This window comes from Oryzias latipes, chromosome 23 (genome assembly GCF_002234675.1).
Source record: "Oryzias latipes chromosome 23, ASM223467v1".
Lineage (NCBI taxonomy): Eukaryota > Metazoa > Chordata > Actinopteri > Beloniformes > Adrianichthyidae > Oryzias > Oryzias latipes.
The window spans coordinates 17,730,242-18,014,966 of record NC_019881.2 but is presented as its reverse complement, the minus strand read 5'-3'; the positions used below and the strand labels follow the sequence as shown (position 1 = coordinate 18,014,966).

The window sequence follows — 284,725 nt, the reverse complement described above, 5'->3', positions numbered from 1 at the left end:
ACCTGATAAATAGATTGATGTGTCGTTTATTTCTGGTTATGTTGATGGTGTGGTGAAATCTGCACAGAGCAGGGGTCGTTCTCACTGAGCCACCAGAAACTCTCTCAGCACACCCATCACCCTCCTCTCAGCAAAGGTCAGGATCTGGTCAGACTCATCTCTGACAGAGTTTAGGAACGCTCCAGTTGCTACTTTCACTGCTGCCGCTGAAGTTACTCATGACCTTTTGGACCACGCCACAACCGGAGGCCATCTTCCCTCGGTGGTCACTGCGGGCAGAGTCTGCGTGCACTTGTTAAATCGGACTCCTGTGACTCTGCCATTCACGTCAGAGAAAGACTTTTGGGTCAACCGGTGCACGTTTTCTTTTTCCTGAAATGATGCTGTATTGATTTGCTGCAGTGCACAAGCTAACAAGAGCAAGACGGAAATGGCAAACGTCTTAGAAAAGGCACTTTTTCTACACTTGGAGTCTAAAACATGAGTTAAATCCTGATCAAGATCTCAGACATAGCATTAGGTGGACTTTAGATTAGTTTTTTCATATCATTTATTGAATTATTGGCGCAGAATGAATGGTACTCGCTGTAACGTTGCTCTAAAATGTATTGAAAGTGTCGCCGAGTCTTCTCTGCCGGGATAAGAACCGTCAGCCTGCCTGTCTGCCGTCGTGATCTTCCTCTCTCATCAATCCTGCCGAGGCCCAGCAGAGCGCTCACTATGATTAAAACGAATCCAATTGGATTCCATTTTTCATTCTCAGCCACTTGTCTATGGTCGGGCTCATCTCCCTGTTCTGCAGATTGTGGCGTGGCGTGAAGCCCCTGATTGTGACTCGCTGTCCCACCTCAGCCTGTAAATAATGAACGGCCACATTAACCACAGCGAGCACTTCCTGACTTGTATGGATGATGCTGGTATTCTGCAATGACATTAATGCTGAGGTAGAACCTCTCTGACTCTTTCTGGTTTCTGCAGACGCATCTGAGTCTGCTGCTCCTTCGCTTATGTTCGCATTTGTGAGGAAATTGTGTATTTGTTTGCATCTTTCATTGTTTTTTTTCCTGTCTTTTGCTGTTAAGAGCCTAACCAGCCGAGGACAGTTTATCCTGTGGATTCTTCAGGTAAATTCCGGATCTTTTCCTCTGTTTTCGCTGAGAGCAACACATTTGAATGGTTTGGTTCTCCAGCAGGGTCGGAGTTCCAGGACATGGAGGTCCACCTGCGCAGACAGAAGTCCGGGTTTGGATTCAGGGTGCTGGGCGGTGATGAGGCCGGGCAGCCTGTGAGTCCGGAGACCTGTGAGAAGGCTCGTATGGTGATGGGCGTGGAACCCTGTCATTTTCTCCTCTCTAACCCTCTACACCAGCGGTCTTTAACCCTGGTCCGCTAGATCCACCACTCGGATTTTACTGCCGGTTAGCTGGATCAGCTGCTTCAAAGTTATATTAACTGAACACACCTGATCCAGATAATCTGCAGCAGGAGGAGCATGGATGTCTGGAAAACAAGCAGATGGTAGATCTTGAGGACGACGGATTTAAAGCTCTTCCATCCACACGCTCAACTACTCCTAACCCCTGACCTCTGACCTTGAGAGAGTGCTGGCTTCTGTGGCGTCTTCATTAATTCCACAATAACAGCGGCTTTAACACCCTCGGGGATTCCAGCTCCTGAAGGGTCATGGCAGCTCTAAACGGTCTCTGCTCTAACAGATCCTGATCGGCGCCATCATCGAGAAGAGTCCGGCGGACGTGGACGGGCGGCTGCGGCCCGGCGATGAGCTGCTATTCGTGGATGGGATCCCGGTGATGGGGAAGCCACACAGATACGTCATCGATTTGATGCACGCGGCGGCGCGGAACGGCCAGGTGAATCTGGTCATCAGGAGGAGGGATCCGGCGTCAGGTGAGAGAACATCAGACCTCACCGCTCTTTCTTTACCTCTGCCGCTTTGAGTCTTGAGTTCTTATGGACCTTCTCAACAATCCAATTTTTCCCATCCTTTCCGCCCTCTCCATCAATTTCTCCACACCAAAGCCTTGCGTCTGACTCATGCCTGGGCTCTTCTGCAGCGTACACTTCCATCCTAATTGTCTGACTCCCACAGGCACTTTACAAAGTGTCAGACTTGGCTCTGAGCTCATATTCAGCCTGCACCTACTGCCCCAGATTTTACACATTTTGGACTACTTTTTCCCGCTTGTGGGAACAATTTGTGCGCTGGTTGGTTGGGGAAAATTCAGCATGTGGGTGTGGAACACATTGACTGATTAGGCTGCAAATTCGCACCCCCATGATGCAGTCTCAACTTTCTCTAAGGTCGCCCATCAGAATAATGCCTGAATACTTTCACGAACACTACTGTTCCCTTCTTTCTTGCTTTTTTCCTGGGGCAATTGAGCAGCAAAAGTTCTGATTTTGCAGGAAAATATTTAGAAAAATGATCTTTTCTTGAAAAATATTCGCTTTTGCAAATTCATACCATCCCTGACCCCGTACAAGAGAAACAGATTTATACTTTGATCCCTTAAAGTTCATTTCTGGGTTTTAAATGAAATATTTAGCAATTAAAAAGCATGTCAATTACTAAAAATCTACATATATGTGCACCACGTCACTTTAAATTCAACTTCAAAGTTGACAACTTAGACAGTATTTTAGACAGTACTTTTTGTTTATGTACTAATAATTGAAAAACTGCACAGTAAAAGTACACGAATGTTTGTGAGAGCACGACATGTAGAAGAATAGCTACTAGTCATGAACAAAAGATTGGTCAAAAAGAGCATTTGGTGGATCAACTAATGAGCAGATTGATGGATGTAATGGTAGATGTCTGGATAAATGCAAGAATTGTCTAATTTATGGATTATGTTATCTTAAAATTATTGTCTGATATTTTGTATCTTTTTTAAGATCTTTTTTTTTTCTTGAAATATGTCCTGTAAATATTTTCAATCTTTTAATGGACCCAAAAAAGGCCTCGATTTGCACCGCCACCTGCTCTCTGCCTCCCCCTACAGGGGAGCCCTGTCCGGTGAACGGCCGCAGCCCGGGATCCGTCTCCACGCAGCACAGTTCTCCTCGCAGTGACCTCACATATGTAAACAGCATCAACGCAGCCCAGGCTCCCAACACAGCCGCCGGCAACACTGCCCCCACTTCAGATGGGACGCCAACCACCAAAACACAGCCGAGCGACGTTGCAATCAGCCGGAAGGAAAGCGAAGGCTTCGGCTTCGTCATCATCAGCTCGCTGAACCGGCCAGAAACGGCTGCGAGCAACAGTGAGTCGGGTGATTGTTTCAGTGGTGCTTTCAGAGTCGAGTGCGTTCTCATGCACAATCAGTTGCCCTCTAATATGGAGAACAGGCGTTTGAAGTGATGATACCTCATGAAACACAAACAAGAGTCTGTGTGATGTGATGGTAGGTGCCAAACTCAAGCAGGCAAGACAGCTGAAGTCTTGGCGGAATTAGAAGTGAAGCTCCTCTAAGTCTAGCATGTCAATTATACATGCCCTCCCACGACACGTCAGTCACACACATCTCTGAACATCCGTGCATCGCCCACACGCCAGAACATCACTGCTGGGTACCTTATGTAAGCTGAGGGGTGAATAACAGAACCAGAAAGAATAGACACATTCAGACGGGGAGTGAGCGTGTGCGCGCCGGAGTAATCGTTCGCTTCGTCCTCCAGCTGTGCCGCATAAAATCGGCCGCATCATCGAGGGCAGCCCGGCCGACCGCTGCGGGAAGCTGAAGGTGGGGGACAGGATTCTGGCGGTGAACGGCCAGTCCATCGTCAGCATGCCGCACGCCGACATCGTGAAGCTGATCAAAGACGCAGGCCTGAGCGTATCCCTGAGGATCATCCCGCAGGAAGGTGAGCCTGCCTTCAATCCCACAGGTCCACTCAGAGAGTCTGTCTTTTCCCTAGCAACAATTATGACAATTATGGTCAAATTATAGCCATAACAAAAACACATTTTACACAGGTTTAATGTTTTCTGTTCTTCTCAAGCCCTACAGATTATCTGCATGGTTTCTTTAGATAGTTTATTTCATATTAAAATTATTTCACCAGGTTGGAATCGTGAAATCATAAAAAGCAAGCATTCCAACATGAGACCAAACTTCCCACGAATAAATGTGTGCAACATGTTTACAGATGCTTCAGATGTACCGGGTTACTGAGACAAAAAAAACACAACCTCTATTTTTTCCACTTAGAATCTGATTTTGAAAAACTGCTGTGTTCTCTCCCCCACAACCAACTCATTCTTTACATACATGTATGTCGAAAATCCATCCGCTTCTTTTTTTTGGAAACCGCTAAGCTAGCAAAGTTAGGTAAAAACAAACGTCTTTTGAAAGTTTCTTTTAATTGAAGAAACAGAAGAAGAGCTTTGAATTCAGAATAAAAGAAAACTGCATTAAACAGACAAAAACCTGAAGTCTTTACGCCAAATTTTGATTTATTTAACATAATATTGTAATAATAGTGCATGACATTCATTATCCATCTGTCAAATGTTATGATGATTCTGCTAATAAAGTTACTGAGATGGTGGATTCACATTTATTATTATATATAGAAAATACCAGTTTTAGTGACGTTTTTTTGTATTTACTGTATCTGTTGCACCTTAAAAACCAGACAAAGTTGGCGTTGGATTTCTTTAGCTTCTACTTTGACAGTTATGAGTAAATGAAAATCTAAATTACACTAAATATAGTGGACAAATAAAGTTCAAAACAGCTGCTGATATTTGACAGAAGATTAGGATCAACTTTACCCTCAGAAGTTAAGAGAAACTGTAAGTTAAAAAAAACTTAAACGCCCTCTTTAGCTCTGTGCAGGATGGTCCATGAAAATATTGTCTGACATTAAACCGGTCTCTAAGAAAGGTTGGAAACTGCTACTGCATCATTGACGCTCTACAGATCTGCTAACACGAAGAAAAGTAAATGCTGAAGAGCAAACGTTCATATTTGATCATACGTATGGGCTCTCCTCCATTCCTTTAATCCCATTATATTTGAGGAGACCGTGATGCAGGTAAGCCATCTCAAAAAAACATCAGCACAAACGTTCAAGCCAAGCATCGGCTACCTAAACCTGACCACTGGAGGTGGAAAAGGTCAGACAGAAGCGGTGTTGCCTGGCAACGGCTCTGTTCTGTTTAATCAATCTAATGAACTTTAACAGGCAATTAAGAAGTCCACTTATAAGTAATCTTGGAGGGTTTGCAGGGTCGTCAACTGGAGTTATTCTTAAGTCATCAACCTCTTTCCACCCCCAGGAAGCTCCTTGATCGTAGCTCACTGTTGTAATATGTTAACTATTAACTAACTACCCTGAAAACCTTCAATAATCAGGTATTTTGAGACTTTAACCAATCTAACCTTCTAATTATCCATTTGTAGTAGATCTACACAATATGGTCACGTTACTGTCCCCTAGTGGTCAAAGAAGCTCAAATATAAGGGTTTTTTTTCTTATCACAGAGATAAGCAACCCTCCATCAGCCCCCACCTCAGAGAAACAGAGCCCCATGGCTCAGCCGCACAGCCCTAAAACCCAGATCAACTCCACCGCCCCCCAGCCCAGCCAGACGGGGACAGAACCAAGCCTCCCGGTCAGCCAGACCAACCCAGTGCCCCATCACAGTCCGGTGACCCAACTGCCCGCCCCCCCACCACAAACCTACACCCATGATGGCAGGTAGGACAGTTAGTTTCAAGATTTTCCTTTTTAACTTTAAAAAACTTTCAGAGGAAAAACCGATCCTGTCGGGAATTTATGCCCAGGTTATTCTTAGTGTCTTTTTTTATTTCCTGCTGCTTTTTTCCCCAGAATTCCAGTTGTCTGTGTCCTCTGCATTTGTCTTTTTTGCCCAGTTTGTCAAGCAGTGTCACTTACCTCCAATGGACTCATCAGTTATTCAAAAGTATTGCTTCTTTACAAAGATCTGTTGAATATTTTACAGAGCAGCACAAGGTCATAAAATCCACAACATCAACGTTCTCTCTGTTCATTTTTACTGCTACTTAAAAGAAACTATATGTTTAAATCAATTTGTGGCATTTCCTTAAAAAAATCTGTTCCATTGTCTCATTTACTGGTTGCCAGGGAAACCAGTCCTTTTGGTGACTGCTAAATGTTTGAGCAGGTTGTCAGTTTAAAGAACAAAGCACAAAAATGACCGTCTGTGTGAAGTTCTCCTTCAGTCTGGTCTGTCTGGTAGTTACAGATCTGAGGTGAAGGCCAGGCAAGACGTCAAACCAGACATCCGACAGCCGCCGTTCACAGATTATCGCCAGCCGCCGGTGGATTACCGGCACCCTCCGGTGGCAGATTATCGCCAGCCCCCCACGCTGGACTACAGGCACCCGCCGCTTCTGGACTACAGGCAGTTAGCTGCAGACCCACGGCAGTTTACCCTTCCTGACTACAGAATGCCTCCAGTTCAGGTGAGGCTGTTGAAAGGAGTCAGACTTCTGAACGGATCTATCTTTTTTTCCTCCCTTTTTTCCCCCTGTTTCTTTAAATGAAGGGAAAACAACGAAGGGAAAAAAGAGGGAAAGAAATCAGTCTGGAAGTGGTTGGAAAAATTAGCATTTGACCCCCAAAATATGTTAATGCGCAGATTCTGTGTTTGCCGGTTCAGTTAAGTCTCTGCAACAATTTGAAATAGTCTTGTTTTCTTTTCTGAAACAGACTTTCAAAGCTCAACTTTAACAGGTTTCTGTTATAGCTGAACTGCAGTTTTGTTCCCTCTTGAGCTACAGACACACCAACAACAACGCGCTATAGCCCATGGTGTTCACACTGGACCAGCAGGGAGGGGCTTCTTATTGTTTTTCTAGAGCATGTCCGCCATCCACAGTTGAAAGAGTCTTAGTGGGAAATGTCAAAGCCGTGCAAATCTGGTGAATCTTGCTCCAGACTTTTCTGTCACCGCTCAATTCGGATTTCTGGAAGACTTCTGGAAAATCGAAATTGTTCCTTTCTCCTCCATGATCAATTTTCAACCGGTTGGTACTTCCGTGAATTAAAGGGAAGCTGACCTTACGTCACTACCCAATCGGAATCCCTGATTGGTCAAAAGTTTGACCTGATTTAAATTTCAACACAAGTTCAGTGACTGAGCATTTTGTACTCGGAGCCCAAAAAGGTCATAGAAACTTGCGTAGTCACACGTGAAAGCTAGAGTCTTCAACAGTGGTCGCTTGAACACGCGTTGCTGAGGGAAAAGTGAACACAGCCTTACATGGATGAGTCATAACTCCTAAAACCATGAACGGTTTATGTGATCTGGACTGAGTGAGTGTGATGTCACCCAGTCAATTCTGTCACCAGTTTTTTGGGATCTGGACGCCGCCATGTTGGAACCAGGCGACGTCAGTAAGCAGTGATTGGTCCAAGGCAGTTTGAGTCATGGTTTCTATGGCAATGACTCTCACCAATCAGGAGTAAGCTTGTTGGAAGGCCACACCCCGTCCACTTGAAAAGGAGCTAAATCTGTCAAACGTTTCGAAAGCTGGAGGTGGGGCCAGCCGGCACCACATCTTTTATTTTCTTTTATTGAGGAATCTGATTGGTCAGTTTATAACTTGAATAACCTGAACTTCAGAAAAATATTATGAAAAGAAATAGGATTGTGAAGAACATGTTTAATAAAAGTAGACTAGCAAGAATAGTTATTCTGACAAATATATACAGACAATATATAAAATACTTGATTTGCAATTTATCAGCAAATTTAGACTACCTGTACTTAAATTTGTGTTTTTTTCTTATTTATTTTATCTCTGTTTAGACCATATTTGATTATTTGCTGTTCTCTTTCCAAATTAATTGAAAAAGTTCAAACAAGGCTCCTCCCTCATCTTTCATTTCCGTTGTTCCAACTTTGTTTCATGCCGCATTTTTTCTCTTTTGCGCTCTGTTCAGCTTTCGCAGGACTTTGACTTCTTCACGGTGGAGCTGGAAAAAAGCGTCAAAGGTTTCGGTTTCAGCATCCGTGGAGGCCGGGAGTACAAAATGGACCTGTTTGTCCTGAGGCTGGCAGAGGACGGTCCAGCCATTCGCAATGGCAGGATGAGGGTGGGTTTGATCTCCTCTGTGAGAGCAGAGGCGCCTCCATCAGTGTAGATGACACGACACGCCATCCGCTCACTGTAATTATGAGATAAGCTTCAACATTTCTCATCTCTCACAAGTGAAAGGGTTTTTGTGAAGCTTCAAAGCTTCAAGCTCCACATCAACAAATCACTCAATGCGAAAACGTATTAAAAATCACAACAATTAAAACCTTTTAAAAATAATTTTTACATTTTAGAAGTTAAAACAAAAGAAATTCGGAAAACGAAAAGTAAAAAAAAAAACATTTTCTAATTAAAAAAAAATTGAAACTAAATCTAAAACATTATAAAAAAAATAACAAGGACGTTTAAGTTTCGAAGAAGAGATAAGGCAGCCATTGCTGTGGTCAGATAAAGACTCAGTTGGATGAAAATGATGTTTTGGTGTTTTTAACATGTTCTTGTAAACTTTTTCTAATGATGGAGGACATATATAAAGTACATTAGGCTTAAGAATGCATGTCTGAGTATTTCTTTATTCAAATTGATTCATAATCTCGATTGAAAAAGATTGTTTGTAGAAAATACGTTGGGCAAACTCCCCGCCCTGCTCCATTCTGATGCATCCACTTGCAGACAAATAGATCCATCTTTGTTTTCCCCGTCTGAGCAGGAGTCTGGCTCCAATATCGCTCGCCATTTTTGTTGCACTGGTAATGTTAGGCTGGGGGTATGAGGGACTGTAAGCTAGCGGGAGGGAGTGTAAACAGGAAGCTCTCAGGAACAGGGAGGGGAAAGGGGGGTGGGGTTGCTCCACACTAGTAGCCCCGCCCACAACTAAGACGCAACTTTCTCATTTCTGCTGCTCTGCAGAAACTATGACCCCGATTTTATTTAGCCTCAAAAGAGAATAATCAAAATTGAAAGACCACTGGAAATGCTTTTACAATAGATCACAAGATAGTCAAAGTGGGACTTTAAAGAAATATCTTCTGTCAGAAGATTTTGCCAAATAACTGAACAAATGAACAAACATCATCATCATGTCTCATAATTCCTACATTTTCATTTTGTTTGAATATCGTTTAGATTTCTTGAAATTATTCTTGTTTTTTTGGAAATGTTTCCTTTTGATTTTGTTTCTTTGGGATTGTATTTTGTTGGTGTAATGTTTTTTTTGATTAATTGTTTTCCCTTTTTATTTGTCGTTATCTTTAATATGTTTTTGCGTCTGTTGATGTGATTTCAACTTTAGGGCCGCCATACATTTCTAAAGTAAAGAACTCTTTCAGTGGAAGATTTAAGTCTTTATAAATTTAGCTCTTCTTAAGGAAAACATATTAGTTTATTAAGATAGAAGAACAATATTTCCCTAAGTTAAAATTAAATCTTGTTTTCTTGCTCCAAGGCTTTGAGAACAAAGAAAAAAACTAAGGATGCAGCAGCTTCTCTGTTTCCTTTTTAAGTTTCCCTCCAGCCAGAGCTGCATTATTTTGTTTATTTCATGTTCTACAACGTTTATGTCAGGATGGTTCAGCGTGCTCCGCTGGGCTCATCCGTAATGAACCTCATAAAGATAATGTTTGCAAAATGCCCCAGGGGGAGGTTTGACTCCTGGATGGGGCGCTCAGGCACGACCCAGCTGGAGGAGGAGGTGAATCCCAGCCGAGCGTCGCCTCCACGCAGCGCAACAAGCTGCTGCAGAAAACGCTCGTGCCGCCGAAGACGAGTCAATCAGAGGACAAACGAGGCAGAGGACAAAGACAGGAAATGATGATTCATACCAAACATTTGAAGCTTCCTTTAAAAAAAAAAAAAGAAAATAAAAGTACAAAAGTGGAAACAAAAGGTGCACAAATTACAACTTTAATTTGCTTTTTCCACCAAAATATTGAAAAGATTTTGACTATCATTTTATAAATGTCAAAACTTTAACTTTACTCTTTTATTTTAATTCTGTGCCTGAAAGTTTAGGTTAATTCTGAAAATATATGATGTTGATGTAAGGCGTTTAATTCTAACATATGACATATCAGCATATAAAATATGAAACAACTGGATTTAATTCTAATTAGCTAGTTTACTGGTTGGTTTATCCTTTTTTTCAGAAAAAAAAACAAATGCAAAGAGACAAAAAATACATAGATATATCAAAGTTATTTAAGATATATATTGATTGCAGAATAAATACAATAAAAGACAATGATGCTGGAATTTTATTCTGAAAAGCTGAACTTCCTTTTTGTTAGTTTTACTTCATTCTTTCAAATATCTCAGTCTGATTCTCATAAATTTAAAGCATCTTGTTGGAAGTTAGACAAAATCCTTTAGACTTTTTTGTCTTTTTTATCTTACTTAATTTTTGTAGTATTTTAACACTTTAACAGGAGAAAACGGGGATTTCATTCCCAGACTAACACACTTTTAAAGTTTCTCTCCTAAAGATCCACTGAAATCTTTTCAGGGCGAAGGTTCAGAAACACTTTGGTCTTGATCCATTTTGAAAGCCTCAAACTGCTCTTTACTTTGGTAAATAAGACCTAAAAACACATCCTGCTGCAGAGCGTCTTCCTCCTCTGTGGTCACTGTGACATGTCACACTGGAACTCAGGAGTTTTCCTGCTGCAGCTGAAATTAATTGAATAAATGAACACATTTCAGCTCAGAATACGTCATTAGAGTCCTGACCCTACATAAAACTGAGGGGACAAACCCCCTCATCATCGATGTCTCCTTGGCCCTGAGCTCCATGTTCCGATGCTGTTTCCCTTTTTACTTAAGATGGTCACTGAGCTGTGCTTCCTCCGCTGTGTGGAGGTCAGGATTAATGAGCGAATTGTTCTGCCTTTCACCTCTTCAAACCAGTGTAATGACACCTAATGACTTCCCCTCTCGACTCAAGTCCGCTCCTCACTTTTAAATTGCCCCAGCCATTACTGGAGAACCTTTTGCATTTGTTCCTGTAATTGGATGTCGCGTTTTCTCCTGCTCCCCATGAATCCTCTCCATGAGTCAACCTCGGAGCCACAGCCTCTGGGAACCTTTTATGAAACACTTCTGGTTAACATTTGTGTAGCGCCGTAATGGAGTGAAACAGCTGCTTCATATTGAAGAGCAGAAAGAGTCTGACTGGAGCGTAGAACCACGCACAACAGAATCTACTTCTTATTTTGGACCAACTCTTCTTCTGCTCCGCTAAGAGATTTTATTATTCTCTAAAATCCACCAAGTCATGGATGTTGACATCTTTTACGTTTAAGATAATTTTGTTGATTTTTTTGGAAAACAAAATAAATTAAAACTTTCTAAAAAAAAATTCTTTTAATTCTTTTAGGACTTAAAATGAAGGAAATGGAAAAGTAAATGTCTTATCTCCTAATAAGGTTATAGAAGCACTATTTTCCTGCTGTTATATCTCAGTTTTTCTGCTTTGTTTTGATATTTTTTCATCTTTTTTTTTTGATATTTTTTTAAGACAATTTTGATTTCCGTTCTGTAAGTTGCTCCAGAGTATAAGTCGCAGCAGCAAATAAAGAAGAAGAAATTATATGCAAGTCGCACTTTTGAGAGAAAGGTATTTAATAAAATACAGAAACGAGAATGGACATTTATGATTTTGAGAGACAAATCATAATAATAGACTGAATACCTGAACTCTTCACTACCGTTTGATGCTTATTTCGCTTCATGAAACACAGGAGGAATCTAGTATAATAGCACAAGAGCAAGTCAACTAAACTCTTTTTGACTTCAAATCACTAAATCTGATGAATTCTTCATTCTCTGTGTCTCTTTAGAGCAATTGCACCAAGACGTTTGAGTTTTGACGCTTTTGATTTTTCAAATGCGTCTTCAATTTAAATGTTACGTCCAGTGTCGCTTCATGCCAAATAGCTTTCGGTGGAAATGATGGACAAACGTCATCATCCGGTCAACAATGTCCCATCGTTCCGACCTTTTCCAGTTTCTTATTGCGTTTCGGGTTTTACAATTTCATTTGGAATTCTGGAAAATTCCTCTTTCTTTTCTGAAATGTTTCGTTTTATAAATCCTGTTTCGGTTTCTGAAATGTTGTCTTCATTTCTAAAATGTAATGTTGTTTTTTTTCTTATCCATTTAATTGTTGATGTGATCTTTAGTGTGTTTTTTTTGTGTGTGTGTGTGTGATTTGCGCTTCAGGGCCACCGTAGTTCGTGCATGCGGCCGAACTTCCGTTTCTGTCAAATCATGGCTTTCTGTTGGCTTCCAGGTCGGGGACCAAATCATCGAGATCAACGGGGAAACCACGCGGGACATGACCCACGCCAGAGCCATCGAGCTCATCAAATCCGGAGGCAGGCGTGTCCGTCTCCTCCTGAAAAGGGGCACGGGGCAGGTCCCAGAGTACGGTGAGCGCCTCCCCCAGCCAGGCTCCACTGCAGCTCTCATCTGTCTCAGTTTCTGGACTGTAGTCTCTTACCTTCTGTAATATTTGGTCAAGCCTTGGTACATTAATTCTGGCATGTATTGATTCTGTTTTCATTGACCTTTCATACTATTCTAAACCTGAGCTGAGCTATGATGAACAAACTAATCGACTGTCTTCTATCTTGACTAACACTAGTTTATCTTCTGTCCATTTCAGTGATCTATCACTAATTGATCCTTCTAGGTTGTTACTTCCCCTTCTATAGGAATGGTATCTTCCAGTCTCTCCATGTGCATGAAAAGTGACAAGCATGGCTCCCCCTATTTCTTCCTAATGGGCCACTCTAAAGACACGGTTTGTTACCATACCAATGTTTTTCTCTTCACTTTAACCCTTTGTGTGCTTTGACGTGTTTGATGTGACCACCCACAAAAAAATAAATAAATAACGAGTCAGGAATCGGGGCTTTTCTCCATGATAGACTCCCTAAAAGCTGCAGGAGGAGGTGAAAATGGTGGGGAGATGTAAATCAGCCTCCTTCAGCTCCCTTCAGGTGCTCGCGTGTAGCTTTAAGAGGGCTTCAGCCGGAGAAGGAGGTGGAAATGATAAACCTGTAGAAAAATGACGGCAGAGTCTGAAGTCAGCCAGGGAGGCGGGGGGAAAACGTCGCTCCCTGCTCACCTTTGAGTTTTGTTTCAAACAAGACATTTCCATCTGTCGTCTTTTAACTTTCGAACAGAAAACATTTCCAAAAATACAGTTTGGTTTGTGTACTACAAGAATTTAGTAGATGATGTGATGATTAACGAATTACCATGCATTCAGGTCTGTTAAATGAATGTAGCTCTGTAAAGCTACGTTCACACCGCCCTCGGTAACGCCCGTTCAAGCGGCCACTTCCAATAAAAAGTCTAGAAAAACATCTGTGAATGTGCGTTTAGGGCTTCACTTTTCAAAATTCCTACATTCAAGCGTAGGCGCGCACGTTGCTACGACCTTTTTTCCAGCTCTATGTACAAAACATGCAGCCATTGAAAAACGCATAGAAAATTAAACCAGGTTGAGCTTTGACCAATCAGAGGCTTGGATTTGGTCATGACATATGGATGGTGTCTGTTTTAAATCACAGAAATGCGTGGTTTGTGCCCAGCTGGAATTCTATGACACCAACTTTCATAGTTCGGATTACCGCTGTGAAAGAAAAAACCTGAAGAAAAAATGTCTTTTTAACGCTGAAAATGATGAAAACGGAACTGAAGTTGAAGGAAAAACCAAACTTCACGCACAGACAGAGAATGCAGTTCTCCTCTGTTTTCGCCTCCGTATTGCTTGTTTCTGCTTAGTGGACGAACACACTGCCCTCCTCTTCCTCAGCACGTTTACAGCAAGTGAATGAGCAGGACGCCGCGTTAATAATAAATGCTTGTTTGAGAAGTAAAAACGGCGCTCAGAAGTTCATCGCAGTTCTCCAAATCCAAACAACGTTAGCATGAACTGGACGGCGCGATTGTGGATGCGACTGGCGCCATGACCGATCGCTTTGAAGTATAACAGTCATCCCTCTGGCTGGAGCCCCGCCCCGTAGGGAAAATCCTCCAATCAGTGAACCCCATGGTTACAGGTCAGCTTTGAGAGTCAGACTGGAGGTAAAGTGACGCATTCAGCAGCTACTCAGGCAGGATTGGTTGCTGTGGTGATGAAGACGATGATGCTGCATTCTCCTCTGCATCTCACTGAGCATGTTTCTGTTGCAGACAACGCAGCCCCATGGGACGCTCGCCCTTCAGCCTCCCCAAGCCTGCTGGAAGTAGCCCCCATAATCGACAGCCTCTCTATGCCATCGCCTTCATCTCATCTGGTGTCAGACCCTCCTCATCTGCCACCTCAGGACCTGAGTCGGGACACTGGGGCCCGAGACAGCAGGACGGAGCGTGCCAGGAGCCCCCAGAAAGTCGAGCTGCTAAACCGAGAGCCCATTGGTCAGGGCAGGAGAGGGGGGAGCAGCAAAGCCCAGACCGAGGGTGGCCGGTCCATCCAAAAGTGTCCCAGGATGCAGCCCGCTACTGATGGAGAAGGAGGCAGGGAGGCGCAGAGCGGGGAGCCCAGACCCTGCAGGAGCAGCAGAGGAAGGTCCAAGGAGAGACGCGCCGCGGACAGCAGAGACTGCGCTCCCTCCCCCAGCAGCTCCGGGCTCCTGCACCCCAACGGCACCGGCAGGGACGAGGCGGAGCGCTGGAGCGGCCGGAAGCAGAGCAAACCCGGCGTCAGGGAGCTGGACGGAGCCCCGCCCAACAAGAGCGGCGTCGCAGCGGGGAGGAAGAGCGCCGTGTCCCCCGGGCCCTGGAGGATCCCCGGGTCCGACAAGCTGCCCAGCACGCTGCGCACTGGCACGTCCACGCTCAGCAGATAACGGAACAGAACCATCTGGACCCAAACACCACTCACCCCCCCCCCAAACCCCATCCTCCTGCAGAAAGACCCGACAGAGGAGGGCGGGGCGACCTGGACCTGCTTGACTTTAAACTTTTATTTATAGAAGCGTATCTTAAATTATTCTAAGACAAATGTACACCCACCACCTTAAGAACTGGGAACTCCTCCACTGTCATAGGGGCGCAGCGGGCGCAGCGGGCGCAGCGGGCGCCGCGGGCGCCGCGGGCGGACAGGAAGCAGCTCCCGGATGTGTTTCATATGTACAGATCAGAGCGGAGTCTATTTTATGAAGTGGGGTGTTTTTAAAGGGAGTGAATGACGGCAGAGGAGAGATGCAGTCATCAGCAGAGCCTTAACAGACTGTAGTCCATCAGGTGATGAGAGATCTCCAGACATAGATTGAATATATGGAGCTTCTTCTGTAAATAGAACAACGTAAAGACCTTTATGGAAAGTGAGATGGAGCGGAACAGCAGACTGTATGGCTTCCATTTTTCTTGTTTTTTTTTGTTTTGTTTTTTGACGGCGGCGTCCAGCTGGACGCCGAGAGGAGGAGCGGATGGGGGCGCAGAGTGCCTTAGTCTGTCAGAGTCTGGCTTTTATGTCAAAGGTTTTAATGTTTCAGCTGCTTCACCACGAGCTGCTATTTCACCCACATCTGTGTTACATGAGGATATTTGATATTTGAAGCGTCTGCGAGCTTCATGGCACAGAACAATCTCTCCAAGTGGGGTCAGCACAGTCCGTCTGAGGATCAGAAACCTGAATCTGTGCTTCTTTGAAAACCCGATCATCTTTTAATCTGTGTTCAAAGTGTTCCCAGTGTTCTATCATGATTACGTCCTTTGTCGCCCAAATCCCCAAACTTGTGTTGTTTTCTAGGACATAGTTTCTGCAGGAGTTGCCTTTAAGTTGTGGGCAGGACTGTTGGAATGTAGCAACCCCGCCCCCCTTCTGCTGACGGCGCGGAGCAGGGGGAAGCTTGTGCCCCGCCCACTGTATTTTCTACGTCACAAATACACTCTTTTTCCAAAAGTATTTTTCATCTTTTTTCAGATTCACAACAATTTGGATAAAGAAATTCTCAGAAATGCAAATATTTGTTTAATCCTCTTAATAAATTTCCTCCATCATCATCACCAAATCACCATATTTATCGGCGTGTGCGACCCGTATAAACGTCCCCCCCCTGTCAGCGGCCTCCAATTTTTCTGTCCGCACTGAGATGTTCAGCATGCACGCCTTTGCCAAATCGGTGCCAAAGCTTCAAACCTGTTTTTTTTTGGGAGGGGGGAGTAAAAACAAACTCGACTTTCCTGCACTGCACCCTTCAGTCATGAAACAATAGAGAAATGTAGTATTTTTCTTCATTTTTCACGCTATTCTGAGCCACAAACTACAAAAGGATAGATAATATATCAGCAAAAGTTCACAAAATATTAGGAAAAAGGCAAGAACGTTTAACAAAACACAAAATTGTGTTCTCTCTATATTTGGCACATGTGGTATTATCTGCCTTTTGGGTAACAGAATACAAGAATCCAAATTTTTAGGATCCGATATGACTCATAAATGCATTTAATGAACAATTACAATTTCAAAAAAAGCAAAAATTGGAAGACTTTTTCCCCTTTTCCACTAGTTTCTTCTTTCATTTTTTGAGCGTCTTCCAGTCGTCGTGGTTTTTTTAACACCTGGCAGAACTGAACCCCTGAAGTTTGGGAAACAGTCGGGCTGGACGTTCAACAGGCAGCAGCTGAGCAGATTAAAAAGCATAAATCCTTGTTTTTGTGGTAATTCAGGATAAAAACAGACCCCCCCCCCCCCCCCCCCCCCCGTCAACAAATCATGACGGCGCCGCGGTCCATATTGATGGCGACTAAACGGATTTACCAGCTGCCCGGGGGGGGGGGGCGTTTAGAAAACCATTATCAAACCGGCTCCACAAATCTTGTCACAGCTTCTCTACCTTCTTTTCAGATGTGAAATGAAGGGGTAATTTTTCCCTGGAGGCAGCGGCTCTCTAGGCTCCGCCTCCTCTGCTGTGGCAGAAAGCTTCACAGGGGCAAAGGGAGTCATTACGTTTGCCTTTCTAATCAGCGATTACCCCAGGAGAAAGCAGCCTGACCTTAAAGTGCCATCCGTCGAGAGTTCAGGATGGAGAAATCAAGCTCCGCCCCTTGACTGAAGCAGGACGACAGACTGGATTTTTGCACAAGTCACTCGTTTCCACGCCGCGGCGAGTTTCTTCCAAAGCCCGAGGAGCGCCTGGACACCGCGTTGTGATCACAGCACCACATGTATCACTGTGTAGTTTTATGGCAGTGTGTGAAACCAATATAAATATGACTCTGTGTACTATTGATGGCCACACAGACTGTAAGTGGAGCAAGTATTTTTATGAAATGCAACACTATGAAAATATAAACTTTTGCAAGAAAAAAAACCTTGTTTACCTGTACTATATTCTAAAAAGGCAACAAAATAAAAAGAAAATCTTGACACAACATGACATTTCTGTCTGGATGTGCAACATTAATTTGCTTTTCTGCTTAAAAATATTTTTATAAAGTGGCTAAAATAAAAAGATTTAAATTAAAAAAAGTTCCATGTTTGAATAGAGAATAAATAAATGTATTCACTCCTTCATTCTTTTAAAATGTTTAAAGAAATTCAAATTTACCTCAAAATGTTGCAGACTCTTATGACTAATCCCTTTTTTTTTAAAATAGGAATTCTGTTTACTGATAAAAACAAAGAAGCGGTGAAAATTTAGGAAACAATTTTAAACCAATTTATTTTAATTTTCTTCCTGGAGGAAGATTTCTGCTGAATTAGGTTTATTTCATTCTCTGAGGCGTGTAATTATCAAGAAGATTATTATGTCTCCTAAAGTTCTTATTTGCATGTAAATTTTTAAATATTTTTTAGTTATTTTTACAATGAAAAAGGAAGAAAATCTAAATTTACACATTTAGTGCATTTCTTGTGTTTGACCACTAGAGGTCAGTATTGACCAGGTAACCTTCTCTGATGAGGTGGTGTTGTTCAAATAAAATCATTGGACACCTTTTCATCGTAATATTTATTTTTTTTTAAACTTGTTTGATTTCGTAATGATTAATTGTCATGTATTTTCCTTTTTTTTTACCCTCATGCAGGTTTAACAGTATCACAGAGGTCTGCTCCGTCCTCATGAGTTGGCCAAATTTTCCAGTCGCTGTGGGAAAATAACTCATTTGGGAAGAAGGCCCACTCTGGAAATTCCTGAGCATGCAGTGTTTTCATGCTGCGTAAACAAGGAGCGCGCTTTATTTCAGCAGAAAAGGCATTTTCTAGAAGAAAAATGGTCAGCAGTTTGAGAAGAAAGTTAAAAGGATTTACCTGAGCTCAGGTGGAAAACATTGTTACAGGAGTAAATCTTGTTGACACATGAGGGACGTATTGAGGTTTGCCTCCTCTTTGTGCATTCTGACAGAGTTTAGGTGGATTTGGTGTGACAGGATTGGAGGGGGGCACCTGGCTGCTTGTCACGCCGAGGCTCAGGCGTGCAGAGCTTCTCCATTTAAGCTGCAGGATAAATATTTGCTTTGCAGGTTTTGTTGGAGCTTCCAGACGGCCGTAAAAAGCAAAAAGTCTTCTCCTGAAGTTCAGGCTGCGAGGTTAGTAAGAGGAATGTCATGTTTTTTGCACGCCTGCTGGATGTTTACACATGGTTTGTAAACATTGAATTATGAAATCTAAGATTTCCTGATTATTTCTAAATATAGAAATATAGCAAAACAATTCTTATAACATCAAAAAATGTGAAAAAATTATAAAAGCAAAAATAAATACATTCTTACTAAAATAGATATAAAAACAGGGGGAAAAATTACCAAAGCAAAACAAATTCTTATAAAATATGCCAATAATGACTAAAGCAAATGAAATTCTTACAGAAATGGATCAAAAAACAGAAAAAAAATTACTAAAGCAAAACAAATTCTTACCAATTACATCAAAAATGACTGAAGCAAATAAAATTCTTATAAAAACACATTTAAAATTTTGAAAAAATGACTTAAGCAGAATAAATTCTTATAAAATACGTCAAAAATGACTAAAGCAAAAAATGAAAATACATTAAAATTTTTGAAAAAGGACAAAAGCAAAATAAATTCTTACAAAAAATAGATTAAAAACAGAAATGACAAAACAATTTCTTGTAAAAATAGATTTAAAAAAAATTGACCACAGCAAAGCAACTTCTTATAGATTTTTTTTTTAAAACAGGAAAAATGACTAAAACTAAATGACAGAATTCTTTTGACTGTCAAATAATCTAAAAACAACTTTGTTGTTGCACATTTTTAACTGTGGCTTTCTCCAGTCGGGTGCCGGGGGGAGGGCCCACACCGGGTGACAGCCGGGCCCTTCCCACTCACTTTCTCATATGCGAGCCTCCGTCTGTTCAGCCGCTGTAGTCTGCAGACGCACGCGCGGACCGACGGACGGTCGGAGGCGCCGGGCGCACAGGATCCCAGCGGGAGGAGGCAAACACGCCGCGGGAGGACGGAACCAGCGGCAACTGTCAACGGTAAGAGAGGATCCGGTTCCGTTTGTTCCTGCTCACAACCAAATGGGATTTGTGGGGGGGTCCTGAAAGCAGCGGGGTGTCGTGGCACGCCGCCGCCGGAGCATCATTCATTGGCTCGGGCTGGCTGGGTGATGAGCGCGCGGGACTGACTGAGCATCTGCACACCCGGGTCGAGGAGAAACGCGACTGTGCTCTTCATGTGAGCGCTGAAACGCACGCGCGTTTTTTTTTTTACGTTAGTTTCACTCAACCATGGTCCTGCTTCTGAGAGGACGGGGGTTAGCAGGAAGCTGTAGCCGCCTCCGACAACAGGGCAGCGGGATAGTTGGAGCCGCGGTCAGCGTGAAGCAGCTACGGCAAGCTAGCAGTAGCTAACGCTTAGCAAACCGGAAGCGTGAGCTGTGACCTTCAAAATAATGAAGCCAGTTTAATTTCTCTACCATATTATGGATACATTTTAATAAGCTTTAAACAATATAAGATTTCTGATGTGCAGTTTTGTAAGTAATACATTAAACAAAGATTACATTCTTCCATATCCTGATAATGTATTTACTGAATTGGGGTGTATGATGGAATTCATATCTGTAAAAAATGCTAAATGAATAATTGCATTTTTATGACTACTTTGTTCTTAAATTATGAGATTTAATGGTTTCATTATTAAAGCGGTTTTTTTCTCATCGTAATTGACATGCATCACAAGACAAAGCTTCTTAAATGATAGATTTTGCAGCATGAGGTTTAAGAAATGTGGCACAATACTGTGATATTCTTTAAAAAACATAGTACCTCAGTAATATCTAGCCTATATCTGTCTATCCGTCTTAAATATTGTAGCCATGATAAATTTATTGATCTACCATGTGACTTTCATCCAAATGTAAATACCATAGATTTAATAATAATTTTGACAAGCTATATTAAATTTAAATCAGTATTTTATGCAACAATATCATAATGGTTTTATAACCTGAGCTATTCGGCTTTTATTTTGAAAACTTAACGGAAGAGCCTCATCCTAGTTTTTCAGTCTTGATGAGCAGAGAGCAACAGCAGCAGCGATTTACGAATGTTTTATTGTGTTTTCTACTAGACACGGCGATTAAAAAGGTGTCAGTGTCGGTTAAGTGTCACACCACTAATCAAAGGAAGCGCACAGGTGTGTGCGCGCGTGCGTGTCCGCACGTGGACAGCAGAAATCACGTTCTCTGTTGTCTCCTGGGAAAACAGACCTCAGTCAAAGCGCAAAGAAGGTTCACTTAATGAAATTGAATTAAATGTACACAGATGAACAGAAAATACCTGTATTAATGTAAATACTTTTTCTTTATTGACATTAGGCCAGATTGACTATTTATTATATATGTCATGTGTGTATAGCCCAATTATTTATTTATTGCACAAACACTAAAAAAAACAAAACTTCTTTGTTACCTTGAAACCTATACTTACTTCCTGTGATTTACTAGTTTTCACCAGAGATGAGTCTTACAATTTAATCAGAATTACTTCAAAACAAAATTACTCAACTTTCTCAATAATAAACTAAGAGTACAAAATGTCCAATAAAAAAGTATTCAAGTATTAAGTTTTAGTTTGAACAAAACAAAAAATTTAGATGTATTAGGGCAAAATGGATGAAAAAAGAAGTCATGAAATGGTCATGATTTTTGCCGTTTTTAGCCAAAATAAAAAAATCTGTTTAATTTTTATAGGACGCAGTTTCTGCAGCAGTTCATCAGAAATTCATCTCTGAGTTGTGGGCTGAGAGCTCTCTGTTTACATGCACTCCCTCTAGCTTACAGCCCCTTACATCCTCAATACTTACCGGTTCAACAAAAGCATGGAAAACAAAGACGTTTGTGGATCTGGTGGTCTACTAATGGATCCATCAGAATGGATTGGAACAAGGTGATTGTGTATTTTCAATCACAATCTTTTTCAAACAGCTTTTTTTTAATCATCTCCTGATTCACAACGATTTGAATAAAAAAATACTCAGAAATGCAATTTTAAGTTAAATTTTCTTCATACATGTCCTCCATTAGGAGAAAATTGCCACAAGAACATGTTAAAAACCCCAAAAACTTGATTTGCATCAGAGTGAAAGGTTAACAGCACGCTCCTGAAAGACCAGACTGAGAACTAGTTACTCCAGGATGTCATTTAAAAATTCATTTAGGGTTGAATTTGAACAAACTTTCACTTAGAATAATCTTTTGTTACAAACCAGTGACTTAATGAAATTTTGTTTTTATAATCTGGGATTCAGAACCAGTGGGAATAATCCTGGATTAGGTTCCAAAGGTTCTGTTGAGTCCCTTTTCTTCTTGTAGTTGCATTCATAAGTGAGGATTCACAAGTTCAAGTTTAGCTTTTTGTGGGTTTTTTTGTTAAACAAATGTCCTTATTTCGAGGGCTGCACGATATGAGGGAAACTCGCGATCTTGGTGATCAATATTGCGATGACGATATAACTTGCGATAAATGAACAAATGGCAAAAACAACAAAAACATTTCCATTTCACTGCAAAAGTTTAAATTAAATCAGAGTCAAAATACCTTAAATTATTCTCCAAATGACCCTAGTTTAATTAGAAGGGCAACATCTAACATAAGCGCTCCATCTGATTGGACAACAACTTGAAGGGCTCCATCTGATTGGTCAAATGCATTAAGGGATTTATTCAATTCATTAAATAGTTCAAGTTATGTGTGTTTCACCTCCACTGCTGTCTCTTCCTGGTTGAGATCTCTGTGAAGCTGCTGCTGCTGCGTTCATGGTGCTGCAGTAAAAGCAGAAGATGTGTGATCTGCAGTGTGTGTCCTCCTCTGCTGGTCGAGATGATGGTTTGGTGTCATCTCGCCGTGAACACACTTCTACACGTCAGCCTTTGACTTTTACTCTTGTGCTCCGGCACATCAGCAGGCATCATGTTGACAACGATGAGTTGTTGTGCTGGTATGTGAACGGCATTCCCTTCCACCTTCAGGAGGAAGTTCAAACGCTTTCATCAAAACATAAAGACCCACTCTGGAAAAAAATGTTGCTTTTAACGATGGATGACGTCTAAAAAGAAAATTAGGCTTAAAATTGCATTTCTAAGTATTATATTATATTATAAAGTATCTACTATTGCTGTGAAGAAATTATGTTTTAGAAAAGGTTTTAGGATTTTTGGCTAAAAGACCACCGAGAACTCTTTTTTTTTGGTAACACTGGAGGAAATCTGGACTACAATATTGTAGTTGGAACTTTATTCTTCTTCTGTAGAATTCCTGAAGTCCTTCCCAAAAGTGTCTAGCACCAAATGATCGGTTGTCATTTTTCAGGAAGATTCCAGGTTTCTGAACATTTCCGTCTCTAAACGGGAGGGAACATTTGAACCGTTTTTCTTTTTTTTTCTTTTTTTTTTTTTTGTCTGTTCTGACTCGAGCTCCGTGACTCACATCCTCTAACCTCTGAATGTTCAGCTGTGACTTTCTTTCTCAAACAGCCGCTTACGTGAACACGGACTCACCCCTCGCCGCCAGCAGCACCTGCATGCGTGTCTGGAACAGTTGCGTCACTGCCGGGAATTCTTGAAACCAAGTAACAGTTGCGAGGTCATCCACTTAGTCTGGAAGAACTAGAAATATGACAGATTTGGCTTCTATTGCAGCAGACTTTCTTCTTTATACCCGACTATCTGCTTAGTTAGGATGCGTTTCATCAGATCTGAGATCTTCACGTCATGAGACGCGTCTGCGGGGTTGTAAATCAATCTCTGCACAAAGTTTTGTGTTAAACCTTCTGTTTGAATCTTCCTGATAGTTCCTCCTTCTTTCACTTGAATTGTCACGAGTTGCTTGGCTGAGGTTAACCTCGGCTGAAGTTCACCGCGGGTCACCTTGCTGCTACGTTTGTCTGCGAGCTTCATTCTGTTTAAATCTAGGGGGGCGGGGCAGAAGACACCGGACACCAGGGGGGTGTAGGTGGTCTGACCTCATGTCACAGAGGGTTTACATGCTTCTGTGTTGCCGCAATGATTGCACCGCCATGAGGAAGCTTTCTGAACACGAGTCCCCTTTGCAGGAAACTCGATTCAAAAACCCATGTCGATAAAAATCTTTTTTTTTCAATTCAATTTTGTTTATATAGTCCAATATGACAACAATAGTCGTCTCAATGGGCTTCATACCGGTAATTGTATAGTAGAAATGTAATCATGAGAACATGAAGTCATAGAATTCAGTAAGTAATGGCTAAACTAACACGATCTTGTGGTATTTTGCTGATGATTGAGGACATTTATCAAGAAAGTGTGTTTTTTTTCTGTATTAAAGTCATTGTGAATGAGGAGCTGAGGAAAAATGCTGTTTTGAAAAAGATTGAATTTGTGTTGTAGAAAATACGCAGGGCGGGCCCGACGCTCCAACGCTCCCTGCGTCTGGATGGCTCCAGTATTGTTATTGGACCGATAATGTTAGGTTGGGCGTGTGACGGGCTGTAACTTAGTTTTAGAGCCGTGAAAGACGAGATTTGTACCGCTTTGACTTTTCACACAAAGACTCTTCCAACTTCAGGTGGCCGACGCGCTGGTGAACAGTAGAAAAAGAGGAAGAAGCCCCTCCCTGCTTGTCCATTGTGAACACGAGGGCTAAATGCCCCGTGTGTCTGTAGCTTTATGAACTCCTGCTGCTCTGCAGAAAAACTATATCATAAAAAACAACAGGGTGCTATGATATTAGTTGGAAGAAAAAAACCCATAATCCAAACAAGACATCAATAGATGGTTGGAGTGGGAGAGTTTTTATTCTTCCAACAAACATAAAACGTAATGTTTTTTTCGTCCTGATTTATAATCTGAAACCTATTTGGATTTGTTCTAGTTCCTGCTATTATTGAAATAAGGTTCAGGTGAAGGACGTTTCTCAGGATTTGAGCTTTAATCTGAGCCGTTACCTCAAATTCTTGGGCGCCGGGTTCCGCTGAACAGTGAGCTGCATTTCCGTAATGGCAGTAATTAGGAACGGCTTGGGGCGCTTTCACACTGAGCTTGTTTGGTCTGGGTCAATGTTTATTTCCTGGGATAGTCATCTCTCCTCTGGGCAACTGTGAAAGCTCACCGGAGCTCCAGTGTGGACCCAGCCCCACATTCCACTCCTGAATAACAGGACAACACCTCAGTAATGAATGTAATGATGCAGTTCCACATTTGACCACTAGGGAGTTATTTCAGAAGTAACTCCCATGTTGCAATTGATGTTTAAAAATATAATCGTTGGAAAAAAACGTTTTTTCCAATAGGCAGGTGGGTGCTTTGTTAATCCCCCCCCCCCCACACACACACACACGCACCTGCCAATCAAAAAAAAACCTGCGTCCCATTGACTGACCTGTCTGGTCAGCTCTCCTTTCAGGCCAAACTGGCCCCAAAAGAGCAGCTTCTGTCACATTTTCAGGCATTTTGCAACAACCCCGAAACAAATAAATGCAGGTTTTCAGCGTTTCCCTGCAGGGATCGCTTACTTCTCTTTCCTTCATTTCTCCATTTTTAACTGGAAAGAAGAAACAATTTTGTTGCTTGATGCTGCAGAGATTTTTCTGTCAGATGATTCGTTGAGGGGCGTGGTGGCTGCTGAATTCTTGGCCCTTTAAGCCCAACCTTTTTTGGACGGTTGCTTACTCACAAGCAGGCGTAGACGCCCAGACTTCACCTCAGCTGCCAGACCTTTCTAGAATGAACGATCCTCCCCGAGCAGGAACGCCTGCGCCGTTGCCTCCAGGCCACAAAAAAAGTTTGTCTAAACACAAAAACAAAGCGTGAATGAGCAGCGACTTTTTCTCTAAGGTGTGACCCAAGATCAATATAATACGATATTATAGTAATTATAAATATTTACCTCTGGAAAATGACTCAGCAGACCTAAAACTCTTCTTTTATAGTTGGATGATATGGAAAAAGCTCTTAATTACATGTTCTCTCAAACATCCTGACTGTTTTTGTTGGTCTCCCATCATCTTTCTAATTCTTCCGTCATAAAAAAAGCAATTTCTGGTCGTCTGACTCGACCGACAGGTTGCTCATCGTGCTTGGATCAAAATGAAAGTGGCCCAAACTGCCTTTTTATGAGAGCGAACGTGCTAAGCCTCTGGGGCTTTTTTGGAGTGATGCTTGTCTGGGGCACCATTAGGGTGGCCCTCACCGCCTGTCTGTATCTGGGACTGTTGGGATGAGAGCCCAGCGTCGGATGCAGGGGGAAGTATGGCCGGCTGCCAAAGCTAACGGTAATTTCTTCGTATGCTTCAGGCTCCTCTCGCCGAGCGTAAATGTCTGACAAGTCATTTCCTCTCATTTGGTTACGGGCTCAGTTGTTTGGAGGTTTCTCCTCCTCTCAGAATGCTGAATGGATGAGGAGCAGAGGAAGGAGGCCACTCCCTAAATAGCTTTCCAATGAAACATAGAAGTATTTTGTTTCTACACAATTGTAATCTGAATCAAGAGCGTTTAGTCACTTTTCCAACTGAGCAACATTTTGTTTTTTGTGTGTTTGCTTTGCTGTTTTTTGGGGTTGTTTTTTCCCAGTGAAGCTCAAGCAAACATGCACAAAGAAAGGAGCAAGAAAACTGTGGAAACCATCCAGATCCGAAGAATTCCCTCAGCTATTTGTGAGGAACTGCTATACTTTCAGCTGCAGTTTATTGTTGTGATCAGAACTGTAAAAAATGGACAATTTGAATAAGATTAGACCAGGAGTCTGCAACCTTCAACAATTAAAGAGCAATTAGGGTTGATTTCTCCCTGAAAACAACCCAGGAGGAGCTACAAAGTCTTATTTCATCCTTTTAGAAAAATAAGACACTGAATGTATTCATGTTTTTGTTACTATTAGCTAAATATAAATGAAATATTATGTTTTAGGTATAAATAAAATAGAAACATAAAGAAAAAATGGTCTTCTTTTAAAAAATATAAATGGTTTATAACTTTTGAGAGGCTTTCGTGGTCTCCTTTCAAAATAAGACATCCTGTACCACATAGGATCATCTCCGCGCAGCAAGATAAATCTTTATTTTAGTGTTTGTGGTGCTTACTAAAATAAATCGGAGCTTAATAAGTAACCCTTTCTTTATTTTTATGGACCATAATGTAGAATTCTTCAATTAAAAAAAATAATAATTCAGTCCGCTATATAATCCAGTGCGCCTGAAGTATGAATTCTGCTTGTGCTTACTGTCCTCGACTTGATTTGCATTGTGGGTATTGTAGTCACAAGCCTGGTGGAGTGATGCAAACTGTGCTTTGACTGTTTTTGAATTTTCTGACAATCTTGTTTTACTTGATCTGCCTGAAACTACGTTACTTTTTCTAATCAAAAACATTTTTCTTTAACCAGAAAGCCACAATGGAAGAAGTAAAATGTGGGGAAGGGGGGTGGGGTTTATCTGTGCCAACAGTCCCACCTACAACGGAGACATATCCGATTAACTACAGCCGCTCTGCAGAAGCTTTCCTAGAAAACGATAAAGCATAATCATGACTTAAAAAAATGTCCTTAAAGAAGACTCGGATCATCTTCTATTAAGCTTTCTGTTGGGTCCTGAGAGGAGGCGCCGTCAGCGGATGTGGTGTTTTCCAGGTCAGTCATTCATTCACGACTTCAGCGTGGCCTCAGACATCCTCGCCCAGTCCCGGGAAGAGAGCTGGCTTTCTTTACATCCTCGTCACCTGGGCTTGTATCCACTGAGCCGCCAAAGCTGACCACATTTTCTTTTCCTAGAAATACACACAAACACACACACCTGCACAACCACCTTGTTCATCTGGTCCACATATTTGTCTACACCCACAGAAATTAGCTACACCCTTTTCTAATGTTTGACAAGGCCTTTACAGTAAAGTTCTTATTGCAAACAGCAGATTGACTGGGTCTGGGTGGGTGTGCCCTTTTTCCCATTTAATGGCAAAAAGATTACGATAGGATGTTTAAATCCTGCTGCATTACTGTAATCGCTGCTTATATCGAGCATAATCTGTGGATGTTTCTGTAAATCATCAGTGCGTTTCACTTGGACCCTAGTCTGCATTTTGAACGGGTGAAAGTGCCGGTGGACTCCAAGGATGCGACATTCGAACAGCTGATTACATACCGCTCTGTCACTAATTGGAAACCTGGCATCAGCGGTAAGAGAAGCAGCCGTGTTCACAAACCGCCACATTCATTAGGGTTGTATGTCCTCTGTAATCCGGCTTGGTGCCGGATATCTGATTAAATCACTGGGTCGTGTTGGATGTCATGGAGGTGAATTGACTATTGCTCAAAAGAACGGGCAAGGCACTGAGTGCGAGATGGGATCGGACTTTATCTCTGCAAGCTTCGGATTCGCTCCCGAACATTGGGATAGAAGCCATCTCAGTTTCTCCACAGTCAAAGCGGCTCCTTTTTTTTGTTTTTAGCTCGCACATAAACTTAAGTTTGTAGAATATCAATGAGTCTTTAGAAGCAGTGAACATGTTTCTTGTGGAAAAATGAAGAGGAGCTTGGATTTCCTTACCCTCCTCTCTCCCCCCACATGACCTTAAGGAGCCGGCAGTGTTGGTTACAGCTGTTCTTGACGTGCACCTTATTAGGATTGCCTTTAGCCATTCATTGTGATAAATATGTCTCAAGTGGATCCTAAACACCTTTGGGCTCTTGGGCTTTTTATGGCTATTTAATGAAGTAGAAAAGGCTCTCATTTCCAAGGCGTTCTAAATACCAAAGGAACCCCTTAGACCAGGGGTCGGGAACCTTTTTGGCCAGGAGAGCCATAAACGCCACATATTTTTAAATGTAATTTCGAAAGAGCCATACAATAATGTAGTGTCCCTTTCCCACACTAAGGCACGGAGACTTAACCTCTTTTAGGGTTCTTTATTCTGGTTACTGTAGACCGCAACAAACGCCGTACAATCAATTCAGCAACTCCTGAATCTCTCCCGCCGAGACGAGAGCGCTTCTCCCAACTTTATATTCCCCCGTCCCGCTCCAGCCCTCCCATTTCCTTATTCGGCCCATGGCTGAACCCCATTGGTCCAAACTCCCTAACAACAGGCTGAGCGACAGAACTGAGGGCCAATCAGATCTCTGCGTGAACGATGCGTTCCATGAACTCCAGAACTTTTAACGCGGCCCAACAGCCTAGTTAAACTCAGTCCGCGACAATATGTTTAAAACTAAATATACAAATGAATGTGTGCATTTTATGTAATTTCAACATTTTTAAAGTCCAATAAGTCTGTGGATTCTTTTTGATAACATTGTTATACTGTTGCTAATAAATGATGAGTATTTCTCGTGGTGGTTTTGCTGATGGTCTAGTCTGGTTGATCCGTGGTGAGTTTCTGCTTCATGCAGGCGTTGAGACTTTAAACGTGATCGTAGGTCTGAATGTTCTTTAGATGTGAGACAGACATGGAACCAAACACACACACCCACGCTGCAGGAGTGACGGGCAGCAGGTTTACGTTTTTACCATCTCTGCGCGATTCACCTGCTGCCGGTCCCACCCCCCACCCCCTCTGCTTTCTTCCTCACACATCCCGTCCCCAAAACTGCGCGCTCTTCCTCAGGGAGGCAATTCAAAGGTTTCCGGGTGGTACAAACTCTGTGAAATAATAGATAACAGTAAACTGATAGTTTTTTCTCCAAGCACCGCTACTACTACGCGCCTCTGGCATTGCATCGCGCCCGAGAAGGACTGGTCTAATGAAAAAAAAAAAGTATAATTAAGGATTTGTCTGCGAGCCACATGTGACCATCAAAAGAGCCATATATGGCTCGCGAGCCATAGGTTCCCGACCCCTGCCTTAGACTAAAGGCAAGTTTTAGTCATCATCATGTTCAGAAGTACTTGAAGAGACCTCCCTCGTTTCTAGTTAGTACCGAGTACTTCTTACGTTTATCCTAATGCTACGTTCACACCAGGCTTATGCCGTGCATTCAAGAACGTGCTGAACACAAGTTCTTGAACTTTTAGCCTACAGTGCTCCCAATGGACTGTCGCTACCAGATACTACCAGGGGATGTCCTCACAATTGGAAAAGGTTTGGTGTGAAATTTTGACATACGAAAGACTTGGTGTCATAGAATTCCAACTGGTCATAAACCCCAATTAATTTCTCCTTCATGATCAATTTTCAAATGGCTGGTACAAATGTGTTTTTGATATGTTGCTACCCATGATTCACTACCAAATCACAGTCCCTAACTGGTCAGAGTTCAACTCGTTTAACTTTTTAACGCACGTTCAGTTGCCACAAACTAAATTAAAAATTTGCATAAACGTGAGAGTTTTTAATGCAGAAGCCGAATACACGCATATATGCGTGTTTTTACGAAGACTTTTCATTGAAAGTGGTTGCTTGAACGCATGCCTTTGAACCCGGTGTGATCGTAGCGCAAGATTTGAAAAAAATCAATAACTTCTCTGGTCATTAAAGAAGGATGGGTGGTAACCCCACTCTTGAGTTGACCAACTTTACTGATAAATAAAAAATCCTGAAGAGGAAGGTGCATGATTTCTAAAGACTTGAATGACCTACTTATGCTCAACAGAAAAAAATGTAGATTCTAGTGATGATGACCTAGTTTGTCATTACAGGTCTTAATTCAAAATGTAGCGTCCTCTTTGTGGAAAAGCGGGACAGATGATTGGAATTGATTGACAGAATTCAAACCGTAGTCAGCGGGATCAGTTTAATAATGGCAAACTATGCATTCACTGCTTCTGTCAACTTAAGACAAATCTTCTTACAAGAAGGGTTGTCACTTTATAGTGGTCCAATGGTAGATTTCAACCTTTTTTTTTTCCTCTACAGGAAATTGTCGGCAGGGTTAACTGCTGTTGAGAAATTCAGGAGTGATGCAGGGCGAAACCCACTGTTTACCTCCCTTTTGAACAAAAATAAAAAAACGTCTTTGTGTAATAAAAGCTTCTGGACGCCAACTTTACCATCTCCACTCCCAATTCTTTTTAGTCCATGTGCTGTTTTATTGTTCTATGGTTTCAGTGTTCCACATAATGGAGCTGCTTATGTGCCCAAGTCTAAAACGCCCTCGGTCATGAAATGTCAATGCACCTGATGCCTAGTTGAGGCTTCTTTCTGCAGTTGTGGTTTGCAACTTAATGAGGCCTTAGTGGAATGGAAATCTAGATCTCCACCTCTTAGAAACCGATCATACAGAATATAAAGCTTAGTTTGCAAGCTTGATATTAAAAATTCATTTTATTTCAAAAGAACCCAGTTGAGGACTGGTTGGCTTGAGTTTCCTTTGAGACAGAAAATCTTGGTATAAACAACAGCTTTGTTTGGAGAAGGATTTGTGTTACTTATGATGGAGCAGGTTTAAAGAGCCTACCTTTCTTAACCCGCTTAGACTTGATCCAACATGTTGATAATGCCGCCTCCAGTCTTTGAGAGTGCCTAACAAACAAGTGGCTTTACTTAAAACCATGGCTTACAGCACCAGATACACCAATTCAACAATCCCCCTCCTAATACTCAGATGTCTTTAGCCTTAGGATGTTGTGTCGTTGGGTTTTTTTGTGCTTTAAATAAGCTCCACTGCCATCTTCTCTTTTCAATTAGTTTATCAACTAGGGCTGCTGACGCTGGTAAGTGTCTTTGAATGCACTTTATGGTGCTTCTTGGAACCAATGTTTTTCGAATGACCTTATTTTTTCATAGGTGTGTTTACAGTTTTTATGCCCAGAATTGGTACCATCCATCCATTTTCTATATCTGCTTAATCCCGTTTAGAATCACAGGGTCGTGGGTACACTCTGGACAAATTGCCAGGGCAACACGGGACAACACAGAGACAAGCAACCAGACACGCATAATCACACCTAAGGGACAATTTAGAGTCACTCCATTAAGCGGTACGGTGCAGTCCAGTCCTGTATTTTGAGCGTTTCCATTATAAAATTGGACCGAACTGTATCATTTTTGGGCCTCTGTTGGAACGGACCAGTTGGGGCACAGCTAATGTTGAAATCACTCGATTGGTTGAAGGTCTTGAAGACAAACAAAAGCTCCAAGAAAGCAGCTGTATTCCTCTTCGCAATATTCTCTCAAACAACAATAAATTCTTTGTATGTATGAATTACCGAAAGCCAAGTGGAAAAAAAGAGCTGCTGGATGACCTCTGTTGTTGTTAGCTTCACCCTGCATGCACCATGTCGGTCCAAATGGAAACGCTCACTTGAATTACCTGGACCCTTCTAAACCGGACTGGATGATATTGTAAAGTGGAAATTATGCTTAGTTAATCTATGAATTATGTAGGATATTTAGTCATTACATCTTCAAGCTCTTAACAGACATATTTATGGCGTTTCATAGCTGCCATAAAGTGAAAGGGCGTAAAGACAACTGAGCGGGTGTATTCAGGAACTGAGTGAGCGAACCTTACAGTGACCCCTTGACCCTGTGATAAGGAGAAAGCAAAAGGTCTTCCATCTCAAGATCTTCATGAGATCCTTAACAAAACAATTTTATCAAATGAAATTAGGATCCGTCGTGTTCAAATGTAGACAAACGTGTGTCACCTGGACCCATAATCTCTGACATCTTCATAGGATTTTATGCTACAAACGGTCGGAAGTGGGGCAGCAATTTTGACAGGAGTTTACTTCATCCAATTCTGTTCTTCCGAAAACGGACAAATGAGAGTTCTGTGGGATCAACCCACTTCCCAATCAAAGGATACAATCCAAATTAAGCACAAATTGTTGCTTTAAAACTTTTTTTTAAGCAAATCTGCTTTTAAGATAGGAAAAAAATAGTTTTGATGCCATAAGTAAATAACTATTATTGGGTGAGTTGGACCTTTAAAAACAGATGTCAATGGGATATTTCTCCCTTCTGAAAATGGCCATTTAAGAAACTGCAGATGGTACTCTCCTAATAAATGTGGTTTAAAAAGGTTAGTCCTGGGTTCATTTGTTGGTGAAAACGGTAACCCTGGCAAACTTCTTCTTAGTAGACATGGTGGCACGGAAACGTTATTCAAGAGAGGATGGCAAAACGATTGGAGTGTAGTAATGCAAGAAAATAATGAAAAACATACATGACATTAATGCAACTAGCCTTCTATAGGTAAAGGTTTCTAAAATAACTGTGTATGTACTAGTCCAACTTCATATGTCTTTACAAAATAAGGCCATGCTTCCACAGAGTAGTTTTTATAAATGAACTGATGTTTACAAAGAATTTAAGGAAGAGAAACCAGCTTCAACTGGATACCATCTGTTTATAATCTAAAGCCATTGTTTGATTGCTTAACATTACAGATTACGACCTAGGTAAGCAAGTTATCAAAGGATGAAAAGACGTCTAACATTTAAGTTACTGGGAAATTCAGTAGGGCAAATGAAGCCCAGGCCAAAAAAACCGGAAACTGCTGTTCCTGGAATCCTCCTTTACCATCTGTAATCGAAGAGTCAAGTTTGTTGTTTGAAAGCTGAGGACTGGGTTTTCACTTTGACGTCTGCTCTGCTTGTGACCCCTTGGCCCGACTGCGGTGAGATTTCCATTCAGGGTTGGAACCGAGCGTAACCCAACTCCTCAGCAGCGAAATGCTCTGGCGCTTGGACACGGCTGGTGTAATTACAGAATCCCCTTGCCACCACATGTAATGCAGACAACGCTCTAACCGTGAGCACCCAGAAACCGACACCCCCCCTACCAGGTACCTGACAGGAGAAACAATCTCCACGAGCAGATCCGAAACTGGCACACGGTTTAAAAAAAGATCGCATTAAGGAGGCGCCTTTAAGCCTGCGGCAGATATAATTAACTCTAATTAGATTAGCTTTTAGCTGGCAAGAATGAAGTGGAAATTGAAGCTGCGCTCTTCTTGAATGAAAAGGGTAAAGTAAGTTTCCATGTTGAAGATGGAGGCGACCAATTCAGGAAGCAATGGAGTTGAAATGTTCCTACTGTTGAGTCGCCTCCTCATCAGGCTGCTCTGATCTGCTCCTTTATAAAGAGGAGAAACTTGCTCATTTCCTCCCTGGAGATCGTCACAGAGACAACAAGCAGAAATTGCTGTTAATTGCATGATGACCAGAACGCAGCTGAATTAGAATCAACCTCATTTGTACTGTAGGATGTACAGACTTGGAGAAGCAACATGTCTGGGTCTTTTGGAAGACTAAACTCGTTTGATGGGTTTTTAGAGACTCTTCTATGGTCCAAAGATGTAAAACAAACAAGCTGTGGTAACATAAATGAAAAGACCTTGCTTGTCCTTTGTGCCGCTTGGCACTGACATGGAATTTAACAAATGCTGCCTTTAATTATTGGCTACATTTTGGTCAATCCCTTCCTTCTTCTCTCTGCCAGCTTTTGTCTGCGCATAAAGGCCTCAGCCGACTTGCAGCTGTAGATCCCACTTTCTGCTGGTCTCCAGCAGCACTCTGGTGACCCACTAATAGAGTTAGTTGTGTGAGGAGAAGCCGCAGGCTGGACTGCAGTGCTGAGCCGCGGCACACTCATGCTTCTCCGAAGGAAAATGGCATGGATGAAGGAACAGTGAAGGACGTGGTACCACACAGTTTGCTTTGGAGAACAGCCCATCCGAGCTGAATTGTTAGGACCTGAGCTTCTCCTAGTTTTTTCTTGTGACCCCAAGTGACTCTGCAATGATGCAGTACTTTGTCAAGACGGCAAAATGACCAGAAAAGTTTGAAAATAGATCATTCATGGACTGTTTACATAGTCAGCTCCTCTGTCTGGAGGGAATAAATATGCAGCACAAAGCTGGACGGGGGGGGCTCAGCAGAGGATCTGAACTCTGACCTTTATATTATTATTATTTAGTCTATGCTTCTGGGAGCTGAGCCAGAAAGCAAAGCTCTCAATATACCGGTCGATTTTCGTTTCAATACTCTCCTATGGTCATGAGATCTGGGTCATGACCGAAAGAACGAGGTCCCGGATACAAGTGAGGATCCTCCTTCCGTTTCTGTAGGTTTAAGTCGACCTGGACACACCTTTTTATTTGTTTCTGTTTGGACGGAGTGTTTAATTAAGACAATAAGTAAATGAAATACCTGTAGTTTTAACGGGTGAGGTTTTCTCTTGTAATAAGACTTGTTTGCAATCTGCCGTCACGAAGGATTTGTTTAAAAAAGCAGAGCAGGGACAGTCACTTTGTTGGGAAAAAGAGCAGCTCCACTAGATCAGCACTTCCACTGATTATACATCGCTCTTGGCTAAACAGTAATGCGTTTGGTGCCAAGTGAAACTTTTACAAGAGGGTGCTCCATCAGCCTTGTGCTCACATTAGCTGACTCTTCTGTGAGGGGTCCGGTCAGAAGGGCCGCCACGCAGAGATGAAGTTATCAATCTTGACGGGCTTGTGCTGCATTTTGGCTTGGTTGCTGTGGCGACGTACAAGCGAACAGCAACAATGGCAGAGGTTTTAGGCCACATGCCGACGCAAGGCTTTGATCAGAGAGACGCATATCTGCTGTCGGCTTCAGCACAGCTCTGCCAGAGCCGCATGACGCCTGCGGCGGCTGTGGCCGATTGTCTTCAGGGTCAAAGTTTAACGCTGTGCTGCTACGTCGCTGTTATGTAAGGAACCAAAAACTGCAATAAAACCAACAATAATTCCTATTTTTGCATTCAGATGAAAGGTTAAAGGTTTTTTTTGCTTCACACTAAAGGTTTACTGCTTAAGTTCACACCTTTGTCAAACTGTTTACATGTCCCTTCTCAGTTTTTAACGGCTTTAAGAATCAATTGTTAGTTGAGCTGATCTGAAATGGAATTTCTGCCGTTGAAGTTAAACTTTTAGTACTTTTTGTGCTTTAATAACCTGCCCTATAAACTGCTCTAAACATGAAAAAATGCAAAAACCTTTTAATTGTATGGGTAACATTTTTTTAAATGTTTTCATTTTCTTGCAATTTAACAGCTACAGACTCAAATTGTAAACTAACGCCACTAAGAGGTCATGTTTTCCAATTGTCTCGGGTTTAAACCAGTATAGATTTGTAAAGCCAGATCATCTTTACATCTTTAGTAGCGATGCCACGATTCAAACTTGATTTTTGGGTTACTGTTTTGTTTTTATCTATTATTATTTGCGTTTTACAAAATGACAACAAAGACCTAAAAATGGCAGAAAATCCTTTTTTTAAACTCTCTAATAAGCAAATGACGATGAAGAAAAACATTGTAGTTGGTTCATAATAAAGGCCCTAAATCAAGCTTGTCTTAGGCCTTTCAGAGTAAACTATATCCATATATATGATGATATATGACCTTTGGCACACTAAAAAACACATTTTTTATGAAATGCGAGTAGGCCTGCACAATATACCGCAAATTTATCGTTATCGCGAAATCAAGCTGTGCAATATGCATACCGCAAAAGACGGCAAAAATCGCAATAAATGATTACCTTAAATGTGCTAAAACAAACTCATGGCAGCTTGAAATATTGAACAAATGAAATAAATCCCTTTATGCATTTAACCAATCAGAAGGACCCGTTTACGTTTTTGATCAATCAGATGAGCCCTTTTATGTTTGATGTTTGCCTCCTACGTCGACAAGTGTCATTTGGAGTATAATTTTTATGTGAAATGGAAATTATGTTTTTGGTTTTTTTGCTATTTGTTTATATACCGCAATTTATATCGTTATCCCAATATTAATTACCAATATCGCATATCGCGAGTTTTCCTCATATCGTGCAGCCCTAAATGCGAGTTATTTTCAGAGCTCAGTGTCCGACTCATAAGCATCGCCCATTTCATCACATCAACCTAGAGTTGGCCTCGGCAGTGTGTCTGTATTACACCCACAAAAAAAACAACATCAGCACTTGAAAGCGTTTTGCCGATCACCGCTGGCTCCGCTGAGAAAAGGGGTGTGTGTGTGTGTGTGTGTGTGTGTTAGCCTGGGAGTGGGGCTGGCAGTGCAGACTTTTCCTGGAAGGGGCTGTTCTCACTTTGTGATGTCACAATGTTAGAACCCATTTGTTTTCATGGATTGGGAGGGGCTTATGCTCAGAGAGCAGGGTTTTCGAGGAATATTTAGAAATGTGTGAATGAATCAAAATACCGCTTTTGGGTTAGTTTTTCTGAAAAATTGACATTTTTAATACATTTAAAAGCTCAAAACTGTTGATTTTGCATGATAGGCTCTTGGGATGCAACAGTTTTCTTATACCACGATTCGGTTTAATGATGTAACCTAGTCTGTTAGATTTCACCTTAGTCCTGTCACTAAACTGTAACAGTCTGGTGCCAATAAACAAAATGTACACAACACTGTACAACACACCAATTGATCACCGCCAAACGTTTCTGCTGGGGTGGGGAGTTTTCTGCTTTAAACCTAATTACTGATAAGAACATCCAGCAGTGAATTAAATTGAAAAAGAAAGTCAATGGCGTAACACGCTCTCTCTCTCCCACACACACACACACACACACACAAACATCATTTTCAATGTAAGTAATAGAATTTGGCTCCCTGACTTGGGTTGGACTTCACGGAAAGACCAATACGCTAAAGCTATAGACTGCATTATCTGCTGAACCACTGTCTCCGCCCCGATGCTGAGCAACCATACCACTGTAGTAAGTGCCAAGGCATTAAAGTGATTGGCAGAGTCAGAAACATTAGATGGGAGTCAAGCTGACTCAAGGACCCACTCGGATGAAAATCGTGATTTGGTGTTTTTAATATGTTCTTGTGGTAATTTTCTGATGATGGACATACAGTATTTTAAGAAACTTGAGCTTAAAATTTCATTTCTGAGTATTTCTTTATTCAGATGAAAAAATGCAGTTTTGTAAAAGCTTTTTTGTGTTGTAGAAAATACACTGAGCGGCCACAAGCTCCCTGATCCGATCCATTCTGAGGAAATCCACTTGTAGATGACTACATCCATGTACGTCTTTGTTTTTCCTCGTCCAAGCTGGTGTCTGCCTGAAAACTGTTGCTGTTCTCCATTTTTATTGCACCAGTTATGTCAGGTTTGGGTGTGAAGGGCTGTAAGCTAGGGGGAGAGTGTGTAAACATAGAGCTCTCAGCTACAGGGAGGGAAAGGAGGGCAGGGTGGCACCGTGCCAATGGTCCCACCCACAATTCAGAGGCAAATTTTCAATGTACTACTGCCGCTCTGCAGAAACTATGTCCTAGAAACAACAGAGGTTTTTTGACTTTGTCTAAAATCGGCATAATCATAATTAAAAGACTACTGGGAACTCTTTGAAAATCCATTAAAAGATGATCGGAGTGGAATTTTAAATTAGTGTAGTTGAAATCTTGGTGATCTTTGGCTCAAAAAATTATTAAGATCTAATTTTTATTAGGAATCACAAGGTTCTCTGGGAACAAAATCTTTTACCTTATGTACATTTTGATATGCTCTAATTAAATAAATTCAAAGTATTTCTTTTTTCATTGTTGGGCATTGAGAGAGAAGACAAAAATATTGAGTAGATATTGAAAAAGTTGTAGACTTAGAAGTCTGGAGGCTGTTCAGCAGCTGTCAGTTTGGTGGAATGATTGGATGCTTTTGTGTAAGATTATCCATTAGTTGACAAAAGCATTGTGTTAACAGAAAGTCTATTAAAAACATTTTTCACTTATGACTCTTTATGTAAAAATCTTTGGGAGTATTAGACACAAAGGTACATAAAATAGAAGAAAATGTGATGTAGAAGGAAGCCTGTTACTCCATTGGTTAATAAGTTTTGTCTCACTTGGTCCATAAATGCAAAGTTAAATGTTTAACCGCAGGTGGAAGTCACTGTGAAATTTCCAGTTTGGCAGTTGTGCTAATCTTATGGCAATCAAATGACATGACTCCACACGTGACTAAGAAGAACCAATAAAGTGTAGATAATTATTCCCAAACAGCAGGAATGCCAGGACATAAACCCGGCATGTCCAAAGTCCGGTTTGTAGGCCAAATGCGGCCCGCGTTAACATTTCTAACAGTCCGCTGTTTCTAAAAGGAAATTTGTACGATTTCTTGATTGTGGTTGTCTAAATGATGCTTTAAGCCATTGTAAAGCTGTGCCAAAGCTGTCATGTGACACTTTCTAGCTCATTTCTAAAATGTGGACTGTGAATACAAAAGAAAAGTGCTGCTTCCAGGACAAGTGGAAATTAGCTTATCATTTCGGTAAAATATGAAACAACTGTGTCTGTCTGTTATGCCAAGAGACTGTGGGTGTCTTCTAGCATGTCACTGTCAAGAGACATGCTGACTACCACAAGCTGACTGGGAATGAACGATGCAAAAAAACGTATTTAGGTAAAAACGACGGTAAAAACATATTTAGATGACCGTGTTTTGTATGTTGGAGAAAATGAAGTGTGCTATTGCAATAAAATGTTCATTGATTAAAAAAAAAATCCATTAGTATTTAATGTTATGAAGATAGTTCAAAGAACGCAGGCTGAACATTTTCACCATACCAAATCTGGTCCCTAGATGCACCCCCTGCTGATGAATAAGCAGGGGGTGCGGTGCCCCCCCCCCCCCCCCCCCCCGGCCTGCCAGACACATAATCCCCCGGCAGCCGCGTCGCAAAGAATACAATTACAACGCAGCATTCCTAATCAACAAATAACAGTAACAACTACCTACTACCTATCTAACTAATGAACTAACTATATAGGTGTTGTAGAATGACTATGTGTATGTGTGTCAGCGCGCTGCGTGTGTAGGACTAGGAGGAAGGAGCGCACACAGGAGTGTTGGGGGTCCACCGGACCGCTCTGTAGCTGCAAGCGAGTTTCACCTGTGCTCTCTGGTACAGAGAAATTCTCAGAATATTATATATTGTCCAGTAATAAACGAGACTGCAGACACTTTGTCACCTTTCCGGTATCCATGAAGCCTGACACCCATGAGGAACGCGGGGCAGGAGGCTCCGCCTTTGTTCATACAGACACGTAACTTTGCGCTGCAGAAAATAGTTCCCAAACAAAACATGTAGTGATATTCATCGAAATCTAACAGCGTTCATGTTTGGTGTTACAGAGTTTCGGGCACTCAAGAACGCAGGCAGCTTGTAATGGAAATGAATACAATGGAAATTAATAATTGGAACGCAGAAAATTTGTCGTATTTCCTCGCGAGATGGAAACTTCAGTTGTAGAATAAGGATGTGTATGTGCTGCTGAAACCGCGCGCACATGTGTGTGTGTGTGAGTAGAGGGAGCACGCCGCGTGCAGCATAGAGGGATGAATGTGTTTAATGTGTTTATTATAGTTCCAATCACGCACCATACATAGAACTTTCAAAAAACAAGAAAAAAACAAGTTATAAAAAAAAAAAGTGCGGTGATGCGGTTATCGCCACACCCCTACTGGTCCCCTTTGCAAAAATGTGTGGATACCCCTGGCATAGGCATAAAAAACGTACAAACCCTGTTCTCATTCAGCCAATGTCAATCTCAAGTGTGCTTTATAAAGCAATAAAAGCTACTAAATGCCTTTAAGTACAGTAAAAATGTGGCTTTAAGATTTATTGCTGGTGTTTATTTAGTCAAAAACTGCAAAACTTTCACTTTACTTTTTCCAAATCTTTTTTTTTAAATGTAAGTATGGTTCATGTTTGTTCAGCAAAATGTTTTTTTTTTGTGGAGTTTCTCTGACTTTTGTCGTGCCTTTATTCTGCTAATGAAACAATAAGCAGAGAGTCTGTCACTCCAAACGCTGTTAAACCAGCAGTTTATCCATGTTGTTGCCTTTTAAAGGAGGAGTAGCTGGACCCGCACGAGATGAGTCAGCCCGAATGACGTGGAGGTCAAGTCAGGGGTCGTCAGTGTTTTAGTAGGTGTGAGTCACTCTGTCACTTCGGATTGTTCTGACTAATAAATGGGGCTTCTAGTTAAAGGGGAAATGATGAACTCTCCTGCCTGCAGCAGAGGCACCGGGGGATATCATGCTTATTCAAATGAAACCATACAAAGCAGTGGCCGTTCTGCTCACGTCTGTCTGTCCAGCCTGGTGTTTCACTATCTTTTATTATGTTTGATGGCCAGCCTGGCTGTGTTGTTCTTTTTTTTGTGTTTTTTGTTTTTTAAACCAAACTTTGCCTCAAAGATCCACTCTGATCATCTTTTGGTCTATTTTTAAAGCATTCCCAGTGGTCTTTTGATTAGGATTGTGCTATTTTTAGGCACAAATATAAAAACCTGTGTTGATTTCTGAGACATAGCTTCTGCAGAGCGGCAGCAGGCTCTCCAGCTAGCTTACGGCCTCTCACACCCCCAACCTAACATTACGGGAGTGATCCTGCAGTTCTGAGCCGGATGACAGGGAAAACAAAGACGTATACAGATCTATATGGAGTCCGGCAGGATCTCTGCGTCACAAATAATCTCTTTTTTTTAAGCAGCGTTTTTGCATCTGCTCTTGATTCACATTTGAATACAGATATGTTTAAATTTAATTTTCCTAACAAATGTCTTTCATCATCAGAAAAATGACACAAGAACACAATTTTCATCAGAGTAAGTCTTTAAAACATGAGGATATTCCATTTATTTCTGCCTCCTTAGGCACTCTTAGGCAAAGATATTAACTTTTAGAAGAAGATATTTTTTTAAAGACCAGAATTGTTTCACACTTAAGTCATTAATCCACATTTTTAAACTGGCTTCCTCTGTATTTAAAGTTGGTTTACCCTCCGCCTCTCTCTGCAGGAGTCATCTGGTCACCTGGACAGATCGGGAGAGCAGGCGACAGAAAAGCAGCCGGATATCTGCAGTGGCGCAGCAGGGAGCAGAATGGCGTCCATAACGGAATACTACGCTGGCAAAAGCGTGCTGATCACAGGAGCCACGGGATTCATGGGAAAAGTGCTGGTGGAGAAGCTGCTGTGGTCCTGCCCGAACGTTAAAGCCCTTTACATCCTGGTCAGACCCAAAGCGGGCCAGTCCATGGAGCAGAGGGTCAGCGACATGATGAAGTGCAAGGTGAGACGACAAAAAACACAAACTACGACTGCTAACATTCAAATAAACACCTCAAACCCATGGAGAAGAGTTAATAAACAAAAGGTTTCTAAAACTGTAGAGACATCAGTTTGTTTGGAAATTATCGCTTGTTGTTTTTCTTTTAAAACAAGCAACTTATAGGATTTTATTCATTTGTACGTCCCTTTTTTTTCTCCGTTACATTTTCTAGTTTAAGACTTTTTGCTTTAATTTCATATACTCTCATAAATTAGCATGCAGCTTCACATTGTTCCATCCGCTTTCCAAAACCGTTGAATCCCACTTGGAGTCGCGTGGTTGCTGGAGCCTATCCCAGCCACTGTTGGGGCGAAGGCGGGGGTCACCCTTGACAGATTGACAGTTTATCGCAGGGCCACACATTGTTCATCATAGGTGCACATCAACTGTGACATACACAGGAACATTACACACCTCAACGTTGCAGACTTGGTGACTAACAAACGTGTTTTTGCCCCACTGTGTATCATAACTGTCCATTGTGCTGTTGAGACTTTGCTTGATGCTCCTCCTGGTTTATTGTGCAGTACAGTTGGCTTTGGAGCAGTACCCTTGTTTACTAGAATTCTGGGCTGTTGGTCAGGGGATGTAGGGCTTATTTTCTAGACTTGTTTTTGTGTCACTTTGTAGGTTCAGAATTTGCAGTTTGGTGTTTTTGATTATTTTACCTAGGAAATGAAATAAAAGGAGGAAACTATCTTTTTACTTGCATTCAGCTTTAAGTGAAGAGCGGAAAGTGGTTAATGTTGGATTTCTGAAGCTAATGCATGCTGGTCTGTTTTTAACTGGATCTGTTAAAGGGGATTTTTGTAGCAAACCAATCAAACTCCATAAATCTGTACAATAGATTTCATAATTTTGCAAGAAAAATCTTGAAATATAGTAGTTTGTTGCCCAACTGCAATTGTTTTTTTTATTTTCATTTATTGTTGCTGCCTAACAGAGCCTAAACCTAAGCCCAGCCTACTTGGAAATAGGTCAAAAGTGTTGGAGACAAAAAAAACCGTACAGTTGTTGGTACATACCCCGATATAGCTGTTCTAGGGGCCAAAAGCAAATAGCTTTATTTCTATTTAAGCAAAATTTCAGGATAAATCAATGGGGTAAAAAAGAATCTTCCCACAATAAGTCTTTGTGATGTCCCCTAGACGAATAAGACTGTTCCCCAAAATTGATTCTAAATTGAGCTACAAAGGCTTTTGGAATTGTTTTTGTCTGTAATTGGAAATGAATTTGTTGGAATAACAATCCCCTGCTCGTCATTTGAACAACTGCATTATTTGTAGTGGTTTGTTTTTAAATGTGCTTCAATCAGGAAGTCAAAGTCTTAGCCCCTATCATAGCTAAATGTTTTCTTCCACGGTGTTTCTGGAGTTAAACTAACATCTCTTCCCGTGAGTAGCTTTTAACATTTTAGAACGGATGCTCATAAAGCCAATAAACTTGGTGCCAATCCAGCACATTTGAATTCTATTTATTCAAATGACCATTCAAAGTCAGAGGCAGTGCAGTTGTGTTTGCACAACGATGAAATTTGCCTGCACGTTCCAGCAGCCTCTGTTGTCATGGTGAAGTGAGCTTAATGACCCCAGAAGAGTCCAACAGTTCATCTTTGTGCTTTGGCGGAGACGATACGATCACAAAAGGTAAGCTGAGTTGGACGCTCCCCTGCCTTGAAATCCCTTTTGAGCGGAAAGATGAAGGTGAAGAGAAGTAGATGACAGCAGTAAGAGGAAGATGAGCTCCCAAAGGTTCGACATCAGCTATACCAAGACGAGCGGCAAACCATGACTCGGCGAAAACCTCCGAAGTACGCCGGGCTTAATGAGGACGGAGGGATTGACGGGCGGCGGTGATGTGCTGGCAAACAGCTGCTGTGTGCTCCTGCTACCAGCGCTGCTGGCCTCAAACTGTCAGCACACCTAAGAAAATCACACGTTCCCTTTAATCTGCATCTCCCTTCAATAGCAGCTGTTTCCACTGGACTTCTGCACCGCATCCGTCATTCCAGTCACTAGTACCGCGGTAGCAGTTTGGGGAACTCAATTGATCTGAGCACCTCTTTTTTTTTTTAAATCTCCCTGCATTTCTTTTTGTGAAGCGGAGTGTGTCGTCTTCCTGCAGCTTCTTGGAAATCTTCTCACCATGCAGTTGTATCCCTCTGACACAGAAGTGCCAGTTAACACCCTGTAATTTGCACCGATCTATGTCCACACTCCTGAAATCCTCTGCTGTGGCTTTCAGGAACAAAAAGGCTCCTGCTGGAGTCGGCAGCTCATTTCAGGCAAAAAGGACGCAATTTTCTGCAATGTCATTAAAAGAGGTTGACTCAGTTTGGACTATTCTCTTCTGTGCGTTGCAAAGATGAAAAGATAACTGATAGAAATGCATTTCTTTCTGACATAACTACATTTGGTTCTTTAAGAATCACGGTTATGTTCTTGTAAACAGACACCAGGTTCCTCAGATGACCCAAATACAGCAGAATTAAGTCTACCCTACATTTCTCTGCTGAGGCAGTTAGTAGCAGCAAAACATGAAATGGTTTGTAGAGGAATTGTAACCAACATAACTAATCTTTTCTGGATTGCTTCTATCTGGATCTATGTGCTTTGGGGTTTCTGCTGTATGAGTTTCTTCTAAGCATTGGATCCCGCTTTGGTACCTAGAATCTCTGATATAAAGTCTCTTTTTTTTTGGCAATTCTTTGACGATTGGTATTACTCCATGCCAGTTGTCCCACCCTCAGCTCAGAAGCACATTCTACTACTACTAGTACTACTACCACCACCACTGTCGTTCTGAAGAAATTGGGTACTAGAGAATAACAGAGGTTTTTCTTTATTTCTTGCTAAAAACATAATTGTTATTAAAAGACCACTGGAAACGCTTTTATAATGGATCAAAAGCTGATTTGGATGAATTTATTTGTTTTTTTTATTACTTTGGTGCTTCATCTTCTGGCCAAGCACCTTTATTCTGTTCAATAACCAGACTTCTTTGATTGCACAGCTCTGCTAAATTTGTATACAGTAAACCCTTGTTTTTCGCGGGGGTTACGTTCCAAAAAGACCCCGTGATAGGCAAAATCCGTGAAGTACAAACCTTTATTTTTTTAAACTATTATTAAACAATTAAATCCTCTATTATACATTGAAAAGAAATAACAAACCAATTTGCAGGCTCAAGCATTTGTTTCACAAATAGAAGTACTTTAGAAACCTTTTTTTCAACAAATAACTCTGTACTGTACTGTCAAATAATAATTTTAATGAATGTGAACAGAAGGCTTCAAATCGCGGAGATTAGCCCCGCCCACCGCGACCCGAGTATTGGACTAAACGGGAGAAAATTTAAAAATGATTATGAAAAAAATACAAAGTACAGTTGGACAAATAGTGACTCAGGTGTATTTGACTGCTCTACAGACTGAGCCGCTGCATCCTGACTCCGCTCTGCAGTGTTTTCTTCTGTTGAAGCCCGCGGTGCAGCTGTGTTTGTTCGGGAGAAGAGCATAGTGATGGGCAGTTGTTGTCGCTCTTTTTTCTGCTTTGCAAAAAGATCCTTAAACACTGACATGCCACCATCAAGAGAATTTGTACATAGTAGTGAAAATTTGGCAAGCTGATTTACGTACGTGAACATATTAAACTGCAACGTTATTGACGCACAGGTAGAGAGGAAGCGGAGTGACTTTTTAGCCAATCAGAATGCAGAACACAATGCACGATGCAAATCCGTGAAGTAGCGAAACCGTGAAAAGCAAACCGCGTTATAGCAAGGGATCACTGTATTGGAAATATTTTAGATGTGGCAATACTTGAGCTTTTTTAAGGTTGGAATAAAAATGTTGGTTTTCATGTTATTGTATTTTTAGGGCTTCTCTTTGAAAGTCTTTTTGTTTTTTCTTGCAGTCTCCTGAACTGCAGTTCTCATCTTGTAAACCGAGGTGTTTAGTGTCAAAGATGGAAAAAGATCCTGGCGTTCCCCTGTTGGATTGTGGGTATAACTCTGAGGGTCCTTCAGTTTGTTGGACACATAATGAAGCTACTGTCCACGTATGATTTAACAGATTGACGTAGCTTGCATTGTTCATTAAATGCATTTTTGTTTTCCTGGTCAATTCTATGCGTTATTTAACTATCCAAACCTCCAATGTTTATTTTCCGCTTTTGGTTTTTTTCAGTACATAGTTTGTCCCTGTATTTAGGGTTGCTGCTTTGCCAAACCGTGGCTGGCTCATGGTCCGTTCATGCCCTCATCCAGAAATGATGTCATTAAATTTCCATGACCGAGCTTCAAGTACTAATTGGTATTCGTGCAAGTCCTGCAGTCGGCATTGTTCTGCTCAGAGTCGGGATAATTCATGAAGGGGAACTGTGGTATTGTTTCTCAAGTAGCCTCTCATCCTTCAAGTCAGGCCAGTATCATTCTTACAACCTGTTGCTAGGTAACAACCAAGAGATGTGTCCCACGGTGCTTTTCAGAGGATGCAATCGAGGGAGCTGCCCTGAGCAGGAAAAGGACAAACCAATGCGAGTCTCATTGCCTCTGAATCTCTGCCGTTCTGGCATTTGTCTAAAGTCTCTGAGGTACTAAAATCCAGTGGAAATGTTTGGCTGCAGAGCCAGGCATTAAATGGCACGTTCGGCACTTGATAAGTGGGCCTGTGGGTGAAACTGGGCCTCTCTCCTGCTCTGCAGTATGCTTTTCCCACCCACAACCAGTGCGGGTGCAGCCTCTCCACTCTGTAGGAGAAGAACTGTAGCCGAGAGGAATGCCGCTTTGAAAAGTGGACATTTTGTGGGGAGTTGGAACAAAGAATTAGAGAAATTAGCTCACAAGCCAGGATTGTACAAAGGTTGGTGGTTTGATTGATGGGTTATTAGCCAGTATTGAGCAGTCACAGATATGTTTGCACACATAAGCCTGTTTGGACATTGTCAGCAGCTCCCAGGGAGGTCAAGGGTCAGAATACAAATAAAAAAAACTTGTTTATGCCTTTTTTATAAAAACCATTTGAAACGCCGACAATGCATTTCAGCATTTACAAGTATTTCCCTTGTCCTATAAAGCTTGTGTCTCTCTTATTTCTGTTACAAAAAAGAAATCATAGTGATTTTTAGAAGAAAAATTTGAATAAAAAGCATGGTTTTCTTTACTAAAAGTGTATATCTTTAGATATTTAAAAGGACTAACCAGTGATCCATTAATCTTATAATACTGTTTTCTTATCTTCTTTAAGGCTTTGTAAATTCAACCTTGTTTTAGGACAAAGATTAAATGAACAATCTGCTTGAATTTGCTTTAAGATCCAAAAATCCCTTTTTTATTCATTTTACTCTCCTTACTTTAGAAACAAAGTGAACACAAATGAAGAAACTTTACTTTGGACTTCACACCATGAGCAGCACATCATTTGTGTTTCAAATACTTTTGAATCAAAAGTTTGTAAATACAATTATAAATCCTGTCAATCCACATTTATTCCCATATTTGGGAATATATTCCCCCTGGGGTTGTAGCTTTGTGTGCACGGAGTAGCTGGCTATAATTAATCCTGTAAACAGGAGTACCAAGTAAACCCTCCATTATCTACAGCTACCATCAGCGGTTTACCACAGTCTGGTGTACCACCATCCAAGAAGACGGTTATCGTTCCTCTAAATAAATACATTTTTGAGCTGTTCTCATTTGTCTTGTTTCTTACTAAAACAAGCAATGTTTTTGCCTTAAAGACCCACTCTGACGAAAATTGTGTTTTTAACGATGTTGTGTGATTTTTCTGATGATGGAGGACATTTATAAATAAATCTAAGCTCAAATTGCATTTCTGAGTATTTCTTTATTCAAATCGTTGGTTCATAAAATGATTAAAATGCAGTTTGAACAGAAATGGTATTTGTGATTTACATAATACGCTGAACGGCGCTCGGCTCCGTTCCGATGCATCCACTTGTAGGTCCGAACTGGTATCTGGCTCAAAACTGTACAGCTGGATAGCTCCAATAGCTCAGGGGTGTGAGGGGCTATGAGTTAGCAGCAGAGTGTGTAAACAGAGATCTCTCAGAAATTTGGAGGGGAAGGGGGCTGAAGTTGCTCCACGTCCCAAAGGTAAATTTCTAACTAACTACTTCTATTCTGCAGAAACGATGTCCTTGAAAATGACACAGGTTTTTTTGACGTCTAAAAATGGCGTAATTATAATAATGATTTCAAAAATAGATTTAGAGATGTTCGGAGTGGGTTAAGGAAGCTGAATCACAATAAATCTTCCATTCAGACCAGTGAAGAGAAACTTATCAATGTGCTGACAGCCTCTCATCTCTGAATGTAAATGGGATTTGGGTTGACGTGTGTTCATCTGACCTGCTCTCCCTCCTCTTTATGCTTGTCAGCCTGTCATCAGACTGATCTAGTATGACAACACTCATCCATTGATTTCCTCTTGTTTGCATCACCAACTCTGTGATCTCTATGTACTGTGTGAATATTTAAGGTGCATTGATTTCTTGCGGTGAGGATCGGCAGTCTCGTGTTTCCACTTGTGGGACTCCTGAAATTCCTGCCTGAATTTTTAATGACCGGCGCCTCTCTTCCCAGTGAAAAGCGAGGGCGCGTCACTTCCACTGCGGTGCACTCCAACGGTTTTTGGAGGATCCACTGTGGAGCCTTGGTAGGCTCTGCAGGAGGCAACCAGAGGCCGGTGCACTGCTCCCCAGAGAGGAGATAAAGGGGGAACCATTGACTCTCCATGCAATTACACTGCTAATGACCTCTAGTTTCTGAGGAAATTGAACACTGCTGCTGAAGTAATGAGGGCTTTGACTGCACCAAAGAAACTGTTACTCTCATTTAGTTTGCCAAATGGAAATTTGTGCCAGAAGGTCCCTAAAATGTAAAGTTTTATTCACTAATCTCTTTTTATTGTCTGTATTTCAGCAGATTTGAACTGTGCAAAATTTGCACAATTTTTATCCTCCAGAAGACTTGTGCTCTATAAAAAAAAAACAATAATACCAAACAATTTATTATCAAAAAAGTTTAATGTTGCTAATTTTAACGTTTTGAGCCTTTTTGTTGACACTTTTTTTATTCATTTAAAAAATAAATTTGGTTGATCATGTGGATAAGGATTATAATATGCTGCATCTCTAAACCTGCACTTGTTGTGCGGCTGTTTTTATGTCAGGCTGATTGGTGTTCTGCCCGGCAACAGTGCACAGCATCAGTTAGTGGGTGGACTGCTTGATTTGTTTGGCATGGACCCACATTGAAATCATACAGACGTTTTTTTTTTTTTGTTGTTGTTGTTGTTTTTTTAAAGGACAACAGTGTCCAAACCTTCTCACTCCAATGATTTGAGGCTTTTGTTTTTTGGGTTGATGTGAATTTATTTGCCAAAATACAAATCCTTTCAAAGCATTTGTGTATGGTAAGTGAGACTGTTAACCATTGACTGTATGTGAGAACTGGACGGATTGAGTCTGAGGTCACCCACAGAGAATGGCTCACTTCCAGCTCCAAAGAAATTAAGTCAATTCAATCGCAATTTTTTTTCCGTGACATGGATGCCGCCATGTTGAACCCAGAAAGGGTCGGTGATTCATCCCCATCAATTGGATGCAACCACGCTTGCCAATCAGGAGTGAGTTTGTTGGAAGACCACACCCACACCACGTGACAATCGGGTTACACAAAATCTGACAAACGTTTTGAACATTCGACAAGTTATTACGTACTTTATTAAGACATCTAATTGGCTAGTTTATTATTGAATAACTTACACTACAGAAAAGCTATCATTTAAAACATTTGCGATTGACAAGAACGTGTAAAAAAAAAATGGTATCCAAGCAAGAATCATTTCTCTGACGAACATTTTAATATATTGACTGCTGTTTATTTCTTAGTAGACGTTTATGGGATTTTAGCTTCTTGGAGCCAGCGGGTACTTCCTGTTTGGAATGCCAGGGGGGGAAGGATCACTCAGTCCAGGTCGCATATACAGTCAATGCTGTAGAGTTTGCCCACAAACTCAACCTTTGCCATTACCAACCCTATTCACAATGTGTCTAAACTCAAAGCTGAACAAATGAGAACCTAGAGAAGTTTTTGTTTTTAGTTGCATCTGTGTCTGTCTTTTATGAGTAAGTCTAGCAATGTGGAGGCATCAGTTTGTGTTTACATGACTAACAATAAGTATCAGTAGATTTATATGGGCTAACTGCACCTGGATTCGGTTATGTGAGAGGCTCTATCCCCATTTATTTCAACGAAATGATGAATAAATGGACATCAAAGACAACTGCAACAGGGAGAAAATATTTTGAACATTTTATTTGTTTAATCATTAAATTTAGTAAAAGCACGACTTACTTTTTTTTAAAGTTATCTGCATAAGATGACTAATGCTGTGAATACTTTTAGTCACTGTCAGGGCTGTTTTGTCAGTTGATAGTTTATTTTCAAAAAGGCGGGTTTCGTTGATTTCATTTCCTGCCCAGAAGGTGAAAACTAGGGAGCTAAAAATTGACTTTACCTTCTTACAATCTCATGTTGTTTGGTCATTAAGTTTAATACCTAAGATCAATTTCAAGACAGTTTTGTTTTTTTTGGCTCCTTGGTTGCTTCAACGTTGACCAGCTATGACATCACCTTCTTTATGAAATTTGCCATTTCAATGTCAACTATTAAAAAAAAATTCAAAATACAATCGGCGATTGTAAAATACTGAAATAAAAACTTTTTAAAAGCTCACAGTAAATTGTGATTTTTGGTGTAAAGTTTTGCACAAATTTGAACATACATTTAGTTTTTACAAAATTACTGACTTTTATATTTAAGGACTTCAAGTTAAACGATGCGGTCAAAGAACAAGCTGCCAAAAAGTTTAAACAAATCTTAAATTCATCTCTAAACTGAAATTTTACAGCAAAAAATACAGACGCTGTATTTATTTTCAAAACAAAAGAAAACTGAGGTGTATAGTATTTGGCAAACAAAATGCAAACTGTAAAAGTAACCATTTTTAAGCTGCACGTGGAAATGTCGATCTTTGACCTTTAAAATAGCCATTCTATTCTTTAACGACGTCCAGCACATTGTTGTACACACAAAACGCATTCAGCGCGACCGGACTTTTGGCCAGACCACTGCTGCCAGGTGGAATGCAAAACTTTTTTTTCAACTGTATGTCTTGTGTTCCTTTATTTTTCTATCTATCTATCGATCCATCCATCAATAGATCCATCCATCCATGGATAGATGGGTGGATATGCATGCCCTGGATTAAATTTGACCCCTTTAGCTGTAATTAGACCATCTACCACACTTGGGACATGCCAAGGCTAACAAACCCTAGCAATGATATGCTAATTTCAGGGTACTGCTTGTATTTTAGTTGTCTAACATGCTTCATTCTGAAGTTGGTGGTTTGGATTTTGGTACTAGGGCTCCACAGCCTTTTATTTTATTTTATTTCTGTCAGAGAAAGCAGACCGCCTTTCTAATCTTCTGATCTGGTTAAGAAAACCAGGTTTCCTGTTTTACAATAACATCCAGGAAACCAGACTTCTTAGTATAGCCCATAGCACATTGTGGGTTCCTAGAATGAGCCTAACGACAAGTCAGGTTCTCCTAAAGGGACAAATATGTTTAAAAATGTAATGAAAGGGTCATGTTTATCCTTCAGACTTAAAAACAAAGAGGTGTAAATGCAAATAAACACAGACACCAATGTTTATTCATCATGTAAAAAAATGCCATTATTTTATAAAAATGTAGAATATTGGAACGTGGTTGGTTATTTAAATTTTAATAAACAGTTTTGGAGAAACATGACATTCTAAGTTTAAAAATAAAGCAATAACAGAAATCTTGTTTATATCTGTACTCAACAAGTCTTCCATTAAGTGCATGTTCTATCAATGAGCGTGGCTCAGCAGGAAGTGCCTTCCATCAGCTGAGTTTTACCTGCTCTGCATGGTCTCTGTTCTCCTGGGAGGTTCCAATAGGCACTGAGGTTAGGTGCAGACCAAAGATGTGGTCAAAAAAAAAGACTGAGGATGAGTCTTTTCCCGCTTTGAAAGGCTGACATCCCTGAGTGCAGCCATGCGTGTCCTTTTTCCCTGGAGACTCCTCGCTTTGCTGATTTGTTTCAAGGCTTAGCTTTTCTCCGATACAAAAGCCCCTTTTCAGAATGTTAAACAATCTGAACAGTTCTTCAATAACGGTGGGGAAAAAGAGCTGCACTATCAACTTACTTACTAAGAAGTAGCTTCTTCCAGTTACTGGCCTTTGTTTGTAGTTATGGACACCTCACAACCTGTTTAGATCACACGAAAAAGTCGTTTATGGACACGAGGTACTGTTCTCACCAGATAAAACGGTACATGGAGAGAAATGTTCACCAAGGACAACAAATGTCACATTGTGGGAAACCTGCAGAACATCTGGATCCCTTATGACCCAACCAGAGAATGATGGCGCCATTTTCATAAATGAAGTCCTAAAGATGGAATACATTTTAAAGCTACAGTAAAATTAACTGTTCTTCTCATTTAATATCAAGTTTTGATTAAAACATGTTTACTGTTTACTTTCAAAATATATATCATTAGAAATTTTAGTTCTGTTTTTATTGTTATATTTGGACCTTTCTTATATCATGTTTAAGCTGCTGCTCAATTATCTTGCATAAGAGGTGTGGTATAAATATTTGGGGGCGTGACAACAATCCTTGGGGGTGTGGTCTGATGGAGAAAATGAAAATTCCCCTTAAATCTTTCCAAAAGGAAATGTGGGTACTGTAACCACTTGGTCTTTTGGGGTTTCATGTTCAAAATTAATATTATTCATAAGGTGGACACATTTTTTGCACAATTTTTTAATACAAATTGTGACTTTATTTATCCATTTTTTTTTTTTACAAAAATATTTAAAGACTTAAAATGTCAACTTTAGCATTGAAGCCTTTTTATAAATGAAAAACGAAGAAAGTCTTTAAGTTTTAGACTGGAGATTTGTTTTTAGATATTCCAAAAATGCCAATTTTGTTGGTCTAAAAATGGGTGTAATGCTCCTTTTGGTTCTGCAAATTTAGCTATTGCTGGGTTTCTTATTTATTTAATATTCCATTTTGAACCACAAAACTGTGAGAAATAGGAGGTGGATGGTATCTTATTATGAAGCTTTTCCTAATTTCTCTTTAAGTAGAGATTTATAGGAGCATCTTTGGTTGTCGACATGTAAATTCTCACAAACTTTGGCATTTTGGTTTCTGGGCTAAATCTTTAACGGCTTTCACCAAATCTTTAGTCATTAGTCCTCATCACATCCAATTACTTGACAGATTACGCCAGAGCACAGCAGGAAGTGGAGGTCAGCTCTGAGGGTACTGCTGTTAATTGGCCGTTTCGGACACAGTTTGGCAGACTTCCCCTGCCTTCTGTGAATTGGCTCATCCTCTGTTGCTGTTGCTCACAATGTTTTCCAGAGCTTCCTTCTTCTTCTCTGTCACATATCGGCGCTGGAAGGTGTGAAGGCCAGCTAAATGGCAGAGAAGAAAGGCTGTTGAAAGGCCATCCTAAGGTGATGGAGGGAAACAGAAAGGCCATTCGTGTTGGATTACTGGAAAAGTTCACGCTCTTGATGGAAGGTATTGCTCGCCATGTCGAAAGAAAGAATAAAAAAGTCACTGTTTAAACTGGAGATGGGGTTATGTTGAAGATTTTTTTTTTTTTAAAACCAACTATTTTTTTAACTGCTTGGAGTCTCTGACTGGACTATTGTCTCTATGTGAAAGACAAGCTGCAGTGTTCACTGTGTGCAGTGCAGGGCTGGTACAAGACTGTTTGTCATCCCAGTCCTAACAATGCCCCCTGTTATCTGCGCCTGGAACAAAAGCCCCTCTGAAGCCCACGCTGTGTCCTCCTTCACCCCTGAGGCCTGATGCACCCCGTCCACTCTCTGATTTATTTTAGTCCGCCATAGAGGTTTTTTGTTTTTTTGGGTGGGGGCTCTAACGGAAATCTAGCCATAGCTGGATTTTTCGTGCCACTCAAAAAAAAGTTGTTTATTGGTGTAGAAGCTCCCAAACTGATCACTGGGGATTGTTAACTGACTGTCATATTTATTATTTCATTGCTGAATTAAGTCCTTTTTAACCTTTTTTATGTTTAATTTTAGTTTCATGAAAGAGGCTCTCACACGAATCCAGTCAGAACTCATCATCTTTATTTGCACATCTTCAATCTAGGCCTATTGACAAATCTGAAACAATGACTTTGAACACTGTCACGGAAGTACCTGCTGGCTCCAAGAAAAAGAGAAATAAACTGCTATTACTCCGTCATTCTATTTCTCAGAATAATGATTTTTTTGCACCTTTCTTTAACATGTTCTTGCTAATACTTTCCCCCCCCCCCACATGTTTTCTGTAGTGCACGTTATTCAACGTATAAACTACCAATCAGATGCCTCAATAAAAGTGTGTGGTGCCCGCTGACCCCACGTTGAACGTTTGAAACGTTTGACAGATTTGGTGTTGCCAATGACAGCAGACTTCACCAGTGCTGAGGATACCACAGAAATGTACAAAAAATAGCCACAACTTACAGTCTGTAACCGGGCGGAGTAAACATGGACGTGCGTTAGAAATACCAGTGATGACGACCACTGATATAAATCTTTTAATACCACATTTGTTGTAAATGTGAACATCGACTACATGTGATAAAAGGCTATTCGACACACTGTAATAGTAATGTAATGTTCTCCTGAGCCTGCTTTCAAGTGTGGTGTGGCCTTCCAACAAGCTCACTCCTGATTGGCCAGAGTAGTTGCCATAGAAATGATAACTCTCATCAACTCAGACTAATCGCTGCTTACTGAAAACTTCTGCTTCCAACATGGTGGCGTCCGTATCACAAAAAAATAGCGAGAGAATTGACTAGTAGGAGCTGAAAGTGAACCATTTTCTATGGGTGACGTCACACTCACTAGGTCCAGCAGGAGGACCCATCCATGGTCTGATGGTCGGAAAATCTTTTCTGCTTCATGCTGTATCTTCTGACAGCAAATCCTCGGAATCAAAGGTAATAAAGCTAAAAATAAAGGGATAATTTCTCTCACATTGTATTTAGTTTGTCCTACATATTGATTTTAAAATTCTTTTAATGGTTTAGAAATGTTTTAATGGTCTTGGGCCTTCTTATTTAAATATTATTTCAAGATATGAGCCCTCGCGGACCCTGAGGTCCTCTGGCACTGGCCTCTTAGTTGTTCCTAAGGTAAGGACCAAGACACATGTTGCTGTTCTGTTAGCCGCTTTGTGTTTTTAACTGAAATAAAAGGCGCTATATAAATAAATAAAGTTTGAGTTTGCGTTTAAACTTGAAACTGGTATAATCCAGCACACTTCACCTCTGCCTTTACCCTGTTTCTGTAGGCTTAGAACTTTAACATAAGGGTCAACCTCACCTTTCATGCAAACCGTTGGCTGACCTCTTTGTTCAACAATGCGCAGACTGTACTTCCTGAGGTGTAGCAGGCCTTCATGCCTTAGAAAGCATCAACAAACAACTACGCAAGGAACTGTGCTGTTTATATATCAAAGAGGAAGAGGAGGATGTGTATACCGGGACAAAGTGGGAGGAAAAGAAGCCAGTTATGGAAATAAGTCTTAACCCCTGAGCTCAGAGGACTTCAGTTTGGATTTCTCTTTCACACTAGCTTGTTAGGTGCACACCAGTTTATTTCCTTAGTTTTCTGATTTTTTTTTTTTTTGCTTGTGAAAACTCATTTGAACTGTTCCAAAGGCTTTTAGGTCATTTGCACAAGGATTGGTGGTGTTAACCAGCGTGAAACGAAAAAACTGTGCGGTGAACCAATGTGAGAAGTGACATATCTGTTGTCCACATACGCCACACTAAAAGATTTCCAATTTGTTGCAAATAGTTCGTTTTTTATGACTAAAAGGATGCAAAATAAAACATTTTGATATGGTTTAGTCTATTCAAGTGGGAATTCAAACCAACCCTTGTCAGCCTATCCAAGTCCCTCATTGCAGTTCTAGAATGAAATTCACTGACACAACAGCATAAATAAAGTACTTTTTACTGTCCAATATTTTTAGACTTTGATCAGAGTTCTTAATCCTTCATGCTGGGGTTGCAGCATTTCAGCTTTAAGTTTCTGCTACGTAAAATAAGGAAGTTCTGTTTCCGTTGACGTTTTGTCACCTTCAGAATTCAGATCAGTCGCAACTTTCCCCCCACAGGAGTGAGCATTTCTTTTCAGTGTGAACTCCCTCTCATGTGCTGCTTGAGCTTGTGGGCAATGATTCTGTCCTGATCAGTTATAAAGAAAACGGAAAGTTGGATCCTTTTTTGTTGTTGTTTTGTTTTTGTGTTTTTTTTTGTTGTCAAGGGTTTTTTTTATTAGCAAATGTTGAAACATCATTATTTTAAAAGTAGACTGTGATATCTATCTTATCTTCCAAATGAAATCCCTGAAGTTCAGGTCTATTTTTAAGTCGTAATTCTGCATGTTGCGGTGCCTCAACCTTAAATAAACGCCGTGTTGCAGCGGGTTTTGTCTCAGTCAGCTTTTTTCTGCAGCAGTTGGGATGTTGTTGCTCCATTATTTCTGCATCCGAGCAGCTGAAGTGGCTCCAACCTCAACAGCTGTTCCAGACTTTATAAATGAATGCACCACAGAGATGTGCAGCAAGGACTTTGTACTCTTTGGAAGGCAGCTTCTGGCCTGTAGAGATCCGGCCGTTTCCGAATCTAATGCTACAACATTTTCTTGCGACAGTGTTTCCTGTCGCACCCTCCAGGCTTTGAAGACCCACTCTGATGAAAATGGTGTTTTTAGTGTTTTTAACATGTTTGTGTAGCATTTTTCTGATGATGGAGGACATGAATAAATAAAATGAAGATTAAATCTGCATTTCTGAGTATTCCTTTATTCAGAAAATGTGTTTAAATGTTTAAAAATGATCGTATTTGTTGAGTGGAAAATATGCTCAACTTTGATGTGTCTACTTGTAGACGACTAGGTCTATGTGTGTTTTCGTCTTTATTGTCCTGGCTGGCATGAAACTGCACTGCTGGATAGCTTCGTTATTGCTCTCCATTTTTGTTGCACTGGTAATGTTATGTTGGGGACATGTGACCACACCGTGTGGTCTGAATGCTCTACTAATGTTCTGTTTGTATCATTTTGATGTGGAAAAACAACAGTGGGCTGAACTTTATGAAGCTAAAATACAAATGGATTTGCCATTAATTCTTGTTTACTCGTTTGTTTTTACACATTAAATATGCACTTGAGTATCTTGCAAGAAGTAAAAGGAATCTAGAAAACTTCACCTGTACTGTTCAGTACCAGGTATTTATCTCTGAGTTGAAGTTTTGGCTAAAGATCTCATGGATCCATTTTAGGTCGGTTAATCATAATGAACCAATATCGACTATGAATGCCATCATCATCCATCAACTGTGATATGAATCAAATCATTGTTAAAATGAATCAGTACACCCTAATATTTGCCAGTTTTAGTGACAGTTTTTTTGGTTCATCCGGACGAGGCTGAAGCTGGCATCTGATTATGTAGCCTCCACTTTGACAGTTATGGGTTAAGGGAAAATCTATATCACATTGAATTGGTTCCTAGAGGAAATCTAGCGTACGAATAAAGTTTAAACGGCTGCAGGTATTTTACAGAGGATGATGATCAACTTTACCTGTTAAATGTTAAAGGGGAAACGGGAGGCAAACAAATCGCACGCCCACTTCAACCTCGTCCGGGCCAGTCCATGAAAATATTGTCTGACGTTAAATTGGTCTGTGGCCTGAAAAAGATTGGAGACAAAAGTGTGTTAGAGGAAACATTTGGAAAAGTCCAAGAGGAGAAAACGGACATTAGAGTACAGATTTTGGAGAAATTATGACTGAGCTAAATCTCTTTGTGTGGCTTTTCTCTCGGCCTGTTGTTTTTCTCTTATATAATAAGAATCCTAGTCTGTCATGCCAACATCACTGTTTGGGCCCCCTCCCTGCCCTCCCCCCAGCCAGAAACCAGCGTATGCCATTGTTGTCTGTATATCAGAGCTGGTCCCTAATATGGGCATTTTTGTCGTACAGTAGATGTGCAAACATGACGAAGCAATAGATGATACGGGAAAAGGAAAACGAACAGCTGCTTTAATTCGACATCTGTCCTCTCTAGCAGAGACAGCCCTGCTTTCTGGGACAGCTGACACACGCAGCATTTCATAACACTATCGTGGCAATCCTTTCACCCCCCCCCCCTCCCACCATGCCAGTCCTTGCTGTACGGGGTCGCATTGCTGCTAGTCATGTTTGTGCATTTTAGGCATGCATGATGAAAGATGACATCTGACTCCACTGCCTTTGGATAGCCTCTCATGACACAGCACACTGGCTTCTTTAGCCCCCAGGGGGGGGGTGACAGTGTTCAAGGTCTGGGGTCTGTGTGGGACACGAGCTGGTAAATCTAGACCACAGCCCTTATAATCCCCCACCACCACATGCTGTAATGCACCAGAGTTAGCAGGTGCAGTAATGTCACACAAGTAGGCCGCACATCACTGACATTGTAAAGGGTGGGTTAGATATAGTTATGCAGGGAGGGGCCAAAGGCCTGTACTATACGTATTTCTATTAAACGGCTGTTTTTTTCACATACTTGACCCACTGGTGACAAACTTGACTTAAAATTTGGAAACGGTGAAAAGCTTTATTAAATAAATCCTATAACTGGGCTAGTAAACAATATAAAAGGATGAAGCCCCTCCCTACAGAGGACGAGACCCACCATTGCAGCAAAAAAAAGTGACTAAACAACAGCACAGTTACTTTTGTTTGTCTGGGGTAGTTAACTGTTGTATACCCCACCCCACTCCTACCTAGTTGCAGAAGGGTTTCTTTTTCTGTTTGTTGTGCATTTTGACCTCATCTGTAAATGAAACTAGCTTGAAAAGGCAACTAACGCTCGTCTTCCATGTGGTCTTGCAGCTTTTCGATCGAGTCAGGGAGGCCAACCCCGACTTCCACAAGAAGATCATCCCCATCAGCAGCGAGCTGACACAGCCCGGCCTGTCCATCAGCCCGGAGGACGTGGAGAAGCTCAGCGCCTGCATCAACATCGTCTTCCACTGCGCCGCCACCATCCGCTTTGACGAGCCACTGAAGTGAGCCACCGCACTGCCACACAAACCATCATGTCATCCTATAAAATCAACTTCCTGCACCTCGTTTAAGTCTTCAGTTTGGTTGAAGTACGAGGGAAGTAGATCGAGCTGCATTGTTTCATTGGTGTTTATTGAAAAGCGGAAGCAGAGCAGGAAGAGGACGTGAAGAACTCAATCGCTGGTAGGGACTGCCATAGTTGTGTTACACCTTCTAGAACAGTCCACAATGGCTGCTTGCTGGTTCCATTTTGCTTGATGGATCTTAATTACTAGTGAAGCCACAGTGTATATAAAGATCATTTACTCTAAATCTGTAAATGAGAACTGGCCAGAGTGACCCCTCCCTCCTGGCGTTCCAAAAAGGAAGTACCTGCTGGTTCCAAGAAACCAAAACCCCATAAGCCTCTATAGAGTAATAAACAGTCTTTATCTATTTTTTTTCCTGTAGTGCAAGTTATTCAAGTTATAAACTGACCAATCAGATGCCTCAATAAAAGTCGGTGGTCTCACCTCCAACGCTCGATAAGTTTGACATATTTTGTCGCCCTCTTGACAGTGGTAGAGGTATGGACTTTCCAACAAGCTCACTCCTAATTGGTGAGAGCGCTTGCCACAGACTCGGACCAATCACTGCTTACTGATGTCTGACTCCAGCATGTCGGCGTCCATATAGCACAAAAAAATGGAGTTAATTGACTTCATTTAGTTAAAGCTGGAAGTAAACCACTTTCTAGGGGTGACATCATACTCTCTGTCCAGTTTTCATATACAGTCGATAATAGAAACAAACTCTGAAATGCATTATATTAAAACAGAAACTTTATGACTTTATTATCATTATTTATTCCATTAACATGATGTTTGATTCTTAGATCCTGTTAAGACTTTGTTTGGGATCTGAGGCAGAGTTTGTTTGAGTTCAGCTTTTCTTGCCAAGAGTGGTTGACAGTAAAAGATTTTATGAACTGTTCAAATTTGGGGGTAAAAACTCATCCTAAACATTGTTTAGATTGATAAAGCGTGCCAAAAAGATAAAACAATTCCTATAAATCTGTGGTATTCTCATAAATGGAGATTCCAGAAGCTTTTCAACGAACACAGTTTTCATTAAGTGTAAATCTATGGTAAATGTTTATTTTTCCTTTTTTCTTTATGTTCCTGGTAAAAAAATTCTTTGTCCTTCTACATGAGAGCTTTAGCTCCAGTTCTTTTGTAATTCTTCAACCGTTTGCGTGAAGTGATTCCGTCGGATTCTGAAATGCAATCCTTCACAGCAGTGAAGTGTTTAACCAATCAACGTAAATCAGATGATTCTGTGGCGGAACAAACAAAACAAAAAACCTTTAGTGTCGTCGTTGCAAAGCCAATATGAAAAGCCGCTTGTGGTATTTAGGTGTTGCCGGTGACATTTGTGATGTTAAAGGGTTTTAATCATAGGGTTCTAACTAAACACACCTTTTCAAGCATTTTTGAGCGTAACTATCTTTAGCAGCCTGATGAACAGATGTGTTGAGTTGAAGTTTATGGCTTTTCTCAAGGATTTCGGATGAAGGTTGTGTTTGATCTCAACTATAAATCAAAGTTGGGGTCACAAACTTGAGCTCCAGTACAGTAGTCATGAGTACAGATTTTTGGGTATATTTTGTTAAAAAAGTGAACCATATTGTAATAAAGTATGTCTGTTAAGACCCTAGTGGTAACCCTTAAAGAAATTGATTCTAATGTGCTTATATCCAGACGTTTGCCCCTAGATTAACTTGGGTAATTTCTATAAACTGAAGGTATTTTTCCTTTTGTTGGCACTTTTATAGGTTCGGGGTCAGTTGAGGACACTCCCACTAAGACTGTAGTAGTTCTCATGCCAAAGTCATGAAAGATGATGAACGTTTTTAATAAATTTTCTGTTTCGCCTTTGATTCCAAACAAAGGAGTGTCAGCTCAGCCATTTGTAAAAAGGAAAGTGAACGTTTGAGATGCAGAAACACGAGATCTGCTCTTTTCTGTACCTCGCAGAACTACAATCATAAACTTTAAAAGGAGATTGTGATGATAACATTTAAGTTCTTATGTGTGACTGGTGTGGGAGATAATAATCATAAAAAATCTTAGGTATCTAAAACAACCAATCAACTTCTAAAATATCAGAAGGAAAGTTTTTTTTTGGCCAGACGATGTGAAGGAAGAATGTTGCACCGCCTGTTTTGTTGAAACAAAAGCGCATCCGTGTTGACAGCTCCAGGGGTTTTCAAGAGGTGACTCCAACAGTAATCTGTTTTGATAATCAAAGTGAAAGTATTTTATTTAGCGGCGAGTCCCATTCTAGGAACAGGTCCTGGTTGACAACTTTTTTCCCCTCATCTTCATCTGCTCTTCCTCATCTTCCTCCTGATGTTTCGCCGCTCTTTGCACCTCCTTCCTCTGTCTTCCCAGAGACATCAGTCCCGCGCCTCCAGCCTTGTTCTGATAATCAGTTGACTCTGTTCAGGGCTTTTCGAGCTCCACGGGTCGCATTTAAAGGATCTGAGAGGTTTATTTGGAGTTCACTAATGTTTTGTTGGTGTTGGCGCCGTTTCTGGCTTTTAACTGTAACATTGTGGTTTGTAAGATGAAGGTGAGTGCAACAACGTTCCAGAAGAAAAGCAGAGTTATTCCAGACCAGGAGGGACTCTTCTGACACTGAAATACATGTGAAACCTAAACATTTAGCTAATAAAAAACTAGATAAAAACAGGGACATTTTAAGCTTGAAGCCAAATTTGTTTATGTAATTGACTATTTTAATGAGTTTGTTTTGATAAAACTGGACAAAAAGAGTGAAAGTAGTTACAGGGTTGTCAAGAGAATGATGAAAATCCACTTTCAGAGAGTTCTCCGATCTCAGGTTCCTCCAGCACAGACAGATGGACGATGACTCCGCTGTGAGAAGCGGCACATTTGTCCAAGTTTTCCTGACTGTCCTGCTGGCCCGGCGCATCCACCCTCCTCATCCTCCCACAACTCTGCTTACATTCATAACTTAAGCACCCCTTATGCAAAGATGCAAAGTGCCCACACTCTGTTTTGTTTTGGTTGAATATCGTCCCATGAATTCTGACAGATGCTGATTTGTTTGACTTTGACGGATAAGAGAAGCAAAGACATTCCAGGACGGTGGTTCGTTACGAGGAAATGACTTTTGCTACCTGTTATAGTAGAAAGCCCCACAGCATTTTACATCTTCAATCATCTGCAGCTTTTCCGCTCCTGTCATGCAGATAAAGACTCTCAAACAAGTCGTTACTGATGAACCAAGCAATGACTCTGTTTCTCTTTCTTTCCGGTCTCAAGCTCTTTTGAAAGAGAATGTTTCCCCTAGGGCTAATTACTTAAACAAAGATGTTGTCCTTGTAACCGATCTGCATACCAGCAGAGCTGTGTGGTGGTGGTGCAATAACCTCGTGAATTTTAGTTGAACTGTATTGTGCAGCTGAAAGTAGTTCGTTGTTTCGAAATTTGTAAGAAAGGGGAACTAGCGGTAGAAGAGAGAGACGGACCAACCCTGAAAAATGAAAGTGCTTCTGAAAGTTTTGACTGATAGTTTTATTTATCCATTTTTTTAACGGTAACCCCTCCCCCCCCCAAAAAAAACCCTTTTGTTGTCAAAAAATGCTTAGAAATTGGGAGAAACTCTTTGAAGAAGAGGTCTGTCTGACCCAAAGTTTCAACTGAACCATTGTTCATGTTTCTGAGACACAGTCCCACTCCGATCCTCTTTTGATCTATTTTAAAGCGTTCTGTGGTCTTTTGATTATGATTGTGCTGTATTTAGCACTAAAAAATGTCATATTCTAGAACATTGTTTCTGCAGAGCAGCAGGAGTTCGTTAGAAATTAACCTCTGAGTTGGCATGGAGCAACCCCGCCCCCTTTCCCCTCCTCAATGCTGAGAGCTCAGAGCAGAGCAGCATATTTTCCGTCACAAATAATCTCTTTCAAACTGCATTTTTTTTGGTCAGAAATGGTCAGAAGTTCTTCCTCGTAGAAAGTCAGTTTAAGATGAGATGACCTTTTATTCCCTCAGTGGAGAAATGTCCATGTGCATCACTACAGGATACAATAACGACAAAAGAACACAGTTGGTACAGTTAAAGTAAAAATATCATGCGTCACATATTTACACAATTAAACAGGAACAGGGTGGGTATTGCCTCATGCGTCAGAAATATTGCACCGGTTGGAGACCGTTTTAAGTGTGTGGTTGTAACAGTTGTGACATTAATAACTACTGTCTAAGTGTTTACTGGGCCAGCCAAGGTTGTTTGATGACCTACAGGGGTGGGCGTCGCTCTCTATGTTGGCAAATCCTCCTCTCTTCTGCCTCCTGCTCAGTCAAACTGTGAAAAGGAATACTTTGAACTGCTGGGACGACACTAGCAAGAAAGATACTATAGATACCTCAAAACAAGTGATTTATGGGCCAAAAAGAAGATGTTATGGACCCATGAATCCAAATGTAAACTCCTAAGTTCATCACGCAGAATCTTTGTACGTCATCAGAAAGGTGAAAGGATGGCTCCACAGGCATGGAAGTGGATGTGTCATGGTTTGAGCTTGGTTTGCTGGATCAGTAACTTTGTATTGCACGAGAGACACCCTGAACAAACACAACATTCTGCAGCAGCAGGTAGATCCCTGGGATATGTTCGTCAGTTTCATCCAACAACAAGCTAATGGACCAAAACAAAATCCCAGGCTCTGCCGGAACTGCATGATGGTAAACCTGAGAGATGGTCTATCCAGCACAGTCTGCAGACTTGAACCCCAATCATCTCCTTGGGGAATTTCTGCAGAAGACTAGGAAAGAAAAATATTCTTTCCCATGGTCCATGACCATTTGGTCCATGAAGAGTCAGTTTCTGTGAAACTAAGTCAAGTTTTCAGTCTTCAAATCAGCTGGTGGTTATCACAAACTGCTATTATGGTTTCAAAACAATTAGTGGAGGGGCAATAACAGGTATTTTCTGTTTCCTGAATTCCACAAGATGTGACAGTGATGGTAAAAAAAAAAACAAATGAACGTTGTTCCCTTGACAAGTTGGAAATTTGTGGAATCAGAGATCAACTCGAAATTTATCAGTTTTATTGGACCTCAGTTTTCCAAAACGTGATGTACAAAAACATTCACCTGCAGTACAGTCGTCACACGTGTTTCTACGAGGTATGGGTCCAGGTGAATACTCAATTCTGATTGGCTGCTGGGTGTGCATTAAAAAGTGATAAAGCACAGTGATAACCGCACACCTAAAAAAGAAGTTCCGGTCAGAGGTAAACTTTTTCTCTGAACTGATGCTTTATTTTACCCTTTGCGATGATCAGCATATATATCGCTTTCTGCAGTCTAGATCGGAGGCTGGAGCGTTGGGATGGTTCAGGTTTTTATGTCGCGTGTTAATTTCTGATAATGCCATAAACCCTTACCTAATATCCTCAATGCATTTACCAAGAGCCTGTACCGAGCCTCGGTCTCCTGGTGTCATCTGCGTAGCTAATGTAATGTTGATGTTATTTATCACCTGGGCAAGTGGGAGCATGTAGATGTTAAATAGAAGTGGTCCCAGGATGGAGCCTTGGGGAACTCCACATGTAATTTCTGTTGGCTCAGATGTGATCTGTAGTGTAGAGCAAAGAGATGTTAAAACATCTTAAAACCTGGTAAAATGTCTTGAATGTCTACAAACAAGGCTTTAAATCTCTGCAATTATGAGATGGTTTGTAGTCCAACCCCTGAGATATTTTTAAACACACCTGCACAATATTGAAGCACGCGTGCAAACTTTGCCTCCCACACAGGCCCGCCTTCCTGTGCAGCCTGGGCTCCTCCACACGCATGCAGCAACGCTCGGCCTCTAAACGCCGTCTCTCCTCTCGCCCACAGACACGCTCTGCAGCTGAACGTGATCGCCACGCAGGAACTCCTCAGCCTGGCCCAGCGGATGCACCACCTCGAGGCCTTCATTCACATCTCCACCGCCTATGCAAACTGCAACCGCAAGCACATCGACGAGGTCATCTATCCGCCACCTGTCGAACCCAAGAAGCTCATCGAGTCTCTGGAGTGAGTGGATGAAGCGCGTTTAGCTTCAGGGAGACGTGGAATCGATTCCAGTTCACCTGATTTCTCAGAAAGGGAAAAAACCTTGAAAAACTTGATCAGAGATGAAGATAAATCTACCTACCTACTCTTCTTGAAGCTTTTATTGAGATTTATGAAAACGCATGAGGAATTGAAAAAATGATGCTAAATATTTGTCACTTCTCTGCCAGATTTTGGACCTGTCTTTATGAAAGAAAGAGACTTTTGTGCTTTTGCACATGGAAGCTGCTTTTAACAGAAAATAAATAAATGAAACCCTGTAAATTGGCAAATATCTTTACTTGACATTAATTTTCTGTCTTTCAAAGATCAACTCCGATCATCTTTTGTTCTATTGTAAAATCATTCCCAGTGGTCTTTTAATTGTGATGCCATTGTAGGCAAAATCAAAAAATCTGTGTAGTTTTCTGGGACATAGTTTCTGTAGGGCGGCAGGAGGTCATTAGAAAATAAAATCTCTGAGCTGCGGGCAGGACTGTTGGCCTGGGGAATCCCACCGCTCTTCCCCTCCCTGTTGCTAAGAGCTCAGAGCAGGGAGCTTGTGGCGCACAGTCAGAAATAATCTCTTTTTTTTTCCTGAACACATTTTATCGCCTGCTCCTGATTTCACAATAATTTGAATAAAGAAGTACTAAGAAATGCAATTTTAATCTTAACTTTCTTTATGTATGTATGTACTCCATCCTCAGAAGAAAATCCCATAAGAACCTGTTAGAAAACACTATTTTCCTCTGAGTGAGTCTTTAAAGTTGCTCTTGACATCACAACCTGCTATTTATAACTCAAATGACGGATTTAGACTGTAGTAGAAATGCAACATGAACTGAAAGTACTGCATCAAAGTTGTCCTTGAACTTTATTTGACTGCAACGCATGTTTTGATTTCCCTGTCATAACAATCGAAATACCAATAAAAAAATGCTGCAACTTATGACGTTTATTTCCAAACTCTGCTGCATATCCCCCACGACTGAGTCCTCTGTTCAATTGCAGGTGGATGGACGACGGCATGGTCCAGGACATAACGCCGCGGCTCATTGGCGACAGACCCAACACCTACACCTACACCAAAGCTCTGGCTGAGTATGTGGTGCAGCAGGAGCAGGACAAGCTGAACATTGGCATCATCAGACCCTCCATAGTGGGAGCCAGCTGGCAGGAGCCTTTCCCTGTGAGTCCAGAGATCAGCCTCTTTCCTCTGACTGATGGTGTCAAAATGTGTGCTGGTGTGTTTTTTTTCATGGGAAACTTCAGCCCGCCCCCCTTCTTTGTAGTTGTCGTACTCATCAGTGGAAATAAGATATTGATCGGCGTGATGCTGCACGGCGCAGTGCTGCTCCGTGTGTCTTCATCTAAGGCGATTCTGAACATTTGAAACCAATTTCTAAAGTCTTTTGTTTCTTTAACAATTTGGCCTGGAAGCCATAAAAAGGGGATTTCTCCACAGGACGAATGGAAAAGTCTTTCTTCCTTCTCTGGTATTCATCAAAACATTTCTGTTACCATAAGTTCAATTTTTATCATCCTGTGCTAAATATAGAAAGATTTTCCAATTTGAAGTCCCACAGGTTTCCTTAAAAATAAAAGTCTGGCATGCTTTTTTGGAATAAATTATTAAAGTCAAGCAGGAAACTAAAAAAAAATCAGACATTGATTCTGGTTGTTGACAATCGCTTAATCTGTAGGATTATAGGAAAAGAAAGAAAATCTTTTTTCTTGATTAATATAGCCTCTGAAGCTTTAAAAGTTTTTTTTTTTTTAAACAATGTTCAACAACCAAGAAAGAAAAGCTCTGATTAAGATCTATAAGTATTTCTCTGCAAAATTGAATATTAAAGTAACACCACCATCTCAAGAAAATCAAGAAAAATAATCTCATCAAGAAATATTTTTAATAGAAGAATAGTTTTAGTTTAAGAAAGTATATCTTAGGGACTACATTTGTTTTTCCGAAAATAAGAATTTTTTACTTATTTTTTACGTTTTTGCAGTGGGATTTGAACAAAACCCTGAATGTTGTGGGCCATCTTGCTCAGACTAAAGCCAGAGCATTAACTATCCAAAAGATGAAAAGTTTTTAAAAAACCGCAGGCTAGTCTTGAACCTTAAAAATGGATCAAAAAAGCCCTGAAGTCCTGCTAGTCCAGCCAGTCGAGGAGCTGTACGCAGAACATGCCTTTAAAAAACCTCCAACATGTGCAACGTCATGGAAGAATTTGTCTAAGTCCATAAATTCCAGCCTGGAGTCGAGGCTGCAGCTCCTGGCTTTTCTCAGCATACAGTTGTAAGCTCAGCATGTCACCGTGGCGGGCCGGCAGGCGCTGCGGCGGACGCCTGTTTGTTGTTCAGAAGCTCAATATGCAGCGACCCTCTGTCGCGTTCCTCCTCGTCTGCTCAAATCTTCCAAATTCGTGCCACGGATTCTGGAGACTGAGGAGAACCCCCCCCAGCATCCGGTTCATGAGGAACTCCAGCAGTCCAACTCATTCATTTTTAATGCTCCCTAATTGAACTTGACAATCGCGGCCCCCCCAGGAAGTAACACAACCCCCACCGACAGCGTGTGTGCTGCTGTTAGTCTGCGTGTCGGGGATGTTATGGACTGTCTGAGAGCTCACGGAGGGTTTCCCATCTTATGCTGCAGGGCTGGATCGACAACTTCAACGGGCCGAGCGGAGTCTTTATAGCTGTGAGTTCCACATCTTCATCCACGAGCTTTTCATCAGCTGGAGTGTGTGGGGGGGCGCCAGGGCCTCACTGTGCTGTTCTGTGCGCAGGCGGGAAAGGGCATCCTGCGCACCATGAGGGCCAACAACGATGCAGTGGCTGACCTGATCCCCGTAGACGTGGTCGTCAACCTGACGCTGGCTGTGGGCTGGTACACCGCCGTGCACAGGTGAGAGAAAACAAAAGGATTTGGAGGAAAACGTTCTGCCTTTATCCTTTTAAAGCTTTCAGCAAACTAGTTTTTTGTTTCAAAGTTTTATAAAAAGATGGATGGATGGATGGGTGGAAAGGATGCATTAGTGGGTGGATAGAAAGCAGTTCTCCAGCATTTAAAAATAAAACATGACGGTAACAATAAATATAAATGAAATAAAATGGATAAAAAGTTGATTATAAGACCGGTTCCTTCTACTGTCTAGTGTTGCCGCTCTGATTTAAAGGATCTGTGGCAGCTGGAATAAAGGATGTTGCGTTCCCTTCTTATTTTTCTTGCAAACATTCAAAAGCCTTTTCAAGCGGCCCCGTTTTTCCATCTGCTCCTGATTCACAACAATTTAAATTAAGAAAACCTCAATTTTCTCATTTGTCCTCCAGAAAAATGCCACAACATGTTAAAAACACCATTTTCATTGGAGCAGGTCTTCAACAGCTCAAAAGCAGCTTAAGTAGTGAATATTCAGGAAGTGTAGAATTCAAGTCCCAAAATGCTTTGCTGGTCTCTCCATTAAAATGTCCCCATCGTTTTTTTATTTTAAAACACAATTTTTAACAGTAAAGTTAATAACTTCACTCCTAATTTTTCCTTGAAAAAACAAAACATTCTTCATAACACTGATAATGCAGTAAACATGGTTACCATGGTAACTAGGGACTACATTTGTCCCAGCATAGGAAAAAATGTCTTAAATGTCAGTCTATGGGTGGAGATTGAAAAATGTTACTCAATACTTTTGACAGTAATGTGGAATTAAGATTATATTGTGATTATTAAGCGGCTGTAAAAGGCTAATTGGATCCAGGTTTTTCCACATATTTTGAATAGGTACAAACCAGCTAATGTTTTCTTGAACACTTACCACTTCCTGCTTTTTTAGCAGCAACAAAGCAGCATAAAGAGCCATAAGTGTGTAAAGAAACACAACTGAGAGGGTTTTCCTGGCAAAAAGAGTTTGTCAAATAAAGCTGTGAAATTCCTTTGGCAGGAATGTGTTACTGTTGCGTCACCTTAACTGACGGAGCCAGATCTTCCATTCAGAAAACAATGGGAGGAAGAGCCAATCAAGAGTCGCTTTGCTTTCATTTATTGTCACCTGTGAAGACGTGACATTAAACAGCCGTCAAATAACGCCATTTATGATCATTGTCTGACGCTTTTTGTAATAATATAGGGAGGGGTCAAACGTTTTGACCTCTTATGACCTTCATCTCTCGCATCTTGCAGACCTAAAACGACCCTGGTGTACAACTGCACGTCTGGAGGCATCAACCCGTTCCACTGGGGGGAGATCGGTGAGTCCCCCGTCCGACCGGCGCTGCAGTCGGGTGCTGACGGCGCCCGGCTCCTGCCAGCACGCTGCTGTCAGTCTTCACTGTCCTCATCCACCCTCCTGCTCTCTGACTTCATGTTTGGTGTGTTGGGGTTGAAATTTGGTCTGAGGAGCAGCTCCACCTGCTGGAGAGAAGTGGAACTTTCTGCAGGTTTGATGTGAGGGAAGCGCGTTAGTATTTAGCTTCAATTCCAGATAATTTTTTAAAATTTAAATTCAAACAAATTAAATAAATTAAAACTAACAATTGTTTCACCCTAGAAAAAAATGTTTTTGTTGTTTAAAATAAGAAAACTATAGAAACAACTTTGGAGGTCAGGCATTAAAGTGCAAAGAAGGGAAACATTAAAATGTGCAGAAAATTCAAAGGGAAGAGGAAAAAAAAAGTATAAAATAAAATAAAATTATACATCTATAGCCAGAAAAGGAAATGCCAGAACCAGAAAAGTGCAGTAAGCCAAAATACATTTACGAATGATTTTTCACTTTTTTTGTAGGTTATAACCCCTTCATGCCTGACTTTATAAAACATTTATATATATATTTAAAAAAATCAATGTCTTTTCTGTTCAAGGTAATGTTGAATGACGTGGCGTCCTGGATTGCGACATGCAGGATGAAGGGGTTAAAAAAGAAAACTAAATGTGTATTTTTCCACAACACCATTGTAGACCAAAAAAAGGTTAACAGATGATACTGAATGGAAAACTGCTCACATTTTACTACCCAAGCAGGAGCACATCATTCTTAATCAATATATGTATTGATTCTATTAATATTTGAGGACTTTTTTCTTTAGATTAATTCACTTTAAGGGTTTAATTCTGCTTTTTCTCAACTAATGTTTATAATAATTCTAATTCATTTAAGTTCACATCTTATAAACCCACTCCGATCATTTTTGATCTGTTGCAAACGCGTTCCCAGTGGTCTTTGAATTGTGGTTATGCCGGTTTTTAGACAAAATCCAAAAACCTGTCGTTGTCTAGGACATAGTTTCTGCAGAGCGGCAGGAGTTCGAACTGGCAGCCACGGCTCTGTCAGTCTGCCCCAGGGCATCAGTAGTTTACCATCACCAAGTATGAATGAGGAGTGAAGGAGACACAATGTAAGCGCTTTGAGCATCTGGAAAAGCGCAGATAAATCCAATCCATTATTATTATAATATCATAGAAAGTAAGACTTGGAAAAGCACCACAAAGATGCTTCTCTGGTTTAAAGTTGTGCAGATTTTGCCGACTCCTGCACGTTATTGTGGAAGCGCCGACGTCCGGTTGGCAGGATGTCAGCGAGCCCTCAGATTACCAAATGCTCTTCTACGGAAATTACAAGCAGATGGCAGGTGGCGGGATTAGGTCTGATCGCTGCAGCTGATGGGAGCAAAGCTGCACTCTCTCTGGTCCCGGTGATGAAGCCAGTTATGAAACGCAGGCTTAGGATCGACTAAAACATCCCAACGTGAAAGCGTGCATGCATGTGGAAGTATGTGTGCTCTAGAACAGAAGGATCCAGACCACAGCTGGCTGTCACCTCTGATTGCTCATCCCGTCCCCTGCAGCCTCTTCCGGGCTTTTGCCATGGAAACCGGCTGGGTTTGCCTGATGCGGTCACGTGACTTCACTCCCACATCTGTGGATTTTTGCTGGAGGAGGTGTCCGCAGAGCTCTCCTCCTCACTGTCAGAGTAAAATCCACCTCATATCCTGGAAGATACCCTCCCGGCCCGCGACCCGCGCTCCGCGCTCCGAACCTGTTTGTCTGGTTTACCGATGACTTTAAGAGCATTGCCCCCACCATCGGAGTCGCAGGGCTTAGCGTGGGGATTATCTCCAAAAAACATAAACCTGGTGTTCTTTGAGGATTTTGGAGGAGACACTTTTCATCATCTGGATTAAAAAACTGTTTGTCTGCTGCTTTTATTTTTTGAAATCCAGAGGAGTTTTGGAACCAGACAACCACCAGTTGATTGAGTGAAAAAGACCTTATTTTCTCTTCAACAGAGCACCATGTGATCTCCTCCTTCAAGAGGAACCCTCTGGAGCAGGCTTTCCGCAGGCCCAACGCCAACATCACCTCCAACTACCTGATCAACCAGTACTGGATCCTGGTCAGCCACAAGTTCCCGGCCCTCATCTACGACCTCTTCCTGCGCCTGTGCGGGCAGAAGCCACAGTAAGGCCCCCACGGCTGTGTGGGAATTTGAAATGCGCAGACGGACGGGTTGAGATGTCTCATAACCTGCATCCGTGTCCCGCTGCAGGATGATGCGCATCTTCAATCGCCTGCACAAGGCCATCGGCCTGCTGGAGTACTTCAGCAGCCAAGACTGGGAGTGGAACTCGGACAACATTAGCATGCTGATGAGCCAGCTCACTCCAGAGGACAGAACGGTGGGGCAATCACAGGCCAAGTTCCCCCCACATCTAAGATTTTAACCCTTAGTGGTCTGGGGCCTTTAAAATCTTTCTCTCAATTAATTCATCTTTCACTTCTTAAGAGTCGAGCTAACATTCTACTCAAACGGCAATGGTTAAGCAGAATAAACTATTGGGGTAAAATGACCCAAAATGGGATGTCCGTACTGTTTACTATTATTATTATTTTGTGTCCGGCGGCCCGGTACCGGTCCGCGGCCCGGTGGTTGGGGACCACTGCTCTAAACTACAATGTTCCAAAGAAGACTTGTCATGATTCTAGTTTTGTTAGTTTTAAACCAAAAAGGTCAAAGCTAAAAACCTTTTGAAACCTTTGCGTTTGAATGAAAATGATACCAAGTGTCTGTCATTCCTGTCACTGTAAACAAACAATATGTTCAGATTCTAAGGGTTAATTTTGAAGTTAATCTTTTTTTCTTAAGATTCTTGTGATTTTGTTTTTATGAGATTAAAAAGATATTTTTTTTACAACTCTAAAAAATGCTCAGCAGGACCAGCTGGATATAAGGGGGCTCACTACTCCATCTAGTGGCTATGACTGGTATTGATCAGAAACCTTGTTTCCTCACTTTTCAGATGTTTAACTTTGACGTCCGACAGCTGAACTGGCCCGAATACATCGAAAACTACTGCATCGGCACCAAAAAGTACGTCCTGAACGAAGACATGTCGGACATTCCTGCAGCCCGGCAACATCTGAGGAAGTAAGTCATCAGGAAGAGCGAACATTATGACTGCTGAAGAAAAGAAAATGCATTTATTATGAAAGGTTAATACAACTAAGGCACAATAATAGTTGAAAAGGCTAGAGTGGAAATAAACCCAAAAAACCTCCACCTATGCTGAAAGATGTTTTTTTTTTTAATGCAGGTTTAATGCAAATATTCTGTAGTACAAATTATGATGGTAAATGGTAAATATTTGGTTAATATATAGCGCTTTTCTACCTTCCTCAAAGGCCCAAAGCGCTTTACGGTCACAGTCACACACATTCACACACGCTGGCGAACACTGGCGCCAACCTTCCACCAGAGGCGAAGTGTCCTTGCCCAAGGACACTTCGAGACATGGCAGGAATCGGACCTGCAATTATTACGTTCATGGGCCGCCCGCCATGATGACACCTCTCTCATGCTTATAGACTTGGATTAAGTCATTTGTTTTTACATTTAATCATTTTAAAGTTAAATCTGAATTTCTGTGATTATTTTTCATTCTTTTTGTTGTAAAATTGTGAGGAGAAATTCATTAAATTATAAGAAAAGTCAACATTTTACCCAAAAAAATGTAAATTTCTGATTTTAAAAATCCAAATTTTACAAGTTCAAATTTGTGTTTTTTTTAAATAAATTTGATGAAAAAAGGTTTTTCAAAAAAGATTCAGCAAGATAATTATTCCATTTACTTAATTTGTCTGCAATATCAATAAAACAGTTAATGTTTCTCTGTTGGAGACACATTTCATTTTTGAAAAAGCGTGACTTTTCTTTGTAAAATTGTGACTTTCATTGATACATCTACGACTTTGTTCTAGTGACATTGTGACTGTCTGTTAAATCTATGACTTTAGTTTCATAAAGTTTTGACCTTTCTTCAAATATTAGTAACTTTAGTCTAATGAGATTTTGTTTGACTTTCTTACCTCATGATTTTATGATTGATTCTCAAAGTTATAACTTTATTTTACTAATATTTTTATTATTGTTTGTAAATTTACACCTTTATTTGGATTTCTTTTATTTTTGGTGAAAAATCTACACCTTTTTGTAATAAATTGACACACCTTTCTAAAATTTTAAGTTTATTTTATTTGTGGTCATAAATCTACACCTATTTTTTCTAAAATTTAGCTTTTTTTTTTGTCAAAATACCTTTAATAGTTTCTAAAATTTTGATTTTTTTTTTTTTGGTGATAAATTGACGCCCTTACTTTTGCTAAATTTTGTTTTTTTGGTCATAAATTGACACCTTTTGTTTTTGTAAAATGTGGATTAAAATCCACAAACTGTTCCATAGTTTTGACTCCTCTCACGTCGTCTCCTCCTCCTCTTCTTCCTCGTCTCTCAGGTTGAGGAACATCCGCTACACCTTCAACACTCTCCTGGTGGTTTTCATCTGGAGAGTGTTCATTGCTCGCTCCCAGATGGCCAGAAACATCTGGTACTTCGTGGTCAGCCTCTGTTTCAAGTTCCTCTCCTACTTCCGTGCATCGAGCACCTTAACCAACTGAGTCTACCCAAGCCAGAAACGGCAGCTCTTGCCTTTACCCGTCATCCTGGACTGAGCGCGCTCCGTGTGGAGGCTCTCTGGCGGAGCGTACTGCAGCTGAGTGGAGCTCTCAGGAGAAAAAGAAAGCGGTGTACTAGCCATGACTCGTTTGGATTCCTGTCATCAGTACCGGTTCAGCAAACCCCTTCCAAGAAACCCCCCAATTATTGTTCATTTTCTACCTGATGTTCAAAGTGGCCAATTACATATGCAACAACCATCCTTGTATGTGACTTCCACCCCCTCCCTCTTGAATCTCGGTACATTGCCTTACCTTGTGAGGATTTTTGTCACACACACCCCCCCCCCAGTACTTGAAATACAGCGGTGGGTGATTCAAAGGATGATCTCTGACGTTTTTCGGTTTCTCCTCACTCGGATGATTTGGAGGTCTGCGGCTCTACCTGACATTAACGTGCGTCTGCCTTCCCGAAAATGACACAGAAGTCTCCCTCCTGGATTTCTTTTCAAGCTAATCTAGATTGAGGGGAGCGTTTTTCAAAAATCTGACCCCACAACAGGAGGATCTGCCCCCCCTTTCCTGCAGATGACTAAATTAGGATCAGAAATGTTGGCGTCTGTGTCTCGGTTGAACGCTCATCCACTTTATGCCTGTTTGTACAGCAGTTTGTATGAACCATGTTAAATATTTTTACATCTTTATACTTGCATCAAAGGCTAGTCTGTGCGCAGTGTAGTGTATAGAAATACCAGTTAACAGAAGGTCTGAACCGAGCCTGAGCGCACTTCTTTTCAGGTGGGTCTGTAAGTGAAGAGTGGAGTTCAGACAAAAATGCCAAATGAATCCAAGGATGGATCTCAATAAAATCCAGCATCAGTGATTCTTTGTGTTAAAGACCCACTCCGATCATCTTTTGATCCATTTCCAGTTTTTTTAATCATAAATGTCATTTTTAGCCACATTTTTTATGTATTTCATTGGAATTTGCCTTAATTGTGGGCGGGACTGTTGGCACAGAGAAGCCCCGCCCCCTCTTCTCTTCCTGTAAGCTGAGAGCTCTCTGTTTACATGCTCTCTTGCTATCTTACAGCTAGGGGGAGAACATGGATCTAGTCTACCGTTGGATGAGGAGCAGGGAGATGGTGGCCCACCCTCAAATGATTGTTTTCAAAACGTTTTTAGATAAATACTCAGAAATGCAACTGTGAGCCAAATTCTCTTAAAATATGACCTACGTTTTCAGAAAAACACCAAAATCGCGATTTTTATCGGAGTGGGTCTTTAAAGCTAGAAAGAGGCGGTCGAGTGGGAAAAAAATAATAGGATGTCGATTGAAACTTTAAGGTCTGGAATCCGTAATCACTGGACGTGGTTAGGCAGGTGGCTAATGAGGAAAAAACTTTATCAACTTTAAATAAAATGGTCACTTAAATAGCTATACGAGAGTCCCAGACAATTGGAGCAAACTGGGAACCTGTTCCGACAAATCAGGCTACATTAAAAAAAAAAAGATTTAACACAGAAGTTAGATTAACAAAACCAAACAAAAAAAACAGTGGACCAAAATACAGAGCCATGAGGGACACCACGCCTTACAGAATGAAGACACGCAGTGCTTTTCATCAAAAGGGTAAAGGATTCTTAAATGATTGATCCCAGTTCTGTTAATAAATTATTCTTACAACCAAAAACGTGAGCGACTGTTGATCTTCACTTGTGTTTCACACAGAGCTTCCCTCAGTCTACAGAGTATTAACAATGGCTTTTATTTTTTTTAAAGACAGAAATGAGGAAAGCTGTGCAGAATTGAAAGGCTTGCTGGAATAACAATAATGAGCCTTTTACGGGAAGAAAAAAGGGACAAACTCTTCATGTTTATGCAAAGCTAACGTCTGGTGTTAACAGTCTGATGAAAGGACGACAAAGCTGTTCTTGTCACGTCGCCCTCAAACGTTGTTTTCACGGGGTAGTGACGGAGGCGGCGGTGGGGGACATCCGAGAATCTGTAAAATGTCTGTCTGGCAAAAATGAAATAAAAATGACTTAAAAAGTGCAACTGCAGTGCAGTCTGTTTCATTTGCTGCCATTAATTTTAGGGGTGAGTGTAAAAAAAAAAAAAAAGCATAATAATCCAGTTAACCTTTTTTTAACATGCAAAATCTTAATTTCTGTTCATTTTAACTGTAAAAATGTAAATATTTCTTTTTGATGAATACTATCAAACTAAATATTAATTTATGACCAAAAAGCCAACAAATCTATATTGAATTAAGTTCGGTTGTATCAAAAATGACGCGAGCTTGGGAAGCTGTCATCGTTTTGGCAGTTATGCTCAGCCTCTGCTCACCTTTTGTTGTTTTTTTTCATTCCTGCACATCTATTTTTTTAAACTTGGCACTTGTTGGTTTATGACAAACAACTTTTGCTCTTTTAATTTTAACCTCTTGACGGCTCAACAAAGAGGAAACTGTGGAAAACTAAACAATTGCATCTTCAATCTTCAAGTTGGCTTTACTCAGTTGGACAAATCGGCATCTTCTGCTGCTTCAAACATGTTTTTTATAATCAAAATGACAGCAGTGAACATTTCTCCAGTGAGCTTAAAACAAAAAACTTAAAACCCTCGTCACTCGTGAGCAGCAGCGTTGGGGGCCAGCAGAGGAGCGTGGTGGTTGCTCAGATTATTCATCTGTAGCTGCGCGTCCTGGAACACATCAAGTCAGCCCGTTAGGATGAAGGACCGCTCGCCAGCCGTCTCAGGAGGAATTGGAGACTCACCTCTCGGCGCCTGTAGACTCCGAGGTTAAAGCGGCAGCAGACGATGTCGAAGCAGAAGCCGATGAGGCTGTGAAGCATGCCTTTAAAGGAGAGAGGAAGGTAAATATCACACACTCACATCCAAAAACTTCCATTTAGCCAACAAGTTTGATTTGATTCTGTGGGGTATTTTTTGAATGATGATAAAGTCTAAGACCAGGTTTTTCACTAACTGTGATGTTCAAGGTGCATGAAGTTACCGATGAGTTTCAGATTTCTTTATTAACCTTGATGTTATTTTATTTAAGGTTCAGATCTTCACCTCGCTATATCGCAGTTCACTTTTCGTAGTATCGCTGATGTTTTGTTCTTTTCCTCTGAACGGCACAGTGGTCTGTGTCCTGATTGGCTGTTGACCTTGCCAATCAATCTCTGTGTCAAATCTGCTGCAGTATTGACAGATTGGACGGTTTTGATTTGGAATTTGCGAGTGGAGATTTTTTTGGGCGGGTTTGGGATCGGTTTGGCAGTTTTTATCTGGGATAACTTATAGGGTCTGGCAGTTTTTGCTGATTTTTGGGCTGGAAATCTGTGACCATCTGGCAGACCTGCTCTAAACTTGAACACAGTTGCACAAATCTTTGACCGAGGTCATGGTTAATCACAAGGCAGCACTAAATTTTGTTTCTTGGAGTTAAAAAAAACCCTCCTTTTCCTAACTAAACGGTAAATCTATACAGGTATTTATCCTCATAACTTACTTTCATATTAAAAGTCTCATTTAAGGCTTCTAAGATTGAAGCCTGGATTTGATACCCCTCATACCTTTAAAGACCCACCTCGGTGAAAATTGTGTTTTTCGTTTTTTAATATGCTTTTGTCGTATTTTTCTGATGCTGGAGGACATGCATAAAGAAAATTAAGCTTAAATTTGTATTTCTTTGCCCAAATCTTTGTGAATCAGGAGCAGATGAAAACGTTTGAAAATGAGTAAATATGTGACAGAAAATCCGCAGCAACGCGAAAGGGGGTGTGGTTGCTCCGTGCCAACAGTCCTGTTCACAACTAGAGGTGAATTTTTAATGAACTCCTGCCACTGCAGAAAACGAAACTGTTTCTTGGGGGTTTTTTGGCTAAAAAACGGCATAAACGATATTAAAAGACCACAGGGAACGCCTTGAAAATCAATCAAAAGACGATGGGAGTTGGACTTTGACATGTCCGCCTGTGACGGAGGAAGGAAAGCTCTGCACTCGCCTGTGGTGGAGTAAATGCCTCCGATGATGCCGCACAGTCGCACCAGGAACTGCCAGAGGGGCATGTGCTGCTCGCTGACCGTCACCATCAGAGAGCTGGTGTCGTATTTGAAAAAGATGCCGGAAACGCCGTGACTTCCTGCTGTGTGGTTGATTACCCTCTCCTTTACAAAGAAAAACCCAGGTGACCCCGCTGATCCAGCCCTCTAGAGAATCTTTTTTTTCCCCCCTAATGATTACTCACCCGCTCCGTCACAGAGAACTGATGTGTGTCTGCAGTTATCTTGTATGTCTTCAGTTTTGTGGGCACCACTGTAATGAAGTACTGGTACATCTGGTTATCTGTGGTGGACATGAACGTTAAAGTCAGCTGTGGAAACGCAGAAACAAACGATTCTGGGATTGTAACAGAAGACCTTCAGTCCTGTTAGACTGAGGTGTTGGAGGGCGGTGACTTACTGTCATAGGTGATTTTCTCTGTGCCGTCCAGAGGATTGATGATGCCGGGTATCTCCTCGCCAAAACATAAGCGATCTATTCGATGGGAGAAGTTGTATGCTGCGGCGTGAAGAGGAGAAGACGGTGGACAACATGAAGAACCACAGCGAGATTTGGAAACAAAGCCGGTAAAACAGAAAGTTTCGATTATGGTCTAAACTTTAGGTCTGATGGCAGAAAAATGAGCAAATAAACCCCTAAAAAACAAATCAATCCATGCATCTTCTAAACCGTTTTGTTCCCTTTCGGGGTCACGGGGCTGCCGGAGCCTATCCAGGTCGCCAGTCTGTCACAATCGCACACCCGTGCACACTCACATTCACACCGATGGACAATTTAGAGTAACCCATTAACCTACGAAGCATGTTTTTGGGCGGTGGGAGGAGAAAAGCAATGCAGGTACATCCAAACTCCACACAGAAAGGTCCCCCATTGGTTCTGTTTTGGGTTCCCCTGCTGGGACTTGAACCGGGGTCCGTCTTACTGTGAGGCAAGAGCGCTAACCACTGCACCACAGTTTTCATGTTCTTTTAAAAAAAACTATTTAAAAGTTACAAAAAGCTTTGCATGGGTAAACTGTTTCTGACAAGTGAGTGCACCATAGCAGGCACAATCTGATTGATGCAAACTCCTTGGTATAACCCTTGTGCTATCGTAGGCACTTTAACGTTGGGAGTTGGGTCATCTAGACCCACTAGACAGTGCGCTGAACCTTTTTTCTTCAATGATTTGTGATCTTCACTGGTTTCCGTGGATTACATGAAATCTTTCCACCTTTATCCACCTTTGTCATGGTAGGGAGAACATGTCAATCTAACCACTCGTCTTATTTGCCAGAGTCTGGAGTTCTTGTTCTGCATTTACTTTTTGAAGACAACTGTCTCTGAGCATGCGTTTCTTTTTGACACTTATCTCACCACATACAGTTTATTCAAACTTACACTCATGGCTCACAAATGCTGCAATGTGCGCATGGCCCTGAGGATGGTGGATCGGCCTGAAAAACAGATTTTTTGGTCAGTTTCCTCAGTTACATGTTTCTGTTTTTAATCATTTCTCTTATGTTTCCAGGTCCTCACTTTCCCACAGTGATGTGCAGGTTTCCCGCCACCTTGTTGACGTAAATATCTCCGTGTATTCTGCAAGCGTCGGGGGACTGCATAAAGACAGCGTCCCTGCAAAAGTCGAGGAAAAAGCACAAAAAAAAAGGTTTACAGCCTCTTTTTTTCAGAAAGGAATCGAGCTATTGCGTTGAAAATGACGAACCGGGGAGGCAGAGCGGTTGGAGCTCCTTTCAGCAGACTTTTGTATAAGACTTCCTGTAAAGCGTGTTCTTCTCTGAGCCTGTTTTGAATACGATGCAAAGTGCTGATAGATTAAAAACAAACAAAAAAAAAACCTTGAAAAGTCAGATTGATGCAAGACTTCAGCAGAGAAACATGTGGAATGAAGTTAAATGACGTTCTGTAAGTATAACTTCCTCATTTAAGATTTAAAAGAAACTTTTCTTGAGGGAGGAAGATGAAATCTTCCAAAATCTTTTTTAATTTAAACCTATAAAATGCATGGTGCAAAAAATGTGGAAAACATAAAACTGTAACTGAGCAGGTATTAATGATTTCCAAATGGGTCATTTTAGTCGGTCAAATATTATTATTATTTTTTGGCCTACCTCTGCCATTCTCTCTGTTTTGGGGTGAGTTCAAAGACAACCTGAACAAAAACCCAGAAAAAAAAACTGTTAACCTCCAAATCTAGGGTTTTTTGAAATTATTTGACGAGTGTAAGACCAGCAGCACCCACCGGCTCGTACTGCAAACCACCAGACGTGATCATGGTTTCCGCCAAATCCAGGATATCTGCTCCCACGTCTGCAGGCAGAAAAGCGTCACAAACTCGCACGAGAGGCTCAAAGACGAACACGGGAGGAGGTGGGATACTCACGCTGGCATCTCATGGCAACCGTGACGTCCACATTTATTCGTAATTTACTGAAAGACAAAACGTTTAGTGCAAATGAAATCGTAAATTCAAATGCCAAAAAAAAAGCTTACCTTGAAAAATCTTTGTCAACTTCATATTCATATTTCATCCAGGTGTCTTGATAAACAAAGAACTCCAAGACGGACAGAAGAGCCATGGTGCTGAAAGCGATGAGCGACACTGAAGAGGAACGAGGAAAACTTCAAAATGTGAAATAAAAAGAAAATAATTTGTAATAATTGGTAAATATCAAATAAAAATGGCATAAAATAGTGACTTAGAAGAACATTGTCCTAAAATAACATCCAAACTGAGTTTTGGTGTCAATGGGATAGAATATTTTATTATTGAATGTCTTAAAATAAAAAACTAAAATGCGTTTACAGTCCAATTCATTTTATCAGATGTGTTGATTAAATACATTGAATTCAATTCAGTTTTATTTATTTGGGCCAAAATTACAACACAGTTTTTTCAAGAGGCTTCACTAACCGTACGAAACATAACAGTTCTAAAATTCAATAGCTGATTGCTAATCAAACTAAACAGACTAGGCTAACGTGGGCATCCTTAGACCCTCCTCTGTAAGAAAAAACAAACAAAAAAAACAGATCACGGGAAAAATAAGAAGAAACCTCAGGGATGTCCACATTTTTGTTTGTTAACAGTACGTTTTACCCCCTCTTAAACAAAATTCATGCAACACCCCCCTAAAAAACATATTTCCAAAAATCTTACAGACTGCTCAGTCCTGTTTTATTTGTAGTTTTCTTTTATTATTTTCCTTTATTCATTTTGTTTTAAATTGAAAACCCACCTAGGCCAATGAAAATTGTTCTTTTGGAATATTTCTGATGTTGGGGGAGATATATAAAAGAAAATAAAGATTAAAATTGCATTTCTGAGTATTTCTTTTTTCAAACTGTTGTGAATCACGAGCAGAAGAAAAAAAATGCCATTTGAAGAAGATCGTAGAAAATAGGCTGGGGGGCCACAAGCTCCCTGCTCCTCTCCATTCTGACAAATAAATCCATGTCCGTCCTTGTTTTCTTCTTCTAAGCTGACATCTTGGTTAAAACTGTACAGCTGGATAGCTCGCTGTGTTTGTTGCACCAGTAATGTTAGATTGGAGGCGCGAGGGGCTGTAAGCTAGCGGGAAAGCCTGTAAACAGAGATCTCTCAGGCAGGGAAAGGAGGGGGCGGGGTTACACCACACCAACGGTCCACCCACAACTCAGAGGCAAATAATGAATTGACGCTCTGCAGAAACTATGCCCTAGACAAGGACACAGCTTTTTAAATTTAGCCTAAAAACGGCATACCGGTCGTCATAATTAAAAGACCACTGAGAAAGATTTCAAAATGGATCAAAAGACGATCATCAAGGTGGGATTTTAAGTTATTGACCAACTCTTGAGAAGTTTAATTTATTTTTAGAAGCTTTTCTTTCTATTTTTTATGGAATGAATGGGGTTTAGGTGAGCTTTGGTACGGTGGCCCTGAAGTCCAAATCACGATTTGCACTTCAAGAGCCCGTACTTGGGCTAGCCCACAGACCCCTCGATAGAAGCTTTTCTGTAGTGTCATTAAAAATAAAAGTCAATGCCAGAAATACCTTGACTCAAATTAAAAGCAATCTGGTATTGACTTTTATTTTTTATTATGCTACAGAATCGCTTCCCTATCCTTAACCCTATCTCAACGACAATTATGGTCAGGTAGGTCAGGTGTTGCGACAGGTGTCTCACCTGTCCCGCCGGAAGTGGAAGTCTCCACATAGCTGTCAGAAACTTTGGGGAAGGCGTCCAGCTCCTTCACCAGACTCAGGGCTTTCCTTCTGCTCAGACGCCTCATCTTCACTCAGGACACAGACAGACCCACTGCAATTCAAATACCACAACAATGAATGGCATCTCTACACACAACTGCAGCACTGCAAAAGCGCGTTAGACATTTACAATCTAATATTATTGTTTGTAGATCCAGAAAATCGTTTAGTTTAGCAAATTTCCGCTATCTGGAGTTTTATAACATATAACGTGCAGAATGACCGTTGGTTGTTCACCATAACGACGGCAGGCATTAAATCATTAAGCCTTAAGGCAGGTTTCTTTGCTTCCACAACAACCGCGCTTACGTCCATTTTTCTTCGTCTCACCTCTCACATTTCCTGGTTAGATGTTTATTCGATTTATCGAGTCCCAATAAACCTGGCAGTTGTTTAAAAGGCGTTTGCATTTCGATGCTAAATCCATGATCCTAACACGCAGGAAACCCAAGTGTCTGATTTGAATACGTGATGACGTAGTCCGTCGCGCGGCAGTGCGTAGCAGTTCAGCTATACTGTCAGAAGAGGGCGCTCGAACACAATTGTTTGATTTATAGATGGATTTTCTTTTTCAATAGTTATTTAGAATGATGTCATGTAATGTGTAACAGTCGAGATTAAATTTAGCTGGTTTCTAAGTTTAAATCTGAATAAATTTTAACAAAGCTGTAATAAACTTTACCCATCTGCACATTTAGATTGTTATCCATGTATAAACCATAGAAATTATAGCAAAATTTTACATTTGATTTTAGATTTCACATTTGACACAATAATTGTTATATCATAATAACATATCAGAAAAATAAAATGATATTTGCATTCTCATTTGATTCGATTTTTTTGTTTGTTAATTTCAAGCATTAGAAATATTAGAAAAACACAAAAAAATACAAGACACATATATCAAACATATTTCTGATGTCAAGTCATGTAGACTTAAAAGCAAAATAAACAAAGATAAAAGAAGATGATGCCATCTTCTTGACAGTTTAGATAATCATCATGAATACACTTGTTTGCCTTACAGTAGCACAAAGCAAACAAGTCACATTCAATTCATAACATATAATGAATATCAAATAAAGTCAAATAGATCTTGATCTTTTGTTTGGAAGGGAATAGGAAGAAGGAAATTTATATACTCCCACCCCTGCTGCATTTCTTTCTTTATTAGCTACACCTGGCTAGTAGCAGGTTGGACCCCGTTTTGCCTTCAGAACATCCTTAATCCTTGGTGGCATAGATTCAACAAGGTACTGGAAACATTCCTCTGAGAGTTTGGTTCATATTGACATGACAGCATCACACAGTTGGTGCAGATTTGTCGGCTGCACATCCATGATTCCAATCTTTCATTCCACCACATCCCAAAGCTTCTCCATTGAGTTGAGATATGGTGGCTGTGGAGGCCATTTGAGGACAGTGAACTCATTTTCATGTTCAAGAAACCAGTCTGAGATGATTCCAGCTTTATGACATCGTGCCTTATCCTGCTGGAAGTAGCCATCAGAAGATGGTACACTGTGGTCATACATGCAGGGATGGACATGGTCAGAAACAATAGTCATGTAGGCTGTGGCGTTGTAACCATGTTCAATTTGTACTGAGGGGCCCAAAGTGTCCCCCACATCATAACACCATCACCACCAACCTGAACTGTTGATACTAGGGGTGTGTATTTGCAAGAGTGTGGTGATACGATGTCTGTGATATGATGTGCATTGCGATACATCTCAAAGCACCACAATCCACGTTTTTTTATACGGCATTGGCAGCAACGTGACACAGAGTTTCGGTTTGGTACTCGTCCCAAGAAAAATCAAAATTTTACATGTCTCGTAACATTAAAAACTGCGAGGGATGACTGAACATTTAGCATTCTACACAAGCTGATTCTTGCGGGATCTTGCTGTGTGCGGTGTAGAGCTGATCAAAGAGGCTCAGTCTGCGGTGCTGCCAAATAACTGTCGCGGGTGTAAAATTAGAGTCAGAATACTCATAACTAATTAAATACATATCATCTGGACAGGATTTTAAATCGATACAAGTATCGTCAAATGAAATATCGCGACATTGGCAGGAGTGGCATCAGGTGTGGTCCTCTGCTGCTGTAGCCCATCTGCCTCAGGATGTGACGTGTTGTGCGTTCAGAGACGCTCCTCAGCAGACCTCGGTTGTAACCAGTGGTTCTTTGAGTTCCTGTTGTCTTTCTATCAGCTGGAACCAGTCTGGCTTTAACAAGACATTTCCACTCACATTTTCTCTTTTTCTGACCATTCTCTGTAAACCCTAGAGATGGTTGTGGGTGCAAATCCCCGTTGATCGGCTGTTTCTGAAATACTCAGACCAGCCCGTCTGGCACCAACAACCATGCTGCGTTCAAAGTCACTTCAATCACCTTTCTTCTGCAATCTGATGCTCGCTTTGAACTGCAGCAGATCATCTTGCCTAAATGCACTGAGTTGCTGGCATGTGATTGGCTAATTAGGCATTTGCGTTAACGAGCAGTTTGACAGGTGTGCCAAATAATGTGCTACTTACTTATATAGATTTTCATTGTTTTAATATAGATGATAAACAGTAAAAGCAAAAATATGATCTAAAAATACCGAAAATGATGGTTATTTGAACCATAATTGTTAGACATATCTTAAAGGTCTAATTTCCAGAACCGAATTAGTGGTGCAACTGTTGATGAAACATGTCTCCAAAAACATTTACACTTTGTGAATCATCCACCTCCACCCTTTTCTTTCTGTTTTTCTTTTCTTTCTTTTTTTGAAAATATTGCCACTTATCTGTCTTTTTTGTGACAACTGTCAAGGCTGCCAATTACACCTTGTTTTTCAGAGCAGCTGTCCGCGGCCTTCTATCAGCTGTCACACTAACTCATCCTGAGAGGCACTAACCTTCCCTCACAAGTGATAATTAACTTCCAGTAGGAGTGTTTATAGGGTGCTACGGGTTCGTGCAGCAGACGTGAAGTTGCACGGCTCACACCGGGCTGACAGGAGGAACGAGCAGAAGTGATAATGATCCACCACATCAATAGTGCTGCCGATGTGGTTTATCGCTCCCAAGAATAGAAGAGATGTTTAGTTCCTGCAGCAGATTGAAATTGCATCTCGGAAGAAAAGAGGGGGGGAAAAAAGGTGAACTTTTTGAAGCACGTGTGCAGAAAACACTCAGGAGTTTCTGCAGGCATCAAAGCTGCTTGCTTATGCAGAGCAGCACAGATGGGTGTGTGGGGGATGGGTGCTGTCAGCGCACAGATCAAGCTTTGGGTCGGTGGTCCCATTGCTATAGACCTTTTTCACACTTCCGCATTTTTCGACCGGAAATACGTCAATGACGTGTAAAACAACTTCCTGTTAGCATAGCGGCACATATGAAGAATGGCAGAGTCGAAGAGTTGCAGTCTCTGTTGTGTTCCAGGCTGTTCGTCTTCCAACCAAAAACAGCCCGGCCTCTCATTTCATTATTTTCCTGTGGATCCAAACCTGAAACCCAAATGGATACAGACGATCCGAAGAGACGAAGGGCATAGTTTTAATGTAAACACAGGTAGCACCGTCTGCTGCCGGGATTTCGCTCCGGATTGTGGTGCGGCTGCGTCGTTCGTCGCCTGAAGAGTGGTGTCGTCCCGAGTATTTTCCCTTGGAAAAACTTTACTGCTCCTTGGAGAAGGGAGTCAGTATAGAACCTCAAACGTCAGTCTATGCAGCTGTGCTGTGAAGCTAGCGACACGGTGGCTAAGCTAAGGCAGTAAAGATGGATCTACGTGACACACCCACCTGCAGGTAAGATTGTTCATAATGTGTTTGGTTAACGTTAGTCAACTATGTGTACCGTTATTGGATAAATGCATTTCTACCTGAACAAATGAATGTTTATAATAAAAGCTGTTCACGCTCTCCCCATTTTAATTACATGTATTTAATTAATTTTGGGTATTTTGTCATTAACAAAAATAAATGAAACGTATTTGTAATTAAATACTTAACATACTTTTCAAAACATGATTACTGTGTTGTGTTAAAAGGTAGAATAAATATATTAAGACTGATTTTTAATTTCTTTATCTTCACAGGTGCTCTGGATGAGACTTTGGATTACATCCATGACTTAGAAGCCAAGTTCCTTTGCTGCAGCCAGGAGAAGATGTCATGACGGACAAAGAGTTCCTCATTCAAGACCTCCTTACTGACAATGGATCTAAGCTCATCACTCCACCTTTTCAGCTCCATCAGCAACGAGGAAACAGAACGAATCCAAGCCATTACCCACCTCAGAATTATGGTGGAAATAGTGATCAGTAGGATAAAGTCCTTTCACATCAGGGACTCTCCCGTGCCGCTCACACTGATGGGCAGTGTGAATCAGATCTGGCTTAAATGCCGTGTTTTGGCAAATTGTCAAGGACTTTTTTGTGTTGAAGAGTGAATTAATGTTTGGTATGTAAATAATGTATAATGTGCAAATAGTATGGAAAAATTTAGTGTTTCCACATATTCTTAAAATCTAATTAAATACAATTGTTATATTCGTAATATTTTTCTGTTGAAATGTGACTTTGACTTCACAAAAAAATTAGATGAACAAATAAAACAATTCTGGTCAAAATTGTGCCTCATTTAATTTTTTGGTATGCGTAACAACAACTGATTAATCACAACACAAATAACATCAAAGATTTACAATAAAAAAGAACATTACAGATCATCAACAGTAAGGCAGAAGGCTGAACTGATTGTTAAAGACAAGATAAGTGTAATTTAAGGTATGCATTCATGCATTTGCTATAATATCTATCCAAGTTCTCTTTCATTCCATCTCAGAAACCCCATCCAACACAGCCATGAGAGGTTGGGGCTGCACCTGGCATAATCTGCTTCCAGATGCCATCATATATGGATCTGGCTGTGGTCCTACACAACAGAAACACAACACACAAAAGTTAGACATAAGTGCATAACTACATTTAAATTTAATTCATTATATCTGCTGTAACCATAATTTGGTTAGTCATAACATCAAGAAAAAAACTTAACTTGCTCTCACAAAGCAACAAAAAGTTAAATTATTCACCTGTATATGCCTTGTACAGCGTGGACCTCAGACCGTCCCTGCCAACTGTTTTGGGCTTTTGCACCACCAGCTCACTAACCGGTTCAGGATGGATTCCCTTATAAATAAAAGGCAAAAAGCAATTAGTCTGTAGTCACTACTGGGGGTGTTTTTATAATAATTTATAGTTGTTATGGATACACATCCATTCTTAAATCATAATGATAATTTGATCACAAACCCACCTGTGCTCTTGGTCTGTGCCATCTTTGCAAGCCACTGGTGCAGGCCAGGGGGGGGGAGCAGCCTGCAGACCCAGCTGTGAATAATGTGCGCTCTGGAACAGGATGGCAACTATGTGATTGCAGAATCCTTTAGCAGCCGCACAACTGCAGGAGAAAGCTTTCAGGTTGGCACTTTCTGCATCCAGTGATATCTAACCACAATAAATTAAATAGGTTACAATTAAGACATACTTATGTTGCTACATCAATGTAACCACGAAACTATAACTTTCAGTAGGGTGACCAGATTTGAGTTAGTAAAAAAGAGGAGTGAAGTGAGTTTGTGAGATATTTCATCGAGAGTAATTGGTGTTCAGAGCTGCATACATAAAGCAAATATGATTGCATTTCATCTATGTTCAATGTTATTTTATTATATAAGTATCAAAAAAGAGGACATGTCCAGGAAAAGAGGACGTCTGGTCACCCTAGTTTCAGAAAAATAATACTAATAGTAAGTGAAGAAAGTGCCGCAACTGCAGCAAAAATAAATGAACACGCATACGGGCAACTTAACATTTCTTATTTACAGCTTCACCAAATTTTTGGGTGTTATGTTAATCTCATGCCTTTTCACTTAAACATACACACAACATATTCACTGCGATGTGTTATACCTTATATTACAAATAACACCAGGATTTACAATTGACGTAAACAAACACACAGAGTTACCGGTGATGCGGCTATGGCTAAGCTAGCTGAAGCTTACCTTGGTAATGGTGGATAAACTCTTCGTGGACGAAATTATATCCCTTGTCCAATTTGTTTCCTTTAGTGGACGAATGCATCTTCACACTATTCATCACATCGGCGCTGATGACCTTCGGAACACAACTCAGACTCTTCGAAAACACTCTAGGCTCTGCCATTCTCCGCCAGCGAAGCACAAACCGGAACTAAGTTTACACGTTGCTGACGTGTTTCCGGTTTTTGCGAAAAAGGTCTATTCACCACACAGGCACGTAGGACATGTCACACATTCTCCGCCGAGACGGAGCAGGGCTGCAGATTGATTTTAATGCATGGATTTGGTCTGGTTTTTAAAAAAAGTGCACCAAAGATAAATATTTTTCTATTTAATTCAGATTCATGCATAAGGAAAAAAGAGGATTTTTTTTTAATATAAATGTAAAATATTAATTGCTCAAAAAAACAAAAGCAAATCTTGTATTTTATTTTTTAGCAGTGTGATATGGTCAAATTATTACAATAATATTTATAATTATATTTTTATATCCTCAGGACTAATGTTGTATTCTGTTTGTGTCATATTTTTGGTGCAAATTTGCAAAAGAAATTGTCCAACTCTCGTTGTATTCGGGCCGTTTTTCTGTGACTTTTTCTTGTATTTAAGGGCAATGTTCAATTTTCTATATAAAATGTTGGGTTTTGCGGTTCACTGCTCGACTCTTTTGGCTCAGACGCATAAGAGTTTCGGGTGTCCCATCATCATTGTACATTTTCTCCTCTGCATTGGACCCATTCCCCTGAGGGAGCAGTGAGCTGCAGTCAAAGCCGTGCTCAGGAACCATTTGGTCATTTGAAACCCCTCAATCCAACCGATCACCCGCTCCGAACATCTTTTGATCTATTGAAAAAACGTTCCCAGTGGCCTTTGAATTATGATTATGCTGTTTTTAGGCAAAATGTAAAAAAGAACCTGAGTCGTTTTATTGTACGTATTTTCTGCAGAGCAGTAGTAGTTCATTAAAATTCCCCTCTGAGTTGTAGGCGGGACTATTGGCACAGAGCGACCCCGTCCCCCCTTCCCCTCCCCATTGCTGAGAGCTCTCCGTTTACACACTCTCCTGTTAGCTCACATCCTAACATTACCGGTGCAACAACAATAGCTATCCAGCCATTATAGGTTTGAGCCAAATACCAGCTCAAGCTTGGAAAACCAAGACTAAGGTGGATCTCGTCGTCTACAAATGGATGCATAGAAACAGAGCAGAGCACGGAGCTTATTTATGTTCTATGTCACAAATATGCTCTTTACAAATGGCATTCGCAACCATTTGAATAAAGAAATATGCCATTTTTTAACTTAATTGTCTGTATCACATGTCCTCCAGCATCAGAAAAAGGCCACAAGAACATGTTAGAAATACCAAACACATGATCTTTATTGGACTAGGTCTTTAATGCTGAGTGTCACAGAGGGAGGCCTTGAGCCCCATGTTTGGAGTGTTTGTTTGGTGTGTTCGAACCATCAACCGCGCACATTCAGGGCAGACATTATTCCTATGGGCCACTGAGCTCCCAGGAAAAGACCCAAAAATTGTCAATCAGGATGCACATTCTGTATATGGGTCACATATATAGAAAAAAAATAACAGTATTTTCTATACGTTTATTGTTATTTATTTCAAAAATGAAATACAATTCATATTTATTATAAAAATAAATTAATGCAAAGCAGTATGAATTTTTTCTAAAGGGGTCAAATAAGACTCTATAGCTCCTACTAGGTTTTGATCAGTAAGAATCCTACTTTTACCTGGCTCTTTCACTGCTAAAGGTTGCAGACCCGTGGTTTAGAGACTCTGAGAAAGATGTTAAGGTCCTATTTGGGAGTGACTAGGATAGATGGGATCAGGAATGAAGACCCCAGAGGGACGGATCACAGTAGATGTTTTGGAGATAAATGCAGGGAAGCAGAGTGAGATGGTTTGGACACATTAAGAGGAGGGACAGTGATGATGTTGGTCCAAGGATGCTGAGGTGAGAGAAAGTCCAAAGAGGTTCAAGGATGTAGTCAAGGAGGGTGGCTGGTGTGACCAAAAATGTGTCAAATAAGAAGCAAAATTGTATTCATAGCATAACCTTAGTCACTAAAAATTAACACTTTAACATACAACATGTAATATACAGTTAGTAAATTGAACAAAAATTGTCATAAATAAGTTTTGCTGACAAACAAACATAAATTGATTTGTATATTTTGTAAAATTTGTATTGAAGTGCTTGAAACCTGTTAATAATAGTCTTTACTATTTACTATTGTTTGATTTTGAAAAGTATGTCATCCATACATATTGATTAATACCCTTGCTAAATTCAGTTTTAGAAAGTCTAAATCTGTAATTTAAATATCTGAAAATTGATTGTTACCTTATATAACTAACAGGCTGAAGTTCGGTGAAAATGTCCTAAACCGTGCTGTTATGTAATTCCTTCATTGGAAAAAGAAAGTTGGCAGAGCAGACGAGCGTGCACAACCAGAAGGAAATGACCGATTTGGAAAATGACGTCAGAGGTGGGATTGACTGTCGTAGAATGGCGGATCTCGTGAGCTCTCGGCTCCCCCTCGGGTATTTCCGGACGCCGGATTAAATCCCCGCCCGCCTCATTCCTGCGTTGTTTGGGGACAGTAGGAAGATGGCGGCGGCCCCGCTGTACTGTGTCTGCCGGCAGCCCTACGATGTGAGCCGGTTTATGATCGAATGCGACATCTGTAAAGACTGGTTTCACGGCAGGTAAGTGGGTTAGAATGTATTTAACGCATCCGGTTTGCATAAACCGACAAACACGAGCTGTTTAATGAAGAAAGGCGACGATTTTCTCAGCGTTTCTGACTGGTAGCTAAGTTAGCCTGTTGAGAGCTAGCGGTGGGCGACGGGGGTTTTAAACCGTCTATTGACACGACTTAACGGGCGAAAGTAGGACTCGTCTCTCGTCAGATTTGCGGCGGATTTAAGAAGTTGCTATACGAATCAGCTAACAAGCCACCAGACCACGCATTTGACAGTTTAAAATCGTTTAAAACTAGTTTGCGTTATTGTTTTTAAACACCAATATGTAGCTAATAATAACATGATCATGCGGACCCAAGAGGGATCCAGCGGTGTCAGTCATTTCCAAAGATCAAAAGCTTATCGTGACAGTCACCGCTTGCCCTTTATAACAGTGTTTTAAAAGATTACTTGAAAAATTCCTCACTGTGATCAAATGGATTAACAACCAGATAATATTTTTTGTTTTGGTCTCAAGATTTAAGGAGGAACCAGCTTTAGCTTATTATGTTTTGGTCGCATCAACTTTGCATCTTAATCGCCGTTTTTCATTTTGTTGTTTAAATAAATAAATTATTTGAAATAAATAGAATGGTTTATTTTTTCTTTTTCAACTATCCTGATGTTTTTAGGAAGATAAATTGGAACATTTTATAGCCTGTCTTTTGATTGACACATTGGGAAATTTAAATCCCTCTTTAAAGCAGTGGAGGCACATGGCAGGGGCCCCCTAGTGGCTGACAGGAGGATTGAAAGTTCCAGGGATCTTCATGTCCTCAGATTTCTTGGTCCTCCTTTTGTCCTATATAAGGTTTTTTTGTGCGTGTGTGTACTTCCTGTCCCCCTTTGACAAACCCCTCTTGGGAGGGTTTATTTAGGAACGCCTTTGTTGTGGTGTATGTGGGGTTACTGATGAAATATTAGCATACAATTTTTCTGTGAAATGTAAGTCTGAGGTGTTAAAAATGTTGTATACCGATCAAGCTTCTTCTGCTGCTGGAACGGTGGAGAATACAATTGAAGAATAGGAATGTTGTGTATGTTGGAGACTAGGTTATTTGTACTGAATGTATTTCAGGATCAGGTTAAACCTGTTTTAGGATTTGTACTAGGATACAAACCAATCCAAATGTTCTTAGTTTTATCTTCTTTATTGTGGAGATTACCAACCCATGTCATGGTTGTGTTCAGTATCATTCCTTTTAGACGAAACCCTTGTATCTTTGTGGCCTCCAGGCCTGACCCTGCCTTGTGTGGGTGCATCTTCAAAGTGACTGTTTATGAAAACAATAATCTGTTTTTGCTCGTGTCGAGATGACGAAAGCTTTTGCGTAACCACATTAAGTGTTCTGCCAAAAAACTTGGCAGTCAGATTTGTGGCGTGTTGGAGCCAGAAAAGACTAGCTACGTGTCATGTGCCAGCAAGAAAAGGAACAAATGTTGGAGCTTCCCCCATTGATGACTAATAAGCGAAAACACACAAAGCGGACCTCCAAAAACCGTCTGATTTCCAGCATCTTTCCCACGACGCTGGCCAGGAGTAAAGGAATATTCTCTGGCTGTGAAAATATTGAAAGACAGACGTGAAATGAAAAGGATAGCCGCCTCCTGATGCTTGGCTGTCAGTGGAGTTTTTGTCCCTCCGTTTCTGGAGAGAGCCCTGTTGTTCGTCACCTGTATCTTTTGGTGTCGCTACTCAAGATAGCAGCGGGGCATCTGGGGGCCCGAAAGATGTTTATTTGGTTGTAAAGAGAAAGAAAAGGGTGAACACAGAGACCAAAAAAAGTTGTTTTTAAAGAATACCTTTCAATTTTTAATTTTACTGACTTAGTTTATCTCTCTGTGTTTTGAGACGTGCTGTCACATTTTATAGAACTGCTTTGTGGGAATGAAGAAAGTTGTAAAATTAACTATTAGACTTTGGTAATTGCTGGCTTAAACTCCATTTTTTTTCGTACCCACTTGTAAAACATGCCTCTGTAAATTGATGACTAGATTATTTCTGGATGCCAGATTACATCTGATGTGGTGCAAATCCCCCGTTGATCAGGTCAAATCTTTGTAACCGCGACGTTAGGCGCTCGACCCCGCCGAGGCACAGACGATGGGGGTGACGACAGCCGAGCGACGCTCGATGGGATGGAGGGAGTGATTGATGGGAGGTGCAGCGAGCCAAGTTCAATGCATGATCCGTCAATGTCAGACAGAGTGTGAGCACACCAAAGAGAGACAGATAGCCCTTACAGAGAGTTTTTTAGTGTTTACATTAAGTGGATAGATGGATGAGCAGCAGGAGTTCCCTTTAGTCGTTTTGTTTTTAGTCGTAAACCGTAGTTTTCTGTGTTGGAGATGTTTCAGATCGATGACGTCTGCTAAGTTAATTGTCTTACATAAAGGGCAGTCCTTGTCAGGAACTGTGTTTACGCTCATTAGCTAAGTTGCCTCTTGGGGGCAAAGAAAAGGGATTCATTTTAGATGGATCAATGTTGATTGGAACGGTACTGTTGCTCGCCAGTCTGAATTATAATGATACCTTGGTTTTATATGGTTTAAAAGACTTAACAGATTAAAATGGTATTTCTCATGATGGAGGACACATTTAAAGAAATTTGAGATAAAATTGCATTTTTTTTAGTATTTCTTTATTTAAATTATTGTGAATCGGGGGCAGATGAAAAAACGGCGTTTGACAAAGGTTGTAGCAGTGACGTAGAATCTACTATGGCTAGCCACAAGCTCCCTGCTCTGCTTGATTCTGATGCATCTACTTGTTGACAAAAAGATTCATGCACGGCTTTTTCTTCCTCGCCCAAGAATCTGTTATGTACGGCTGGATAACTCCAATATTGCTCAACGTTTTTGTTGCCCCAATAATGTTAGGTTGGGGTTGTGAGGGACTGAAAGCAAGGCTAATTTCTAATGAACTTCTGCCGCTCAGCAGAAACTGTCCTAGAAAAACAACACAGGTTTTTGATTTTGGCTAAAAACTGCATCATCATAGATAAGACGATTTACAATAGATCAAAAGATGATCGCAGTGGAACTTTAAAGCTGATTTAGAGATGTGACTCTGTTGGGTTACATCATATTGAATGAAATTTGACTTTTTGCAAAATAAATTCAACAATTTAGAACTGGTGACAAGTTAAATGGTCAGTTAGCAATAGGGTTGGGCGATGTCCCCTAATTTGGCCGTTGACGATGTTTGCTGTCAACCATCGGGATGGACGATGACATCGTCGGGGGGGGGGGGGGGGGTATTTTTACATTTTTCTTTCTTATATAACTGCTATTCGTTATTTTGCTTTTTTCATTTTATTTCCCAACTAATGGTTAATCCGCGATGATCCAGTATAAACTGAGGGAAGTGACTTTAACAGAAAAAGTAAAAAGCAAAATAGAAAAGAAGTAGTCCGCTCCCGCACTTAACTAGCGAAGTGGACCGGCGGAGGGCGGATTTACAGCTTTATGTTTGATGGGAAGGGGGGGGGGCGTACATGAGCGGTATGTGTGGGAGATTTAAGACTGCGATCCGTCCCGCAGCTCTAGGGGTACAAGCTATCAAACTCAGAACCGGGTCTAAACGTGTGTCTGAGCACAGTTCGGATCGTCAGCAGACACACAGCGGTTTGAGCTTCAAAGCAGAAATGTCGCTCAGTCCTTAGAAAACATTCAATCAATCACGTGGATTTGTGTTTCCAGTCGTGTCCCGACTAAATAAAGGCTGATGTTATTCACAGGATGCAGCGCCACCCAAAGCTAATGTTGTTAGCCCGTGTTAGCATACTGCTAATCCTGGCTACGTTCAGAAAAAGCACTGACCACACGGATTAAAATTCAAATGATGAGCGAACAGGTGTTTCATAATAACCGTAACATTATTAAAAGCACGTTTAGAAGATCGTCTCGTATTTTACCGAGCTGACATGTCAATGTATATAGCTGCTCGCCGCTGTTATCGTTTTGTATTGAATTGTTACCTTCAATAAAGTTTGGAAAAAAAGCCGCTCGGCGGAAGTTGTATCCTCTTCCGGTTTTCAAACTGCGCATGTGCGAATACTGCGCGTGTGCGAATGATTTATTCCGACCGAAATTGTGACCTTAGTGAACGCTTTTATATTCTGAAAACATTTTTCTGGGCCCATGTACACGGTTGGATTCTAATCCGACCATTGATCCCATCAAGATATTTTGTACATGTAACCGCGGCTTATGGTGTCGACGCGCAACGTGGCGGGGGCGTGGCATCACGATGGTGGTCTCTCCATCGGGATGTCAGTCACCCATCACGATGGACGATGATATCGTCCATCGGCACAACCCTAGTTAGCAAGTTTCTATTTTATAATCACCAGTCAAAATACCCACCTCATAGTAGATGAACGATGAACCCAACGCTAAGTGATGTTCAGTTGAGTTTTTGGGGCGTTAAGAGAAGACGGCAGTGACTTGATTGATGACTTTGTGGGTTTTACAGGGGCACTTGGGGACAGGCATGTTGAAAACGTGTGAAAACAGTGCTGCAGCCTCAAGGCAGCTCAAGCCGCACCAGAAACAATTAAGTTGTGAAGCTCCCTGCAGCTTCCCTAACGTCCTATAAACAACAAAGTGATGCTCTTTTTGTAGTTCACCAGCTGACTGCAGAGAGGCCCTCTTGACTTCTTCACCGCTGCAGGGATTTTGTGTTACTTTTACGGCTTGCTAGGTAGAATGATTTAACCAGTGAAGCTGAAATGACAGATCCTTATCTGTCAGGAATTAGTGGCCCTTATTGCTGTCCACTGTTTATGTAAGCATTGGCTGAGACCATTAGGAAAAGGGCCTGGGGAGTCAGGTGTTCCTCTTGGCGAGATAAAGATAGGCCAGGTGTGTTTAACTGCCCTCATCTCCTCCATCTCTATCTCTTCCACCCATCCATTAGGGATCTGCCAGTTCCCTAATGTGGGCGTGTCACAGCCCCATGCAGAGAGGTTATTTAGAGCTTAAAATAATGGTGACGCCCGCCTCCAGCCTTTGTGTTTCTGCACTGATCACTGAGGACAATGAACCCCTCACAGTGCATGGACTAATGAATAAGCCCTCTCAGTCACACAGGAAGGAGGCCCTTGATGAGAGGAAACAGAGGGAGAGGGGTTAATGATGGCAAGGGTTTATCCAAGTGCACACATCTCTTCTAACTCAGGAAGGGATGTTTGGTTTGGTAATCTGCTGCAGTGGCGGCAGACAGCAAAACGGTAGTTAGGGTTTTTTTTTTCTTTGAAAGTTTTTGGACCCTCTGCTCTCTTCTTTTCTCCGTTAATGCTCACTCATAAAAGTCCCACTCTGATGAAAACAGCATGTTTTTTTTTAAACATGATCTAGTAGCATTTTTATGATCATGGAGGACATATATGAAAGAAATTGAAGCTTCAAATTTCATTTTTGTGTATGACTTTTATTCAAATCTTTGTGAATCAGGAGCAGACAAAAAATGCCATTGAAAAAATACAACAGCATATTACTACTATAGATCAGAAGATGATTGGAGTGGAACATTCGGTGTTGCAGGACTTTATGCTGTATGAGAACTGGACTATGACCCCTTCCCCCTCGCATTCAAACAGGAAGTACCCACTGGCTCCAAGAAGCCATTCTTACCTTTTTTTTCTGTAGTGCTAGTTTATCAAGTCATAAACTGGCCAATCAGATGCCTCAATAACAGCATGTGCTCTCACATCGAATGCTTGAATCGTTTGATAGATTTTCCTGACCACGCTTTCAAGTGGTAATGGGGTAGACAAAAAAACAAGCTTACTCCTGATTGGCCCAATAAAGACACGTACTGATTTGAACCAAACTGCTTTCCGACGATTTCTGCCTCCAAGATGGTAACATCACGTAAAAGTGACCTTGGAATTAATCTTAGTCCAGTTCTTTTATACATTTATACCAAGACCATGCCAGTCTAGCAGTGATGCATTAAGTATTTAGGCTGAAACATTTTCTTTTACTCATCACTTCTCAAGTTTGGTCGTTCTTTTAGGCGTTTATCTTCTGATTACAGGCATTTGTGGCACAGTGCCCTCATTTTCAGCCGGCATTACATGAAGGAAAGTACCAAACAAGATTAAGATTAGAGGGTGACCTCCGGCTCCGGCACACTGCAGCAAACCTAGCAGCAGAAAGCTGTGACTCATGCGTTCCCCCGGTAAACAGGCACACGTTTGAACAAAGATTCCTGACACATGAGCTAGATCCTGTAAACTAGCCAGGCGCTGTGCTGCGCAGCTGTTGGTCATCCGCTGTCTCACGTGCAGAACCCCTTCCTCTGGCACTATTGGGGAAACCCAGCTTGAAATAGTTTAAGTTTAACTGTAGTTCCTAATAGCAGAGCATATACTCCATTAGTATCTTTATAAATCTACTAATGTGTTTATTTAGTCAGTCTCTCAGGATGATTGTGGCAACTGAATGCATTTTATTGCCCTTTCACCCAGCCTAAGTGGAAACCACGGTACTTGTGCAGTAAATGTTTGCTGTGCTGCCGACAGCAGACGTCTGCATGCGGTTTCTGAGCTGTCACTGATGCACGGATGGTGCATGAAGTGATTTGAGCCAGCATTCGCTCAAAGCCGACACTTCCTGGTGAGTTAATGGTACTTTGTTTACTTCCTTTACAGTTTCCTGCAATTCCTCATAGATCAAAGCTGATGAGAGGCCTGCAATATCCGTCTATTGCTGTCTTTTTTTATTTTTCAAAAAGATTAATTTGATCAAAAACCAGCTGTCCTTTTGCTGACTCTTAATATCTGCAGGAGGAGACAGAGAGGATGTTTTGAAAGAGGTGTTTCTTTGAACCTTCTGTTCCAATGTCTGTACTTATGCACCAGCTCATGATGTTTGGTTTTTCTTTAGGACTTGTGGTGAAATTTGTGGAGTCATCTCTGCATTTTGCTGACCTGTCCTTAACCCAACTCGCTGTGCAGGAATAGAGCTCTGGTGGTATGCAGTAGAGGAATGCCTGGGTTGCACAGCAGTCAGAAGTGTGTTTGCGTGCGTTGGGGTGTTGTTAATGTACATTTCGACATAACTGTGTTGATTGCGTTATGGATGTAGTGTTTTCATCTGGTTATAGTAGATTTAAAAGCTCTGGATTTACTCATGGGTAAAATGTCATGCATTGCATTAGTTTAAGGCAGGGGTGAGCAAACTGCGGCCCGGGGGCTGGATCCGGCCCGCCTCCATGTTTGGTCCGGCCCACAGAACGATAACAGAGACCCATGTTTTTTTTTGTTTTGTTTTTTTTATTCTGGCCACACGATCAATATGTGACATTTTCTTCCACCTTTCTGCAGTCTGTGCTCCAACCTGAAACCCTCTAAAATCTTTTTCTACGTCACAATTCATCTTTACCGGTTTAGCTCGTTCTTTTAGAGTGATTATGCTGCCTTTTTTAAACAGTGCACCCTGTTCTGTGTCCTGATTGGCTGGAGACCTTGTCAATCAATCTCCATCCTGTGTCTGTACAGAAACGCGGAGTTCCTCAGATCAGAAATCTGTGATTGATCAGATCTTTGTTTTCATTCTAAGATCCTGGACCTAATTTCTGTGAAGGTTTGAGAATTTAAACAAGAGAAAAGGGTGAAAATGTTCATGTCTGTGTGAGAAAAGTGTATTTAAGCAGTGAGGAGTTTTACTGCCATAAACGTCTGTAATCAGACTCCGTGGATTTCACCGATCACGGTTATTTTTAGAACGTAACTCCTGCAATAAACGAGGGAACTCTGTACTGGTGAAAAGGTAACACAGATATATGCGTAGCTGCAGCAGAAGACAAAGAAATGATTTTTTTTTCATTATAACTGGATGAGAAACAGACGTGCAGGACACAGCACAGCTGCTCAAACTGTGACACGTCAAAGTCTTTATTAGGATTATGGATAGGATCGATTATTGTTTTTTTTAAATGTATCAGTATATTTTTATTTTATTATATTTATTTATTTGGTCATTGTTTTATTTCATTTTAGGGCTTCACAATAAAAAAAATGACCGTAAAACTATTAACACAACTGAAACATAAATATTATGAACATGGCGAAAAGATTGGAAAATTATTAGCCCAACAAATTAAAGAAAATACAGCTTCAAGACTAATTACTGAAATACAAATAAATTCAGGGCAAACCACCACAGATTCAAAAGTAATTAACGATGTGTTTAAACGTTTTTACTCCAAACTTTACTCCTCAGAATCTAAAAAAGACCAAATCTTAATAGACAATTTCTTTGAAAATATTCATATGCCCACAATCAGCTTAGAAAGTAAAAAGTTGTTAGACGAACAAATTACAAAAGAAGAAATAAAATTTTCAATTCATAGCATGCAAAGATCTAAATGCCCAGGTCCTGATGGGTATAGCGCAGAGTATTATAAAATGTTTACGGATCAGCTTGCCCCACTGCTACTGCAGGTCTATAATGAAGCCTTATCAACAGGACATTTACCACCAACTTTATATGATGCTAATATCTCATTAATCCATAAAGTTGGCAAAGACCCGACCGAACCGGGATCTTACAGACCAATTAGCCTTTTAAATGTAGATAATAAAATACTTGCTAAAATACTAGCTAGACGTTTAGAAAGCATTCTTCCAACTGTTGTCTCTCCAGACCAAACGGGATTTATTAAGGATAGACAAATGTTTTTTAACATCAGGAGGTTGTTTAATATTATTTACACCCGTAACCCTAAAAATGAAGGGTTGGAGATGCTACTCTCATTGGATGCAGAAAAGGCGTTTGACAGGGTTGAATGGGATTTTCTCTTTTCAACCCTGTCTAGGTTTGGCTTTGGCTCTAATTATATCTCTATGATAAAGTTACTTTATGCCGATCCCAAGGCGTCAGTACAAACAAACAACATTTGTTCAAGTCCTTTTTCTCTCCAACGTTCAACAAGACAGGGCTGCCCTTTATCTCCCCTTTTATTTTCTTTGGTCATTGAACCCCTCGCCATATCCTTGCGTTCCTCTAGCATCTATAAGGGGATTATGAGAGAAAATACAGAGCATAGAGTGTCTTTATACACAGATGATCTGCTTTTGTACATTTCAGACCCTCTCACGTCAATACCTTCAATTATGACTATCCTTTCTAAATTTAGTGACATATCAGGATACAAGATTAATATTTCAAAGAGCATATTGTTTCCCATAAATTTCAGCAATACAAACTTGAATATACTGGCACCTTTTCCTTTTGTTGTTTCGAACAATTTCAGATACCTAGGCATTAACATAACAAAAGATATATCTGGACTTTTTAAACAAAATTTTCTGAATCTTTACCAACAAACAGACAAACAATTTAAGCGTCTAGGTAATCTACCCATCTCATTAGCTGGTCGTGTAAATATAGTTAGAATGAATGTATTGCCAAAATATTTATTCCTTTTCCAATGCATCCCTATTATAATTCATAAAGTTTTTAAAAAAAATTGATTCTCATCATTTATTTGGAATAAAAAAACACCCAGAATTAAAAAGTTTTTTTTGCAAAGACCAAAATTCTTGGGAGGATTAGGACTACCCAGCTTTAGTCTGTATTATTGGTCCTGTAATATTCGATGTATGTCCTTCTGGGACGGAAAAACCAGACCTGACTGGGAACGGTTGGAAAATCAAGCTTTCTTCCCAAATACAGTAAAGTCACTGCTATATTGTACATCAGATCTTTCTAAATTTAAATGCCAGAACCCAGTTGTATCGCAGTCCCTAAAAATTTGGTCCCATATAAGAAAACATTTTAAATGGAATTTTTGTTCAGTACAAATGCCATTGACCAATAATCAAACTTATAAATTACTATCACATGATACATTTAAACAATGGGGCTCTAAATTTTCATTGAAACAGCAAGAAAACCTTTTTTTTTTTAAACATGGCAACCATTTATTGACTATTTCAACAGTATATAGACAAGTCAACCCCCCATTTAAACACATAATAGTAAAATAGCAGGGTTTTTCTTTGTTTTGTTTTTTTTTGTTGTTTTGATATTGTACTGTCTGTATTGTTTGCTGAAGAAAAGAATAAAAAAAAAACGGATGGTGGAGCCGTCAAAAAAAAATAAAATAAAAATTTGCCCACCCCTGCTTTAAGGGCTGTTTTTGCAAAGTGCTTTATGTTTTTTTAGAGTAGAAAAGGAGGTTAGCCTGCAGATGTTAAGCTTGATCCAGTTTCTTTAAACCTTTAGCCCTGACTTCACTCACTGATATTTAGTTAAAACGTCCCCCAAAAATGCATTTTTTTTTTTTGCTTTTAAATTAGAAATGCCATTTAAACCTAGAAGTTAAACCAAAGTTCAACCTGGTTCAACTTTTAACACGCGTTCAATGGACGTGTATTTTGTATGTGGAGCCCATAAACAGTCATAGAACCTTGAGTAGCGATGCACAAATGTGAGAGTTTTGAATGCGGAAGCCCAAAATACACGTGTTTTGTAAACGCATGTTTACATAGACTTTTGATAGAAAGTGGTCACTTGAACACGCGTTCCAGAGGGCGACCAAACTTTGGGAGAAATCAGAAACATTATCACTGTCATAATAATCTCTGTCATCCGATGATGTCGCGGTCGCCGATGGGCTCAAAGCCCCCCCTCCACGCAAATTGTAAATTGAGAACTGAAAGCAAAGACGGAGAAAGCGAAAAAACAAAAATTTGAAAATACAAAGCAGCAATGTTTTCTTTTGATTTGATAAAAGCTTAAGGTTTTAAGTTTTTATTCAAGTATTCAGTATTATTTTTAATTTGCAAGTATTTTTTGATATTTCTTTTAAAGTTAACAACATGTACTTTCATGTTTAAAGCATTTTTTAAACTTTCACTTTTTTTCTTCTTCTAAATTTACAATCTTGTTTTTTCATCCACTTTAGGCTGATCCTAACCTAACCGTTAATTTGCCCCAAATGTCTGCGGCACAAATGTCTAAAGTGTTGTCCTCCTTCCTTCAGCTGTGTACAGGTAGAGGAGCACCATGCCGTGGACATCGATGTTTACCACTGTCCCAACTGTGATGTTAAACACGGACCCTCCCTGAGTGAGTACCGCTGTCATTAACCACAGGTTTCCTCCGTCGGTAATGTTCCCCCTGTTGCTTTAACTTGGAGCCTTGCTTTGTTTTTCATAGCCGCCTGTCATCTCCGTATGGAGGCTTGGGGGGGGGAGGGAGGCTGCTCTCTGCCATGTCAAGTTTTTTAAGAGGATTGTAGGGGGTGGGGGATAAACCAATGAGCCCTAAGGGCAGATAATGGCAAGCTAACTAAATAGTTGCCAATCCTTTGCTTTCATTGGGCAAGAACCTCCGTTCAATGCAAAGTCTTTGAGCTTTGAACTGAACTAAACAAAAAAAATAGAAACGGATTCTTTTTTGTCAAACGTTTTCTTTTCCTTTTTACAGTGAAAAGGCGGAACAACTGCCACAGGCACGACTACACGGAGCCAGACGATGGAACCCAGCCGGTGCAGGCGGGCACCTCCAAGTTTGTAAAAGAGCTTCAGAACAGGACCTTTCCCAGGTAGATGCCACCATATATGAATCCCTAAAAAAAACAACTGTAAATGTATACATTTGCTTTGGGGTCAAAATAAGCTTTCTTTGTCAGTGGAAAAGCTTTAAATCACAGTGAAACTGCTGTTTTGTCCTGACAAAAGGCATCAAGATTTTGTGCTGACATCAGAAAACAAAAAGCTGATAATTAACAGGAATAAGGGAGACGGATAAAATATTGGGCCTTAGTCACATGCACCCGTATGAGGGGTTGACCCGTATTGGTTTTTGGGTTTTCCAGGCCTGTAGAAGGTCATAGAGAGGAGCGGCTGCATCTTAAGGGGACTGTAGGCGTGTGTTGCAGTTCCCTTGAGGCTCGTACAGCCACCTTAAGGGACGTCATGAAAATGGAACTACCACTTTTGTGTGTGGTATGCGTGTTATGAAGTATTCGTAGGAATCGTGCAAGTTTGACGCACTTATGATGTATGGGTGGTGCACATAAAGGTCATTTTTGGGTCTACCTTTTAGAAAAAGTAAAACTTTGACCCGAGACGGGGAGGGTTTGCAGTGGATCTAAATTTTAATGCACGAATGCTGAACCTGTGGTGTGATTCGCAGCGCCGAGGAGATTTTGATACGAATGAAGGGCGAGCAGGTGACCACCAGATTCCTGGAGAGACATGGCTTCAACTACCCCATAGCTGTGACTGAGATGGAAGGCCTGGGGCTCAAACTGCCCCCTTCTACATTTTCTGTCAGGGATGTGGAGCAGTACGTCGGTAAGCGAACTCTTCTCGGGTAAATGCATTTAATGGACGCTGATAAGAAAGAGTTTTTCATCTAAGGTGCTTACTTGCATTTCTTTATTTGGATGGACTCAGAAACGATCAGGATGGTAGCTCAATCTCCTAAATGTTACTGAAAGTTTGAAAACGGGCAGCTAAGTGGCCGTTACTTAGCAGACACCATCTGTGTGTCATGTATGAGCAGGTTTCCTGGTTCACAGGGTTTTAACCCACTTATCACACATCAGGCGACGGCTGAATGAGTTTAAAATGAGTGACGGCTTCGCTTTCACTGCCCTCTCCATGAAAACGGCGCTTCCTGAAGCAGGCTGCCCTTTCCCAGCTCCGGTTACAGGCACCATTACCAAGCCCACCAGTGTTTTTATCATTAAGTTCAGATTACAGACTCCTTCCATCATTTTATCTCTTTCTCTCATGCCCTATTGAGAATTAAGCCATGGCACAGGTGTTGTGAGCAGAGACCAAGTGTCGAGTTACTTTTCCTTGCAGTTAGAAAACAATGGGACAACCGCAGCAAACTCTGCTGTGTTCTGCAGCCCACAACAGTTGTTCTAGCAGCAGAGAACCTGGAAAACATGGTGTGTGGTCCAAGCTTAACAGCAGAGTTGGTGACTAAGATGTTTAACAACACCAAAGGGACATTAAACACAGCACTCAACCCTGGGACTTGTTTAAAAAACATCAAATAACTTGATTATTGTATCATTTTTTTTTCAAAAAGGAAACTGCTTTTATCTTGACTGCTGCGGTGGTACGGCACCATGTCACGTTACCATGACAACGCGCCGCACCACGTAACAAATAGTCTGCTTTTCGTGAAAAAAACAATCCAACAAAACAAAACAAGAATTATGGACTAAAACTGGTTAATGTTTATTTCTTTTGTAAGTGACCATGGTATAAACGGGTTAGCACCCATAGTGACGATCAGCATAAATATCGCCTTCCTTTCCGCTGCAGTCGAGTAGCTCAGCCGGCTAACCGGCCACCACCACGTAACAAATAGTCCGCTTTTTGTGGAAAAAATTGATCTTAACCGAACAAATAATAAGAACAAAGTACTAATAACTGATTGAATACATTATCGGCTAAAGCTATAAACCTAAAACTGTTGCCAGTTTCGCGTTGGACGGGTCAGGCTTCTATGGCGTGTGTTAATTTCTGATCGTGCACACTTCATCGGCCATTATCTCTTACTTACATCATGAGCTTGTTAATCAAATCAATTAATAATTTGATGCTGTATTTTTTTGTCATTTTTAAGTTTCCTTTTAACAACAGAAACAAAAAAATGAATATGATTTTTTCTTTATTTTTACATAGTCTTAAGCCCAAAATGTACAAAAATCAAGTAATTTTTTTTTCCGTGTATATATCAGCTTAAAAAATAAATAAAATAAAATTCAGTTTCTTCCAAAAATGTTTCATCGTGATAAATGCATTAAAACGTAACTTTAACTTTTGAATTGCGACAAAATAAAAACAGTAATCATCATGTCAGTGATTTTCACATCATGTCTGAGTTAAGTGTTAAGTCCTGTGTTAGCCGGGATCAGGTTGGTCCTCGTGGTTAAAGGCAAAAATATTTCAGACTAATTAGTTAAATTGCTTTGCATTTTGTAATGTAGGCAATATTTTCTTTCTGAAAAACAAAATATAGAAACAGAAAGGAACTATTTTAGTCTCTTAATCTCTATATTATAATTACAAATCTAATTAATGGATTATTTTTCTTTTTTATTGAAAAGTATTAAAAAGTACGTATTTAGACACTAAACCTAAACATATGTATGTTTTTGGAACTAAAGGGGTTCTTTGTTCATTGAAATTTTGATTAAGGTTAAGTGACTTCTTTTAAATCAGGAATTATTGACAATTTAACTGAAAATAGATCAACTTTTGTTTTTTTCCAGCAAATACGTTAATGATTTATCAAAAAAAGGAAGCTGAAATCCCAAATGTAAGCATTTAAAATCTTTTATTGATGTTAAAACATTTCCTCAAACCTGAACAAAATCCATAAAAAGCGGAGAGCGTGGACAGAAACCTTTCTGCGATCATCCCTGAGGATGAACGAGGACAAACGCTGCGGCCATGAGCTTTGTGTGGCGCCTTTTCCCTTCTGCGTGAGGACTGTCTAACTCCAGCTGTTCTCCGTCAGCAGCCAGCTGGAGCTGCAGAGGTGTCTGTGTGCAAGTTCATGTTTGTGTGAGGGAGGGAGAACATGCAAAGAGGTTATAAAAAAGTGTGCGTGGGAGGGAGTGTGGGAAATACAACAACCAGCTGTCCTTTTGCACACACACACACAACACTTCGGCCCTACTTCCGGCCACAACCTTTTCCCTTTCAGATCTGTCTGTTCTAACTTCTGTCCTCTGCAGGTTTCACTCATGCATTGCTTACAAACATATGCTATAGGCCAGACAGATACCGGTCCCTGTTGGTATTGGATCTCCAAAAAAAACCCAAAAAACTGGAGTATAAAAGATGGATTTTTTTTTTTTTCCAACATTTGTGCCCACACACCCTAATAAAAATGCATAATATTCGGCATCCGGCTGTCTAATGTTGAGGACGCTGCTTTTTAAGTAGCAGTGGATTCATGTCTGTGATTAAAGTCCCATTAGCTGTCACGCACCTGAATGTGTGAAATTTGTTCTCCGCCTTTGACCCGTCCCCCGGTGGAGCGGTGACTGCAGACACAGCCGCGCTCGGAAACAAATCCAACCCCTTTATGCTGAGGGTCAAACTGGGTCCCATCGTTGGAGTCTTTGGTATGACTCGGTCTGGAATTGAACTCATGACCTTCCAGTCACAGGACAGAAAGTGTTCCACTAGGCCACTGATTTGTATTTTTAGAAAATAACAGTTTTAGTGATTTAATTTGTTTATATTTATCCGTCGCACAAGTTTCAGACGAAGCTGAAGTTGGCGTTCGATTTCTTCAGCTTGCACTGTGACAGTTATGGGTTGAGGGGAAATCTATATCACATTTATGGATCCTTTACACCGGGGGGGTCAAACTCCTTTCCACCGAGGGCCACATCAGCATAGTGGCTGTCCTCAAAGGGCCACATATAACTTATACATGTAACTAAATGTAATGCAAAATTAATGTAACTATTCCTTAATGGTAAATAACTCATTAATTATTTATTATAACTTTTTAAAGTGACAATTACAGTTGCATAGAAAACATATGTTTGCTTGTTACTTTAACATAAATCCTTTTACATTTGATTCTGTCAGGTTAGGTTATATAGACAGTGTTTAAGTCCTAATGTTTAGTTGCCCAATCCGATAGTTTAAGTCTGATTCCCCCTAGATATGAATAAATACACACCAAGTTCTATTTTTTATTTTAAGAAATCAAAAACTTTTATGCTCTCTAACATACAATGTCATGGAGGGCCACATTTGGCCCGCGGGCCTTGAGTTTGACACATGCTTTACAACATCTAGAGTACAAAAAAAGTTCCAGCTGCAGATATTTTACAGATACACAGATAAACTTTAACCTCAAAAGTTTAGGGAAACTGGAAGCTAAAACAAAATCGGACACCCACTTCAGCCTCGTACAGGCCGGTCCGTGAAAATCTTCTGACATTAAACCGGTCCGTGGCCTGGAAAGTGTTGGAGACCCCTGGCTGTGGGTCACTCACACAGACACTGAGGCCTCTCACCTTCTCCGGGACGGGCTGTTGACAGATTGGCTCATTGACATTCCCTCCAGCCCCTCCCTGCTCTGCCATATTGATGCCAGTTTCCCTCAGGATTAGCTCTCTAAAAGCACAGGAAGATGCCAGCGAGCAGCTGAACCCTTTGAACCACCCCGCCCTCTGTTCAGCCGTTTTGTTTGCTTTTCAGTAAAAACCAATCACTTCAAAATGTCTCTAAACTCACAGATCTTTTTTTTTTTTTTTTTTTTTTCCAATCCAGGTGGTGACAAAGTTATCGACGTGATAGATGTAGCACGGCAGGCGGACAGCAAGATGAAACTCGGCGCTTTTGTTAAGTATTTCACCAACCCCCATCGACCAAAGGTCCTCAACCTCATCAGCCTGGAGTTCTCTGACACCAAGTAAGACGGACTGCAGTTCACCCCTTAGTTAGCAAAGAAAGCACAGAAACACGTGAACAAAAAGCCTCAATAGATCAAATCTAAACTAGGGTTTCAGTGAACCATTTATTTAAAAGAAGAAGTTCTTAAATGGCCTAATTTCTCAATGACCTGCAGGATGGCGGAGCTGGTGGAGGTTCCTATTGTGGCTCAAAAGATGTCCTGGGTGGAAAACTATTGGCCTGATGACTCCTTCTTCCCCAAGCCGTTTGTGCAGAAGTACTGTCTAATGGGGGTTAAGGACAGTTACACAGACTTCCATATAGACTTTGGAGGAACATCAGTCTGGTATCATGTTCTCTGGGTAAGCGTGTGCCTTAGAAAACTGCTTAGATTTAATAAAACGTACAGTTAAAAGACGTATACAGTTTTCCCTCACTGTTATGTGTTTCAACCTTCCTGATTGGCGGTTGACCTTGTCAGTCAATCGCCTTCTGTACAGAGTTGCATTAATCTTCGATTGCGATCTCTATGAATAACTTTTTAAACAAAAGGAAAGTGTAAAACTGTTTGTCTGCAAAAAAGTGTACAAAGCGTGTAGGGAGGGGTTTCAAAACCTTAAAACATCTATAATCCTACTTTGTGGATTGCACCTATCACGGGTTATATTTAGAAAATAACCCCCACGTTAAACAAGGGCAACACTAATATTCTGTTTTTTTTAAATCTGCCTTTCCTTCATTCATCTTCTTCTAAACCCGTTTTGTCCCTTTCGGGGTCACGGGGCCGCTGGAGTCTGTCCCGGCCACTCGTGGGCGAAGGCAGGGGACATCCTGGACAGGTCGCCAGTCTGTCGCAGGGGTTAAATCTGCCTTATCAAGCATAATTAAAGTACTCTTGGGCTTTCAGGCTGTGTCCAAATTCGAGGGCTGCGTTCTTCCTGGGCTGCTTACGTCACAGCGCCGCGACACGTTCGGTCCAAATTCAACGACTCCTTCAAATGTGACCAAGGAATACGGCCTTCTTTTTACCGATTTCAAGGTTTGGTCTGGTGTATCCTTCTCTGCTGTCCATATCCCAAGATGCATTGCGGCCAGATTTTCTGACAATGGCAGACTGTGAATTGGGACCTGGAGTTGGAACTAATTACACCTTTTTATAATTACACCCCCAAGATTAAAAGTTGGATAAAAAAAACAAGAAAAGTTTCGAGGTTCATGCCTGGTTCACTACTCCTCTCTGTTCGGGACTCGCTGTTGCTAGGCAACAGGACACTCGCCGATGTAACAGATGGAATTATCTAAAGGCTAGACTCATCCAAATTCACAGCCGTTAACATCCGGCCTACCAGCGTGACGAAGGGCCCGGCCGGCGTTGCCCAGGAAGGCAGCGGCCATTGTAGGATACAGCCCTCGAATTTGGACACACCCTCACTCTGCTGCTACTGTTACGTTCTGACATTCTTCTGATCCTCAGGGTGAAAAGATCTTCTACCTGATCAAGCCGACGTCTACCAACCTTGCACTATACGAGGCGTGGAGCTCCTCGCCCAATCAGAGTGAAGTTTTCTTTGGAGACAAAGTGGAGAAGTGCTACAAATGTGTGGTATCCCAGGGAACCACCCTGCTCATCCCCACAGGTCTGTCCGGCTCTTGTATTCCAGTTACATGGAAGTGCTGCTACACTTTTGCTCCGTCTGTCACATTGAGCAGACAGCCAAAGAAAACAAAGCGTGCCTGCTAGACAGCCTCACATAAACATCACGCAGAAAGAAACACACGTGTGTTATTACCAGAGCCATTCTCACACCAGGACTCTGCATTTGCTCTGTCACATCTCTGTTTTCTTAGATGGGTTATTATAATTATAAGCCAAAAAGGGACAAAAATGTGTTTCTTCATAGAACTTCCTTTTATACACTTTTTGAGCAGTAATATCAATAATTTGACCTGAAATGTGAAAACATCAAGCACACTTCAGATTTAGGAAGAAGTGCCAGGTCTACACTCATTACATAATAGTTTAATGTATGTGTACAAGATTAACTGGTGAGAATAAGTCCTTGAAGGAAGCTCAATGATGAAGCTACTCCGTCAAAGATGTCTGCTTTTTTTTAATGCCATTTAGAGTAAAACTGTGTTTAAACAATTTACTTTATATGAGAGTATTGGAGAAGTTACATTTAGAAATGTTGCACTTTATTTCCCTAATCATATTTTTAGAACCTTGTTGGTTAAGGCCCATTCATTCTATGTTTTTCTATTCATTCTATGTTCCCTTTAAGAACAAATATATCTGAAGTTACCAAAGAAAATCGGCATGACTTTGCTTGGGTGAAAGCAACTCCTAAATGAGATACAGTTGCAGTGCTCCATGATCATTAAATAAAATTAATGCTGCCATTTTATTACAGTGAAAGGTGTATTCATTCAGGTAGAGGTTTTTTCTAAGTCATTAAATAAAAAAAGTCGAACATTTTTTCTGGTACAGTATGGCGATACGTATCGCATTATGACACCTGTGTTGTGATTCATGTCGTATCGCCAGACTGTTGCCAATACACACCCCTAGTTTGAATACAGGATAAACACAATTATGTCCGAACTGATTCATTATTTCCTGGAGTCTCCCACATAAATCTAAAGCGGTGCAGATACTTGGAAACATGCAGCTTTTTACCCTGATGTTTGACTGACAGCTACAGCTAAACACAGCCAGATGCACTGCATGTAACCACAAAAAATTATGTATATTAAGTTATTTTATAGAAGTCCTCCGTTCTGAGAAAAATAATTCGAGAAAAAGTACAAAACAAACAAAAAAAACTAAACATTTTCATTGGAATGCATCTTTTAAATGATTATATTATTCCATATTGCGACTCTTTGAATTGACGCACACCTGTCTTTTTCTTTTTATTCTGAATTTTTTAAATTGTATTAGGAGTGCATGTGGGTTTTTGGGTTGTCTGTGCTCGTGGAGGGGGCCAAACCCCTACTCCCCTCGTGGAGGGAGCGTAGAGAGGAGCGGCTGCATCTTCTTTTCACACTACAACCTTGATATTTTGTGTGGGTTGCCTGTGTTCAGGTGTGGCCCTTTTTCACCCGTAGACAGCCCACAAATCCACAAATAAGGGCAGTTAAGTAGCCTAAACATGAGGAGTTCTGTGTAGGATAACGGTCTAAGGCACAAAACAGGATGTTTATGCTCCGTTAGTCACAAACTTGTCACAAAATGTGTGCAGATTTTGAGCTTTTCTTTCATCTTTGCATAGAAAATCAGGGAATTTCTACTCTAAGCGCAGAAGTTTTCCGTCCAAAGAGTGAAAGTTCAGACGTTGAAGAGACGTCGTGCTCCAACGTCACCAACCGACGGCTACGTCCCCCACCCCCCCTCTAGTCGTGGCGTTATTCATCCGTCTCTCAATAGACTTTTTAAGCCGATGGAATTCCTTTGCCACCCCCCCCCCCACCCCCCCACCCCTCCGGACAGACAAAGCTCCGCTAAGCGCGTCAACTCCTGGGCATCTTCAATCCGTCTTCCAGCCAGGCTTTCTCAGCAAGTGTTGTCAAAAGAGGGGGGGGGGCTGTTTTTGGTTGAAAGGGTGTGGAGAGGTGGGGGTCAGGGGGCTCAGTAGGTCAGTCAAGCGGTGCATGATCAGGCCCATCTATCAGCTTCACTCCGGCTCCCACTTCGTGTTGTAGCAGGAGCGCCGTCTCTCCACGGCGGGGCTTCTTGCTTTGACAGACGGCCTTATCTCCCTTTGGGGAGGATTCAGACGTAAAGGTTTTGTGTCAACAAGTCTGCTGTCGATTATTTCTTCTCCCTGTGAATATCCAGCTCTAAAAACTGATTACAACAATCTGGAGATCTTCTTGTTAGTTTGTGTTCTAGGAATGCTTCTGTAAGGTCTTTTGACTGGGCTATTGGATGTGTTCTGCTGCCCCCTACAGGCTGGATTCATGGTGTGCTCACCTCTCAGGATTGCATGGCGTTTGGGGGGAATTTCCTTCACAACCTTAATATTGGCATGCAGCTCAGGTAAAGTGCCCACGGATGCAAACATTTATCATTTAGATGCATGGAAACGTACATTTTTTTAATGTCTGCTGTAGGTGTTATGAAATGGAACGTCGCCTCAAAACCCCAGACCTCTTTAAGTTCCCGTATTTTGAGGCCATCTGCTGGTATGTTGCCAAAAACCTCCTGGAAATGTTAAAAGGTATGAAAAACTCTCCTCTTTCTCAGTGTTTTTCTTTTTTTTAGACCGATTAAAACGCTAATTCCTCTTTCTCTCTCAGAGCTACGAGAGGACAACTGTCCGCCGCCAACCTACCTTGTGGATGGAGTCAAGGCTTTAATCAGTGCACTAAAAACCTGGCTGAAAAGAGAGGTGAGAGGCGCTGTGCAGATGTTCATCCGACGCCGTGGAGCTGAGGTCACATGAGAAACTTCCGCCCACTGAGGATATTTGACCGGCCTCTTTCTGCGCTCTTCTTTTAGGCGACCCAGCCAACAAGTGAGGTACCTGACCATATCAGGCCAAACCATCTAATTAAAGAGCTGACCAAGGAAATTCGTTACTTGGAGGTAAGGAAACGGTAGACAGGCACAGCTTCCTGTTGATTTGCATATCCTGTCCCCCAGTGTCAAACTTGAAACTAGCAGATTTTGAGGCTTTAATTTCATTGACGTCTTAATATTTTTACTATGGATGTCCTGATCCGATCATGTGATCGGAAATCCGCCCAATCACAGTTTCCGACTCGATTAAATTCAGATGTAGCATCCCAATTGGATATTTATTTTAGCATTATTTTGATCAGAATTATATTTTTCAAGCCAGTTATTTCAAAGAAATGCCCTAGTAGAAGTCTGCATATCATGATTATCATGATCGGATGGAGACATTTTACTGTCGTAAACAGCAGCAGAAGACGGCAGCAGTTTGAGCAGGAAGTGCACCAAAATAGTTTGGTAAAGTTAGTGGGATATTCACAGATTCAGACTTCCGGTATCAATAACTCTTTTAATAAACGTCTTAAAATGAGTGCAAGTGTCTCAACTGGTTTGTCTTAACACAAACAATGACCTACAAAGGCATTGAAAAGGAAAAAATGTCTCTCTTTTGTATGAGAATTAAACAGAAACAGCCAAGGGACCATCTATAAAGTGCAATCTTCGTGGAAAAAAGTGATTAAAATATAATCTATAACGTCTCACTAAAAAACAAAATGAATAAATGGTTACAGTGATATGAAGAAGTGCTGAATATTCATCATCAAATTCATGCTACACCAGCAATTTTGAAAGAGAGTCATTATTTTACGTTTCTGTGACTTTTTAATGGAGCTAGAAGTCAAAAATGTTACTGAAGTCCCCAAACTTTCTCACCTTACTTTTTATCACTTAGTTGTACTAGTTAAAAGGTACTCTGTTTAAGTGTTAAATGCTAAAAGAAAGTGAATAAAAATAATCTGGGGAAAACCTGAATCTGTATTAAATTCATTTGTTTTTTTTAATGCTTTGCAAAAGTATCGGATCAGGACTCGGCATCGGCAGATACTCAGAATCAAATGAGTTCTAAGAAAACCTAACGGGGACATCCCTAACTTTTACGTTTTATCATAACTTACTTTAATTTTAAATTGCTGCTCAGTGTTTAAGCACCAGAAATTCAAAATTTCCAAACTTTATTTAAAGTTTCTCTGAAATCCATCCAAACATTTTTCTTAAGAGTGGTTCAGTTCTTCCTGTTCCCCTGCTATGCACACGCTTATGTCACAGAAATCTTAACGAAAATCTACATTTTACTGAATAAAACATGAAGAGATAAGGAGAATAAATGGAAACATTACTAATCACCCTGAAAACAAGGATATAAAAGACACAGAAATGGAGGTAAAAGAATTGGACTGCATCGTATCACCACAAAGTTAGTCGAGTCTTTTCTGTGTCGATTTGTGGACCGTTAGTTGAGATGCGGCTTTCATCCTATGAGAGGAAAACTGCGACTTTAAAGATGCGTCCTAACTGCTGCAGCTCAGCAGAAGCCGGGTCCGTGACGGGTGTCTTTACACGTTCAACAGGAGGAGCCAGGAAGTGGGAACAGGCCAGTGAAAACTCAGGGATGTGGAGCGTCGTCGGGAACCAACGGCTGCCCGGCCACGCGCTCCGCACTGGAGAGGTTTTGCCAGGCCCGGCGGGCGAGGCGAGCTGCCCGGCGGTTAAGGGAGCAGCAGCAAGCTCCCAAAGTACCCACCAACCTGGACATCCTGGAGCAGCACACCAGGGAGGTGCTGAAGAGGCTGGAGGTGGGCCCGCTGGAGGAGGTGAGCAAAAATGCACTCTTTTATGTGGATTGGATCAGAAATTATTGTCTGTTCTTCGTGATTTTAAAGTCCCACTCAGAGGAAAATTGTGTTTTTGTTGTTTTTAACATGTTCTTGGAGCATTTTCTGATGATGGACAGATATTAAGAAAACTGAGCTAAAAATTGTATTTCAGAACATTTCTTTATTCAAACTGTTACGAATCTGGAGCAGATGAAAAGGCTCAGTTTGAAACAGATTATTTGTGATGCAGACAAAAGCACAGGTTTTTGGGGCTTTGGCTAAAACCAGCTTAATCATTTCTAAAAGATCGCTGGGAACCCTTTGAGATCAAAAGACGATCAGAGGGAATTCTTTGAAAAGTACCTTCTCTACGTGAATTTCAAACCAGTTTACCGAGTCTGATCTCGTGTCTCCAGGACGCAGCGTTTTGTGCCAAGGTTCACGGGAAACTCAACAAGGTGTCAACAGCATCAGCAGCCGCCGCTGCAGAGTCGCTCGAAGACAACCACCTACGGCTCACGATGGTCAACGGGAGAATCATCAGGTGAAAAAAAACAGTCTGCGCACCTTTTTGTTTCTGCTAAATGGATCTTTCCTTCGCTAAGAATCTTTCAGTTAGAGGCTTTTCAAGTTTCATGAACGCACTTCTGTGCGCAGAGATGTAAGGCGGCCGGCCAGCAGTCCCTCGAAGGCGGAGGGGGAGCGGCCATCTGCGGGTCAGAGCCCGCCAAAGAGCTGTGTGGACGTGAAGTCGGAGAGAACCCAGGACAGTCCGGAGCAGCACAGCGCAGACGTGAAACCCGTGCTCCTCGGTACTTTACCCACAAGTGAGCCTGTTTCATTGAGAAGAGCTTTGTTTGATGTTGCGTCCGTGTGGCCATAGGGGGTCTGGAGAGCGTGAAGACCGATCTCAGGGAAGATGTCTCCGGACACTCCAGCGCGTCGGACGTGGAGTCGGACAGCGACTCTCCCACAGAGGTAAAAGATGGGCTCTGTTTGGAGGCAAAGACAACCTGCAGACATCCAGCAAGTTTCTTTGGTTTTACTTTGGATCCATCTTCCAAGCTCGCCAAATCTCTGTCAGAGTGACAGGGTTGCTGGAGCCTATCCCAGCTAATGATGGGTGAAGGTTGCCAGTCAGTTGCAGCCAACTACATACATATACATATTTTTACCTTATTGAAGGTTGTCATGCTGTAATATTATTAAAGTCCCTCTCCGATCGTCTTCACAGTGGTCTTTTATTGACCATTCTATGGTTTTTAGCCGAAGTTTAAAAAAATCTGTGTTGTTTTCTAGAACAATACAAGCTTTCACTAGAAACTCGCCTCTAAGATGTTGGTGGGACCTTTTAGTGTGGAGCAACCCCGCCCCCTCTTCCTCTCCCCATTGCTGAGAGCTCGGAGCAGGGAGCTCGCTTACGTCACAAATGCCGACATCATTTTTGCGTCTGCTTCTGATTCACGTTTATTTCAAGCATTAGCTGTAGTCGACACAAAAATAATCACACAGATTTGTCAAAGTCATTACAGAAATGATGAAATGCATAGATATTTGATTCATTAAATATAGAGATCATTAACTAAAGTCAAGTAGAGCTTGATTTATTGCTTGAAAAGGAGTGGGAACAACAATTTGAATAAAGAAATACACTCAAATGCAATTTAAGCTGAATTTTCTTAATAAAAGTCCTCCACCCTCACAGTAACACCACAAATACATGTTAAAAACACGACTTTCCCTTAAATTCACGTATGTATAGAAGGTGGAAGGAATATAATTTTTAATAGAAACAGACTTTTTTGGGGGGGGGGGCCTTGTGCCGCTATGCAACTTCTTGACCAGATTGAAGTTGATTGCAGATATGGTTGAGGAGTTGCAACAAATGGTTGAACTGTCATTCCAGTGTAAAGCATCTTCGTCATCATCATCGTCATCATCCTCCTCCTCTGAAGAGGATTCAGAGAGCTCCCAGGAGGAAGAGGAGACGGGCTCAGGGCACACCATACAGCTGGACCAGGCTGGCCAGAAACTCAGGCATAACTGCAAACCACTCAAGCGGTGAGAAAAGCGTTCACGCCGGCAGATTTAGAAGCAGACGTGTGGCCATAACCCTGTGCGCTCTAACCCGAACCCCCCAGAGAACGTCCTACCTCACCCAGCACAGAAGAGGCCATTCAGGGGATGCTGTCCATGGCTGGACTGCTGTGCACCTCCAAGCCAGAGAGGCCGGCCTCCACCCCAGAGTCCTGGTGGTCCAACTCCAGCCAGTGCGCCCGGCAGGGGGGCGGGGGCACCATGGACAGCCAGGGCAACAGCAGCAGCGAGGCCTGGGACAATCAGGGCTTCCCCAGCCCAGAAGCAGGCTACCAGTATGGTGACCCTTCAATGTCTCCACCCCTGCACCCTTCCAAGAGACACGCCCCCAACCCTCCACCTATCAGCAATCAGGCTACAAAAGGTGCGAATTTGACTCAGACTTTTTTTCTTTCCTTATTTTTTGTGTTGGGATGTTTTTATTATCATTTCTATTATAACTATTGTTTTTTTATTTTATATAGAGTACGTTGGGATGTTCTATAAGAGCAAGAGCGCTCTTTAAATAAAGTTTCATTTGAATTTCTTTGCTTTATCCTGCAGAGGCAGGTGGTTCAACTCTGTTGGGAGTCGCTTTAGTCTAGATATAGAATACTCAAGTAGAAGTAAAATTTAGTAATTTGAAGGATTAAAAAAAGGCAACATTTTGAAAGCTAATCAAATACTGAGTATTTATTTGTGTGTGTGTAATTTGAATTATCTTAAAGAAACATTTGGTTAGAAAAAGAGGCTCTCACTGATATTTAAAATAAACGTATGATGTATTAAATTACAATATTTCCATGTTTTAAAAATATTTTTCAACTGACGATCAATTCCTGATTGATAAACTTTTGCTTTTGTCTGAATTGTCACTGAATCTTTTCTTTCTCATCTGATGATTTTGTTTTTTTCCTCTTCCAGGAAAACGGCCCAAAAAGGGAATGGCCACAGCCAAACAGAGACTGGGTAAAATCCTAAAACTCAACAGACACAGCCACGTCTTCGTGTAACGCCTCCCCAACCGTCGAGAACAACTCCTGACTCTGATGAGGAGGGAAAAGAAAAAAGAAAAAGAAGAGATTTTTGTATTTGTGGTTGGAGGATCACTGCCCGGAGGAACAGTTGTTGTAAAACACGCTCACTGTGCATGCTTAGGGGGGACAGGGTACCGGATTAAGCAAGCGCACGGCTTCACAATAAGCACACTAAGAACAAAACGAGGGGTCTGCGGACATCCACACGGACAAAAATCCAGGATGTCTTAAAAGACATAAAAAAAACGCTTTTTCTGTTTGGGGAGACAAGAAAAAAAAAAAAAAACCATCTTCTCAATGCCAAGATCATCCGCACCTCATTTGCTGACGTTCGATGCACTTGCTGTTGCTTTGTCTGCTGACTTGAACCGGGCGGAGCAGCAGCTGCTTCTTCTTCTAATCCAGGAAGGCGGTGGATGCGGTGCTCTAAAGGAGGTGGACGGTGGAAATTTCTAAAGGTGCTTCTTGTTTTGTATTTTTCTCCACCCAAACGTTCGTCCCTTCACTCCTTCCGATCTCAATCACACCAGCAATAACGAGGAGAGAAGCGAGAGGCAGCACTTCTTCTTCTTCTTGAGGATCTTTTTTTTTTTTTTTTTCAAAGGGCGTCGCAGGTTTGCGCTGCTTTTGGTGCAAAATGACTCGAGTCGTTTGGATTTAGTTAAAGAAAGTTACTCAAAGAGCTGCCTCTCCGTGGTTGGAATAGCAGTTGCGAGTCATTAACTCTGGAATGACTTGATCCTCTTTTAATTTATTTCTGTTATTTTTGAATGATGTATTTATTAATTGAAAAAGGTGATATTTGTTTTTTTAATTTTATGTTGACCATAAAACCTCAGCATTTCTGAGGGGTTTTACCCTTTTTTCTTTTTGTTAAATCAAACTTTTTATAAATGTTGATGTTTTAATGTGATTATCTGTTGAGTAGCAGTTTACCTACAAATCTTTTTTCCCTGTTTTTAAGTAGAGCCTGCGTTGATTCTCGTCTGGGTTCCTCTTCTTCCTGTAGCCAGAGTTGTTGGGTTTTGGTGAGCAGAAGTTCATTTAAAAAAAAAAGTCAACTTTCATATCGACACCAGAGCATCCTCACTTCATTTAGCAAAATAATAAAAAAAAAGTATTCTGAGCCACCGTGGTTGATCCAAAGTAGATGCTTAGAAATCAATGGGGACGTCACAGGGATGACTTTTTTGGGGGGGGTTTAAAGTGCTGTTGTGAGATTTGTGTTTTTGCTCTGGGTGCGCATTTCTTCACTCTCAGGGAATCGTGGACATAACCTCCAGGAAACCACCAGCCACATCATTGATGCAGACAGGAGAATCCCGGCGCTCCTGCTCGGGAAACGCTCCGCTTTTAGCTTTTTACTCCTCACTTCCTTCCGCCTGACAGGAATCTGGTCGTTTATCCCCTCTACCTCCTAACAAACGCTTAACTCAGTGTTACACCCGACTTCATTTGAGTGAACGACACCCAAGGGGCCGTGTAGCCTTAAGACCTGTGAACGGCGTGAGAATTGCTTTGCTCAGGTTGACCTGTGAGGAACTGTGACTCATCACTCAGCCTCAGTGACATTAGAAAATTGTTTTTACGAAGTGTAAATCGCAGCGCTAGACTCAATTCCCAACACTACACTTTAACTTTGTACTTTTTGCATGTCAGAACATTGGAGGAAAAAAAAAAAAAAAGACCGACCGGTCTCCAGGCCGCGCTGGTCAGAAGCTGTCGGTCGTCTTCATCGCACAGGATTTGATCCTATTTTCAAGTTTTTTTGTTTTTCCTAATGCTTGGCTTTTGTGTTGTGTGTTTGGTTTTTTTCTCTCTCAGCTTTTAAATGGTTTAAAATATACAAACACTGGCTAACTGTGACACTGTTAATGCATTGCATTTTGTTTCTGCATTTTAAATAATTTGTAAATAAAACTTATGTAATAAAACTTGTTTTTTTTCCCTCCCCTATGAGAAGGATTGTGTTTAGAGTCCCACTCCGATGACCTTTTGATCCACTTGAAGCGTTTCCAGTGGTCTTTACAATTTTGCCAATTTGAGTCCAAATCAAACCTGTTTTCAGGACATAGTTTCTGCAGAGCGGCAGAAGTCCATTAGAAGTTTGCCTCTGAGTTTTGGGCGTGACCATTGGAACCGTATTTAGTCGTCTGGTCCTGATTCACAGCAATTTGAATAAAGAAAAATGCCACAAACACCAAAACCACTATTTTTATCAGAGTGGGTCTTTAAACTGAAGTAACAGCTTTACGTAAAGAAGAGTTTAACGTTTCTTATGTATTGTACTGAAATACAGAACAAGCCAGGTTACTTCATAGAATTTTATTAGTCTATGTACAACTTTCAGAAAACCTTGAAGACTTCCACACAGATGAGCCAAACAGCTGGAATCCTTTATGGCGATCTGCAAAAGAACACGTAAAGTATGAATAATTCCATCTATAAATGTGAATATAAATCTGCTGTTTTAGTAACCAAAGCCCCCCAATCAAGCAACTTCGTTTCAAGTGTACATCTAAAATCTATCGTGTGATGAAACAACCAGCTAAGTAAAAACTCAAAACTTGAACCCCCCCCCCCCCCCCCCCATTTTTTCACAATAAAAAAAGAACATCACCACTGAACATTAAATATTTTTCCCAACAACAAAAGTTTTATTATTGCTATTATATAAATGTGAAGTAATAAATTCTGCATTATCTATATTGAAAGGAGGTAAAAATTGAAATTTCTTCTTTCGACAATTCTTTCTTTTATACTTTTTAGGAAGTGGTTTATAAAGGGAGAACAATTTTTCAATATCCAGCGTTTAGAACATGTATGTTTAGTACATGTATGTGACTACAGGCCTTGCAGACGTATTTCTCACATGTACTTTTATAATCCATGGGTCAAAAAAGACCCAAAAGGCAATCTTTGGACCCTAATGGTGTCCAGCCCACAGGAATGATGGAGTCCCTTTATGGAAAGTCAGTATGACTAACCATGTTAGTGGGTCAAGACGACACGCGGGTGTAAAATGAGAGTAGCTGCACCTCATTCTTCATCATCAGGGGGAATACCGAGCTCCTCGTCTGTCCACTGAGAGGCATCAGGCCAGGGGAAATGACCCTGAAGAGAACACACACAGTTTACCATCAACGTTGGAAACATTTTTTATTTCTTGAACATATTTAACATGTAGAAAATGAGACATCATGCCTCATATGACAGTTAACCTATAGATGTAATGTATAGCCGACTGGAACAAAAGGAATATCGCTGTAAGAGCTCATAAATCGGCAGCTGGAGGGAAGCTTTACATTTATCTGTACATTCACTAAATGTGTAATAGTGACATTAATGAGGAAAAACAAGAATGTGAATTCAAAGTCCTGAAAGTAAATTTTTTAGACATTAAAAAATATGTTTGCATTGTAAACAGTTTGAGCAGAACTTTGTGTTGGTTTGTCTCCATATTATGAGGACCATTTATTTCCCACATCCTCAGGAGTAACACTATTTGGACTATTTCATCTGCTTGCAAAACTCAATTCTGACAGTTTTTGTTGCATTATTAAGATCATAGCCGCCCAATAACGGTTCAAGATAACAAGTCCAAAAACCCATTAACCTTCAGCACCACCAGAATATTTATGCACTAACAAGTGACAAGATCAGACAGCCAACTTTAGCCGACATAAAAACATGTTTGTGATCTTAAAAAAACAACAACATCAAAGCAAAACTTGCATTTACTTTGGGCTTTTTACAGGTTTCTCTAGCCAATATTTTGGGCCACTTGGAAGAGAACTAAAATGTATGAATAACTGCCTACTTTATGGTCATGCAAGCAAAAGTGGCAGCAAACCTCAACCATGTCCACTGATGTTGACCAGGTAATAAATGAAATCTTCTTTACTTATTACACGTCTTCACAATCCCGTTAGCATGCGTGTTTGCTGATAATATCCCACTGGAGAATTGAAGGTTTTGAATGATTAGTTCTTTATTTTATTGCCAAACTTCCTGAGACTACAAGGTGACGCAATTCACTGTCACAACAACAACAACATGAGGACAGGTAGGTGATATATCTGCATGTCCCAAGTCAGGATAAATGCAGAATGCCTTAAAACTAAAACCTAATTAACATTCAGACTGATGATTTTAAACGGATCTTTGTGGCCCATTTGAATCTAACCAGATTACAAATCTTTATAAAAACACTAATACCCAATTAAAACAATGTTATTTTTAAAAAATAGTTATTAAATCAGAACTTCTCGCTTAAACTGTCTAATGATAAATGATTTTTTATTTTTAATTCTCCATACTATAGCCACGAGGTGTTTTCTTTTACATTATTTTAACAATTGCTTGTCCTATTTTGCAATGATTCATGCACTTTTTCTAGCAACAACTTCTAATTTCCCGTTTATATGATGCCATTTTTTTGTATTATTTATATTTTTTATTCAGAATTTTATCAAAGAAATGTTTTGTTTTAATGCATAAATGTTGCACGGGGACAGAGACATGATTTTTCTTCACATAACCGCCATGATAAACATATAATCGTAGAGGTACAGGTTTGGCGGGAGCATTAACTTACCAGAACTGCATCTGGGTCATGCCAGCAGTGCCACAGAATCCAGAACCACATGGCACCACTGAGGAACTCAGCTTGAAACTTCTGATTCTTCGTCAGTTGGGGGTACTGTCTGTACTGCGGTTCGATGTGGGGCCCGCCGCTGGCTCTGAAACATCAGGAAAAAATGTTAATCTTAGACCAACTGGGATCATTTTGATCGTTTGTTTGTTAGTTAGTCTATTTGTTTCAAGGTCGTAGTATTTTGTGCGATCGCGACATATTAAGAGCTAACATTGACGCTAACTGCTAGCATACTTACTTTCTGCTCGTTATTCTTCCCGGGCTTTGCCTCAGCAGCTGAGCTCCCGTGCGAAGGACTCCGAACGCCTTCCCAAAAGAAGTCATGGTGGTATATATACTCCAGTTGGTCTTTTAAATGCACTTTTTAATAGAAATAGTCGAAGGTACTTCTCCTTTAGCCGAGAAGTCACCTTCTCTCCCTGTCAACAAACGGCCAGTCAAAATTGCCGTCTCTAATTGGATAATCCGTGATGACCTCACATTGTTCCGCTGTGTTCATTGGCTGAATAAAGAGTAGGAATGTTTTAGAGCGCCCTCTTCCGTTCAATTGGGGAAGCCCTTGAAATAACAGTTTTAATGTGTATTTTATGCTAATTTAAATCCGTTTTACTCGTGATTTATCATAGGTACAGGCCCAATATGATACAAGTAAATTGTGTTGTTTAAAAAACATAAAATAAAATAAAAAACGGTTAATTTTAACTCCTTAAATTAACCTTAAGGATTGCAGCACAATACAACATGTTCATGTCTATGGAAATGTCTATTTTCTGATGCCTAACAGCAATAAAGTCACCGGCTCAAGTCTCAGCCGGGGGACCTGAAACGGAGCACCAATGTTTAAGGAATGTGGACCCCCCCCCCCCCCCCCCCCACACACACACACACACACACACACACATGTATTTTATTCTTATATCCAATTTATCAGTACTCATTCTTTTGCATCTCTGTTTAAAATTGGTATTTGAAAAAAAAAAGAGAGAAGTAGTGAAACAGGAGTGCAAATAAAACCAAGGATAAATGACAAGGCATTCATACATCCTCTACACCCGATTTGTCCCTTTTAGGGTCACTGGGCTGCCGTAGCCTATCCCGGCCTTCCGTGGGCAGGTCGCCAGTCTGACACAGGGCCACGAATCACACACCCGTACACACATTCACAATATAGAGCAACCAATTAACCTATGAACGGTAGGAGGAAGCCGGACTCCCCAAGAAAACCCACTTTTGCACGTGGAGAACATGCAAACTACACACACAAACGACCCCCATTGGTGTTCTGTTTCAGGTCTGAGGGCCTTCTTGCTGTAAAGCAAGAGCGCTAACCACTGCGCCACTGTGAATCCCAAATGATGATAAATAAATTCAGCAAATAAATAAATAGCTTCATTTGAGATTACTCTAAATGTTAAAAACATTGAATATGTTCCAATGGTCACATTAACAGAAAAGAAAAATACTGTTAGTGTGTGAAGTTTAAATCTTATTACACTTAGTTCTCAGATTTTTGTAATTATGATCAATGTTTTTATTTTTTGTGTAAAAAAATAAGGTCTGTTGTATTCCACAAATGCAGGGAAAAGAGAGACTCAATACTCCCCTCTGGAAGGGATGTATACTTTCATATTTAATGCTGAAATTCATCCCATCCATAGAATCTCAATTCTTATTTTCACAACAATCCTCCAAACAAGTCGTTTTACCAAGTAAAACAATGACTAAGGTTCAAGAGCGTGGCAGAATTTCTGCCAAAATGACAAATTCAGGATAAACTTTATTGTTTGATATTTTGAGTCAACTTTCAAAAAGAAAATATATATGTGCTTATAATAGTTTTTATTAAAAGATGTTTTTGACCTGAGCCGCTCCACACTTACCTCTGATAGTAGTTCAATTGGGTTTGTTAAAAATAGTATAACCTTGAAGTTGTTACCTGTCTGGCACACTAGATGGCGCCAAGAAAAACAAATCAAGCCATGACCCATCAAACCAGTTTATTATCATTACTGCGTTTACACATTTTAAGTATCACAAGTTCGTAGTAATTGACAAAATATGTACTTGTAAAAACGTAGCATTTGGAATTGCTTACACAACTGTCACTGTAACAGCAGTAATATAATATAATATGAGACACATCAGTCAAACATAAGTAAACACATACTAAAAGTGCGAGTTATACCTTAAAGCAACTAATGTGGATGACAGAAAAACAGGAAATAACTAAAAGGTGATGACGCGCGCGTGGCGCCACCGCCCAAGTACCTAACAAGGGAAAAAACAGGCGCCATCTTGTTTCCAGTCGAAAATCAATTTTCACCGCATTAACGCGGATTGTAGTTTCCTTTAATGGGGTACAATCCCTCTGACATTAAAAAACACATAATTTACTTTGGTGAATGATGTCGTGAAGTACAATGTGATTTTGATAAACAATGTTTAAATGTCAAGTCTCCGTCGTTACCTAATGGCGCCTGGACGTAACTGCTCTCCGGTTGCGCCCCTCTCCCCTCTCAGCTCAAGAGCCCGCCCACAAACACCACCGGAATGATGTCATCTCAAACCTCTCATTTTTCAAAAATGAACGTTTTCGTCAAATGCTTTCCAACAACCCCTTGTTATTCCTCACCGACATTGATACACAATAGTAAGCTAATAAATAAACAAGATGAACTTGGCGAAAATCAAGACAGAAGCAGGAGGGTAGGTTTCCCGATCCAAAACCTTCAAGGAGCCTCCAGAATCGACAATTTATCCTACTGTTCTTAAGCAGCTCGATGACAGAGCCCGGGTTTTAGTGTCTCCGTCGGCTCAACAAAGTAAGCAAACACCCTGGTTGTTCGTGTACCAGCAGTCGCAGCAGTCCTACACAAGGTGCGCATGCGCGAAAGGATGCGGTTAAGGGTGGGGGAGGGAGGGTCAATACATGGAAACGATGAGAGCATCCACCGTCAACGTATATGATGTCAAAGGGATTTCTAGAGACTATGCATTACCACGTTAGAAAAGATCTCATAGGTTTTCTGTTGTTTTCCTTTTAAGCAATGTTTAATAACAATAAATGATTTAATATTTATAATTAAATTATATATATCATTGTAAACCCAAGGAAAACAATGTCTAAACACAAATACCATTGTATTTATTTACTTATATTGCAATTGCACTTTTTCTAAAGCTCTGGGTAAAACTAGGCGCCTGTGTATTTATCTCTGATATTTGGTCAATTGGGTAAATTCTGTAAATGTATTTTTTGTTCACATGTACCTCATGATTTCCAACACGTTTTTATTTTCCTTGGAAATAAATGATTATTTGCTTTGTACTTTATTTGCAAGTTCTCTCCAGTATACGCGGTTGTGCTATACTAGTACTATGTTGGTTAATGTAACGGGACTTTGGTAATCTTGCACACATTTATAAGAGTACTGGATTTTAAATAAAATTCAAGTTTAAATCAAATAAAACAATCAAACTTATTCCAGTCTTTTGCAATATATATTTATTTTTTGTTTAACAGGGCATGAACTTGCAGTGGGTTCATTTTAAGGCCATGACTATTTGGTACCCTATTTCCCTATTTGCCCTAAGGGAGAAAGGAAACAAAACAGATTTTAAACACGTAGTTATTTACATTAATTCACTTTCAGTACAAAATCTGTGAGATAACCATCACTACTTAAGCAACCAAAAGTTGTTTTGTTAGATTAGATTTAAATCAATCTAATCATGTGACCTACTGGAAACAAAATAAACTACAGAAAGACAATCTGCTCACGAAAGTGAAATAAAATCTTTCTACAAAGCTTTTGTTAATGTTGTTTTAGCTGCTTGTCTAAAAAATGTTTTTCAAAAAGTAAGACGGTTTCAAATTCCTTCCATCGCCGTTCCATATGTGGATGTGTACGGTAAAAGAAAAAGGCCACAAACCGCCCCTGATAAACAGGGAGTGTAACCCCGCAGTATGAGGAGGCGGTGCTAGTTTTTTTTTTCTTCTTCTTTTTCTGATGGCTTTGGAGGGAGGGGGGGTTTGTGGTGGAGGCGGAGTCTCGGCAGTCCTGGCAGGGCCGCCATTTTTGCAAAGGGAAAAGAGACTGGGTTTGGAGGATCTAATTTTTTTTAAAGTCGCCGATGACTGCTGCTCTGTTTAACGGTTTGTGAGCGATTCCATAACATATTCTGGTTCTGGCGAAACCAAGAAAAACTATGGAATTTTCAGAAATAAGAAGTACGTAAAGGACAAGTTGATATACAAACAATTTGAAGCTTGCCTTAGGATCCGCAGTGTGTGGACTGAAGTATTGTTTTGGTTGTGGAAGCTGCGACGGGGGTCTAACCCAGGTCCCCCATTCAACCATTCGGTCACTCCAGATTGGATTTAAAACGGTAAGTAAACTAGTATAAGTGCTAGTTCCAGGGTTAGCACAAATCCGACTTGGAAGGCTATTGTTGGCTTTAGTTAGCTGGCTAGGCACATCATGCTTATACTTGCTAACGTATCCAGCTGAGTTTTAAGCGTCTCTACTTGCTGATAAAAAGGATTAGATGATTGTATAGGTTTACAATATCAATTATATTTACGCTCATGTAACTACGAAAGTATTTAATTGATGCTACAGGTTCCTAATTAAGTGTCAAGTTGGCAAACCAACAGAGTACTTGCTAACTAGCGCATGCTACTAGATCAAATTAGCTTGACACAGACAGCAGAGCTCTTGACTTCGTTTATGGATTGACAAAACACGTAATGTAATGTCACGCAAATATTATGTAGTTTGGTTTGCAGGGATTACCCATCGGCGGTAAAGTCAATTTGCTACAAAGTTTAGTTATTTGTCTCTTACCGGCATGGACAACGTGATACTAGACTAGGAAAAGGTTTTATTACGTCGTGCTAACCCAAAATATAGGTTTTTCAGACGGTCAGAAGTGAACATTGGTCATGAGAAGCTCGCCGTTAGGAAGCACGACATTTTTTTTTCCACGCACGTCGATTTTCACTAATAAGCAGGCAGATAGAAAGAAAAGGGGTGCCACTTGGTGTTTGGTTTCACATGCTGACAGTATGGGCCATAATGCGCACAGGTTTATTTGCTTTTGTATACATATAATGTGCAGCTGTTCTCTAATTCTTCGCCCACACTAAAATAGCACTCGTATCTTAAACACTACCATATTAAAGACCTTTTAAGGGTCGGGGGGGGGGGGTCGTAAACGCATCCTTCTTCCATTTATCCGTGGTATAAAATATGCTGATTTTTACATCTTGTTTTTGTTAATCTCTCTTTAAGCACGAAAATCGATCATATTTATAGTTCTACTCAACTGTATATGCTTTATTTTCGATTTGATAGGTTAGTTTATATTGGATAGCAATTTTTACAAGTGTGATTTTTTTTTTTCTTCAGAAAAAGGCGCCATCGGCCAAGCTATGTTTACAACATGGTCATTGTGCAAATACCACATAACCCCGTCATGGTAGCTTTTTTTTTGCCTCACCTCGTCCTCACAGCACGATTTTCGTTCCGAAATGTTTTAATAATGTCATTGTTCAAAGTAGGGGGACAATCGGGGTTTTGATGCGCGCCAGCGATGCGTAAAAACGCTCCGTTGGTTGTGTCCCAGACAACTTGGAGTAAAAGCAGCTGTTAGTGACTTAAACGCCTGATTAGCGTATGCTGCTATCTCAATGGTTCATTATGGAACTGCAGTCTTAATACGATTAAGTAGATGATAAAAAAAAGAGGTGGGGGGACACTTTTTCGAAGCTATACCTCCTTGTAAAGGTAAAATGTACTGTACGTTCATGTCAGAGTTGGTGTCTAATTGGGATCAAATACTGCAACAGTGGGGGAGGGGATGTTACATTCGGGTATGTCGCCCCTTTCATACGATCAGAAACCCCATTGACAGTCCCAGTCATGGCACGAGTGATGGCACGAAAACGCAGTTGCTTGTGAACTGCCATTTTCGACGCCGATGTCGTTTCTCCTTCCTGTCTGTGACGACTAACACATTAATCCACCTCAGTCGTGTAAAACATCTACGCATCATGGTCGCTAACTTCCGTTAGCTCATTTAGCTCAGTGGCGTGTTTTCTTCTTTTTTTTCTGCCCCTTTTTAGCGTCGCGATAGCTGCCAGAGTTTTTCTGTAAAGCGTGTAAAAGGCCAAATTCAACACAAAGCGTGCTTCGATACTTCGAGTGCCTCTTTTTTTTAGTGTAGCCGCCTAACATCACATGTAAAGAAGCTAAGGCTGTTCACTGGCCCAGCAGTCTTCTGATGTGTGCACTTAGTTTGCTGCTAAAGGGACAGAGCTCTTTGGCAGACTGCACAGATTCATGGCACCCATTCTTTTCCCTTTAACCCTCACACGCTCTAAAACACACATACGGTTAACAAATAAATCAGTTGAACAGAACTGTACTTTCTGCTTAGATGCTGCTCACTACTAAGCTCTGTTGCTCTTGCCCAGTCTCCAGTGATCTCACGTGGGGTTCTCAGACCCCGAGAGACCCTGAGACAAAGCTGAAAGGCTCAGGCTCCCAATTTGTCACATGGTATTCCAGCTGGGAAGGGAAACCAGGGCTCAGGTGACCTGTTTTTGTGCTGCTAGCTGCGCCGTAATAGATCCCTCTTTAAACTAGAAAGCTGTCTCCCTGACAGGTGGTCTTAGTGCTGGAGCTGCTGAGACTGCAGCCCTACTACACTCCCAGAACCGTCCTGGTTCTCTTCTGTGCTACAGTAACATAAAGCAGGATCATCTAAACATGACTGGGATGTGGCACCAATGTTGGTGATGTTGGAATGTTACCTTACAGGCATGACATGGATCATTCAATAATGTCAGAGTTCTTCTCCTCCATACATGTCCACAAGCTTCTACCCATGTTTCTGCCACCACACATGCTCGCATAGCTCACATTTTCTTCAGCTGGCTAGTGCATTCTCTAAATGCTTAAATGACCAGCTGCATGTGTTCCTGCTTGTCAAACTTGTAATTACAATAGCTCAAGCAGTGTATTGTATTGGTGCCCTGGCAAAAAGAGTTTGATGTCACAAATGCTGTTGTAAATTAAAATTATTTGAAGCAACTCAACCTTGACCATTTATAGCTTGGTTGTGTGACTTTGTATACAGTAACGACAACCTGCGCTTTTCTTGAATAGTGTTTCCATTCATTCACTGTTAAGGTATTTGTGCGAATTCATGTTGATTTTATACATATGTGTGCAAACTCTCACAGTTAACTACATTATTTCAAAGATGCAGAAAGAATCCTGCAAATCAAACTTTCTGAAAATTGATTGATGAGCCACATCAGTATGTCGCAAAGTGCTTCGTCAACATACTTAATTTCTAATTAATAAAATGGGTATGGCTTTGCAAACCAAACAAACGCTAACATTGCTCGCCATTTTTGTTGCACCTGTAATGTTAGGTTGGGGGTGATGGGATGATGGAAAGTGCGGACAGACTTACTCCCTGGCAGCATTTCCACTCACAACTCTGAGGTGAATTCCTTATGAACTACTGCCACAGTGCAGAAACTGTTATAGAAAATGGCACAGATTGTTTTTTTTTTAGTTTGTGGATAAAAAAGCGCCATAATCATAATGAAACGATCACGGAACGCTTTTAAAATAAATCAGACGATGATTGGAGTGTTTTCTTGCAAATAGAGGGGCGGACTTGCATTCCATCCAGGTCAGGCTTCCTGTGTATGTGACTGTATTCGCCCGAGTGTATCAACCGTTTCTAAGCTGAGTCACCGCAGCCAGCTGTGGGCTCGCTGTGAAGTCACATTGCCGTAGCAGGGGGGGGGGGGGGGGGGGGGGGGGCACGAGATTGAGTTGAGACTTCCTAATTTTTTCCATGCTCCTCCTACTTATCTAAAAGAACAATCTGCTGAGGGTTGGCTGTCAAAACAGTGAAAACAGTGTAAAGCGTCTAGTTATTACAACAAATCAGTGCGAAAGGGAAGCTGTTCAAAGTATCACCACTACTATGATTTGTCAGTGAGGGTTGAAATGGGAGGCTGCTTAACTAGCGACAGGAATGTGTTCTCCTTTTTTAGGGGGGGAATAAGGCAAATATGGTTGTTTTGTGTTCATCTCTGCCACCCAGAGAGCTCACAGGTCTGTGTAGCATCACTGTCAGACAGTCCCCATCCACACACCTCCCCCACCCATTGCCCTCATGGATGGATTTTTTTTTTTTCTTTTTAAGGTCCCCGGTAGTACAAAGAGAGGTTTTTAGCTTTGTTGAAATCAAACGCTACTCATTTAACCAAATTTCCATTGTGTGCCTTTTTGCACCCTTTCGCACCGTTTTTTTAATCCGTTTTTTTCCCTCTTCTTGTTGAACTCATCCTCCCCTTTTTCTATGTCCCCTGTTTTCCCCGCCGCTTGCTCCGGTCACATGTTTCCACAACAGCCCTGAATTCAGCCAAAGGTGGCTTTAAATGGTCTCTCATGGTTCGGTAGTAATTTGGAACCGTGTCTGCGACATTGTCTTCCCCTCAGCTCCGCGTTACTTCGGTTTAGGAAGTGCATTAAGGAAGGAGGGGGGAAAAAAAATCTGCTTGGGCGGGGTGACTGGGCACAGGAAAGCAGGGGAGTGAGGGTATCCCCCCACCCCCCTTTCTTTTGCTGTATTTCTCCACTCCAGGGTGATGGGCAGTTCTAGGAAGTAGGAGGAGCAGACAGGCAGTCACAGCAGAGCTCAGATTTAGTTAGGAATGTTACTGTTCCGTACTTCTTTTTTTTTTTCCCCCTTCTCCCCGCCTGACTTTTGTCAGTCTTGACTGTCTGGCTGCAGTTCATGTTTGCACACAGCTCAAAGTGCCTCCTCCATTGAAGAATGTTTGAAAGGACAGGGCGAGAGGTTATCTGTCAGTTTCTATAAGTTAAGTGGTGTTTGTATGTGTGAATGTGTGCTTGTACCAGTGTGTACTCCTCACCAGAAACACCAGGACTAGTTGGTTTATGGAAAGAAAATACAAATTCTACAATAGAGTGCTGTTGGAGCATCTTTTTTGGTAGAGTTGACATTTACGATGAAGGGCTAAGACAACAGAGTTGTCCCACTCAATGAAAATCATGTGTTTGATGCTTTCAACGTGTCCTAGTTGCATTTTTAGGATGGTGGAGGACATAAAGAAAATTAGGCTTAAAAATGAGTTATTTCTTGATTTAAGGGTGTATTCAGACTCAAAATTTCAGTCTGAATACACCCAAGCGAACCCTGGTCTCCAAGACGGCCACCGTAGCCAGTGGTCATGTGATCCAAACACAGTCAGAGTGTAGCAACAGTTACACCACATACAAATGTAAAGCAACAATTGTGGTGTTATCAAAGAGGAAATAAGAATCCAACTACCTACTTGTTATGTTTATTTTAATCCGGCTGAAAATGCGTTTTAAATGGTCTCGTTGAACGGCACGTGCTGCTGTGACATCATCCTAAAATCTACCTTGCAGTTCCTTAACAGAATTGTGTTGCCTCCACCGGACCAAAAAAGCGAGTAAAAGCCTGACTTTCAAACAGGCGTTTTTTTTTTTTAACTAGCTTTGGTTCGGATCAGGAAAAGGCTGCTTGATGGCAGCCTGAATACAGACAAAATGCAAGGTCAAAGCTCTATCCGGACCAAATTAAGGGAGCCGGGTCTGAAACAAACTGTTTTCCGAAGTCTGAATACATCCTAAATCATTGTAAGTCAGGAGCAAGCAGGCCTCTAACTTGCTGCCCCGTTGCATCCTTTTGTACACGGCTAGATTCATGTTGGTCTTCTTTTTCCTCTTCCCAACTGGCATCTAGCTCAAAAGTGTATGGCAAGAAAACTCCAATAATGCTCGCCGATTTTGTTGCACCAGTACCACTAGGTTGGGGATGTTAGGGGCTCTAAGCTAGCAGTAGAGGATGTAAACAGTGAGCTCTTAGCATCAGGGAGGGGAAGGGGCACGGTGTTGCTTTGCTCCAACTGTCCTGCCCACAAATTAGAGGTAAATTTCAAATGAACTCCTGCTTTTTGGATACAAACTGCATAATCCTAATTAAAAGATCTTTTTTAGGAAAAGTTGACTTTAGTTTTAGTCATAAATTTGCCTGGAACCCTGTTTTTACACAGGTACCACACTCCAAATTAGAGTGGAGTTTGAAGCTTTGGTTGACATGCAGACCCACCAGTGTCTTCCTTTTTCTATTAATTAGGCCTGGAACTGACAGCTGTTTGGGCTGCAAGGGTCTCACAGTCCTGCTGGAGCAAGATTTAGAGGAAATAACTCCTACTTTAACTTCTACAGCTGTTAAATCTATTGAGGATGGCTTCCATTATTTGTTTTTCCCCCACCAAAAGACATTTTTCTAGAAAGAATCCGTGTAGTCAGATGTTTTAGCTCACCTGGTAATGACACAAATCTTTCCTCATAAGATACTGTATCTGAGTGTACTGGAGACGTGCTCGCCCGCAAAATATCCCAGGCATGCAGAGGCGAGTTTCATGCAACACTGCTTTTTTTTTTTTGCTTACAAAGGGTGCCCCTATTAAATACATGACATATTACTCCTTCAAAAAACCCTTCTCCCTCTTATTCCCCAAAGCTGCGAACGGAGCTTTTGTTTGGCCACAGTTTGCACCAACAGGCGGAGGTGTGACCTCCAGCCTATTTTGTCTCAGCATCTGTCCCCTCCCACTAATCCCGCTTATCAACAGAGCTCCCTGCATCAGGGACAGCCACACTAACGCACATGCTCCAATGCATGTTTACATCGTAAGGTGACACTTGGCTTCACCCAAACTACTACAACTATTGTGTTTTTGTGTAACCAGTCTAGTACTCTAGAATTAAAAAGGTCAAAATGTATCCACTAACAAATGCAGTGCTAGCAGAAGTAATAGCATCTTAAGCGTTTTTTTTTCTAATGAAATTCATGAACCTTAACACACAGTCAAATGACTCAGTTGTGTCTTTATTGGAAGCAGGTTCCTGGAATAGAGCAGTCCTTTTTAGTTAAAGGGGGCAAAAATGGCCTCTGTGTTGCATTATCCTCCCTCCTTCCATGAAGGCTTGCTGCTGTGTGTTCTCCTGCTCCCCTTTGTGGGGGTTTTCTTCTATTGCAGCCTCATGCATTTCTGGCAGATGGTGGTAAAAAGGTCGCTTTAGCACAGTTTTGAGCTGCAGCCCAGAGCTCACCTCATAACGCATATCCTGTTTTTCATAAATCAGTTAGCATAACTTGGTAGCTCTGTCAGGTGGGGAATTCCTGGTCAATGTTTCACTTTTCAAGAGACTCTGTGATTTGAAATTGTGCATCGTTCTATTACACGTTCTGGGAATGCCCCATTCACTGTGTGGTGGGTAATTTTAGTCTAAGAAAGAATGCAGTCATGCTTTTGTCTTAACAGAAACGATGGAAATAACGCCCTAAGAAATGATTTCCATTAATTGTTTCTCTCTCCATCTCCGCTTTTTCAGGCCTTGTGGATGCACTTGGATGTCTGCAATGACTGCTGTGGCTGGCATGCCTCAGTGTTTTGGACTCCCTTTCTCTGGACTCAGTAGGAAAACAAGTAATAAGCAGAGAACGTCATGAGCATAGTCATCCCAGTAGGGGTGGACACAGCTGACACCTCGTACCTGGACATGGCTGCAGGCTCAGAGTGAGTAACACCCGGTCTTAACAGGTCATCAAAAAACAAAAGTTTACACATGCAGTTTCATTTAGCAGCTTCTGCGTTTGAAACTAGTTATTAATGTTGAGTCTGATTTATTGAAGTTACCAAAAACAAATGGGATTTTATTGAAGTGGTAGCTTATTTTGGCTGATTTTGTCTCAGCAGTTGTAATTTTAATTTACCTGTACTAATTAAATGTTAACATGTAGGTGTGGTCTGTGTGTTTACCATTTTCTACTTAAGCAACTATAGCCCTGTTGCTTCAGCTGTATTTTAAGCATGCCGAAGTACCCCCCATGACTTGTGGCATGATGTTTGTACCCATTCACCGTGAATTTAGTAAGTGAAGCAAAAATGGTGCACAGAGCCATGGCAACAAGCTTCTTCTCCCCCTCCTCTTTTCCCCCCCTGTAGTCTTGTCAAGGGCATTTGCCATGACTTTTTTTGGTCAAATAAACAAGGCAAGACATATGACTTAAAAAGAACTTACGTCATCAACTTATAGTGAGGCTTCTCTCGCTTTAAAAGGGGGAACAGCCCACCCCCTTTCCCTGCATCAATCCTGTTGCCGTGACAGCTCGAGTTGCCATGGTATCTGCCCATTGCTCCCCTCCCTCCTCTCTGCATTGCGTGAGGTTTGTTGCTGTAGTTACTGGCCTGAGTGACAGGTGGTCCTCGAATAGATATGGCGTCTTAAACAGCCCCTAGGCATTGCCCTGCATCCTGCCTCATCTCCACAGGGCTCCCGCTCCGCAGCGGGAAGAAGTTACACCCCCCGCCCCCTGCCCAAGTTGCTTTTTGTCCATTTCTGCTCTGAGTCTGATTAAAAAGCAGATATCAAATTTCAAATGGGCTTCCACCTGCTGCTGCTGCTGCTGCGCAATTCCCATCCAGACCAGAAGGACAGAACAGAGATGGACATACATGTGGCGCTCCATGGAGAATTGCTAGGGAGCCAGCCGGATCTGTAACAGTGGGGCTGGCTACTCACCAGAAACAGCATCATGTCCTTTCCACGTCCCCCTGAATTCTGCAGCAGCATGACCAGCTGTTGGCTAATGCAGTGTGTGTGAGTGTGTCCACAGTTGCACACAAAGCCTGGTGTGCGCACACTCGCAGTCAGCATACGTAGTGTTGCCATAGCAGCAAGTGGGAGCTTTTGTGGAGCCAAACGCATTACCTCTTGCTGTTCAGGGCTGTTTTGCTTTTGCTCTAGTCTTTTTTTATTTTTAAATTATTTTTTAAATCTCCATAATTCCTCATCCTCGTTGACTGCGACCTGTCATGGTGTTTTTTGGATGCGGTTTTCCTTCTTACTTTTTCTCAAATTTCCAAGCTATTTATAGTGACTTCAAATGGAAATTCATTCCTCAAAAAATGGTTTTCTTTATCTTTTCCGTCTCTCTTATAACTCACTTCCCCAAAACCCACAAAAAAAGAGAGTGTGTATCCATGCACACACACTGCAAACACAAACCTGTGTGCTTTAACCTGCACACTTTCTGTGTGTTACTCCCTTGTGTGCTACTCAGTTGGTCACCGCCTTTTCTCCTAATTGTTAGCCCTAAACTGATAAAAGCGGCGTTCAGCAGTTGATCTGTTGTGCATGCACACACCCCTAACAGTGGCACCGCCTCCAGAATTCATGTAAGCACTCACATTCTGGCTTTGACAGTGAAGTATCAAGAGGTAATGCATACAGGAAGTGTTGCACAGTGCTGTTTCGGCGTACAAGGAGAGGCGTACCGCTGAGACAGGCTGATGCAGGTACAGTAACTTACCTCTCAAGTATACTAGTAGGGGCGAAATTTAAAGGAAAAGTCAACTTTATTTGTTTTTCTCTTTCAAACTTGTGTTTAAAGTTTAACCTTTTAGTTTTCAATTTTTTTCATTTGAATGGGTTGGTTCTTAGGACGGTGCCTTTGTTGGAAATGTCACTTTCAAAGTTTGTCATGTGTTATTGAGTCATTGCCTTACCTTTTATTCATTGCCTTCTTAAAGAACACTGGTTTGCTTGTTCATAAGGGGAAGTCCAACACGAGACTTTTGACTTCATATTTGTTTGAAGAAACCAGCTTGCAGTTGCGCTTTTATGGGTGACACATGCTTTCAGTCTAAGAAAGGAGCAGAGAGTGAAATGTGCTGCTCATGAGCTGTCACACAGACCTGAAGTCTGCGATTCTTTTTTCTGAAATTAGAGAATGATTTCATGTTAATGTATGATGGCAGTCTCTAGTTTTCAATTCCTTTACTCCATGTTTCCCTCCTTTTTTCCCCTTTGTACGTGACCACGCTGTCTCATAGTGTCTGTTTTGCTTTTACTTCCCTCTTCTTTTTGTACCAACGTCCTCAAAAACGGAAAAATAGATTCGCTGTTGGTCTGCAAGAACTAAAACAGGTTCTTTCAGCTACAGTGCCTTGCTTAGGGAAAGCAGATTTACTGGTTTGGCATGAATTGGCTGGAAAAGAAATGAACGCACAGTTATAGTTAAGCGCAAACGGCGCTGCATATTTTTGAAACAATTAAGTGACTTGGACCTGCGGGTTCAGAGGTCAATAGCTGTTATTTGTTGTCTTTCTGTCTGACTGTCAGCTTTTACTGCAGTTGCAAGAGTCTGTTTTTGTTGTGTGCATAGAAACCAGTATCAAAACTTTACATTAACTTGATACACCTTGCTTCTGTCAACATCACTACTTAAGATACATCCCTGCTATATTTTTGATGAACTTTCACTTGGAACTGTTGGAGGGGGAAAGAATTAGCTTGTTAATAGAGTTCAAGTCGATGCTAATGGGTTTTTTGTGTGCTACTGCTCAACAGACCAGAATCAGTGGAGGCCAGCCCAGTGGTGGTGGAAAAGTCCAGCTACCCACACCAGATTTACAGCAGCAGTTCTCACCATTCCCATAGTTACATTGGCCTACCATATGCTGTGAGTATAGATGCTTCCTTTGACCTTTGTACAGAAAAAAACACCAACTCTGTTTGTTTTTCTGCGTCAAGTTAAATACAAATTCTTGGGTCTGAATTAAGTGCCCAACAGGCATTTTTAATGAATAAAATACACCAAAACTGTTTGTCTAAGTTCGTATTTTTTTAAGCTAGCATCGATAAAGTGTCATGTTGATGACGGCTGAGTTTAGTCCTGTTGGATCCCAAATAATTTACAGTTCATCAGTTTAATTCATGACATGACCTGTACACCCCTCCACCTTTTTTTTATTAGGACCATAATTATGGGGCGCGGCCCCCGCCTACGCCGCCAGCCTCCCCTCCACCCTCCATGTTGATACGACAAGGAGAGGGGGGGCTTTTTGTTTCTGGAGGGCAGGACGAAGCTTCCAGGGGCACAACCCTCAGCACGTCAGAAGATGGCAGCTACGGGGCGGACATCACGCGCTGCATCTGCGGCTTCACCCACGACGATGGCTACATGATCTGTTGTGACAAGTGCAGGTAAGTCCTGAGCAGCACAAGTATTTACAAGTTGAGTCATTTTTCTCAGCCACTGGGGTTGAGTTTTGAATAATTTTTTTGTCTCAAGAAGCCAGTTTATAAAAGTGGCGCAAGTACTTGAGTTCATGAGTAACTTTGATTGGTTTACAGCGCCTGGCAGCACATAGACTGCATGGGCATCGACAGGCAGAACATTCCTGAGACCTACCTGTGTGAACGCTGCCAGCCACGGCACCTGGACCGAGAGAGGGCCATCCTCCTGCAAACCAGGAAGAGGGAGTGCTTATCTGGTGAGCGAGCCTGTGTTTCAAAACTACCCAGTTCATTCTCAGCAGTAACAAGTGCAACCGGACTAAGTTGATGTTTTCAGAGGCACATTTCTTGTCGAATGCTATAGGATGTCATTTGCTTTGAGAGCCCACACCAACAGCTCATCTCTGCTGTTCCTGCGTTCCTCACTGCAGTAAAAGGCCAGCTTGTTAGTGAATGTTGCAGGTTGTAGGCTGTGAGAGGGTGCAGCCTCCTCCCCCTGCAGGCCAGATAGACCTTTCATTAATTTTTTTCCCGGTCTTAACTTGGACCATAGTGACATCCTATGGACAAGAAGTAAACTACAACTGTCTAATTTGCCCGCCTATCTTCAGTGATAGCGACAATGTGTGGTTCTTTGTTCGTACTGCTGTGTAACAAGTTGTCTGCACTTTCAGACGGCGACACCAGTGCCACAGAGAGTGGAGATGAGGTCCCACTAGAGCTCTACTCCACCTTTCAGCACACACCCACCACCATCACCTTGACGACCGGGCGACTTGGCAATAAGCAGGTTGATAAGAAGCGTAAAAAAAGTGGTGATAAAGACCCCCCAGCACCCTCTGCCAAAGCTAAAAAGGTGATGTTTTTATTTTATCAGTAAAGATGGATAATTTAGTGCATTTATTTACTTTAAAATTGATCTCTTATGTGGTTACACAATCTCCAGGCCTTCAGAGAAGGATCCAGAAAGTCCTCAAGAGTAAAGGTAAGCGGCTGAAGGCATCACATGTCTGCATCTTTTTGATTTTTAACATTTGAGCCCTAACTAAGGAGAATAATGTCTTTTCCAGGGTGCTGCTCCTGAGGTGGAGCCGGTGGAGCACCCATCTCTGTGGGAGAGCAAGATCAAGACGTGGATGGAGCGTTATGAAGAGGCCAGCAGCAATCAGTATAGCGAGGACGTTCAAGTCCTGTTGCGCGTCAAAGAACAAGGTGACGGCAGAAGCTTGGCTTACAACACGCACCCGGCCTCTTTCAAGCCCCCAGTGGAGGTAAACCCTAATTTTTTTCAGCTTCATTTACCGAAACGTTGCCATTTTGACATTAAACCTAAATATATTTTGATATATTCAAATATACCATGTTAACAAATATTATACATATTTTTAAAAAATAACTTTCCAGAGTCAAGTTCAGAAGAACAAGAAAATCCTGAAGGCTGTGCGAGACTTGGCCCCAGACTCCCTGATCATTGAGTACCGGGGAAAGTTCATGCTTCGGCAGCAGTTTGAGGCCAATGGATACTTCTTCAAGAGGTCTGGATTCTCTCTGTAGTTTACAAATCAGACTTTAAAGACCCACTCTGATGAAAACTGTGTTTTTAACATGTTCTTGTGGCACATTCTGATGATGGAGGATATGTATCAAGAAAATTAAACTCAAAATTGCGTTACTGAGTATTTAATCATATGGTATCATATTGTGAATCAAAAAAATGGCGTTTAAAAAACAAAACAAAAAAAACAAAACAAAAAAAAACAACTTTTGTGACGTAGCTGTCTGCCCTGCTTCATTCTGATAAATACCACTTGTAGACGACTAGATCTGTGTACATTTTTAGTTTCTTCATCTAAGCTTCTGGCTCAAAACTGTACGGCTGGATAACTCCAATAATGCTCGCCATTGTTGTTGCATCAGTAATGTTGGGTTGGGGGTGTGAGGGGCTGTAAACTAGCTAAACTCTTGGCAATGGGAAGTGGAAAGGGCTGGTATTGCGCTGCGTCAACAGTGCCGCCCACAACTCTGAGGCGAATTTGTAATGAACTACTGCCACTCTGCAGAAACTTTGACCTAGAGCACAGCAGTTTTTCGTATTTTGGTTAAAGGTGGGATACTTCATAGAGCACTGGGAACGCTTTGAAAAGATGAATAGAACAGTTGAAATGTTGCTAGTTTCAGTAGTATTTCTGCTACTTTCAAATCATTTATGCCTCTCATTTTATTTCTTTTTCAGGCCGTACCCGTTTGTATTATTTTACTCCAAATTTGACGGGTTGGAGATGTGTGTGGACGCTCGCAGCTTCGGTAACGAAGCTCGATTCATTCGGCGTTCTTGCAGCCCTAATGCCGAAGTATGCGCAACCTTTCAAATGCAATTTTTGTTTAATTCAGTATTTTTGTTTGTGGTTGCAAACGGTTGGACTCACGCATTGCTAAACTTCTCTCAGGTGCGGCACGTCATTGAGGATGGCATGTTGCATTTATACATCTACTCGCTAAGGCACATCACTAAAGGCACAGAGATCACAATCGGTTTTGATTTCGACTATGGCAACTGGTGAGTCATTTCAAACTATCCGATGCAGAGTGCAGGACATCAGCAGTGAGGCAACTAACCCGTCTTGTAAATGTCTTGTAGTAAATACAAGGTGGACTGTGCCTGCGTGAAGGGAAACCAAGAATGCCCAGTGCTGAAGCACAACCAGGAGCCCACGGAGAACATGGGTGCAGGTGGCAGGCGCCGAGGGAGCCGCAAAGACAAGGACTTGGTCCGAGACGACCAGGGGCAGAACCAGAACGTTGCTTTAGACGGCGAGGGGAAAGGCAGGAGTGTGGGTGACGGCAAACAAAGAAAGCTTTCTCCTCTTCGCCTCTCCATCTCCAACAACCAGGCGAGTTTTTAATGCTCTTCAATGCACAGAAAATCTCCTCTTCCCTGTAATTTCTCTGTTTATTTATTTGTCTGGTGGTACTTTTCACCTTCATTATGCTACAATTTACTCTGTAAAAATGATCTTGGCATGGTTTTCAATTGTTATTCATTTTATTGGTTATTCCTCTTTGTTTAGTTCACTTCTTTTTCACCCATCCTTTCTTTCATGACTTTTTTTTCCTTCCAACTACTCATTTTGCTGCGATTTCAGTCACAAATTCATCCATCATCTTTTCACCAAATACGCTTTTTTTTATTAGGGAGCGTGTTGACTCACCATGCTAAAATCATTCACTCTGAGTGGGGAAGATGTTTGAAGAGCATCAGGGGGTGGGAGTCCTGTCCCAGAGCTGTGGCAAACCTATATACAAGCATAATATACACTTAAAACCATCTTATTGTACTTAAATATAACTTCTTTAGGAACTTATTATTTGCAACTTTGGAAGAACTAAAACACAATTAAAGTTCTTGCATGTTGCAAATTCTAATCAGGTGTGCATTTTTTTTTATTTTTGCTTTATTTTGCCCCAGCCCCCCCCCCCCCCCCCCCCCCCCCCCCCCCCCCATCTCCCCAACTTCCCCTCTTTCCCACTTTTCCCTGTTTCGTCTAGTCTGTAGCCAGACTGAATGACCAGCTGCGATAAAAGCGGCATATCCCGCTCTCCTCTTACAGGATCCTGAGTTATTTGAGGATGTAGAGGACAAAACCTCCATTAGCAATGAAGTAGAGATGGAATCAGACGAGCAGATTGCAGAGAGAAGGAGAAAGATGGTAAGTCTGTCAAGCTAGGGGCTACAGCTTCTTTTGATATTTATATTTTCCTTCTTGCACAACGCTGCTATCTAGCAGAAAAGGCAAAAAGTGGCAAATAGAATTGCCTCTCTGAGTTCTGGGTGTGAACTTGCTTTTATAGGAGCAGTTCTCCTCTAACTAGCTTCCTCCTCAGCATTACTTCTTCTCATACTCCCACTTTCATCCTGCATCATCTTCCTTCCTTCAGCTTTCAGTTCTGTCTTTTGTAGGCTTTTCTATGCCAGACATTCATTGTCCTCATTTGTTGCTACTTGAATTAAAACATGAAAGTCCCGCGAGAATGAAGCCATCATTGTGTCGGCTAAAGCTGATGGGATCCACAGGTGTTCTGGTTGCAGTGCTCCTTTAATCTGCTCGCGGCTGGTAGTGCGATATGGCCTATCATGGCGTCAGCACCCTCCCTCTGCCAGTGAGAGGTGGGATCATACATACGATCCAGTATAGCCCACTGACACGTGCACTCTGGAAATTACCCTGCAGTCAGCTTCATTTTACACAGTGGGCCTGGGGTGTTAAGCGCTGACTCATCTTTGGGCAACGCGCGGTTTTGCTAATCAGCTAGACGTAGATGGATAGTTGATAGGAGGGGGGTTGGAGGAGAGATGGGCTGCATAGGACCGTCCTTGTTGCCAGGGCCACATTGACTCGGAAAGATCTGATAGGCTGCGCTTTGTTGGCTCAGGAGATGGCGCCGGTGCCAAGACAAAGAAACACATTTACGCTGAGACCGCTATACCTGTAGTACTGCGATGTCATGAAGAGACCTTTAGGTGTGAGAGGTTATGGTTTATCAAAATCTAAACAGTGAATTGATTTAAATGTAAAAGAGACTAAAATTACTCTTCAGGACTGAGATTTCTCCTATATTTCCTGAAACACAGACTTCAGCTAAATAATATTTGTTTGACTTTGATCTCATTAGAAATGCTATCTGCGATCAGAGTATCATCAGCATAGTGATCCATCCTTTGATTGTCTGTTACGCCTGTTTTGTGGGGTTTGTTTGGTATGGTTTAATTGGGAGAGCAGACTTGGTTTCTGATTGCAGAGAGTTGCGTTCTAAAAAAACTCAAAATCTGCAAATTAGTAGCCATTTAACAACATTTTTGAAGTTCTAAGGCTGTAAAACCCTTTTAAAATTTTCATTAAAGACCTACTCCAATAAATATTTTGTTTTTCCCCCCGAATTGTTGGACATCGGTTAAAAAAAAAATTAAGAAAAAAAAAGATTTGCTAAATATTTTTATATTCAAATCACGGTAAATCTGTTTAAATCAATACAAAAAAAAAGGCTAGATTTAGTTGGGGATTTTCCTTACGATGTTGTCTGTGACTTTTGTGGGTTTGGGGTATTGTCCTGGTCGGGGCGCAATAGCTTTAACAGCTTTAGGGTAAAAGCTGTTCCTGAGTTTGCTTGTTTTGGATTTAATGCACCAGAAACCGCCTTTAACCTTGTTATAGCGAGGGGACACTGTATTTACAAAAAAGTGTTTCTGTGTGACTTTATTGCATTTTAAATGCAAGAGCTTTACATTTGATTGTAGAAATGGGTTACAGCTACAGGATTTGTTAAAAATATTGCTCTTAAATATTTGAAAATTCTCATAGTTTCTGTGTAAATGGCTTCCCATCAATGAAAGTGGCAGATTTTTGACTTCTTTTAAGATATCCAACTGAATATATTTTTCACCAGCAGAGGTTAGTGTTTAGTCCAGACCCCCAATGTCTGCTAAGCCTTGTTTAGGGGGGACGTGTCTCTTCTAAACTGGGCTGTTTCTTTATTAAAGATTCAGGCCAACCCGGCAGAGCAGTCCCATCTCGCTGTCGGGGCGGCTTCAAGCTGGAGGGGACTGAAACTCAAGGAGGTAATCTAAATCCATACATGGCCAGTTTTCACAAATAAACCCAACAACAGACCTGCTGGGAGGGGGGTTAAGCACACTAACCGCCCCATCTTCACAGACAAAATTTGGCCCTGATCGTTGAAGGAAAAACATGTTTTTCTCAGACTGTTTGGATGGTGTAAACTGGGCTTGAAGGGGGTGTTCTAACTGATGGTGGAAGTAGCCATGTTTTCCATGTAAGGAAATCCTGGAAAACTGCAGTGCTGTAATCCATTTTTGAGAAGACGTCATAACATTTTCTTGTCGCTCCCGTTTTTCTTTTGCTTCTTGTGCTAAAGCGAGTTTTCAGCCTTCCCAGCTGCCTCTCTGTTTGCATCACTGCACTACAGTACAAGTGTTTCGCTCTGTAGCCCACACTAACCCCTAGCACCACACCTGTGGCCTCGTAGGGTACTCATGAATGCCTTCCCTTTTCTTTGTTTTTCTCGCTCATCTGACTCTCTGCAGACCCGAGAGGAGAGGAAGATGGAGGCCATTCTGCAAGCCTTTGCTCGGATGGAGAAGAGGGAGAAGCGCAGAGAGCAAGCCCTGGAGAGAATTGGTAGCATAAAATCAGAAATTGGGGGCCGTGGCGAGGTTAAAGAGGAACCTCCTGCCACACCAGAGACTGCCGATTCTCCAGCAGTAACGCAAGTGAGAACGGAGCCTGAAAACAAAACACTTTTGGTCTGATGGTTAAACACATCTGCAAAAGTAAAAAGTCCTAAAATTCCTCTTCTTTTTTCTTTTTTTTTTTTTTTTGCAGCCTCTTATTGAGGTGAAGGAGGAGCCGGGCCTAAAGCCAGCAAAAGTAAAGCCTTCAAGGAACAGGAAGAGTTTCTCGAGGAACCGCACTCACATCGGCCAACAGCGCCGCCGAGCCCGGACTATCAGCACCTGTTCGGACCTGACCCCCGGCTCTCCGGCCGAGACTGTGGAGCCTCTAACCAGCGACGCTCCAGAGGGAGAGACGCTTCCTTTGCCAGAGCCAGAGGCGGTCTTGTCACAAGCCCCTGAGAGCAGCCCTCCTCAGAGCAGCTCGCCAGCGCCCGACAGAATCCGAACAGCGAGCAAAAACTTTAAAACTAAAAAGGTGTGGACATTTTCACTTCACAGTAGTACATTCGCTTCAAAAACTATAAACAAATGGAAAATTCTTATCCCATTGACAGATTTTCTTTGAATGAGCAAAAAAATCTGCTGACGGGGTACAAAAAAATGGGCTTACCAAGAATTCTTATTTTTTAAAAACTATTCTAGTTATTAAGACACACTTTCCTTTGAAAAACTTTTTTTTAAAGAATATTTTTATTGCAATGCAAAAAATGAGATGATTTTTCTTGAAACACGGGTCTGTTTACTTTAGGATTCAGTATCTGTAGTATATTTATGATAGCAAATTAATTGTGTTTTTATAAACGTCTTTGAACAGCACTTTGTGAGCGAATGGGTGGGAGAGAAACAGCAGGACCGCTGTGCCGTACGAACACCAGAACCAGTCCCGGAGAGGCCGCTCAGAATAAGCAGCGACCCGGAGGTTCTTGCCACGCAGCTCAATGCCTTACCTGGCATGGCCTGCTCGCCACAGGTCTACAGCACGCCCAAACACTACGTCCGCTTTTCATCCCCATTCCTGGCAAACCGCAGCCCGGCGACCCCCGGAGTCCCCAGTGGGAGACGGCGGTCGCGGGAACTGCCGGAAACGCCACCAGCCACCGGCTCCTGCAAAAAGGTACAGAAGAGGGTTTCCTCATAGACCAACTCCGATAAAAATTGTTTTTGGTGCCATTTGGGGAAAAAAAAGATAGGTAGTTGTGATGCAGAAGATATGTTGGATGGGCCACAAATGAGGGAGAATATAAACCGAGAGCTCTTAGCAACGGGAAAGGGAGGGGCGGGGTTGCTCCATGCTAACGGATCCGCCCACAACTCTGAGGCGGAATTTCTAATGGAATACTGCTGCTCTGCAGGAACTATGTCTTAGAAAACTGGAAAAGCTTTGAAAAAAAGATGATTGAAGTTGGACTTTAAAGCTCTTATGATGTAGCAAAGTAGGCAGAACTGCTTGATTGAGAGATTTTGTTTTGCTGGAAACTGCTTAAAAGTAAAAAAAAACATTTAGCAGCTTTGTTTTGATGTCAACAATGTTTACAAGTCTTTAAGTTGGATTTTCAGGGTTAATTTATGGTGTTTGTCTTGCTTTTTGTAATATGGCAGCGATGGTTGAAACAAGCGCTTGAGGAGGAAGGGTCCACAAGCCCAGCAAGACGACTGAGTCTGCTCGGCGACAGCCCCCTCAGCCCCTCCATCAGCGGGGACTCTGACAGCCCCCTGCCCTACAACGGCACCTGCTCACTACCTGGTAAGCTGTGCTAGAAACCAGGGATGTCCCATTCAGGTTTTTTCTGGGGCCTCGATCCAGAATAGTCATTTCATTTTGCAAATCTGCTTATACTAATTCCAGATCCGATCATTTGGTAACACATTAATAAAATATACAAATGCAAAAATAAAAACAATCCTGATTTTCCTCTATTTTTTTCTTCATTAACCTCCTTTATCATTTATCTATCAACAAGAAAAACTATTTACTAGTAAAAAAAGAGGTGATAATTCATCATGTGAGAAATATTGAACATTTTTGATCATGGATTCATATTAGAAATTCCCAAAAATTAAAAATGACTCTCCTCCAAAATCGTTGTTGTTGCATTTATATGATGACTATTTTCATGACATCAATGTAAAGACCCGTACACACCGGGACGAATATTCGCCAGCCGTTTTTCGCCAGCGTTTTTCGACACGTTTTTTTGTGTTCACACCCAGGCGATTTTCGCTGACGATGAGCCGAGCGAACATGCAATTTCATTCCCTGACATTAGATGGCGCTTAATGTAAAACAAAAATACTCCTGTACACAAGGTGGCGCTGCGCAACTTTACGCTTCTGAAAGTCGCTTTTTACTCAGAAGAAGAGAGCAAGTATTTATGCGCTTGTCAGAATCGTACAAAGAGAACATGAATATTTCCAGCACTAGTAGCTCTAGCTCCAATTCCAGCGATGAAGAAATTATTGTACTGTTGAATGATGAAAGACGCCGGAAAAGACGCAGATTTTGGGTACATCCCATACTTACGAGAAGAGAAGAACATGGGGAGTTTTATCGACTGGTACAAGAGCTGAAAATGTATCGTGAGTTTTTTCGGGGATATTTTAGAATGTCCGTCATTATTTTTTGCGGCAGTGTAGATGTTACTTGGCGTCTATCTTCTTCGCTGGTATGTGTGCTCAGAAAGGCAGTTTTGTGTTTGAGCGCCCCCAAGTTGTGTTTTACTGTAACTTCAGAAGCTCCAGACACGTGTGCAAAAGCGCCATTCTCATTGGTCGTATAGTTTTTGACGCGGCGCGTCAAACCAAAAAAACAAACCCGAGTGCCACTCCTGCTGCTGTTTAAATCTCATTAAAAAAAGAAAAAAAAAGCACAATATTTGTTTTTGTTTGAAATGCCTTAGTGGATTTTTGTCTTTGAGACAAACCAATAGAGACGCTTGCTGTCAGTTTGAAAGAGTTATTGAGCCTGGAAGTCTGAATCTGTGAAGATCTTGATAATTTCACCGTTTTGTTTTTGTGCGTCTCCTGCTCAAACTAGTGCTGTATCCTGCTGCACTTACGGCAATGAAAATTCAGGATTTATTAATGACTTCTAGTGGAGCATTTAAAAAAATTGATCACATGATCGGAGTGGGGTGTCCCGCTCCAATCATGTGATCAGAAATTGAAGGATTAAGAAGACGGGCGTTCCGTGGCTTTCTGATTTGGTCGGCTAATGTGGGTGTGGCCCCAAATCTGACATCAGATTTGTTTTTCCAAATCATGAAATAAAAAGCAGAATTCAGATTTTTATACCTGCAGAACACGTTAATATTTGCAGATCCTGCCAGCAGTATTGGAATGTATTTTTAATCTTATTTGACTTTATTTTGGTATAATTTCAAAGTTGGCGTTTTCTTGGCGCACATTTTCAAAATGTTCTGATACGCATTGAAGCGTATCTTCTTAAAGTTGAACCAGCTGCAGACTTTTTCCAAAAGTTTGAAGTTCCTGTGATGCTTAACAAGCCCTGTGTTGCTGTGTTTTCTCCAGAGCTGCCCACCCCTTTGAAAAAGCGACGGTTGAGCCCGTTGGATGCCTGCATGTCTGAGAGCTCCACCCCCTACGGTTCCCCTTGTGCCACACCCACACGAGCCGACCAATCGGAAACCCACGGAACGCCCGTCTTATTAACCACGCCGCCTCGACCCCGAACAGAGGAACCAAGTGCAGAGCCGGTCTCCAGTACTCCAACTCACGTCCCCAACACCCCTCAGGAGGTAAGGCTGCTGCCAGTAGAGCACAGGTCTCAAACTACAGGCCACGGTTTTCCAACAAACCAGAAGGCCCCTAGTGGCTAAACACACCTGATCCAGGTATTCAGCAGCAGATAAGGATGTCTTAAAAACAGGCAGGATGTTGACCCTCGAGGCCTGGAGCCTGAGGCTCCTGCAGAAGAGCATTATTAGTAACTGACATAGTTATTATGAGAATATGAGGTGATGAAGTCTCCCATTTTTGCACAGAGTGAATCTTCAATGGAGACCTCACCAGAGGTTTCCGGCAAGCCCTGTGTGCAAGAGGTAAGAGGTGTGATTTTAGTTAAAATTCATAGGGGATTCTGTTTTTTTGATGTGAATTCTTCCCTTCTTTTCCAGGCTGATCGTCCTCCGTCATTGGTCTCCTCTCCTTGCACCAGGAACCCCACTTCAGAAACACTCGCAGCAGAAGTAAAGTTGTCTGTTCCAGAGAGTCCTCAGCCTCCACCTGCTGAGTCGGAGGACAGCAGTGAGGACCGGACAGAGGGAGGTGTCACAGAAGGCACAAGTGAGCCTTCCACCTGTGTAGAAACGTGCGCTTCCTCTTATCCTGGGTGGATAAAAAGCCCAGAAAGGGGCTCGACTGGACCAGCTGGCCTGAACTTTTCTCCAGTCAACTCGAACTTAAGGGACCTCACCCCGTCTCACACCCTGGAGCCTCTCTCGTCTCCTTTCAGGCACGAGGCTGCAGCTGGAGCTACAGCAGGGACGGGGTCACAGGCTCCCTCCCAGCCTCAGTTTAGTGAGTCCCAGGGACAGCTTTTTTACCCCTGCTTGGAGGAGGGGAGCATACTTAACGTCTCGCGTTCTCTGAATGGGGATGGCAGCGGCGAAGGAGGGTCTGCACAGAACCCCCCACAGAAGAAAAAGGTGAGTTTTTGGAAGGGTGGCTACGCTCTACACTCTGCGAGGGAACGAAACCACGTTGTTTGTACTTTGTAAATATGATGATACCGTTTTAAAGCAAAATTAATACTTATAGAACAATACTGTGTTTTGGGATATTTATATTAGCTCAACTGTCATGTTCTCAATTAATTAAGCTCTAAAATGAAACTAAAAAGATGACATGATCTCAAGGGAGACTTTACACAGACCATTTAAGTCTTCAAGCTGTTATGCTGCCCTCTGCTGGTCAGACCTGAGAGCCGCTCTCTGATTGTTAAATGAGGTCTCGCGTCGTTTCCAGGTTTCTCTGCTCGAGTACCGAAAGCGTCAGCGAGAAGCTCGTCGCAGCGGCTCCAAGACCGAATGCAGCTCCCCCGTTTCCACCCTCCCACCCCTGACCGTGGACGCTTTCCCCGTGACCACGGAGCCTGTCGGCGACCCCCTTTTACCCCCTGCTCCTTGTAACAACGTCACCACGGGAAAAGAGCCCCAAAGCGAGGAGACGGAAGCTGGGGGAGAAAAAGGAGAAGAGAGAGGAGAGGGGCAGTGGTACGTCTTTTTATAACAAACGCTCATCCTCTCAACAACACGTGTGAAACGTCCTAATGTGTCTCCTTTCTTTAGGACCTCATCGACTTTTGTGGAACAGACCAGAGAGCGCAGCTACCACAGAGCCCTCCTGCTCAGCAAAGACAAGGAGACGGGTGAGAAGAAATGTTTAGAACAGGGGTGTACAGAAAATATATGAGGGCCAAGCAATTAGCCAAAAACCCTTATAAATAACAACAAATGCAAATTAACTTTTTACTGAAATTCATTTCATTTCTTCACACACAACAGAAATATGTCTAAATACATTTTTACCTAAAGTGCGGTGAATTCCATATTTGAAGACCAGAAATACAATGAAGAAATAGTCTGGAAAAAATATTGGGTTGATATGAAATATTACAATTTGTCAACTATTAAATTCTCATCGTAAACTTCTACGTGTAAATCACACAAACACAAAAATAACGCAAATAGTTATCTTATACAGAATTACAGTCGTTTCTGGTTTTGATCACGGAAACAAATAAATCTTTTTTCTTCGACTTCTTTGAGTCGTACCAAAGACTCCATACCCAGGAGACACTCGGCATTGGAGAGTTTATCCCCCAAATGGTCCTCAAACTGGTGCGCAGCTCAGGGCTCCCCAGGGGATGGGGAGAACAAATTTCATACGCCTAGGTCTGTGTCAGCTAATGGGACTTTTTAACATTTCTTCCCATCAGCCACATGTTTAGGTATTTTAATGTAATTTAGACAATCGCAATCAAGAAATCGTACACGCAGCTCTTAAAGTGCTGGGAGCCCCTTATTCGTAATTTTATGACAGGAAATTTGAACGCGGGTCACATTTGGCCCACAGGTCGGACTTTGGACATGTGGGTGATATCATATTTGACAGAAAAAAAATAAGAGTAGTGAGCAAGCGATAGTCCTGCAGTGTCTGGTCTTTTAGGGGAGCAGAGAGGACGTTCAGACATATAGTTGTATAGTTTACTGTGAGATGTTCCAGTGTCTAATGATGCTCTCCTGCTGTAGACGGTGAGACTGAAGGAGGGGAGACCCCGGGACTGAGAGAGTGTGCATCTCCAAGTGTTCAGAAAACCCCAACTCACACCGTAAGGCTGCTTTTTTCCCCCCCTTTTCTTCCAAATGGAAATTCTCGTGTTCCTTTTGTTCGTTTAGAAAGGTCATAATCTATTTATCAGGAACTAAAATGTTGTTGTTTTTTTTTAGAAAGTTTGATTAGAAAATCACTTGAAGGTGAATCAAAGACCCAGTCTGACAAAAATTGTTTTTTTCAAATTTACTTATGGAATTTTTCTGACTTATTTAAAAAAAATTACGCCCAAAATTGCATCACTAAGTATTTCTTTATTGAAACTGTTGTGAACCAGGAGCAGATCCCCAGGCTTAGGTAAGCATGATGACTAGAGAGATGACGGAGAATTCATGTCTGTGCTGTAGCCTTTTGCAATTCTGAGAAAAGATGTAAAGATTTTAGCTTTCATTTTTTACCCAAAAACTGTAAGGAATCAGAAGGGAGCGTGTAAGCAGAGAGCTCTCAGCAGTGGGAAGGGGAAAGGGGGCGGGGTTCCTCTCTGCCAACGGTCCTGCCTACAACTCAGAGGTGAATTTCGAATGAACTCCTGCTGCTCTGCAGACACTATGTCCTAGAAAACGACAGGCAAATGATGAATTTGCTTGTTTTTTAGCCAAAATCAAAAAAGATTTTGGCTAAAAAACAAGCAAATTCATCATTTAAAAAAACACTGGGAACGCTTTGAAAAATGATCAACAGATATTCGGAGGGGGTCCTTTTTAAAGTGTTTGGCCGAATACGAGTTTTTCCCCAACCCCCCCATTGTGGGGGGGTTGGGGAAAAACATTTGGGGCATTTGGAGGGGTAAGGTTGTCCGAAATGGTTTTCTTTTTAAGGACTAACTTAACGTAAGAAATTACTTTTTTTTTTTTTAGTGGGACCTTTTTTAAAGTTATAAAATAATATTGTTGTGTTTTTTCCGAGTGCTGGCAGTCAGGCAATAACGTAGCTGACCGACGATGACGTCATCAAGTGGGAGTGGCGTCCAAATTTGAATTATTTTTCCATAACGCTCTGTTTGTAAGGATAAATGTAGGGGTTGGGAGCAGCCACAGGGGAAGAATTCGGATTTGGTCTTTGTTTTGATGTGTAAATAAAAGCTAACTTGAGAAATTGGATCCAATTCTAGAATTTTTCTTTTTCCTCCCGATAGTCCTGCTCTCCTGGCCCTTTGGCCCCGCCTTCCAGTCGCTCTGCAAGGGAGGAAGATGGAGACGGTCAGCCTTGGACGCCAAACCCAAGCGGCCAGCCGCCCAACAAGCCAGCTGGACCTAAGCCGGCTCCTTTGACTCCAACAAAGCTGCTTCCTGCTCCTCTGCCCTCGTCTCCGGTCCATTACCCAGGATCCTCTCTGCTTCATTCTCCCAAACCGCAGCCTCAAGGCTCCCCCTACCGCAGCCAGAGGGCGCTGTTCTCCGGCCAACTTCAAAACCAACCACAGCCGCAGGCACAGACCGGGCCTGCTCCTTTCCCCCCGTACAACACCCAAAGCGCGCCTCCCCCACCTCCCCCTCCTCCACCAGCACCGCCCGTCTCCACGGGCTACTTCCAGAACCAGAGCCCCTCCACTGCCGGACCTTTTCCCGGGTACAAACCTGCGGTCACGCCCCCGTACCCGCAGGGCTCGCAGTCCTTACTGCAGACTCTTCCTCACAGCGTGCACTATCAAACTTCAGCTGCTCCGCCCCCGCCTCCTCCTCCACCCCCGCACGCGATGGCGGCCCCCACCCTGCTGCACGTCAGCATGCAGCCTCCCCCCATGCAGCAGCTCCTGATGACCTCCGCCCCCCCACCGCCACCTCCTCCACAGGGGCAGAGCTCTCAGCAGCAGCAGCAAACCCCGTCTGGTAGCACCCTCATGTCCCTCACCCCACCGCCCCCACCTCCCCCACCCCCACCTGCCCCCGCCTCCAGCGCTGCACTGCAGCCCCACCACTATCAGAACTTGGGGGGGTTTCAAGCGCCTCTGATGCACCCCGGCGGCGCCTCAAACCCATCCGTGCCCCCGACCACATACCCGCCTCCCATCCAGCAGACAGGACTGCCCCCGCCTCCCCCTCCACCCCCCCAACAGACTCAACAGGGACAGGCCCAGGCCACTTCCCCCCAGATGCCTTCTGGGCCTCGTGGAGCTTCGGCGTCCTCGACCCCCTTCCACAGCTCGGGGTACTTAAGCACGGGGTGGCACTAAGCGCCCTCCTGCAACCCCCCTGCCCCCACCTAAGAGCTCTGCCTGGGGTGTGTACCATAAAGTGTACATATGTTTTCTATGAACTCATGGCCAGTGGAAAACAGCTGAATGTGGGATAAAAGGGCACCTAAGAAAAAATAAATAAATAAGAAATATGGGGGTGGGGGGCGTAGAGAAAGTTTTACGAACTGAACTTTCAGAGAAGACGTGTGAAAATGAAGATGAACTATCCACCTGGTGCTCCCGGCCCCCTCCGTCTGGCCTCCACTCGTTTTTGTATGACTTCCTGTCGGCGTTGGGGAGGAGAGCTCCGTTCTGTCTTCAGCTCCTGCACTTTGAATATCGGTGGACATTCCAGGCCCCCCCCTCGACCCCCCAGGTCCTCCTCTCCGTTATCCCCGATACGTCTGTCGTCAGCTCTGTACTCCATTCGTTTTAATCTATTGGGTCATTATAACAAAGAGAAAAAGCTTTTTGTATAGAGAAAAAAAAAGCAATTATTTTTTTTATTCTTCTGTCTAACAACAAATAATCTGTTCACCGCTGCAGATTCAGGAAAGAACGATTCGGAGGAGACTGCGTCTCCGCCGCAGGAGGCTGCACTTGTGTGTCTGTGTGCGAGTGTGTGTGTGTGTGTGTGTGTGTGTGTGTGTGTGTGTTACGGCGTGTATGGCAGCTTAGGGGAGTCGAGCGCGCGAGTTTTCGTGCTTGTAGTCTTCTGTGGTAGGCAGATGGGTCTCACCTACAAGTAGGACGTTAGCGGCTTATTTTTGAATATCAATGGTTCTTTGTAGAAAGTGTAATTTAATGTATAGGTGGTTACTTCAGCTTTCACCAGAAACAGGATGTAAATATCGGCTTCTTTTCTTTTCTATGCTTGTAAAATTCGCTCCCATCCCATTTTGAAATATAGATGTAAATATGATCGTTTTTTCTTGGCAAAGCTGAATGTTTCTGTGACTGTAGCATTATTTTTATTTTATGGTTGTTGTTTTATTTTCTCCCTTTATTGACAACTTAACCTTGTTTTTTTATTATTTGTGTGTGTGTGAGTGTATGTTTGTGCGGAGGGGAAAAACTCACAGACACTGCACTGGTTGGCTATTTTCATGGTTCATTATAATAAATCACTGTATTGACAGTTTTAAACCATTTGTTGCGACGTTTGTCCGCATGGAAATCCTGTGATGGGAACTTGGAGGAAACTGCTGATGTTTAGGAAATAAGCAAAAATTCGCAGTTAAAAAAAAAAAAATATATATTTATTGTCTTACGCAAAACGTCGAAGGAATTTCCTTGAAAGTTGAAGTCGGTCAGAGATGGCGGAGAAAATGATAAATCCCACTGTGGCCTGAACCATTTTTACGTTTCATAGGTGACATTTTTTTGTCTTTGTAACTTTTTTATTTTATCGGAGTATAAGAATGATGGTAGAGGTATTTTTAAATTGTGGGATTCGATTTCTACCCGATGTGGATTATTCTCGTTGGAGGAGTAAAACATAATGGAGCGCAGATGTGTACCTCAAAAGTAATGCTTAAAATTAGGGCATTTTAGCCCCCCTCTATCAAATGGTAAGTATAGTAAAGTAAGTAATCATAGTTTCGTTGGAAAACTTGTTCCAGCTTTGGTCCAATTACCACTCCAAAGTATTCAAAATACTACTACTTTAAAGTGAGATGTTTTGGAAGTAGGGTTTTGCCTTTCCATGGAATTTAGCATTAAAATTGAGGATTTTGCATTATTCACTTTACAAATATTTGAATCACTTCTAGCACTGCTGGGATTGATGTAAGGTTACTTAAATATAAAACGACATCGTCTGCAAACAAAGACATTTTGTGTATATTGGGTCCTATTGTGATTGCACTTATCAGTGTATGTGCACGAATCGCTGCTGAAGATAGTTCTATTGGTAAAGTAAAAAGCAAAGGAGAGAGAGGACATCATTGCCGACATCCTCCCTTAATTTCAATTGGCTTAGAGAAATTTCTATTCGTTACAACTTCCGCTGTCGGGTCTTTAGACAATGTCTTGATCCATTTTCATAGGTGACATTTTGAAAAGTAGTCGGTCATTCTGGTCCTTTCAGAGCTGTTATGGATTAAGAAAATGACATTTATTATTAAAAAGATTGTTATTGACTTTACCGTTTAGGGAGGGTTTTATAAGCTGCCTTAATAGCTTATAACTTTAATAATAGTATAAAAACTTTCACACGTATGAAAGCTGACAAATGTGTATTTAATGCTAGACACGTTTGGTCCTGGATGCTGCAACAAGAACTGGAGACGGAAAATGGTGATTTATTGGAGCTGAATGTTGAAAGAAAATTATTATGATATTGTTCTGGATCCTCATTTCTGTCTAAAGACTTAAATAAAATTTCTATTTTTAACAGATGACCGTCTATCACAGCCAAGGACTATAACTGAGTCTGCAGCTCTAAAGACTGTATGTCAGACTTGGCGTGCGTTAGCGGGACATCACCTTCAAAGAAACGATTTTTCAGCCCAAATGAAATTAAGTCAATTCAGTCGCCATTTTTTCCATATACTGACGCTGCCCTGTTGGAGCCAGACGATGCCAGTCAGAAGGGATTGGTCCGAATCATTGACTGTACATGGGACCTGGACTGATCAACTAAATCTTATAGACTTTCATAGAGAAATAAACAGCTTTACTCAGTCATTCTATTTGTCAGAATAAATATTCTTGCTCTGATCCCTTTTTAAAAAAATATTTTTTTTGCATGTTTTAACTAATCCTAATTAACAATCTGATGACTGTATCGCATTGTGTGAGTCATCATTTCTATGGCAACCACTCTCACCAATCAGGAGTGAGCATGTCGTAAATCCACACCCCCACCACTTGAAAATGGGCTGAAGAGAATCTGTCACTTTCAAACATTTGAGACGTTTTAAGATGCATCTAATTGGTCAGATTTTAACTTGAATAACTTAAAATAAAGAAATAGTTATTCTGACAAAAATACGGACTAATTTTTAGCTGTTTATGTGATTTTTGGATGCTTGGAGCCAGGAGCTACTTCTTGTTTGGAACGCCAGGTGGAAGGCGCCAATCAGTCTTCATACATCAAACGTCGCCCATAAATTTGTGGAAATCTGGCTGGATGTCAGATTATAAAATAATCTCTAACCAAACTACTGGATGGCTTGTATCATCAACAGGTTCCATTAAGTTTATAATTCTGCATAATTCAAAAATGCTTGTGGTTATATGTAATATTTATGATAAATGTAGTTTGCAGAAACTTTAACAAACTTGTGTTACTTTTTTTTTTGTTCAAAGTGGGCGTGTCCAAATTGTCAGGTCAATTTTTAACAAAGTTCATACAGGAATCCAGAAATAATAGCAAAAACAGCAAATCACCAGTAAATGTAACAGCTCCTCTTTAGTTTATTTTTATTTTTAAAGAAGTCATAAACTGTTTTCACGCAGTTCAGTTTCTTATTTTAAGGTTCGTAGCAGGAACTGAAACCTAAAATGTAAACACAAAAAAATCTCCAACAAACAAAACAAATTCTTCATCTTTTTTTTTTTTAAACAACATAAAAACAAAATGTTTGTCTTCTTATATCGACAATCCGTTAATGCATGATGTCCAAATACCATACATATGCTGACACATGGGAGAAATTGAGTTGGTGCACTTTAGTATTTGAAGTGAAATCATTCCTGGAAACATTTATTATTATTATTATTTATTTATTTTTCCTTTGGGGAGAGGTTGCATGTCAGCTCATGTTATAAAATAAATGTAAAAAAGGTTTTAGGTTTATGTACGCCTTCATAAACCCAAACAACAGACTAAAACGTAAAACTAACTCAGTTAATTTTCTCACATTTTAAACCTTTTTAAGTCTTTACAGTACTATTAGACCACTATCTATCTATGCACATACTATTACTGGACCAATAGGCTGATATTTCACAGTACAAGGTCAACACAAAATGAACATGTGTGCAAACAACAACCTAATATTGTTTTTCAGTGTAGTGCTTTTTCTTTCTTTCTTTGTACACAAATTGGATTTCATTTCATCCGAGATGTCATCAGGAAACCACGCTGTGAATGTCTTCAGTCCTCAAATCTGTGCAAACGCCAGACTTTCCACAAATGTGAGGACGTTTTGACCTCGTGTCTGCAAAGTCCTCTGCGGCGGTCCAAACACTGCGATCTGACGTCATTGGGTTGACGCCACAGCCAGTCTGAGGGCTTGGACTGATCAGAAGTTGGTAGAAGTCTCTCCAGCCGAATCGGCGCTCCGGCACCCGAGGGGGTGAGATGATGAAGTGACAGGACGAGCAGGTTTCACTGTTCCTGCACGATGTGGGACTTATTTTACAGAAAGAGAGTCTTTGGAGGAGGGACAGGAGTTCAGCTTTCCAACACTTCTCCAGAGCATCTTCTGCACGGATCTGATGATTCCCAACACTTCTGCTCATTTAAGCCACCAGAGAAGGAAAGCCGGATCCTCAAAACTCACCAACCTGGAAAACAGAGAACAAACCCTTGATTTTAATCGCATGAACTCTAGTTAACTGTTTTTTTTGGTTTAAATAATATCTTCAAAGAGAAAAAAACACTTTTTGGATTCAACATTTATATTTTATTAAATGTATGGTTTGAAAGAAATCTCAACAATCTCCTGGATTTATTTAAAATGCTGTTTGTAGAGTTTCACTTCTCTATATCAGAAAAAAATATAGTTTTTTTTTACATACAAGATTTAACAACACAAAAACCAATTCCAGCAGTTAAAAATACTATAAAAAACAACCTACAAAACTGAACTGTGGGATTTATTAGTTGCAGTATTATCACTAGATGTCCTAATTTCGATTATTTACTTTTTTAAAGCCCACTTCAAATCTCTAAAACAAATTTAGATTATTTTTATGTAATAAACAGAACTTAATAATTATATCAATTCATTTTTATTTAATACATTTGTTTCAAACTTGTTAATAATTACAATACAATCAGTATGATACAAACGTAAAGATAAACAACAATAATAGCAATGTAAAACTTGTTTTTTATAAGGAACTGCTTATTAAAGCCTGACCCTTAAAAAGTTATAAGACGTAACCTAGAAAATGTATTTCAAATGACATTTAAAGACAAAATTGGAATAGTTTTCAAATGAATTTTATTCAATATGAACACTGTTCATGTCTCTTCTGGTATTACTATAAAGTATTTATTTTAAATTTCTAAATTTAGTAATTACCTTTAATGGCGAAGAAAATATGCATTTTAAATACATAAAAATGTTAAAAACTGTAATTATTTTCCATTTCATTTGTTAGTAGTGTCGATATGAAATCTGCTAGAAAGGAATTCTTTATTTTACATAGCAATAACATTTTTCTACAACATAAAGATAAGAGCAGAAGCTCTTAATTATAAAAACAATTCTTTATTTTTATGGGAGGAAGCAGCGTCTTTTTCCCATGAGGAGCATCAGCATGCATGAATGCTCTCCAGAAAAAATCTTGAAGCTGATGATGTATGAAAATGCCAGATAGGAATCAGGGGGGGTCTGATGCTTTCAGCTGACATGTTTGCAGCGAGGCTTCTGGCAGCTGCAGCCGCAGCAAAGCACACGCCAACTTCTTCCAACTCATGTTCGCTTCATTGCAACAGCAGCTGGAATGCAGCCTTAAATGCTCAGTTATAGATCCTATTCTGCAGTCAGACAGCAACATTTTTACATCTACAAATGACAGCTTTGGTTCTCAATAATAAAATGGGGTCAAACATTTTTATTTTTAATGAAATTGAAAAAAAAATCATTTATATTAATACAAACAAAAGTTTCTTTATGTGTAGCTTCTAAGCCACTTTAAAAAGTAATAAAAGTTTTATTTTTGATTTATTGCATTTTATTGAATTTTATTAAATTTTATTTAAATTTGTTTATTTATGTAAATGAACCAAATAAATGTTTTTTTTTTATTATAATAAATACCAATAATGGAAATAAACTGAAAAATGACTGAAATAATGAAAACTGTAAAAAAGGTGAAATAAATTTTTTTTTTTGTTTAGATATCTGATCCTTAAAAGAAACAACTGTCAGCAACTCTGTGCCCTAAAGAGCCTAAATACTGTTATTTTAGCTAGAATTTTAGAGCAAAAAAAACAATTGTGATAATTATAATTTGGAAAAAGAAATCCAAACTTTTAACTTTATTTTACAAGTTTACTTTATAAAAAATATTTATAACAATTAGGATTAAATCATTATAATATGCCATAAATTAATGGCAGGCTTACCTTGTTCCTGCTTTTTAATTTCCAGAATTATATCGCATTATTTCCAGTCTCTGAGGAAGAAAACGAGAAACAAAACAAAACAAATCATAAATTCAATCACTTAGGGCAGGATTAATGTTCTACCAGCAGGTGGCAGCATTGCATAAAAATCCACCTCTACATCTTTTTTACGGTTCGATTTTTGTCCTTTTAGCTGAAAGGAAAATCGGAAATGGAGGAAATAGTTCAGATTTTCTGCCCCCTCTTCATCCTTATCTTCCTCCTGTCTCCGGGTTGCTCAAAGAAACTAACAAGCGACTGTGTGCAGGCTGATAGGATTATGATTCATTTAGACAGGCCGGCAGAGAGCTGTGCAAACTGCCATCAGTAATTCATGACTCTGTCCAGCATCCACAGTGTTTAATTAACCCTCCATATCTGTGCTCTGTTCCCCCTCTTTTCTCCAGCAGCTTTTCATCTCCGTCCCGCCTCATCGGCCTGGTCCTTTCATCCGCCAGCATCGTTTTGAGTCTCCCTCTCAGGGTTTGAGATGTCATCTCAGCCAATCAAAGAGATCAATGTCGTCAGAAAGTGAGAAACAAAATCAGAAAAGCAAGTGGCTTTTAATGTCAATCCAGGGGGATTGACATTTGTGCAGATTTGGTGGCAGCTTTAAAATCATACTTTTCATTTATTTGAATAAGAAACCCCTTTTCCCACACAGAAAAACATGCTTTATAATACAAAATCTATTTGATAAGGTAATTCTTAAAATTGAATACCTGATAAGAAAAAGGTGGGAACAATATTTAATTCAAATTAAATGAAAAAAAATTAAACTTTCAACAATGATGTTCTTTTGTAAGTTCCCTGCCATAAAGTTCCCTCTGTTTTGACAACATATAGATGGAAAAAAATAATAATTTCGATAATCAGTGTCTCTCTTTTTGCGATTATTTAAAAGAAGGAGTAATGGTTCATTTAGTAAAAAAATAGGGTTCAGGTTTATAAAAATGGCAGTTGATGAAAGTATTTTTTTAACAAAATCCTCAACATCTTAATAATTATTTATTAAGAAAGGGTATTTGTATATAAAAACATTAAATAACAAATGTGATTAAAGACGCCCTTTCTGCCCCTGCCACCCTCGTTAGAGCTCCATGGGACAAAACAAAACATGCTTTTCAAAATGGCGGCTTTTTGTTTGTTTTATTTCCATAGAAACCATTTCATTTTTTGGTCACCTGGGGGTGGCAAACAGGTCTATATAATTTTTTGAAGAATTTGCAAAAGTCATTTTTTAAATTTCCTTAGCAACAGAGGTTTATTGTTGACCACTCCCACATTCCTAATACCTTCATTTCGTGTGACATATCATTTCATTTAGCTTGAGCCAAGGATTCATAAATCAAAGCTTTTGATTTCCATCTGCAGCCCTTGGGTAGGTCAATGTTTTAAAAGAAATCAGAATCAGAATTCATTTATTGTCATTTGCACAGCTTTTACACTGACATAAGATTTTATTTCCAGTACAACCCTGAACAAACAGTTCGAAGTTGACTGAGGCTGCAGCAACAAATGCACCGCCCTTGTAACAGGTTTTAAAACAGGGGTAAAGTACAATTTAAAGATTTTGATAGTACTTTTGTTTACCTTATGTACATGTAGAAAAAGACTAAAAGCATTAGGAAAATAAAAGAGTTCTTACTGTCTGCTAAGAGCTCTTCAGACATCAGACTGTCCTGACGGTTCCCCAGTACAAAGGCAAGGAAGGAGAGGATGAGGGCGTCCATGATGCCCATGATGGCCAGGATGTAAGCCCAGCGCATGGAGCAAGCGCCCAGTGTGTATTTATCCGTCTGTTCCCCACACATTCGCTTCACTTCGTCGCTGTCCCAGCCGTCAGGGTAGATCATACAGCCCAGAATCAGACATGTGCCTGGATCAGGGAACAGAAAAGACATTTATGGCGTTTTAAAAACACGAAAACTAAATCTCAAACAGAGCTGTTTGAAGAGGGTGTGACTTGCTACATGTTCTTGGATAGGTTGGTACTCATGTTGAACTTAATAATAATACAAAGTCATATTCAATACTAAAACAACGCAGAAATGTTGAGTTTTGAACAGACAAGTGCGCATTCAACCGTTAAAAACAAAGGAAAAGTCATAATTTATCTACATTTTTGTGATGCAGATGAAAATCATTGAGCGAATGCAGAGTGAAGCATCAAAAGGCCTCAACTCTACTTGTTGCAAGACTAAAAACCAGTGAGGAAGAGGAGGATACAGCTGCAGGGTGTCAAAGGAAGGTAAAGAAGGAATCTTACTAAGTGAAATGACCCAGAAATAACTCTTTCTCAAAGGATGGACAGTTACACTGCTTGATTTCAGCTAAATAAATTAAAAAAATCAAAGGGGTGCTTCTTAGCATTATAAAAAGACTATACCATTCTTTCTGAATTTTCTGCAACAACCCTAAAAACAAAAAGATATTTTGTTTTTTAGGATTAAAAACAAAGGATCAACTTTTAAAAAATGTCCTGCAATAAATTTGTACCTTAGGGATGAACTTGGCAGCTGTCAAGAAGGGATTGTAGCAAAAACACTTAATTCCAACTCTGTTACTTTGTGTTACATGGCAGTGATGTGCAGTAAGGGGAGGAACAGCCTCATCTGCAAAATACAGCTATAATACATAGATTAAATAAGATGAATATATTTTAAAAAAAAAATAAAAATCAAATATTATTTTTTAGACATGAATATTCTATGATAAGCTCAAAAGTAGCAAATTTACGAATTTCCAGTTCAAATAAACAATAAAGCGGCAGGTCAGGCACCAGCCGCCCGTGCCTCACCTGCACCCAGACAGCTGCAAATGTGCTTTACTGTTTCCGTCTTTCTATCATCATAAAAGATGCTTTATTTTTTAATTACTTCATTTATCTATTTCTCGCCAGCTGTCTGACTACAATAGTGTCCGTTTTTGACCCATTTAGTCTTTTTAATCTACGGAGCGCGTGTCCTGACATGGAGAAAATAAATTATATCTTGTTCCCACAAATTAATATTCCGTTTGCACGAAATAATATTCCGTTCCCACGAAATAATTAATTTGTGCCAATGAAATAATTATTCACGTCGTAAGTCATTCAAAAACACGGATACGGTCTCCGTCCTGCCGCAAAAGCCGCTTTCAGCGATAACCTCCGTGTCTCTGTGACCCGCGTTCATTCAAGAAAGGAAAAAGAAAAACAAGAATGATCAATTTATTATTGTTTCAATGAATATAAGAAAAACATCACTAGGTGAGGCACACAGTACCCGTGCCTCAAGGCAGAGGGCGCTGGAGGTCCCAGAGAATGTGACACTGCTGCTAAAGAATGATAGAATTAGTGGTAGCAAATCAACTGCAGCTGTCCAGCTATTTTTTTTAAGTTGTTAAGCATCATTTTCTATATGGTGGATTACGTGTCAAAACTCAGGAATTTGTGGAGACACGTCGCTGGCCGTGATCTCCATTGAGACAGACTTTTATACATGAAGAAAGAAAAGGAACACGTCTACAGACAGGTTTTCCATGTGTTTCTTCAGAAGCAGCGGTGCACTGACTTCATTTATAAGTAAAGGTAAGTCAAGAATAACAATTTTGGTGTGTTTTTTTTCAATGCTACAGTTTGCAAACAGAAGAAAAATGTTGAAATGGAATGTAGAACAAAACAAAAAAAATGGTGAAAAAGGTTACTCTGCAGGGTTCATTTGTTTGTAAATCTGACTGATGACGTCAGTGCATCACCAGGCGTGAATCTCATCACACGTCACTGGTCGCATACACCCGTATGGGAATTTGGCTTGTATGGGTGATGCAGGTTTTTTGGGATGTCCGGGCTTGTAGAGGGTCGTAGAGAGGTGCGGCTGCATCTTAACCCTTGTGCTATCCTAGGCACTTTAACATTGGGAGTTGGGTCATCTAGACCCACTAGACAGTGCGCTGAACCTTTGTTCTTCAATTATTTGTGATCTTCACTGGTGTCCATGGATTACATGAAATCCTCTCCACCTTTATCCACTTTTGTCATGGTAGGGATAACACGTCAATGTAAGGGGGGGTCATAGGATAGCACAAAGGTTAAAGGGAGCGCAGGTGTGTCCCTTGAGGCTTTTGTGGCCATGAAAGCGGAACGTATCATTGTTTTGCGTCTGGAAGGTGTGTCATGAGGTACTTGTAAGGATAATGTAAGTTACAATCACCTACAGGTAATGCTGTTGTATGTTTTTCTTTTTTTAACGCAGCACTGTAGTTGTTAGTAAGGTGCGCATTTGGCTCCGCCCTAAAGACCGAGTAAATGCTGCATGCACAGGGTGTGTAGGTGATGCTCAAGTGTCTGTAGGGCGAAGACACAAAATACACTCTGATCATCTAATTTCATTGTTTCTAACAGTCAGGCTGAACACAAGGAGACTGCGGTTATCATGTGACCAACAAGGATGAACCCTTGAGCAAAGCACAGGATTTGGAGGGATAAAATGAAAAGTTCATTCGGCATGCCTGAGTCTCACTACCAGGAAAAAAGTGATGGGAGGATGCAGACACATCTTCTTTGCCTTTTGGCTGCTCCCTTTATAGGTTGTCACAGCCAATTATCTATCCTTATCTGCTGCATCCTCCTCATCCTCACCGATGTCCTCCTTCACTACATCCATGAACCTCTTTGTTTGTCTTCCTCCTTGTAGCTCCAACCCCCTTTTACCAGTATTGTCACTGTCCATCTTTTAAGTGTCTCCAAACCATCTCAATCTGTGTACCTTCCTCTGATCGATTCATTCCTGATCCTATCCATCCTTGTCTTTCCCAAAGAGCTCTGCCCCCCGTCTCCTTCATGAGACCTTCAAAATGTACGCGTTACACTATTTGGATGTCTCTCTGATCATTTCTACATAAACATTTTGCATATTATATTTGTTTATGCTCAAGGGATGGCCCATTTTCATATCAGAAAACTCTGCATGGGGCCCAAACATTCCTGCAGCTCTCGCCAGCCTCAATATTGATAGCATGTATTGACTGGCTGGTTGTCTCTGCGGCCTTTCGGAGGCTTCTGCTGGAATCAAGTGGATGCAGCAGATCAAAGAGGAAACATGGTATTTTTGACTCTCATCCGATGGCCTGAAGATGCTCCGGGGTTCAGGCTTCACCCTCTCGCAGCTGCAGGCCTGATGCTACACAAGTGTCAAAGGCACTCATGTATGCATAAGAAAAGCCCTCTTTGCATCAGACAATTTCACTTTTATCTCTTCAGGTGTTTCTTTTGGCTAAAACTTAAAATTGTATTTTTTTAAATGGAAGGGATAATATCTGTTACACTTTTTTCATGCCACATTGCACCGGCCCCTTTTGAGGTCTCCTACGGGTGGTGGGCCCATGGGAGAGTGGTCCCACGTCGCTCCTTCGGGCTTTTTTTTTTTTTCATGGGCATCTCTGCTCAGTCTGCTGCCCCCGCGACCCGGTCCCGGATAAGCGGAGGAAGATGGATGGATGGATGGATGGATGGACTTTTTTCATGAAGAGATTTGCAAAATAAGACAAAATCGATCCCCTTTTAAAAATAAAAAAAATAAACCTTAGACAGGATTTCCACAAGATCAAAGTAATTTATAAATTTACCTTAAAAAACACACGTGACAAACTTCATCTACCAGTAAAATTAAACATTTTTTCCTTTAGATTTCTCTACATTTGTTTATAGCTGCTTGTGAGAAACTAATGGGAAAAAAAATCACTTTCTTAAAATTCGTTTTCTGTTGGCTTTTTCTCCATAGCAACCATTTTATGTTTTAGTCACCTGGGCTGCTAAACAGGTCTCTGTAATTTTTAGAATATCTGCAATAGTACTTTTTGGGATTTCCTTGTCATCTGAGGTCTTTTGTGTACCACCCCCACCATCATTCATATAACAAGCTATATTGTTTCCTTGAGCTCGAGCCAGGAAATCATACATCTCATTTTCGCTAAATTTTAGTTAAATTTTTTTTTTTAAATTCAAGCGCTTGTGTAAAAATTTCATGAAAATCGCTAGAAAAGAAGTCCCAGCCCCCATATTGTGCGAGAATGTAAAAAAATCACAAAATTTCACACTTTGCCACAAAATGACCCCCATCCCATAATTTTAAAACTTCCTTTGGATTTTACTGACGTGTGTTTTAGTTTCGTTAGTAGATTTAGAAAAATATTTATGGGCCCCATAAGAGAATTTGGCTAAATTATTTTTTTTTTAAAGGTTTCTCCAGCTGTGATGCCATCCTGGGGGAGGAGAGTCGTTGTCACAAGAACAGGCAGACGGCTGGATCCAACTGCAGCGTGTTTATTACCTTAGCTAAAAGTCCACAAAGCTAAATCAGGGTTTGGCTAGCAGGAGTCCATAACGGGCATGGGGGCATCAGAGAAAAGACGGGGTAGTCGGGATCCAGGCGAGAGTCGGGGCAGGCGGCAGGCAAACAGAGTCAGACACAGGGTCAGGAAACAGAAGATCAGATCCAGGTGTAATGCTTGGTAATGAAGGCAGAGTGGCACAAACAATACTTCGCCCTGAGTGAGGCTCAGTGCAGTACGAAGATTGAGATTTTGACTATGTGGCGTGGTGAAATATTTGCTCAAGGGCACAGGTAGAAATAAGAATTCAAAAAACAATCTGGTTCTTGGCGTCGTCTATTGTGAACATGGTCTTGCCTCGAACAGTCGTGAAGCTGAAACATTTCTCAGCAGCTGACAGATTAAATGTCCACACTTCAACATCTCTGCAGCTTTCTTTGCCATGAAGGGAAAACAGCTGCCGCACACAGAGTGTCATAAATAATGCAGAGTATTACGCAATCCTCACATGATGATTCATGTCAGCTCGCTCCACATGTTCAAAGTGGCACGTTCTCATTTGAAATCCTCCGCCGTTAAGTGGCCGGCCTGGCAGCTGAAGGTAGCGTTTATGTAAGCGGGACAAACAGCTGAGTGCTCCGAGTTTGTAGCGCTTCAGATGATTTGGGTCAGCTGAAAAAATGGAGGACAGTGGCTGTTCACCAACGTTCAAAACAGCCTCCTGAAGCGACACGCCGCTGCTCTTATCACTTCAGGAATCTGGTAATGAGCTGAATTTCCTCAGAACAACTCTCCATTTCTGGGAAGGGAAGGTCAAATACTGTGCAGCTCTGCATCTCGTTCTCTTACAACTTCCTGGCTGCTGTGGAGAATTCCACTCAGGACTTGAGAGATTCCTTGACAGTCGTTTTTTTTTTACATAATTTAAATGATTTCCCTTCATGTTTTCCCTGTGCTGTTGGAAATTTTAGGTTCCCTGTGTTGTTTCTGCAAATATTAGCTTGTTTTCTTTTGTTCCACTTCTTATTTATTTCAGTTTATTATTTTTGACTTATTTTATTTTTATTATTTGCTCATCTTAACAAATTTTAATGTAATTTGTTTTCCTACTAAAATTTTCACATTTGAAATAAAAATAGCTGTTAAAAAGCAATTTAATTGTGGGCTATACATATTTTCATGTTTTGTAGTTTTCAGTGCTACTAAAGTAAGTGCTCCCCACCAAAATAAACCAATTTTTCACACTTTAGGATCTTTCCAATCAATACAATTTTTCATATATTGTACAAAAATTACCCAGGAAAGCATCAAGCACAACTATAATAAGATAATTACAGTTTTAACATTTACTTATAAGAAACCTTAAAAGTCCAAAGTTGAAAGATTCTGCATTAAAGGTATTTCCCCCCCTGCCTGATTTAATTTTTTTTTTCATATTTGGCACATTTAGGTGTTTCAATTCATGATTTAATGTTGATTTCAGGCAAATATAAAAAAAATCAAAATGTTTTAAACTGTTTATGGCACCATAAGCCGGCTAGTTCTGGGTGTAAAAAAAGTAATTTGTAGTAATTTAAAGGTAGTAAAAGCCTCAGACCACAAAAATGCTTTTAGTAAATAGAAATGTCTTTTTTCTTGATTTGAATTAGTTAGTTGTAGTCAATACAATAAAAAAAACACAAATTTATCAAAGTCATTACAGAAATGATGAAATGCGTAAAGTGCATAAGCACTTTGTGTTTTACTTTTATGTGAAAAGTGCTTTATAAATAGAATTTGATAGATTAAAAAAACAAAACAAAAATAAAGACACAGTTAAGTCACTTTTGCTTAATTAAATATAGTGATCATTAACAAAAGTTATGTAGAGCTTGATTTATTGCTTGAAAAGGAGTGGGAAGAAGCGATCTTATATAATCCCACCCCTACTGAGTTAATTGATTTTTATACGACCATATTAGCAATGTGGGGGTGGTTAACACAAAACATCCGTTGCCAAGGAAATCTAAACGTTTAATTTTGCCAATTCTTAAAAAAAATTACATAGACCTGTACGTCACCCCCAGCTGACCAAAAAATAAAATGGTTGCTATGGAGATGAAGCCAACAGAAAAGCTGCCATTTTGAAAAAAAAGTGTTCTTTCTTTAAATGAATTTGTCGTGTGCAGCTCTGACCAGGGTGGCAGTGACAGAAGCGGGGGAGTGAGGAGCGAATAGCAGCGCCTCAGCAAGTGAGGGCGAGTCAGAAGGGGGCAGCAAGGGTAAGGGCTGGTAACACCTGTGGTAATGCCGCTCCCTGGTATTATTAAATTTACGTTTTCTGTTTAGCTCCAACTTTTTTTTTTTTTTTTAGGATTTTCCACAGCATGTGTTGGATAATTGTTCTGCTGCAGAACCCAAATGCAATTAGGATCCATCATGAATAGATGGTTACAGCCAGGTCCCAAAGCGGCAAAGCAAACCCATACCATGAAACCACCTCCGCCTTCTTTTGCTATAATGTTTCTTTTCAGATTATCCAGAAGTTTCTGTCAAATGTAACACAAGACTTTATAGCAGTCGTCCCTTTCTTGTCTTGTCTTTTTTTTTTATTTCATTGTTGGATACTGGTTCTCACCAGTCCACATCTTTGTTTTTCATCTGCTGTTGAATGTCTGCACATGGAGACGTGATGCATTTCTCTTTAGATCTTTCAGTTTTACCATTCTGTTGCAGAGTTCATTTTGAAAAGATTTCTTGACTGAACAAGTAAAACCTTTTGAAGGCAAGTGACACTGATACCCAGAAAAGGTAATAAATCACAGTTAGGTCATGACTAGCAGAACACAAGAATGTAAAATCTGCATTTAGGTCTGCTTTGGTTGTCTTTTTGTAATATAAACATTTGTTTAATGATCTGAAAAATGTAAAAAACAAGCCGATTTTCTGCACTGCAGATGATTACAGACTTCCTGTCTTCTGATTTTAACGACGTGTGCACTGACCTGATTGAAAGGATGTGTGCATTTTAACTCCTATCTAATGCTTTTTGCTGGCTAATGCTTATGGAAAGCAAATACTGCCTCCAATGGAAGCCAGTAAGTTTCTTACTAACACGTCTCCAGATTTTCTGTTACTCTTCCTCTAATAACCCTTCCCAGGTGTTGACACCTTCCTAATCCAGACCTCTGTTTGATCACCACACAACTCTATACCCTCCTTTGCTGCAAAGGCTCAGCTGTCTCCTTTGTGCAGCTCTCTCAACATAGCTGATATTCAGCGGTTGCCGGTGTGTTTTTGGGTTGATGTGCAGAGAGTGGCGCTTATCTTATGCAGCGAGCGGCAGTTTCAAGGTGGAGCGTGGCAAATGAAATTAACGGGTGTTAATTGGGGCAGAAACTGGCAGATGCAGGAAGGTTTGAGCACCAAGCAGCTCTCCCCTCTGATCCCTTCTCCACCACAGAGAGAAGTTTTTATTTGTTTGTTAGTTTTTTGTAAGGAGGAGGAGAGAAGTCGAGTTTTTTAGAATGAACCCTGCTGCAAACCTGATGCTCACTAACAGTTCTTGCATCAGGTTCTCTGTTTCAGATGCAGCTGGTAGAGTGGATTAATGTGCAGCTTTTTGTATTAGAACATGACATGCAGTACTTTTATTTAAAAGAAAATAAAAAAAATAAGGTAATTGAAATGTTTTGTCATGCAAAAAGTTAAGAACAGATCCTGTCAGCTCAAGGTGTTTCTGTTAAACGGGCAGCAGCCGTGGATTTGACCGAAGACAGAAAGCAAAAACTACATTATGATAAAAGAAAAACTACATTTTTCTGTTTTTTTTAAAGAAAAATTTCATGAAAATCAGCAAACTGGACTGAGGTGTAGGTTGTAAAGTGCTACACATTAAAATAATGTAAAGTTTCCTAAAACTGAAAACAAATTGTGCAAAATAACAGGCGCTACATTAACCTCTGAACACGGAGGTGGAAGCATCAAGGTTCTGCATAGTTGATGGCTTGTTGAAAGTGAAAGGCCTCATTAAGGAAAAAATCAAAACTCAGTAGCTGTTATACTCAGTCATAAATTCATCTGGGTGCAGGAATATACAAGATTATTTCCCTTTTGTTTTGTTTTTACTATTAAATGATTAGGTTTCCAAACAAAGTCTGAAAGCATTACCGATAAGATTTGCAAAAAGATGTTGTTATGGATGACTTAGCCTCCTGCAAACGTCTTATCCACCATCAAGAGAAAAGCACATTTTGAGAAAAGGCATCAACTGGTTTGTAGAAAATGGTTTTTTTTTAATTCAAAAACAAGAAAGATAGACAAAATTAAATATAGAACAAAAATTGACTACACAACAGGGAAATTGATTTGTCATTTGGTACACAGTGCAGCTACAAAAAGACATATATTTATGCAGGAAATTCTTAGAATAATGAAGATAAATGATCCCTTAATCCAGAATAATCTGAACTATAAAACAGCTTTGAAACTTTAGCTGCTAAAAGCTCTGGTTTTGCAGAGATGCTCATACTTGCATTTTTGCACCTGGCCGCTACCTATGGTCTTTAATAATATCTTCACAGCATGCTAAAAGACTATGTTGTGGTTCATTTATGGCTGTATTTAACTTAATTTAACAACTGTTCTTACATTTAAAATATACGTTTTATGCAAGGTCATGCCTGCCGCCTCAGCCAAATAGTAAAGCAAATTCGAAAACATATCTTTAAAAAAATTAATTGCAGTTCTTACTAACTTGAAGCAAAAAAAAAAAACAATAGAAGGAAAAATTTGTATTTTTTTCATGGGGGGGGGGGGGGTTTAAGAGTGTAATATGTCATGAACGAATTTAAGAAAATCTACTTTTTTGTTGTTGTCATAAAAGCAAATATTGCATCAATACATTTCAGAGGATTTGCTGGAAACAAACAACAAAGATGGAATGACACAACACAACTGAAAAACTGAGTGTAACTCTACTGTTACCCACAATCCTCACGGGCAGCTATCCTCATTTCCTGCGGTGCTGAAATGCATTTGCATACCCCACACACACACACACACACACACACACACACACACACACACACACACACACACACACACACACACACACACACACACACACACACACACACACACAGACACATTCTCCTGCCACGGTGCAGCTGCTGTCAGACTCTGGATATAAGCAGGGAAAGAAAATGTAAGACAGAAACAGCAAAAATGAAGACAGTCCGTTTTAAATATAATTAAAGCCGCAAGCGGCGTTGTATGGCCCGCAGACGCAACCCGCCTTCCACGCCCAACTCTACGCACTACCGCGGCCCTCTCCGCCCTCACCGCCCACAAATTAAAAGCTAATCAAGGCTGGATTTGCTCATAATGCTAACTATGCTAACTATGCTAATGTGACTAAAAGTCCTAGCATAGCGATCAGCATAATCAACTCTCTCAGAAAAACACATTTCCTAAAATGCTAATTATGCTTACTATGCTAGCTATGCTAATGTGCCTAAATGAGCTAGCATTGCGATTAGCATCATCAACTGACTCAAAAAAACACATTTCCTAAAATGCTAATTATGCTAACTATGCTAGCTATGCTAATGTGGCTAAAAGTGCTAGCATAGCGATCAGCATCATCAACTGACTCAGAAAAACCCATTACCTAAAATGCTAATTATGCTAACTATGCTAACTATGCTAATGTGGCTAAAAGTGCTAGCATAGCAATCAGCATCTTCAACTGACTCAGAAAAACACATTTTTAAAAATGCTAATTATGCTAACTATGCTAGCTATGCTAATGTGGCTAAAAGTGCTAGCATAGCGATCAGCATCATCAACTAACTCAGAAAAACACATTACCTAAAATGCTAATTATGCTAACTATGCTAGTTATGCTAACTTAGCTAAAAGTGCTAGTTTAGCGATCAGCATCATCAACTGACTCAGAAAAACAAATTCCTCCATTGGTAAGAGTTATATGTCATAAGTTGCTAAAAAAAACACTTTTTCCAAAATGGCGGCTTTTCTTTTGATTTTATCTCCATAGCAACCATTTTATGTTTTGGTCCCCTCGGGAGGACGAACAGATTGACGTCAGTTTCGGACAAATCGGTAAAAGTAAACTTTTTGTCGTCCTTAGCAACAGTGGTTTTATGCTAACCACGCCCACATTCCTTATATGTCCATATCCAGTGTTTTTCAATGTAATCTGTTTCAGGCATGAGTGCATGCATTCAATTTTCACTGTATTGTATTGAAATGCATGAGAGTTATAACAGTGCGCCACTTTGCTAGCTTGCCACGCACACGCCGTTCAAAATCTACAACTTCTAATTCCAACATTTTTTCCACAGTAGCTTGCCATTGATGCCCAAAAAGTTTCGAGACGATTGATGAAAATTCCAACGACAAGTTTACGTTTGAATCCGGTGGTAAAGGTGTTTTTTATAGAAAATTCAAGATGGCCGCCTTTTCCCGAGGTCAAAGGTCGACGAAACTCCAGAGGTGATTATACACTTAGGCTAGGGACATGCGAGTCAAATTTCGTCAAAATCGCTCGAAAAAAAGTTCATTTTTCCATATTGTGTAAAAACGCGAAAAACGCAAAATGGTAGATTTTGGCACAAAATGGCCGCCAAACCGTAGGTCGTGTCGCCATCACGTAATGATTTCAAAACTTTCTTTGGATATACCTGACAAAGTTATCTGAGTTTCGTTAGCCGATTCTTAAAAATAAAATCCGAAAAATTTTTTTTTAGCCGAGTCAGCACTTTTTTTTTGCGACGGTTTTTTGTTTACCACGGCCACATTCCTTTATCGATTTTGTCATGCGTGACATCGTTTTGTTCAGTGTGGGCCAGGGTATCGCATATTTCAGTTTCAGGCTATTCCGATAAAATATGTGCGAGCTAGCTAAAATGGCGACGGTTGCGAATTCGCCACGCGCACGCGTTTCAAATTCTACAACTTCTAATTCCAACATTTTGTCCACATTAGCTTGCCATTGATGCCCGAGAAGTTTCAAAAAGATCGATAAAAATCCCTAGGACGAGTTTTCGTTTGTATCCGTCAATAAAGGTGCTTTTTTATGAAAATTCAAGATGGCCGCCCCTTCCCAAGGTCAAAGGTCAACAAAACTTCTTTGGTAGTTGTAGAATCGTGTTTGTGGCATGTGTATGAAATTTCGTGAAAATCGCTTGAACAAAAGTGTAGTTTTCCCATATTGTCAAAAAACACGAAAATCGCCATTTCTCTGAGTTCGCCACAAAATGGCCGCCAAGCCGTAGGTCGTGTGGCCATCCCATAATGATTTCATAACTTCTTTGGGATATCTCCAACACGCGTGTTTTGGTTTCGTAACTGTATTTCAAAATATTTTTTTTTGGCCCCATAAGCGATTTTCGGCCCATTCATTTTTTTTACGGGATCGCTCGCCGTGATGTCATCGACTTCGGGGGGGTGGCGTTCTCTTTGCCGAAAATTCATTTTCAATTTATCCCAGGTGTGTGCCAATTTTGGTGAGTTTTCGGGTATGTGGCGGGGGTCAAAATTAAGCTCAAAGACGCCGTTAGTGTGCAAGAATAATAATAATTAAAGCCACAAGCGGCGTTGTATGGCCCGCAGACGCAACCCGGTTTCCACGCCCAACTCTACGCACCACCGTCAACCCTCTCCGCCCTCACCGCCCACAAATTAAAAGCTAGTCAAGGCTGGATTTGCTAATAATGCTAACTATGCTAACTATGCTAATGTGACTAAAAGTGCTAGCATAGCGATTAGCCTCATCAATTGACTCAAAAAAACACATTACCTAAAATGCTAATTATGCTAACTATGTTAGCTATGCTAACATAGCTAAAAGTGCTAGCATAGGGATCAGCATCATCAACTGACTCAGAAAAACACATTACATAAAATGCTAAATATGCTAACTATGCTAGCTATGCTAATGTGGCTAAAAGTGCTAGCATAGCGATCAGCATCATCAACTGACTCAGAAAAACACATTACCTAAAATGCTAATTATACTAACTATTCTAGCTATGCTAATGTGGCTAAAAGTGCTAGCATAGCGATCAGCATCATCAACTGACTCAGAAAAACACATTCCTCCACTGGTGAAAGCTATAAGCCATAAGTTGATAAAAAAAAACCCACTTTTTCCAAAATGGCGGCTTTTTTGTTTATTTTATCTGCATAGCAACCATTTTATGTTTTGGTCCCCTTGAGAAGACGAACAGATTGACGTCAGTTTTGGACAAATCGGTAAAAGTAAACTTTTGGTCGTCCTTAGCAACAGTGGTTTTATGCTAACCACGCCCACATTCCTTATATGTCCATATCCAGTGTTTTTCAATGTATTCAGTTTCAGGCATGAATGCATGCATTCAATTTTCACTGTTTAGTATTGAAATGCATGGGAGTTATAACAGTGCGCCACTTTGCTAGCTTGCCACGCGCACGCCGTTCAAAATCTACAACTTCTAATTCCAACATTTTTCCACAGTAGCTTGCCATTGATGCCCAAAAAGTTTCGAGACGATCGATAAAAATTCCAACGACAAGTTTACGTTTGAATCTGGTGGTAAAGGTGTTTTTTATAGAAAATTCAAGATGGCCGCCTTTTCCCGAGGTCAAAGGTCGACGAAACTCCAAAGGTGATTGTACACTTACGCTAGCGACATGCGAGTCAAATTTCGTGAAAATCGCTCGAAAAAAAGTTCATTTTTCCATATTGTGTAAAATCGCGAAAAACGCAAAATGGCAGATTTTGGCACAAAATGGCCGCCAAACGGTAGGTCGTGTCGCCATCACGTAATGATTTCAAAACTTTGTTTGGATATACCCGACAAAGTTATCTGGGTTTCGTTAGCCGATTCTTAAAAATAAAATCCGAAATTTTTTTTTTTAGCCGAGTCAGCACTTTTTTTTGCGATCGTTTTTTGTTTACCACGGCCACATTCCTTTATCGATTTTGTCGTGCGCGACATCGTTTTGTTCAGTGTGGACCAAGGTATCGCATATTTCAGTTTCAGGCTATTCCGATAAAATATGTGCGAGCTAGCTAAAATGGCGACGGTTGCGAATTCGCCACGCGCACGCGTTTCAAATTCTACAACTTCTAATTCCAACATTTTGTCCACAGTAGCTTGCCATTGATGCCCGAGAAGTTTCAAAAAGATTGATAAAAATCCCTAGGACGAGTTTTCGTTTGTATTTGTTACTACAGGTGCTATTTTTTGAAAATTCAAGATGGCCGCCCCTTCTCAAGGTCAAAGGTCAATGAAACTTCTCTGGTAGTTGTAGAATCAAACTGGTGGCATGTGTAAGCAATTTCGTGAAAATCGCTCAAACAAAAGTGTTGTTTTCCCATATTGTCAAAAAACACGAAAATCGCCATTTCTTTGAGTTCGCCACAAAATGGCCACCAAGCCGTAAGTCGTGTTGCCATCCCATAATGATTTCATAACTTCTTTGGGATATCTCCAACACGCGTATTTTGGTTTCGTAACTGTATTTCAAAATATTTTTTTTTGGCCCCATAAGCGATTTTCGGCCCATTCATTTTTTTTACGGGAACGCTCGCCGTGATGTCATCGTCGTGGGGGGGATGAAGTTCTCTTTGCCGATAATTCATTTCACATTCATCCCATCTGTGTGCCAATTTTGGTGAGTTTTCGGGTATGTGGCGGGGGTCAAATCTGAGCTCAAAGTATCCGTTAGAAACCAGAAGAATAATTAAAGCCGCAAGCGGCGTTGTATGGCCCGCAGACGCAACCCGCCTTCCACGCCCAACTCTACGCACCACCGCCCTCACCGCCCTCACCGCCCTAACCGCCCACTTTTAATGAAGGCTAGTCAAAACTGCATATGCTAATTATGCTAACTATGCTAGCTATGCTAATATGGCTAAAAGTGCTAGCATTGCGATCAGCATCATCAACTGACTCAGAAAAACACATTACCTAAAATGCTAATGATGCTAACTATGCTAGCTATGCTAATGTGGCTAAAAGTGCTAGCATAGCGATCAGCATCATCAACTGACTCAGAAAAACACATTTCCTAAAATGCTAATTATGCTAACTATGCTACCTATGCTAATGTGGCTAAAAGTGCTAGCATAGCGATCAGCATCATCAACTGACTCAGAAAAACACATTACCTAAAATGCTAATTATGCTAACTATGCTAGCTATGCTAATGTGGCTAAAAGTGCTAGCATAGCGATCAGCATCATCAACTGACTCAGAAAAACACATTCCTCCATTGGTGAGAGCTATATGCCATAAGTTGATAAAAAAAAAACACTTTTTCCAAAATGGCGGCTTTTTTGTTTATTTTATCTCCGTAGCAACCATCTTATGTTTTGGTCCCCTTGAGAAAACGAACAGATTGACGTCAGTTTCGGACAAATCGGTAAAAGTAAAGTTTTTGTCGTCCTTAGCAACAGTGGTTTTATGTTAACCACGCCCACTCTCCTTATATGTCCATATCCAGTGTTTTTCAATGTATTCAGTTTCAGGCATGAATGCATGCATTCAATTTTCACTGTATTGTATTGGAAGACATGGGAGTTATAACACGGCGCCAATTTGCTAGCTTGCCACGCGCACGCCGTTCAAAATCTACAACTTCTAATTCCAACATTTTTTCCACAGTAGCTTGCCATTGATGCCCAAAAACTTTCGAGACGATCGATAAAAATTCCAACGACAAGTTTACGTTTGAATCCGATGGCAAAGGTGTTTTTTATAGAAAATTCAAGATGGCCGCCTTTTCCCGAGGTCAAAGGTCGACGAAACTCCAGAGGTAATTGTAGACTTATGCTATGGACATGCGCGTCAAATTTCGTGAAAATCGCTCAAAAAAAAGTTCCTTTTTCCATATTGTGTAAAAACGCGAAAATCTCAAAATAGCCGATTTTGGCACAAAATGGCCGCCAAACCGTAGGTCGTGTCGCCATCACGTAATGATTTCAAAACTTTGTTTGGATATACCCGACAAAGTTATCTGGGTTTCGCTAGCCGATTCTTAAAAAAAAAAATCCGAAATTTTTTTTTTTAGCCGAGTCAGCACTTTTTTTTGCGATCGTTTTTTGATTACCACGGCCACATTCCTTTATCAATTTTGTCGTATGTGACATCATTTTGTTCATTGTGGGCCAGGGAATCGCATATTTCAGTTTCAGGCTATTCCGATAAAATATGTGCGAGCTAGCTAAAATGGCGACGGTTGCGAATTCGCCACGCGCACGCGTTTCAAATTCTACAACTTCTAATTCCAACATTTTGTCCACAGTAGCTTGCCATTGATGCCCGAGAAGTTTCAAAAAGATCGATAAAAATCCCTAGGACGAGTTTTCGTTTGTATCTGTTACTAAAGGTGCTTTTTTTTGAAAATTCAAGATGGCCGCCCCTTCCCAAGGTCAAAGGTCAACAAAACTTCTTTCGCAGTTGTAGAATCGTGTTTTTGGCATGTGTATGCAATTTCGTGAAAATCGCTTAAACAAAAGTCTCGTTTTCCCATATTGTCAAAAAACAAAAAAATCGCCATTTCTCTGAGTTCGCCACAAAATGGCCGCCAAGCCGTAGGTCGTGTGGCCATCCCAGAATGATTTCATAACTTCTTTGGGATATCTCCAACACGCGTGTTTTGCTTTCGTAACTGTATTTCAAAATATGTTTTTTTGGCCCCATAAGCGATTTTCGGCCCATTCATTTTTTTTACGGGATCGCTCGCCGTGATGTCATCGACTTCGGGGGGGTGGCGTTCTCTCTGCCGAAAATTCATTTTTAATTTATCCCAGGTGTGTGCCAATTTTGGTGAGTTTTCGGGTATGTGGCGGGGGTCAAATCTTCGCTCAAAGTGGAAGAAAGAAAGAAGAAGAATAAAAAATAATAATGAAACGAAGCAGAAACAATATAGAAGTTTTTGCAGTCAGGTGGCCTATGTATTTCAATGCGGCCTGTCTTTTACTATAGGCTGGGCCAGTCTTTTTGACTTTAAACCCGTCTTTTGAGGGCTTTTTGGGGCTTTTTTGTGTTTTTGTCGTCATTTTTGCGACTACAATTTTGACGTTTGTGCGTTGGTGTTGTGCGTGTGTGTGTGTATTTTTGTTGCGTTACACAATTGTCGTGTCGTTTTGTGCTTTGGGCGACTTTTGACCCCATTTTTTGGCGTTTTGACGCGTTTTTTTGACGTTTTGGACTTTTTGAGTGTTCGACCCTCGTACCAGTTACAATATGGTCCTTGCAGTCTATGACTGCTGCGGGCCATAATAAAAAAACATTCGAAAAACAATATAGAAGTTTTTGCAGTCAGGTGGCCTATGTATTTCAATGCGGCCTGTCTTTTACTATAGGCTGGGCATGTGTTTTTGGCTTTAAACCCGTCCTTTGAGGGCTTTTTGGGGCTTTTTTGTGTTTTTGTCGTCATTTTTGCGACTACAAATTTGTCGTTTGTGCGGGGGTGTTGTGCGTGTGTGTGTGTATTTTTGTTGCGTTACACAATTGTTGTGTCGTTGTGTGCTTTGGGCGACTTTTGACCCCATTTTTTGGCGTTTTGACGCGTTTTTTTGACGTTTTGGACCTTTTTGAGTGTTCGACCCTCGTAGCAGTTACAATATGGTCCTTGCACTCTGTGAGTGCTGCGGGCCATAATAATAATGAAACGAAGCAGAAACAATATAGAAGTTTTTGCAGTCAGGTGGCCTATGTATTTCAATGCGGCCTGTCTTTTACTATAGGCTGGGCATGTCTTTTTGGCTTTAAACCCGTCTTTTGAGGGCTTTTTGGGGCTTTTTTGGGTTTTTGTCATCATTTTTGCGACTACAATTTTGACGTTTGTGCGTTGGTGTTGTGCGTGTGTGTGTGTATTTTTGTTGCGTTACACAATTGTCGTGTCGGTGTGTGCTTTGGGCGACTTTTGACCCCATTTTTTGGCGTTTTGACGCGTTTTTTTGACGTTTTGGACTTTTTGAGTGTTCGACCCTCGTACCAGTTACAATATGGTCCTTGCAGTCTATGACTGCTGCGGGCCATAATTAATACATCAAATGTGAAGAAGATGAGGGTTACAGCACGAACAAGAGCAGCAAATGTCAACATGAAGGAAGACGTTCAACGGCATGATACAGGCTTTTGTTCAGGCTCAGAAATGTAGTTGTGTTTATTTTTGATTGTTTTGTGGAGTTTAACTGCCAGGACCACCAACAGCTTTTCAGAAAATCACTTTTTTTTTCTTTTTTTTTTAAACTCCAGATTGCCTTGGGATTGTCTGTAAACCTTTAGCAATGGTTGTTAGTCTTTACTATTCAGAAACACACCTGAAGCTTGGCAGTACCTGGCTGAAACGCACATTCTTCTCCAAATTGAGATGTAATGGGGGTAATTAGCATTGCCCTAATTCGTCCCAAAAATCCTTTGATCTATCCATCCATCAACCATGTATGAGAACTGGACAGAGTGAGTGAGTGTGACATCACCCATAGAAAATGGATTGCTCCTGGCTCCAGTCTCCTTCTTTTTTTGATTGGTCCAAAGTCATCCATTCTCGTCAATCAGTAGTTAGCTTGTTGGAAGTCCACACCCTTTCCACTTGGAGTATTTTTCAATCAATGAGGCTTCTGATTGGTCGGTTTATAATTTGAATAACTTGCAATAAGAAAAAATCTTGAAAAAATAAGATTATCAAGAACTTGTTGGGAAAAGAGGTATCAAGAGGCTGAGTAAGAATGGTTATTCTGATAAAAAGAATGACTATGTAACAGCTGTTTATTTCTCAGTATAAGTCTATGGGATTTTGGCTTCTTGGAGCCAGAGGGTACTTCCTGTTTGGAATGAGGGGGGGTCTGTTGCAGGGTCACGCACTCATATTCGCACCTAGGAGCAATTTATAGACGCGTATCAACCATCGTGAATCATGTTTTTGGGCTGTTCTAGTTGAAACTGGAGTTCCTGGGAAAACTCCACGCATGCACAAGGAGAACATGCAAAATCCAAGCAGAAAGAACCCAGTCGGGTTTGAACCAGGGCTTTCTGAGCTGTCATGTGGCCCCAATGTCAATCAACTCTTTCTAAAATACATTGTTTTATTTATACCTATGCTACTTTTAATTTCTTTTAAAAATTGGGCTTTTAATCTTTTCTTTGGAGCACCTTACCCTGTAAATGTTAGATATGATTGGTGGGATTTCTTTCTTTTTGCCTTGATAGATTTAAAAAAAAAATAACCTGTCAGAAAAGATGTGTTGTGTAAAAACTTGCACAAATAAATGAATAAACCTGATCGAAAAGATTAAAAAAACTAACTTGACCCAGAAAAAAGTGCAAAAAACATAAAAAGATCAGAAAAACCAATTACTAACTCAAAAAACTGAAACAAAGTTCACCAATCCTCACATGGTTTATAATGAATCTAGCCTTCATTAGTGTATTTTATGAATTTGTTCATCAATTTATGACAAATTTCATGTAAATAAAGAGTGACAAAAGACTTTTTTCATTTTAGGAGAGACATCAGTGTATCTGTTACAGGAAATCAGAGCTAACTAATGTGTTTAAGTATATGCCTTTGTGTCACATGAGCCCAGGCACTGACTTTTGGGGTGCAAATACTTTCAAACTTTATGACCTATTTAAACATAATCTTTAATCCCATGGAGTGAAAAGCTCCGGGGGCCTTTTAAGATTGGACAGAGCTTTTGCGGTTTGCATTAGAGCAGACGAACGAGCACATGATCCAGTACATTCCTGACACCATTTATTTTTGTTGCTATGTATGTATAAAGTGACCTGAAATGGATGAAAATGGCGTTTTGGACATGTTCTTGTGGCATTTATTTTTTATTTTTATATATTTAGAGAAAAGAAAGAAAGGGAGTGCTAACTGAAGAAAGAAATAGTGACAGAAAAAACACTGAGCGGGCCACAAGCTCCACTATTCTGAAGCAGCAACTTGTAGCATGTAAACAGGGCTCTCTGTTATGGGTGACGTGAAGGGGGGCGGAGATGCTCCAGTTGCTAAGTTTAGAGGTGAGTTTCTATGAACTACTGCCACTCTGCAGAAACTATGTCCTTGAATATAACACACCCATTTTTTTAATTTTGGCAAAAAAAATGGCATCATTATTTAATTTAATTAAATATATCGTTTTTTATTATAACAAAAAAGAAATGTTTTTTTTTTAAATAGATCAAAACATGATTGGAGTGGGACTTTAAGTGTAGCTAACCAGAGTGGACAACTGTTGTGAAGGTCTCTTTTCAGAGATCATAATTCTCAGAAGTCAGAACTCCTGTTTTTCCCCCTCTGGTCACCAGCGGGAGCCGTCCCCAGAGTTCTAAACGCACTTCATCTCCCAGCAACCCCAGCGCACACTTCCTGGATGCCACACACCTGACTTTCATTTGCAATCACTCACAGTATACTTGAGCACTGCACTGAGCCTCACTCGTTTGTTTGTGCCACTCTGCCTTCATTACCGAGCGTTACACCTGGATCTGATCTTCTGTCTTCTGACCCGGTTTTGTCTCTGACTCCGTTTGCCTGCCGCCTGCCCTGAATCTCGCCTGGATCCTTACTATTCTTGTTTCCTCTCTAATGCCCCCATGTTTGGTATTGACCCCTGGCTGCCTGACCCTGATTTAGCTTTGTGGACTTTTAGCTGAGCCAACAAACCTGCTGCATTTGTAACCAGCTGCGTCTGCCTGTTTTTGTGACAATAGTCTGCCAAATTCCTCGTTTACAGTTTTATTTTGAAAAGCAGAAAGTCTCACAAATACAAAACCTCTCTTTTTGTTTTAGTAATAATTTGCATTAAAACTTGTTATGATGGATCCCCTGAGTGTGAAAATGCAAATACAAAATCCCTCCTGCTCCTTCGGAGTTCAGTGGAGAATATTTTTGGAAGTTGCATTTTACTTTTGTTGTTTGAAGTCTGTTTCAAATGAATAAACTGTTCGGGAGTTACAGCGCCACTGGAATCTCACCGGTGGAGCGGGAGAGATCCCTGAGAGGACGCGTCGCCATTGTCTTGCCACCGAGATATGAATTTTGAGTCAGGATTTCATCCACACCTTGGTAATGTGGTGAGAGTGTGACACAAAAAAGCACCCCCCCTCCCCTCCTTTGGGAAGCCATATGTCGCGGCGCTCTGGAGGTGTCGACATGCTCACAGAATCTGTTGCAGCTTCCAGCGAAGACCTGGTTTTCAAACGGTGTAAGAGCGAGGGAAAGTGATTCATAACAGGTGTTCTTTTTTAATAAACATCTGCCACCATCACATCCAACGTGTGAAGCAAGAGAACAGGCGACATCTTCATCACACTTGGGAGGACTTCCTGTCTTTATAATCAGTATGACTCACAAACCCCTAGTTTTTTAATCTGAAGAACAAAGAAGAATTGTTTTGTCGGCGTACCTTTATTTAGATAAGTTCAGGTGTTTCACATGTTCTTCCCCTTTCACACAATCTCCTCCAATATGGCGTTTTTGAAGTGGCGCGCAACTTTAGCAGCTCCAATTCTCCGGCGGTTGTCCTTATTGTGGCTCTAAAACCGCCCGCCTTAGCTTTGAAGTCAGACCGAGGGGATTGCTCCACTCCATTTCTGTCATTTCTAATGCGACTCTGATCTGTGGTGACGGCAGAGAGAACATGTTCTCCTCCTCCCTCTTGCTTTCAACCCCACTTTCCACTCTGTCACTTGTTCCCCTTCTTGCAGCCAAGAGCGCTAATGAAAGATGATGTGAAGGGAGGAAAAAAAATGGACAGAAACCTGTCGCCAAAGAAGACTGAAGAACAAATACAGCAGATCAAAAAGTTTTCTTAAATTTAGTAATTAGGTTAGAGACACTCGAAGGAAAATTGTGTTTTGGGTGTTTTTAACAGTCATGATGGAGGAGATTTATAGAGAAAATTTGGTTTAAAATTGAATTTCTTAGTATTTTTTATTCAAATTAGTTTGAATCAGGAGCAGACAAAAAAAATAGTTTGAAAAAGATTGAAGTTGTTATAAACAAACTACAATCAGGAGGCCTCAAGCTTCCGTCTCTGGTCTATTCTGGTCCAGTTGCAGACAAATAGATCCATGTAGGTCTTTATTTTTCTCATGTGAGCTGAAATTCGGCTCTAAACTGTACGGCTGGATAGCTCCAATATTGCTCGCCCTTTTTGTTTTACTGCTAATGTTAGGTTGGAGGTGTGAGGAACTTCAAACTAACAGGAGAGAGGGTAAAGGGATGATGGGAAATTTGTGCAGGCTCACTCCCTGCCAGCAGTCCCGCCCACAACTCAGAGTTGAATTTCTCCTGCCGCTCTGCATAAACTGTCTTAGGAAAGGACACAGGTTTGGAGACCATATTAGACCACTGGTAATGCTTTGAAAATAGATCAAAAGATGACGGGAGTGGGATTTAAAAAAATGCAGTGAATGAAAAGCTCCAATATAATAGTATTATATATATATAGTATAGTATAATAACAATTCAAGAAATTAAGTTAAAACTTTTTTTTTAGATTTGAAGTACTTAAACAAAACATTATCGTGTTTTCATTTTTTTTTGAAAGAACTGAAAAAAAACAGGGTTCTCATTGGAGTCTGTCAGATCTAACGGAACCCATTTACATCATGAATAAGAGTAATTTAAAATGTAAAGTAACATAATATAACTTTGGTATTAGAACTACTCATTTTTGATACAAATGAACCATTAAAGTAGCTTTTCTGACAAAAACACAGCACTCTATCCTTCAGTAATGTCTATAAACAGCCTGCCTGTACCTGATGCATGCCGCCTGAGCGTCAGCATTGATCTGAAGGTGGCTCCGGCGCGCATCGCCATGGAGATGGCTTAGATCTTGCTGTGTTGCATCAACTCACAGAGCACATCCTCTCCATCTGCAGCGCCTGATAGGCCCCACTGGTCCAGAACAGCTTCTTGGCGATTTCTTGCAGAGGACAGTGTGACTGATAGGAAGCTGCCAGCAGCAGCAGCAGCAGCAGCACCGCCACAAAGAGCCGTTTCCGTGGCAACCAGGAAGCTCAGAGGGGAGGATGAGCTTTAATGGGCGGTTGAGGTGACTGAGAACATCACAGAATCACCACACGCGCTCTCTTGTTTGTGTCTGTGTTCTGTGACCTTCTGAAAAATATACATCTGTGAACCCTCAGCTCTGAGCTACAAGAGCCCTTTCAGAGCAACAACATGGAGCGGCGCTCCTCCGCCTTTTCCCTGGTGTGCTGATAAGTACGTCCACTGGGACACCAACACTCCCACAGCTCCCCCCACTAGACTTATGAAATAACAACCCTCTCTCTGCACTCATGCAGCCCTCTGCTGCGTTTTGATGTTCTCGCTGCCAAAAAAGCTCATTTGTATTCAACTTATTCTCCCCCAGTTTTCACTAAGCTGTTTTGATTGAGTCGCCTCACCAGCACGTTTTGCAAATGTTAACATTGTTAGTCATATTTTCCACACAGCGTGGCGCGCCATCTCATCTCCAGCTCAGCACAACAGTTATAATTGTCGATGGAAGATACGTGTAATTATGCTGCGTCGTCGAGGAGAAACCAGCAGGAGAAGACACCTTCTGATCTTATTTAAAATGATTCTTCAATCAGCCTTAGCTCTGTGTACGTCTTCAAAAGGTGATGTTGTAGCGGGAAAATGCAAGGGAGACGTTTAATTAGTGCGTAAGAAATTACATTTCATTTTAGTGCTGCAGTTCAGCAGAAAAACACATGGAAGTGTGTGAATGTTTACCAGGAGAAATCCTTCAGTGTTCTTTTCTACAATTGAATTTATTTATAAATCCATCTAAAAGGTGGATTTGTTTTGAATCTTGACAGGAAATTTTGGGAACGCGTGAATTAAAAATAAAATGAATACAAAAAAATGTAAATAAAAGATAATCCCTTAGATCTGACCCCAAAATGGACTTTAAACGAGGGTGGGTCATCATCCAGAACGATAAAGTTTTTATGTTGTTTTATTAACAACATGAAAAAATGAATATTAGCACAAAGACGTAAAAATTATACCTAATGTACTCATCCTTCAGGATAAAAGGGGGAAACGAATTGACAGAAGAGAAGAAAATACTGTTAAAGTGATCTGTAAAGACTAGGGATCCATTTTCCTCACGGTTCGCGTCAAACCTCTTTTTTGTGTCCTGGTTTTGTTTTGTATCGATCATCAATGACTCCATGCTAATGCTGCATGCACGGGGTGAGCAGGTTTCACCTACTTCACCCTAACTTATCCTTACGTATTGTTTAAGTGCTTATTTTGACCTGTTGCCCATAACATGCCCATAGAAGAAAATGTGCATGAACATTTTTGCTCTACTGGCTACCCGAGCGGTCTACAATCTCCCCTGATGATCTACAAATGCCCCTGATGCGACATGCACACCGTGTGTGTGATGCACGTTCAACCCACGCTCAACATGGGTTCTTTCACGCGCTTTTAGCATATGGTGTTCTCCCTGCACTGACGCTACACAATACTAGTGCGTGTACTCCTGGTTGGAAGAGGCTTCATCTTGTCATGTCTCGTTAAGTTCCTGTCAGTCTCGTGTTTAACTTCCTGTTTTATTTTGAAGGTTTAACTCACCTCTCGTTTCAGTCCTCCCTATCCCTGCCCTTGTCTGTTTCCCTACAGCGGAGCCTGCCTCATCATCCCTGATCGTTTCCACCTGTGCTTCCCCTCCTCACGTATTTATAGCCAGAGTTTCCCTGTGTCCTGTGCCTGATTGTCTTGTTACCTCCTTGACAAAGCTAAACCTAAGATTATCAAGTCTAGTGATTAAAACAAACTTAAACTCTGCATCTGAGTCCAGTCCTGTGTTCTGCCTTGTGTCACATCTGAAATGTTGAAGCGGTGCAAATTTCATGAATCTCGCTCCAGGCTTTTTCTTTTACAGCTCCATAGCAATTTTTGAAAGTCTTAGTGTCATATTATCTTAGCTGGGCACAAACTGCAATTAGTTATTTCTCCTTCATGGTCTATTTTTCAAACGGTTGGCCCTTCCGTGAATTCAAAAGGACAGCATCCATACATGTCAAAACCAAATCCAAGTCCCTGAATGCTCAAAGGTTAACTGTTTAACTTTCAACACACATTCAATAGCCACACAATTTGTATCTAGAGACCGAAAATGGACTGAATCAGCTAGCTACGTGTGATTCAGAGAGTTTCAACGAGGAGGCCTGAAACATAGACTTTTTGTTAGATGCAGTGGCTTAAACACGCGTTTTTGAGCCCGATGTTCCAAACTTTACAGGTTTTCCTTTTTTTTGCCCGCAGACAACCCATATAAAGGTAGTTGTGACTAAGACTTCAGTGGTCGATCCCAAACCAAACCAAAAATGAGTATATTTGAGCCAAAACAGATCTGATATGAGGGAGCAGGCCTCAGATCTGGGTGTCCTCAGCTAAAGCAGATATTTATCACTAAAGACTTTGCATTCTTTTTAATCTTGACCCCTGGGGGCTCTTTGTCCCCAAAGTCCCTGTGCTATAAATCAAAGAGCATTGGAACATCAGTAAGTCCAAAAGGATGACAGTCAGGTGTCAAAACAAGTTTCTCCTAGAGCGCGAGGCATGAGACGGGCCGAGCCCTCACATCTGTCTCCTCAGCACCTGCCGACACCAACATCCCTCATCAGCTCACTTACACCCTAAATCGTCCATCACTCAAAAACATGTGGACGGACGTTTAGGGTTTGTGTGGTGGTGGTGGGGAGTTTAGCGCCTCCGGCAAGGACACAGCAGCCTTGTTGGAGGATCATAAATCAAGCCGCTGTCGTCTCCATCCTGGCCCGCTGATCAAGAAGATTAACCCCGACGGGAGACCGATAAAGCTTCCCCTCCTCGATGTGCACAGACGTGCATCAACCATCAGCAGAGGATGGATGGAGAAGTTGGAGCAAGCAGGGAAGGACACAGCGATGGTTTAAAAGACTCATGGCTCAAACAGGAGGTTGATGAAGCTGCTGCTCGCCGCTCTTTTGTTTCTGCAAAAACAGACGCAGTTTTCAACCTCCTTTTAGTTACTGAGGTTTTCTAACTTTCCCTGTTAACTTAAGAAAAAACTGGTTTACGACCTTTTTGACCTCTCTGTTGAAGAACCACTACGATTAAAAATATTTTTTTGGTGTTTTTAGCAAGTTCTTATGTCAGGTTAAGGGGAACCTTGAATTTCAAAACATTCAACAACGTAAAAGAGATTATACATTACAGTAACCGGAGTAAAACTGTGGAAAGAATCATGTAAGTGATAATGGCCGACGAAGTGTCCTTCATCAAAAATTCACGGACAACGCAGAAGCTGAACCGTCTGACGCGAAGCGGAGGACAGTTGCTTTCGCGAAGTCCATTCATTTCTCATGATGGACACCTCAAAGGCCATTATCCCGCTCACACGCAAAATAAATAAATATTCAAGCAATTATTGGTAATTTATTCTTTTTTTTTTTTTTTTTGGTTTAAAGGGCCTTTTCCCAAAAAGCGAACTCTTGATACATGGTGCGGCGCGTTGTCATGGTAACAGCTGAGCTGGCACCGACTGACTTTAGCAACAAAGGAAAGCAATAAATATGCTGATCCTCACGATGGGTTACATAAAGCATCAGTTCAGAGGGAAAGCTTATTTAAAAGAAGCCAGCGCAGTGATATAGAACATTAATGTTATGTGACCGGAACTTCTTTTTTAGGTGTGCATTATTACTGTGGATTATCACGTTTTAAATCCACACACTGCAGCCAATCAGAATCAAGTATTTACTCGGACCATGGTATAAATACAGAAATAAAAATCCAATCATTTGTCAATTTAAAATAAATACAAAGAAATTCTTTTAATTGTTTCATTGAATCACATATGGTCAGTTCTCTGTCGATGTCTTAGACTCGTGAAGTTTGTAATGAATGTCTGAGTTGGTACCTTAATATTATGTAATAGTGGCGATTGATACATTTTCATACAGATAGTGATAATGATAATAACAATATATTGTGTGGATTTTTTTTTGTTTTGTATTTTTAAGTTTAAGTGACTTAAATAAGCTTCAGCTTCTGCCTCTTTTTAAAACATCGTTCTTAAGTCCTTTCCAATAGAGACGCTTTTGAATTATTGTGTGTATACAGTTATGTATTGTTGTTTTTATATAAATATAAATAAAATAAAAATAAAAATAAAAACTAAATGCATTTTAATTTATCTCATAAATATAACCCGCTGTATTACAAATTGTGTCTGAAACCTGATCTGGTTATGCATCCTTCATGGCAAAAATTCAAAGAAGTGTGTCTTCCTTGTGTTTAAAGCTGGGGAGACTAATAGCATGCTTTAAATCAAGTGAAAAAAGTAAACAAAATGGATGAATAAATAGATTTGTGCTTGTTTTTGAAGGCGCATGACACAATTTATGAATTTTCCGTCAATAAAAACAAGCCTCAGAGAACCTTGAGGCTTTTATACGTCAGATATTGTTTAAAAAATCAACGTAAAAGTGACTCGAACGAAGATGGTGACAGGAGCAGGGGGGGGATATCTGCACACTATCATCATTTAGCCCCCCAAGTCCAGGATATTTCAGCTGTGACTTTAGATTCAAAGGCCCAGAAGGATTGAGGAGCAGCGGTCACATGATGGTAAACCTGACATTCTGTTGGTTCTGGGTCAAGTTCCTCTGGCTCATCTTGTCAAATCCAATCAAAGCGATGCAAGCCTCTCAGCTCAGACTTTGCAGAGCAAAGACACATTTTAGCCGTTTGAGTTTATTGAACTGCGATCCGGAGTCCATACTGTCGGCCTTTATGGGGTCAGATCAGGATAAGCTTAAAGGGAATAAATAAATGGATTGTAAATATTTTTTTGTACACATTGTAAACTTAAAGGAAAAATCAGAAATAGGAAAAATAAAGTTGTACATATACAAAATCTATATTTTAAACTCAAAAGAAATTTTGAAAAAAGGCAAAGTTATAAACTTAAACCCGCCCATGGGTGCCCACTGCCTTCGCCCACATGTGGCCAGATAGGAGGGTTGCAGGATGGGAGGGTTGTCTCTGCTCCTCCCCCATCCTGGAAACGCTAATTATGTTACTCCTGTTGAGACGGGATAATCATATCTTAATGAGGGATGGACGGATTTAAAGCTCGACAAACAGAGTCAATGAACCTTTGCTGATGTCTGAACAACAGTTGGGTTTGCATGCATCGTTGCTAGAAAATGCTATAAGCTACATTTAGCTTTCCTGCAGTAGGATCCTTACAGCAATATTACTTGACCCCATTTGTGATGTCACTTTTTTAAAGATTTATGTAGGATTTTTGAAGACAAATCGATTTTAAAGAAAATCGGTTTTCATGCATCAATATTTTTAAATACATTGACTATATACGGGAATTTTGGCCAGGTCTTCTCTGATTGGCTAACTGGACTGATAGCACTAGAAGCTGATATCTTACGTGCCAGCAGCCATTATCATAGTTTGCTATTTGGACGGTTGCTTTCATTTTTCTTAGTGCACTGATGGTGGTTGTTGGGGGTAAAACAGAACTACAACTTCATGAAACTATTCCACCTTTGTCACCCTCGTCGTCATCTGCGCCAGATTGTAGAAGAGTTTGCTACTTATGTCACTGCTTTATCCATGCCAACCCAAGTTATCCAACATATGTGTCTTCCTTAATGGTTAAACTTTATATTAAGTATTGTTTGATAAGCAGATCAGATGACAAAACTTCTGCACAAATAAACTGCATCCACAAAAATATTCTTTGAGGGGACTCTGTTGTCTTTCACAGCTAAACCATAAGATGCGAGGCTTATGACAGTGTGAAATTGATATACAGAGTCAAGGGTCCGTGGTTAAAAACACGAAGTAGTAAGATTTTGATCTTAAGATTGTGCACTCATCTTCCATTCCCACTTTGCCCTGTGCAGGGTCACAGAGTGGAGTATATCCCAGGATCATTAAAGAGAAGGCATACACCCTGTACAGGTCACCAGTCCGTTAACAGATTACGTTTATATTTAATATATATAAAATTGAAGGCCTCCTGTTCAAGTTCCGGCTGCGGGACCTGAAACAGAACACCTATGGGGGACCTTTCTGTGTGGAGTTTGTATGTTCTCCCCGTGCATGTTGGGTTTTCTCCCTGGGACTCTGGCTTCCTCCGGCCGTCTTAAAAAATGCTTCATAGGTTATAGGTCCAAATCAGGGGTTCTCAAAGTGCGGCCCGGGGGCCAATGGCGGCCCACGGGAAGATTTTTAGTGGCCCTCAATAAATCCTAATAGATGGTTATTAAACCAGCTGTACATTGCTTGGAAAAAATATTGTTTTGTGGTTCCTGGCGACATCTGCAGTAAAAAAAAAAGGTGATTACACTCGGTGTCAACGGTACAGTGTATTAATTTCACCACAAGAGGGCAGACAACATTTTCTATGTCGCTGCGTCTGCGAAAAGACGATGGCAGTAGAAAAAGGAATCGGAGCGGGATTCGGAGAGAGGGCCAGAGCAGGTTCCTTTGAGGAAATAACTCGTTGGCGAGGAGAAAAGGCGCTTTCTAGCTAAGTGAGCAAATGCTTACTTTGTCGTACCTCATGGATAAAGTCCTGTGCCTTATTTGCAAGCAGGTAAATACAATAATCAAAGAAATAAATTAAAGTTATCAAAAACAACTTTTTCTATGTATCCATTTTTTTTCACCAAAATTGCCACCCAGTCTAATGTCAAGTCCCTAATTTGGCCCTCTACAAAATCTTTGAGAACCAAACGCTCTAAATTGTCCCTAGGTGTGAGTGTGTACAGGTGTGTGATTTGTGGCAGACTGGCGACCTGTCCAGGGTGTCCCCTGCTTTTGGGAAAAACAAGGTAAAAAACAAGGTAAAGGTCAGTAAATCAAAAACCAAGAAGCGGCGTCTGCAACAGGAAATGACAACAAAGCAGCAAAAAGCAAAACGCTCCAACACTGAGGCATAAAACAACATGACTTAAATAGGCAGACAACTTAATCAACTAACAAGCTGGACTCCACCAGAAAGCACAGGTGAGTGGGCGGAGCAGCAAGGAGAAGCCACAGCAGACCTGCACTAGATCAGAAAGTGAAAACCAAAAACAAGCATAACCTTTTAGAGCCTTGACATGTGAGCAGAGTTAGCAGTAAAATTTATTTTTTTTGAGGTATAAACTTGGCCTCCTTATTTAAAGCTTTAATTCTATAGCTTCATGAGAAAAACCAAAACTGTGGCAGAGCGTTTCATTCTCCTTCTAGGTTATTATTCTTGTAGGAGACGTGGGCACCAGGTAAACCATTTCACGGAGCGAGCTCACTCAAATATTAGGAAGACAGCGTTTTCAAGACGGCTAACTATCCTTCATTTTTCACACACTGAGGTGCCATCCCTCCACGCCGCTTCAACAAAACCAAAAGGATGTGATGATTCTTCTCGCTCCCATCATGCCATAAAGCCCTCTCATTTGCCCCTAAATCCCTCTGCTGTTAGCTCTCCAGCTGCTCCCCAACTGGCGGCTGATTAGGAGTTTTATGGAACCCTACATCTTCAACACACCCAAATCCTGCAGAGATTTCTTGAAAGACCTTGTTATCGGCCCATCAGACCTGCCACCAGCTCCTCCTGTCTGGAGGTTTGTCGCTCTCCCATCATCATCCCTCTAATTTAAAGGGCAAAGTGTTAGTGGACTTCCAAAACTTTGACACCGAGTGATTCTCAAATAAAGGCAATGCACAGTGGATGTGGTTCTGGAGCTTTGTGAATGATGGATCTATACCAGTATCTGCAGTAAAATGGGAAGGCGGGTAAAGATAAAGCTTTTAGTGGAAGGATGAACGGTGCTACATTAGAAGGAATCTGTTTCTCAGCAACTAAATGGAGCATTTTAGCTCCGTTACTAGAATGTGAGGCCCCGTCGTTTTCACATTTTTGCTCAGGATTTAAGTTGTTTGTGTCAAATTTGACATTTCAGAGATAAAGAGGGAAACATCATTTTCCCCAAGTTCAACTTAACCAACAAATACTGGTTAAGCTGGCTCATAATGTGACAAAGAAATTTTGCTGATACTGCAGACTGCCTCTGTGTCAGGCACAGAAAACTGTAATTTTTGCGATTAGTTTTTGTGCAGTCACTTGTTTTTTCACAACTTTGCACACTGGAAAAATTGTTACATTTACAAAATCGGACAAAAAATGTTGTGGTGTATTTGGACATGGCCAGGCATTTTAGGGAAAATGACCAAAAGGGAGAGGATTGATAACCCACTCTGAGGAAAATAGTGTGTTTAACATGTTTTGGTCACATTTTTCCAATGACGGAGGACATATGTGAAGAAAATTAAGCTTAAAATTGAATTTCTCACTGTTTCTTTATTCAGGTTTTTGTGAATCAGGAGCAGATGAAAAACTGCTGTTTGAAAAAGATCTTTTTTACGCTGGGCGTGCCATAAGCTCCCTGCTCTGCTCCAATCTGATCCATGAACGTCTTCGTTTTCCTCGTCTGAGCTGGCATCATCTCAAAACTATACGGCTCGATGGCTCCAATATTGCTCGCCATTTTTGTTTCACTAGTAGTGTTAGGTTGAGGTTGTGAGAGGCTGTAAGCTAGTGGGAGAGCATATAAACAGAGAACTCTCAACAACGGGGAGGGGAAGGGGGAGCGGGGTTCCTTTGCGCCAATGGTTACGACTACAATTTAGAGGAGAATTTCTAATGAAGTCATGCTGCTTTGCAGAAACTATGTCCCAGAAAACTAAAGTTATTTTTTTTTATTTTGGCTAAAAACAACATGATGATAATTAAAAACCTGTTTATTTTCTTACTTTTTACAAAATTATAAACTTGCTCTGTATTGGTTTCAATTTATCTCCAAATATTTCCAATATTTTTTTGTGTGTAGAATATTTGGTCCTGGGGCTTTCTGGGAGAACTCGTGGATGTTATTTTCATGGGCATGGCGGCGCTGACGGCCACTGTGGCTTCTCCCCGTGTCACATAATCACCATTTCTCTACTCATTCTACGCCCTAACTGCTCTGCAATCAAAAGTGTCAGTCACACTTAAGGGTCTAAATACCCCACAGCGCCCCAATCAGACACACCACTCTGGGTTCATTCATAACGGGTTCTTCTCATTCCATCTGTCCAGAGCGCCTTGGCAAATTTTTAAAGACATTTGCCTGAGGATGATGAGATACTCATCATCCTGCCGTGGGTCAAAGTAGGGCGACCTTCACAGAACATGGGTCACGGTTTTTCTCTTCATCTATATGTGATAGTAATGCAGGTTGTCAGAAATTAATGCAAAACAAAATTTACATTGATTTTCTTGACATTTTTCAAGACAATTGTGGCTATTTTTCCCATGGAGTTTGTGTTGTGATTACGTCAGTTTATTTATAGGTAGATTTTTGGTTATATTTTCCTCATACGGTCTGTTTTCTGTTCATTTCATTTTATCACTGTTGTTTTACCCTATCACAGTTTGCCAGCTTCAACCGTTAAATTACTTATGTCTCTTTTGTTGTAAATAACCAATTTTTGGTTCATGCTTTGCCTTTTTTATCATGTGTAAGTTCACATGATATTGCAAATACCGCCACATGCATCAGCAGTTTTTAGTTACACTAATTTAACATCACAGCTGTGAAACTTCCTGACAAGCTAAAAAATAATTTGTAGAGTTTCCCATTAGTTCACAACTAGGCCCAACTATTAGCACCATTTTTCCAGGATACTGAAGAAAAAGATTTTGTTGTTATCACCAAACACAGTCTAGACTTTAGGATTTCCTACTAGTTCAAAGATTTTAAGGGACGTAGTCATTTTCTTGTTATATTTGATTTATGATCTGATCTGCCTTTTTTGTAGTTTGTAACCTGGATATTGTCTCAGGATCCTTGTATGGCTTCCAATGACATCCTTTCAGATGCTTTAAAGCCAGTTTGGAAGAACTCTGACAGTTTGAGACGTCTCCTTTGACACAATGAGAACAACACTGTTAGGAACTGATCACAGTGTGGCACTTCACCGACATTTGACTGTGAACATCGCAGCAGATTTTGCACATGTAAAAAGCAAAGTTCAATTTTTATGCTCATAGGCTCTACTTTTCACACTGCTTCTGCCAGTTATTACATGTTTTGTTTGCTTTAATATTTTCAAAACTATTTAAAAAAAATGTAAATGTTGGAATTGGTTTATTTCTCAAAACTATTTTTAAAAAATTTAAATGTTGGGATTGGTTCATTTCAACCTGTCGAAACAACAACAACAAAACTAAAAAGAGAAGCAAACAAAACAAAAAAATGTATATACACCAGTCTCAATCAGATGTGTATGTTTTCCATGACATTGGACTCTGAAATATTTTGTATAATATATGCCAAACACTGTTTTGTTAATGAAGAACAAATGTTTGGCGAATATTATATGCAGTATTTCAGAGTGTAATGTTGTGGAATATATATGCATCTGCACACACTGTTATGGAAGCGATTATGTAGCATAAATAAAAAGCAAAGTCAAAACCAGAAATGCTTTTTCATTTTCAAAATGAAGCTGCATTTTTTGACTCAAAAATATAATGAAAAAGCAATCCACCAAAATGCTTTTTCATTTCCTTCCTCAACACAGCTTATTCTGTCACTTAATTAAAATTAAAATTAAAATGGTATTTGACATTTCATTTTCAAACAGTTCTCTGGTAAATGTGTAGCATAATTCATTTAGAAATGTCTAATTTGACCATTAAAATGGATTAATAGAAATGCTTTTTAATTTTCAAAATGTAGCTGCATTTTTTGACTCAAAATTAAAAAGAAAAAGCAATATTTCAAAATGCTTTTTCATTTTATACTTAAAACCGCTCATTCTGTGTCATAATTAAAATGAAAATGCAAAGAGGGGATTGCATTTGCATTTTAACATCCACCCCGCGCAAGTTGTCACAATATTCAATTCGAAAAAGCATTAGCAGAGGGGAGGCGGGGCGATGACGTCACTGCTCTCTCTGTGTGTCCGGCTGCTGACTGACGCACACACGCGCACCAGGAGCAGACTGTGTTAGCGGCAGAGACGAGGGTTTTGTGATGGTTGTGAACTTCTGATGACTTTACACAGCTTCTCAGGACTAAGTAACTGCATGTCCGCCTTCTGCGGTCCTCCTCCTGACGCACCGCGGACAAGCTTTGTTCTTCGGACCGCCAGCTGCCTTCGCACAGCGGAGCGCGAAGCTCCCGATGATCGCTGAAGGCGGAAATGCTGCTGCGATCTGAGAAACCATCATATGAATTTGTGTTTCCAGTGGTGTCCAGAACAAAATAAAGACTGATGTAATTCACAGATATTTACACCTTGATCTGCAGCTTTGCGGTGAATTTGCTGTTTGATTTATTAAGATCCAGGAATCCAGGTTTGAGCAGGCCAGGTCCAGCGGTTTTTGAACAGGACCCGGTTTTAGGTGATCTTAATTAATGTGAAAAATGCAGCAGAATGTTCCTTCAGCTCCCTCGCGAATCAGAAGCTGTGAATCGTAAGCCAACTTTAGCGTCGTCTGACCGCACGGATTTGAAAACATATAATCGAGCAGAGCAGGCCGTAAAATATTAGCATAACTGTAATAAAAGCACATTATGAAGATAGTCTCCTGCAGCTTCGCGCTAAGTGAGTGTTTTGGTCCAACCAGCAACGTTTAGCATGGAGAAATCTGCTTTCTGTTGATGGAGCTCCACCTGTCATCAAACAGCAAATTCACCGCGAAGCTGCAGATCAAGGTGTAAATATCTGTGATAATGATAAAGCATTTTGAAATATTGCTTTTTCTTTTTAATTTTGAGTCAAAAAATGCAGCTTCATTTTGAAAATTAAAAAGCATTTCTATTAATCCATTTTAATGGTCAAATTAGACATTTCTAAATGAATTATGCTACACATTTACCATGGAACGTCTTGAAAATGAAATGTCAAATACCATTTTCATTTTAATTTTAATTAAGTGACAGAATAAGCTGTGTTGAGGAAGGAAATGAAAAAGCATTTTGGTGGATTGCTTTTTCATTATATTTTTGAGTCAAAAAATGCAGCTTCATTTTGAAAATGAAAAAGCATTTCTGGTTTTGACTTTGCTTTTTATTTATGCTACATAATCGCTTCCATACACTGTAGTAGATATTTATCCAACCAAGGTAGGATATTTAGTCATGTGACCAAATTATAAGCCGTTTTTGGCATTTTAAACTTTTGGCTGCATTGATCTTCTGGCATTCAGGTTAATTTGAGCTAATTTTGTGCCTTTTAGATTTAATTGTTTCGCCATATTCTGATGACAACACATTACTAATTAGTATCACTAAGGCTAATGTGGAGAGATATGGATCGATGGATCGACTTTCATGACTATTTCAATTTCAACCGTGAGTCTTGGCCTTCATTCTTTATTCTGGGCAAGTTGCTCTGCAGCAACGTGAAGAAAGGCCAAGAAAAAGGCTGATCCACTTTGATGATTAGAGAAGACTTTTCACAATCTGTCTAAAAGCACTGAGCAAAGAGGAGAATGTGGCTCTAACATAATGTTTGTGGCTCTTTTTGCATTTTTACATTAAAAATGTACATAAAATATGGATTTCCCATGATTTCCACATTCGTACTGTTATTTTTCCAAATTAGAAATCCGATAAGTAAAGAAAAATTTCCTTGTAGTGAAATAAAAAAATAAAAAATTGAATTGCAGATTGCTTTGACATGAACATTTATAAAGTTAAAGATCATAAATTAAGCTCTTTAAGCCCCACGCTGATGAAAACCAGTTTTATTGCTCTGGTATTGTTAGGTTGGGGGTGTGAGGGTTTTTAAGTTAGCAGAGGCGCATGTAAACATATGAGTGATGGGAAAGGGGGTGGAGTTGCTCTGTGTCAGTGGTCCTGCCCATAACTCAGAGTAGCCGGGGCACACTTTTGCTGCGGGGTCCGTGCAGCGCCAGCTAAGATCTTCTGCGTTGTGTTTTCAGATGAATAACGAGTCTCACACAGGAATTGCCATTCAGGATGAGGGTGTGTTAAAGCAAAAAAAAAAAAAAAAATACAGCACATGTGTTTTATTTCTGGTCTCACTCCAACACACACCTCCTCTCGGCAGTCCTCATAAAGACTGAGGTGCACATGAAAAAAAATACATTAAATAATAATTACAGCTTGATCGTATAATTTACTGTCTTTAGCCCAATTCCCCCAATTCCCTCACTAAATGGCGTTTTTATATTGTTTTAAATCACAAAACACTGTTAGAAATAACAAATTAAAGATAAAAAAGGCAAAATTTTGGGGAAATTAACAGAACAAATATTACATGGGCTACATCAGATATAAACTATCTAAATATAAAATATCCTTCGCTCTGCAGAAACATTTTTTTGATTTTGAATTAAAAAAATGGCATGATCATAAAATAAAAGACGACGCTTTGAAAATAGTTTAAAAGATGATTGGAGTGGGACTCAAGAAACCTCTGAAGTCAAGTTTGCCTTATTTATTATAGTTATTTATAAATAATACAATGTTATATTCTTCCAAAATAGCATTTAGCATTTCAAGATTTTTACTTTTTATATTTCGAATTTTCAGTTTGTAATAAAATGGAATGAATTTGCAAAACTATAGCATACCATTCTTGAAAATGCAAGACTGCTTGTGGTTCCCGGAATTTGTAGAGGTACAGTTGGAGGTAGAGCCCTCAGCCACCAAGCCCCTGTCTTATGGAATAAACTCTCAGCTCTTGTAAGAGAGGCCAAGACAGTTTCTACATTCAAAGTTAGACTTACAACATTCCTCTTTGGACAGGCTTGCTAGTAATCGGAGAATGTTTAACTTGTTCCTCACCTACTGAGATGAAGTTTGGGGGAATAATTATAATTTTCATTACATCCATTTATAAATATTTCACAGTGGATCTAAGCAGAGAGAACAGGGTTTTATAAACCAGGCCAGGGTGGCCCACCACCCCTGCTTAAATTAATATTTTATTGTATTAATACTGATATGCTGGGAAAAAAAAAGATTTAAAAAAATTCAATAACAATAACAAATAGTTGCTATAAGTTTGAAGCTGGGGAAAGTATGTTGCACTGGGGTTCTGTCCTTTATTTTCATCTACTTCTCCTCCCCTCTATTCTTAAACATTTAATCATCATTTAGTTCTCTATGTCTCTGTTTGCTGCAGTGCGACTTTTTTTTCTCCACTCCCCTCCGGGGGAGCAGGAGTGATTCCAGATTCCTCTGTGCTCCTACACTTGGCGTGGACCTCGTCTGGCTCGTCTCGTGCCCCCATCTGGATGAAGCCCATCTGCCACACTAATCAAACATGTAGTTGTACATAAGCTAATTCTTTTTCTGAGAGTTCTGGTACATCGCCTGTCCGTCCAGGGAGAAGATCCCTCCTTCATGTAGACACCCCTAAGGTTTCTTGATTGGTAAATGGTGTATGCCGGTACTTATATAGCGCTGTTCTACCTTCCTTGAAGGCCCAAAGCGCTTTACAGTCACTGACCCATTCACCTATTCACACATTGGTGGCGGCTCCGCTGTCAACACTGGCGCCAACCTTCCGCCAGAGGCAAGGTGGGGTTCAGTGTCTTGCCCAAGGATCCTTCGACACATGGGCGAGCAGGGGGGAATCAAACCCGCAATTTTCCGATTGGACCGCCCTACCACTGCACCACAGCCGCCCCTTTTAGTTTTTCCTTTCCGAGAAGGAAGGAATAAGGGCAGGGATGCCCACGTTAGCCTAGTCTGTTTAGTTTAGTTTAGCAATCAGCCATTGTATTTTAAAAATGATTCTATGTCTTGTACAATTAGTGAAGCCTGTTGAGACAACTGTGTTGTAACATTAGGTTATATACATAAATAAAACGGAATTGAATTGAAATGAAGGTTTGAGTTTTTCTTGAAATTAAATCGGTTTTAGAGAAAGCTGTGTGGCTATAGCAGACATGTCTGTCCCTTTAAGATCCTCATCAGCCAAAGTGGGTGATCCACTTTCTTAATCCACGAGCTCAGATTGGATCCAAGTCGATTTCCAGGTGACAAGGTTGGCTTTTCATTTGTCTCATTCACACTGTGGCTTTCAATGCCTTTCTTTCTAAACCTCTTCAGTGATATTTCAGGCTCCTTTAAACGTCCATTTAGCTGTTGGGACCCCCTGTGTGCTTAAACTCAAGAGACAACGATGTGAGCACTCAGGTGGACGCCTTGCATGAGGAGTGTGCACACCTTCATGCCCGCGCCTTACGTGGGGTCATGTTACATCACCGTAAAGCCTCTTACTCTTCCTCGCACATGAATGAGAGGATGAAGAGTGGCCTGCTGTCATTAGCATGTAGCTTTGATGTGGGAGTTTAGCCTGCCTTGCAGAAAAGCACAGAGCTCGCATTATCATGTGGCTTCATTAGAAGAAACTTTTTCATTAACCCTCCCAAATAGAACTAAAGGAAAGCCTGTCAACTAAACCCTGGAACAAAGGCAGGATGGCTCTGTTGCTTTTAGTTCAAGAGAAGTGGATCAAGTGTGAAATCGGATGCATGAGATGAAGCATTTCAGAGAATTAAATGAAATTGCACATTAAACTTGGCGGAGATGTAAAAATATAAAATAAAGAGTTTATTATTCTCAAGAGTAGATGGGCTGTACAGTTTAATTCAGCCAATTTACACTCGGATGCAAATACGTAAATGTGCAGGCGGGAAGAGAAAACACGCAGATGACCAAACAATTTTTCAGTTTTAAAGAAAATTCTGTTTTATGTTAATGTTCAAAAATACCTCAGTGTTTGTATTGGTCATTTGAAAGATGGGATCAAATCTGTTGAAATACTGGCTGTTCTTTTAATGGTGCATTTTTGTACTGTTTTGTATTGAAGTATGTGCAAAAAAACAGTACTAGAAACCATTAAGTTAATTTTATTACAATAAGCAATGTGTCTCATGTGACTAAACTGCAAAAAAATAAAGATTTTTCAGTGTTCAGTACAAAGATGGAAGTGCAGATTATGTGGAAAAAAAGGTTAATTTTTTCCAGCTTTATCTGAGTTTATGAAAGGCAGAAGACAATATTTATTCATTTATCCACTAATGTGAGTAAATAGATGGTCCGTGGCCTCTTACAGGAGTGGGTTTGCTTCATGTTTCCACCTTCAATCTCAACTATGGCCACAGATCCACTAATTAAAAAAAATCAAAGTGATGTGAGGAGGTTTCACTTTCTCCTGCAGGTATGTGCACTGCAAAAACCGTATTTAAGAAAGTAAAATGCCCACTTTTTTCAAGAAAAATAGTCTTATTTAGGAATGGAATACTTTTTTTTTACTGTGGTTCGGGAGCTTGATGAAATTGAAATTTTCTGTCTTGCAAGAAAAATAAACTTACTAAGAAGTTTTTAATAAAAACATAATCTTAGTTTCAGAAAACATGTCTTGGGATTCCTGGTAAGACCGTTTTTCTTACCCCCTTGGCAGATTATTCTTAAGTTTTTGCTTATTTAAAGAAAATCTGCTGATGGGGTTAGAAGTTTTGACTTATTTCTGAGGGGCGAGTTTTTTTATTTGAAATGGTTTATTTCAAGCAATTAAGTAGAAATAATACACAACAGCAATATAAACATCAGTTATACATTCATACAGTAACTAATCAAACTTAGGATAATTATACATATTAATAAATATTGCTTGAAAGGGAGTGGAAGGAAGCGAATTTATATAATCCCACCCCGTTATACCATAACCATTTTATAACATGATTTATCAATATCCGGTTCCCAGTTTTTATCAGACAGAATTAAAAATCATAAGATATCGATTAAGCCCATGACAAAGATGAATTACTTAAGTATTACGTCAACAATAACTATTTTAGAAATCAACATGGCAAATGCAGATCAGTCATCTGAAATATATGCAGATTATGTTACTTATAAAAGCCATTCATATGAATAAAACATAATACTATATCAGTAAAGTAGACACAACACTGTTTCAGGAATGTTCATAGCAAAATTTCATCAAGTATCAAAAGTTAAAAATATGTGCAAAATTATGCTACATTAGGAAAGATTTTTGAATTAATTTATCAATTTTTGGAGAAAGTGAAGTAATATCATTAAAAGTCAATCAATTTAACAATTTTCAATAAGTGATTAATCATTTGTTTTACTTTTTTAAATATTTTTTTTGTATTTTTATTATTTTTTATAATAAAGTAATGCTGTAGGGGAAAAGTAAAAAGTTTTTTCAGTGTGGTCGGTTGTTTAAGGAGTCATCTGAGGGACTCTCCTGTCCAGTTCTGTTGGGTTTTGACCCAGTGAGGGCTTAGCCAAGTAAAAATCTGTTTAATCAATGGGAGGGCCAGACAGTCTCCAGGAGCAAATTAATTAAAAACTCCATCCATCCCTTTCAGGATCATGGGGTTGCTGGAGCCAACCCAGCTACTGTTGGGCAAAGGCGGGGAATACTCTGCAAAGGAAGGCCCCTTAAACATAAGACAAAAATTCTTCCTCCATATGCAGATTTTCTTTAAGTAAGCAAAAAAAAAAATCTACTAATCCCTGGAGAGGTTGCAAGTCTGTTTCAAGGCCACACAATCGCACAGCCTCACATGCAATTTAGGGGCAATTTTGAGACACCAATCAACCTATGAAGCAGGTTTTTGGGAGGAAATCAGAGTCCCCAGAGAAAACCACGAAAAGAACATGCAAACTCCACAAGGTCCCAGCTGGGATTACAACCAAGGCCTTCTCACTGTAAACTCACACCTTTTAATTACAGAAGAAAAACTATTTTTTCAGTAAACTGGAAACTTTTATTTACCTAGTTTAGTGACGATATTCTTATAATGAGCGTTCAAAAAGAATTTATGGTTCGTAAATTAAAAGTGATAAACATTTAACACCTCAATTGGTGAAAAAGAGGGATAAATTAAAGGCAAGTACTAAAAAGATTTTTTTTTTTTACCTCATTTGGTATTAGATCATCGGTTTGTCAGAAAATGCATGTGTTTCAATGTGCACTTTTCATTTTTCAGACTCGGCATCAGTTCCTATTATCCAGCCGGGTCTGCAGATGCAGAGGGACAGAGCTTCTGCCTCTCTGTCCTGCTCCTCTCCCAGGCACAATATGATGCTGATGAGAAGACCGGCCCTACTTCCACTTGACATCTTACTGAAGAGGTGCACATATGAATAACACAATGAAAATTCGCCTAATTACACGTCAGTCTGGTGCTGATTCGACCTGTTTACTCATGCACCGTGTTCGATGCTGCATCTCTTTTCAGATTAGAACAGCTTGAAGAAGGCTCTGCAAGCCTGTTAAAACCGCCACTTCCTGTTTTTCCTGCATGGCCATTTCTGGATCAATAAGCCTCCAAACTGACCTTTTATTGCAAAGTGAAAGCTCCCTGTTTTAGAAAGACCACTTAGTGGGCAGAGAGCGCCCCGAGGAGAGCCACTTATCGCGTGTGGAGCTGCCGGTCAGACAGCCAAGAAATGGACGGCATGTTGGAGGCACTTTGGCGACCCTCTGCGTAACCCCAGATTCTATGCAGTCTGACAAAAGTACAGCTGTTAAAGCCCAAACACTGTGGAGTGGAGATATGTGAGAGCCAGATGGCCATCAGGGTTTGGGAGGCCTTCCAGGTTATCAGGCATGTAGCCTGGAGTCAGCATCTTCATCCTGTTTTTCCTGTTGATGTCTTTTTCTACAGCTACGTTCTCACCGCGCGCTCAAAATGACTACTTCCAGTGAAAAGTCTATGTCACTGCCCCTTTCTGGCTTTTAAAACTATTGCTTCCAAGCGTCTCTATGCAGGTTTCTGCAACCATTTTCAGGATCTACATACAAAACGTTAATCTGTTTCTGGTAATGTTGGTTTATTGCTGATCTCTTTTTCACATAAATATTTCATATTTACAGCTGCTAACTTTACATGACACTGTAATATATTTGATCTTCATCCAGTTTCTGAGCTTTTGAAAAGTTCAGACTTTGAAAGGACAGAAAGTATTATTTTTGGTGTAAATAAGATGAAAAATAACCCAAAATTAACTGCAATCTAAACTACACAAGGTTTTTACATACAATTTATCCAAATCTGTCATTATTTGCTCTAGTAGCATATATAGTTAAATTCATAAAATATATTTTGCCTGTATTCTACTTTCTGCCTAAAAAAAATGCCTAAAGATGACCAGTTACGGTTTCCTTTTATTCTCATTATTGGATTTTTGAAATGCAAGCACTGACGAAGCATCTCAATGGTGTCTGTTTTAGTTGCCTGGAGATCTTTTAATGGCTCAGAGCCTGGATCGCTTCAAAAACAACGACACAAAATAGAAAATCTGAAATATCATCATAGAAGAAACAGCTTGAAGATGAGCCCAGTTTATGGTCCAATCTCATGAATTTGCCAGCAATAATCGGGTCATATCCCCCAAAAGAGCAAGTAAAGTCTTAGTTTCTTTAAAACGTTTCTTTTTGTTCTTAAAAATTTAAATCCTATAGTATCCACCCACTCCAGAGGAACATATGAACACAGATTGCTCACTTTGTACGAGTTTTTTTTCACAGAATCGGCCCCCTGGTGTAATAAGAAATGACTATAGGAGCAGCTAGATCGAGCTAAAACAGGAAAATTATGAGTCACAAAGTGATATAATAAACCAAACTTGAAGTCATAAAAGCAGCAAACTCACTTTAAATATTTAATTTTGTGTCAAAAGATTGAAAATAGGGATTTTTTTCCTTAACCTGACATTGTTTTGAAACTATCATATTTGACTTATAGACATAAATTTCTTTGTTTTTGACCTGACATTAAAATTATAAGTAAACTCCTAATTTTTTGGGGGAAAATTCAAACTAATAAGTGTGCCGTGGAAACGATCCAAACGCGTCTCGTGGCGTTCTTGCAGTGGATGCTGTGGGAAAACCGTAGCGAGCCAGAGTGTGACTCAGAGGAATAAGAAGCAGCTTTGATCTGTGACTAAAATACTGCAGCGCTACATAGTGCAGCTCATTAAGACTGGCTTGTGGTGGAGCTCATCACTGTGCTTTTACTCCAAGACAATCCAGCTCACAGCTGCTGCTGGAGCCAGTTTTGTGCCAAGAATAAAAAAAAGGGAGTGTGGTGCTGCAGCTAACCTCCCTTTAATCCACCTATTTTTTTAAACCCCTGTTGAAGTTTAGGGTCACAGGTTAAGCCAGCAGGTGGATGAGAGGTCACCGGGTCATCGTGGATGGGTGATTACAATCCAGATTGTTATCAGATGGATCAAGAGGCATTTTTAAACATTTTATTGTTAAGAAGCTTCCTCTCTGCCTATATAGTTATGACATTTAGTTTGTCATTCATGCATAGTTATGCTGGGAGGTTGTGAGGCTGCGTGCTCACATCTTCACACTACAAATAAAACTGAACCTGTTCTCTGTGAATTAAATGACAAATACTTTGTTTCCAACATCATTGGCTTCTAATAAAACTGGTTTTAGTCTTAATATATGCCCTCCATTATCAGAAAAATGCCACAAGAACATGTTAAAAACCCAGTTAGCCTCAAAGTGGGTCTTTAACTTCTGTAAGATCCGAGTAATCTGTCGAATTCTAAACTCACTTTAAAGGTAAAAATATATATAATTTCGATATTGAAGTACAAAAAATGAATCAAAATACCAACAGACGTTATTGAAACCTGTTTTCATGGTCCCAATAATTATTTTAAGTGTTTCGTCACATTTGACCACAGGAAATAAAATGTACTGTCTTTATTTTGCATGAAGGACTTCAAAATAAAAGGTATAAACAACCCAAAAGTGAGCTTCAATTGACTCAAGTGATAGAGAACATCTCTGGTGAAAACCTATATCAGGGGTCTGCAACCTCTGGCTCTTTTATCCCACCATTGTGGTTTGTCTGGTCAAAGAAACGGTTTTAAATTTAAAAAGTAACTAAGTAAGCAGTAAAGTAAAAAAAAAAATGAAAGAAACTCAAAACCTATTCACAAACTTGTGAAGGACAGTACATATCACAAGTCAAACAAAAACATTGTGCAAGATTTTTGTGTGTCGAGTACTACAGAAACTCAATTGGAGGTCAACTACCAGAACTTAGGCAGATTTTCTGTTTTTGAATTCAAGGATTTAAAGTATAATAATGCTTAAAAAATACAGTTAAAGTATTTTGATTACTTTTGTAAGTTTTTAAGTTACATTTACAATTGGCTGAGATGCACCTCAAGTGATAAAATAAACTGCTTTTTTTAATCACTGCTCTACATTTGCTGCATTGAGATGATTCTATGTGGCATGGGAAGTCTTTTATTTTGAATTAAAGTCATGTAATCCACTCCAAAAGTTGTAAACTATTTGATATTTTGAAAATTTAACAATAGAAAGTCAAAATGTATTTCAGTTATTTGCCCACATCAGACGTTTTTTACACACTATTTCTTCCCAAAAAGGAACTAAAACCTATTATCTGTCTCAGCTTAATAGAATTACATAACGTTACTTTTGTGTTGTAGTTTTCCTTTTTTACTTTTGCAAACCCCCTGGCATTTGTTTTGAAAAAGTGATGCACAGTTTATTCCTTACTGTATGTCATTTAAATGTTCTGAATAAAGACTTTAAAAAAGGGGGAAAATCATATTGTGAAATTGGGGTATTTCTTTTTTATCTTAATGTTTTATGTATGCCAAAAAAAAGTTAATTTATCATAGTAACAGTATAAATATAAATCAGTGTATTAGTTTTCTGAAGGGTGAGGTAAAACGGAGCAGGACGGTTAAGTGTTGAAAGCTGCAGACTTATGGCCGGACAATTACAGGCAAATTTGTATTATTGACTTTGTTTTTGACAAAAGATGTAATTTCAGGTGTGATCTCTTCCAAATTGCCATTCTGAGGCAATACTTTGGATTTTTTTTAATAACTGTTTTGGCTCTGTCAGTTGTTTTTCCGTCATAGCTTGACTCCTAACATCCCCCTGAACTTCCACCTGGAAGCAGAGCAGTCCTACCTGCAGCCAGCTGCATCCAGCCGCAGATCTTGTACACGGTTCCGGTGCTGCAGAAGAAGAACAGCGCGAAGCAGGCGATGCAGGTGATGACCAGCGACATGGACATGCAGATGAAGAAGGAGGCGGCTTTGAACGCTCCGGAGGGGATGCTGCTGAACTCCGTGAAGCTTCCCTGACAGGTCAGGTCCCGGGACAGTCCGTTCCCGATGCAGTAGTGGAACAGACCAAAGTAGCCCGCCTGAGGCGTGTCTGCGCCGTCCCCGATCCAGTACGGCTGGATGAAGCACACCACGTTGACGATGGCGAAGAGGATGGTGAATATCGCCCAGAGGACGCCGATGGCCCGGGAATTACGCACGTAGTTGGTTTGGTAGATCTTGGCAGCCTCCGAGGCGGGAAGCATGGTGGTGGTCGCGCTGGGGGCCCCGGGGACCATCCTCCGGTGTATGTGAGGTAAGAGACTTAAGATTTGCACTCAGTAAACAAACCTCTTCCTCGTCAGGTAGTAATCTTCATCAGAACTAGCTAATTTTCCTGTTTTACGTGGATGCTTTACGCGTCTTCAATGCGCGCTCGCATCCTTGACTTGAGCCCTCTTTGCGCTTTCCTCCTTCATCAATCTACGGGAGAAAAAGAAAGACAATCTATTGAAATGCTTGAGAAATCCTCTCTGCAGAAGGCTTCCTCTGCCCGCTCCCCTGATGTCTCCTCCTGGTGTTTCTGCCTGAGACGATAACACCGCTCCAGCTGCCACGAGTGGCTGAGATGTGGCTGAAATGGTCTGTGTGCTCTCGACGGAGCAGCAGCCGCGGATGAGATCCTATTGAATTAGAGTCGGAAGATAGTTGCGGATATTACACAGGCAACTCACATCCCTTAATCCCATTCTGACGCATTATTCCGGTAACGCGCGTAAATCCCGAACAGACACATTGATATGAAAGCAAATGCGAAGACTAAATGCTTTTGATTTTTCTGCTCGTCAATCCAGTGCGCATGACTGATACGATCAGCATAAATACAAGTTCATAAAAAAACAAGGATGCGCTCTTCCTACATATACAATTTTAAATAGGTTCGTTTACAAAATTTCTGAATTGTAGTCTATTTTCAAAATATAAATGTTAGGTATTCCTAATTAGTTTAGTTTGGTTAAATTTAATTATCATATTTCTTAAAACAAACACACAAATAATCCTAAAAAGGTGAAAGGTTAGAGACAATAAAATAAGTTTTATTGGGTAATGGGTAAATCAGGAAGGTTATTTACAATACAGATTAGCCAAAATATGTATAATTACTCGTTTTAATAAAAAAAAAATCATTCTTAACAGCTCATACTAGATGCATACTCTCCAACGTTTTTAAAATTACACATCATAATTATGAGATATATATGAAATAAAGTATAATTATTTATTTCGTTTCTTTTTTTAAAATACTTTTTGATTTAAAAGATGTCTAAAGTTGTTTTTTATTTTATGTTTCGGATTTTTACTACATTACCCAGAGTTCCACAATACTTTTCTGATTGGATCATACGGAGGCGGAGTTTATGACGTAATCCAACGGCGCGCAAAGTGATCGCAGCCGGTTTCAAGTACATTTGCTCGTTTTTCCTCGATAAAAACGTAGTTTTTGAGGAGTGTTTTAAAGTTTTGTATCACGCGCTTTCTTCGACTTAACGACGTCAAGTTCACTTTTTTGCCGCTAACGCTGGCGACCGTCATCTTTATTTTCGTGAAAGTTAAGCTAATGTTTTGGTTTGTTTATTAGTTTAGCTCCTCGTGGCTTCAACTATAAAGTTAGAACCAAGAAAAGCAGAATGGCGGGACTGTTAGAGCATCCTGGATACGACGAGGAGAGGCTGAAGAGAGCCGCAGAGCAGCTGCCCTGCAGAGAAGTTCAGGCTGGGATGTTGCTGTCCCTTATGGGAGAGGTATGGGGCCGTTAACTCAAGGAAGGTCCACCTGATAACAAAATTCCCAAAGCAAAACAGTGTAATTATTAGTCAATGTATTTATAAAATAATAATAATAAAGTTTTTCATAAATTCTCATTCTCGTGTTAAAACACCAGTCGGAGTTGCTTTAATACCCACTCTGATTCATTAAAAATTGTTTGTAACATGTACTTGTGGCATTTTTCCAATGTTCTAAAAGTATTTCTTTATTAAAATTGTGATCCAGGACCAGACGAAAAGGCTCTGTTTGAAAAAGATCGTATATTTGTGATGTAGAAAACACACAAGCTCCCTGCTCAGCTCCATTCTGATGCACTTGTAAACAAATAGATCCATGTATGTCTTTGTTTTCTTCGCCCAAACTAGTGTCTGGCGCCCAAATGTACGGCTGGATATAGCTCCAATATTGCTCACCCTTTTTGTTGCACCAGTAATGTTAGTTTGGGTGTTTGAGAAAGATAGTGGGAGAGTGTAAACAGAGCTGTGGGCAGGGTTACTCTGTGCCAACAGTCTTTCCCACAATCAGACGTGAATTTATAATGAATTACTGCCGCTCTGCAGAAACTATGTCTTAGAAAATGTCAGAGGGTTTTTGATTTTAGCTAAAAAAGGGCATCATCATAATTAAAAGACCACTGGGAACACTTTGTAAATAAATCAAAAGATGAATATAGTAGGTTGTAATTTTTATTATTATTATTATTATTATTTAAAAGTGTGTTCATGAATAGGAATTTAGTCTTTGTGAGACGAGATAGATTAAAGAGACTTTGGACAGAAACGTAGTCGTATTGTTCTTGCTATTTTTAAATTCTTACTTAAAATATAGAGACACACCTTGCACAATTACAGACTACCGTATTTTCCGGAGTATAAGTCGCACCAGCCCAAAAATGCATTATAAAGTAGAAAAAAACACAGATAAGTCGCACTGGACTATAAGTCGCATTTTAACTTTCACAACCTTATATGACACAATCATAGCAGACTGTTTATCTAATAATTTCACAGTAATTTTTTCTCAAACTTATTTATTTATTCCTTTCATGAAGCATCATTGGCTAACTAATACTCTGTTTTCATCCTGTATTTGTAGAAACAGTTTTCACTTTTATTGCATTTCTGAATCTATGAAATCTTTGGAAAATAGAATATTATGTTGTTAGCCTTCAAGATCTAACTGTAAAAAAAAGTTTGCTGATTCTCTGAGTCACTGAACATACTCTTAACACTTAACACTTACACTTAACACTTACCTCATACATCAAATTGACCCAGGAACATCATCTCTGTTCCTCACAAATGAACATAACAGGAGGGTTAACAATGTATTTATTTCAATTTATTTCTAATATAAGTCGCTGCGGAGTATAAGTCGCACCCCTTGCCAAACTATGAAAAAAAGTGCGACTTATAGTCCGGAAAATACGGGTATTTAAAATAAATACAAGAACTAAAAATAAAAAGGGAAATTTGGTGAAACAGGTGAGATGGACTTTAAAAATATGGAGTCACATTAGGCTAATAATTTCATTAAATAATGGACACTGTACTGAAATATGATATTTCTCTAAGTGTTACTCAAATATGTATATTTTGTATGTAATGATCTTGTTTTTATACTATTTTAAGCTGCCTTACAATCATCTTGAGCGTCTTGATAAGCGCTTCAAATAAAATAAAGTAACCCTTTTATTCTTGGGCATTTAGGTGATGACTAATATAGTATTTAGAGCATTTTTCAATGTATTATGTTGTTTTTACCTAGTACTGGTGCAATGATCTAATATTATTGACAGTAACATTCGTGTTATTTTTCTCTTGACAGCCACACCAGTACTGCTACCCCTCAATCTTCATCTACGGTCATCGGGCTTCAGGAAAAAGCCATGTAATAAATGTTCTGATGAAGGAGCTGGAGGTGATGTCTGTTAAATCCGTGGTTGTTTTGGTTTAGATGTGGTTTCTCAGTGTTGTCTTTTGACAGCGTCAAAGAAAAGATGGATTCTGAAAGCTTTTTCTCCTTAGGGTTTCATCTTTTTCGAAGTTGAAAGGATAATGAAGGAATGACAACAACAAGAGAACACGGGGTTTCTTTCAATAAACACTGAAAGAGTGTTTAGTTAATTAAACATTGCGCTTTTTTCAAGTAAATAAGTGGATTCTGGTGATGTCAATTACATTTGTGGGTTACAAAAGTAAAACGTGAAAAAGATGTGTTTTTGCTAAAACCAAAGGATTATTTATCATTTACATTTAATCTGCAAAAGATAAAATCCACCCTCTAAAGTGTTGTCTTTGTTTGGGCAGTATGTTGTTGGGTTTTTAAAAAGTAGCAGCTGGGATTTTTGTGCCATGTGATGTTTTTTTTTTTTGTGCATCCTCCAGAGTTCTCAGTTTCCTTCTTACACCTCCTCTTCCTGCAGCTTCCTCACGCCACGCTCAGCTGTGTCGAATGCGTTTCTGTCGCGCTGCTGTTTGAGCAAGTCTTGCGGTCCTTCTTCGGGTGCGACGTGGCCTCGCTGCTCCCTCGCAGCCCCTCCCTGACAGACTTTGTGCGCATTTACCGCCAGCAGTCGCCTGCCCGGCAAACGCGCTACATTGTGAGTTCACGCTCCTCCCTCCTTTTTTCCCATCGTTTGTGCTCTCGTGACTCATGGTTTTCACTTGAAAAATGCTGAAATCGTAATTTTTCCATCTCCAAATCGTTTCATCTGTTCAAATTTAAGTCTAAGAAGTTAACTGCGAGTGGATATGATGAACTCTATTTTGAATTTTTTAGGTCATGGAAAAAGCGGAACTTCTGAGAGACGCCGATGCTAACCTCCTCCCGGCTCTCCTCCGCCTGCAGGAGCTGGTGAGATGATTCAGCTCTTTGTCTCATCTGTCCAGCATATTTTTGCTGGAGGGTGTGGTTGATGAAGGAGGGAAGGAAATCATTTGTAACGGATGACCTTTTGCTTGAGTGCAAGATTTTTCATAATGTTGTATGGAGGAAATAGTGTTAATTGTTCAATGCATTTTATTAGAGACTCAAGTGACAGATTGTCTTTTATTCTAGGAAGTAGTTTATTGGAACATTGTCTGCATTTTTACACAATAATTAGGATACAGAGTCATTTAAATATGCTGAAAGATAAAGAAAAGTTTTTTTTTAAGGGGAGTTATTAAAGACATATTTATTTGACTCAAATATCCACAGATAATTCAGATTCACTTCATTTATAAAGGGTTGAAACAGTTTATTCATTTTCAATAACTGAAGCATCTGCTGCTACAATTATATGCACCATATTCAGAATAAAAATCATTTCCTAGTTGTGTAAATAATCACAAAGGTGTAATTACATGTGTTTCAGTAGCAGGAATATTCTTGGGCGTTTTTGAAATATTACACAACAAAGGCTAAAAGTCATCCTAGCTGGGTAAAAAGACCACTTTTGTTGGATCTTTTTTTATAGAATATTGTCACCTGGTACTAGGTGCGTACAAATTGTGGTTTTTAAATGTGTGACAGTGGGGAAATTTTCACTCAAAGATAGTACCGTAGAAAGCGAAAACAATCTGATCTCTGGCGTCCAGGACTGCTGCGGGCCATAATGACGGCTGCAGCTGCCACGGGGAGCTCTGACTGAGCTGTAGCATAGCCTAATGCTCTGTTTGCTGCTGTGTGCATCTTTTCTGCAGGTTGAGGACAATGTTACTGTCATCCTGCTCAGTGAAATAGTCTGGGACACGTTCAGACCGAACACGGGCTGCTTTGAGCCCCTCCTGCTCCACTTCCCAGACTACAGTAAAGGTATTCACAGGCTCACTCTGCTAAATCTGAACTTGCAATCGTGTTTTCACAAGTCAGGCATCAGCTTTAGTTGAATATTTAATTCTGATGCAGCACTGTATAAATTCAGCAGCTGGTGGGAGGCCTTTATTGTGAAAATCTCTTGCTGCTTTGCATGTTCTGTATCTTTGTGAATTTGAGGTCAGTGATGTTGGAACTTTATTGGTGTGTTTGCAGTTGAGCTGCAGCAGATTTTGTCTCAGGACAGACATCCTTCCTTTTCCGCTGAGCTTTACTCCTTCTACGTCAGCGTCCTGCTGGGAGTCTTTTACTCGGTCTGCCGAGACCTACGAGAACTGCGACACCTGGTCAGAAACCCAAACTTCACTCCAAGTTAAGACACTTCGCTTCAGCGCCAGACTCATTTCTGCTCCTTCTCTTTTCAACAGGCTGCCCTCAACTTTTCAAAGTTCTGCGAGCCATTGGCCGAAGGGAAAGGTAAAACATCTCAACTAGCAGTGCCCAAGTTCAGGCCTCGAGGGCCGCTGTCCTACAATGTTTTCCAACCAACCTGCCATTAAAGCTCCTTATTGGCTAAACACACCTGATCCAGGTAATCAGCAGCAGAAGGACGGTCCTCGAGGCCGGGATGTGGGCACCCCTGATCTAAAGAAATGATCAAATTTTACCCTACATGAATTTAGCTGCATTTAATACTGTTTAAGGATAGTCGTTTGGATGTTATTTTAAAGACCCACTCCAATGAAAATCATGTTTTTAACATGTTCTTGTGGCATTTTTCTGATGATAGAGGACATATCATGACTAATGATAATTAAAAGGCCACTGGAAATGCTTTAAAAATAGATCAAAAGAGGATCGGAGTGGGACTCACCGAAGGTTTCTGCTTATAGTTTCCCACTAGTATGAAGTTTGATCAATTAGGTCTGTTGATGTTTAACTTTCTGGATAAAGTTTGTCAGAAACAATAAAACAAAACAAGTCCGCAATCAGATGTGTATTTAAAGTCATCAAATGAAAGCTTAAAAATGTCACAATTTATTTTAAAAAAATTTCAGTTTAATGAAGTAATTTTTATTTTAAACTTAAGAAATAGTTTCAATTAACTATTTTTTTCCCACTAATCTAGGGGAAAAAATATTTCACATAATTTGGGATTATTACTTTTAGATTGTCATCGATGTCGGGAAGAAATCTAATTCACATGTATTCAATTGTGTCTGAGATAGATATTTTGAGAAAGAAATCGGAGACAAATGAAGTAAAGTGTTAAGTTGAGAGCTAAACTCCAGAGCAGATGTACAATAAAATAACATTTTTGCTTTAAAGACCCACTCCTTTCATCTTTTGATTTATTTTAAAATAGTTCTGTGACCTTTGAATTATTTTCATGTCGTTTTTTATCTTAAATTAAAAAAAAATTTTTGTTGTTAATGTTTTCTAAGACCTAGTTTCTGCAGTAGATTAGTAGAAATTAGTCTCTGAGTTGTGGTGGGACTGTTGGCGTGGAGGACCCCCACCCTCTGTGTTGCTGAGAGCTCGTAAAGGGAGCTTGTGGTCCGTCAAGCGTATTTTAATGCTCTTTTTTCAACAGGATATTTTTGTCTGCTCTTGATTCACAACTATAGCTATCAAGAAATACTCAATTTCAAGCTCAGTTTTATTTCTATATGTCCTCCATCATCAAAGAAATTGCAACAAGAACATGTTAAAAACACCAAAAACGCAATTTTCAATGGAGTGGGTCTTAAGATACTCCTTATGATTTGTCCTATGAACATAAAAATGTTACAAATTTCTTTAAAAAGACTCCTAAAACAAGGTTTATTGAATTCCTGACATTATGGTTCTCTCCTTCTTATGTAAAAATGTAAATTTTGCACTAATTTTGGCACTTTTTAGGTCCCAAAGTCAGAGACTTTTTTTTTTTTTTTTTTTGCACTTTCTGATGTGTTAAGAACTGCAAATTTGCTTACATCTGCTTTCCTGCTAAATCTAACAGGTTTTTTTTCTGCACACACTCATTAAAACGTGTAATTTCTAAGCGTTTACACACATTCAACCGTGTGCTAATAGGAAAATGTGGTCACTGGATGTTTTGAAGTCATGCCGTTTCTGGAGATTTTTTGAGTAGACGGGACACATTAGTGGAGAAGCTTTTTCTTGTATTTTATTGTTTGTGAAAACGTCTTTTTGAGGACGCCGAGTGCAGACAAAAAAAATAGCCCGAGTCCCAGCTGGACGTGAGCGGATGTGACGGCTCATGTCATCTTCTTCACATTAAATCTCAACTGTTTACTGCTTTGCTTCTGTGATTTGGAGTCTTTATGCCCTCTTTTGAGTTGCTGTTTATCTAAAGGCGTAACCACAAATAAGGGAAACGTTTTCTCTGCTTTATTTAATGTAGAAAATGTATTCTGGGTCATTAAATGCAAGAAAATGGTCCGAAACGCTAAAAGATGTTGCATAAAAAAAAACTTGGCTGGAGATTAATTTTTTTGTTTTTAGCTTTTTTCACTTGTTAATGAACAAAATACAGCTAATTTATGTTTTATGTTTCATACATTTAGTGAAGGAAACAGACACACACAAGTTGTGGAAAAACATCGAGCCTCACCTCAAAAAGGCCATGCAGACCGTTTACCTACGCGAGGTTTCAAGGTGTGACCGCTGCACGTTACTTATCCTTAAGATGAAATTCCAGCTGTTTTTCAATGACACTTGGCTGTGCTTCAGTCTTCAGTGGGAGCAGATGCAGCAAATGGAGGAGGAGACGGGAGCTCTGAAAGGTGCCAGCACACATGAAGACCTGCCGCATGCGACCATCCTCTGCAGAAAACACAAGACAGAAATCCGCAACTCTTCTCTTTTTTGTCTCTTCTAAGGTTTATCAGCTCACACTCATGTCGAGCTGCCGTTTTACTCAAAGTTCCTGCTCATCGCTGCTTATCTGGCCTCCTACAATCCTGCCCGCACAGATAAACGCTTCTTTCTGAAGGTAAAACTATTCTACTTCTTTACAGTCTTATTTCTGTTATGATTTTTTTTCTGACTTAAAAAAAAAAAAGTAAAACAATTTCTGCCCAACAGCACCATGGAAAAATAAAAAAGACCAACTTTCTGAAGAAAAATGAAAAGGTGATTGCAGTTTCATAAACTGAATTTAAAGTCCCACTCTGATTATCTTTTGATCTATTTTCATTTATAGCCTAAAATAAAAATAAAAAACTCTTTTTTTCATTACAGTTACTGCCCAACAGCAGCAGTTCATTAGAAATTCGCCTCAGCGTTTTTCCTACGTCACAAATAAGATCTTTTTCCAACAGTGTTTTTTTTTTGTCTGCTCCTGATTCACAATTTGAATGAAGAAATACTCAGAAATGCTTCATTTTCTTTATAATTGTCCTCCATTGTGAGACAAATGTTACAAGAACATGTTAAGAACACCAGAGTGGGTCTTTAATTAGGCTTCAGTTTTATGCACACATTTTCACATGTAATGCCGAATGATACATATAGTTTCTGTCTGGTAGACCACTAACCACCTTCTGGGGCCGAAGCCCTTCCCTCTGGACCGCCTGCTGGCCATCTTCTACAGCGTGGTGGACGGCAGAGTCGCTCCGACCGCCAGCATCTTCTCCCAGGTCAGAGGTCATCTTGCTCTGATATCCCGAAACGCTTCGCTATCGACATTTGTGCCGTATTGCAATTCACCGTGTGGGTGTAAAAGGGACAGTGGCTCTGAAGTGCAAATCAAATCAGCAAATCGGTCCACGCAAAAAAGTGGATTTATTTAAGATTATGACAATTATCAAAGCAAAGTAAATAAATAAAAAAACATTTGTACGCAATGGATTTCTAATAAGTAATGTTTTTTTAAGTTGTATTTATTTTGCTTTTTTATTGTCCCTGTGATGTTAAGTTTTTGTGTTGAGTGATTTGTTGGTGTGATTTGCCCTTCAGGGCCACCGTAGAAGGAGCTCTAAAACACGTAAAACTGAAGGGATGTTCTCACAGCAGAGGTCTGTCTGTCAGCTGCTTCCTCCTTGGATGGAGTAAAGATGAAGAGTTGGGCGCAGAACCTTGGGAGGAAACTCCAAACTCTGAAGCTTTTGACCTTCACCAAGTTCCCTTGATTCGGCCGAGAACAAACCCCTGCATTAAGGAGGTTTCGTTCCACTGATGCCTCAGATTGTCGCCGTTCTTCTGTCCGCCGCCGCAGCTTGGCGCCGCCTCATTTCAGCAATCATCTGATTGCAGGGCTGAATCTTTGCCTCGGAGTACTACAATGAATAAAATGTCATTTCACACTTTTTATGCATTTTCCACCCCATGATTGAGGTCTGGATGTTCAAAATGATGTATTTCTGCATTATATGCCGTTAAATCAAACCTAATAAACCCTCAGATGAGAGAATTTTCCACCCATACGGTCAGGAGTTTGGGGATCTGAGGCCAGAAAGTTAGGCTAGACCCACATCAGCTGCTGCTTGTTTACTGTTAGAGGCGCCAGCATCAAAGTTTAAAAAAGCACCGACTCGCAGCGGATCAGCAGAGTCATTCAGGTGGTCCTCTCTCATCCGTTAGATCTCATCTCTGGTGACCTTGCAGCTGCTGGCTCAGGTGAGTCACGACGACCAGCTTGATAGCCCAAAGTACAAATGTGCCGTTTCTCTGGAATTCATTTGCAACATATCCAGGTGAGCGCGCCCGCCTGAACCTCATCACACATGACTGATGCTGACTGAACCGGTCAAGGGAACTGACCTTTGTGCACGCTTTCACGTGTTTGACTTGTTTTCCAGGACAGTGAACTTTGACATCATGAAGTATCTGTACGACTTCCTGTGAGGCGGCGGCAGCGGTGGCGTGCGAGCCATTGGTGACAGAATTACAAAGAGCGCTTTCTTTCTTTACTGCAAGGATTCATGTGAGGACAAACAACCATCACAACAATGAGGGACATTACTGTTTGTGCTGCTGCCCCCTTGTGGTTGATGTGGTTGTTTGCTGTTTATTCCCAAAATCATAATAAATATTTGCATTTCTGCTAAATAATGACCACGTTGTCAAGGTGATTTAATCCATTTTCACCCTCCATTATACATATTAGGTCAATTCTTTGTATATTCAATATTCAAAGCGACCCTGGATGCAAACTCTTCACCTTCATTTCCTAGATAGACAACAAAACAGCGAAATGATTAAAGCATAATTTATGTACCGGTAGTTAAAACAATTCTGAAAGCTGTAGGACTTTAGTGTCTTTACAGCTACTGAGCTCACCTGGCAGCATCAGGTGAGTCATCTTTGCTCAGACGGCAGGATTGTTGATTCTTGTCTATACTTTATTCCTGCTGATAAGGAATAAATATCTTATTTTTAATATCTAATCATTCTAAGTTTGATACGTCTTTGAATGAATGTATGAATGCTTATTGTATTGTTTTGTGCATTATTCCGTGATTGCTTGAAATAAACCATTTCAAATCAAAAATAAGTCAACGCTAAAGTATTTTTTGTAACAAATCCAGAAGCTCTGAAATAACTGTTAAGATTGGATTTTGTTTATTAAGACATACATTTTTTTAATGCAAAGATTAGAGGAAAATCTGTCTAAAAGGACACTTGTGTGAAAAGAAAAATAATTATTTTTGCGATACTTTCAAGGTAATGGACAGACGTTTAGGAAAAAAAATACTTAATGTTGTATTTTCTTACAAATTATTGAAAGAATAATTTGAACTTTTATCTCTGAAAGCTTTTTCTCAAAAGACAGAAACAAGACCATTAAAGATGATCTCCGATTAACGTATGATCTATTTTAAAAGCGTTTCCAGGGGACTTTTAATTATGTTCATATTGTTTTCAACCAAAAATCCAAAAACGTGTTATTTTTCTAGGACATCATTTCTGCAGCACTACTTTGCTTTTGACTTGTGGGCGGGTCAGTAGCAACCCCGCCCATTGCTGAGAGCTCTCTGTTTACTAGCTTACAGCCCCACCCTAAACATAACATTATCTGTCCAACAAAAGCGGCGAGCAATTTTTATGGGAGTGGGTCTTTAAGCTGTCTTTCCAGGTGTTGATTGGTGTGGTGCTAATATTTATATTGATTTACTTTTTCTTAATATAAGTGAGACAAGGGCATGCATATGAACTTTATTGCAATCATTAGTAAACATTTTATTTCATTTCCATAGAAAAAAGTCCTATTACAAGAGTTTAGCCATCTTTTTTTTTTTTTTGCTATGAGTTTTAATGTTTTATTACTGATTTTTATTTTTTATTATAGAGTACAGGTGAGAAAAACCAAACTTTCTGCAGTGTTTCAACAGAAGGCACCTGATCATCACAGTTAAGTAAAAATGATCTCAAATTTATTTCTAAAGAAGAAAAAGCAAATCCTCCTTAATAAATGCTGCAAAAGAAAAAAATGGTTACATTTTTTGCTACAGAAATTAGAAAAAGAATAAAATCAGCATCTTCAGCTGGGATTTACATCCGTTTTATAGCTACTGTTGTGAGCCGAGGTCAACCAATGCAGAGTTGTAATAAAACCTTAAAGGCTTGAAACAATAAACAGGTGTGAGAAATGTCGTGCAAAAGGACCTAGAAAGTGCAGTTTAGCTGGCGTAACTGCAGCTCTGCTCCACTATCCGCCTGCCTGATCCCCTTAGGGTGTCTGAGGCTAAGTGACCTGTCTGAGACATCATCCTTCATGCCAGAGTGGCCTTGGGAGAGCTCATCTTCATCATGCAAAGGACAGTGACCAGCCTTCATAGGGTGACTGAGTCATCCCACTTAGAGTGCATCCTTTGGAGATTAAACACAGGATATGTCAGTGTTCGCCGCTCACTGGTGTCACATTAAGGTAGACTCAATCTGAAGAGAGATCTCCCTTAAGGAGACCCTTTTTTTATTTTTCACCAGAGGCAGCAAAAGCTGACGCACTCGGGTCAAACTATGAATGAAGATCAGGTGGCAGACATCCTTAAACGCTGTGCCTCCGGTTGTGGATCATGGCCACAATGTGGCGAAGGTCCAAGCTTTTCATCATGACTTCCATGAAGTCTTCGTCACTCCGAGCACCCTCCACAAACTCCTCCAGGGAAAGCTCGCCTGCGTGAAGAGATGGGTGACATTTCAAGGTCAAACTAGTTTTTTTGAAGCTCATCTAAGGACGTTTCTAGCTATCTAGAAAACAGGTAGTCGGTTACAAACCACAAAAACTTGAATATTGATGTAAGCTTTTTGCCTCTCGAACATTTTTACAATTACTTGACCCTTTAAATGTGCCATGTTAACGTATAACAACCAAAATGAAATACTTTTGGTGCATAAATTACATTACGTACCCTTTAGTTTGTGCAGAAACTGATACTTTTGCCTTTTAGTTTGTCAAGTTTTCTTTTATGTTGCAAACTTAACTTACATTTAACAATAATAATCATATATGTATATATAAATGGCACTTCTACGAAAAAGATTAACACATTAGGATTAATTGTTTTGTATATTCATTAGATTACATATCTATTTTTCTCTATTAATGTACATTATGCATTTTTCTTTTATTATTTTGAAATTATTAATATTAGTGGTCGTCTTTGTATTTTCTAGGAGCAGGCTAAGCTTCTTCCTGCTCCCATTCAAAATGTTTTGTATTATTATTACTGTTATCTATAAGGTTGCATCATTTAGACTGTATTCTGATTATTAACATGAAACAAATTAAATGAAACTTTGACTCAATCATTTTTTTTATTGTCTGGTATCTGATGATTCCTTGTTTTTTTGTATTTTTGTGAGTCATTTCAAACCTCCCCTGTCCTCCCCATTAGTCTATCTGCTGCTCACCATCTCCGTTCACATCAATCCTGTCAAAGACGTTGTTTGTGAATTCCTCTGCAGTCATTTCCTGATTTTCATTCCCGTTGATTGCTCGAATGGCCTGTGATGGACAAATAAAGTCAGTTTGAGTACTTGGAAAGGTTCTGGAAAACAGATGATGATGAGAGCATTATTAGCTCCACCTTTATGATGTTCAGGAGTTCGTGGCGGTCGATGCAGCCATTTCCATCCACATCATACAGTTTGAAATACCAGCGCAGCTTGTGCTCCATCTTTCCCCGCATCACCAGGCTCAGAGCTGCCACATACTCCATGAAGTCTATGTATCCATCCTGCAGCAACAAAAAATTCAGTCATCATGCACAGACACAGTTTCTCAGACTTCCACGTATGAATAAATGCTCAATCTCAAAGCTGAGTCAGAACAGAGGATTATCTGCAGGGACGCATCAAAGCATCTCAGTGATCAAATCGAGCTCGGTGATTACCGCAGCCTTTTGCCGGCTGAGGGGGACACTAAATATAGATTCTGCACAAGACATCCAGGATGAACGGGAAAAATGCTGTTGTGAGGAAAGAGCAGCTACATTTAAGGGAGCCTTACTTCTCTGTTTTAGCAAATGTTTGCTTTAATCTGGATCACAGGAGTTTATTTTGAAGGAAAATTGCAGATTTGATGAACTAAGGACTATTTGATAAACCCAGTAAATTATCTATTACCTGTTTTTCTGTATTTAGTTACCCTTAGAAAAAAGTCTTTAAGTGTACTACAAGTATACTTAGTCTATCCAAAAAGTGATGCAGTATACTCGAAGTTTATGCATTGCATATTTAAAATGTTCCAATTTAGTCTGAAGAACTATTCACCTAGTGTTCTTACTTAAAGTATACTTAAAAGAAAATAAACTTCAAGTGAAATACTTTTTGCTCAGGGTAAATATTGAAGAAATTATAAAGGTAGGGGCTAAAAATGTCTTATTTAACTTCAATTGTATAAAAATTACTTGAAATTGTGAAATTGAAAAAAAAATACATTTCCTTAAGACATTTGTGCTAAAAAAAAAAAACAACACAACTCAACTTTTCACTCATATTTTTCCAGCTTTTAATTGAGATAAAAATACCAACTCAAAGCAGTTAAAAAGCTTTTTTTTATTCCAAATAGTTGCCCTCGAAGTTTTCATTATTCTTAATTATTTTCCTCACAGTTTTAGTTTGGGAGATTTCATTTTCATTTCATAGCATTTCATTTTTATTTGTACTTAATTGATGATCAAAATAACTAAAATAAAAGCAAAAGATAAAGTTTAGGAAGTCAAATATAAACAAACAGGCAGCAAAGTAATGTTAAAGGAGTAAAACAACAAAAAGATGTTTTTCAAAATAAACTGACATGGAAAACTCCTGAACTTGTAGTAAAATATTTTACTTTGAAAAGAAAAAGAAGTTGTAAAAGTAAAGCAGTTATTATATTTCTTGAATGCAGATTTGATGCTAGATTTCAATTCATGACCTAATTAGTGTTATTAGTCATTAGAAACATGAAAAGCTGGTCCTCCAGTGAACTTGGGAGTGAAACCGCAGCACAGACATTACCTTGTTCATGTCAAACGTCCGGAACATCTGTTCTATGTAGGCGTTGGCCTCCATGTCCAGACCTTTCAGCCCGAAAAACTGCTTGAACTCGTGCAGCGTGAGCTGACCCGAGGGGCACTCCGTCATGAACTTCTTGTACCACAGGTGCATTTCCACAGCCTGCAGGTCGTCCACGGTGCTTCCTGTGGAGTTACCCATTTCTGAGGGAGCTGATGATGAGGCTGCTAACTCTCACCCGATTTGGTCTACTGTGAAGCGGACGTTATCCCTGTTCACAGTCACTCAACTCTGGGAACCTTTAGGGTGAGATTGGCGGCCAGTCGGGGCCTTTTGTAGTTCACTGTGTTTCCAAGCCCAACCCACTTGATGTCCTCCTGGGGTATAATCACTGGCTGTAATCCAGACAACCACACAGATGATCAGCTTAATCACTTGTGTAAAAGGACAGGTTAGCCGTCCCACGTTTACCCGAGTCCTGCTGACAGGCAACTTTCAAACCCTCACGTGCATCAACATGAAATCCTGTCCTGCCTGTGGATCGGTCTGAAAGTCTCAGTTGAAAGATTCAGTTTTAGCATTTAGATGTTACCTAAATAGTAATACATGCTCAAAATGTTACAGTAAAGAGAAGAAAAACACTCAACCGATTCATTTTCAAATTAAAAGCTTCTTCTGCAGACATTTTCAAACCATCTGACAAGGTAAACCACACAGCAAATAGTACTCACATTTAATTAAAAAAAAGAATTAGGTATTGCAGTTGTACACAATTGCTTTTTAAGTAAATGTCTACTTACTATTTATGTTTAGGCCCTCCTCTATTTTAATGTTTTTTATTTAGATTTGGATTTAGTTTATTTCAACCAATCAAAACAAAAAATACCAAAGACAAACCAAATAAACATATATGTAGACATAAATGTACAAAACTTTGGACGATTGCTCATGAGTTGATTGGAAAAAAATGACAAATTAAGATACAAATCCTTATCTATATCCACGTACAAATGCAAATGATACCATTATAATTGCTCTTAATCATAAATAAGATCATGTACTTATAGATACAAACATGACAAATCAAATACAAATAATCCCACTCTTATAATACTTTTTTATTGAATTTAATATATATCTAATCTTCTGATTAGATTCATGTATACTTATACTTTAATAGTATAACAAAGCTGAAGTGCTTATTGATTACATTAAAAAAAACATTACATTTATTCCTGAAACTATTATACATCACAGATCAAAATATCATAAATGAAAGTTAGGGTAAATGTTAAATAAGACGTACATTTTCTTTTTTTTTTTTATTCCTCTTATGATTAGTCAAAAATAAAAAAAAAATCAAATCAAATTTTGAGTTTTTCTCCCAGGTTTTCCATTTAGTAAAAAATGAATCTAAACTTGAATCCGGTTACATGAATCCATTCAGCAGGTAAACAGGATCAATTACAGATTAGTCAAGAAATTCATTGGTATGCCGTAGATTCAACTGAGTGAGACATTACATATTTAAATAAAAAACAAAAGTAAAAACATTTAAGGAAGTCACATTGGTTCCTCGAATTCACAAAAAAGACTTCAGTTGTGTTACCATTTTGGAAAGACATATTTGTGCGGGATTAGACCGCTATAAATGCATGTGTGGCTCAGATTAAACACATTTCTCTGCAGGAAAACTAACACATAATGTGTGCCAAGTAAAGTGACCAAAAACATAGATAGTAAATAACTAAAACTGACACTAAACATACGTTTACCTCAGTTACTGGCCATAAACAGAAATATTAGTGTTCAGAAATCCACAGGAAAAGTCAATATAGAGGGTCTCTATCTATAAAGTTCCTTGTATCTTCTAGTGTAAACCTTAAGCTATAGTGCAATGATGTTATTTAGAACCATATTTCAATCTGTTTTGGATAAACCTGTGACACTTAAAATTTATGATGAAGAGTAGGATTTGCCATAAAATCCTAAGGATTTTTTCCTTTTTAATGGGTACACAAATGATGTGAATGCATACAATAAACAAGTGACTACAAGTCCCACTCCAATCATAGTGTGATCTAGTTTCAAAGCGTTGCCAGTGTTTTTTTTAATTTATTTTTTATTATGATGTTTTTAGCCAACTTTTTTTTTTAAATGTGTTGTTTTCTGGGACGTAATTTTTTGCAGCAGTAGTTCATTAGAAATTTGCCCCCCTCCCTGTTACTGAGAGCGCTCTATTTCCAACGAGCTCACAGCCCCCTTACAAGCCCAACATTACATTACTGGTACCACAAAAATGGGGAGGAATTTTGGAGCTACCCGGTGCAAATGGATGCATCAGAATGGAGCGGAGCAGGGAACCTGTGGCCCGTCCAGCATAGTTCTACATCACAAATACCTTCTTTTTCATTCAGTATTTTTTTCATCTGCTCCTGATTCACATTGATTTGAATAAAGCAATGTTCAAAATGTCATTTCTGGGTTAATTTTCGTAATATAGGTCCTCCATCATCAAAAAAATGCCACAAGAATATGTTAAAAACACACAAAAACATGATTTTCATCGGAATAGTACTTTAAGATTTTAGAAATATAAAAAAATGAGCGTTTTCCTTACTAAAGTAGGGCATTTTTTCTGGCTTAATTTCATAAGTTCAATGTTTTCCAGTTCCTTCTTGAGGGATTTCATTTCATTTGGATAAAATTGATGGGGAAAAAGTCACTGCGGTTGCTTGTCAGAGTCTGGAGTCATCTCCCTGGCTCCAGCAGCCGCACGCCTCCTCTGGCCTCTCTGCAGGTGTCTGTAGATAAAGTCAAAAGCTGAGGCGGTGTAGTGTGTAAACGTGGTGGTCCACTTGATTGCACCCACTATACATTCCACAAAACGACCAACACATACAGCAAAAACTGTAGTGTAGTGAGCCAGCAGGAGGATGTTCTTCCCCAGCTGCTTGCCCTGGTTGATGATCTGGTTGACTCTTTGGTCACGCACTGCCATTTAAGAAAAAGAAATCCTCTCTGACAGAAAAGAAAAAAAGATTTTGTCTGTACGGGGATTTAAAGCGATATTTAGGCAGACACTCCCTAAAAAAGGAGTCGACGCTTTAAATTTGCTGACGGTTCCTTACGGGTCTCGGCTGTCCAATCAGGGCGAAGGAAGTTTTGTTTCCGGGATTGTTTGGTGATGTGGCTCTGAAATCCATCCGACGATAAGGAATATTAAATCCAGACTTTTCTACTTCAGCAGCATCCGCACAGGTCAGTCAAATGCCATTTTCTTCTTAAATGCACCACCAACTGTAGCGTAAATTCAGCTGTCTTTCCGGGAAAAGGGACAACTCTGCAGCTTTTTTTCTAGGACGTTGCTCTTATTTACCTTTTCTCAGCGTTAGCTAGCCAAGCAGCCTCTGCTAACTTACTGTGTGTTGGAAATAGCAAGCACGATAAAAAGCGGGCGTTTCCCAGGAGTCTCCTGTTTACGTGACGGTCCAGCCATCCTAACGTCGAAAACTTTCATTTTGTTTTAGAAAAGCTAGCTATAATCTTTGCTGCTCACCACCAGAGTGACGCAGACTCAGTAGACAGCAGTGTTGGTTCGGTGAGCTTCGGCTCTGTCCGTGGTGGTCCGGACATCACAAAAGGAGGGGCTGCCTGCTACTTTATTCTGAAATTCAAATGTTGTCTAACAAACCTGCACGTTTTTGACCATCTTTAACTTAAAATAAAATGCACGAAGGGAAGGAAGAATTCAAAAATTATTCAAACTAATTTCCTATAGAATAAACAGTTTTTTTTAATCAAACATAAAATTTAGTTTCTAATGTTTCCTGTCATTCCTATGGTTGTTAATGTTCAAATGTGTTTTTTAAAAATATTTTTCTAAAAAAAAAAAAATTAGAAAAAGCAAATAAAATGTTAAAAAAATAAAATAACATGTGGCCTGGACGGGCTCCGGCAGCCCCGTGACCCCGAATAGGTCAAAGAGGTTTAGGGTATAACTACACTATGAAAAAAATTGTTGTTTCTGTTTTATTTAGTCAGGAATAAACTTTGAACTCCAGTCCATAAAACGTCTTCCTCTTCCTGGCTGCTTGCATAGGAAAATAACATTTCTCAGAGGTCTGCTTGTATTTACACTCTAAAAGGACGCATTGTTCTAGGTCAGTCTGAAATTGCGTTAGTAAAATGTACTTTCCAGATTATAATTTTGAATAATCGCTATTAATTTGGCTTCAAGCCAGAGAACTTTGAAGGGACTTAGACTTTAGAGATGGAAAATAATATTTGTAATTGGAAAAGAGTTTAAAACAAAATAAACAAAATTTGACAGATGGTTAATTTGCAACAAATAAACAGTTCAGTCCTAAAAAACATATAGATAATTTGCAATCATAAAAAAAACACACCATCATTTGGTCATTAACAACAATAAATAACAGCTCATTTTTATTAAAACTACTGCATGTGTCATTAAATAAATGTGCAATTAGAAAAGTGTGTTAAAACTGTTGAAACAAGCATACTTTTAATAAATACACTATACATCTCAAGAACACAAGTTCAATACGAAGTTTCTGCAGCTGCAGTTTAAACATTTGTTTAAACTATTTATTATGGTCAGATAAAAACAGTTCTTGATAGGATTTAGTGTAGATCTAGCAGTACAGATATGATTTAAATGTTGAATAATTGTGTCTTAAATAAATGTGTCTTTTGTCTTTAGTGTCGTCTTGATGCTCAGCCGTCTGGCTAATGTCCTCCAGGAGCTCTCTGGGGAGGAGGACCCAGATGGAGAACAGCAGGTGTTTTTTAATTGTACAGATTTGCAAATAATTATAAATTATTTTATTGCAGTAACTTACAAACTATTACTGCTTCTTTTGCCGCTTTATTTTCTTATTTTTTCTTTGTATGTGAAATAATTTCTTTTAGCTTCTCTTTCATCAGCAACTCAAAATAGTAATTCATTTAAATTTCTTTGATATTTTCTAATTTTCTGACATATTACTTAGTTTTTTTTTTTTTTTTATCCTTAACAAATGTTTTATTGTATTTGTCCCTCTTTGCAAAAGTAAACACAGCAGGTCCGGGAACAGAAACACCATAAATGTTGTAGAATTTCCTCTTTAACGCAGCTCTGCCATCTTTTTTTTCATGTTAAATATAATAGCTCTATTGTTTGGCTTGTGTTTGGTCTTCCAGCAGGTTAAAAATCATGCACAGATTCAGTTCTTCAGTTCTATAACTTTGCATATTTATAAATATGTCACCTTGTTCTTTTAAATTGCGCTTTATAAAACGGTTTGATGGATTTATCTCCTACTTGATGTGTAAACAATGGACTGTACTTACAAATTGTTATTGTTTATGCAATAAAAAGTAGAGTAGTTCGATAAAAGAAATGTATTTTTTTTATGATATTGTTTTTAAAAAAAAAAGACTTCCAATACTAACTTTATGTGTAATCAGAAACAAACTCCAGCTGTACACATCCCATATCTCCAGATATTTACATCTAAATTTGAAACATGTCAGGTTAGAGTGTTTGTTTTTTTCCTAAAAATTGTGCCATTTCTTGTCTACTTGCACAGGACGTGCTAGCGCCTCTTCCCCCTCCGGCTGAGGGCCAGGCTCCGATGGAGTCTGAGGTACCAGAGGACGCCATGGAGAGGCTGGCCCACCTGGAGCAACTGGTGGTCCAGCTGAAGGGGCTCGTCCGAGACAAAGACGCACAGCTCGTGCTGAAGGACGCGGAGCTGAGCAGCAAAGATGCTCAACTCAAGGTAGCAATCTGAAGAATGTGTCCTTTCTGACTCAGCCTGGGTATAAGTTTGATTTGTTCGCAGAACGAGAAAGAAGAAGCCGAGGCCCGTTTCACTAAACTCAAACTCCAGGCCAAGGCGAAGATGGCCTCACTTACCAAACAGATAACTGAGCTGAAAGGACAAGCAGCTGTGAGTTTAAGTCCCAGATTTTCTGCCATCCTTTAGGGATAAAAATACCTAAATAACCTTAAATTTGATGTTGTACTTGTTTTGTCCCAGCAGAGCCCAGACAGTTCATTCACAGAAGCTGGTGCTGCACTCGAGGAGGAGCTTCAAAACCTGAGGAAGAGGCTGAGTGAGGAGGAGGCTCAGAGCAGGCAGCTGAAGGAGCAACTCCATGCTGCTGAGCAGCTGCTCCAGGAGAAGGAGTCGAACCATGCTCAGCAGGTAACCACGCCTATTCTTAATTACTCCAAAACCTGAACATGTGAGATGGAAGGACAATAGTTTGTCTAAAATACTCCTGCTGAACGTTTCTGTCTACAGCTGCAGGTCCTGCAGACTGTGGTGTGTGAGAAAGACGTTCGTTTCCAAGAGCAGATTCAGAAACACGAAGAGGAGCTGCTGAGGCTCACAAACCAGACGCAGAACCAGATGCAGCAGGTATCAATTACTATTTTGTGAAAAAAGATTAAATATATTTTATCATTATTAACTAATCCCAATAATTTAGATTGAATATTTTTAAAAGAAGATTTTTATTTTTTTTATTTTATCTTTGAATTGAAACCCATGAACTCAGGTATTATTAACTTACATGAAATCATTTAAAATACTTAAATTTCACCAAAAAAAGAAAAACAAAACAGAAAATTGAACTCAGAGCGGCGTTGTGTGGCCCACAGGTGCCACCCACCCTCGCCACCCCTTTTGACCCGCCCTCACTGGCTGAGCGGCTTCTTCAAGCCCCTCACTCTCCCCTTCTGTGTCTACCTCCATGGTCAGAGCTGCATGTAATCAATTCAAAACATCAACTATTTTTGTTGCTTTTATCTCCATAGCAACCATTTTATTTTTTGGTCGCCGGGCGGTGACGAACAGATCTTTGTCATTTTTAGAAGAATCGACAAAAGTAAACTTTTGGGTTTCCTTGACAACGGAGGATGTTTGTTAACAACGCCCACATTCCTAATATGTTCAAAGCGTATATCATTTCATTCAGCTTGAACCAGGGATCCATTTATTTAATTGTTTCATTATTCTGGTAAAAAAAATATGCGAGCAACAGGGAAACTCCACCTCTGTGAGCCCGCCACACTGACGCTGTTCAAAATATATAAACTTTATTACCAACAGTTTTTGCCAAGCAGCTTCCCAATGATACTCAAGGAGTTAAGAGGCGATAGATCAAAATCCCTTAGAAGAGATTCGAGTTTTAGGTTGTACTAAAGGTGATTATTTAGGTAATTTCAAGGTGGCGGCCTCTTCACCACGCCCAAAATTCCTTTTCACCAGGTGTGTGCAAATTTTGGTCAGTTTTTGAGGATGTGGTAGGGGCAAAATTTTTGCTCAAAGGTGCAGTAAGAAAGAAGAATTGCGAAAACAATCAGGTCCCTGCAGTCCAGGACTCCAGCAGGACAGAATGAGATTCAAAATTGTTAAAATAGTGGAGATAAATTTGGTTTTGTACCTTTTTAAATGGGAGTTTCCTTAAACTGTAATGACACTGTTTTGTTTGCTGATCTGTATCCAGAAAGAAAGGATGGACCGGATATCTGCATTCAAATAAATATGTAACTAACCACAGCTTTCATTAAGATGTCAGAGAACTCTGACCTTAAAAGGAATTGAGAAGGGTTGAACCTGACCATTGAAAGCATTTTGACAAAACTGAATGAGAAGAAATTGTAATTCTGGATTTATTTACTATAGTTTGGCCTTTATTGGAGCTGGTCAGAAAAATTTTGACTAAAGATTTACTAAAGTTCTTCTTTTTCTGCCTTAAATTGTACACACAATATTTTATTTTAAGAAGATGCAAATTATTGAATAAGTCCTTTTGACTTCATGTAGTTCTAAGCTTCTAAGTGGGACACATGTTGACCCTCTTTGACCCGTTTCAGACTCTGCAGGCGACTCAGCAAAGGTGCCACGAGCTGGAGGAGGCTTTAAACTCTCGGTCTCAGGAGCTGGAAATGCTGCAGCATGAAGTGAGCAGCGCTGATCAGCAGAAACAGGTACAAATTCTGTTAGATTAGTGATCTGTTGAGAAGACCTACCCACTAATGCTTCAAATAGCTGCTGAAGGCACTCTTCTGTGGCTCTTTCTCCTCAGATCTTGACGGCTCAGTTCCGGCAGATGGAGCAGGAGCTCGCTGAGGCCGTCAGGCAGAGAGCGGAGGACCGGCAGCAGTGGGCTGAGCAGGCCAGCAAAGCAGATGCAGACCTGGCAGAGCTGAGAGCCAGACTGGAGGGCCATGAGAGTGAGCTGAAGTCTCTGAGAGAAGCTGGTCATGAGGCTCTGGAGAAGGAAAAGATGGAGGTTTCTAGACTGGAAGCAGATCTGACTCTGTCGAAGGAGGCTGAGCTGGCAGCCATCCAGGCTCACAGAGAAGCTTCGGAGAGACACGAGGCGGAAAAAGCTCGATTGGAAGGCCAGCTCGCCTCACTGCAAGAGTCTGCGGCGGTCGGCGGGCGGCAGGACGCTTTAGAGAAGGAGAAGTCCGACGTTGAACAGCTTGAGAAGGAGCTGGTTGTCCTCAGGGAGGAGCGGGAGGCCATGCAAAGTAAGAGTGAGATCCTTGATGAGATTTGGAGACATCTGCGCTGTCTTGCTCTGGACAGCGAGGCAGAAGAAACCCCGACCCCCGCTGACCCGTCTGTGCTGCTGGACGCCGTCCGGTCCGTGGAGACGCAGCTGACGAGGCTCAGAGATGAATGCAGTGATAAAACCAAACAGTGTGCTCAGGTGATCCAAACCATGGAAACCATTAAAGGTTTGATTCTAGAGCAGCAACATGATTACTGTTAGTCTTTATGCGACGTGTGAATTGATCGTCTGATTTCAGCACAACTGGACGAAAAAACCTCTGAGCAGGAGGAGGCGTCTGCCAGGATACAGGAGCTGGAGCAACAGGTTGTAACTGTAAGTCTTTGTTGATTTATAGAGCTGAGAGCAAATAAACTATTGAGAAAAATGTCTCTGGAAATTCTCAGCTGGTATTTTCCCCTACCAGTGAAACTTTACACTTATGTCCTGTTTTGTTAGACGTGTGTCACTTCTTATTGGACCTACATTTGGATTGAATTTCATTTTCACAGATGGTAGACCACACATGTGGGTAACACAGCCCTTTTCTTTGTTGTTTCTAGTACAAAAGGCCTAATTTTTTGCTGATTTCTTTTAATTATTTTTTAAGTATTGCCAAAAAAATTATTTGGAAAGCAAGAAACTTCCAACAATTACATATTTGCATCCGATGATGAAGAGATAATCATAAAAAATGTGTCTTATTTAAAAAAAATCAAACTTCTCAATTGATCTTGCAATTAAAAATTTCAATCTAAATATATTTGTTTGTTTTTAGCCATAAAATTATTGCAAATTGTGTCCAAAAAAACCAACAAACCCCATTGTTTATAAGATAAAAATGTACTTTGGATTTAGGCTGCAGATTTGAATATTGACCAACATCCAGACTTACAGGAGTTCTTTTGAGACTAAAACTTAATTTTACTAATTTTGTCCTAATTTTTTTTACACTTTAACCTCTGTTGCACTTCATTTTTATATATTTTAATAATCCTAAATATTAGAAGTTTGGGTACTTTTATAGCACTTCAGCGTCAGCCGGGGTTTGCAATGTGAAACTGTGTTAATAGATGGGTAGCTTTTACCCCGCAGAACTGGTTCAGGGTCAGTCTTTAGTCTGGACAGAAGACCTTTTCCCGTCTCAGACAAGGCGCCGTCTGTCTGTTATCACGCAGCGCCGCAGACAGAGAGACAGACATGATCCCGTCTGTGTGATGAAATCTAATCCATTCTGCGGCGAGCTGACCTTCCCCCTCACAGACGCTGCTGATTGATTTAACCTGAGAGAGCGGCAGAGACCCCTTTAGGTCACTTTCATAAACCCCGTTTTATTGTTTTACAAGCCTTTATCCCAGATTTATCAAAAAAAAAAAAGTATGTTTTAAGAAATTCTTTTCTTTAATATTTGTGAAAACATGAGTTTAATAACCATTTTTCCCCCACTTAGGTAACCAAAGAAAAAGATGCTCCTGAACCATCAGAGAATTCATCTGAAACTGAAAAAGGTACGAGCTGAAGGGAAAGTTTATATTTATTTATTTATTTTTATTTATTTTCTGTATGTTGTGCGATTCCCCCCCCCCCCAAGTTCAAGTTTGATCGGATTTTAAATTGTTTCCAGTGGTCCTTTAATTATGAATATGCCGTATTTGCCAAAATTAAAATAAACCTGCGTTTTCTAGGACAAAGTTTTGCAGGGCAGCAGTAGTTCATTTGGAATTTACCTAAGTTGTGGGCTTGACTGTTAGTGTGGAATAAGCCCACCCCCTTCCCATCATGCATCTGTTGATGTGATTTCCCGCTAGCTTACAGCTCCTCACAGCCCCAATCAAACGATAGCAGTGACACAAAAAAAGCAATATTGGAGCCATTCAACCGTACAGTTTTGAGCCAAATGTCAGCTCAGACGAGAAAAACAAAGACCTACATGGATCTATTTGTGTACAAGTGGATGCATCGGAGTGAAACTTGTGGCTTGCCGTAGTAACTTGTACTTGCGCTCAGACATGCGGTCACCGCTTCCATGTACCGATGAGGCTAAAGACTCGACAGTAGCTCCTCCCACACCCGTCTGGAGTCAAGTTTATGAACACGTTAGGACAAACGTCAAGCAGGATATTTGATGCACGAGTTCATGTCGGCATAAACAGTGAGGTCAATAAGTATTTGATTACCCTGTGATTTAGCAAGTTTCTAAATCAGTGGCACCTGTTTGAGGTCGTTAGCTTGCATAAAGGCACCTGTGCAGCCCACAATCAGTCAGAAGTCTAACTACCAACATGGGCAAAACCAAAGAGCTGTCAAATCACACAAGAGACAAAATTGTAGACCTTCACAAAGCTGGAAGTGGCTACGGGGCAATTGCCAAGCAGCTTGGTGAGAAAAGAACAACTGTTGGAGCAACTGTCAGAAAATGGAAGAGGCTAATGATGACTGTCAATGTCCCTCGGACTGGGGCCTCGTGGGGTATCGATGATGCTAAGGAAGGTGAAGAATCAGCCCAGGACTACACGGGAGGAGCTGGTCAATGACCTGAAGAGAGCTGGGACCACCATTTCCAAGGCTACTATAAGTAATGCATTAAAACGTCATGGTTTAAAATCATGTATCGCATGGAAGGTTCCCCGTTTGCCAATGACCATCTTGATGATCCAGAGGAGTCATGGGAGAAAGTCTTGTGGTCAGATGAGACCAAAATAGAACTTTTTGATCTTAACTCCATTCGGCGTGTTTGGAGGAGGAAGAAGGAGGAGCATTATCCCAAGAACACCATACCTACAGTGAAGCACGGGGGTGGAAGCTTCATGCTCTGGGGGTGTTTTTCTGCACAGGGGACAGGACGACTGCACTGTATTAAGGAGAGGATGAACGGGGCTCTGGATTGTGAGATATTGGGCATAAAACCTCCTTACCTCAGTCAGAGCGTTGAAGATGGGTCGTGGCTGGGTCTTTCAGCATGACAATGACCCGAATAACACAGCCAAGAAAACCAAGGAGTGGCTCCGTAAGAAGCATATCAAGGTTCTGGAGTGGCCAAGCCAGTCTCCAGACCTAAATCCAATAGAGAATCTTTGGAGGGCGCTGAAACTCCGTGTTGCTCAGCAACAGCCCCGAACCCTGACAGATCTAGAGAAGATCTGTATGGAGGAGTGGGCCAAAATCCCTGCTGCAGTGTGTAGAAACCTAGTGAAGAACTACAGAACCGTTTGACCTCTGTAATTGTTAACAAAGGCTTCTGTACCAAATATTAAAGTTGTTTAACTCAAGTGATCAAATACTTATTTGTCACAGTAATATACAAATAAATTGTTTTAAAAAATCGTACAACGTGATTTCTGAATGTTTCTTCAGATTCTCTCTCTCCCTGTGGAAATGCACCTATGGGGAAAATTTTAGACCCCTCCATGTTTTCTAAGTGGGAGAACTTGCTAAATCACAGGGTGATCAAATACTTATTGACCTCACTGTATGTCAAGAATCTTTGTGTGTTTGTATGTTTTCTTTCTTTCAAAATAATTTTCCTCTTTGCTTCCATTCACAGAACACACACTGGCATTAGAGCGGCAGCTTTTAGAGAAGGACCTTGAACTGGCGGCCTTACGAGAATCCCTAACGGAGGCTTTGAAGCACAGCTCCGGTCAGGCTGCATCCGAGGAAAACTGCACTCGGAGCTGCGATCAGGATCCAGCTGCTGAAACGGCTGAGGACTCTGCTGCCATTCCCGGTTTAATGGAAGACGCTCAAGAAGAGGAGACCACACTGGTTGCCGAAAACACCTCTGTCGTTTTCCTTTCTGCTGCTAACGAGAGCAGCCCAGAGCTGATCGGACCCCAGTCCGAGTCCCCAGGAGAATCTAAAGGCACATCATCGGACGAGATGGTTGCCAGTAGTGATTCAGAAGTTGCCCACAGCAGCTGGACTCTCCTGGAGGCTCTGAATCAAGACGGAGGTCAGGAGTGGCCCTCTGGGATTCAGGACTTTGGCCAGTCGTGGGTGGCAACAACTGATGAGCATGAGGCCTCCACAGTCCAAACTCAGTCCACCTCCGTCCTTATCAATGAGACTGTTCAGGTTCATGAAGCTCAGCAGAGTTCCTCCTCCACTGAGGCCTCAGAGCCCTCAGGCCTCTTTGCTCAGGCCTTAGCTGAGGAGCTGCAGAAGAGGTATGGTGAACTTCTGCTTGAGCTGGAGAAGCTCAGAGAAGCTGCAGCCAAATCCCAGCAGAAAATCCTGATTCTCGAGGAGGAGACGCAGTCTCTTTATGCTGCCAAGGAAGAAGCTCAGACTCAAGCCAGTAACTTTGCAAAGGAGCTGGAGGCGTTCAGGGAGCAGGCGGAAAAGCACACTCAGGAAAGAAACTCTGCAGAGGAGAAACACAGTACAGAAATGCAGCGTTTAGAAGAACAGACAAATATTTTAAGGAGCGAAAGTGAAACCAGGGATGAGAAGATTCAAGTTTTACAGGCAGATCTGGAGGCGACCCATCAAGCTCTGGCTGAGCAGCAGGGTCAGACCAGGATGCTCAGCGCTCAACTGGAGGACAGGGAGCTTCTCTCATCTGAGCTAGAGAGGAGGCTTCAGGAGATGGAAAACAGAGGGATGGAATTTTCCCAAACTGCTGAGTCTGTGCTGAGGAAAGACTTGGAGATCCAGGAGTTACAGCATCTCCTCAATGAGAAGGAGAAGGAAGTGACAGAGCTTAGAGACAGCATATCTGCCAAACTCCTTCAAGCTGAAGAAGAGAAGATCCAGGTCCATGTGGAAGTCGGTAAACTGATGGAGAGGATTGTGGAACTTGAGAAGGTCAGAGAAGAGAACGCTTGTGAAAATGATGAGCTGCTTGGTTTAAGAAAGCAGAAAGAGGAGCTGGAAACCCAGCTGACTAACATGAAGAAGAAGTTGCAGGCGGCGCTTGTGCAACGCAAAGAGCTCATGAAGAAGGTTGCTGATTTGGAAAACGAGGCCAAAACATTGAAAGAAAAGGATGAAATGGTTACTGGAGGAACTCCTGTGAGTATCCCTCAAGCGCAGGAAGCTAAAGGACATGAGGTCCAGGAAATGGAGGCCAAAGTTACAGAACTCACCGAGGCTCTAAGGCTAAAAGAGGAAGCGGTTGAGGTTCTGGAGCAGAAAATCGTCCAGCAGGATCAAGTTTTGGCCGAGATGCTTGCTCAAAACGGGAAGCTAAGTCAAGAAGTTCAAAACCTCCAGAAGATCGACTCCTCTTCTGACTCCACCGCCTTGCAATCTCAAGTGGCCTCTCTTGAAGCAGAGTGTGAAAGTCTTCAGAAGAAGGTTCAGGACGCTCAAGAGTCTCGCAAAGAAACGATACGTAAAGCCAAAGAGAAAGACAGACACCACCGCGAACAGCTGAAGCAGCAGAAGGAGGAGTACAGCGAGCTCGCGCAGCGCTTTGAGGCGCAGAGCGGCGAGCAAGACGTTCTCCTCACCAAGCTGAAAGAACTAGAAGAAAGAGTGGGCTCTGAGGGAGAAGGAGCCAAGGAAGTGGACAAAAGCTCGGAGAAACCTGCCTTGAACGATTGGGCTCAGGAGGACTGGGTGGACTTTTCAACATCTGAGACAGACTCTTCAAAACAACGAGCAAGCGATCCAGACCGGCAACCTTTAGAGCCATCTGGCTCTTCAGGAGTGGAAGAGCGCGTGGAAGCTCTCAAAGAGGAGATCCAGGCCGTGCGAACGTCAAACACTGAGCTGGAGATGAAGCTGCAGGAAACGCAAACCAGTTTGTCGATGAAGGAGACGGAAATACTGGAACTTAGCCGAGATCTGCAGATGCTGAGGGAGAAAGAAAGACAGATCGACGAACTCTCTGAAGAAATCAACGATCTCAGAGAAAAGTATCATCAGGCCGAGTCTTATGCAGAAACCCTCAAAGCGGAGATGGAGGCTGCAGCTGAAACCTCTGCAGAATCCTCCATCACATCTCTTCAGGCGGATGTGGAAAACTTGAAGCAGTTTCTGGACAACAAAAACCAAGAGATAATAGATCTAAGCCAGCAGCTCGCCGAGCAGAACTCGCTCATCCACTCCATGCAGGACGTGGTGTCTCAAAAGGATCAGCTCATCACCTCCTTGCAGGAGGAGCTGAAGGCCGAGCTGGAAAAGTCCCAAATGTTGGAGGCTGAGCTGCCGCAGAAACAAGAGGACAGCGAGTTGAAACTTCAGCAGCTTCAGCGAAAGTTTCAGGCGGCTCTGATCTCTCGGAAAGAAGCCCTCAAAGAAAACAAAACCCTCAAGGAGCAGCTGGCTTCATCTGAGAAGACCGTGGAGGAGCTGAAGCAGAAAATCCGCTCAGCCGAAGAGGAACTGGAGAAGGTACGAGCTGAAAGAGATCGACTGATCGACGAGGTGGACCGGGCTTTACTGGAGAACCAAAGTCTGGGATCTTCGTGTGAGAGCCTGAAGCTGCTCATGGAAGGTTTCATCAGCGAGAAAGATGCGTGTAAGAAAGAAGCAGATCTGGCGAAGGAAGAGGCTGCGAGGATATGCAGAGAGTGGGAGGAGAAGGTTCATGGCATGAAGGAGGACTACGAGACTCTGCTCAAGTCTTACGAAAATGTGAGCGACGAAGCAGAACGGGTGAGAAAAGTCCTGGAGTCGGCCAGGCAAGAGAGACAGGAGCTGTCTGCTAAGGTCAGAACGCATGAAGCTGCGAGGCAGGAAGCCGAAAGGCAGGCGGAGGAAGCGCAGAAGGAGGTGGACACGGTGAAAGACAAAATGAGAAAGTTTGCAAAAACAAAGCAGCAGAAAATCCTGGAATTGGAGGAAGAGAATGAGAGACTCAGAGAGATGCAGGAAAAGCCCGAAACAAGGCAAAAAGACAAAGATGAACTTCTGAAAGAGGAGGTGGAGGCTTTGAAAGCTCAGTTGGAGGCTGCTGTGGTAGACAGAGACTCTTTAGAGCAACAGGTTGGAGACCTGAGAAAACAACTAAGGGAAATGGAGGAAACGCACGAGAACGCTCTCACATCTGCAGCAGCTGATAAGGGAGCTGTCAGTGCACAGCAGTCTGATGCACTGATGACAGCCGAGCCTGCTCAGAGTCGATATGAAGACGGACCTCAAGGAGAAACTGAAGAAAACCAAACCTCTGCAGCAGAAACACAATCCCGACCTGAAGAGGAAACTGCAGAAGCTGCTGATAAAAGTTTATTAGAAAGTAAAATAAAAGAGATCGAGGCAGCCTTCGACGCAGAAAAGAAACTGTGGGAGGAACGGGAGGCGGAGCTTAAAGCGGAACTGTTGTCTATTGAACGGGAGCTTGAGGAGAGCAAAGATAGGGAGAACCTCGTTGCCTCCTCAGAGCAGAGCTTTGAGGAGCGAGAAAAGAGTCTAACTGAAGAGGCTTCCAGGAGAGAAGCCCATTTTAAAGAACTCATCAGTGGGATTGAAGCCGAAAAGGACAACCTGGAGGAGCGTCTCATGAACCAGCTGGCTCAGCTGAACGGGAGCATCGCCGACTACCAACAAGAAGCAGCCAAAAACTGCCAGCGCCTCAGCCAGCTGCAGCAGGAGGTGGAGAGGCTGGAGGGGGAGAGAGCTGAGCTGGAAGCCGAGGCGCAGACTGAGAGAGACCGAGCCAGCAGACTGGAGGAGGACGTGAGGCAGGCCCAGCGGCAGAGAGCTGAAGCCGAGGCCGAGTCCGGTAAGCAGAGAGAGCTGGAGCAGCAGCTGCGCTCCGCTCAAAGGGTCAAGGAAGGCAGTCAGAGCCGAACCCGGCAGCTGGAGGAGCTGCTGAGGGAGAAGCAGCTGGAGGTCCGGCAGCTGCAGAAGGACAGCATCCAGTACCAGGAGAGGATCAGCGAGCTCTTCAGAGAGGTTAAAGCGCTCAAGCTCGGCCACGATGAACTCCTCAGCAAACTAGGGGAATCCCAGACGGAGTTTTCTAAATCTGCAGAGGACCTGGCAAGAACTGAAGCTGAGCTGGTGAACTGTAAATCCCAACTAGCTGAAGCTCAGAAACAAGCAAGCGAATCTTTAGCTGCTAAAATATCTGCCGAGCAGAGCATCCAGCAGAGAGAGGCCATCCTGAAAGCAGAGGCAGAACAAACCCTGGACTCTGTGAGGTTCCGATTGGGAGCGGAACTGAAGGAGATGGAGCTGAGACTGGAGGAGGCCTTCACAGAGAAGGAGAGGGAGGAAGAGGCTACCCTGCAAGCCCGAGCGATGGCTGAGGAGGCGGAGAAGCGGGCCCAGGAGATGCAAGCTCGCCTGGGAGAATCTCTAGCCAGGTTGGCTGCCTTTTCCCGCAGCATGTCCTCCCTGCAGGATGACAGAGACAGAGTCCTGGACGAGGCAAAGCAGTGGGAGACTCGGTTTAACTCTGCTCTGCAGACTAAAGAGGCTGAAGTTCGTAAAGCTGAAACACGAGCGAAGGAGCTTTCAGATCAGCTTCAGAAAGAGGTCGTTCTAAAACAAGAGCTCGAGGCAACAGTGAGCAGGTAAAAGACTCTGTGTTGCAGAAATATCCAACGTCATTTTTTTAAGATCATAAACTGAACCTATTTTTTGCTTTCAGATTGGAGAAATCAGAGACAGAGTGGCAGCAGAGACTGGATGAACAGAACAGAAAAGTTAAAGAGCTCCAAGCTGCACTAGAGGATGAAAAGAGGAATCTTGAAGACACTGAGGCAGAGCTTCAAGCTGCACAAAGTGAGGTGCACGTCCTGAAGAATGACTTGGAGAGTCTGCATCAGAGAAGTCTGGCTCTGGAAGAAGCTGTAAGTCAACTTCAGGGCACAGTGGATCTAGGCAGGACCGAGCTGCAGGAGAGGGAGGTAGAAGAGCGACGGCTCTGTCTGAATGTGGAGCAGCTAGAGACGGACCTGCGGTCGTCCAAGGCCCTGACGGAGAGCCTGCAGGCCGAGCTGCACCAGATGGAGGAGAGAGTTGTAGAAATGCTGGGAGAAAGGGAGCAAGCAGTCGCACAGGTATTAAGATTTTTTATGCTTCTTAGTCACACCTGTCCTCAGGGTGGATGAGACCAACCCTGCCCGGTCTATCCCTTTTCCTTTGCTAAGAATTTACATGCTCTCACGTTAGCATACAGCCCCCCACAAACATTAGCGGTGCAACAAAAATGGCGAGCAATATTGGAGCTGTCTAACCGTAGTTTTGATCGAGCTCAAACGAGGAAAAACAATGACAGGTCTAGTCGATGTGGACCTGTCAGAATGGATCAGTGCAGGGAGCTTGTGGCCGGCTCACATATTTCTTTACATCAGAAATATGCTGTTATTTTTTCATCTGCTTCTGATTCCCAACGATTTAAATAAAGAAATGCAGTCTTAATTCTTTATTTATGTCCTTCATCATCAGAAAAATGCCACAAAAACACGTGAAAAACACCAAAATAGGATTTTCATCTGAATGTGTCTTTTAAACGTAAGTAAGGGTTAATAAGTAAGTGGTTAACACCCGCCCCTCTGTTACGATGCCATCGCTCCTCTCTGTGAGCCTCCACAGGCCAAAAAACCTCAAAACCCGCAGGGGTCAACCCCCCCAGTGCATGTGACTAAGACTTTAATGAAAGTTGTGGCAAAAATGATCCATGTCTCATTTATTAAATGTAATTCATTTCTAAGGCGGCGGAGGAAGCTAGAAAAGAGGCTGACAGCAGGGCGCACCAAGCTGAGGAAGAGCTGCAGCAAAGACGAGGAGAAGTTCGAGATCTGGAGGAACGAGTTCGAATAGCAGAAGAAGAAAGCAGCAGCAGAAAAGCCAAACTGGACTCGTTTGTGAAGGCCATGAGCTCATTGCAGGATGACAGAGATCGAGTCCTCAGCACGTATAAGCAGCTGGAGGAGAAGCACCTGCAGGTAGTTTACAAACCTCTGCTGCGGAGCACGTGCAGAGGATGATCCAGCTTCAAAATGACGTCTCTGCTGTGTTGTAGGTGATGATGGAGAAGGATGGTTTGATCCAGGAGGCTGCAAGTGAGAACAACAGCCTCAAGGAGGAGCTGCGCTCTCTGCTGGCCCAGAGAGATGACCTGTATGCCGAGAAGGCCAAGCTGTCTGCTCAGCTTCACGGTTACCGGGATGAGCTCAACCAAGTTCTAAGTATGAAGGACTCGCAACACAAACAGCTTCTGGCAGCCCAGAAGGAGCGCATCGCATCTTTGGAGAAGGAGCGCAAGGAGCTGGAAGATCAGCTGCAGAGCCTCAGCAGAGCCAAAGAGGCAGAGGAGGAAGCGGTACAGAAAGTGGAGGCTGAGACTCTCAGTCAGGCAGTCTCTCAGGTCATGGATGCTCCTGGAGCAGAGGTGGAGAAGCTGAGGGAGCAGCTGCAGGCGGCAACAGCGCAGGTCCAGTCTCTGGAAGAGCAGCTGCTCAGCGAGAGAGAACAGTACGAGAGCCGGGGCAAAGAGCTGGCTGAGCTCCGCTGGGAGGAGGGGGTGATGCGCACCGAGTCGGAGAGCGCTCAGGAGAGGGTAGCGGAGCTGGCTCGTGACCTGCTGGCTGTGGAGCGGCGGCTGCTGGAGGAGACGGAGACCACAAAGCAGCTGAGAGCGGAGAAGCAGGCGTTCACCAAAGCCATGGCGTCTCTTCAGGACAGCAGGGACCAAGCGGTGAACAAGGTCCAGGAACTCAGCCTGAAACTGGAGGACATGAGCAAGGCCAGTGGGCAGCCGGCCAGCAGCAGCAGCCCTGGAGGGACCGCTGGGGAGGTGTGGGGGCTGAAGAACGCTCTGCAAGCCCTGCAGAACGACAGAGAGAGACTGGTGAGGAAAAGTCATGAACCTTCTCTGCTTCCTGGCATTTGCAGTCTTTGAATTTGATTCTTCTTTTGTGCAGCTGGAGCAACTTGAAGCACAAGAAGGTGAGCTGAAGAAGCAGAAGGCTGAGCTGTCTCGACTGGGAGCAGGAGAGCTGATAAAAGTGGGTCAAGAGCTTTTTGAGGAGAAGAAGAAGAACCAGCAGATGCTGGAAGTCCTAGCACAGCTGGAGAACGTGATGGACACGAACAAACAGGAAGTGGAGACACTCAGGTAGAAGCAGAAGGAGATTCATTTACTTGATCATACTTTTTAAAAAGTACTTAGTTGAGTTCTAATCTGTTTCTTCTTGAGGCTGGAGCGCGACGACCTGCTGGCTCAAGCAGAGCAGCTGAAGCAGCAGACGGTCACCACTCTGTCAGAGAGAGACCAGCAGCTGCGCCAGCTCACTGCCATGCTGGAAGACGCTCAGGCCCAAAGGCCGAAGCTCCAGCAGGAATCGTACCAGAGACAGGTTAGGCGTCGGACCCTTTTCACATGAATTCAAACCTTTTTATAGGTGTTGCATTTCATCGAGTGGGAAGTGGCTAAAGGAGCTTGTGGCTGACGGCGTGTTTTCAAACTGCCTTTTTTTTCTTCCTGCGGCTGATTCACAACGATTTGAAAAAGGAAATATTCAGAAATGCAACTTTAAGATTAACTTTCTTAATAGATGTCCTCCATCATCAGTAAAATGCTCCAAGCAAATGTTAAAAAAAACCACCAAAAACAGAATTCTCATCAGTGGATCTTGAAATAGCTGTTGATTGTTTGCTTTTAGATCGTCGTTGAAGCATCAAATAATACTTGACAGCAACATGTTGTTCATCTCCCAAGCTCAAACAAAACAATTGAAGGTCATTTTGTGGTTTAGGGCTGTGATTTTATGCTAAACCTCAGAGTTGCATCTCAGTCTCAGATGCAGAGACTTGGGGTATGGGACTTTTGAACAATCTTTGTTTTATTTTATATTTGGAATGCAGAAATACCAACTGTCTGTCTTTGTCCTCGCAATTTTATTTAAATAGTTAAATGACAATTGGGACCATATCTATATTTTTTAAGACATTATACTTGACCTTGCAAATCAGAATTCAAGAGCATCTATACCATGCTGTAAAATATGAATGAAAATTTGAATTAAACCACATAACATTTAGATGGGGTCTAAGGAAGGTATAAAACATAAAATGTGTTTGAATTTTTTATTTCTTTTGTAAAAATGCTCTAAATATTTAGGCATATTTTGGGTTTTACACTGATCCAGGGTCCAGGATCCGTTTTTGAAGTGCCCTTCTCATGATCCAGAACTCTAGTCTTTGTGATTGGTGTATGTAAAAACTTATTTTTTATTTATTTTTTACTTAAAGCTTCATCTATGACCTGAATCAAAAATGGCAATTTATTTTATTTCCCTGAAGCAGCAGAGCTTTACACATTATGATGCTCCCACCACCATGTTTCACTGTAGACTCTGTTTTCTGTTCTAGATTCAAACTTTTATGGAATCTAGCTTTTACAGTTTAAAGCAGTAATTATTTGCATTACTTATCCCTTATTTAAACTCACTCTAGGTCAAAGAGTGCTGATTGATTACTATTTGAAACACTTCATCTGTTAAGTTTTAAAACAATAAAAGTTTGATCTTTATCATCAGTTTACACATTTTTTTTTGGAAGTCTTCATTTAATATGGTTAAAAAGTGGTCTGGTTTTTTTTTTTTTTTTGTATTGCAAAAATGTGAAAGATGTTTTGTTTCATTTTTAGGCATTTGTAATTAATTATTTATGCCTTTTTCCAGCATTACTTAAATCTTACAATTTCTCAAAGGGCACGGAGGAAGTGGACAGCGCTCCCGGCGCCCCCCAGCAGCGCAGCAGCCTGCAGGACGGCTACATGGCTGAGGTCAAAGAGCTACAGCGACGGTACAGTCTCTTTTTAAAGCTTACGAGAAACCTTCAAATGAAAATACATTCATAAATTGACTTTTTAAACTCTTGAATCAGCCTAGAGGAAGAGACTCAGCAGAGGATTGTGGTTGAGGAGCAGCTGATGGTAACCCAGGATCAACTAAAGCGGTATGAAGTGACTTTTCTGTTGTGTTGTCGCCGAACGCGATTGTGTCGCATCTGCTGCCTCTCTTTTGACGTGCATCAAGTTTACTGCTCGAAGCCTTGATGCACCGGCCACGCAGCAACCGCCAACGTTTTTCTGTACTTCATTTGCGCAAGTCGCTTGGGTTTTTTTGTTTCGGGGAGCCCTACAGAGGGGCCAACAAGCACTTTGCCTCTAGAACCTCCCCCCGGTCCACTTTACAATCAGTCGAATCCTGGGCAGCGACACTCGCTCCATCCTCTTCCTCTACTCGCCAAGCTTAGTCACCGAGTGGAGGTGCAAAAACACTTATTGCAGGCAGAACCGTTTTGGTACCTACACCCGATACTGTAGGGCTAAGGCGAGGTGCACCCTGGACAGACCTGTCCAGGGTGCACCTCGCCTTAGTCCTACAGTATCCAAGACCATCTCCAGCTATTCTGCAGCCCCAGTGGGTTAAGAAAATGGCTGTTCATCGAGCAGCCATATTGGATTAATTTTTATACCCTTTGTGACTGAAAACGCTGCGTGCCCAAAGCTGAGTCCCTGATTGGTTGATGCGTCCCGTCAACCACGCCGCATGACCTCAGATCGCGTCTGACTTAGCATGGAAACTCGATGCCCCTGACGCGCGAACCGCCTCCGGTAAGAATGCAGCATTAGTGTCCAACATGAAGTTTGTGGTACATTGAATTCTATTTCCAAAGTTTCTCTTTCTAAAATATTTTAACCCTGATGCTAAAGTACTTGTGTGTGTACATGTATTGCATCTGAGTACTTCATGCATCCCTTTTTTAGCATTGACTTATGGGTTCAATAAGTCAAAATTGACATTTCATACCCGCTCCTGTCTGTTTTTACAGTCACAGTCAGGCGGCGTGGCATTCTGCTCAGGAGGGGGATCTCTCAGAGACGGCCGTTTTCATCGAGCCTCCGGAAGGAGCCGTCACTCGGGTGAGTCAACCAAGAGGTTGATTAACAGATTAGCTGTTGGTGCAGAGCAACCCCGCCCCTTTCCCCTCCCCTTTTCTGTGGAGCAGGGACCTTGTAGCCCGCCCAATGTATTTTCCATGTCACAAATAAGCTCTATTTAAACTGGCATTTTTTCGTCTGCGCCTGATTCACAACCATGTAATAAAAAAATAATAATACTCAAAAGCAATTTAAAACTTAATTTCATTGATATTTTCTCTCCATCACAAGAGAAATGTCACAACAAAAAAAACACAGTTTTTATTGGAGTCTTAGAATCTGAAGACGTAAGAGCTAAACGTTTTTCGTTTCGCAGATCCGGCGAGGAGGTCCTGGTTTAAAGCGGATGTTCCGGGCGACATTCTGCTCGCGCCACCGTACTCCACTGCTGCTCGGCATCTATCTGCTCACCGTGCACGTGGTGCTGCTCCTGTGTCTGGGTGGATACCTCTAAAATCCAACAATAAAAAAAAAAAAACATCATTTATACTGTTACGGCAGCGGGAAGGCTGTTCTGCATATAAACACTTGCACTTTACAGAACTTTTCATCCAAAGTGTACAGATTTATAGACAAAGCTGCTGTTTTAAATCTCTGGTGATTGGCATGTGGAGGATTTGGTCAGAAGGGACAACGTTTTACTCTGAATTCTAATAAACACATCTTAAATGGGAAATGGACAATAATAAGCAAACGTTTTGGACAATGGTGGTCCTTGTGTGCCTTTAGACAGAACCGTTACCACATATGAAAAACAAATGTATGCATTTTTGGGGAGTATGCAGTGTCAACAATGGAATATGTACTTTTTTTTATGTTTCGCTTTGGTGTACTTTAAACGGTTTCTAATAGAAGTTTCTGAGTAGCCTCTCAAAATGTAAAGGCCCAAAAAAACCTGATTTATTTTGGGACAGAGTGACTAAAAGGTGACATGAGATTTTCTGAGCCGTTTTTTGTTCTAGGTCCACCAAAAAGCTGATACACTTTTGCTCCAAAGCTTTTGTCTAAATCTTTGAGGTTCTGTTTCTGAGTTTCCTGCCAGTTCCTGCAAAAACGCAGAACAATCATTCTCATTCCTGTAATTTCCTTCTTTCCCCCTTTAAAAAAATTATAAAAACTAACAGATATTTTTTTAAATATCCTTGCAGGCCCTGTGTCTGTTTACATAAATTCTTTGTAAAAAAAAGTCAAGACTACTGTTTTCTTCTATCGCCAACATCGTATTTAACACAATGGAGCGTTAATTATTTTGCCAATTATCTTTTTAGTGCGTTCCATGTTCCATTATTGATTAGTTATGTTTAGAAATTCACCATATCACAAAAAACTGGTTGAAAGACTGCTTATAATAACTCATGTGAAATGATGGGGGACCAGACTTGAGTATTACAAATCTTTATTTGCTGGGAAATGAAAAATGGGAAGTTTTGCATACTCCTGAATCTGTTTGTGAAAATTATTGAAATATGATGTAATTCAGGGGGGGGGGGGGTGTTGCTGCCTTTTTTCCCCTCAAATGCACATATTGTTACTGATTGAAAATAACACTAGTATGACTTTCTGGAAAATGAGGGTGATGTTTGTATGTGAACGTACTCAAAGCTTTTATTAAAATATGTTTCAATTCTGTTTTCTTGTTAAAAATGTTTTGTTCTCACAACGGTTTAAATTCCATTATTTTTATTTATTTATCACCAGTTAATAGTATTCTTTATTCATAGGCCCTAATTTTGATAAAGAAAATAGTTATTAGCTGGCTGTTTACTGGGTGTAGATAACAAATGTGTTTTTTTTTGTTGTTGTAAATGATTGACGTTTGTTAATGCTGGAATTAAAAAAAAAATCAAAATTTAAACTTTAGTATTTGACATAAAAATATCAATATTCGCATATAGCCTAAATGTCAGTACTGAATTGTTTTTTGACACATTAATTGACACATTTAAACATATTTAATATTTGTTTTCCCATGTTAATTATTTACATACATAAGATTAAAGCGAACATGAGTATATTGTTAAAACTGTAGCTTTATCTGAATTTATGGTCATTTATATGGACTACGAAGAAATTTTAATTCCCAGTTTTTTTTTCTGCAGTGTTTTTCTGTCAAATGTTTGAAAGCTGGAACGTATTGAGGCCCTAAGTATTTAGGGTTTATGTTTATCCTGACATCATTTTGTCATCTAATCCAGGAGCAACTGATGACAGCAGAAATTTTCCGTAAGTAATATTTTTTGTAAACAGACACCCACACGAGCTTGATTGACCTGAAATTTGACACAATCTTCGGCCTTTTGCCTTTTACCACTTAGTAATAAACAACGTCTGATGTTTTAGCTGTATTTAAATAAAGTTTTAAAATTCCTTTAGTACAGTGGCCTTGAGGTGATTTATTGACATTTTTTAACTTTAGGCCACCGTACTTTTGTCCTAATTTAGACATTTTTTTTTTACTTGGGCAGCATTTTTATGTTTTATTCATATTCAAAAATAAGTTCATTCTTTAAAAACATTTTTTAACCGGTATTCTTTTACTTGTAGATGTTTCCTGTTTTATTTTAATACACGACAAAAAATAGAGCGAAGATTACTCGTTTTTTAATTGAATTAACACGCTTCCATATTTATGTACTTTTACTGCTTTTTTATATCAACATAGCACTTTAATCGTTCGATTGAAAAGAGATTTGTAAATATAATTTGGGCTATCAAAAAAAAACTTCGCGCTTTGCTTCTTCCGGTTTTGCTAAAATTCCCAGGACACCTAAACGCAGCGTGGCTTTAATTTTAAAATGTCTTTTGTGAAACATATACCTATTTGATACAAGTAAAGATTCCATTAAAGTGCATATATAGTTTTAGTTGGCATGTAGAAAAGATCTATTTATTTTTTTCTACCAATGAGGGGTCTTTTATTTTCTCGTGTTTACACAGATGCGCGTTCCTGAGAGCTGGATCCGCGTTCACGAGGAGGTCTCAACCGGGCGTTTCAAGGCTGCGTGAAAATAAAACCCACCTGCACAGATAACGGATAACGCTGTAACTGAAAGGTAACTGTTTTTCTGTTTTAAACCAATAATCTAAAAAGATGAAGTTTCATTTTGACTTTTTTTCTAAAGTTATCAGTTATAAGGGGAAGTAGATAACTTGTTTACTTTAAGAAGTCAATGAATATTACTTACAAGTAAAAAATTGGATATGCAGGAAAGCCAAAATATAAGTCCTTATTAAAGTTATTCTGAATAATTTTAAATATAATGGTTTCTGACTTAATTATTGAGCACAGTCTAAGGTTTTTTAGTTTAAAAGATCAGCAGTGCTCTATTTCTGTCTGTAAATAAAAGTTAGGACGCTGTTTCTTTCATGAAAAACTTTGTAAAGTGTGTCTGCTTTTGGAAAACAAAGAAGTTTCAAACTGAACTTCCTTTTTATAAGAACATTAAAGTGCAGAGATTTGAATCACTTTTGTCCCCTTTTATGGGTTTCTTCTCTCCAGATGTGGAAGTCAGTTGTGGGTCACAATGTGAGCATGAAGGTGGCCGCAGAGGGGGATGACTGGGAAACAGACCCCGACTTTGAGGTACTGTGCACTTCCTGGTGTCTGCATCGCCTCTTTGTAAGGACTTATTCGATGAACCCTGCGGTCTCTGTGTTTTAGAATGATGTATCGGAGCAAGAGCAAAGGTGGGGAGCCAAAACTATTGAAGGCTCCGGACGTGCAAAGGAACACATCAGGTGAAAACCCCACAAAAGTCTTATTTTTCCCCCGTTTGTTTATTAGAAACCCTTATTTAGATTATGGAGATCCATGTGAGTTAGAATGGGTGTTGCAACAGGAAGAGGAAGTGAGAGCAGAAGTGCTTCAAGTGTCTCCTAATAAGGGTGGTGTGTGATTTAAAGCACTTTTCACTGAGTGACGTAGTGCTCAGAAGCACAAAAATAGAGAAGGATGATTTTAATATACATTTTTAAAGCTTCTGTGGAAAGTGTGAAATATCAATACATTTAGAGAACTTGTATTAACGTTTCAGGCCTTTTCAGCTCTCTTTTGATGGAACGTTCACAATTTTTATGTCTCTTGGGCTTGTACCGTCATCATAAGTGCTTATATTTAGCTTACAGCTCCACCCACAAATGTAAGTGGGTGGAGCCTAATTCAGAAGCACATTATTTTGGTCAATAACTTATCTTTTAAACCACACACCAGCCTGTAATATTTCTGACAATATTGTTTTATCTGTTTTTTTAAGGAAATAAATCTTTCGCCTGTGTTTTATCTATAAAGTGTCCTCGAGTGTTTTAAAAGGCTTTTTTAAATTGATTGTGTTATTATATTATTTTTAAAAATCCACCCACATAACATTAATATTGTTAAAATATTCGATGTGTCTGTGGACTTCCTAAGGGGGGACGTAGTATCTGATGATAACTAATTGAAATATTACTTTAAAATTTTTTTTTTTTAATGTGGATAAAGTACATTTCGTCAATTTTATTAATACCTTTTCTTGACTTTCCAAATACATTTTGCAGGTTAATGGAACTGATTCATGCCTGTATTTTACTGTTTTATTTGCTGTAATTTTAGTGAAATCGTTGCTGAAATGCAGAAGTTTCAGCCCCAAATACAAACATTTCTGTGATTAAAAATGCTTTCGATTTTTCTTTATGCTGCTAACTTTTTTTGTGTGTGGAAAAAGATTAAACCTAATTAAATACTTGCCGTGTTTGTATTTATGTGTTTTACACGTTATTTTTTGTTGTTTTTGTTGCTTCTTTTCAGTGTTGCGGAGCTCCGGAACAAGGTTGCTGTGGAGCACGAGCAGGTGAAGCAGAAGGAGTACACCCCCAAAACCTCATATGGATACGGAGGGAAGTTTGGGGTGGAGAAGGACAGAATGGATAAGGTCATTAAAACACGACACAAAGCCTGCAGGTTGAGTATTTTTCTCTGCTGTGTTCCTGTTTCTAGAGATTTCAGTGATTGTGTGTTTCTGGTGTCTAGGCAGCTGTGGGTCACGACTATGTCGCTCAGGTGGAGCAACATTCATCCCAGAAAGACATGGCAAAGGGATTTGGTGGGAAATTTGGTGTTCAAAAGGATCGTGTGGACAAAGTGAGGAAAAGAGACTTTTTCTCTCTGAGAAATTCAACATTACAACTGAATTACCTTTAAAATATTTTACAGTCTGCTTTGGGCTTTGAGTACAAAGGAGAGGTGGAGCGGCACACCTCTCAAAAAGGTCAATCCCAATTTTTGATAAGTTGTTGTCTGACATCAGAGCATCTCATTCAATACTTTTGCTTAACTTTTGTTTTTTATTAGATTATGCAAAGGGGTTTGGAGGAAAATATGGCGTGGAGAAGGAAAAAGTGGACAAGGCGAGTTTAGGTTACGACTACAAAGGAGAAACAGAGAAGCACCAGTCACAGAAAGGTGAGTCAAGGAGGAAACTTTTCCTCTCCGTCCTTCCAGCTGTTTATTTATCTTTTACTTGTAGATTACTCAAAGGGATTTGGAGGGAAATTTGGCATCGAGAAGGACAAAGTGGATAAAGCGGTGGTGGGGTACGATTATAGGGGCGAAACGGAGAAACATCAGTCGCAGAAAGGTGGGGCCCACAGAAGTATGACCTGAAAGATGATGACCTTTTAAAGGCTTGAAGGCTGTCATGCTAATCTGACCCATCTGTGCCACTCAGCAGGTTTTGGAGGTGGAAATGGGGGTCAGGTGGGCCGCGTGAATAAGGTCAGCATTCACTGATCATTGAACATTAAGGGGTCACTCCAGGCATCTTCTGATATGCAAGAGATTAACGCGATATAAAAAACACGCTAAAATGTCTATAACTAATTAATCGCGATTAACGTGAAAATTGGACTGCCCTAATCATGAATTTGCCGTTTTTTGCCAAAATAAAAAAAAACACCTGTGTCCATTTTTCGGACATAGTTTCTGCAGAGCGGCAGGAGTTCATTCGAAATTCACCTCTAAATTGTAGGTGGGACTGTTGCTGTGGAGTAGGCCTGCCCCCACTTCCCATAATCCATCGGTTTACACGCACTCATGCTAGCTCATTACACCCTCAACCTAACGTTATCGGTGCATCAAAATTGGCTATCCAGCCACCTTACAAGGTTCATCCAGATACCAGCTCTGAGGAGGAAAATAAAGACGGTCGCATAAAATGTGGTTATTAATGTGCATACGTCACAAATAAGCTGTATTTCAAACAGAATTGTTTTTCGTCTGCTCCTGATTCACAATAATCTGAATGAGGAAATATTTAGAAATGCCTTATTAAGCTTAATTTTCTTTATATATGTCCTCCATCGTCAGAAAAATGCTGCAAGAATATGTTAAAAATACCAAAAATAGCTATTCTCATTAATGAGTGTCTTCAAAGGACACTTTGAATTTTCTGTATTTGGTTTTGTAGTTCACTTCTCCAGGAAAGGTATGAAAGCACGTAACTCAAATCATGATCACACCTCTGCCATGCCAAACAGTGGCATAAATGTTTTTTCTTCATCCATTGTTCTTCCTTTTGTTTTAATTTAAATTAGGCTGAAGTGACACATTTTTAAAATCTCTCTGTACACATACGTGACTAGATCTTTTGCTAACATTTTATGCTGAATATTTTAGAAAAAGGCTGGATAAATAATGTAGTCATCAAACCATAAAGTTGTAATTGAGACAAAAGTAGGAACTTTGCTTTTGTTTACTCTAATCACTTTATTTCTGCTTGACTCTAGGATGCAACAGACTTCTTGAGCAAGGACTCCCCAAGTTCTGTTTATGAAAAGACCAAACCAGTTGAGGCGTGTGAGTCTGTCTCCTTAAAAGGCTGAACCGTCTATCTTACTGATTGATTGACATCCCTTTATTTTCAAGCTTCACATAAAAAAGTCATTTTACAATAAATTGCATGGAAAAAAAGTGGGTAGAAGAAAATCATATCAATTCTCCACCCAAAACTCTTCATAGATATTATGCATTCATTTCTACACATGAGAAATATAATCATTATTCACAAAATAAAAGCATCATAGTACCAAAACAATGTCACAATTGTCCACCCATTTTATTAGGCTCCTCATTTTCTAATTTATATTTTTCCAAGATTTTTAATTGCGTAACACTTTCACTCATTTTGATACTTTCCTCCGTGTTTCTCCACAACCTCACCCCACAGAAAGAAATGCATACGTTTTTGGGTTGTCCTCACAAGCTTATCATTTTTCATTTTTTGTGTAAATATTCTTCTTATCTTCCTTAAAACCTTTTTTATATATCCTGTTTTTCTTTTTTTTTTGGCTTTATATTAGAAATTATTAGCATTTTTATAATGGAGTACTTCTGTAGTGACAGTTGTCCTTTTTCTGCAGCAAGTGCAGGCGCGGGGAAGCTCAAGGCTCGCTTTGAGAGCCTGGCTAAAGTCTCAGAAGAGGAGAACAGGAGGAAAGTAGAAGAAGAAAGAGCAAGAAGGCAGGCCAGGGAAAGCCGAGAGCGAGAGGAGGTCAAACGCAAACAGGAGGTAACACCACATTTCACCAGGACTTGTTAAGCTGCTTTCTGTGCACCAAGGAGCCACTTCTGTGCCGTTTGCTTTTGGAGCAGCTCAAAGATGAGGAGGTAGAGCCCCCGCCTGTAGATAAGGCTCCAGAGTACAACGTGCCGCCAGTTGAAGCCTACTACCACACCCCAGAAAAGGAAGAAATGCCTACTCAAGAGGTGGAGGTGAGACTTGATGACAAATTCCACATGTAACAGACGTGATTAGAGAAGGATTTTCATTGGATTCAAAATTTACCTTAACTCTCTTGTTTCTACCTAAATACAAAATGTATTTTGCACATACAGTGAGTATTTATATGTTAAAGTAAACGTTGGTTCTGAAAAAAAATAAAAACAAATCATAGGAGTACTTGAAGGCACTAAAATCACAGACTTGGTTGTGTTTGCGGCCCTAAAATGGTCTGGCTAACTGTCCGGGGTATACCCTGCAATCACCCAGAAGTAGGATAGGCTCCAGCAATCCCATGACCTTGAACCGTCGAGTGTAAATGAGAACTGGACTAAGTGACCCCTCCCCTATTCCAAAAAGGAATAAAAGCCAAAATCCCATAGACTTAATAGAGAAATAACCATTCTTGCCCTTTTTTATGTTCTTGCTAATCCTGATTTTTTTTCATTATATTTTTCCTGTAGTTGAAGTTATTCAAGTTATAAACTGACCAATCAAATGCCTCAATAAAAGTAGTCAGTGCCTACTGGCCCCCCCACGTCCAATGTTGAAAACGTCTGTTTGAAAGATTTTGTGCAGCATGCTTTATATTGGTAGGGGCGTGGACTTACAATAAGATCACTCCTGATTGGCGAGGGTGGTTCCCATAGAACCGTAGGCTACAGCCCACTCGGACCAATCGCTACTTAGGTTATGGCGTCCGTATGGCGACCAAACTGTCTTCATTTCACAAGTCTTTTTCTATGAGTGATGTCACACTCGCTCGATCCAGCTCTCATTTACTGTCAATGCCCCGAACAGGAAGAAGGGGTTTAGTAGATGCATAAATGGACGAGTTCTGTTTGCAGGAAGAACAGGAATACGATGAGCCGCCAGCTTTGCCGCCACGCCCAGAGGATTTTGAAGAAGAGGCTCCGCCTCTGCCCGGAAGATCACTGGAAGAGGATGAAGGAGATTATGATGAAATTATTGAAGCTCCTCCTCTTCCTACAGTAACAGGTCAGACTCTGAAAACACCCCCCATGTTCAGCCATCCTGAAATATTTATAATTTTTGGGATAATGTAATGCTTTTAATCAGACATTATGAACCAGATTATGGTAACTACCGTATGTAAAAAAAATCAGTTAAATATAGTTAGGTAAAACATAATGAATAGAATAGAATAGAATAGCTTTATTGTCATTGTGCATAGTACAATGAGATTTAAGCATCACCATCAGTGCAAGAACAGTAAGGGAGGGAAAGGTAGTAAATAAAACATTGTAATATAATAAAATCAAAAAAGCAAGCAAACAGTATATACAAGTGTGCAATATAAGCTGTAAACTGTATTGAAGAGTGCCGAGATAATTGTGCAAAAATTGCGTATGAAAAAACTGTGCGTAGACATGTCAAAGTGCAGAGGTGGCAATGAGGTAGATAGTTGGAGTAAACAGGAATGTTTTTTTTTTTTTAGTTTTTTTTTTTCATCCGTGCATTTGGGAATTGAGGATGGTTATTGCCTTTGGAAAGAAGCTGTTTTTTAGTCTGTTCGTTTTGCTTCTGATTCCTCTGTAGCGCCTCCCAGAGGGCATCAGGTTGAACAGGTCTGAGCCGGGGTGTGAACTGTCCTTAATGATGTTTTGAGCCCTAGTGAGACAGCGCGCGGAGTAGATGTCCATCAGGGTGGGGAGAGGGCACCCAATGATTTTCTGAGCTGTCTCTACGACTCTCTGCAGTCTCTTTTTATCCGCGGCCGTGCAGCTGCCGAACCAAACAGTTATGCAGTATGTAAGCAGGCTCTGGATGGATGACTGGTAGAAGGTCAGCAGCAGGTTGGTGCTAATTTTGTTCTTCCTGAGGACCCTCAGGAAGTGCAGACGCTGCTGAGCCTTCTTGATGATGGCGGTGGTGTTGGCTGTCCAGGAAAGGTCTGCAGAGATGGTGATGCCGAGGAACTTGAAGGTGTGGACCCTCTCCACATGCTCCCCATTAATAAGGAGGGGGGCTGGGTCCGCACCATGTTTCCTGAAGTCGACTATGATCTCCCTGGTTTTGTTGGTGTTAAGGGTGAGGTTGTTCTCTGAGGACCAGGTTGTCAACTTCAGGACCTCCTCTCTGTAGGCAGACTCCTCCCCCCTGGGAATGAGTCCGACCACCGTGGTGTCGTCGGCAAACTTGATGATGCAGCTGTTGTTGTGGGCCGGACTGCAGTCATAAGTGTAGAGGCAGTACAGCAGGGGGCTTAGCACACAGCCCTGTGGGGCCCCAATGTTCAGTGTGCGGGTGGAGGAGTGGTGGGGGCCAAGTCTCACAGTTTGTGTTCGGTTTGTGAGGAAGTTGTTAATCCAGTTGCATGTGAGGGGTGGGAGGCCGAGAGTGAGCATGGGGGTGAAATGTTATACGTTCGCTTCCTCTCACTCCTTTTGAAACAAATAAACTTTTTATGACAAACTTCACATTTATTGGATTCAGTGTGTCATGTATTGTATCTTTACGGACATATAGGTCTACTTTTGATTAAAACTAATTATACTGGCATTGCTTACATTTGTATGCGGATGTATATAAACGCAGGTGTATTTGTTTTATTTAAAAAAATTTAATTTTAAAGTTAAGTTACAGTTTATCATTGTTTAATATATATGTAGGATTTTTTCTTTTAATTGTTTGAAATAATCCATAATAATCTTTTTTTTTTTAAACAGAAGTTGAGAACGAATATGAAGACTTGTCTCATGGCCAAAAGGCGATTGCGATTTATGACTATCAGGGAGGTATGTTGATTCACTTCAAGACATAAAGTGCTATGATCTGTTCACAAATGTGTTGTTACATGTCTGTTTCCACAGAGGCAGAAGATGAGATTTCCTTCAATCCAGATGACATTATCACTAACATAGAGATGATCGACGAAGGCTGGTGGAAGGGACAGTGTCACGGTCACTTCGGCTTGTTTCCCGCCTCTTACGTTCAGCTGATTTAAACTTTGTTTTTTTGCACACTCAAACGCTGACTCCTTGTACGGATATGAAGAAATCAGGCAACTATGTACCAATGCACCAAATCAATCCTCATAATGTATCCAACTAGAAATGAGTACATCTGTCCATCTATATATTGCAGTTCTCCTTTCACAATCTTTCTGTTAAGCAGATTTTTTCCAGTACAATTGTGCATCATGCCTTTCTTTTTTAACACTGATTTATCCCTAAAACATCTGTAATCCTATACTTCATTTTACCTATTGCGGGTTATTCTTAGAAGGTAGCCCCGACGATAAACGAGGGACCACTGTAACTCCAAAATCTGAAATGATCCAAATAAAGAAAACTGAGCACTTTCTACACAAGTTGTTTTATGGTATTTATTGTTTGCATTAATATTTGACACAATTTAGGAAGTAGACAAGCAGAAAATACTGTTCATCCTCTTATAGGAACCACTGTGAACGTAAATCATACTGTTTTTACATAGGAACACATTTCTCAAAAATAAAAAGGTTCCTATTGGAATATGGTGGAGCAACAGTTCTGACAGTCCACTAAAGAAGTCACAGCAGCAGAAAGTTTGTATCTGACACGGCAATTTAGTATCAAAAGTCTTTGAATCAGTTACTCCATTTCACCAGGCAATTCCCTTCTTCTTCTTGCCCTTTCCACTTTTCTTTGTCATGCGTTTATCTTTCAGTTTCTTGATCTGGCGTTGGTTCATCCACACAGGGTACCGTCCGTCTTCATCCAAAAGGGTTTTCTTGTTGCGCTTCTTATCTGTGTCCATCTTCAATCCTAAGGACAGAAATGCAGAGATGAGCTGTGTACAACAAAAACGAAAGCACTAAGGCATGCCAACTTTAAACACCCACATTTTTTTAATCTATTTTCAACGCGTTCCCAGTGGTCTTTTATTTATGATTGTCGTTTATAGCCAAAACATCAAAACTGCTTTCTAGTACATAGTTTCTGCAGAGTGGCAGTCGTTCATTAGAAAGTGACCTCCGAGTTGTAGGTGGAATAACTGGCCCCCTTTTCCCTCCCCATTGCTGAGAGCTCTCTGTTTACATACTCTACTGCTAGCTTACAGCCCCTCACACTCCCTTTGAGTCACATGCCAGCTCAGACGAGCAAAACAAAAATGTTCATGGATGTACTAGTCGTCTTTAAGTGGATGGAAACTTGTGGCCACACTTAAAGAACAGAAATCAATCCACTCACCTTCAGCCGCGTCCTCTGCCATGTCAACATCTGTCTGCTTCTTTATCTTATCAGGAGACACCACAGTAGCAATCTCCTCCAGGTCAGCCATGTCCACCTCTCCTTTTTTGTCATTACTCAGAGCTTGTTTAAGTCGAGCCAGCTCCTTTGGGGCATTTTTCTTCCTCTTCTCCGCTCGCATCTTACGCTTCCATTTGCTTCTGAGGCTTTTAGCCATGTTTACTAACTATTTCTAAAAGGAAAAAGAAAATACTTGGTAAATACAAACATTGTGGAGAACTTTAATTTTTTCTTGTAGCCTATCCTTGCATGATTTAATATAACATCTGAAACTTCATAAAACATAGAAGCTGGATTATGATGAGGTTAAAGAAAACAGGCACATCTAAATAAGTTATTGTCACAAAATGCTTTTAACTAGTTTAAAATCAAGATTTTGTTAAACGGTTAAAGTAGTTGTTTGTTAGCTTGCTGGATTGCTAACACGGTAAGCAGCTAATACTAGCTAACAGCTAAAACACAACGTTTTTTCTCTTCTAAATTACCAAAACGCATAACTTTTTTACGCATAAAAGGTAATACAGTTGTGAACTATATTCTGTACACTAAGGGCAAAATCAAAAAGACATCAAATTGTGAAAAATACCTGAAGTTTTTATAGTAGCGACATAAACACAGCACGTGTTTACAGGAATGGCTTGGAAAAAACGACTTGCACTAAGCTGCCATCTGATTGGCTCATTTTACCACTTTGAAGAAACTAGTGTCCGATTGGCCAATTTTTCAAACCCGGAAGTTCAACGAGATTTGTGGATTGTAAACAAACGGCGTGAGCGTCCATTTCCCTCACTAATCGTAGATTTACTTTAGTCAGGTCGAAGGATAAAAATAATTTGAAGGTTTTGCGGGGTTCACACATTTTTCTGGGAGTCATGAGCAGCTGCTCAAGCAGACAGACGCCTTGCAGCTTCGGTTCCGTTAGCAGTTCCCCTCCGCCGTCCTCTGCTGCACTACAGATGATAAACATGCTCGACTCTGCAGCAGAGCAGATGATGGTCTACAGAGACTTCCAGGCTGTTTTTGATACGTGCCAGAGAGGTCTGGAAAAGCTCGCTGGCACGGAGGACAACAGGTGACCCTCATTTAACGAGAAAATTAAGATGGAAAAAGTTACAACTGAAATTTATTTAAAGTAGTACACTTGAAGCTTATTTTTTAAGAATACTTGAGTATAAGTTTAGAAAGTATTCTATAGACCATGCAAGTGTTGTGTTGGAAGACTAAATTGGAACATTTTAAGTTTATAATATATAGATAGTTAAAAAAAAGTACATTTAAAGTATACTGCCTCGCCTTTAATTATATAGACTTAGTATACTTGTAGTACATTCAAATAGCCTACTCAATGGTAAGGGTTATTTTTGGTGCACTTTTTTATGTGTCACAAAGCAAAGGAAACGTTTAATTAAAACACAAGATGTAAGTATAATGGGTTCCTAAAGCTTTAAAGATTATGGGGAAAAAAGTTTTTCTCCTGATAAAGGTTTGGGGTCATTTGTTGGACATTTGACTCCTTCAGGGAAAGAGAAGCCAGTGGCGTGATTATGGGATTTAATATTTTCTGCTGCTCACGATGATTGTGATTGCACAGTTCTAGTTGTATTATAGTTCTTGGAGGCTCCTGCTGAGGATCCCCATGAAGAGAAGGCTGCAGTAGTTCAGTTTGGAGGAAACAAAGGTTTTATCCAGATTTTCTTCATTAGGCAGGCAGGATGAGATGTTTTTAAAGTCCCACTCTGATCATCGTTTGATTTAAACCACAAAAAACACAGTTTTCAACAGAACCTTACGGGGTATTTCTGATTTCTTTTTTTCTTTCCTTTTTTTTTGACTTTGCAGATGTACAGAGTTGAAGACTGGTTTCTGCATCTTGGGGATTCAGGCGCTGGCTGAGCTGAATCGCTGGCACGGAGTCCTCGCCTGGGTTCTGCAGCAGTATGAGCGCCAGGAAGACATACCAGCAAAAATAATGCAGATGTGGTAAGAAATAATAAGAAATACATTAGGTCAAGGAAAAAAGGAATTTAATCTCCTATGTAGTGTTTATAGCATCCTAAATTAGAGCTACATCATTTTTGTTGCATTGAAGCTGCATAGATACCATATATCACACAAAATTGTGCTTTTAATGTCTATTTTAACCTTTGTTTTGTAAAGTGTCTTTGGGTTTCTTCAAAGGCGCTTTAAATAAAATGGATTATTATTCTAATTATTAAATGCTAATAAAAGACAGAGATGGAAGAAAAAATATTTTTGATAAGAGACTAATTGCTCTCCATCCGTTCTTTTTCTGCAGCATACTTCTGTACTCCAAGGTGGGTGAAGCTGCTGAGATGCAGGAAGCAGCCAGTGTTTGGTTAAACTGTCCATCAAATTGCGGATCTGCTGGTTTCCGGACAGTTGCAGAGTTGTATCTTCTACACATACTTGTGCCTCTCGGACATTTTGAGGAAGCTCGGGAGTTTATTGCAGGTGAGGTTGGTGGCATCGCCTTTGCGGAGCGGAAACAGGCAGCACTAAATATTGTGGAAGAAAAAGCACAACAAAGTCGAGAAGCAGCTCTGCGCTCTGGGATCCATCCAGCTTCTGAGATTTCTGCGCATCCTAACTCAGTTAAAGGTTTGACATTTCAGTCATATCAATGTGCATTGTGCTCAATTTCTTGTGCAGAAATAATGACTAGATCTTCCTAATTGTGGTTTGCAGATGCTATAATCCATAAACTCGAAGCTATGCTCAGGTTTTTATACAGAAAAATCTTGACAGCCGGTTCTGGCTTATTCCCTCTCCGGAGACTTTTCCTGATAGCTGTTATCCTCTACATGCTCTTCAGCAGACTGGATCCAGGTTTGAGAAACTCTTCCTCCTCAGTATGTTACTGTTGACTTTTTTATACCCTGTTGATTGGAAATAAATGAATGCCTTTCTTGTTTTTATTTTTTTTTACAGCTGCGCCGTCCTCATTTATGTGGATTTCCAAACTTTGTCAGCTCTTTAAACAGATGTGGAGAACCATGTTTGGACCTTATTATCAGACTCTCAGTCAAAAAGAATAATTGTGGAAACATTTAGTTGAATTGATCTAATTTGATTGTGTTTAATGGAAGGTCTTTACTTTAATTCTGTGTCTCTAACATTTGTTTAATTTCGTTTATAAATTAAAAATAATGATTTTATAGAAGTGCTTTACAAACGAGCAGTTATAGATTCTATTGCTTGATTATTAGTCAACAGCTTATTTAAAAGAGATCCATTGATCATTTAGTTAGAATCTTGAAGTAAAACCCAGGGAGGTGAACAGGAGGTAGACTGTATTTATGTTAAAATGTAGAATTTTGAAAAAACAATAGCTATAATATATTGCAGAGCACTGATTACCTTTTAGGTGTTATATTTTTAATAAAATCTTTATACCTCTAAAATTGTAGCCATAAATAAACTATTAACAATTATTTTCTTGTGTCCATTATTTTTAAGGACCCACTCCAATCATCTTTTGATCTATTTTCAAAGCCCCCCCCCCCCCCCCCCCCCCCCCCGTAATTATTTTTGCCATTTTTAGCCAAAGTAAAAAGGTGGTAGTAGTTCAAGCCTCTGAGTTGTTTGAAGGACTTTTTGGATGCAAGCCTACCCCCATTTCCCATCATCCATATGTTTACATGCTCTCCCACTAGCTAACAGCTCCTCACACCCAAGTGGTAAGGACACCTCCAACCTAACATTAATGGGCTCTGAGCCAGATACCAGCTTGGACAAGGAAAACGAAGACTTGCATGGATTATATTTGTCTGCAAGTGAATGCATCAGGCAGGGATCTTGTAGCCTGCCCATCATATTTTCAATGTTATACGATCTTTTTCAAACTGAATTTTGTTGTCAACTGCAGATTCACAATTTAATTAAAGAAATACTCAGAAATACAATTTTGAGCTTAATTTTCGTTATTTATACTCTGTTATCAGAAAAATGCATCAAGAACAAAAACTTCAAAAGCACCATTTTCATCAGAGTGGGTCCCTTAGGTGAAAATGACAGTGAAAGTGTGATGTTTTGATTTATAAAAGCAAATCCTGGGAGGATCAGAAAATTTCATAAAAAAATATTTATTTTGTAATGTTAAATTAAAAAAAGGCGTTCTTTAGTGAAGTCACGGGGCAATATTTTTTGCTGTTCCAACAGTTTTAAATGGAAATATACCTAAAGCAACAATATTAAGTGCTTAGAGATACGCAATGTTTAAAACGAGTTTTTTTTATAAATAAAGTTCGATTTTATCTGCGCATGTGCAGTAAATCCCATCTTTTTTTATTTTTTTTAACTTATATGTCTCTTAACAGGATGCAGAACACTTAACAGCTGATTTGTGGTTATAGACCTTCCTATAGGATATATGCCACGTTTTACAAATTTGCTTACTTTATAAATGGAGCTGTTAAGTTTCGTTTTACGCGCAGAGGCGGGTTAAACGAAAGCGATGCCGAGGATGATGATGTGATGAAGACTCAGCTGACAGTGCTTTGACTCCAGCAGAAACGTCAATATCACGGAAAAACTCGACAAGAAAGATTTATTCTACCAAAATAACCCGACGCCGGGTTAAACTACTCGACTTCGTTTAAAACGCAATGTCTTATGGGATTTGGAGGATTTTTCCAACGCTGTGGAACACTCAGCTCAGTAAGTTACATTTGTTGTCAACGAAGTTTTTCTTTTTCTTTTCATAAACAAAGTAGTTGAATTTTTATTTAGGATTAAACAAATAAGCAACTTTAAAAAATAAAATTATAATTTGCGCTCAAATTACACCAAAAAGGCTGATTTTACTACATTACTTTTTATAATATACATATATTGTTTTATATATGGTCTGAAGAAGTATTCAGTTAGTATACTTCCTACACTACATGTACATAGTGTATACATGCTATAATCACGTATACTTAATAAAATATACCTCAGGTATACTGCTTTTTAAATGAAACTAAAATAAAATAAAAAACAACCTGAAACTAATAAAAGAAAATCTGAAGAAAAGTAGAAATTTACTCATTAGGTTTTTTTGGGGACCTTTTTACTGCAATCACTAAACCTTCATCCTGTGTGATAAGAAATTCTTTTTTATATTATATTTTATAACATTTTTTATAAACTATCATGTTTAATTTTTGCTGTTCCATTTTTTAAGGAATGAGAGGCCTTGCCAACTACCATTTGTCCTGTTGTGTAAACACTTTGCTGCAGACCTTCTCTGCAACCTGGGAACTACTAGAACTTCTAGAAAGGTAAGTAAAGTAGTTACCATCCATGTGAAATACTAATACCTCAAGCATTGTTTGAAAAATGAAGGTTTTACATCTCATAAGACGTTTCGGTTCCCACGTATTGGTTTGTGGGACTGTTTGACCTCATAAAACCTGCTCAAATATTTGAAAAATGCAGTGGTGTCCACCTGGAAACAAGTCTTTGTTTCTTAGGTGCTAAAAAAACAAACAAACAGATAAATTAGGGCTTGTGAATTTCACAAGGTTGGAACCAGCTGTTGTGAGATCTGACAGTCGGAGCATTCCCCTGGAGCTGAAGAAAGTTCTCACGGCGATGCGGGGCGACCTCACTCAATCTGCTCCACATCGGGACTTCCTCCACTGTCTGGATAGATACTGCATTAGACGTAAAGGCCTCCACACCACATCTCAAAGTGAGATTATTGACGACAGCTTGTAACACAATTGATTTACAGTTGACACACAGCACGATGCTGACGAGGTTTTCCTCTCCATTCTGAACCTGATGCAGCAGCAGATAGATGACAGACATCTGGTTGGTCTTTAACACCCTGCTCATCACTTTTAAAGTTGTGCTATTTCTTCTTTACTGGTTGCTCTTTTGATCCCCAGGCTTTAGAAATCCAGGATTTGTACAAGATTTCAGTGGAGACCCATCTGCAGTGTCTGCAGTGCAACTCCATCAAAACCCTGGAAAGCTACCAGCTCAGCCTGCCGCTACACATAAAAGAAGATCACAACACTCTGGTGGGGTCAAATTGTTCCTCAGACCTTTTAAATTCCACATTTTTTAAAATCCAGGATGCACAGTGGTGTAGTGGTTAGCACTTCAAGGCCCTTGATACCTCTCTGTGTGGAGTTTGCATGTTTTCCCTGTCAAGACCGGTAATAGGGATGGGAAAAAAGAGCCCTCCTAAATCCTGCTGTGACTGCCCCCCATCAACTGTGATGGCTCTCAAAAATCCACACCTAATGACAAAATAAAACCCACAACATTTTCTTTAGCTTCTGTTCAATTGAATATTTGATTTAGGGGAGAAATAAAATTAGGATTTTATTCTTCCGACTGCTCCTTTCCTGTCATGAAGATGTGTGTGTAGTTATGTTTGTGTATAAATATGTTAATGTACTATGGTACTCTTCATGAAAGGAAACAAATGAACAGATTGGAAACCAAAAACAAACAAAAAAACCAAAAAAAAGAGTAAAATAAAAGACAAAGAAAACTTAAAAAAGGGACTGTTCTCTATGCATGTTTGATTTTATTTATTTATTTTTTCCTCCAGACTCTGTTTTACTCCCATGCTCGGAAAACATGCTTCATAGGTTAATTGGTATCTCTAAATTGATGGATTGCATGGCCCTGCAGCAGACTGAAGACCTGCTCAGGGTGTACCCCACTTTCAACCAACAGTGGCTTGGTTGGCTCCAGTGACCCCAAAAGAAATTAAGTGGATGCAGAAGATGGTTGGATGGAAGATCAGCTGCAGAGTTCAAAATTTAACTCGTTTTTTTTTTTCTCCAGGAGGACTGCATGACCTCTTTCTTTGAACATCAGGAGCTGAGGGGCATCAACTGCTGCTCTTGTGCACACTGTGGAACCAGGACTCCATTCAAACAGGCAAAGACATTTTTTCTTAAAAAATCGAAAAAAGGAAGATGTCTCCTGCATAATTACCTACTGACACTGTCATCACCTCAGACATTTATGGTTTCACAGGGCGTCAAACTCCGCTCCCTGCCTCGGATTTTGTGCATACACCTGAAGCGCTTTCGAAACACGCGTGGTCTCCTCCAAAAACTTCACAGCAGAGTCACTTTTCCAGAACATCTTGATATGGCTCAAATTCTGACAGAAGCCTTTTCCACAGACTTTGCACAGGTACTTCTGCTTTTTCCTTTAGTTTTTTTGCATGATGCAGCTCAGACTTTGCCTAAGAATCTGTGTATTTCTTACCCAGAGTGACTGCAAGTTCAGCCTGTATGCAGTGGTGGTGCACTATGGCACTGCAATGTTTGGACACTACACTGCTTATGTCCGAGACAGGAGGAGCGGGAGCTGGTACCATGCAGACGACAGCTGTGTGCAGCCGGTAAGGCCAGGCAGACAGAACTGAAATAAAAGGGATTTATAGTCTTATTTTGTAAAACCTTATGATAAAGAAAAAATAATAATATTGGAGCTCTTAATTGCTGATCACACTGTGAGAAAAAAACAACAACTACTGTTTATTGTTTTAATGCTCTTTACAAACAAAGCTTTACATGGTTTTTAATATTGAAACGTTACAACAAAAAACATTGACAAAACAAACAGGTTATGGTTTTTATTAAATATATTGTAGATTTGAAACCACAAAAAATCCTTATAACCTGAAAAGTTCAATTTTTGAATGAACTATTAACCAAACCCATACATTTCTATTTTGCAGGCTCTTAAATAACTAAATCTGGCCTTAAGAATACATTTGTGCTATTTTGAAAAACTTTGCCTCTATCCTGAGGTATTATTAGTCCTTAAAAGCCACGTGGTTATATGCGACTTTATTTTTTTAAAACAGCAGCATGTCATAAAGCTTGTTTATTTTCATTCTACTTGTACCAAAATAAAGATTTTTAAAAAACGTGTTAAAATAAAAGAAGGCAAAAAACACAAAACACACTTAACTAAAGCAAAAATAATACAAAAAAATCTGTGGTTTAAATTTATGTAAATGCACTTCTTAATTAATATTTATATATTTTTAGTGTAATTTTTAATGGTTTCAACATTAAGTACTAGGATTTTTTTGACTTACAGGTATCCTGGGAAAATGTACAGATGACGTATGGAGGGCATTCAAGGTACTGTGATGATTTGTTTATACCTACTCAGGTCTTCAGACAGGGGTCCTCATCCTTCAAGACTAAAATAGGCATTCGGGACGATCTCTCTCAGACCGAAACCCAGTTGAACATGCATTTAGCCCATGGTGTTCACATGAGAGAAGCAGGGAGGGGCTTCTTTTTCCTTTTCTACTGCTCACTAGTTCACTTCCACCAGCTAAAGTTGGAAGAGGCTTAGTGTAAAATGTTCCATATCCCACAGATCTTGCTTTAGGCTTTTTCTTTCAAAGCTCTATTCCTAAACATGAAAGACTTTGTGTGTAGAATTCTGGCCGGGCACGAACCACAACTCTTCATTTCTGCTTCATGATAAACTTACAAATGGTTGGCACTTTCATGAATTAAAAGGGACGCCATCAAAATTGGAGTCCCTGATTGGTCAAAATTCAACTAGGTCTATCTTTCATGGCACGTTAAATAGCCGGATGTTTTTGTTCGTAGAGCCCAAAAACGGTCGTTAGGACTCGCCTAGCGATGTACAAAAGCGAGAGTTTTGAAAGCAGAAGCCTGAAACGCGCATTTACACGTGTTTGCATAGACTTTACATTAAAAGTGGCCGCTTCAACACGTGTTGCCGAGGGGGGTGTGAACGTAGCTTTACTTTCATGTCACATATAAATTAACTATCGTTTTTTTGTCATGAATAAAAACAGAAATATAAAAAGATAATGTATCATTTTTCTAAATATGAGATTGTTTTCTTTTGATAAAGAGTCATTTTAATTCTTCTTAATATTAGACACCCTGTGCAACAAGCAACCATCCTGTTAAATGTTTTACGATGAAAAACGTACACAACACAATAGCTTAAGTCTACTTCGGTGTGCCTTTATACCGCTGTTATTCTGAATATATGCTACAAACCTTTCCCAATCATAAAACTTACAGAAGATTAACCATTTTACAAAAGTCTTAGTCAGGATTTATGCATTCACTGGTGTTAAAACCTTATTTATTATACTATTAGAGAAGCACCTCAGTCATATATTTATATACAGTACAGACCAAAAGTTTGGACACACCTTCTCATTCAAATGAATGGGAAGGTGTTTAGTTTGCGTAAATGGCAAAAACATTTAAAAACCCTGGTGCTTAACTTTATCTGTTAAGCCTTTCAAAGCTATTAAAATGTAGTGTTTTTCAGTTAAGTGGTACAAGGAAAAATAAAAGTTGCTCCCAGCTTTGACTTGATTTCATTGTTAAATTTGAGCTCCTTATTTATAGCGATTAAAGGCCTTAAAGCTGGACTCCCACTGACATCATGGAGCTTTCATCCTCCCACTTGCAGAAACGGCTTTAGATCCTCAAACAAAACCGTTTTGTCTTTTCTTTTGCCCATTGTTAAAGTCAATAGGTGACTACGTTTTTGTCATGAGGACTCCTAAACTTTTGAACTCCTAAACAAAGGAAATCTGCCTCGTCTATAATGTCGTCTTTGTGCAGACTACTTCCTCTGCCTCAGAAGTATAACTTGATTGTTTTTTTCTGTCTTTCTTTTTCATTTAATTTTTTTTATACAGAGAAACTGCGTATATGTTGATGTACAGAAGAGATCTGATGAAGGAGGAGCAAAAACCGAAGTTTTCCGGCTGAGTGGATCCATCCCAAAGAAGCAGAGAAGATTAAGGGGAAAAAAAACATTATCTTATATATTTAGTTAATTTTATGTGCATTTAAAACTAAACCCTAAAGAATCCTAAAGCCTAAAACAGCAACGTTCACCAGCGACCAATAGGTGGAGATGAAGACTTATAGCGTGGCAGCGTTTTCCCATCAGACCACACACACTGTGAGCTCATTCAGTGACACTGGGGGTGGGTTTGAAGCCACTGGTGGGCTCAGACCTTTTTCTTTTGCATTAACACTCATTTTCCTGACAATACTGCATTTAGATCATTCATCAAAAAAACTGAAGTCTCTATTTTGAGAACATTTTTAATATATTACTTTTGTCTTGAAGATTACAAACATTTTTTGTTCAAATTTATTTTAAAAAGAAATTGTCTAAAGTGACCCACTTTGATGCATTTGCAGTTGCACCAAGAGGTGGCTAAAGCATACGTCTTTTGGAAAGCAGTAAAACGACGTCCTACATTAGATAAGAGGTGAAACCTTGCAGTGGAAGCCACAGTGCGTAGAGAATCGCTGCAACCCGTCAGCAGAGCGACCAAAGTTCCTACTCGCACAGCCACAAGGCCGTGGGACTGTGTGAAACGGTTCCTATGTGCAGCCCAGCTCTGACAGAATGGAACATGCCTGCACAGTGCCAGAAGCTGCGGGCCTCATGCTTAGTCATCTCCATGCTGAGCAGCACAAGCTCACCCTTTTCAGGTTTAGGAGGTGGCTAATTCTTTTAAAGCACTTGCAGAATGTGTCTGTGGTCTGGACCTGAGACAGTGTCACAAGCCTGATCAGCAGTTCTGTGACAAGCTCTTACTTTGAAGTCAACCCTGACTTTTAAAAGCCCTAGCATGTCTCTAAACGATATTTGGATAAAAAGTTAAATGTTACTCTGTATTTATTGCACACATAGGAACAATTTGCAGCTTATTTATTGCTAGCAGATATAATGTTTGGTGTAAAGTAATCATCTTTCTGCACTAATGCAGAAAACCTGCAGGAAGCATACACCAAAAAAAAAAACCCCGCCATCCCGGACGAGCCCCCAAATATGTTACAATCCGACAGGGAACCTTGCCTCAGTCTTGGGGAAATGATCACAAAAGGGGCCTTAACACATGACAAGTGGACGCCAGGAAGTAAAAAAATAGATATTTTGTCTGACATCTTTTGGTCACTTTAAAATGCTAATATTAAATGATGAATTTATTTATTCTCTCGTTGAATAATCTGTGTTGTAGCTTTCTTGAATAATTTGGAAATGAAGTGAATTTGAACAATCATAACTACTTTTGCTTGGTTTGATGTTTTTTGGTTCATGTGGGTCTTAAATAAAAAAATGAGCAAAACAAAGGTGTAAAAAGTAGATTTACTAGTGTAACTTTGTACTGTAACGTATAACTTATAAAACACGAATGATTACCTCCTAACCTCAATCTACTGTTAAAATTCATCCAATCCTGTTGAGAACTTTCACTTTCAATATGTCAAAATGCTCCTGTAATGACACACTTGTTCAAATTTTAACTTATATACAATGACTTGTGTTAATGAATAAACGTGTATTAGTTTATTATCTGCTGTGCTTTAGAAAACTAGCTAAACTTGAACAGAAGGAGAAAATATGAATACTATATAATTACCCTCAATTGCAACTTTTTGGTACGTAAGTTCTAAAAAATGTTTATCCAAGACATTTAAAGCATACAAACCCAAATATAAAGCTGATTGAGCTGATTTTTTTTTCCTTTCAGGACATCCAATTAATTATGATGTCCAACTGCTTAAGGTACAAATGATCAACCGTGATTTATAACAATGCAGCTGCACCGCAAACATGGAATCTGAAGAACGTAAAAAGACCTTGTTTCAAGAGAAAAAGTCTTGTTTTCTGTCAAGAAAAATTATCTTTTTTAGAAAGTGTTTTCGTAGCAAAATTATCTTAATTAAAAAAAAATTCTAAGTGACTCTTTATTTTACTTTGTTGAGAGTTATTTTTTGCTAATTTTAAGAAATGTGCCAATGGGGTAAAGATATTTGACTTATTTCTATTTTTCTGCAGTCTAATGACAGAACTCCCTGAATTCCAAAAGTCTGGATGTAAAGCACGTGGTACAGCTGGGTGAGGTCTAATTCTGTGTTTGGTTGAGCTCAGGGTCCATTTCGCGGTTCTTCTGAGCCTTTATGGCAGATCATAATCTCCGCAATAACGTTCTCTATCTTGGCAAGGTGTTAGAAATCCAAGGACACCATTTGATGTTGTAGGGATATTGTTTCTAGTGGTTCAGATAATAAATCAGCTAACAGCGATATACAGATCAGTCTGCGTGGTCATGGCAGCTGCAGCCGAACCCTTTGGGTTTGTTATGTGACCATAAAAGTGAATGCATGGAGCTTTCTAGTCATCGTATGACACCACTGTGATTGGCTGAATTTGCTTATAAACTAATATTCTCATTTTTGAAGTTGGATTTAAAAAGCTAACTTGACTGAATGAAACTGAAACTGCTGCAAAACCTGTTGTGTTTTCTTTTAGCTTAAAAATGCAAAAATAAAAAGGAGAGTGTTTGTAGCGGTCTCATCCGATTGTTCAGAAACATCTCAACTATTTGAGGCCACAACATTTTGTGGATTTTATTTATTGTGCTTCAGAAACTGACACATTCCTGTTTTTTTTTCTTCTTTTTTGCTCTTGGCATCATTAAAATCTTTTTTCAACCTGTCTAATATTTGGTTTATAACCAAACACCTGCAACGCTAATCATTTACACCAGGTGCAGCTGTCATCCAACCCTCTCAATAATTTACCCCCCCCCCCCCTTTTTAAAAAAAAAAGCATAACTCCAGAGAAACTTGTAGATTTGCAAAGATTCGTGAAGCTGTTTCAGGAATTGTACGACACTACAAACGTTGTGCAATTGATGTTGAAGTGTGGTGCAACAAATGCTGCCTTCCGGATACCGTGCTTTCCCAGCAAGGCCTCGCTGGTTTCAGCAAAACAATGTCAAAATCACCTTTTCAGCCTATTCAAGCAGTGTTGCACCATGGGAAAATAGTCTAGAAGCTGAGCTAACCTGAGCTGTCTATGCCTGGTGAAAAAAAAAAACAAGGCATATGAGGTCAGGAAACAAATATGTGTTTATCACATCACCTGTTTTAAAGATAAGATGTATGAAATCAGTTAAAACAACACTCCTGTTCTGTCCTTTTTTAGAATATAAAGGTCAAAATATTTATTAGAAGTTATAAACATTCAAAATTGCACTCAGAGGTCGTTTTTTATTAGCTATTTTGTGCCCCAACTTATTTTTTATCCTACCAGGGTCTTGCTTGTTGCTAAAGCGATTTCCAGGTGATTCCAGGTAAAAACAGGAAACATTTAAAATCATCAGTCCACCAAAGTCCAATGCTACAAGTTTGGTCTAAATTTAGGTTTAAAATTTATTTCAGTTTGTCAAAGAGATTTTTTTTGGTGTTCTCCGTCTTGCTTGCATAATTTTAGGGAACTTAAACACTCCTTTAACATTTTCAGCTTTAAAATGTAGTCTAAAAAAGAACATTTAACAGACAAATTTGAGCAGGATCAGGCTTGGTGCTGTGAATCTTTCAATCTGAGCTCACTTGCCTCATCTCTATATTTTTACAACCTTGAAAAGGAACTATTTGTGTTCTGTCTCTTCTCAGTTCTCCTTTGCTCAACCCACCAGATGAAAAGGAGCTCAGCTTGCAAAAAATATTTTTGAACCTCTCGTCGCCCATAATTTCAAACCTGAGACCCTTTAACAAGACTGCCCCGATCCTATAGAGCTATCCTACAGCAACTGCTTTAGGAGGGTCAGCAGCTTACACAGTGACTCGTTCGTTACGTAACCAGGTTCCAAAAAGGAAATGATTGCTTTTTTTTTTTTTTTTTGCTCAACATGCAGGCCCGGTGACCATGGTGAAGTCTGCTTTTGTGAATAGCAAACAAGAACTAAAGGGAAATATCTGCTGCATGACTTAGATTTTTCCTCTCATATAAAAAATTGGTAAATCAGATAAAGCAGGCAGAGGAGAGAACTGAGAAAGTATTATTCTTTGTGTAAACAAAATTCAGCAGAATTAAAATGTTAAGCCCATATTTAGCCGTTTTTAACTCTTAAAGGAAAGCTCTGATGAAAACAGTGTTTTTAAAATGTTCCTGTGGCCTTTTTCTGAGAATGGAGGACATTTACAAACAAAAATAAATTGGAAAATTGCATTTCTGAGTATTTCTTCATTCAAATTGTTGTGAATCAGGAGCAGACAAAAAAAATACAGTTGGAAAAATCTTGTGTGACGTACAAGTTACTGGCAAGCTGCAAACTTCCTGCTCCCCTCCATTCTCATGAATCCACTTGCAGACAAATAGAAACATGTAGGTCTTTGTTTTCCTTGTCTGAGCTGGAATGTGGGTCAAAACGGTATGGGTGGATAGCTCCAAGATTGCCAACCTAATCAGCCGTACAGTTCAGAGCCAGATCCCAGCTCAGACGAGGAAAACAAAGATGTGCATGGACCTATTTGTCTACAAGTGGATGCATCAGAATGGAGCGGAGCAGGGGGCTTGTGGCCCACCCGGTGTGTTTTCCACGTCTCAAATACAATCTTTTCCAACTGTATTTTCTCGTCTGCTCCTGATTCATTCATATTAGAATAAAGAAATACTTAAAAGTTCAATTTTTAGCTTCATTCTCTTAATATATATCCTCAATCATCAGAAAAATGCCACAAAAACATGTTAAAAAGACCAAAGATACAGTATTCATCTGAGTTTATCTTTTAAGCCTGTGTCCGTCTGGACGTGCTGTCGTGGTTTTATTTGTGGGTAGACATGTTTGGAAGGAAGTCCCCCAGCCCCCCCCCCCACCCCCACCCCCCCACACACAGACATATGAATTCATAAAACTTCCTCTCAGGACAGAGAAGGTCCATCCCCCCCCTTTAAGTTGTTCTCCCAGAGATTTTTGGTTATCTGGCGCAATAAACAGAACATCTGCTGAGTTTTGTAGAAGCTGGTCAGGGTGGTTCCGGTTTGGTTTGGAGCAGACTAGAGGTTGGGGAAGGTTTGCTTTTATCTGACTCAAAATGTCATGTGACACTGCTTTTAAGTCACTAATAATACATATCTGGGTATTTCTCAGGTTATTTATATGTATTGTAATGTTAGCAGGAAAGAACTGGTGGCAGGCTGCAGATGTTGGTCCTCACAGGAGCAACTGTGGAGGCCCCTTAGTAATTGTGGTCATGGCGTGCACGGATATTTGACCTGATGCCCCGCCCTTGTCTTCATAAGTCTGTCGTTACCCCTTCAGCTAGTGCTTTATCTTGTCTCCTCATCATCCAATTCAGGATTCAGGGAAGTTGCCTCAGACGTTGAAGAGGTTGAATTTGAGATCTGACGGGTCCAGGTCGCTCGCCTCGCCTATGAGGGCTTGTTTTACAGTGAGTTTCTGCCGTCAGTGCGCACTGTTTACATTTGCTTTACTGATGCAATTGAAATGAAAGAACAGAGGCTGAGCTTTTTGAGGACAGAAAAACACCCTGCATCCCCCTGTGTGTTAATAAATCTTCATCTTAGCTTCCCTCCAATTAAACCCCTGTCTCCCAGTAGACAGGAATGACTGGAATTGCACCTTGAGGCCAACCAATGCTCCACCATTCCTAGTTTCAGCTCACGATAAGGTCACGGCAGCTTGTTAACTGCGGTACACAGCAGCTTGTGCATGCATGCCGATCACTTGCTACACCGGCGCTCAGGTTAATAATTTGTACAGTAATAGATGAGGGGAAGCCACAGTAAAGCGGTGTCATTGTTTCACCTCGCTTATACGTGACCTCGGCTCGGCTCCTCTGTTGCACTGTTGGACGGGCCGGTTACGCTAAGAAGGGAGCTGTCTATTGTCAGACCTCTTTGACCTGCTCTCTCCTTCAGCCTCTCCTATTTCCGCACAAAGACTCTCTAATGCCAGGTAGCTGGTGCTGGCATTCCAGTTGCATTCCACCATGGGGAAGTTGCTGGGATCTGGATGAAAAATGCCTGAAACAAAGGCCTACTCTCATTCACAGGGTTTAGGGTTCTGTGGGAAAGTCCAGGCTGGACAGAGGTTGGATGGCAGAGGAATGCAAAGCGGGGCATTGCTCACACAGTCTCTATGACACAGGCCTAAAGAGAAATTGACAAGCTGGAGGTCTTCTTACATGGATGAGTCACGAAAGAGGATGATGGGAGTCAGGATAACCTGCACGCCCTTTTTTTTCTCCCCATGTTTGCACATGATTTCTAAGTCTTTTTATGCACATCGTGAATTGAGCTTGGATTGAATGTTTCTTGGTTTCGTTATTGCTGTCCTCTATTTACTGCTGCAGGAAACGGAGGGTGGCACACCATAAAGCAGTTGCTGCCAATGTTTATTGCTGGTGAGCCTATAAAGCAAAGGTTTGACATCTCTTGAGGTATTTGCTTTTGGCTTAAACATTAGAATGACGCCAAACACATGACAGTCTTTAAATATTAAGCCGCTTTTGATGCATCTCAGAAGTGGGAAGTGAAAACTGAATCGCTCTTGACCTCTTTGCATTCTAGGCATCATAAACGTGGCTCAACTTTAACAGCAACACACCTCAAAACACACCTAGCTGAAGAAACAGAGCTGTAATAAAGCTCTACACACACTTTGTTTCAAGCATGACCAAGAATAACGCACAAAAGATATGCATTGTGGAAGTAGCTTTTCTGGGATTTACGTGAAAAGCAGAAGTCCTGGTTGAGAAATCTTCTAAAGTAACCTTTTATTTTGTTCTGATTGCAAGTGACGATTTTTAATTTCTCATTGTGCACATCAGTAACTTAATAACCTAAACCACAAATAAATCTTACAGTTAGGAAAACAAAAAAGAAATCACAACTTTTGACATGAAAAAACAACAAGTTTCTGTTAATTCAAAAATATAGTTTTCTTACTATTTCTTCCCAAAAAGGGATAAAAACTTAATATGGCTGTTAAAAAAATTAAGTTGCAAATATACAATTTACAGAAAAAATGCACATGAACCTCTAACTTAGTTTGGGAGTCAAGACTTCTGCATTGTTTTCTATACTAAATAGAAAAATGATCTTTCAGACCAACAGGGCGACCCTATTTTTTGTTTCTTTCAAATGTAATTGACTGAATAATTTCCTATACCCTTAGTTATTTGTCAGCTTGTTAATAAGTTGAACCCTGGAATTTGCAACAATTGTGTTCCCAACAAACGGGCAAATTTCCACATGCAAACCCGGCGCTTGGAGAAAATGAATCTACAGTATTTACTTTTTTATGTCAACATTAAGCTGAGATTTACTTTCTGTAATCATTAATCCTGAGTTATCACTTGGAACTGTGTTTTTCCAATCGCACAGGTATGAGTTGCCGTACCTCCACAGCACTGAGGTAAAGCTCCTCCTCCCTCCCTCTGAGCCAATCCTGAACTACGGCTTGTGAAGATTTGGAGAGGAATTTACTGTCAAAGCATTCTCACTCTCCCACATATATTCTTGATAATACACCTTCAACCATGGGAAAGGAATGGAGGGCAATGTAATTTATGGCACTCTTGAATGACGTGTTCGAGGCCTTGCATACTTCAGCGGACTTTAATGATAAATAAAATGGCAGGTTTTCAGCCTTTCTTTGGGCTTCGACTGAATTGGACTTTACAGAACAGTCCAGCTGATTAGCTTCACATGCCAGCTACTTTATAGAATACTCAGACTATGCTATCTATGGGTCATGTTTTTATTTTCGGAGCAAAACTTTAGCCGCTTTCAGCCCCTTAAGCTCTTAAAGACCCACTATGATCATCTTTTGATTTATTTTTCAAAGTATTCTCATTGGTCTTTTAATTACGATTTTGCAATTTTTTTGCCAAAATCCAAAAAACTGTTGCTTTCTAGGACAAAGTCTCTGCAGAGCGGCGGCGGTAGTTCAACTCAGTTTTTCTCTGAGTTGTGGGCGGAACTGTTGGCAAGAACCAACCCCGCCCCCTCTTTCCCTCCCCGTTACTGAGAGCTCTCCGTTTTGACGCTCCCGCTAGCTTATAGCCTCCAACACCCGCAACCTAAAATTACCAATGCAACAAAAATGGCGAGCAATACTGGAGCTATCCAGCCGTACAGTTTTAAGCCAGATGCCAGCTCAGATAAGGAAAACGAAGAGGTTTATGGATCTATTTGTCTACAAGTGGATGCATAGGAATAGAGCAGAGCAGGGAACTCTTGTCGCAAATCCAAGCTTCAGCAAGCGCCTTTTCTTTAAACCTTCTCCTGATTCACAACAATTTAAATAAAGGAATACTCAGAAATTCAATTTTTAGCTTAATTTTCTCTATCTATATATATAAATATGTCCTCCATCAGAAAAATGCAACATGTTAAAGACACAAAAAAACAAAATTTTCATTGGAGTGGGTATTTAAGTGAAGTTTACGTGCTCTTTATAATCATTTGGTTTAACAGTAATCATCAGTTATGACACCTTAATTGCTTCTTGTACTGAAAAAGTCTTGCAACAAATTAATGAGGAACTGACACGTTGCCCTGGAGCACTAAACATCCCCCTCTGAGGAAAATCCACGCACAGATCCAAAACAGCCGTTTTCCATAGTTTTTCTAAAAAACATATATAGTTTCTCAAAAATGTCAAAACAACATAAGATGATAGCCATCAGTTGTAATATACATGTCACTGCTGGTGTGAAAAATCTTGATGATCTTTAAGATTTATTGAGCGTCTTTTGGCTTCTGGTTGAAATAGAGGTGAACAAATCAGCGAGACAGCATTTTTCCAAAGCCGTTGTGCACCAGCTTGTAAAAAATGACAAACTCTCATTCCATTTCGTTATTTACAAAAATGTAATAACTTTGAATGCTCCGGGCCACGCAAGCATGACTTTTAAACATATGATAACTGAGAGGGATTAATGATTTTGTGCAGCGGAAAATATCAGCCTCTGAGATTTGGTTTGTACTGTCAATAAAGGGAGCACTAGTTGATTGCAATGGAAGTGGGGCAAATTGAGTTGGGTTTTATCAGAGAAACGAACACTCAGGTGAATAATAGGAGGTGCTTTGGCAGTAAATACCCTTTTTTTTTGCACATTTTGTCCGAAATAGCTAAGTGGCTGGATAGCTCAGTTGGTTAATCGCTGGACCGGCACATCGGAAATCAGTGCCTTGATTCCTAGGGGGCAGAATGAGTCCCACCCCGGGCAAGACACCCCCCAAGATCACTGCCACAAGGTGGCCCGCGCCTGGGTCCCCAATGCCCGAACTCTTCTCCAGCTATGACAAAGAAAATTCACTTCTGCTTTTGCTTTTAAGTAGATCCTACATTTATGTAGTTTTAGAGCCGAAGTGGTTTGTTTGCATATTTGCAACAACAGGCATTAAGGGTTAAAATGTGTCAGGAAAGGCATCCAGTGTAAAAATCTCTGCTAAACCACCTGTGCAGATCAGTGAAAGCTAACTCACTCTGGTGACCCCTTGAAGGGATCTGCCGAAAGGTGAACAACATTTGTCTTAAAAAGCTAAATGAACATCTAATTCAAAATGTAAAAATGGATATTTCAAGGAATTAAGCTTTATTTGTCATATGCAGACTCAATACGAGGGCAACTATATTGGGAAATGCTTAAATGAGAAGAATCGTTTAACTTGCTAAAAAATTGCCTAGTCAAGAGGAACTTGTAGCATGCAACAATAATACCTTTTAAAAATACAAAATTTTTTGAAAATAATAAGATATAATAGGATTCAAATGATAGGTATGATTAGAATACATGGTGCAGGCAGAATTAAATACAAATAATTCTGCGAGTGGCGTTGTATGGCTGACAAGTGCTAGCCGCCCCCGCGCTTATGGCTCCCTTTTTGATTGCCATCACTGGCAGAGCAGCTGCCACCTGGCCCCGCCCTCGCGGCTCACTTAAAGCCACACTGACTCCGTCTACTCTTCTGTTGATATTATCTCCATAGCAACCATTTTATGTTCTGTCGCCTGGGGCTGACGAACAAGTTTATGTAATTTTTAGAAGAATCGAAAAAAAGTAAACCTTTGAATTTCCTTGGCAAGGGAATTTTTTTGTTAGCCATGCCCACATTCCTATTATAGTCCTTTGATGTGTTATATCGTTTCGTTCAGCTTGAGTCAGGGATCTATGTATCACATTTTCACAATATTCCAGTAGAAAATGTGCGAGTAACAGGGAAACAGCACATTTTCGAGCTAGCCACATGTATAAAGGTAAACCCTTGTTTTTCGCGGGGGTTACGTTCCAAAAAGAACCCGTGATAGGCAAAATCCGTGAAGCAGAAACCTTAATTTTTTTTACAATTATTATACAATTAAATACTCTATTATACATTGAAAAGAAAGAACAAACCATTTTACAGGCTCAAGCATTTGTTTCACAAATAAAAGTACTTTAGAAACCTTTTTTCCAACAAATAACTTCTGTACTTTACTGTCAAATAATAATTTTAATCATCAATGTGAACAGAAAGCTTCAAATTGCGGAGATTAGCCCCGCCCACCGCAACCCGAGTAATTGGATTAAAGGGGAGAAAATTTAAAATGATCATGGAAAAAATACAAAGTACAGTCGGACAAATAGTGACTCAGGTGTATTTCACTGCTCTTCAGACTGAGCCGCTACATCCTGACTCCGCTCTGCAGTGTTTTCTTCTTTTGAAGCCCGCGGTGCAGCTGTGTTTTTGTTCGGGAGAAGAACATAGTGATAGGCAGTTGTTGTCGCTCTTTTTTCTATGGGTTTTAGAGAAACTCGAAATTGCAAGATTATTTGCATGTAAATTTGGCGAGCTGTTTTACGTACGTGAACATATTAAACTGCAACGTTATTGACGCACAGGTAGAGAAGAAGCGGAGTGACTTTTTAGCCAATCAGAATGCAGAACACAATGCACGATGCAAATCCGTGAAGTAGCGAAACCGTGAAAAGTAAACCGCGTTATAGCGAGGGATCACTGTGAGTAGTTTAAATCTACTAAAGACGATTATTTTTTAAATTCAAGATGGCGGCCTCTTGTCGAGGTCAAAGGTCAGCAAAACTTTATTTGTGGTTAAAGACTTAACCTGGTTCATTTTCCTACCACTGGAAAACAAAACCTTTCATTGATTAGGGTCATCTTGTTAAGTAATTTCGAGGCCAAATAAAAGTATTAATTTTCAGATTTTGTGGTTTTGGAAAACACAGATATTGCAGATTAAAACTTAAAAAAAACGTTATTAAACCAAGCACATACAGTAGAAGCCTGGTACTGAACAGTGTTGCAGTGGTTGTGTTTAAACTCTCCTTGTTAGAATGAATGACACTAATCAATTTAGCAGTTTCTTGTAAAAACTTGAAAGTCTTTTCACCTGTAAACAGTTGCTCCCTCAAACGCATGAGCGACTGCCAACAATGTCTGAGAACCTTTTTCCTCAAAGGTTTTTTGTTTGACTGGATCCGTTTTTTTTAACTGCGATGAATTTGCAACACAAACAATCAAACTGCCACTTGTTTATGCGCCTACCATTATCTCAGGCTGAGCTGCGGCCTGCCATCGCTCTGGCTATATATCATCCTCTGAGTCTATATGTAGTGTGCGGTTGCGGGGCGTTGGAGACGAAGCATGCAGGGAAATGAGAGGAGATCTGTTGCAGCCCACAGGCCCCTTCCAGCTCTCTGATGTGGCTTCAAGACTTCCCAGGAAATGCAAGGCCTTCTGGGATAGCACTTAAGTATTCTCTTGAGTTTTGCAAGTGAATACATGTGTCTGCATATGAGCGTTCTCTCAGGCACATTGCTCTTCAGCCCTTTCATGTGTATGGATACTGTTAACTAACCGTCTCAAATAGGTGATCTTTCTCAACAAAAGGTTGTGCTTTCTGGTGCGCATGCCTCCAAGCACAGTGACTTTTCCTCTGTTTTCTCATGATTTGCTATCAGTAATATTTAAATAGGGTGTTGGCTCATGACTTGAAGAATGAATCATTACTGTATCTTTGTCATCTGTTGTTGTATTAGCTGTACACTCATGACAGCCTTTACAGATAGCTTAGATGAATAGAAATGTTCTTGGTTTTTTTAAGCTTCCTCGCTTTTTGTTAAGTGAATAAGGCTGCGGAGAGGCCCGGCCTCCCTCATCTGCAGCCTGTTATGGCCCAGCAGGACGATGACATCATAGTGGTCTTGGAGCAGCGGCTTGTAATTGGCTCGCTGTCTTCCTCCAGCGGCACAGGCCAAACAGAACACACAAGTGGATCCAGGCAACGCAAGTCAGATGCACTGGGTTTTTCCAGCGATGGGGCCTTAGCCCAGACGGAGAGCCAAGAGGCCTCATAGAGGGGTGCACCCATCCAACTTTAAATGTCAGAAATGAATGAAGGGACTCAACTCAAAATGAAATCTGATATTAGGCGCCGCGGGCCAGGCGCTTTGATCTACAGCACAATCCACTTTTCAAGTTTTTTTGGATAACGGCGCCTTCTCTACCACAATATCACGCAGCAGAAGCGTTTTTCGTGAGGTTGGTCCACAAGAGCCAACTTCAGCGAGCTCTTCGGCCCACACAATGTTCCATTACTGGGAAATGACTACACCTCTGGGCTGCAGCGGAGCCCCAGCCAGGGACTGTTCGTAGAACTGGAATCAGTGAAGACTTTCTCAGCACTCAGGACATTCACATGTAATGCAGATGCAGCATCTTTAGTCTGAAACTTCCAATCAAATAGAATGATAGCCAGAGGAGGAAACATCTGGAAGGAAAGTGAAATCTCTAGGGGTTCAGACGTGCATCTCGTAGATGAAAAACTGAAAGGCAAAAACAACCAAAGGGATAAGAATGATAGTTTTAGCCTAGTTCATCAGCAATTCACCTCTGGTTTGTGGGCAGGACCTTTTGCGCAAAGCAACCCCCACCCCTTTCCCATCACCCATAACTGAGAGCTCTCTGTTTGCACTCTCCCACCAGCTCGGATGAGGAAAACTAAGACGTACATGGATCTATTTGTCTGCAAGTGGATAAATCAGCATGGAGCGGAGAAAAGACCACCCATTGCTTTTTTATGTCACAAATATGATCTTTTCCAAACATCATTTTTTCATCAGCCACTGATTCACAATGATTTGAGTGAAGAAATAGCAGAAATGCAATTTTAAGGTTAAATTTTTGTAAATATATGTCCTCCATCATCAAAATATCCTATTGAAACATGTTAAAAACACCACGAAACAAAATTTTCATCTGAGTGGGTCTTCAAAGACACACACTTTTCCTGATGATGGAGGACATGTATTAAGAAACTTAAGCTCAAATTTGCAATTCTGAGTATTTTTTTATTCAGATCGTAGTGAATGAAATAATGCTGTTTTAAAAGGTTAGGTGTGACGCAGGGCCTACAGCGTCAAGCCGCAAACTCTCTGCTCCATTCGAACACATCCACTTGTAGGCGACAAGATGTATGTGCGTCCTCATCTGAGCTGGCATCTGACTCAAAACTGTACGGTTGGATGGCTCATATATTGCTCATCATCACTGCTGCACCTGTAATATTAGGTTGGGATTGTTTGGGGCTGTAAGCTAGCGGGAAAGGGTGTCAACAAATGGATGATGGGAAGTAGTGGCAGGCTTAATACACACCAATTGTCCGACACAAAACGCAGAGGTAAATTTCTAATGAACTCCGGCTGCTCTGCAGAAATTATGTCCGAGAAAACGACAGATTTTTGTTTATTGCTAAAAAAAAAGGATAATCATAATTAAAAGACCACTGGGAACACTTTGAGAATAGATCAAAAAAGATTATCGGAGTGGGTCTTTAAACCTGCAGCACAATTGAGTGAGGCATGAGCGGTACAAACTATAGCCTGAACGTTGCATCTGGGTTTACCAGAATGGTTTGATAATCCTCTTCTAATGAAGCACAGTCGTTATCTTTTACAGATGCTGTTCAGTCATGCCACCATGTTTCCTGCTATGTGGCACATGTACACAATAACAGAAGGTACTGATGTTTTGATAACATAGTTAGAAGATCTTTGCCGTTTACTGCCAGTGTGGGAAAACACGCATGCTTTTGAAGACAGGGTGCAGTGCTCAGCGTGTTGGCGCGTGCCCATCCGCCCGCTTCTCTGCCCATTGTTGTTTAACCCTGGCAAATGGCGGAGCCCGACACTTGTGAAAGGTCACACACTGTCAAACATTGAGCTCGTAGGTGGCAAAAACATCACACTTTCAGTTGAGGACAAGATGCAACTCAGCATCTGTGGGCTAAAACAACTGAGTTAGCAGAAACTGTCAGACAAACAGCACTGCTGTCACTGGAAGAGTCTTCGAATGCTTTCGCTCTCAGTGCTCTGTCAGGTCTTGCACTGAGATGTAATGCTGTGCGCCGCAGTAACTCAGCGTAGGTGTTGTGTTACTATGATAAATGGAATGCAGTATTTGCATTATCTTTTGAGCTTTCCTTCCAACATTTCATAGCCTGGAATACAGAATCCCAGCAAGTGATTTAGCAAAGTGAGGAGTCTGCTGTCGTCATAGGGAAGCACATTTTAATTGTTTTCTAAACAGTTGACAAAATGTAAAAATCTACTTTAAGAATACATAAAGGAGAGTAGGTATTTTAAATGAATAAACATTTTTAAATAGGCCACAACACACTGTCAGTGTGACCAAAAGGTTTATCTATCATAAATATGTCTATAAATTGGGGTCTTTTGATGCTTTCTTCCCCAGATGAGAGGTCCACGAGCCCAGATGTTTCTGAAAATGGGCAAATATGAGGAACAAGCAACCTGTCAGCTCTTGGAACAAGCCCAGTCAGACTGCTGTGAGCTCAAAGCTTCGAGGATCTCATGTCCATCAAACATTTATGAGTCATTTCAATCTCAGATATCACGATTAGGTCCACAGCAGTCTCTTTCTAGTAAAGTTGAATTGGATATTAAATACAATCAAGGAATTTAGTTGATTTTTGCAGTTGAGTGTACAGAGTCTGATTTAGCTGAGCAACCAGCCACCTAGAGGTTACCTGCTGAAGTGTCTTTAATCCAGTTTCTTCCACTTCCAGACTATTTTTGAATAGGAAGTCAAAAAAATGTTGACTTCACATATCACAAATCCTCCTTAAAAGGAATTAAAGAATATTTTATAGAGAACAGAAAACAATTCATGCGAAAAGCAATTTAAAGAACTTTATAGACAAAAGACAAATTAAAAGCACAAGAACAAAAATTACAATAAAACACTAAAGTTATTCATTTTTATAAAAATCACTTAAAATTGTACGTGAAAACAGGGAAGAAAAAGCCTTTCTGTCACACACGGAGTTAAAACAATAGTATTTAGCCTGAATTTGAACAAAATCAAAGTAGGAGTTTGTCTAACAACAATGGTTTTTAGTGAAACTGAAATGCTGCTTTACTGTTTTGAGTCCTATATTTTGCCTATAATTCAAAAAAGCAACAACAAAAAAATAAAAATAAAATCAAAGTTAACTAAAAAACAACAAAAATTCTCATTTAAATCAGATGTTCCCTATATAATTAAAGCTTCAGTTTTTGCAATTATTGTTCCTAAACATCCTATTAAAACAGTTTCACCGGGTTACTTCGGCTGGTTTAATCTAATTTATCTGTTCTTTTTTTTTAAATACTGCATTAAAGGTTTTTTTTTTTGCTTTGAGTCTCAAGTGCGGAGTACCTTATGTCGTATTTATGTCCTATAAATGAAATAATCTTCATCAGATGTACTGATTTCGCCCAGTTTTAAGTAGTTTTCCAGCTTTTCCTGCTGTTTACGTATTTTCCGTGACATTCTGAATTGTGCAAGATGAAGTTATGACTTTCTGTTTTCAACATTTTCTTAGTTGGGTAAGCCCACCAGAAAAGACAGTGACAGATTGCCCTGCACCTCACCTCACGGTGTTTAGAGTTTGATTGGCATTAAGCGCAGTCCCTACATGACAACCTCAACATGTTTTTTTTCTTAACCAGTAGCCAGTAGCTAAATATTAATGGGTTCCTGTGTTTACTTAAAATTAAAAAGGAGCAAACATAGAAGCTGTATATAATCTAAATGGTGGAAAAAGGGTTTCTTCCATTATCAGCAGAAGGTTTTTGCTGCATGTTGCTACACTATTGTAAGCTGTGTATCATCAGAGCTACTGTTGATTTCTTTGAAGCATGTTTTTTTTTTAAATTCTATATCCTATATTATTGTTTTTTCCAAGCTCTGTGAAAAATATCATTATCATGTTGTATCCAGAAGTTACCAATTAATTCTTCCTTCAAGGACTGAGGAAAGATAATGTGTGATTAGGCCGACTCGGTTTGATTTTTTTTTAGGAGGTATTGTACTAAAATGGATCCAATTAAAAGAAAACTGGAGGCAGGTGACTAAAATGTAATAATTTAAACAGAAAAAAAATCTTGGCTTTACACCCCAAACACTTAAATGAAACAATAAATGGTAAATACTTATGTAGCGCTTCGCTACCTTTTAATGGCGGCTCAGCTGCTGGACACTGGCACCACCCTAAAACCAGCCTTGTAAGGTGTAGTGTCTTCCCTTAAACACTTCAACACATAGGACGAGAACTGAAACCGTGATATTCCCAGACGAGGTCGACCGCTCTCCCTCTCCACCTTACATTACTGAAGTAAACTGAACTGAAAGAAAAAGCAGAAACAATTGGTGACACAGAAATTGTCAATGAATGTTAAAAAAAACCAAAAACATTGGACCTAAATATGCAAACAACGATCATGGATATAGTTGTTTACAAGTGGATGCATCAGAATGCAGGGAGCTTGTGGCCCACACAGTTTTTCCACGTCACAAATGTAAACAATATTTATCGTCTGCTCGTGAGTCACAACAATTTAAATTAGGAAATGCGTTTATGACGTTCATTTTTATAATATATGCTCTCATCATCAGAGAACTCCCATTTTCAAAACGCCAAAAACCCAGTTTTCATCATAGTAGATTTGTCTTTTTTTTAAGTCTTTGCATGATTCCATTTTTTTTGTATAAACCCCCTCCCACCCTTCCCGCTATCTTTTTAATGATATTACTGACATTAACTAGTGGTAATTTTATTTTCTTTCTATCAAAGGCTACCGCACATGAGGATATAAAGTTCGTTTTGAAAAGGCAAGTGTCTACCTTGATTAGACCCTCAAAAAAAACCTGTTCTCATTAACTTTATTTGTTTCCGCATATTTTACATCCTCTTTTTCTCTCAGCTGATGAGCTAGCTGTCAGGACAGAGAACTTGCCGGAGGGAGGAAATGATCTTAGCGTAAGGGAATGTGTTATCACTTTCTCCTTCTTGTGTATTTTTCCTAATTCAGCTGAAAGTCGTGCATTCTTGCTTCTTATCTGCAAAGACGTGAAGCAAACAACATGGAAAAAAAAAACCTTCTGTTTTTCTGCACGTTTTACATTTACAGACTTCCGCGTGTCACATTAGGACGGTTAGTCCAGACCAGACATGTGCACTGAAATATCAAGTGACATGTCGGCTGTTGTGTGGCTGCGCAGCAAGGAAGCCTATATCATGTTCCACATCCATCAAACACTTCTCTCTGGAGGAAGTGGACCCAGCTGTTGTTGACCATTGATACCTTTGTTGTTCCTCTCTGTTGAACCACAGTAATCTGCTGTCACCGACTTCAGCTGCCAGTTTACTTACTGCCTTCATTCCCCTCAAAAAAAAATTTGTTTTCTTTTTAATTTACAGAATGCTAACCCTACTTATTTCCAGCTCATCCTATTTCACCCTAATGCTAATACTTGAAAGTTAAGTTTTGTGGGAACTACATCCCGAAGCAACTTAGTTGTCTAAGCAACAAACTGAAGTCAGGAAGTGCCACACAATACAAATACGCACAGAGCCTTGCACGTTTGTAACTACAAACGGTGAAGAGAAGGGCCGCACCTTGAAAGCCTCGGCAGCTTTTTATGTCTTGCAAACAGCCGCATGTGTCAGACTTCTCCTCCTACGCAACAAATTTCACACATTCCACAAGAATGTTTGCTTTTTTACCAGGTCAGGAGAATCCAATGCTGCATTGTGTGAAGGGTTTGCTAGCTTTGCTAGTTATCACCGAGACCTTTTTTTAAAATCTTGTGCAATTTGTTCTTGCCAAGTCATCTTTGTTATTTTTCACGCACTTTCATTAGAATGTCTCGCTTCCCCCCCTCTGATGCCTTCATGGACTAATCAAAAAGATTGCTGCCCTCTACCTTCGTTTCCTCCCTTACAGTGGAAATCCTGACCAAGGACTTAAACTCTGGCTGGTATCTCTGAAGATGTGCTTTGGGGTTTCCTGTTACCGATGATTACATAAGTTTGGGAAAGAAATTCTGTTTGTGAAGCAGTCGTCTCATTCTATCCTAAACTGAACAATACACTAAAACAAGCTTGTCTAAAGTGTACCGTCACAGTTTTGAAGTAAAAATCTTTCATTTTTAAAATTTTAGCTTGGGAAACAAATCAAGCACCCTAAAGATTCAATCAGATAAACATGTGGCATTTATTTTGATGATGGAGGACATATATTAATTCAATTAAGCTTTAAATTGCATTTCTGAGTATTTATTTATTCACATTGTTGTAAATCAGGAGGAAAGGAAAAAATTCTGTTGGAAAAGAAACTTAACTGTGACATAGAAACTATGCTTTCTGATGCATTCACTTGTAGAAAATAGTTATCTTCGTTTTTCTCATCCAAGCTGGCGTCTGGCTCCAATAATGTTCGCCATTTTTGTTGCACGAGGTTGGGGGTTTGAAGGGCTGTGAGCAAGCAGGAGAGCACGTAAACAGATAGATGATGGAGAGGGGGCAGGCTTACTTAACATCCAAGGTGAATTTCAGAGGTGAATCTCTGATGAACTACTGCCGCTCTGCAGAAACTCTCCTAGAAAACAACAGTTCCTTTGGCTAAAAACATGATTAAAAGACCTTTGGATCTTTGAAAACAAATCAAAATATGATCCAAGTGGGACTTTTAGTGTATTTTTTTGGGGGTGACACTATTAAACAATATACAGAGGTGTTTCTGTGTCAAGTATTATGTTTGCAAAACAGAATGTAGGTCAGTACAGTCGGATTCTGCTCAGTGCTGAGGTTGCAGACTGATACAGCCTCATCAGCCTTCCTTGGGGACAAGACCTCGGGCCTGGGAAGCAGTGGCCCAGGATCAAGAAGAGCATCGCAGCTTCAAGCAGTAGCAGCCGCACTGGGAACCTCCTTTTTTCCCAGCGTGGTCGCTGCATATGAACAACCGCTCGGATTAGCTCAGTTCCTCCCAGACCTCTGATGGGAAGAACTACATTTTTTTTTTCTAGAAAAAGATTTGTTTCTGGGCGGTGACTATTATTAACAAGCCCGATCGACTGCTAAACAAAGCAGCCCTCGTGGGAATGTTTAGTCAGATGAAATATTCAGTTTCCAGGGGTGTGAAATGATTTTGTCTCATTATATCATGTTGTATCAGGATCAGTCTGATCCACCTCTCATGGCTCGGAGGGGGAGGGAGGGGGGTCTTCTGTAACAAAGCCCTGGTATCTGGTTCTTTAAGCATGCTATTTGATTAAGTCTAATCTCTAGGGTTTGTTTTCAGCTGGCTTTGTTTTTTTCTTCTCTTCTTCTGTGTCTAAATCAACGTTAAGCCTGTTCAACTGGATTTTGATCTCTCTGACTTGAAAAGAGCTGCACCCAATGCGATGTGTAAAGTGAAAGAACAACAGCAAAATTCTTACGAAACGACTTTATCATGACTATTAAAGGCAAATATTATTTCTCAAGAGACTGTGTGACATTTTAGAGGAAGTGTTTCTTCCTCTCGTTTTCTAAATGGATAAGATCTAGGGTAGGGGTCTGCAATCTTTAGTGCTAAAAGAGCCATTTGGAGCAAGAGACGTAAAGTTCCACTTCATTTTTTGGAATAATACACTTTGCGATTGTTTTTGTGGCCATTTAGCTATTCTCTATAAAATGTTGCTTTTAAATATTTGCAATAATTACAATATAACAAGGTTATGTTTTTCTACAAATAACATATTTTACTTTTGACAGAAGCACATCCAAATTCCTTTCAAAATAAAAGCCACCCTGCGTCAAATAAGATTCTGCTGCAGCAGATTTTTTTCAAGGCCAAAGAGCCACAATGGAGGGATAAAGGAGCCACATGTGGCTACAGAGCCTCAGGTTGTAGACCCCTGATCTAGGGCATCACTTTGTCTTCCGTTTTATTTAGTTTAAATGTCTACTATGATAAAGATTGTGTTTTTTAAATATTTTTCTGATGATGGACAAGACATAAAGAACATCAAGCTTAAATTTTTCTTATTTTTTTATTCTTTATTTAAATCGTTAACCAGGAGCAGATGAAAAAAAATGTCAATTGTCAAATGTCAATTGAAAAAAGATTGCATCACCCTGTATTCCATTCTGATGCATTTGTTGTAGACAACTAGATCCACGCACTTCTTTGTTTACCTCGGCTGGAAGGCTCCAATTTTGCTCACTGTTTTTGTTGCTCTGGCCATTTTGTTACATTTCCATATCAGAACGTTTTTCAACCACTGCAGTAAGACCTAGTAACTTTCACTTTGCGTCAAAAATGTTTTTTTGCCACAATTGAAGGGAGATCAAACTGTCCCCACTTTAAAAACGGACTATTTTTCTAAAAACTTTTTTAGATGTTACTCCCTTTTCTTTCAATGGCTCCACATGTGCACGATTTGAACCCAAATTGGAGAGAGGGTTCATTCCAGCTGCCCGCTTTGTAAAATATGTTTCTCTCACAGCTAATCAAAGCTGAAGCTGTGATTACGTCAGATGACTGCAGAGCTATTTGAGTCTGGACTGAGTTCCTTTCCCTTTTTTTTCTTTGAAGACAAGAGCCAGATGTTTGTAGGTGAATGTTTTTTTTTTTGGCCCAGTGAGAAAAAAGGTTGAACATTTATGGGTAGTTGTCTCGAGCTCAAATGGCAGTAG

General features: G+C 40.5%; 14 protein-coding genes and 2 long non-coding RNA genes across 36 annotated transcripts in view; 10 read left to right on the top strand and 6 right to left on the bottom strand.

The window, feature by feature from the left end:
- Positions 1-16,770, top strand: part of magi2 (membrane associated guanylate kinase, WW and PDZ domain containing 2) — a 246,075-nt gene extending 229,305 nt beyond the window's left edge. For 4 of the 11 annotated variants that reach the window (XM_023952642.1, XM_023952648.1, XM_023952650.1 and 1 more), the window contains 10 exons: positions 1,083-1,124; positions 1,191-1,309; positions 1,716-1,908; positions 3,027-3,290; positions 3,706-3,891; positions 5,517-5,733; positions 6,257-6,482; positions 7,966-8,118; positions 12,346-12,484; positions 14,259-16,770. In XM_023952642.1, coding sequence (XP_023808410.1) covers positions 1,083-1,124; positions 1,191-1,309; positions 1,716-1,908; positions 3,027-3,290; positions 3,706-3,891; positions 5,517-5,733; positions 6,257-6,482; positions 7,966-8,118; positions 12,346-12,484; positions 14,259-14,914 — 2,195 coding nt within the window. In that variant the 3' untranslated portion in view covers positions 14,915-16,770. Of the gene's footprint in view, positions 1-1,082; positions 1,125-1,190; positions 1,310-1,715; positions 1,909-3,026; positions 3,291-3,705; positions 3,892-5,516; positions 5,734-6,256; positions 6,483-7,965; positions 8,119-12,345; positions 12,485-12,769; positions 12,859-14,258 lie in introns of all 11 variants that reach the window. The other 7 variants (XM_023952647.1, XM_023952652.1, XM_023952644.1 and 4 more) reach the window with 5 other exon arrangements.
- Positions 16,771-19,357: 2,587 nt separating this feature from the next.
- On the top strand, positions 19,358-75,898 carry LOC101162802 (fatty acyl-CoA reductase 1). Its single transcript, XM_023952248.1, has 12 exons — positions 19,358-19,516; positions 41,239-41,511; positions 58,597-58,772; positions 64,686-64,865; positions 65,898-66,075; positions 67,549-67,593; positions 67,682-67,800; positions 69,073-69,140; positions 71,178-71,349; positions 71,438-71,567; positions 72,189-72,316; positions 73,680-75,898. Exons 1-12 carry the CDS (start codon positions 19,373-19,375, stop codon positions 73,840-73,842), a joined length of 1,776 nt encoding a protein of 591 aa, XP_023808016.1. The 5' UTR covers positions 19,358-19,372; the 3' UTR covers positions 73,843-75,898.
- On the bottom strand, positions 75,593-82,645 carry LOC101157024 (endoplasmic reticulum-Golgi intermediate compartment protein 2). Its single transcript, XM_011491209.3, has 14 exons — positions 82,495-82,645; positions 82,085-82,216; positions 80,408-80,516; positions 80,298-80,344; positions 80,157-80,224; positions 80,026-80,066; positions 79,620-79,721; positions 79,433-79,528; positions 79,295-79,350; positions 78,315-78,413; positions 78,100-78,197; positions 77,857-78,019; positions 76,621-76,700; positions 75,593-76,546 (listed from the first exon to the last, which is right to left on the bottom strand). The coding sequence occupies exons 2-14, from the start codon at positions 82,188-82,190 to the stop codon at positions 76,469-76,471; spliced, it is 1,143 nt and encodes a 380-aa protein (XP_011489511.1). The 5' UTR covers positions 82,191-82,216; positions 82,495-82,645; the 3' UTR covers positions 75,593-76,468.
- A 4,399-nt stretch (positions 82,646-87,044) lies between these two features.
- Positions 87,045-88,469, bottom strand: LOC105357376. The gene is made up of 4 exons (XR_002872827.1): positions 88,231-88,469; positions 87,480-87,670; positions 87,256-87,352; positions 87,045-87,095 (listed from the first exon to the last, which is right to left on the bottom strand). It is a non-coding gene; the product is annotated as an uncharacterized LOC105357376 (long non-coding RNA).
- A 2,398-nt stretch (positions 88,470-90,867) lies between these two features.
- kdm7a (lysine demethylase 7A) lies at positions 90,868-118,558 on the top strand. The gene is made up of 18 exons (XM_004083091.4): positions 90,868-91,000; positions 102,036-102,121; positions 102,482-102,599; positions 103,193-103,353; positions 107,320-107,461; positions 107,618-107,804; positions 108,917-109,079; positions 111,394-111,481; positions 111,556-111,662; positions 111,742-111,833; positions 111,944-112,030; positions 113,530-113,772; positions 114,192-114,319; positions 114,433-114,587; positions 114,659-114,753; positions 115,682-115,836; positions 115,917-116,236; positions 116,776-118,558. Exons 1-18 carry the CDS (start codon positions 90,903-90,905, stop codon positions 116,862-116,864), a joined length of 2,514 nt encoding a protein of 837 aa, XP_004083139.1. The 5' UTR covers positions 90,868-90,902; the 3' UTR covers positions 116,865-118,558.
- Positions 118,559-119,198: 640 nt separating this feature from the next.
- Positions 119,199-121,998, bottom strand: ndufb2 (NADH:ubiquinone oxidoreductase subunit B2). 2 transcript variants are annotated; one of them, XR_911125.3, is made up of 4 exons: positions 121,784-121,998; positions 121,486-121,630; positions 119,876-120,002; positions 119,199-119,295 (listed from the first exon to the last, which is right to left on the bottom strand). XR_911125.3 is itself a non-coding variant. In XM_004083089.4 (4 exons), the coding sequence occupies exons 1-3, from the start codon at positions 121,867-121,869 to the stop codon at positions 119,928-119,930; spliced, it is 306 nt and encodes a 101-aa protein (XP_004083137.1). In that variant the 5' UTR covers positions 121,870-121,997; the 3' UTR covers positions 119,199-119,295; position 119,927. The 2 variants fall into 2 exon arrangements, 1 of the variants encoding a protein (XP_004083137.1); XM_004083089.4 differs by having other exon boundaries at positions 119,927-120,002; positions 121,784-121,997.
- A 3,159-nt stretch (positions 121,999-125,157) lies between these two features.
- On the top strand, positions 125,158-152,641 carry kmt2e (lysine methyltransferase 2E). Of its 5 annotated transcripts, XM_023952596.1 has the most exons (25): positions 125,158-125,934; positions 133,026-133,210; positions 136,047-136,158; positions 136,453-136,682; positions 136,833-136,972; positions 137,390-137,571; positions 137,662-137,700; positions 137,786-137,986; positions 138,120-138,250; positions 138,949-139,066; positions 139,163-139,272; positions 139,354-139,606; positions 140,324-140,422; positions 142,252-142,329; positions 142,816-143,001; positions 143,114-143,440; positions 143,780-144,079; positions 144,565-144,709; positions 146,494-146,720; positions 146,967-147,023; positions 147,099-147,629; positions 147,949-148,196; positions 148,272-148,351; positions 149,235-149,314; positions 150,452-152,641. In XM_023952596.1, exons 2-25 carry the CDS (start codon positions 133,140-133,142, stop codon positions 151,487-151,489), a joined length of 4,983 nt encoding a protein of 1,660 aa, XP_023808364.1. In that variant the 5' UTR covers positions 125,158-125,934; positions 133,026-133,139; the 3' UTR covers positions 151,490-152,641. The 5 variants fall into 5 exon arrangements, with proteins under 5 accessions (XP_023808364.1, XP_023808365.1, XP_023808366.1 ...); XM_023952597.1 differs by lacking the exon at positions 142,252-142,329; XM_023952598.1 differs by lacking the exon at positions 140,324-140,422 and having other exon boundaries at positions 125,159-125,934.
- A 2,247-nt stretch (positions 152,642-154,888) lies between these two features.
- Positions 154,889-205,233, bottom strand: LOC101156132 (LHFPL tetraspan subfamily member 3 protein). The gene is made up of 4 exons (XM_023952602.1): positions 204,225-205,233; positions 159,487-159,717; positions 157,800-157,849; positions 154,889-156,007 (listed from the first exon to the last, which is right to left on the bottom strand). The coding sequence occupies exons 1-3, from the start codon at positions 204,658-204,660 to the stop codon at positions 157,827-157,829; spliced, it is 690 nt and encodes a 229-aa protein (XP_023808370.1). The 5' UTR covers positions 204,661-205,233; the 3' UTR covers positions 154,889-156,007; positions 157,800-157,826.
- Positions 160,002-167,817, top strand: LOC105357103. The gene is made up of 4 exons (XR_002293068.1): positions 160,002-160,089; positions 161,266-161,409; positions 166,319-166,411; positions 166,504-167,817. It is a non-coding gene; the product is annotated as an uncharacterized LOC105357103 (long non-coding RNA).
- Positions 205,234-205,767: 534 nt separating the features above from the next.
- Positions 205,768-215,047, top strand: orc5 (origin recognition complex subunit 5). 2 transcript variants are annotated; one of them, XM_004083087.3, is made up of 14 exons: positions 205,768-206,163; positions 208,016-208,108; positions 208,614-208,790; positions 208,970-209,044; positions 209,875-209,986; positions 210,203-210,333; positions 210,415-210,463; positions 212,557-212,647; positions 212,723-212,775; positions 212,872-212,984; positions 213,077-213,124; positions 213,520-213,630; positions 214,574-214,686; positions 214,792-215,047. In XM_004083087.3, the coding sequence occupies exons 1-14, from the start codon at positions 206,050-206,052 to the stop codon at positions 214,835-214,837; spliced, it is 1,326 nt and encodes a 441-aa protein (XP_004083135.1). In that variant the 5' UTR covers positions 205,768-206,049; the 3' UTR covers positions 214,838-215,047. The 2 variants fall into 2 exon arrangements, with proteins under 2 accessions (XP_004083135.1, XP_020569806.1); XM_020714147.2 differs by having other exon boundaries at positions 205,778-206,163; positions 208,016-208,078.
- Positions 215,048-216,872: 1,825 nt separating this feature from the next.
- On the bottom strand, positions 216,873-219,707 carry guca1a (guanylate cyclase activator 1A). The gene is given in 4 exon segments (NM_001104700.1): positions 216,873-217,108; positions 217,847-217,940; positions 218,023-218,172; positions 219,437-219,707. Coding segments are annotated over 4 exon segments (570 nt in total). The 5' UTR covers positions 219,635-219,707; the 3' UTR covers positions 216,873-216,980.
- A 2,897-nt stretch (positions 219,708-222,604) lies between these two features.
- Positions 222,605-242,955, top strand: golgb1 (golgin B1). 3 transcript variants are annotated; one of them, XM_011491207.3, is made up of 20 exons: positions 222,605-222,694; positions 224,160-224,238; positions 225,028-225,219; positions 225,283-225,390; positions 225,484-225,648; positions 225,748-225,864; positions 227,325-227,438; positions 227,537-228,197; positions 228,270-228,346; positions 229,461-229,518; positions 231,555-236,475; positions 236,553-236,964; positions 237,619-237,852; positions 237,930-238,757; positions 238,831-239,024; positions 239,106-239,265; positions 240,621-240,715; positions 240,797-240,868; positions 241,748-241,838; positions 242,173-242,955. In XM_011491207.3, exons 2-20 carry the CDS (start codon positions 224,170-224,172, stop codon positions 242,308-242,310), a joined length of 8,706 nt encoding a protein of 2,901 aa, XP_011489509.1. In that variant the 5' UTR covers positions 222,605-222,694; positions 224,160-224,169; the 3' UTR covers positions 242,311-242,955. The 3 variants fall into 3 exon arrangements, with proteins under 3 accessions (XP_011489509.1, XP_020569803.1, XP_011489508.1); XM_020714144.2 differs by having other exon boundaries at positions 225,481-225,648; positions 228,270-228,337; XM_011491206.3 differs by having other exon boundaries at positions 225,481-225,648.
- A 1,824-nt stretch (positions 242,956-244,779) lies between these two features.
- Positions 244,780-252,939, top strand: LOC101155648 (hematopoietic lineage cell-specific protein). Its single transcript, XM_011491205.2, has 15 exons — positions 244,780-244,909; positions 245,356-245,439; positions 245,518-245,594; positions 246,643-246,766; positions 246,865-246,975; positions 247,048-247,102; positions 247,186-247,296; positions 247,361-247,471; positions 247,562-247,608; positions 248,619-248,688; positions 249,252-249,400; positions 249,484-249,603; positions 250,459-250,609; positions 252,301-252,369; positions 252,445-252,939. Exons 2-15 carry the CDS (start codon positions 245,356-245,358, stop codon positions 252,576-252,578), a joined length of 1,413 nt encoding a protein of 470 aa, XP_011489507.1. The 5' UTR covers positions 244,780-244,909; the 3' UTR covers positions 252,579-252,939.
- A 6-nt stretch (positions 252,940-252,945) lies between these two features.
- On the bottom strand, positions 252,946-254,743 carry llph (LLP homolog, long-term synaptic facilitation). 2 transcript variants are annotated; one of them, XM_020714145.2, is made up of 3 exons: positions 254,724-254,743; positions 253,807-254,038; positions 252,946-253,380 (listed from the first exon to the last, which is right to left on the bottom strand). In XM_020714145.2, the coding sequence occupies exons 2-3, from the start codon at positions 254,021-254,023 to the stop codon at positions 253,217-253,219; spliced, it is 381 nt and encodes a 126-aa protein (XP_020569804.1). In that variant the 5' UTR covers positions 254,024-254,038; positions 254,724-254,743; the 3' UTR covers positions 252,946-253,216. The 2 variants fall into 2 exon arrangements, with proteins under 2 accessions (XP_020569804.1, XP_004083132.1); XM_004083084.4 differs by lacking the exon at positions 254,724-254,743 and adding an exon at positions 254,453-254,536.
- On the top strand, positions 254,603-257,318 carry pex26 (peroxisomal biogenesis factor 26). Its single transcript, XM_004083083.3, has 5 exons — positions 254,603-254,938; positions 255,706-255,846; positions 256,163-256,485; positions 256,573-256,713; positions 256,816-257,318. Exons 1-5 carry the CDS (start codon positions 254,739-254,741, stop codon positions 256,920-256,922), a joined length of 912 nt encoding a protein of 303 aa, XP_004083131.1. The 5' UTR covers positions 254,603-254,738; the 3' UTR covers positions 256,923-257,318.
- A 493-nt stretch (positions 257,319-257,811) lies between these two features.
- Positions 257,812-264,940, top strand: LOC101162092 (ubl carboxyl-terminal hydrolase 18). Of its 2 annotated transcripts, none has more exons than XM_020714190.2 (10): positions 257,812-258,543; positions 259,052-259,148; positions 259,392-259,534; positions 259,604-259,683; positions 259,761-259,895; positions 260,674-260,769; positions 260,851-261,030; positions 261,110-261,241; positions 261,949-261,992; positions 263,555-264,940. In XM_020714190.2, exons 1-10 carry the CDS (start codon positions 258,492-258,494, stop codon positions 263,625-263,627), a joined length of 1,032 nt encoding a protein of 343 aa, XP_020569849.1. In that variant the 5' UTR covers positions 257,812-258,491; the 3' UTR covers positions 263,628-264,940. The 2 variants fall into 2 exon arrangements, with proteins under 2 accessions (XP_020569849.1, XP_004083239.1); XM_004083191.4 differs by having other exon boundaries at positions 258,037-258,543; positions 260,869-261,030.
- The last annotated feature ends 19,785 nt before the right edge of the window (positions 264,941-284,725 follow it).

Bases quoted from the DNA above. Each gene is read 5' to 3' on its own strand.
- LOC101155648 (XM_011491205.2), top strand. From the start codon at position 245,356: ATGTGGAAGTCAGTTGTGGGTCACAATGTGAGCATGAAGGTGGCCGCA. The intron at 245,440-245,517 runs GTACTGTGCACT...TCTGTGTTTTAG, and splicing joins AAACAGACCCCGACTTTGAG to AATGATGTATCGGAGCAAGA. The intron at 246,767-246,864 runs GTCATTAAAACA...TCTGGTGTCTAG, and splicing joins AGAAGGACAGAATGGATAAG to GCAGCTGTGGGTCACGACTA.
- LOC101157024 (XM_011491209.3), bottom strand. From the start codon at position 82,190: ATGAGGCGTCTGAGCAGAAGGAAAGCCCTGAGTCTGGTGAAGGAGCTG. The intron at 76,701-77,856 runs GCGAGTGCAGAG...TCTCCTTTAAAG, and splicing joins AGGCATTTACTCCACCACAG to GCATGCTTCACAGCCTCATC. The intron at 76,547-76,620 runs GTGAGTCTCCAA...GATGTGTTCCAG, and splicing joins GAGTCTACAGGCGCCGAGAG to GACGCGCAGCTACAGATGAA.
- LOC101162802 (XM_023952248.1), top strand. From the start codon at position 19,373: ATGCGAGCCTCCGTCTGTTCAGCCGCTGTAGTCTGCAGACGCACGCGC. The intron at 58,773-64,685 runs GTGAGCCACCGC...TCTCGCCCACAG, and splicing joins CGCTTTGACGAGCCACTGAA to ACACGCTCTGCAGCTGAACG. The intron at 69,141-71,177 runs GTGAGTCCCCCG...TCTCTTCAACAG, and splicing joins GTTCCACTGGGGGGAGATCG to AGCACCATGTGATCTCCTCC.
- LOC101162092 (XM_020714190.2), top strand. From the start codon at position 258,492: ATGTCTTATGGGATTTGGAGGATTTTTCCAACGCTGTGGAACACTCAG. The intron at 259,535-259,603 runs GTAAAGGCCTCC...ATTGATTTACAG, and splicing joins GGATAGATACTGCATTAGAC to TTGACACACAGCACGATGCT. The intron at 260,770-260,850 runs GCAAAGACATTT...TCATCACCTCAG, and splicing joins CCAGGACTCCATTCAAACAG to ACATTTATGGTTTCACAGGG.
- orc5 (XM_004083087.3), top strand. From the start codon at position 206,050: ATGGCGGGACTGTTAGAGCATCCTGGATACGACGAGGAGAGGCTGAAG. The intron at 208,109-208,613 runs GTGATGTCTGTT...CTCTTCCTGCAG, and splicing joins TTCTGATGAAGGAGCTGGAG to CTTCCTCACGCCACGCTCAG. The intron at 209,987-210,202 runs GTATTCACAGGC...GTGTGTTTGCAG, and splicing joins CTTCCCAGACTACAGTAAAG to TTGAGCTGCAGCAGATTTTG.
- llph (XM_020714145.2), bottom strand. From the start codon at position 254,023: ATGGCTAAAAGCCTCAGAAGCAAATGGAAGCGTAAGATGCGAGCGGAG. The intron at 253,381-253,806 runs GTGAGTGGATTG...TTCTGTCCTTAG, and splicing joins GGCAGAGGACGCGGCTGAAG to GATTGAAGATGGACACAGAT.
- golgb1 (XM_011491206.3), top strand. From the start codon at position 224,170: ATGCTCAGCCGTCTGGCTAATGTCCTCCAGGAGCTCTCTGGGGAGGAG. The intron at 224,239-225,027 runs GTGTTTTTTAAT...CTACTTGCACAG, and splicing joins ACCCAGATGGAGAACAGCAG to GACGTGCTAGCGCCTCTTCC. The intron at 225,220-225,282 runs GTAGCAATCTGA...ATTTGTTCGCAG, and splicing joins GCAAAGATGCTCAACTCAAG to AACGAGAAAGAAGAAGCCGA.
- kmt2e (XM_023952596.1), top strand. From the start codon at position 133,140: ATGAGCATAGTCATCCCAGTAGGGGTGGACACAGCTGACACCTCGTAC. The intron at 136,683-136,832 runs GTAAGTCCTGAG...ATTGGTTTACAG, and splicing joins ATCTGTTGTGACAAGTGCAG to CGCCTGGCAGCACATAGACT. The intron at 143,441-143,779 runs GTGTGGACATTT...GTCTTTGAACAG, and splicing joins AAAACTTTAAAACTAAAAAG to CACTTTGTGAGCGAATGGGT.
- kdm7a (XM_004083091.4), top strand. From the start codon at position 90,903: ATGGCGGCGGCCCCGCTGTACTGTGTCTGCCGGCAGCCCTACGATGTG. The intron at 103,354-107,319 runs GTAAGCGAACTC...TTTCCAATCCAG, and splicing joins GGATGTGGAGCAGTACGTCG to GTGGTGACAAAGTTATCGAC. The intron at 107,805-108,916 runs GTAAGCGTGTGC...TCTGATCCTCAG, and splicing joins TCTGGTATCATGTTCTCTGG to GGTGAAAAGATCTTCTACCT.
- pex26 (XM_004083083.3), top strand. From the start codon at position 254,739: ATGAGCAGCTGCTCAAGCAGACAGACGCCTTGCAGCTTCGGTTCCGTT. The intron at 255,847-256,162 runs GTAAGAAATAAT...CTTTTTCTGCAG, and splicing joins GCAAAAATAATGCAGATGTG to CATACTTCTGTACTCCAAGG. The intron at 256,714-256,815 runs GTTTGAGAAACT...TTTTTTTTACAG, and splicing joins CTTCAGCAGACTGGATCCAG to CTGCGCCGTCCTCATTTATG.
- ndufb2 (XM_004083089.4), bottom strand. From the start codon at position 121,869: ATGACTTCTTTTGGGAAGGCGTTCGGAGTCCTTCGCACGGGAGCTCAG. The intron at 121,631-121,783 runs GTAAGTATGCTA...CTGATGTTTCAG, and splicing joins GGAAGAATAACGAGCAGAAA to AGCCAGCGGCGGGCCCCACA. The intron at 120,003-121,485 runs GTAAGTTAATGC...TGTTCTCTTCAG, and splicing joins ATGACCCAGATGCAGTTCTG to GGTCATTTCCCCTGGCCTGA.
- LOC101156132 (XM_023952602.1), bottom strand. From the start codon at position 204,660: ATGGTCCCCGGGGCCCCCAGCGCGACCACCACCATGCTTCCCGCCTCG. The intron at 159,718-204,224 runs GTAGGACTGCTC...TCCCTGATCCAG, and splicing joins CTGGATGCAGCTGGCTGCAG to GCACATGTCTGATTCTGGGC. The intron at 157,850-159,486 runs GTAAGAACTCTT...TTTCTTCCTCAG, and splicing joins TGAAGAGCTCTTAGCAGACA to AGACTGGAAATAATGCGATA.